The 221,543-nt window shown below is 44.6% G+C and overlaps 2 protein-coding genes across 6 annotated transcripts; one reads left to right on the top strand and one right to left on the bottom strand.

Annotated features, from left to right (window-relative positions):
* Nucleotides 1–808: 808 nt before the first annotated feature.
* Nucleotides 809–189,332, bottom strand: NUP188 (nucleoporin 188). Of its 5 annotated transcripts, none has more exons than XM_030207867.1 (45): nucleotides 189,299–189,332; nucleotides 179,695–179,749; nucleotides 169,681–169,754; nucleotides 168,648–168,732; nucleotides 168,278–168,358; nucleotides 166,698–166,742; nucleotides 166,295–166,387; nucleotides 165,924–166,043; nucleotides 160,761–160,972; nucleotides 149,550–149,664; nucleotides 141,928–142,128; nucleotides 141,566–141,655; nucleotides 139,382–139,447; nucleotides 139,043–139,162; nucleotides 138,421–138,547; nucleotides 138,104–138,259; nucleotides 137,887–138,013; nucleotides 136,935–137,022; nucleotides 130,486–130,559; nucleotides 130,221–130,335; nucleotides 129,790–129,850; nucleotides 128,485–128,551; nucleotides 123,031–123,159; nucleotides 79,193–79,326; nucleotides 78,493–78,599; nucleotides 77,314–77,520; nucleotides 75,667–75,836; nucleotides 68,070–68,139; nucleotides 67,902–67,969; nucleotides 67,568–67,763; nucleotides 57,369–57,446; nucleotides 56,600–56,685; nucleotides 37,548–37,586; nucleotides 36,442–36,587; nucleotides 27,798–27,979; nucleotides 26,970–27,170; nucleotides 26,369–26,461; nucleotides 24,326–24,490; nucleotides 21,984–22,121; nucleotides 21,690–21,764; nucleotides 20,942–21,151; nucleotides 20,673–20,804; nucleotides 20,454–20,527; nucleotides 20,020–20,149; nucleotides 809–1,486 (listed from the first exon to the last, which is right to left on the bottom strand). In XM_030207867.1, exons 1-45 carry the CDS (start codon nucleotides 189,325–189,327, stop codon nucleotides 1,328–1,330), a joined length of 5,190 nt encoding a protein of 1,729 aa, XP_030063727.1. In that variant the 5' UTR covers nucleotides 189,328–189,332; the 3' UTR covers nucleotides 809–1,327. The 5 variants fall into 5 exon arrangements, with proteins under 5 accessions (XP_030063727.1, XP_030063723.1, XP_030063722.1 ...); XM_030207863.1 differs by having other exon boundaries at nucleotides 123,031–123,156; nucleotides 129,790–129,910; XM_030207862.1 differs by having other exon boundaries at nucleotides 129,790–129,910.
* Nucleotides 189,333–189,439: 107 nt separating this feature from the next.
* On the top strand, nucleotides 189,440–191,668 carry DOLK (dolichol kinase). Its single transcript, XM_030206033.1, has one exon. It carries the CDS (start codon nucleotides 189,519–189,521, stop codon nucleotides 191,088–191,090), a length of 1,572 nt encoding a protein of 523 aa, XP_030061893.1. The 5' UTR covers nucleotides 189,440–189,518; the 3' UTR covers nucleotides 191,091–191,668.
* Nucleotides 191,669–221,543: the final 29,875 nt, after the last annotated feature.

Below are 221,543 nucleotides of genomic sequence, written 5' to 3' on the forward strand. Positions count from 1 at the left end.
AGCTTGGCTAGCAAGTGACACTTAATCCCTTTTGTCTACAAACAGCATTTATGTAACATGTCATTCAAATACTTTTCAAAATCACAATTAGCAAAGGGACAAGTCTCTAGAACTCCATTAACCCTCTCAACACCACAATAGGCCTTCTCATCCAATTGCAGTTTGGTAAGGAGCAAGTGTGACTGCTGCAGTCATTACTTAGTGGTTTCCATAGTCAATGTGAGCAGTTCTTGCAGTTATAATGCTCCCCAGGGCCTGCAGCTCACTTTTGGAACTACCCCTTAAGTTATTCAGCTCTTATACATTAAAACAAATGTCCTGAACTCAAGGACAAGAAATAATAAACTTGATTCCTAGACTATTCAGGAACAAACCTGCAGGGGAGCCCTTACATTCTCAGACCACACAGTTTGGAAACAATATGATTCTAGTTCATGTGGAAACAGTTCTGGCCTGCCTCTACCACCTTTACCAATGCTGGCTCATTGATGAGGACTCTTTTCATTGCCAGTTCAGGAAGGAGCAAAATCAAATCCCACTTGAAATCTGGTTCTTTGATAAAAGTACCACAATGAAGTATTCCAGTATGGCATACCCTGCCTTCAGAAGGCGCAGTGATTTAATGCATTATAACTGTATGCTAAACCCACTAGATTCCTGTGAAAGTTTAATTACCCTTTTCACTTTCAAGTGTACTGGCTATTTGTACTGCCTTCACAGAAAAATGTAATAAATGTTTGCTACCATCACACAATGCTGCTGTCTGTTTTTGAACATTTCCCTTATGTGTACTGAATCCCACACCATCTATAAACCAAATGTTTTTAATATCAGTATAAATAGAACATGGTTACAAAAATGGAACAAATAAAGTCTATTCCAACCCTCTTATTGTTCCATGGCACTCTACAGAATTCAAATTCATTCACAAAGAGAAGCAAAATTAAATGGGGGGGTACTATAGAGAGCACAGACATCTAAGAACAGTAAATGACCTATCCTAGAATCAAGATAATGCCCAGAAGAAAATATTTTGAGACTTCAAGTTTGTAAACCTTGCTTGCTTCCCTCCTAGATTCTATCTGAGGTATTAATAAAATAATTTCAACAAGCAATAGTGACTGTGCTTCCCAAATCACAGCAGTCATATGTTCACTCAGTCACCTTAGTAAAATGGGAATAAATTCCCTCATTACTGTCAGAGGGAGGAGAAGAAAACCCATGGGGCTACCCCTCAGTGTTTCTGCAATCTGCCACAGGAGGAACATGGAAGCTTTCAGCGCAGAACAAATTGAGGAAAAGAATCACAGCACAAAGCCTCTTGGTCTTATCTCTGTACATGTCGAACAAATGCTTGTATGAGCTGGATCAGAGGCTCCTGCCCCTCAGCTCCCACTCTGGAGAGGGAAGAGGGCAGAATTCCTCCAGCAGGGGAGGAGGGGCCTCCACGGCGAAAATAACGAGACAGGCTGGAGAGCAGGGTACTCTGAAATGGAAAGCAGGCAGAAAGGAATGATTAGAATGTTGATAATAGTGTATGCCATATGTACATGATATTGAGCATTAACTGAGTTCTGAATGCTCAAGAGAAGGATTCCCAATTACTTTGCCTCCACATTATATTCAAGTAGGATTTGTTCTGTGGACTATTACTTTTCCCAACCATATTTTGCTTAATTACTCAGATGATGGACTGTATCTAGATTGGTAGCTGGGAAAGGAGGTAATGTCCTGTTGTAGAACGGTAACTGATTAAAGTACAGCAAACAGAATGTGTAACGGAATAATTTTTTGAATGGAAAGATGGTTGAATAAAAGAATGCCCCTAGGATCTATATACTGGGACCTGTTTTAACTTATTTATTAATAATCTGGAAACGAATGCAACAAGTGATAATTTTCAGATTAGATGTTTGTTACATAGTACGTAAGTTGTAGATTAATAATATTTAGAATCTGAAACACTTTTTTTTGAAAACCACTTTGTGCCAGAAGGGTTGGTATATCAAATACTATACATAAATGAATGACATCAAAAATATTAAATAAAGTGTGAATTGCAAGGAGCTGCAAGAGGACTTTGCCAGACTGGAAGAACAGGGATCTAAAATAGCAGATAATATATGGACAAACGCAAAGTGATGCACATATGGAAAATTATGGACCCCCCTCCCCCACTGGCCACATGAGCAACAATGCCGGGGTTTCTTGGTATGCATGGTGGATTGCTCCAGATGCACTGCTCTGGTGTGCTGGTCCACTAGCAGCACTACACTTCCACCTTCCTCAACTCCAGACCAGACTGTACAGTACCCAGCAGGAGCCCCAAACACTGTCCCTCTGGTCTTTTTTTTTTCCCGTCTACCACCAGTTGTTCCACAGTTGGCTCTAGAGTCTGTGGAGATAAAACTAACGCACAACACTATACCTCTCACTGGGCCCTGGCCAAGGGAGGAACCATGAGAGGGAGGGAGGAAGGGAGGGTTTGCATACAGGGAGGGACCCAGCCACCAAGCTGTAACATCCCAAGGAACTTCTGGGGACCCGCACTGACCAGACTACTCGAGAGGTTGTGGCTTATGTCCGTCAACGAGCGGATTGGGGGGGGTCTTGTATGCTTCATCCAGTAAGGGCATCAAGTAGCCTTAAATGCTCAGAATTTCAAAGGACAAAGCAAAGGACCATCACTTCCATTTCATTTGAGTTGTTGCACTAATACTCATTAAAACACACTGCTGGTAAAAAAAAGACAAAAAACCTTTGACAAGTTAAACTTAAGAAAAATCTGAACCTGAAGGTTTGACTGTTGATTAAAAGAGTGAACAAAGGCAATACTGAAATATACTAAAGTGGTTTAATAACGGATGGGACTAAAGGAAAGAAAATTAGCAGGTAAGACCTAATTTCTCTCTCCTTAGCATCCTCTATCTCCAATCTGCAACTGCAAATCAAAATTATTACTCACAACTCTGCCCACAAGGCTGAAACACCTCTTCTATAAAGTTTTTAAACCTTAGGAGGTCTCTTCCTTTTGAAATTAAATATACATGTTGATGAAAAATTATCTTAGCTACCTGGTAATATTAGTTTTAGAAAAACCAAGTTACCCAGTCTTGCAAATTGGTTGGTCACTTCAACGTACATAGAGATTTGATCTACCTGAAATGAGGACACCACCTTTGCAAGAAAGGACAGAATTGTTTAATTAAAATTCCTGTTTCTGCAAACCAGAGAAAGGGATTTGTGCATGTTAAAATTTGTATTTTAAAATTCTCTTAGAAGAAGAGAGAGAAATCAAAATAACTGCATAAGGATGAGATTCAAGGAGGTCAAAGAACAGAAGTCACACCACCTTAAGCAGCAGAATCAAACTCCACTCAGGAGTGCAATGGATGCTCAAAAGAACATTTCAGGCAGTCTCGAAGCATGACAAAGTTGCAACTTGAACTTCAACGTCCCCAAAGTTATTTCTACTTGGATTCCACCCTGAAGAAGAGAGTTTCAACAGGAGAATTGCCTCCTCTGCATGCCCTTTGTCAAGAATCAACAAACTCTCAAGTACAGTAAAGACAGAAAGCAATTCCAAAACTAAAAATGCATGACTAAGACATGCTCCTCGAAAATGACATGTGCCAGAAGAAAACAACTTGCAAACAGATTTTCTCAGAAGGCATGTTCTGGATCCGGAAGAATGAAGTCCAAGTCTCAGCGCTTTTGCCCTCATTGTGGACAAATGGGGGTTACTGATCATGGATCCGATGACCACCTTTCACAATGCCAAAATCCCCTGCTTTATCAGCCGGCGTTTGGATTGTCAAGCAGAAGGTGTCGTGTTGGTGCAGATAGGAGTAGCCTAGTAGTTAGTGCAGCGGACTCTGATCTTGGGGAACTGGGTTCCATTGTCATTGCAGCTCCTTGTGACTCTGGGCAAGTCACTTAACCCTCCATTGTCCCAGGTACAAATAAGTACCTGTATATAATATGTAAACCACTTTGAATGTAGTTGGAAAAACCACCAGGCGGTATGTAAGTCTCATTCCCTTTCTACGTGTTTCCACCGTGGTCTCTCAGAGGCAGGGTCATTCAGAGGATAGAGGGCCACAAAGGTCTAGTGGTTTTGGTGGCTCAGGATTGGCTGAAGCAACCATGGTTTGGTAATCTAGTGAGGCTGTTGGTGGATGGGCCTCTTCATCTTCCATTGTCAGAGGACCTATTGACGCAATATTGTGAGGAGGGTAGATAGCGAATGCTACATACCTGTAGAAGGTATTCTCCGAGGACAGCAGGCTGATTGTTCTCACTGATGGGTGACGTCCACGGCAGCCCCTCCAATCGGAAACTTCTCTAGCAAAGTCCTTTGCTAGTCCTCGCGCGCCCGCGTGCACCGCGCATGCGCGGCCGTCTTCCCGCCCGAAACCGGCTCGAGCCGGCCAGTCCAGTATGTAGCAAGACAATACACTTCAAGGGAAGACACAACTCCAAAGGGGAGGCGGGCGGGTTTGTGAGAACAATCAGCCTGCTGTCCTCGGAGAATACCTTCTACAGGTATGTAGCATTCGCTTTCTCCGAGGACAAGCAGGCTGCTTGTTCTCACTGATGGGGTATCCCTAGCCCCCAGGCTCACTCAAAACAACAACCATGGTCAATTGGGCCTCGCAACGGCGAGGACATAACTGAGATTGACCTAAAAAATTTACCAACTAACTGAGAGTGCAGCCTGGAACAGAACAAACAGGGCCCTCGGGGGGTGGAGTTGGATCCTAAAGCCCAAACAGGTTCTGAAGAACTGACTGCCCGAACCGACTGTTGCGTCGGGTATCCTGCTGCAGGCAGTAATGAGATGTGAATGTGTGGACAGATGACCACGTCGCAGCTTTGCAAATTTCTTCAATGGAGGCTGACTTCAAGTGGGCTACCGACGCAGCCATGGCTCTAACATTATGAGCCGTGACATGACCCTCAAGAGCCAGCCCCGCCTGGGCGTAAGTGAAGGAAATGCAATCTGCTAGCCAATTGGATATGGTGCGTTTCCCTACAGCCACTCCCCTCCTATTGGGATCAAAAGAAACAAACAATTGGGCGGACTGTCTGTGGGGCTGTGTCCGCTCCAGGTAGAAGGCCAATGCTCTCTTGCAGTCCAATGTGTGCAGCTGACGTTCAGCAGGGCAGGAATGAGGACGGGGAAAGAATGTTGGCAAGACAATTGACTGGTTCAGATGGAACTCCGACACGACCTTTGGCAAGAACTTAGGGTGAGTGCGGAGGACTACTCTGTTATGATGAAATTTGGTGTAAGGGGCCTGGGCTACCAGGGCCTGAAGCTCACTGACTCTACGAGCTGAAGTAACTGCCACCAAGAAAATGACCTTCCAGGTCAAGTACTTCAGATGGCAGGAATTCAGTGGCTCAAAAGAAGGTTTCATCAGCTGGGTGAGAACGACATTGAGATCCCATGACACTGTAGGAGGCTTGACAGGGGGCTTTGACAAAAGCAAACCTCTCATGAAGCGAACAACTAAAGGCTGTCCTGAGATCGGCTTACCTTCCACATGGTAATGGTATGCACTGATTGCGCTAAGGTGAACTCTTACAGAGTTGGTCTTAAGACCAGACTCAGACAAGTGCAGAAGGTATTCAAGCAGGGTCTGTGTAGGACAAGAGCGAGGAGCTAGGGCCTTGCTGTCACACCAGACGGCAAACCTCCTCCACAGAAAGAAGTAACTCCTCTTAGTGGAATCTTTCCTAGAAGCAAGCAAGACGCGGGAGACACCCTCCGACAGACCCAAAGAGGCAAAGTCTACGCTCTCAACATCCAGGCCGTGAGAGCCAGGGACCGGAGGCTGGGATGCAGAAGAGCCCCTTCGTCCTGCGTGATGAGGGTCGGAAAACACTCCAATCTCCACGGTTCTTCGGAGGATAACTCCAGAAGAAGAGGGAACCAGATCTGACGAGGCCAAAAAGGAGCAATCAGAATCATGGTGCCTCGGTCTTGCTTGAGTTTCAACAAAGTCTTCCCCACCAGAGGAATGGGAGGATAAGCATACAGCAGGCCCTCCCCCCAATCCAGGAGGAAGGCATCCGATGCCAGTCTGCCGTGGGCCTGAAGCCTGGAACAGAACTGAGGGACTTTGTGGTTCACTCGAGATGCGAAGAGATCCACCAAGGGGGTGCCCCACGCTTGGAAGATCTGGCGCACCACTCTGGAGTTGAGCGACCACTCGTGAGGTTGCATAATCCGGCTCGTCTGTCGGCCAGACTGTTGTTTACCGCCTGCCAGATATGTGGGCTTGGAGCACCATGCCGAGACGGCGAGCCCAGAGCCACATGCTGACGGCTTCCTGACACAGGGGCGAGATCCGGTGCCCCACTGCTTGTTGACATAGTACATGGCAACCTGGTTGTCTGTCTGAATTTGATAATTTGATGGGACAGCCGATCTCTGAAAGCCTTCAGAGCGTTCCAGATCGCTCGCAACTCCAGGAGATTGATCTGTAGGACCGCGTTCCTGGAGGGACCAGCTTCCTTGGGTGTGAAGCCCATCGACATGAGCTCCCCATCCCAGGAGAGACGCATCCGTTGTCAGCACTTTTTGTGGCTGAGGAATTTGGAAAGGACGTCCCAGAGTCAAATTGGACCAGATTGTCCACCAATACAGGGATTCGAGAAAACTCGTGGACAGGTGGATCACGTCTTCTAGACCCCCAGCAGCCTGATACCACTGGGAGGCTAGGGTCCATTGAGCAGATCTCATGTGACGGACGGGCCATGGGAGTCACATGAACTGTGGAGGCCATGTGGCCCAGCAATCTCAACATCTGCCGAGCTGTGATCTGCTGGGACGCTCGCACCCGCGAGACGAGGGACAACAAGTTGTTGGCCCTCGTCTCTGGGAGATAGGCGCGAGCCGTCCGAGAATCCAGCAGAGCTCCTATGAATTCGAGTTTCTGTACTGGGAGAAGATGGGACTTTGGATAATTTATCACAAACCCTAGTAGCTCCAGGAGGCGAATAGTCATCTGCATGGACTGCAGGGCTCCTGCCTCGGATGTGTTCTTCACCAGCCAATCGTCGAGATATGGGAACACGTGCACCCCCAGCCTGCGAAGTGCCGCTGCTACCACAGCTAGGCACTTTGTGAACACCCTGGGCGCAGAGGTGAGCCCAAAGGGTAGCACACAGTACTGGAAGTGGCGTGTGCCCAACTGAAATCGCAGATACTGTCTGTGAGCTGGCAGTATCGGGATGTGTGTGTAGGCATCCTTCAAGTCCAGAGAGCATAGCCAATCGTTTTGCTGAATCATGGGGAGAAGGGTGCCCAGGGAAAGCATCCTGAACTTTTCTTTTACGAGATATTTGTTCAGGGCCCTTAGGTCTAGGATGGGACGCATCCCCCCTGTTTTCTTTTCCACAAGGAAGTACCTGGAATAGAATCCCAGCCCTTCTTGCCCGGATGGCACGGGCTCGACCGCATTGGCGCTGAGAAGGGCGGAGAGTTCCTCTGCAAGTACCTGCCTGTGCTGGAAGCTGTAAGACTGAGCTCCCGGTGGACAATTTGGAGGTTTTGAGGCCAAATTGAGGGTGTATCCTTGCCGGACTATTTGGAGAACCCACTGGTCGGAGGTTATTAGAGGCCACCTTTGGTGAAAAGCTTTCAACCTCCCCCCGACTGGTAGGTCGCCCGGCACTGACACTTGGATGTCGGCTATGCTCTGCTGGAGCCAGTCAAAAGCTCGCCCCTTGCTTTTGCTGGGGAGCCGAGGGGCCTGGCTGAGGCGCACGCTGCTGACGAGAGCGAGCGCGCTGGGGCTTAGCCTGGGCCGCAGGCTGTCGAGGAGGAGGATTGTACCTACGCTTACCAGAAGAGTAGGGAACAGTCTTCCTTCCCCCGAAAAATCTTCTACCTGTAGAGGTAGATGCTGAAGGCTGCCGGCGGGAGAACTTGTCGAATGCGGTGTCCCGCTGGTGGAGAGACTCTACCACCTGTTCGACTTTCTCTCCAAAAATGTTGTCCGCACGGCAAGGCGAGTCCGCAATCCGCTGCTGGAGTCTATTCTCCAGGTCGGCGGCACGCAGCCATGAGAGCCTGCGCATCACCACACCTTGAGCAGCGGCCCTGGACGCAACATCAAAGGTGTCATACACCCCTCTGGCCAGGAATTTTCTGCACGCCTTCAGCTGCCTGACCACCTCCTGAAAAGGCTTGGCTTGCTCAGGGGGAAGAGCATCAACCAAGCCCGCCAACTGCCGCACATTGTTCCGCATGTGTATGCTCGTGTAGAGCTGGTAAGACTGGATTTTGGCCACAAGCATAGAGGAATGGTAGGCCTTCCTCCCAAAGGAGTCTAAGGTTCTAGAGTTCTTGCCCGGGGGCGCCGAAGCATGCTCCCTAGAACTCTTAGCCTTCTTTAGGGCCAGATCCACAACTCCAGAATCATGAGGCAACTGGGTGCGCATCAGATCTGGGTCCCCATGGATCCGGTACTGGGACTCGATCTTCTTGGGGATGTGGGGATTAGTTAGAGGTTTTGTCCAGTTCGCAAGCAATGTCTTTTTTAGGACATGGTGCAAGGGAACAGTGGACGCTTCCTTAGGTGGAGAAGGATAGTCCAGGAGCTCAAACATTTCAGCCCTGGGCTCGTCCTCCACAACCACCGGGAAGGGGATGGCCGTAGACATCTCCCGGACAAAGGAAGCGAAAGACAGACTCTCAGGAGGAGAAAGCTGTCTTTCAGGAGAGGGAATGGGATCAGAAGGAAGACCCTCGGACTCCTCGTCAGAGAAATATCTGGGGTCTTCTTCTTCCTCCCACGAGGCCTCACCCTCGGTGTCAGACACAAGTTCACGAACCTGTGTCTGCAACCTCGCCCGGCTCGACTCAGTGGAGCCACGTCCACGATGGGGGCGTCGAGAGGTAGACTCCCTGGCCCGCATCGGCGAAGCTCCCTCCGCCGACATAGTCGGGGAGCCCTCCTGGGAGGTGGCCGCAGTCGGTACCGCGTCGGGGACCTCACCCCGGGCGATGGGCCAGCCGGCGCCACGCTCGACGGTACCGGAGGCGCAAGCACCGCCGGTACCGGAGGGGTAGGGCGCAGCAGCTCTCCCAGAATCTCTGGGAGAACGGCCCGGAGGCTCTCGTTCAGAGCGGCTGCAGAGAAAGGCAAAGAGGTCGATGCAGGCGTCGACGTCAGAACCTGTTCCGGGCGAGGAGGCTGTTCCGGGCTGTCCAGAGTGGAGCGCATCGACACCTCGAACAGAGGGTGAGCGGTCCTCTCGGTGCCGATGCCTGCTGGGTGCCGACTCCCTCGGCGACCCAGAGCTCTCGGTGCCGACGCGGGGAGGCGACCGGTGTCGATGCTTCTTCGATTTCTTCCGAAGCATGTCACCGGAGCTCCCCGGCACCAGACGAGGACGTAGAATCCAGCCGTCGCTTCCTCGGGGCCGAGGCCGAAGGAGGTCGGTCCTCGGGGGGCTGTACCGCAGGAGCCCTCAGGGTAGGAGGAGACCCACCCGAAGGCTCACCGCCACCAGCAGGGGAATGGACAGCCCTCACCTGCACTCCTGACGATGCACCACCGTCCGACGACATCAGCAGACGAGGTCCCGGTACCACCGACGTCGATGCAGCTATCCGATGTCTCGGCGCCGATGCAGAGGCCCGATGCCTCGATGCACTCGATGCAGGGGCGGCCGAGGAAGATGGTCTGGACGCTGACGACGTCGATGCACTCGAAGATCCCGGTGCCGATGCCGACGAAGAGCCCGAGAACAACACGTTCCACTGGGCTAGTCTCGCTACCTGAGTCCGCCTTTGAAGCAGGGAACACAGACTGCAGTTCTGAGGGCGGTGCTCGGCCCCCAGACACTGAAGACACGACGAGTGTCGATCAGTGAGCGAGATAACCCGGGCGCACTGGGTGCACTTCTTGAAGCCGCTGGAAGGCTTCGATGTCATGGGCGGAAAAATCGCGCCGGCGAAATCAAAGTCCGAAATGACGGAAAAAGAGCACCAAAAAAATTTGTAAGGGAGAAAATCTCGACCGAGGCCGAAAAGAGGCCTACCCCGACGACGAAAGAAAACTTATCGGGGCAAAAAGCTGGAAGTACGGGGAGGATTAACACGAAACCCGGGGGGGGGGGGGGGGGGTTTCCGGAGCACTTCCCGACACTTGAAAGACTTTTCCGAAGAAAAAACATGTCAAAATAAATTTGGACGCGCGAGGTCGACTTTCCGGGGCTCGACACGGCGAAAACACGACCGTACCGAGTGCGGACAAAAGAAGACTGGCCGGCTCGAGCCGGTTTCGGGCGGGAAGACGGCCGCGCATGCGCGGTGCGCGCGGGCGCGCGAGGACTAGCAAAGGACTTTGCTAGAGAAGTTTCCGATTGGAGGGGCTGCCGTGGACGTCACCCATCAGTGAGAACAAGCAGCCTGCTTGTCCTCGGAGAATGAAATTTATCTTAAAGATATTTAAATGAAAAAAGATTCTCCATTGTAACCATCACTCAAACTTAATATGTTCCTAGCTATTCATTCTTTTCAAATAAATGGGAATGTATGAATTTCAATATGAGTGGCCCCAAACTTATAGCATCGGATGAGTTTTAATCTAAGTTTTACATAAGGAATCTAAATAAAAGATTAGAGGCTGACTGAATTTCGGTTTCAGTTACAGCATCAAAACTGGACTAAAATCCTTTTTTCTGCCTAGTTTTGGTTTCAGCTGAAAGGCTATTTTAATTTTCAGCCCTGTTTTTGGTTTCAGCCAAAAATGACCATGTGTTTTCAATGGAAGCCAAAAATGTGTGCTTTGTTTGTCTCCCACCCTTTAAATCCCTTCCCCCCCCTTACAACCACTGGTGGTCTAGGGGTATAGTTGGGGCAGGAAAAATCCCCATTTACCATACTCCTGCCCATTCCAGCTCTACTCTCAAAATGGCTGCCAAGACTGGGGCATCACTACTGCCCTGACTATATCACTAGACCACAAGGGATTGTAAGGTAGTCTGGGGAGGGCACTCTCTGTATTTTTTTTTTATATATACTGAGATTGCAACAATTGTTTATATAGTAAATAGAGTGCTCTGAATAAACAATCTTGATACAAATTTTAGCAGGAATTTAAGTCTGTAAATTTGGGATAAGCTCCTTAGGAATTAACCTCTCTGTGGAGTTACGATGTTAGCTGTCACTATGAGTGTGGTGCAGTCAGCCACTGTAAAAGCATTATGGCTTTTAGTTTCATTTTTCATTAGCTGCAGTCCATGTGTGTGCAGGCTATTTTGCTTGGAGTTAAAAATAGGGTATTTCATTATTTAAATTATTCTGGCTTGGATACTGGGGATTTAGCAGAAGGATGCAGACTGCAAACACAATCTACAGTAGCCCTCATATTCACACAACTAAACTTAATTTGCATTTTCGGTTTCGGTCAAAGCCAGGTGATGAGTTTCAGCTGCAGTTTTGGTTTCGGCCAAAAGCTTTTAGGCAGTTTCGGTTTGCCTTTATATGACTGCTTGTAGAGTTGCACATGTATCTTCTCCTCCTGATATTAATAATATTCTTAGTTCTACTGTACATTGGGCAAGGTTGTCTCTAGAATATATAATTTGTTAAATGTGTCTAAGGACTTGCGCATTACTGCTTTAAAGAACCTATGGTCTCCGGAGACAAATGCTACATTATCAGATAAGCAATGGCCATGGTTTTGGATAAAATCAAATAGACCTCTGCTTCTGTTTTTCAATTTTTATTCTTTCTTTCACATAAAGTCTTATGGACACCAATCGAACAACATAAGGCAAACTCCAATTTGCCCAATAGATGTTGGTCTTACAATTAAGATATCCATAGTTGAAGGAGGAAGTGATGTCATCGAGCCGAATGGCTGCTTAAGCCCGCGGCTCCTCACTGACCTGGGAGAATCCATATTCATCGGCTGTTTTGAATTGTAGTTATCAGCTTTTATTGCTGATTATTGTAATATTACTCATCAGCAGAGCTGGGATGAGTAAAAAGACGCCCAAAAGATTTGCAGTACTTTGCATATCAGGGGAGCAGCTAGATATAGCATGAGGCAGAAAACAAGGCAGCCACTAGCTCTCAAATACCAATGGAAATACTGCCCGATCCTCTTTCAAAGAGCAGAGATATGTCATGTCCCCACATATGAAGATTAAGGGGTTCATGGATTTGATATACTGCCTTTCTCAGGATACAGCCAGAGCAATTTACTTATATTATTATGCAGATACTGTTTCTGACCCTAGTGGGACAACAACCTAAGTTTTGGACCTGTGGCAATGGAGAGTTGTGACTTTCCCCAGGGTCACAAGGAACTGCATTAAGAACTGACTGAAGGAGATAAAGCTGACATTGTGGCATCTAGAGTGGATTTGGCATCCCTGGGATCGGACCTTAGATCTGATATTGCTGAGTTAGGGAACTGAATAAAAGTGGAACAATGTGTTGAAGATCAAGCAGAGCAAATCACTTCACGTGAGAAAAAATTTTGTGAACAGTCACAACAACAACAGGAGCTCTTTGAAAAAATTGAGGACCTGGAGGACAGGAATAGAAGGAATAATTTACGGATTTGGGACGCACCAGACAGTCCAGAATAACAAGACTGTAAGTCTATTGTGCAGACTCTCTTTCTTTTTTGCTGGCACCAGTGCAAATGGAACTAGCCCCACAGGATATAAAAATAGAAAGGGTCCATACAGCCCAGAGCCCTGCACGTACAAACCTTGTGAAGGATATTATGGTCTGCTATCATAGCTATGCATTAAAGGAAGTAATATTTGCAGTTACAAGAAGCAAGAGAAGATTATTTGGGTCACCTATGAGTTAGCTATTTTCATGGATGTGTTCCCAATCATGCTGCACCGCCGTCGCAACCTGAGAGAGATCACAGCCAAGCTTAGAACCGAACAAGTGAGATACAGATTCCTTTTGGACTACAATTTAGGGTGACAACAAGAGAGGCTGCCCTTTGGATACACAGGACATAACACTGGATCACCCTTCTGCTCCATCTACACTAGAGAATGACACGGAGATAGTCTGTCCCCGTCCTATCCTCACGAGCTCTGTCTGATCCTATCCGTACATGCCTCAAACAGCTATGATTTTATATTTAAATCATTTTATTAACGTATAAAAAGAAACAATATTCTGTACAACTGTCATTTTATAAACCACAAAACTCTTGTCTCCCTTCCCCTCTCACAATCTGGAAAACTGAACAAGCCAAATTACTACAGAATGCTACATCAAAAATTCATACTAACAGAATACCTCGGTCACACACACAAAAACAAATGCCAAATACATAATAGCTGACTAAAATGATAAACATATATTAAACCAGAATCCCAAGAAGCCACACCTTGCATGTAGTACAACAACAAAGAAATAGAGATACATTTCCTCCTATACTATGCAAAAAATAAAGGTCACACATGCCAGGGATGGTGTTAGGGGAGTACAACCAGGGCAACTGCCTTCTGGCTAGAGAGAGCCTTAAGCCTGCTGGAAGCTGAAGAAGGCATGGCCTGGTAGTGGGCTTTGGGGTCCCCTCCCAAATTTCTGCCCTGGGCCTCAGCCATATTGAACACTAGCTCTGGCAGGATACCCATTTCATATCTGACAGTCTAATCACAAAATAGAAAATAAAATTACTCTTTTCTACCTTTTTGTTGTCTGGTCATTTTATTTTTCAAATCACGTTGGCTCTAGTGTCTGTTTCTCCCTGTCTTCTCTTAACTCGCTCGCCAGGGTGTCCTGCCCATTTGACATTTCTTCTTTCTCCATGCTCACCATCCATCTTCCATCTCTGTGTACCTATCTTTCCCCATGTTCAGCATTTCCCTTCTCTGTGTCCCCTTTCTAGCATCTCCCCACATTCATCATCATCACTCTATGTCCCTATCCCCTCCCCCTGTGTCCAGCATCTCCTTTCTGTGTTCCTATTCTCCCCTCATATCTAGCATATTCCCTCTGTTTCTGTATACCTCCCTGTGTCCTGTTTTTCCCCTCGTTTCCTCCCCCACAGCAATATGTCTCTCTCTCTCCGCTGAGTGTTCAGTATTTCACTCCCTCTTCGTTCATCCCCTTGGTTCAGCCTCTCTCTTCCCTTCTCTCCCTCCTTTCTGCAGATCCAGCACCTCTCTCCCTTCTCTCCAGCCAGCCAGCTAGCCCATCCCCCACAAATCCAGCGCCTCTCTCCTTTCCACCCCCTGCAGTCCAGCCCCTCTCTCATTACTGCTTGTTTAAATAAATACTGAGAGATATGTCTCAGTTTCAGTTCTCTATCGCCCTTTGCTTGTTGATGGACACAACTATCCCACAGGTTCTGGAATAGTGGGAAGGACCAATGGAAAGAAATTTATCAGGTAAGACCTAATTTCTCCATAATAAGTTGCAAATGGGTGAGGCATCACCATATTTGAGACACTTTAGATCTTTAGTGTTGAAAGTGAAGAAGTTGTTAGGAGATAAACGGATATCTTCTATAGCATCCTTTCAGACCGGCACAGACGAATGGGTTATGCATGTTTACCAGCAGGTGAAGGCTGCGAACTAGTGACTTCTAAGTAACCTATAAGTGGGCTGTATCAGTCCATTCTTAGTGGTGGAGGTCACAAGTCTGTACAGTCCTGGTTTGGAATTTAGGCCTTGGAGGGATTAGTTTCCTCTGATTTTGCTCTTATTGAAAACAAGTTTTAAAAAGGGGGGGAGGGAAGGGGCCTGTGATCCCTCTCAGTCCTGCCTGACTTTTGGTGGATTGAGGGGGGATCTGTGGAGGTGGGGGTGTCTCCTTCGTCTTGGGCGTGTTAAACCCAGGTGGTCGGGTCCCTCCTCCCATTCCCCCACCTCCCCGAGTGTAGTGGTGCTTTGCCTGACTTGCTTTGTTGTGGAACGTGGGGTGGGGTCTGCCCAGCAACAGTGTGTGGCTCTCAAGGGGATTCTTGTATTACTGCACCTTTCTGCCTCGGAGTGGAGTTTCCAGGGTTGGCCGGTGCATTTTTGTTCTGGCTCACCTGTGCCCCCCCACCACCACTGAGGCATCAGTGGGGAGAGGATGAAGCGCTGTGCTGATTGTTCTCACCAGGGCTTAGATGCCACAGAACTCTGCAAGTTTTGTTCGGCTTGTACAGGGAGCAAATTGGAGGCTGATTTGGAGCCAGGATTGTCAAGTTTATTCAGAATTTACTATCCTGACCATCAAAAGCATGTTTAGGCAGCTAACAATCTAAAAAGTTACAGAAAAAGAGAGAAGCAGTGAAGAATGGAGGAGAGATGGTGGGGAGGAACTACAATTTTGATAGGATAGAAGAGAGGGAGATAGTAAGGGGAGGGGCATTGTCTAGTCTGACAGGCCTGATATATTCACCTCTGTGGACTGCAAAAGGGAGGTTAAGAATATGCATCAGAGAAGAGAAGTGTTTTTAAGAACCGTTTTGAAGTTTTGCAGAGATGACTGAGGAAGTTTGTTCCAGTGATCAGGACCTTGGACTGAAAATACCGCTTTCCTAGTGTGTTGGTGGATTATTTCTCGAAAAGATGGCACTACTAAAAGATTTAGGGATGATGATCGCAGTGTTTTTGAATTGGCATAGGGGATTGACATACGAGAGAGGTATGGTGGTTCAGCAGATAGGTTAACTTAAAAACTAAGAGTAGGATTTTGTAGATGATACGATGGGATAGAGGAAGCCAATGGGCTGCTTTCAGAAGTGGAGTAACATGGTCGAATTTCTTTTTCCCAGTGATAAGTTTGATAGCGGTATTTTGTACTGTTTGTAGATGCCGAATATCGGTTGTTTTGTGGGCAAGTCACTCAACCCTCCATTGCCCCAGGTACAAAATAAGTACCTGTATATATGTAAACCGCTTTGAATGTAGTTGCAAAATACCACAGAAAGGCGGTATATCAAGTCCCATTTCCCTTTCCCATAGGTACAATGGAGTTACAATAATCATGTTTGTTGTTGACAAAGGATTGAATGAGTATATTTACCGCTGGTGGATCAATGAAAGAATGGACGGAGCATATTTATTGAAGTCTATAGAAGCAATGTTTAATTACATTACTGATTTATGGTTGGAAGGAAAGGGATTCGTCTAAGATGACACCTAAGATTTTCATATTTGGTAACTGAGGAACAATGGATGCACCAAGGCAGATGGGCTGCGATAAACAAGCATTAGGACAATTTGAGAAGAGAACACAACTAGATTCTCTGGGTTGAGAATCAGTTTATTTTGATGTAATCAGTCAGAGATTTGCTTTAGGTAACAGTTTATTTCCTGAATCATATGGGCACTTTTATAATCTATAGTGTGTAGTAATTGAATGTCATCTACATAGACATGGGCTGTGAAACCCAAAGACTGGGTAAGTGTATGAAGCAGAGCTAAGAAAATGTTAAATAGTATGGGAGACAGAATCAATTTCTGGAGTCCCACAAGGATCAAGAAAGATTGCACTGTCATATTTTGGAAATGAAGCTGATATGATCGGCTTCGGAATGTGCCGGCTGCGGGACTGTCTATATGCTTGGGCGAGTCTGAAATGGTGGCAGCCCCAATTTTGGAGAACTGACGCTATTTTGTTAACTGCCTCAGATGTGCCAGTCCCAGAGCAGCCCTCCACGGGGACCTCGGGGGTGGATTTTCCCTCCAGATTTCATGCTGGCTATGTATCAAGCAATTTGCCACTGTAAGTCAGGGGTACAGTCATCTGTTGAGCTAGGAGGTCCTCGTGGGGTGTCTGGTCTTCCTTCCTCTCCCCCTTCTCCTCCTAAACGTCAGAAAATCAACTGGGATAGAGTTGGGGGGTGCGGCTTTTGGGGCAAGTGTTGTACAGGCAGGGCTCCGCTGGGTCACTGATTTGGTACATCGCATTTGTTTTTGCTGGTCTTCTATAGCATCCCTCCAGACTGGCAAAGAACCCACCCTTGGTTGAGTTTTCTGCATCTTCAGTTATAGTCCAATGATTTCTGTGATTCAAGAGTTGTCTACAGTCGAGACTGTAGGGAGCAGATGCTGTTAGGTTTACAAAAACGGGAAAAGCAAAATCTAAAACATCCATAATTGAACTAAATGCATCCAGCAAAGTTTTATTTCTCTCAAGAGGAGTCTCTGGTTCATTTCTCAAACAGTGGCTCTTGGTCCTCTGGGTTAGCTGGTGGACTGTCAGCTCTGAGAGGAAGTGTTTTGTTTTTTTTTTGTTTAAGGATATTGCCTTGTGGAGTTTTCTGCTTAGCTATTCAAAAGACTGGCTCTAGGGGGACTTCACAGCCCATTTATAGGATACTTAGAAGTCAGTGTTCTCAGTCTTCACCTGCTGGTAGACATGCATAACCCATTCGTCTGTGCTGGTCTGGAGGGGACTAAAAAGAAAGATCTAATTTCTCCATATGTGTCCAGTCTACCTTCACTTTTGATGTATGTGCCACAATGGGATACCACTATCTTTTGTATATGGGAAGGAAAAGGATTCGCACTATAGGGGATCTATATGAAGGGGGATTAATGAAATCCTTTCAGCAACTCACTTCTGTATATGCTCTCCCCTATAAAGAATTTTATATTTATCTGCAAGTTTGTCACTTACTATCTTCCTCACCTCTGAGGGAGTGGTTACAGTTGAAACACTGATGGAAGAAGTTTCCCAGAAGGAAATAATTTCTAAATTTTATAATTTAATACAAGGGGTATCCCAAGTGAAGCAACTCTATAAGATTAAATGGGAATGTGATGTAGGTTTTCCATTATCAGACAAGAATTGGACCTCTATACATTAATTTCAGCAAATCTGACTGAGAAGGTGCTTTACAGATGGTACCTATACCCCACTCACCTTTCTCTGTTTTTTGCTCATTTATCAGCTTTATGTTGGAGAGGTTGCAGGACTAGGGGTACTTATTACTATCTTCGGTGAGAATGCCCCGTGCTTCAATCCTTTTGGTTAAATGTGAATCACACCTTTTCTGAAATATTAAATACTCAAGTTCCAAAGATCCGAAGGTGTTTTTATTGCAATGGCAACCTCTTGAAATATCTGATTCACAGTTTAAAGTTGTATTAGAGTTGAACGGGGACAGAAATTTTACCCATCCCCAATGGAATCTAACCCATACTCGCTAAGATCCATTCCATTCCTGTAATTAATCTCTATCCCCAAGCATACCCACAGGAGTCCACATTATTGCTTACTTCTCATAGTCCTCTGTTTCCTCCCAACCCCAATGGCCTCCTGTAGTTTTTTGGATGGCATTCACTAGTCAACCAATGTGTTCTAAGCCTCAGTCTGGTGTTCCAGCTGTTCTCTGGACATTCCAAGTCTCATTCTGGAACTGCCTCTCTTAGTGCACTGAAAGCCTCATTCTAGAGTTACCAGAGATTTTGACTACACTCCTGTGGGAATCCCATGGTAACTTCTTCCATCCCTGCGGGAATCCTATGGCAACTTCTTCCATACCCATGAGATTCCCACAATCCCCATGCAGCTCTCTAGTATGTATAGCAACAGCATACGGAGAAGAGCATGACTTTGGTCTACTTCGGTTCTTCCAACTCTAGACCAAATGAAACCCAAATGGTGGCAAGCTTGTTACCTTAGTAAGTTAACTGCTATACATCATGACCAACTAACTGCATATGAGAAGAGATTGAAATCCTTTCTTGTATGGTATCGGATGAATGACACTTTATAAATAGTTATTTTGTTTTTTTTTTTTTTAAAGGGATGAGTTTAGTCTCTCTATAGTGTGTACTTGGGTCTTTACAGAGACTTTATGGAAGAATAAGAGTTTTGTTTTGGGTTATTTATCCTTTTGCTGATATCATGGAAAATATATGCTTGGTGTATTTCCTCTACTGTACTTTGGGGGGGGGGGGGGTCCAAATAAAAAAAAGATATTGGCACTTTAGAATGTGTGTTATACTTGGCCCAATTTGTCATCTTCTGGGGATGAGGTTTAGAATAGAACTTTAATAACTAATCTTACAATCTATCATCTTGAGATCTGATTCCTTACCTGGTAATATTTCTGACATTAAAAAAAGACTAGTTCCGTGTTTCCCAAGTTGGTCCTGGAGTACTCTCTCGCCAATCAAGGTTTTAGGAAATCCACAATGAATATGCACGAGATTGATTTGCATGCACTGCCTCCACTGTATGCAAATCTCTTTCATGCATATTCATTGTGGATATTTTGAAAACCCGACTAGCAAGGAGGTACTCCAGGACCGACTTGGGAACACTAGACTAGTTGATATCCTCATAGAGACTGCATTAACTACAATAATTCATAATTGGAAAAATCAGTCATATTGGTTTTCAATTTTGGTGATCCTCGTTATGTAATATAGTTAAGTACAAAAGATTAATGGCAGAACATAAAAGGTCTTTAGAACATGTTTAAAAAAATCTAGGATCTGCTGTTAACTTTTTCTAAGTCTTCTTCATGATGAGAGTATTTAATGCTTTTATTTCCACTTACTATTATTATCTGTTACAATATATGATGCACTTTGAGCTGTTTGTTCTTTGCTGTTACTGTTGCAGCTTGTTTTCTTTTTTTCCACATTTTTTATATATTATGCATTTCCATAAAAAAGATTGAATTAAAAAAAAGACCAGATGAAGATTTGCAATACTACCCCTACCATCAGTTAACTGTACTTAAGGCAGTTCTTAGCTGTGTATTTCATATTACTTGTTTTAAGAAACTTATCTCATTCTATGTTTTGTTTTACTTTATCTTCTTGTAAACTGGCTGATGTACTTATGTATAGCTTTACTGTACTTAGTTTCTAAACCATTTTATTCTCATGAAAGGCGGTATAGAAAAAAACTGTAAACAAGCAAATAAATAAACTTCCATCCTTAGCGGGAAGGCAAGGCATGGTACAGTGCCCCCCTGAAATTACATTTACTGAGAAGAGACCACAAGTTACAGGACAGTATGTTTCAGGCACAGAGAAAAGGAAGGGATTCATATACACACCAGCTCTGAGCTAAGCTCCTGCTTCATGCGCTGTTTGTCACGAGGGTGAACGCCTGGGTCCCTCAGGTACCGAACTGCCTGTGAGATCAGCAAATAGAAGCAGTTCTCCATAGTAAACATCAACAGAGACCTACATGAAGAAAGACACAGCAACTGACATTTCCAACCACAAGAATCCAGACAGTGACATTTTCATAGCTTCTGAGATTGCTCCATTAAGCATGATAACTCAGACACTAAAGCAGTCTATTCAGAAAGAGAGATGGGGCTAAACCATTTGCTTGTCCCTGTCTGTGCAGCAAGCAAGTGAAGTAACAACCCAATGCTGCATAGTCTTCCAACTGAAAACTACACCTTGCCTAATTAAAGTCAGTATAAGCTGTAGTCGGTACCTTTATGCTGCCTGTGTTCAGGTCCCCTCATCTAACACTCACTTGTGGGTCTTGTTCTCGTCAGACGATGTGAAGAATCCCGGAGCTTGAGATGGAGGATCCTTCTTCTTATCTATCTGTTCCAGAAAGGAAAAGGCCATCTCATACACCAAAGTGAGAAAGAAAACCTAAAGCATATGCCCATCACTTGCAGTGGGGGCTTTTTCTGTATGTCCCTAGCAGAATTGCACACAGTTCAAACCCTGAAGTTGGAGATCATACCTCTCCTAGCATGGTCAAAGTAATGCTGACAGTGGCCAGTAGGGTTCCAAATGAAGGTGGAACATCGGAATCAAAGGCAGGAGTGGTGAAACTCAGTGCAAAGAGAAGATTATATTCAGCAAGGTCCAGTGACTGCAAGAAAATGAAAAAACAACAAGAACAGTCAGCTCCCTTCTTTAAAGATTTTCTTGTCCTCATTCATGCCCAGAATTGTTCATCTCACTCTGCCAGTCATTAGCAGCTTTATTGGTGTGCTCCGTGAACTGTACCTGATCAAGGAGTATCTGGCAGAGGTCAGGGGTAAAGTGTCTCAAGGCTGCCAGGGTCTTACTAAGGATCTTCAAGAGACTGTACTGCACACTACGTAGAGCTCTCTTCTCTAAAGCATCTGTTTCAGGACTTGGCTGTTTAGAAGGAGTCTGAGGAGTCCGCTGCACACGAGGCGTTATTGCTGAGGGAATAGATTCGCTGTTCTTACTCTACAGTAGGAAGCAAGAACCAATTTCAGAATGTTTTAAGATGGCTGCAAGATATAAACAAATTCTCAACAGCAGCATCATGTTGCAGATACTGTCCCAGAGAAGCAATCTGCAGCATCCCTACTGATCCCAGGTAGACACTGCCCATAGGGAGAACACCCTATCATGCTCTTCAGTGATTCCCTTTACCTTCAGGGACTGAACACAACCCTAACTGCAGAGGCTGCACAAACGGAGCACTTTGCAGCAGCATCTCCTTCCCCACCTGCAGAGGCCGCTCCAAGGGAGCAGACCACATTATCTTCCCCTTCAGAGACTGCTCCAGAGGAACACTCCACACTATCCTCTCTTCCCTCACCACAGGGACTGCCCCAGGGGAGAATTCCCTGCGTCCTCCCTTTTCCACAAGGCAGTTCTCACCAGTATTTCACCCTTTTTCTCTAAAAACAATGCCCAGGATAGCATTTCCTCCTGCCGTTTTTTAACCCCTTTCTCTAAACTCTACAGGAGGTGTACCCATCCCCTTAATGTCCCTCACCTGAAGGTAGTGTTGAAGCATTTTGTTGCTGTGGAGGAGGCATGTGCAGGCCTGACAGAGGTAGCAAAGATTCACCTGAAATAAAGAGCAGAGGAAGAATCTTTCAGGTCACAAGGATCACACTATCAGGTCAACTGAAAGAGACTGACTCTGAGACCAAGTGTTTTCTAAATGTGAAGTGGTTTCTCTCCCCACCTTGTAAACCACTTTAGATTGCATCTTGGTATAACGATGACAGTCTAGAAATATAAATTAACATTGTATATCAGGCACAGGCAACCTGCAGCACCACACCTGAATGTCCCTCATCAGCTGTGGTAGGTGGAAATGCCACTCCTTGGTGAAACTGGACAGCTGGAGCAGGAACCCAACCGTATGATCAGCCTCTTCCAAACAAGCCAGACTTTGCACTGTCCGCACTGCGGTGAGGCACTAAGGACAACCACAATGACATGTCAGAACAGGAACATTAACTAGAGACACCCATTAAGAAGACCAAAACTACAGAACTCCACAGAAGGAAAAATTAGGGTTTACCTGATAATTTTCTTTCATTTAGTCCTTCAGACTATACTAGAACCTGCGAGTGTTGTGTCCATCGACCAGCAGGTGGAGATAGAGAATACAGAATTATGTTGTGCAGTCCCTACAACTCAGTGTTTGGATACCCAAGTAGTGGAGAGAAGAAAGCCAATAAGCATAACAATTTTTATCCTCTTCAATGGTATTAAACAGAAATAAAACAGAACAAAAAATGAAAAGATGATACCTTTATTACTGGACTAACTCAATTTATTTTTGATTAGTTTCAAAGACAATACCTCCTCCCTCAGATCAGAAATAAGCAATTGGTGACAAACATCAGGATATATAAGTGAAACATAAAGCATTCCAGTGATAATCTCACAAAGAAAGGTAGGACTTGTGATGCCACATAAGGCATGCTCTGGCCACAAAGGAACTGAAAATCGCCACCTGAAGGTTGAGGGAGGCTATCTCAAAGAACTGCTTTAACGCACTCTCTATCTTATGGTCCTGGACATCTTTAAGTGCTATACCCTCCTCCACAGGAAGGGTAGTCTTCTTGGTCATCACCATAACCAGGGAATCTACACTGGGTAGCTGAAGCTTCTCCTTCTCTTCAGATACTAATGGATAGAGATGAGCCGCAGCTCTGCCCATCTTAAGCCCAGCATCCAGAGACTGCCACTCAACAGAAATCAAAATCCTGGCTATCAGGATGCATAGGGAAAGCTTTTGTTAGGACCCTGAGCCCCCACATAATGGAGGGATCCCGGGGCACAGCACAAAGGGTGTCGAAGGATCAGATATAGCAAGGACTTCCAGGGCTGCAGAAATTAAGGTAGTCAGCAACTTCTTATGAAATACCCAAAAAAACCTTTGAGTCATCCCCTTCTTCATGAAGACACTCTCCATCTTCCAGAGGCTCCCACAGAGGCCTGATTGGAACAGACTGGAGAATGAAAGGACTCACAGTCCATAATACCTGTGGGGTCCAAATGGACTCTCGAGGAGGATTTGCAGGGAGAGACATTGGAAAGACAGAATCTGAAACTGACTGTCTCTGCTTTAACAGATATGTCTGATGAATCAACAGTACAAACTCTGGAGTGAACACCGAGTGACAGGGAACGGCCGGACCAGACTGAAGTAGAGGCTGAGAAATGTCGCTGACAGCTTGCGTGGGAACAGTGGAGACATTACTGCAGGGTCTGAGTGAGATTCCAAGATGGCTGCTACTCCCATGATTTCCGGAGGAGAGCTGTGGGCAGAACATGCAGCGGAAACCAGGTCCTACAGCGATGTAGGGAGCTGTAAAAAAAAACAACAAAAAAGACCCTTCCCCGGGACTATTTGAAGAAGCCATGTGCCCTTAAAAAGGCCTACATACACTGCACTTGCTTGACAAAGAGTGGTTGGTCCCACAGCGACAATACCACTCTATTGCTTCAGTGGGAGCCACCATGTGCAGGGGACTCTGAGAAACACTGGCACTGAGCCAACATCTGGCAAATGCAGGCCCTTCCAATAAAACCTCAGTGAGGAAAAGAGGAGGGCACCCAGGGCCAGGTTCTGCCAAGCAAAAGAGTCAGATTTACCGTTGCTGACTCATAAATAAAGACAGGTCCCCTGTCTTTAAAAAAAAGAAAAAAAAGGCTCTTTTTCTTCTTTGTCCTTAAAAAAAAAAGAAAAAAAGATGATAGCTACAAATGGCTAGAAGGTGGGGGGGGGGGGGGGAGAGTGATCTACAGACCTCTAGATATGACTCTCAGAAAAGCAGAGCCAGAGACAGCTGACCAACTGGACCAGGAAAAAAACCAAAAGCAGAACAACTAGAAACTGTGAAGCACATCCATCACCTGCTGGAGATAGGAAAATGTAGGGGCTGCATACTGAACAATTCTGTATTCCCTATCTCCATCTTCTGGTTGATGGACACAATACCCACACATTCTAGAATAGTCGGAAGGATGAAATGGAAGTTTCACTTTCAATTATTTTTGATATATAACACAAGATCAGAACATAAGACTTTGTAGGAAGGAAATATGCCCAACCTAAGTGTAACTGAGATCCAGACCTGTATCATCCTGTTCTCTTGCAATCAGTCTTACTTGAAGTATCCTCTCCTGATGAACTCCCACAAAGTCAAGAGCTTCTGTCAGAAAGTTATAGCGCAGAGTCTTGAGCAGGCGTTCCATCAAGGACATGGAGAGGCGGTACACCCCTGGCCATGAGGGTGCATCCAAGGACTTCCTAGAAGAGGATGGTGTCTGAACCTGAACAAAAGAGGATATGAGTTTTTAGCGAAGTTCCACATGGAAGGCAGAACCATTCACTGCCCTCTCCCAGACTATGCAGAAGAGGCAAATCCACCTGCTACCTTCCTCAGACTCTGTAGGAGAGGCAGAGCCACCCACTGCCCTCCCACAAGCTCTGCAGGAGAGACCGTAGCAGGACTTTTGGCCGTTGCCATTCTGGCATTGCTATTACTGCGCTGTTGTTTGGATGCAGTAATTTTTGCCACAAGAATTTTGGATGCATAGAATGTTGGACACACACACCTCTGTAATGATGATGAGGCTTCCTGAAGAACTACTACTACTACTATTTAGCATTTCTATAGCGCTACAAAGCGTACGCAGCGCTGCACAAACATAGAAGAAAGACAGTCCCTGCTCAAAGAGCTTACAATCTAGTAGACAAAAAATAAAGCAAACAAACAACTGTCCTTCCTGCTCCATCTCCTCTCCAGCGCTTTTCTATGCTCCACCCGTTCCATCAGGATCTTCCCCTTCCATCCCATCTCAGCTCCACCTTCTCTCCAGCCCTTTTCTCTTTGCTCTGCCCCTTCTACTCCTCATCTTCTCCCTACTTAAGGAGGCATCTTGTCTAGATCCCTCCTCGAGGAATATGAATGCCACTTGTTTGGGGGGGGGGGGGGGGGGGAGAGACTGAATTGAATGCAGCTGGCTGCCGGGAATCAGAAAGTGACAAGCTGGCTTTCTTAGTAGTTGATGATTGCTGCTGTCTGTCTTTTGTGTCCTGGTCCGAGGAAGAGGGTGCAACAGGCAGCCAGAGTATTATACATATCCTGCACCCTTGGGTCAAGGCAATCTCAGATGCAGAGCATCTGGGCTCAGGACTGATGCAGCCAAGACTGTGCTAGGGCTGCCCCCACCCTGCTCGCCCCACATCATCTGGCCAAAGAGATATCAGCCACCCCCACCCTCAAGAAAGATAAGGCCAGATCCACCCTCCTCCCCCTGGAAGCATCTGGAATTCTTGCTTGGAACATACAGGCACTACTTTACAGATGTTCTGCTGCTAACCTGTGGCTCTACCATTTTAATGATCTTTCAGATTCCCTGGCTGAGCAGGCCAAGTCGAGCAGGCTGCCTCTAAGAATTATACCTGGCAGGCTGGGATGTTGTCATAAACAAACAAACAAAAAAGTCCTTTTACTCACTGCAGCAGGTGGTCCTTGAACAAAATGGAAATGTGGGCTGCCCCGTGAAGTGTCTGTGAGGGAGGACAGAACAGGCTTCCTGAAGAATTGTTCTTCTTCACAGGCACCGTCTGGGACAGCCCGTGTTTCCCTTCTACTCAAGGATCCCTGGCTGCAGCAGCGAGGCCAGTTCATGCTGTCTTTGCAGTAGAAGAGGTACGACCTGCCTTGGGATGTCAAACTGATTGGCATACCAGAGGTGAGTGGGGGGGGGGGGGGGGGGGGGGGATTTTGGATGCTGCCATTTGGACATCCAAACTTCCTGCAGCAAAAACTCCTGTGCCCAAACAGCAGTGCCAAAAGCACATGTACCTGTAGAGAGAGAGCTATCCAAAGTCCTCTTGTAGGGGCTGCACGGGAGACAACGATAGCAGCATTGGGTACTTTCTTATGTTACCCCATTAATTGTGCTTCAACTGTATTCTGGAGATACCTCTCCAAACTATAAGAGATCCATGTTCATGGAAATGTTATCTTTTATACGGAAACTGGTATATATACAGCTAGGCCAGGGTCCTGAAAGGTGGACTATTACTGCTGATCGGAGCCAGGTTTGACAAAGGTGAAGGGCGTGAAGTCTTTACTTGTGTTACTTGGCTACTGAATCCACTTTCCTGTCCATATAGCATGTGAGACTGCAGAGACTTACCTGAAGCCCTCCATTAGAGCTCAGTTGATAGACACTCAGCAATGGCAAACAGATGGTCTGTGAGAATCCAGCTCCAGCTATAGCTGCTGCACCCTGCAGACAGACAGACAGACAGAAAACTCACTAGTTCCTGCATTACTTTCACTAACAGCCCAGCCCCAGAGAACCTACCCGTTCCACCCATGCTGTGAACCCCCTCCCGCCACACACATGCCTTTAAAGCAGTGGTTTCCAAACCTGGTCCTGGAGGCACCTCAGCAGACAAGTTTTCAGTATATCCACAATGAATATCCATGAGAGAGACTTGCATACAGTGCATATCCTGAAAACATGACTGGCTGGGATGCCTCCAGGACCAGGTTTGAGAACCACTGCTTTAGAGCCTTCCCTTTGCATTTCAACTAAATGGACAAGTAAAACTGTACTTCACAAATACAAACTGTTTATAATGACACAAAACATTCTACTGTACTCATTAATGAGAACACAAAATTCACAAAAGCTTCCCATCCACAGTGCTGTGGATTTGTCTGTTGTTTCTCTCATTGGATAAGCATGCAAATGAGTGAAAATCTAAGGGTATTGTTTGCTAGGTTCATACTTGCTGGGTTCTGGCCAAGGTGAGCAGTAGGTGCAGTGAGGCCTCACTGAAATGCAAGTTCTGTTTCTCCCTGAGGTTCACCTCCAAGGCTGTGAGGAGGGTGGGCAGAATGGGCAACCTTCTGGTGATCAGAAACCAATGCTCTCCATCTTCATCTGCCTGACATAGCTCCTTTGCCAGCAGCAAACCCAGTACACACACCTTGGAGATGAAGGCACACACAGGGAGACAATCACTGGGAGAAACGAAAGGCTACATGCAAACTAGCATCAATGAGGCAGGAAAACAAGTCAGCAAAGTCTATGGTAGTTACCCACAACTAATCATTGTTTACTGTTAGCCAGCATATAGAACAGACCCAGACCTCCTACAACAGAGGCCACTAGACCCAGCTGACCCAATACAGATCCCCTCCCCACACCGTCTTTAGCGTGCATAGATGCACCCTGAAGATGCAGCTCCCTAGCACAGACACCAACACCCTGCATAGAAACAGACAAAAAAAAAACAGACAAATAAAAATCATACTGCCTTTCCAGTCTACCCATCCATACCATCTACTCAGTTTTATAATCACCTCCACTCTCTCAGATCTTTTGTGCTTGTCCCATACTTTCTTGAACGTAGAGTCCTCTTCTCCACCCTCTCTCCTGAGAGGCCATTTCAACCATCCACTACCCTTTTCTTATAGAATTATTTCTTAGATTACTCCTGAGTATATCATCTTTCACCCTCATTCATGCATGGGAATAAAGTAGACTTTGAGTAGCATACAGTGACTAGAGGTTAAAGATCAGCCATTCTCCGCCACACTTTTGTAATCCCTACCCCATCCCGCTGGTCCTTCTGCTTTGCTCGTGACACATCATCTGTCTCCATGCTGTCCTTATCATCCACTGTCTCTCCTGTTCTCAAGTTATGCCGTGTCTGATCAAGGAGTCCAATGACCTCATCCTGAAGGGTCTTGCACACACTCTCCAGCAGGTGTGAGTACTGAGGGATTTCACTCACTGCAGATAAGCACAGACAGAAAGTAACATTACACTGGTCCAGTTAACGTTGGTGTGCATTCTTCCCTCTTATACTAGAGCCCCAGTCTAAGCCCAGCACTAGAATATTGAACAGGAAAGACACAATACTATTATGCAAGTCCTTTGAATTATGGGCTGATCAAAACATGCATGTAATTTCATAAAATGGAACTGCAGTCCAGAACAAGAAACTTGTTATCTGGAAGTTTATGGAGAAATCAGGGATTACCTTCTAATTTTCTTTTCTTGAGTCCCTTCAGACCAGTCCAGATGCATGGATATATTTCTCCTGCCAACAGATGGAGACTGAGAACTACTGGTTTAATACCTTCCTATAAAGGGTCCTGTGTAGTCCACAACCAGCTAATAATTGACAAAACGTAGCTGCAACTTTATCCCCTAGGAACCCAGGGCAAGAAACAACCAAGAATATATTAAATATAAATAAAAATAATTAAAAAAGGGAAGCAAACATCAATCCAGAAAATCTAAACACTAGGTTGCTAAAAGCTCATGGTTAAGACAGTCTGCAAAGGCCCCTCAAACATTTTTCTTATCAAAAATACCAGGCCTCAAAGCTCTTGCAGCAGATTGTGACATAAATCCAAAAGGGTGGTAACAGTTCCACCTCCTGAAGAAACGCTCAGCGAAACAAGAGGCCCTTGTTGGGGTTCAGTTTAAGCTGGTGATTTGGATTATTAAACAAGAAAAGTTGGCGTGAAGGTCTGTTCATTTGAAACCTCCATCTGTTGGTGGATTTAAAGATATCTAAAAACATATTTGGATGACCTTCTTTTCTTATGAAGATAAGTACTCTGACCTTTTCTTGGGGTGGGGGGGGGGGGTTGCCTTACAAGGATTTGATTTTTTTCCTTTTGATTGACACAGACTGCAAATGTTTAGGCTCTGTTTCATGTTTTCTGGGGACAGTTTATTTTTCTCCAGTTAGTGGAGTTTGTTTTATACTGTCCACTTTTTCCTGGATTGTTGACTTAAAAGGCCAATGATAGTATTGGTACTCCATTAGAAGGTATGAGTGGCCTTCTTGGGTGTACGTCACAATCTGTTGTGAGAACTTTGAGGCCTGGTATTTTTGAAAATAAGAAAATGTTTTGAAGGGCCCTCTGCAGGCTGTCTCAATCAAATCATGAGCTTTTACCAAACTAGTGTTTAGATTTTTCAAATATAAATAAGCAATTGAATTATGAGAATTCCTAGAGCTCCTGACTTGCAGCAACTGGGAGATTCTGGCCCTACTAAACCCTACAAATCAAGGAGGGTTCTGTACTGGTCTGGGGGACTTAAGGAAAGAAAATTAGCAACTAAGCCCTAATTTCTCCTTCCTCATTGTCCCTCTAGACCAGTCCAGATGCATGGGAAGTACCAAAGCAATGTTTAAATAGGGTGCAACATGGATAGCCCTGCCAAGCATTCATTAACCCCACGCTGTAAATCCAACCTGCAGTGTTTCACAAAGAAATGCAGAAACAACCATGTGGCTGCCCTAAAAATATCCTGTGGAGAAATCAAACTGAGCTGCCTTCAATGACTCTGGTTAACTGATACCCCTTAAACATAAACCCTGAAGACCTTAATTAACATGGCTAGGCAGGGCTAATGCAATGAAAAAAGTGGTTCTTCCTAAATTACTACATTTATTTTCAGCACTCCCCATGTCATATAGATTCTTTAGCATCCTACACAAAAACATTTTTTCAAATCCATTTGGAAACGAAAACCTCCAAGGTTACAGAGAGGTGCTTTTCTGAATAAGGGCTAAGGGAGGTACAGCAGTCCCTAATTTTAAATTATGCTACTGAGTGGGTTAGGCTAGAACAAATTCTTCTGGGGGGCTACGCTACTATGGGTGGTGCCTTGGCTCCAACAGGGAAGACCAGAGAATTACAGCAGAGTTCTAAATTCATATACGCACCTAGCTATCAATCTATTGAACAAAGTGTGAGCAAAGCTATTAAAAGATAGGATGTACTTTCTGGCAACTCCTATAAGGTAAACCCCAGGGAGGGCAGACAGCACCCATAACAAACAGGAAATCAGATGTTTGTGCATGCTAGGGCAACTAAGGGAAGAGGGTAAAATATTGGAATTTACAGAGATTGTAAAAAAGTATGGTCTCACTTTTAGTGCTGGCAAATTTAGAACTTCATACAGGGAAAAGCTCTAAAGGAATTACAAATTGAAGAACCACCTATCAAGACAGAATGAAGAAGGGTAGTGGGAAAGGGGGGATAACTTGTTTATATCAGTAGAGGAGTAGCCTAGTGGTTAGAGCACTAGTCTTGAGATCCAGAGGTGGCCGGTTCAAATCCTACTGCTGCTTCTTGTGATCTTGGGCAAGTCACTTAACCCTCCATTGCCTCAGGTACAAAATTAGATTGTGAGCCCTCCAGGGACAGAGAAATACCCAGTGTACCTGAATGTAACTCACCTTGAGCTACTACTGAAAAAGGTGTGAGCAAAATCCAAATAAATTACCAGGCTCGTCTTCAGCAAGGTGTCCCACCAATTAAATATGTGGGGAAGTGGGAGGAGGATCTTGGGTGGAAATATGAAGTTAAAGAATAGACAAAATCTTCCAAATGTTATTGTGTTTATAGCAAATAATCTAGGGAGAATGGACGCAAAATGTTCTAGCAATGGTAATATACTCTAATAAGATTGAAGTGTATGTATGGGAAAGGAAGTCTATGTTTATTAAAATTTAATATACTGCTTATCTTCTGTAGAATAAAATGTGACTTCTGCTGGTGCAAATGTGGAGAGAGAGACACTTTCCAACATATTTGGTGGTCTTTTCCTGAAGTGCAGGTCTTCTGGGAAGCAGTGTTTGTACCAAAAAAGATGTTACGGGGTTAACATCAGGTAAAGAGCAAAGACTGTTGCTCACTGGGATTTCCTTCCAAACTACAAAAGTTAATAAACAATATAACAGTAAGAAGCAGAATGGTGTTGGCATCTGCCTGGAAGCAGTCAGAGGTGCTGACAGTATGACAAGCGATTGCAAAGATAGACTACGGAGCTCACTTTCAAAGACTTACAAAGTTCCATAGGTTACTATGTAACATTGTAAGTCTAAGTGCTTTGAAAAACTCCTCTACCTGTACCTTACGTCTAAATTTAAAAGCATTACAAAGGAACAGAATACTACAATTTACAAAAATTTAGGAACTGTACAGTCAATGGAAAGAGTGTATCAGGGAATGAGCCCATTGATGAACATTAGTTTGCGAAGTTCTGAACTGTCTGTAGGCTATTTTTTTCCAACACCTACATGGAAGACTGAGTTTACTATGGAGGACTGAGTTAAGCGGAGATGGAGTTAAGGAGGTTGGGTTTTTGGGGAATGAAGTAATAGACATTTAAGTGATATGGAAAGATTGTACCTAAGAGCCATGATTTATCTGGAGTGAGTTATGTTTACTATACCTGTTTAACTCTGAAAATTAGATTTACTAAAGTACCCTGAAGCTACAGTCTATAGGATTGGTTCTTGGTCTAGTTCTTTTCAACATTTTTGTAAGTGATATTGTGAAAGGGCTGTCTAGTAAGATTTGCCTCTCTGCAGATGATATCAAAATCTGCAATATGGTAAACACTCCTGATGGTGTGGATAACATGAGAAGGGACCTATCAAAGCTTGATGAACGGTCTAGGACTTAGCAGCTAAGATTTAATGCAAAAAAAATGGGGCTGTGTATTTGGGACATAACAGGATAGAGTTGGTTCAGAGAGAAGCTACTAAAATGGTCAGTCACTTTTGTCATAAAATGTATGGAAACACACTTAAAGATATCAGTATATGTACTTTGAAAGAAAGGAGAGAGTAAGCCCGATAGAGACATTTAACTATCTCCATGGCATAAATGCACAGGAGGAAAGTCTCTTTCAATTAAAAAGGAAGCAATGGAATGAGGGGGCATAGGATGACAGTGAAAGGGGATAGACTCAGGAGTAATTTAAGGAAATACTTCTTTACAGAAAGGATGGTGGATGTATGGAATGGCTTCCCAGTAGAGGTGGTGGAAATGAAGACTGTATCTGAATTCAAGAAAGCATGGGACAAGCATGTAGGATCTCTAAAGAGAGAGAAAGGGATGGTAGATGGCAGACTGGATAGGCTTTATAGTCTTTATCTGCTATTCATGTTTCTCATCCACTTCACCACAGTGGTCTCAAAGGCTGCGTTCTTAGCACCCCCAAACAAGCCAAACACACCTAACTCTTCAGCCCTCTTCAAGAAATTGCAAGATTCTCCACATATCCAGACAGTGCAAGTGCCTCTCCACAGGACAATCTCTGTCTTTCACAAATAGCAGCAGCACGATGGACTGGTTCATATTGAAGGGAGATACCTGTGTCTCTTTGTTCTGTATGATTTGTTTTCCAGATAAAAACAACATTAAAAAAAAAAAAGGAAGAGATACACCACTTTGGGCAAAAAGGAAAGGAGCGTATACATAACCCCTTTCTGCTTAGAAAATGCACTTCTATGTTGTCCACACTGGCCACACGCACCACTGACAGAATTAAGAGATTCTACTCGGCCCAATCCACAATAATCTTCATTTCTTTCGTCATGTGGTGACTCTTTGTACTACTTTGTTGCCATCGCATTGTTGCACAAAATCCGCACAGCCTTGTCCTCATCCAAGTTTCTATAAATTTGATATACTGCACATAGGAATGACCTTTTGAGCAGTTTACAATTCAATATAAATAAAAAATGAAAAGGACATCATCATAATTAATAAAATAGAAAAGCACAAAAATGTCACAAATTACAGAAGACAAGGAAACACATTTCAAAAGGATAAACAAACATATAAACAGCTATATCTGGTGCTGATCAGTCTGGCCCCAACCGACAGGCTAACGAGCAGTTGGGAGATTTTAAAAGTGGGAGGGGAAGAGAGAATTTTTAACAAACTGAACTCCAAAGGTATCCTGAAACAAGAGAGATTTAAGTTGTCTTTTAAACATATGCGATGACTCCTCCAGTCACACTTATAAAGTTCTAGAGAAGCAGTTCAGTCACACTAAACATCCTAGTGTATAGTTTCAAATTCAAAATGGCTTTGTGAACTTGATCTACGTGATTGCATAGGTGTACAAAGAATCAGCTAGCTAGTTAAAATAAAGTGGAATGCCTATATGATGTATCTTATGAATTAAACAAAGAATTTTGAAACAAATCCTATGAGTAATAGGGAACCAATGCTCAATTTTCAAAAAAGGGGTAACATGGTCATACTTCCTGGAGTTAGTCAGCAACTTCACTGCCATATTTTGCATTGTATTGTACACATACCATTATAAAGAGCATTACAATAATCAATTTGAGTAATCACAAAGGAGTGTATTAAGACACGAAGGGCAGAAACAGAAAAGAAGTTCCAGATAGAATATATCAGTGTAGTTTGTAGAAACTCAGAACTACATTAGAGATCAAAGTATAAAAAGTTAAGTTTTGGTCAAATGTCACTTCTAAAATCTTAACCGTCGGTCCAAAAGTAATTTTACTACCCGCCATAAACAGTGGATCTTTCAACTCAGGAGAGCCATCAAGCTTCTTAAGGGGAGAAATGAAGACTGCTGCACACATTTAGTAATGTTATGGCCAAATTATACTTCCTACTAATTTTAGTATGTTTGTTGAAATTAGTGTTCAATATATATATATTTGTTTATCATTCTTAGACTGTATGGAATTGTTATGTATGGAATTATTAGAGAGAACTGAAAAGCAAAGGACCGAATGTAATAAAAAGGATTCTAGAGATTGCTTTTCAACTCTATCTGCATTGACCAACGAGTGCACTCGGGGTCTGTATTTGTGATTAGAAGCAATTCTGTTTAAAAATGATTGTTTAACTTTGATTGTGTGAAAACAAATTGGAATGTAGAAGATAAGAGACTGCTCTAATTAATTTGTTATGTGAAGGGAAAGATGGGGCTTGTTTTCGAGTTCAGATTGGCCACCTAGACTTGGAAACACGTGACTACATTCCCACAGTATGGCTTGTTTACCTATTCTCAAGCATTCTGTAATTTTCCTTGGCTCTGAAAATAGGCTTTAGCGTAATAAAAAGGGGGGCTTGTTGCAGCAGAGCTTTGAGGCTCATCTGTGGGTAGACGTATCGTGCAGAAAAGACCTGTTCCTGGTCATAAGGAGACTTCGGGCTTTCGCTGCAATGGGCCTCCTGGCTGATGAGATAAGAGCCTGAAATTCCTAACCAGTGATGTTGTATTTATAATATGTATATATCTGTTTTCTAGCTTTCTTTTAGTTAAATGATTTAATCATTGTATATATCTTAATCATTGTAGATTTTAGAACCTCTAATAAAGGTCTCATTTACCTAATACGAATCCAAAAGAATCCACAGTAATTATTGAGTAGTCTGTGTTAGTGAAGCAGGCTGTAAATCCATAGCAGTACAGATGGTGAAACAGAGATCCCCGTAGAGATTGAAGACTTAAGATTTAAGATAACTGCAGCCAGTATATACACACGTTACACTGTTTGACAAATTTTGCATGGCCATTCTTTGAAAATATGGTTGGGACTTTGAAAGTTGCACATGTTGGGAGTGCTGTGATTTTGCACATTATCAACTTTATACAAAAATATTTATGAAAAAATTAGGAGTTTTTATGGTTTATGATTGAAACAAGGCAACAGTTATATTAACTGAACAGCCAGTTGGCATTACAGCTATTATGCTGGCCATATGAAGTCTTTTCTCCCTGGACATTTAATACAACACTTTTGTGAGCTGTGCACTCCACTGTTTTTGTTGATAAATTTGGATTATTGCTTGAAAGTTCAGTAGATTTTTTCCATCTATTTTTGTGATCCCATCTTCAGATATACCATCTTTGAGTCCTCATCTGAGGCTTCCACCAGAGAGCTATCTGGTAATTTATTCACCCATGTAAAGCAGACACAAACTACAAATCCTCCACTTCAGCCTACAAGGCCAACTTCGAAAGGACTGCTACAACAGGGCCTCCATGTGATGAGCTTGAGAATCCTTCAATGCTTCGCCACCTGCTACTGCAGTAATGAGAAAAATACTGCAGACACCAATGCATCCACCTTGGGGAGGCAAAAATCTCTCCTTCTGTCCCAGTAACAGATACACAGTAGTCTTAATATGGACCAATTAACCCAGAGACTGGCATCTGCTATCTGCCATTCTGCTTCAATCATCTTGCTGATTCCCTGGTGCACTGGAAAGGTCTTAGTAGGCTTCCTAATGTCTTCCAGGAGCAGATTCTGTGTCTTGATTTTCTCTACCAGTTGGTCCTCAGATATCTTCAGAATTTCCAAGACTTTAGAAATCAAATAGAGGAGCCCATGCCTCTGAAAGATCTGTACCACTATGGCATCTTCCTGGGAAAGACCTCCTCCTCCTCCAGTAGGCTCTTCTTCCACAGATCCTGGTCCTCTATCATGACCACCACCATGTCTGCTGAATCAGTTATGGCCAGGGACTCCATTATCCAAGTCTTTCATTGGCAAAAGCCATGGCCTGAGGGGGCCCTGAGCCCTCTTCTGGTCCCTGGGTTTATCTTGAGATGAAAGACCTGGTGCATCAGGTTGACAAATTCTGGGCTAAACACAGTCAGTCCATCTTAATCCAGATCTGAACTGTCACGAAAAAGGAAAAAATGGAAATCCTACTGGACCTCCTCACTTAGGCAATGAACCACTAGTTCTCAGTCGCCATCTGCAAGCACGCAAATACATACCCTAGCTTCTGGACTAATCTGAAGAGACCATGAGAAAGACAGATCATACTGAAGCATTTCTAGAGCTCACACACAGTTTCCTTTCAAGAAGTGAAGTAGCGGCCTAGTGGTTATATCAGTGGGATGAGAGCTAGGGAAACCAAGGCTCAAGTCCTGCTTCTCCCATTGATGCATCTTCTGATCATGGGTAAATTACTTAGAACTTCACTGCCTCAGGTACAAAACCTTTAAGACTGCAAGCCCTCTCAGCTCAGAATTGGAAAGGCAAGTTATAAATTTCAAATCCAAATCGAAATGTGCCAACTGTGGACCTCCACGTGGCCTTGTTAACTTAGCTCTCTAGTTAGAACATCATCTTCTCTCACAGTTAGTACCCCAGAATATCTAGCCCCTGCTAGTGGTATCAATTGCAATCACCTTGTTCACTGAAGTCATGAGCAATCAACACACAGTCTGAATTTTCTCTAAGCAGAAAATGATAAATAATGGAAAGCTGATCAGATCTAAGCTGAAGTCATTCAAAAGAACACACTATGAACACAATCTCAGAATGCTGCCATGTATTATTTGTTGTGTCCCTTAATACAGTCCTGTCTGCCACCATGATCTTTAGGGCCTCCCACAGCAAGGATGAGGCTGCATTGCGCATGTCTCTTCTGACTTACCTTTCAGTTTCTTCATTTGCAGCACCATGACAAGGGCTGAGAACACTTTGCCTTTGGTTTTCTCCAGGAGTTGTGGATCTCCTAGCAACACGCCCTCAAGAATCTGTGTCAGGTAGGTCAGTATGTCAGTGGCTACACCCAAATCACTGAGTTACAGGAAGAAAGAATGGTCAGAGGATTAGCCATCACAACTCACAAACTCCCAGAGAACAGTGACTACACACAGCATTAAAAAAAAAAAGAGCAGCACCGGGAATGTATGATTCTCACCCTAATTCCCAAATTTTTCAAATATTTCGTCTCTCCCCTCCCCCCCACAAAAAAAACAAAAAATAAAAACAACTTAAGTGGCCTGGAAAATACCAAGGATGAAGTGATAAAGACAAAAAAATGTATACAAGAAGGCAGCAAACTTGGCTAAAGTTTCTTTAGCTTCCAAATCCAAGCCATTACTGGAATCAGCAGAAGAAGCAGATTTACTTAAGGAGAACTTGCTGAATAAGTCAGCACGAGTGGATTATTATGAGAAACCAACAACTCAGACAGAAATTCTTACTACAGTGTACAGGGTGGCAAAAGGAGAAAGGACCAGCATGCTTCAGGACTGGTATGAGGAGCAGAGAATCCAAGCCTGGATGCAAAAGAATGTGGCATACTTAAAAGGGAAGGTCAAAGACACTGAAAATTGTGATCAGGGCTCCAATTCACATATCTGGGATGCCCAAAGGGTCAGAGTGCCCAGATGTACCCAATGTTGTTAAGGAGAACCTGCTCTCATGCTTTCCTTGTGAAGGAATGGAGCCTAGTTCGGACACTGAGAGAGTGCACAGACAATTGTAGTCTAGGCCAGATCCAGAGAAACCCCAAGGGCAATCATTGCTACTCAGATTCCAGGACAGACAGCACATCATACAAGAAACAAGCAAGTCTAGATTTCTGCTTTATAAAAACTGGAAGGTGTTGTTGTTTCTGCATTTGAGTGCCAAATCTGTACAATAGCACAGAGATATGTTAACATATAAGCATGTTCTGAATGAGAAAGGGCTGTCATTGGGTCTTGTTCTCCCAGCAAAATTGATTGTTTTTGACAATGGTAAAAGACTAACCTTAGCTGATTCAGCAACAGTGGAGAAGTTCTGAAGGAACTGAACCGGAAGAGAAGGAATGGTACACTTCAGAAGTGAAAGCAAATAAAACACTTTAACAACCTGATCAAAGGGGAAAAATGAAGTAAGGGCAACCACTGGAGACCAAGGAAATATTGTGGATTGAAAGGACAGAATGAACAAAGAGAGAGAGAAGAATATCCCATTCATAAAAGATAGCTCTTGGCCTAAAATTCTTAAAGAAGGGGAGTGTGTATCCCGATATGCAAGAATGTCTCCTTTATATTGTACCCATCATGTCAGAATACAAAAGGGTGGGTTGTCTGGGTGGTTGATAGAACTGATCGAGCAGACACATGATTCAGATTTCTGCTTCATCAGTTCTACCAACTACCCAGACAACTCATCCTTGTGTATCCTGACATGAAGGGTACAGTACAAAGGAAACATTCTTGCATATCAGGATACCCACTCCCCTTCTCTGTTTATGTGTCCAATGATCCCAAAGGTGCATTTTTCTCAATGTATCTGTTGCAAATTAAGAAAGCAGCCAAACATATTATAGGAGGAAATATGAACTCCACACTGGAGAGGATAGAGAGGTATAGGCAGAGAAGGCAATATCTAGAGTGGAGGGAAAGGATTTAAGAGGAGTTTTGAGACAATTTGTGTTGGTGGATATATGGAGAAAACTGAACCAGGACTGCAGAGGCTAAACCCACTTAAAGCAATATATGACCTACTCAAAGATTAAAACTATTTTTAACACAGAAACACAGGAAATGACGGCAGATAAAGACCATGGGAACAATATTAAGACCATGGAAGACATACCGGATAATGCCCACGGTCGGTGGTGCTAGGCCATTTCCAGTAACTGGCACTGAATATCCGGTTTTATTTTGTCCAGTTTTAACTTCACTGGCGAAGTCAACAGTTAAGTTTAAACCGGCCAAAGATAGGTCTGCTATTTCAGCGGCCCAATTTGGCCGCCAAACTTAGCTGGCAATGAGCTTAATAATTGCGGATAGCCAGTTATATCACATAATATAACTGGTTAGCCACTAAGCGCTAACCAGCAATATTCAGCGGGAGATAACCAGCTATCCCTTCCTCTCACTAAGCGATTCTATGTGCTTATCCCATGCTTTCTTGGTCAGATACACAACCTCCATCAGGAGGCTGTTCCACGCATCTACCATCCTTTCTGTAAATACGTATTTCCTCAGATTACTCCTTTCACCTTCATCCAATGCCCTCTCATTCTACAGCTTCCTTTTAAATGAAACAGACTCACCTCCTTTGGCTCCATTTAAGCCATGGAGGTATTTAAATGTGTCTATCATATCTCCCATCTGTTGTCTTTATTCCAAAGTATGCTCTTTAAGTCTTGTGGCAATGGAAGGAAAGAGTTAACATTTCATGCATTAAGAAAACATATAACTTAGGAATTAGCTTTTAAGAAGAATGTAGGTCTAGCTATCTGTGAGATTGATCATGCTATGTTTTAATGGGAGATACTGTCTGCTTTCTGTAAAAAAACAAGAAGTAACAAGATCTGCTGTTAAATATAAGAAATGCTAGTAATCACTCAGAAAAAGCCATCAGAAAATTCCACTGAAGCATGATCTTTCAAGACAAACACCTTGTATACTTCTGAGATAAGGTATTCAGTATCCTGAGACCATGTTTAGAGTGGAGGAGTGGCATAGTGGTTAGGGTGGTGGACTTTGGTCCTGGGGAACTGAGGAACTGAGTTCGATTCCCACTTCAGGCACAGGCAGCTCCTTGTGACTCTGGGCAAGTCACTTAACCCTCCATTGCCCCAGGTACAAATAAGTACCTGTATACAATATGTAAGCCACATTGAGCCTGCCATGAGTGGGAAAGTGCAGGGTACAAATGTAACAAAAAATAAATGTTTATCTTGTTTTTCCATTCAATGCCTGCATCATCACGACATGACAAGTTTTGTCTATAAAAATCTGTGCTCTGATGCCTGTAATTTGGAGAACATCCGAAAGTAGGGGGCCAATCTGCCACCCTGTACAATGATCTTTTCCATTGCTACCAATTATGATTATACAATGTGGTGAAAGCAATATTACTTACTTATAGCAGGTGTTCTCCGAGGACAGCAGGCATATATTCTCAGATTTGGTTGACGTCACTCATGGAGCCCGGTGCGGGCACAGTCATAGTGCACTGTCACTTTAAAACTTCAAGGCAGTGCCCCCACCACGCATGCACGCATGAATTCTCACCCAACTCTCAAGTGCGGGACCAACAGTACCATACTAAAGCTAAGAAGACAACTCTAACGGGAGATGGGAAGGATGTGAAAATGAAGGATGTGAAAATATATGCCTGCTGTCCTCAAACACCTGCTACAGGTAAGTAACTTTGCTTTCTCCAAGAACAAACAGGCATAATATTCTTACATGTGGGACTCACCAGCTACCAGGCTCATTATTTAAATGAACTTGGCATTGGCAACTAAGAAGAAAGTGAGCCTGGTTGAAAAAAAAAAAAAGGGCCAGAGAGAGAGGAGTTTGACATTTAAGTAGTAAAACGATTTTGGAGGACTGCTTGTCAAAACCGGATATCCCACCTAGAATGCTGCTCTAGTCAATAGTGAGCAGTAAAGGTCTGGATAGAAGACCACGTTACCACCTTGCAAATTTCTTCAATGGGAGGCAGAGAGGAAATGGGCTACTGAAGCCATCATGGCTCTTACACTGTGAGCTGAGACACAGCCATGAAAGGTCGGGTCAAGCCCAGCCTGAGCATAAGCGTAGGAGATACAATCAGCCAGCCAAGTAGAAATAATAAACATAAATCAAACAAGCCAAAAGAACTTTCTTACAGAAGCATATTCAAACGGTCATGTTGGATGCATGGAAGCTCAACCATCAGCTAAATTCCTTGCTTGACACCTCCCCAGTTACTTCACCAAGTGTGGGCATGCCATCAGCAATCCAGCTAGTCAACCATTTCAGGGACAAGATCCTTCTCCTTCGGAGCTCGCTTCCCCAAAGCTACTCTAGTGCTGCTGACTTCCTGCAAGGCCTTGCGTCCACACAAGACCCTTGCCCAGCCGACCGTTATTGGTCCGCCTTTGAGCCTGTCAGCGCCGAAACGGTCTCTCTGGCCCTTCGCAAGTTTTCTCGAACGCACTGCAAGCTGGATACCTGCCCTAACTACCTGCTGCAATCGGTGCCGGAGTGTTTTGTTGCTGATCTTTCTTATCTCAACTTCATGCTCCAGCACGGCCGCTTCCCCATTGATCACGACCATATTTTTCTGACGCCAATACCGAAGGACTCGAGGTGTGAACCTAGTATTATTAGTAACTACCGCCCTGTTGCTACAATCCCATTGCTTGTTAAGACTATGGAAAGCTTGGTGAACTCCCAGCTCTCTGATCATTTGGACAAATTCTCGATACTTCATACCTCCCAATCTGGATTCCGGCCGCACCACAGCACCGAGACCGTACTGGTTACCCTCCTGTCCAACTTTAGAAAGGAACTGTCTTTCAGAATGAACATCTTGCTTCTTCAATTTGATAGGTCAAGCACATTCGACATGGTTGACCACAGTCTCCTCCTTATGTTACTAGCTGAATGTGGTGTTGGGGGTCCTGTCTTGGATTGGTTTAGAGAATTTCTGCCATGCCGATCCTATCGGGTCAAAGTCCGGTCCTCTATTTCATCATCATGGAGATCTCATTGTGGGGTTCCTCAAGGCTCCCCCCTTTCACCTGCCCGGTTCAACATCATGCTGTCTCCTCTCGCAAGGGCCCTTCACAACCATGGCCTGAATCCCTACATCTATGCAGACGATGTGACCATCTACATCCCCTTTCGTTCTTCCTTAGCCGAAATCTCAGCAGTAATTCAGTTTCGCCATCATGGACAATTGGGCAAACACATTTAAGTTTAAGCTTAATCAGGGAAAAACGCAGTGCCTCATCCTCTCCTCCCAGTTCAAAAAGTCTATACCGGGCACGGTTACTGCGCAGAACATCACCATTCCTGCCGCAGCCAGTTTGAAGCTCCTTAGCGTCATTCTGGATCCCCATTTGACTCTTGAGCTTCAAGTCATGTCTATTACGAAGCGAATGTTCCTTTTAATGATGTCCCTTAAGCGTATCAAGCAGTTCCTCCCATTTGACCTATTCGGGACACTTATCCATTCCCTCGTCTTGAGCCACTTCGACTATTGCAATGGCCCTTAAGACGCTCCAGACTGCGCAGAACATGGTGGTGAGACTGCTATTTGGCAAATCGCGGTTTGAGGCTGCAAAGCCCCTTCGCGAGAAGCTCCACTGGCTCCCGATCAAAGAACGTATTGTATTCAAAGTCTGTGCTCTTGCCCACAAGATTGTCTACGGGGACACTCCAGCCTATATGTTCAGCCTAATCAACCTCCTGCCCAGGAATTCCGTGAAGTCGTCCCACACCTATCTCAATCTCAACTATCCTAACTGCAGGAACTTAGGATACAAGTTGCTCTTTGCCTCTTCTTTTTGCTTCACGTGCACGTTTCTGGAACACTCTACCATCAAAGTTAAAAGAGACATCCGATCACAGCCTGTTCAAGAAATCCTTAAAGACCTACCTGTGTGATCGATCTTACTCCTCTACTGCTTGATCTTCTGCATCCCCGCATTCCTCTCCCCTGTTGATTCCCTCTCTACCCCTCATCTACTTTCTACCCTGATTTGCACTTAATTTATTATGTTGTACTTTTCCTTAACATTGTAAGCCACATAGAGCTTGCCTTGGTGGGATTATGTGGGATATAAATGTTCACAATAAATAAATAAATGTTTGGTTATGTGAATCCTTAATCTGTTAGGACTTCCTATGAGGTTTTGTATGCTCCAGATACTACAGCACGCTTGTAGTCTAAGGAATGAAGTGCTGCTTCTCCAGGATGAGAATGTGGCTTCGGGAAGAAGACAGGAAGTACAATGGACTGATTGAGATGGAACTCCAATACCACTTTAGGGAGGAATTTGAGATGAGTTCAGAGCACAACCCTGTTGTGGTAGAACCCAGTGTATGGGGGGTCTGCCACAAGGCCTTGAAGCTCACTGACTCTTCTGGCAGAAGTAAATGCTATTAAGAACACTACCTTATATGTGAGGAACTTCAGAGAACAGGAATGAAGTGGTTTAAATGGAGGTATCATGAGAGCTGTAAGAATAACATTGAGATCCCATGCCACCGGAGGTGGCTTGATAAGAGATTTGGTAACTAACAAAGGATGAGAGCAAATTATCATCAACTCTAGAATGAAAAGCACTAATGGCACTCAAGTTTACTCTGACTGAGTTAGTTCTGAGGCCAGAATCAGAAAGATGGAGGAGGTACTCCATAAGGGTAGGGAAGAGAGCAACTATCAGGGTCTAGTGCTCTGGCTGCATACCAGAGGGTAAATCTTTTCCACTTGAAACAGTAACATTTCTGTGTAGAAGGCTTCCTAGAGGCTAACAGTACGCTAGAGACTCCTTCTGGAAGGTTTTAGGAATGTAAGTCTATGTCAACAAAAACCAAGCCATCAGGGCCAGACAGTGGGGGTCTGAATGGAGGAGGGACCCCTTGTTCTCTGTTAGGGTTGGAAAAAGATCTAACCTCAATGGTTCTGGGCTGTAACTTTAGAAGAAGAGGGAATCAAATTTCATGTGGCCAGTAGGGAGAAATAAGGATCATGGTCCCTTGGTCTCAACATAGTTTGAGAAGAACTTTCTCTATGAGAGGCAGTGGGGGAAAGGCATATAGAAGATCTGCTCCCCAATGGAGCAAAAAGGCATCTGAGGCTACAAGACTGGGAACACAAAGTCTGGAACAAAAACAGGGAAGCTTGTTGTTCTGAAGAGAAGCGAACAGGTCAATTGCTGGAGTCCCCCACTGCCAGAATATTCCACAAGCTACAATCATGCTGAGGGACTATTCATAAGGCTGAAGGACTCTGCTCAATTTGTCTGCAACAGCAATCTGTTTGCTGGCTAGGTAAACATCTCTTATAGAGATGTTTTGAGAACTGCCCAAGTTCATATCTAGATTGCTTATTGACAGAGGTGGTAAGAACTTGCTCCCCTTGTTTGTTCAGTAACATATCACTACCTGGTTGTCTGTGCAATGAGTATTATCTGGTTGAGAATGTGTCCTGGAAAGTTCTGAGGGTGTTTCACACTGCTGGCAATTAGAGCAGATTGGTATGATGTTGTTTCTCCTGTAGGGACCTAGAACCCCGTCTGTGGAGACCATCAAGGTGAGCACCCCAACCTACTATGGAGGCATCTGCGGTGAGAACTTTGTGATGTGGAAGGGGTAGAAATGGAAGTCTTCCTGGTGAGATTCTGGGACACCATCCACCACTGTAGAGAGTGGCATAGCTGTGGAGTAACTCGAATATAAGCATAGATCAATCCTGTGGTTTGGGACCACTGAGAGGAGACTCCACTGAGGAATTCGGAAGTGGTGTCAAGCCAATGGTATTACATGGACTGTTGAAGCCATGTGACCAAGCAGGCAGAACATCTGACGAGCAGATGCATGGGTGGTTTTGGAAATCTAATCAGAGAGGTGCATTATGTTGTCTGAACTCAGTTGAGTGAGAAAGGCTTGACCCTGAGTACTGTCTTGGAGAGCCCTGATGAACTGTAAGGTCTGAACAGACTGAAGATGTGATTTGAGGTAACTGGAGTTCTATGAGTCTTATGGTGTACAGAATTGAAGTCTGTGCCACTTCTTGGGAGGCTGCCTTGGTTAACCAGTTATCATGAATGTGACCATTGGGGTGTAGTCCTTTGAGGAAGAGTGGGGATGTAACGACACTTAGATGTACAGCAACTGGAGCATCAAAAACCTCCTGCAAATCTTCTACAGGAAGAAGAGGTGGCAGAAGTCTGTGGCCTGGATAGAGTTTTAATAGTATATGTATGCTTTTTAAATTAGACAACAAAACAGCAGATATAAAATGGAAGAATGTTCAAAAGTTTATTGATGATGTCAAATACCAGACTTATTGCCCGACACAGGGCTGCGTCAGGGGCAAAAATCTCAGAGATATCATTCGTCGTAATAAATGTTATTCACATGAACCTTGAAATGCTAGGTTCTTGAAAAAAACAGCAGGAAGGATATACTAATGACGATCATCACATGCCTTTCCTCCAGTGCATTTCTGTACCCTATATGTTGTATCAATTTTCTTTGGAGCAACTTGAACTGTTAGTGGAGTCTCCCAGTTTTTGATCAGAGTATTTTCCATAATAGTATCAAGTGGAACAGTGATTCCTTCTCTAGAAGTAGAGTCATAATCTACAACCTCAAAAAGTTCTGGACGAACCTCGTTCAGAACTTCGTCTCCAATTTGAAAGGTATGGCTTGGGTCATCTCACATCAAAGCTAGGAAAGGATATACATTCTGGATGAGACTCACATCTATCATTGAACTCCTCAGCTGAGATGTCCTGTGGGTCCTGCTCTGCTTCCCAGGAGAGGTTTGAGTCCGACTCTTCAAAGTACTGTTCTTGGGAAAGCGTGGAAAAGTGTGTCAATTAGAGTGTCGGCACTGTGTCAATGTGCATCGATGCAGATGAGTCTCTGAGGCTGAAGAAAGTTCCTCTGCATGCGTCGGTCAGGTTTGTGGTGCCCCTGACAGTCGACACTGAGCCAGTGTGTGAGAATTCTCCCGTGACTGTCTCTCCAATGTATCGACGGGTTGGGTTGAGGCTGGTGCAAACATCCTGTAAGCCTTTATACACTGCATATGCAGTAACTCTGAGAGCTCCTCTTTGAGCGTAGCCCAGATTTCCTCCTGTACAGTAGGAGTAAGTAACAGCAGAGACAGCGGTGTGGAGGCAGTATGAGTTATAGCCTGTGCAGGTGTAGGAGATCTCGAAGACCTCAAAGGCTCTCAATGGGAAGCTAGAAAGAAGGAGAGCAGTCACTGCGTTACGGACACTTCCTGTGCATTGAAGATGTCAATGCAGAGGAGGTGTTGACAGAGTGCCTAGAGGAAGAATGATGGCGATGCTTCTTAGGTTTTATATGCTGCAAGTCCTTCAATGTACACAGCACAAACAAAGATGACATACAGTCCTTATGTGGTCACGGTACCAAGTCCAATGTAGGACCATCTCAATGTTGCATCAGTGCATCCAATGCAGGTTCCGTGTCGAGTAACGAATCTCCCACCGTGCTCGATGCAGATGTTGAACCAAAAGGTTTTTACGTTGGACTCTGTGGGCTTAAGTGTCCTTGCTTGTATGCGCAGGTTGAGGCCACATTGTATGTCCTGGTGATACTGACGTAAGCACTTAACACACCAATTATGGGGGTCTGTGCCTGAAATTGTCCTATTGCATCAAGTACACTTCTTAAAGCCACTTGGCACACTCAATGACATGGGAGGGAAAAACGGCCAACGCAAGGTCAAAAGGCTCAATGGCCCAGGGAGCTCAAGTAGTTGCATACCCAAAAATGGTTGATGCTTCCTGAGCAAAAGAAGGGCTCAGAGGCTCCAAAGGCTAAAAAATGAAAATAATTTTTAAAAAGTAATAAATTGAATAAAATTAATAAAGAAAAAGGAGAATATGAAGAAAAAATATCCTGAAAAGGGGAAGGCTCCAAAAGTTTGATGCACTGAGAGATTATAAAACCAACATTTCTGCTCTGCGGAAAACACTAGACTGCCAGTCTCATGCTTGAGCGTCAGGCAGGAAGGTACCCGCGCATATGGGGTGGGGGCACTGCCTTAAAGTTTTAAAGTGACAGTGCGTTATAGCAGTGTCCAACTGGAATTTGTGGGTGATGTCACCCTCATGTGAGAATATTATGACTACTTGTCCTCAGAGAATAAAGTAATCTCTTACTAATATCTTCACTCAACTGTATTCTTTTCAGTCTAGATCCTCAGTCTTTCTCCATACACTTTATAATGAAAACCACTGACCATTTCAGTAGATGCCCTTTGAACCGACTCCATCCAGTTTATATCTTTTTGCAGATGATACCAACATCTGTAATAGGACTAACACCCATGATGATGGGAATACCATGATGAGGGATCTAGCAAAGCTTGGTCAGCTAAGATTTAATGCTAAAAAATGCAGGGTCATGCATTTGAGCTGCAAAAAAACCAAGGGAGTGGTAGAGAACAGGGGATGAAGTACTTCTGTGCATGAAAGAAGAGTGGGATTTGGGTGTGATCATATCTGATGATTTTATTAAAGGGATATTTTCAAAACTGCATAAGTGTGTGGTACAGGATGAAATTAGGTATAGCTGATTTTAAATCCAATGCTGCTTTGATTTTTAAGTCACTTGAAAGACAAAATCTGGAAGTCATGATCAATGATTGGAATACAACTGTACCAGTTGTATGCTCAAGCTCCTTTGAAATATATTAAAAAAAAATTAAGCACTTCTCTTTGGTTTACAGCAGATTTAAATGCCAGGAAACAGGACTGTAGGAAACTGGAAAGAAGTGGTTGCGATCTAGGTCTGACAATGACAGATTTCAGTGGAGAGAGCGTATTAGACATTATAAACATAATATTCAATCTGCTAAGAAGTCGTGCAATTCAAATAAAAAACAGAGAAGTACAGGATTTATTTAAGATTATAACATCTGTAGTTCAAAAACCTTCTGAAGGGATAATACATCTAGTCCATCAGTGGCAGAACTGGCAGATTATTTTAATCAAAAGGGTGAAATTAGATCTTACCTGCTAATTTTCTTTCCTCTAGACCCTCCAGACCGGTCAAGACACGTGGGTTATGTACTCCTACCAGCAGAGGGAGACTGAGAAAACACTGAGCTTTGAACACTGACTATATAACCTGTGCAGTACATACAGTAGCCAGTATAACACTCACAAAGCAGAGTAACAAAAAACACAACTTTAACTTTAACCAGCAACCCTGTACATGGCTTCCGCCAACTGCAAGAACATTCACTGTTTCTTTTATTTGCATTGTAGAGACTGTCAATTCGTGCTTCCACAGGTGGACTGTCTGCAACGCCACACCTGCACCAGACCCACACCAACCAAAAACTGGTAATAAGAGTCTGAAATTATGACAATCATCAGCTGCCAAGAGATGCCCACCGAAAAACTACCTCCTGGCCTACAGTATACCTGGGCGGGTCCTTGACCGGTCTAGAGGGTCTAGAGGAAAGAAAATTAGCAGGTAAGATCTAATTTCACCTTCCTCAGCGACCCTCCAGACCGGTCAAGACGCGTGGGACATACCAAAGCAGTAAATACCTTATGGGCGGGATCTACGAAGGCCAGAGGTCAACACTGCTGCTCCAAAACTCGCCTCTTCCTTCGCATGCACATCAATCCTATAATGCTTCACAAACGAATGCAACGAAGACCAAACCGCCGCCCGACAAATATCTGAAGGAGGAATCATACTATTCTCCGCACAAGAGGCCGCAACCGCTCTGGTAGAATGAGCAGAAAACACCTTAGGAACCTCACGGCCCTTCACCAAATAGGCCGACGCAATCGCCTCCTTCAACCATCTTGCTATAGTCGCCTTGGATGCCGCTGCGCCCTTTTTAGGGCCACCATGAAGCACGAACAAACGATCCGACACTCTGAATTCCTGAGTTCTAGACAGATAACACCGCAAGATGCGTCGAACATCTAACTTCGCCAGCCGACGCTGTTCCGAATCTCCCGCCAAGTTACCTAAAACAGGCAACGAAATGACCTGATTAACATGAAACTCTGACACCACCTTTGGCAAAAAGGAAGGCACCGGCCTCAAAGACACCTTTTCCTTGGAAAAAGACAGAAAGGGCTCTCTACACGACAACGCCTGCAATTCCGAGACTCTCCGAGCTGAGGTAATAGCTACCAGAAAGACCGCCTTCAAGGAAAGATCTTTGCAGGAAGCCGCAACCAAAGGTTCAAATGGAGGTCTGACTAAGGCATCTAAAACGAGATTCAAATCCCACGGGGGAACCAACCGCCGACGAGGCGGCCGCAACAACTTCACACCCTTCAAAAAACGAACAACCTCCGGAATAGAAGCAATGGACTTCCCCTGAACCTTCCCCCGAAAACACGACAACGCTGCCACCTGAACCTTCAAGGTAGCCAAGGCCAGACCCCTGTCCAAACCATCCTGCAAAAATTCCAACACCTCTGCCACCGAGGAACGAAAAGGCATCACCGTCCGCTCTGCAAACCAGTGCTCAAACAATCTCCAAACTCGAACATACGCCAATGAAGTGAAGGTTCTGCGGGACTTCAACATTGTATCAATGACTCTGGCAGAAAACCCTTTCTTCCTCAACCTGTGCCTCTCAAGAGCCAAGCCATAAGCGAGAACCGAGCCGGGTCTGGCATAACTATCGGGCCTTGACACAAGAGTACCCTTTCCGACAACTGAAGGGGCTTCGCGACCGCCAACCGCACCAGATCTCCGTACCACGGTCGACGCGGCCAGTTTGGAGCTATCAAAATCACCCGGCCTGAGTGCCGCTCGATGCGCTGAATTACTCGACCTACCAACGGCCACGGAGGAAACACATACAGCAATCCCTGCGGCCAGGGTAACAGCAGAGCGTCGAGACCCTCCGCACGCGGATCTCTCCAACGACTGAAAAACCTTGGGACTTGGGCACTGCGCGCCGTGGCCATCAGATCCATAACTGGCATACCCCAGACCGACACAATTCGGCCGAACACCGCCTGATGCAGAGACCACTCTCCGGGATCCAGAGTATGCCAGCTCAAAAAATCTGCGTCCACGTTGTCCACCCCGGCCACATGAGCCGCCGAGAGCGCCTGAAGATGACCTTCCGCCCATTGGCATAACAGTGCCGTCTCCTCCGCGACCGCCTGACTCTTTGTGCCCCCTTGACGATTGACATAGGCCACGGCTGTGGCGTTGTCACAGAGCACTCTGACTGCCTTGTGGAGAAGCATTGACTGAAAACTCTGAAGTGCCAACCGAATGGCTCGAGTCTCCAACCGGTTGATGGACCACCTTGCTTCCGCCTGGGACCACCGCCCCTGCGCTACCTGACCGAGACAATGCGCTCCCCATCCTAGCAGGCTTGCGTCTGTGACAAGAACCACCCACTGAGGGAACTCCAACGGCATTCCCTTCTCCAGATTGCAAGTGCTGAGCCACCAACGGAGGCTGCGGCGGACAACCGGCGACATCGGCAGACATACCTCCAACTCCTGCGACAGGGGAGCCCACCGACTGAGGAGAGAGGACTGAAGCTGACGCATGTTCGCCCGGGCCCAAGGAACTACCTCTATGGTTGCCGCCATCATCCCCAGAACTTGCAGGTAAGCCCGGGCCGTCGGTGACGACAGTGCAAGAAACCGCCGAATCAGGTCCTGCAACTTGCTGATTCTCGGGGGAGGCAAAAACACTCGACCCGACCTCGTATCGAAGAGAACGCCCAGATACTCCAGAGCCTGCGACGGTACCAACTGACTCTTGCTGAAATTCACCATCCAGCCCAGTGACTGGAGAAACTGTACCACACGCGACGTCGCCCCCTCGCTCTCCGCCCGGGACTTGGCCCGAATCAACCAATCGTCTAGATATGGGTGCACCAAAATGCCCTGCCGGCGCAAAGCTGCCGCCACCACCACCATGACCTTGGAAAAGGTGCGGGGAGCTGTTGCCAGACCGAAGGGCAGGGCACAAAACTGAAAGTGCTTCCCCAAAACTGCAAAGCGAAGAAAACGCTGGTGCGCCGCTCAAATGGGAATGTGAAGATAAGCCTCTGTCAAGTCCAGAGAAGTTAGAAACTCTCCCTGCCGGACTGCAACAATGACCGACCGCAACGTCTCCATGTGAAAAGAAGGAACTTTGAGCGCTGCATTGACTCTCTTTAGATCTAAAATAGGCCGAAAGGCATCCTCCTTCTTTGGCACCACAAAGTAAATTGAGTAACACCCCGAGCGTTGCTGAGCTGGCGGAACAGAAACCACTGCTCCCAGACTGAGAAGACGACGCAACGTGTCTCGTACTGCTGCTCTCTTGAGCCTCGAGTGACAAAGGGACTCCAGAAACCGTTCAGGCGGAGAGGTCTCGAACTCCAGGGCATAACCATCTCGAACCACTTCGAGAACCCACTGATCTGATGTGGACCCAGTTCTGGTAAAACTGACTCAGCCGAGCCCCTACACGCACCAGAACCTGGGTCCGCACACCTTCATTGGGCAAGCCACCCCAAGGTCTGATCTCCCCCGAACGAGCCCCGGCCTCCGCGACGACTCCCGCGAAAGGACTGGGTGCGCTGGAAGAACCTACCTCTAGAGGCCCCACTAAACCTACCAGGCCTATACCGTCGAGCCTCACTAAGTCGACCTCGAGAGGAATTACCCCTAACTCCCAGCTTGGGACGAAAATCCGGGAGTCGAGGCACCTTGGCCTCACTAAGGCCTTTCACTAACTTATCCAACTCTTCGCCAAAAAGCCTAGAACCCTTGAAGGGGAGAGAACACAACTTAGCCTTAGAGGCCGCATCCGCGACCCAACCTCTTAACCAGAGAGCCCTACGCGCTCCCACTATCATAGCCATATTTTTAGCCGACGCACGCAACAAATCATACAGCGCGTCAGACAAAAAAGACGAACCCATCTCCAACTTGGCTAAATCCTGTAACCCCGAGGTCCCAACCTCCCCGGGATCATCCAGGAGCTTCTCGGCCCAGCGAAAACACGCCCGCGCCACCAGGCCCCCACACACCGAGGCCTGGAGAGCTAGCGCCAACAAGTCGAAGCTTCGCTTAAGAAATGCTTCCAATCTCCTATCCTGGGGTTCACGGAGTGCGGCCCTACCATCTACTGGAATAGCTGTCGCTTTAGTAACAGCTGTAACCACTGCATCTACCTTAGGAGCCTTAAGGGAATCCCTATCCTCCTGCGGCAGGGGATAAAGCCTCACCATTGCCTTAGAAACCTTACACGGCGAATCTGGCGAATCCCATTCCTGGTTAATCATCTCCCTGAGATCCCTGTTCATAGGGAAGGTCCGTGCTCTACGCTGAATTCCTTTCACCAAGGGATCCTGCCCAGATTCACCTGAAGCCACCTCAGGATTAAATTTAAGGGTAGCTGTGACCTGATCAATGAGCTCCGAAAGCTCATCCCTATAAAAAATCCTAACTACTGAGGGATCTTCCCCAGGAAGGGAGTCCACCGGATCTACCGGACCCTCAAACCCCTCAGACTCTCCCCCATCACTAAATGGGCCTTCCGTGCCCACCTGAGACAGACATTCCTCATCCTCTGTCCACTCTATCCGGGGTCTTTTAGGCAGCATGGGACTAACCCCCTCCACTCCCTGGGGGGGGGCCCGATTTCCAAGCCTGGAAAAGAGTCCATACAAACTCTGGAGGAAAGCTAACCCCTCCTGGACCCTCATTAGGCACTTTCTGTGTCCCCACGGGGGCAACTGGCTCAACCACAGAAGCCTCTGCAGAACGCGCTGAATTCAAAATGGCGGCTGTTCCCGCCGAAACTGAAAGCGCCGCTGCCGGACCCGCCTGAGTTGCCGCTGCTAAAGGGGCCGCCGATACCGCCGGGACTTCCGCGGTTAACTGCGGGGGAACTGCCTCCAAACGTTTGGGCTCACCGCACAGCCGACACTGACCGCCCGGCGATTCGATGCCCCGGCGCGAGCACATGCGACAACGGAGTAGTTTGCCCGCCATAACTCCAAAAGTAAAGGCAGCGCTTCCCCGTACCGGCCCCAATGTCAGACAAGCTCCAAAAACACTGCTCTCTCGTTCCTAGGACGGAAAAGAACTCCCGTTCGTTCCGTACCAAATAAATAAATATATCTCCCTTAAAGAGACAGAAGACAATTCTGGCAGCTGAAAATTGAAAGGCTCTCAAGGCTGCAGTACACAGAAAGCAGCCGAGGCACAAAGCTGCCAGTAACACAGTACTGGAGAGCAGCACAGGGGGAGGGACCCGACAAAGCAGGTGTGACACCCCAGGGGGAACTACTGGGCCCCACCGGACCCAGGGCCCTGAAGCACTTTTTTTTTTTTTTTTTTGGCAAACCACGTACAGGGTACTTAAAGGATAGAAATCTCCTGAAAGAAAACCAAAATCCTTAATCCCTAAAATCAAAGCTACCTCACCAGACTATTGAAGACTGCACAGGCTGTCCTTCTACCTCTGCTGAGACTGAGAAAATACTGGCTACTGTATGTACTGCACAGGTTATATAGTCAGTGTTCAAAGCTCAGTGTTTTCTCAGTCTCCCTCTGCTGGTAGGAGTACATAACCCACGCGTCTTGACTGGTCTGGAGGGTCGCTGAGGAAATATATGATTTGTGCCTTCAACTTCACAAATCAAGCTGACACCGTGGATGGAGGAGGAGGATTATTCTTCCCTGACTGGTATTCCGGTAGACCACTGCAGGAACTGGTTTCCTTTAGCTGAGTCGGATCAGCTGGCACATTTGATTACTAAGTTTGGCAAAGGTTTCTGTGGTTTGAATCCATGCCCTATAATGCTGCTTTAACATCTACGCATGGAGGCAACTGAACAGTTAATTTCTTTTCTGAACTTAATGTTGAGGGGAGATATGATTGAGGTCTATAAAATCCTGAGTGGTGTAGAACGGGTAAAAGTGAACTGATTTTTTAATATTTCAAAAAGTACAAAAGCTAGGGAACTTGCCAAGTACTTGTAACTTGGATTAGCCACTGTTGGAAACAGGATGCTGGGCTTGATGGACCTTCGGTCTATCCCAGTATGGGGAACTCTCAAAGTTACATGGAAATACTTTTAAAACAAATAAGAGGAAATATTTTTCGCTCAATGAATAGTTAAGCTTTGGAACTTGTTGCCAGAGGATGTGATAACAGTGGCTAGTGTATCTGGATTTACAAAAGATTTGGACAAGTTCCTGTAGTTAAAGTCCATAGTCTGCTATTGAGATAGACATGGAGAAGCCACTGCTTGCCCTGGGATTGGTAGCATGGAATGCTGCTACTATCTGAGTTTCTGCCAGGTACTTGTGACCTGGATTGGCCACTGCTGGAAACAGGATACCGAGCTAGATGGACCATTGGTCTGACCCAGTATGGCTTTTCTTATGTTCTTTGGATTATGATCATTTTAATACTCCATTTACTGAAAGATTCATCTAAATCATCACTCTCTCCCTTCTCTTTCCTCTGCTCCCCCTACCCCATCCTGCATCTCTTCCCCTCCTCACTCCCACAGGCCTAGCATCTCTCCCCTTCCTCCCAATAGGTCCGGAATCTCTCTCATCTGCACCCCCCCCTCCCCGGCTGTCCTCCAAAGTCGCAGTGGTTAGCCAGCAGAAGCAGTGAAGAAATCAGGCTGCCTGTGGTTGGCCCTGCCAGGGCCTTTCTTCTGCTACACCCCACATCTTCTGATGGAACTTCCTGTGGGCAGACGCGGCAGAGGAAAGGCCCTGGTGGGGCCAGCCACAGATAGCCTGTTTTTTTTAATGCCTCTGCCGGGCACCCCCCATGACTCTGGAAGACATGGGGGGGATGGGATAGGGAAAGAGGAAGGGAGAGATACTGGACAATGGAGGTGAAGGGGGTTTGAGGAAGGGAGACAGAGAGATGTCGGACAAGGGAACCAGAGAGCAGCAGGTGGACCATACCACTGGGCAACCCTGGGCAATTTGCCATGCTTTATGGTAGCTACACCCCTGGCAGTGGATGTGTGGAACTGCCTCCTGGTAGATGTTTTGGAGATTATTGGAGATAAAAGACTATATCTGAATTCAAGAAAGCATGAGACAAACACATAGAATATTTAAGGGAGAGGAAGGGACAGTAGATGATATGGATGGGCAGACTAGACTGGCCATATGGTCTTTATCTCCTGTCATTTTCTTTGTTCTATATGAGGAGTATATTGATACAGATAGCAGCAAGGATTAAAAGACAGAAGGAAGAGGAAAGACTACATTCAAAAGGTGAAGGATCTCCAAAGAGCCCATATGCTGAGCGACTCACTGAGGCCTGCACATAGTTAGAAGAACTACCTGAAGCAGGGAAGCAGTGCAATAAAACTGTTCGCCTGGTGTCTTAAGAATTAGAGGGATGCCAGACTGGTGCAAGAAAGTACAAATAAGGCAGGTATAGTTTGTAAAATTAACAGAGAGATCCGTGAGGCTTTTAGAGATTTCTATAAACCCTGTACTCATCAGAGGCACATAAGCAGCATGGGGAAGCACTAGGGTACTTGGTAAAATTGGGCATGAATAGGCTTATTAGTAATATGGAAATATGAAAGAGAATTAAGGATGCTAAAAGTTGGAAAACAACAGGGCATGATAGTTTTATGCTCAGCACTAAAAGCTCTTCAAGCTCCACGCACTCCTCTGCTGAACCAAGTCTTTAGTGCTGGTGTTTGCCTCAGTACTATGTATGATGCAAATCTTACAATTTTGCTAACAGCATACATGTAAAATGGCCAATAAGCATAAACACAATCAATGAGGTAAACATGGAGACAGCAAATTTGAATCCTAGTAATAGGATGCAGTATGATAAACTTTTAGAACTATAAAACAATCATATAACAGAAATATGATAAATGTCAGCAAAATAAATATTATACCATAATAGGTAGCATAGAAGAATATGTTTTGAAATATATTATCTGAGAACTGCCGAGGATACACCATTTAGGAATAGGAGGAGGACAGTGGTGCTGTCAAGACTTTACATAGCCCTGATTTGATAAGATTTAAAAAGCCCCCCCTTCCTGAAGGTTTGGAATAAATGGCTGTATGTTACAGACCGGTAAGCCTAATTTCAGTGCCGGGCAAAATAGTGGAAACTATTATAAAGAATAAAAACACGTAGACAAAATATTTCCTCCTATTTGTTTTAAAAGTATTTCCATGTAACTTTATTGAGTGTCCCCTAGTCTGTGTACTTTTTGAAAGACTAAAAATCAATTCGCTTTTACCCATTCTACACAACTCAGGATTTTGTAGACCTCAATTAAAACTCCCCTCAGCCGTCTCTTTTCCAAGCTGAAGAGCCCTAACCTCTTTAACCTTTCCTTATATGGGAGGAGTTTCATCCCCTTTAAGAAATAGAAAACAAAACAAAGATTATTATATTACCTCTGTGTCACTACACCTGGAGTACTGTGTGTAGTATTCCAGGTACAGCAACAGAAGCAACATGGCTTCTTTGTTTTGTTTTCTATTTTTTTTTTCTAATGCCTGAACATCTGGTCTCCTAGGAACCTGTGGCTTTCGAAAGAAAGAAAAGAAAGAAAGATAATCAAAACGATTAAAGGAATGATTTTTGTATGAGGAAAGAGTTCGAAAGCTGAGGAGAGAGTGCTTCTTCATATACCACTGCCTCCCTACAGCACTTTCTCCTGTGGGGGAGGGGGGAGGCCAGAGGGAGGGCAAGAGGCCACTGCCCAAGGAGAGAAGACAATGGACCACTGTCACAGAGGGAAGAACAGAGAGTGAGAGAAAAAGTAAATAAATGATACCAGTCCTCTTACACATAAACATACTGTTCTCATGACAAAGAAGCACCTGTACATATAGATATACCTGCTGAATGACAGATACCTATGTACCAGGTTTCAGCAGCTCTCTGCCTTAACAGTAAGACTGCTACTGATGCCTGTGCTGTTGCTCAGCCTGAAGCTTAATACAGCAGAACTGTAATAACAGGAAAGTGGCCAAAAAGAGCAGGAGTAGAAGCAGTTATCATACATGTACACACTCCTTCTGAAACACCAAGGATTCACTTCAGACTTTTAAAAATACTGTATACATGAAGCACACAAAGAATATCCAACACACAGTACTGGATACCAGACTACAAAACTGCATGCAAGAATGACAGCTCTGCAGCACACAGCAATCAGGAGGTGTGTCTCAAATTCAATCTGAGACCTTGAACTTGGCACAGTAGAATATGAACACAAAGTCCTGCCAGTCCTGTGCAATCACTGGACAAGGGCAGGAGTTTCTCTGACCCTCATGTAATCTCATGCTATCACTGACAACCTACCTTCTCCACTGTTTGAGCAGAATCAACAACAAAGTGCAGAGGATGGACCCAAGCCGCAGGCAGGGTAAAGATGTAGGCAACATTAGCTATGGGAAAGAAACAAGAGAGTCAGCATGGGAAAATGGGACAACAGCCCCAGGGGTGGGGTAGGAGAGAGTGAAGTCATTGCCTGAGGCTGGGGGCAGGGGAGAGGGAGAGGGAGTGAAAGAGGGCGAGAGCCCATTACCTGGGGGGGGGGAGGAGTGAGGAAAGGTGAGAGGCCACTGCCTGGGGAGAGGCCACCACTCCATAGGGAGGGAGGGAGGGGAGGTGGAACGCCACTGCCTTTAGAGAGTGGGAAGGAGGGAGAGAAGGCAAGAATCCACTGCCAACGGATGGTGTGAGGAACAAGAGAGGGTGATGTGCCACCACCCAGGGGGTAAGGGGGGAGGGTGAGAGGTCACCACCCCAGGGGGTGGGAGGGGAGGAGGGGAGGGAGGGTGAGAGGTCACTGCCCCAAGTAGAGAGAGGGAAGGAGGGAAGTGGAGAGAGAGAAAGAGGGCAAGAGGTCACAACTCAAGAGTGAAGGAGAGAAGGCGAGGGGTCATTGTTGCAGTCAAAGAGGGAGGGAGGGAGAAAGCCTATCACCACAGAGGCAGGTGATAGAAAGAAAGTAAGTGAAAAGAGCACAACAGAGCCATTTAGGAATACCACAAGGGATAAAATAAACAACTGCAGTAGGTATTACAAAAGAAGGGTTCTAGAAGATTCACAAACAGATTGTACTTACTAAAGCTTTGGTCCCTGCCAGCACCTCTAAAAACAACTGCTTGTGAGCTGATGGGTCAGTCAGATGCATTAGGTTTGCCTAAGGAGGGAAGGGATCATTTTCAAATTTCAGACCCAACATAACAAGATATTCTGAAGGTATAATTAAATTAAACAACAAAACTAATTAGACTTGAAGACTGGAACACTGAGTGATATAAAATTCACTTTTTCTGCTATTGATAATCCTCAGCATTCAAAGAAGCTCAGAAATTAAGCTCCATGTTCAAACAGAGAAAAGCATTATCTAAACCAGGGGTGGGAAAACTTGGTCTTCAAGGGCCACAACCCATTAAGGTTTTCCAGATTTCCTCAATGAATATGCATAAGATCTATTTGCATACAATGGAGGAAGTGCAAGCAAATAGATCTTATGCATATTCATTGTCTCAATTTCAACATAGTTACAGCTATTTCTATAGATAAATCACAAGTAACTATGTAATCCAATAATGCAATCTTTATTCATTACAAACTTTATATATATTATTTTAAAACATTTTTTAACATTTATTCATCATTCATCCCTGCTAATTTAAAAAACATTCACTCAGCTCACTCAAAATAAAGTTAAGCTTCACACTTTTTCCAATAATTTGTCCCCAACATTCTTCCTTATGTAGATAATTATCACATTTATCAATATCAAAGATGATGCTGTCACGAAACGCCTAGCACCCACCTGGGGTTATACCCCACAGCCACCTGAAGGGTCTGCCCAGCACTGCCCATACTGGGCTCATGCTCTAAACTAGCACCCTCCTCCAACCGGCTGGGTCTCACTCACCTCTGGGTTAGTCTCCCACTCTCAAATTATTCCCTGGTGATTTCTAGAACACTGGGGCCACCCTTCAGGGGTTCCACAGTTCCTAGAAAGCACAGGCCCCAAAAATACAAACCAGGATTCTTACTCTGTCCTGGACAGCAGAGTCAATAAACTAATAAGGTTTATTGTCACAGAACTTGAACAGTGAACAGAAAAAGGTGAAATCAGCAAACAATAACAGGTAACTGAATATAGATCAATTATAAAACTATCTAACCATTTATTTACTACCTGAGTAGTACCTGGGGAGTTCAGGAAATATAGCTGCCCACGGGTTATCAAATATAACTGCTCACAGGGTCTCAGTAAATATCTTTCTCTCTCTGCTCCCTTGCTGAGACTAAAGAAAAATCCAGTACCCTCCTGGCTAGATTTCAACTCCAGAGCCAATCAGAGCCCAGGGCACCAACTTTGAAAGTATCTGGCCAATGATACTTAAAATTGCCTTTCCACAAGCTTAAACTGGAAAAGAGAAAGTCTTTTTCTGCAACAGCTTTAAAACAGAAAACAATTGCCATCTGCAGGCCAATTAGGAAAAATACACTTCATGGAAAGCGAATGCTACATACCTGTAGAAGGTATTCTCCGAGGACAGCAGGCTGATTGTTCTCACTGATGGGTGACGTCCACAGCAGCCCCTCCAATCGGAAACTTCACTAGCAAAGGCCTTTGCTAGTCCTCGCGCGCCCATGCGCACCGCGCATGCGCGGCCGTCTTCCCGCCCGAACCGGCTCGTGTTCGTCAGTCCCATATGTAGCAAGACAAAACAAGGGAAGACACAACTCCAAAGGGGAGGCGGGCGGGTTTGTGAGAACAATCAGCCTGCTGTCCTCGGAGAATACCTTCTACAGGTATGTAGCATTCGCTTTCTCCGAGGACAAGCAGGCTGCTTGTTCTCACTGATGGGGTATCCCTAGCCCCCAGGCTCACTCAAAACAACAAACATGGTCAATAAGGCCTCGCAACGGCGAGGACATAACTGAGATTGACCTAACAACTTATCCAACTACCTGAGAGTGTAGCCTGGAACAGAATAAAACATGGGCCTAGGGGGGTGGTGTTGGATTCTAAACCCCGAACAGATTCTGAAGCACTGACTGCCCGAACCGACTGTCGCGTCAGGTATCCTGCTGCAGGCAGTAATGAGATGTGAATGTGTGGACAGATGACCACGTCGCAGCTTTGCAGATCTCTTCAATAGTGGCTGACTTCAAGTGGGCCACCGACGCTGCCATGGCTCTAACATTATGAGCCGTGACATGACCCTCAAGAGCCAGCCCAGCCTGGGCGTAAGTGAAGGAAATGCAATCTGCTAGCCAATTGGATATGGTGCGTTTCCCCACAGCCACTCCCCTCCTGTTGGGATCAAAAGAAACAAACAATTGGGCGGACTGTCTGTTGGGCTGTGTCCGCTCCAGATAGAAGGCCAATGCTCTTTTGCAGTCCAATGTGTGCAGCTGACGTTCAGCAGGGCAGGAATGAGGACGGGGAAAGAATGTTGGCAAGACAATTGACTGGTTCAGATGGAACTCCGACACAACCTTTGGCAAGAACTTAGGGTGAGTGCGGAGGACTACTCTGTTATGATGAAATTTGGTGTAAGGGGCCTGGGCTACCAGGGCCTGAAGCTCACTGACTCTACGAGCTGAAGTAACTGCTACCAAGAAAATGACCTTCCAGGTCAAGTACTTCAGATGGCAGGAGTTCAGTGGCTCAAAAGGAGGTTTCATCAGCTGGGTGAGAACGACATTGAGATCCCATGACACTGTAGGAGGTTTGACAGGGGGCTTTGACAAAAGCAAACCTCTCATGAAGCGAACAACTAAACGCTGTCCTGAGATCGGCTTACCTTCCACACGGTAATGGTATGCACTGATTGCACTAAGGTGAACCCTTACAGAGTTGGTCTTGAGACCAGACTCAGACAAGTGCAAAGAGATCTACCAAGGGGGTGCCCCACACCTGGAAGATCTGGCGCACTACTCGGGAGTTGAGCGACCACTCGTGAGGTTGCATAATCCTGCTCAACCTGTCGGCCAGACTGTTGTTTACGCCTGCCAGATAAGTGGCTTGGAGCACCATGCCGTGACGGCGAGCCCAGAGCCACATGCTGACGCTTCCTGACACAGGGGGCGAGATCCGGTGCCCCCCTGCTTGTTGATGTAATACATGGCAACCTGGTTGTCCGTCTGAATTTGGATAATTTGGTGGGACAGCTGATCTCTGAAAGCCTTTAGAGCGTTCCAGACCGCTCGTAACTCCAGAAGATTGATCTGCAGATCGCGTTCCTGGAGGGACCAGCTTCCCTGGGTGTGAAGCCCATCGACATGAGCTCCCCACCCCAGGAGAGACGCATCCGTAGTCAGCACTTTTTGTGGCTGAGGAATTTGGAAAGGACGTCCCAGAGTCAAATTGGACCAAATCGTCCACCAATACAGGGATTTGAGAAAACTCGTGGACAGGTGGATCACGTCTTCTAGATCCCCAGCAGCCTGAAACCACTGGGAAGCTAGGGTCCATTGAGCAGATCGCATGTGAAGGCGGGCCATGGGAGTCACATGAACTGTGGAGGCCATGTGGCCCAGCAATCTCAACATCTGCCGAGCTGTGATCTGCTGGGACGCTCGCACCCGCGAGACGAGGGACAACAAGTTGTTGGCTCTCGTCTCTGGGAGATAGGCACGAGCCGTCCGGGAATCCAGCAGAGCTCCTATGAACTCGAGTTTCTGTACCGGGAGAAGATGGGACTTTGGATAATTTAGCACAAACCCCAGTAGCTCCAGGAGGCGAATAGTCATCTGCATGGACTGTAGAGCTCCTGCCTCGGATGTGTTCTTCACCAGCCAATCGTCGAGATAGGGGAACACGTGTACTCCCAGCCTGCGAAGCGCCGCTGCTACTACAACTAAGCACTTTGTGAACACTCTGGGCACAGAGGCGAGCCCAAAGGGTAGCACACAGTACTGGAAGTGACGTGTGCCCAGCTGAAATCGCAGATACTGTCTGTGAGCTGGCAGTATCGGGATGTGCGTGTAGGCGTCCTTCAAGTCCAGAGAGCATAGCCAATCGTTTTCCTGAATCATGGGAAGAAGAGTGCCCAGGGAAAGCATCCTGAACTTTTCCTTGACCAGATATTTGTTCAGGGCCCTTAGGTCTAGGATGGGACGCATCCCCCCTGTTTTCTTTTCCACAAGGAAGTACCTGGAATAGAATCCCAGCCCTTCTTGCCCAGATGGCATGGGCTCGACCGCATTGGCGCTGAGAAGGGCGGAGAGTTCCTCTGCAAGTACCTGCTTGTGCTGGAAGCTGTAAGACTGAGCTCCCAGTGGGCAATTTGGAGGTTTGGAGGCCAAATTGAGGGTGTATCCTTGCCGGACTATTTGGAGAACCCACTGATCGGAGGTTATGAGAGGCCACCTTTGGTGAAAAACTTTCAACCTCCCCCCGACCGGCAGATCGCCCGGCACTGACACGTTGATGTCGGCTATGCTCTGCTGGAGCCAGTCAAAAGCTCGCCCCTTGCTTTTGCGGGGGAGCCGAGGGGCCTTGCTGAGGCGCACGCTGCTGACGAGAGCGAGCGCGCTGGGGCTTAGCCTGGGCCGCAGGCTGTCGAGAAGGAGGATTGTAGCTATGCTTACCAGAAGAGTAGGGAACAGTCTTCCTTCCCCCATAAAAACGTCTACCTGTGGAGGTAGAAGCTGAAGGCTGCCGGCGGGAGAACTTGTCGAAAGCGGTATCCCGCTGATGGAGCTACTCTACCACCTGTTCGACCTTCTCTCCAAAAATATTATCCGCACGGCAAGGCGAGTCCGCAATCCGCTGCTGGATCCTATTCTCCAGGTCGGAGGCACGCAGCCATGAGAGTCTGCGCATCACCACACCTTGAGCAGCGGCCCTGGACGCAACATCAAAGGTATCATATACCCCTCTGGCCAGGAATTTTCTGCACGCCTTCAGCTGCCTGACCACCTCCTGAAATGGCTTGGCTTGCTCAGGAGGGAGCTTGTCCTCCAAGCCCGCCAACTGCCGCACATTGTTCCGCATGTGTATGCTCGTGTAGAGCTGGTAAGACTGAATTTTGGCCACAAGCATAGAGGAATGGTAGGCCTTCCTCCCAAAGGAGTCTAAGGTTCTAGAGTCTTTGCCCGGGGGCGCCGAAGCATGCTTTCTAGAACTCTTAGCCTTCTTTAGGGCCAAATCCACAACTCCAGAGTCGTGAGGCAACTGAGTGCGCATCAGCTCTAGGTCCCCATGGATCCGGTACTGGGACTCGATCTTTTTGGGAATGTAGGGATTAGTTAGAGGCTTGGTCCAGTTCGCCAGCAATGTCTTTTTTAGGACATGATGCATGGGTACTGTGGACGCTTCCTTAGGTGGAGAAGGATAGTCCAGGAGCTCAAACATTTCAGCCTGGGCTCGTCCTCCACAACCACCGGGAAGGGGATGGCCGTAGACATCTCCCGGACAAAGGCCGCAAAAGACAGACTCTCGGGAGGAGAAAGCTGCCTTTCAGGGGAGGGACTGGGATCCGAAGGAAGAACATCAGACTCCTCGTCAGAGAAATATCTGATGTCCTCCTCCTCCTCCCACGAGGCCTCACCATCGGTATCAGACACAAGTTCACAAACCTGTGTCTGAAGCCGTGCCCGGCTCGACTCTGTGGAACCACGGCCACGGTGTGAGCGTTGAGAGGTAGACTCCCTCGCCCGCACCGGCGAAGCTCCCTCCGCCGACATCGTCGGGGAGCCTTCCTGGGAGGCGACCGCAGTCGGTACCACAAGCGGCACCGATGTCGGAGACCTCACCCCGGGCAAGGGGCCAGCCGGCGCCTCACTCGACGGTACCGGTGGCGCAAGCACCCCCGGTACCGGAGGGGAAGGGCGCAACAGCTCTCCCAGGATCTCTGGGAGAACGGCCCGGAGACTCTCGTGCAGGGCGGCTGTGGAGAAAGACATGGAAGCCGATGCAGGCGTCGAAGTCAGAGTCTGTTCCGGGCGTGGAGGCTGTTCCAGGCTGTCCAAGGTGGAGCGCATCGACACCTCCTGAACAGAGGGTGAGCGGTCCTCCCGGTGCCGATGCCTACTGGGTGCCGACTCCCTCGGCGACCCAGAGCTCTCGGTACCGATGTGGGAAGGAGACCGGTGTCAATGCTTCTTTGACTTTTTCAAACGAAGCATGTCACCGGAACTTCCCGATACCGACGAGGAGGACGTAGAATCCAACCGTCGCTTCCTCGGGGCCGAGGCCGAAGAAGGTCGGTCTCGGGGGGGCTGTACCGCAGGAGCCCTCAGGGTAGGGGGAGACCCACCCGAAGGCTCACCGCCACCAGCAGGGGAATGGACAGCCCTCACCTGCACTCCAGTCGAAGCACCACCGTCCGACGACATCAGCACTAGTGGAGGTCCCGGTACCACCGATGCCGACGCAGCCTTCCGATGTCTCGGTACCGACGATGCAGAGGGTCGATGCCTCGATGCAATCGATACAGTCGCCGCCGAGGTCGGAGGTCTTGACGCTGTCGACACTCCCGGTGCTGTTGCCGACGAAGAGCCCAAGAACAACACGTTCCACTGGGCCAATCTCGCTACCTGAGTCCTTTTTTGTAAAAGGGCGCAAAGACTACAGGCCTGCGGGCGGTGCCCAGCCCCCAGACACTGAAGACACGACGCGTGCCTATCAGTGAGCGAGATTACCCGGGCGCACTGGGTGCACTTCTTGAAGCCGCTGGGAGACTTCGATGACATGGGCGGAAAAATCACGCTGGCGAAATCAAAACTCGTAATTGCGGTAAGGCACCAAAAAGAGGGAGAGAAAAACTTGACCCGAGGCCTCAAAAGGGCCTACCCCGAAAACGAAAAGAAACTTACCAGGGCAAAACCTGGAAATACGGGAAGGGGAAAAAGACCGAAAGGCCTTTCTCCGAAATCCCTTTTTTTTAAAGAAGCGAAAAATCAAAAAGACGTGCGAGGGTCTACTTAAGGGGCGCGAACGGCGCAAACACGACTGTACCGAGCGCGGACAAAAGAAGACTGACGAACACGAGCCGGTTCGGGCGGGAAGACGGCCGCGCAAAGGCCTTTGTTAGTGAAGTTTCCGATTGGAGGGGCTGCCGTGGACGTCACCCATCAGTGAGAACAAGCAGCCTGCTTGTCCTCGGAGAATAATTAATACAGTTAACAGGCTTAGAAACCCACTGTTTCTCACAGATGCCTAATATCCCTTCCCTATATCAAACGTTTCTGAAATAATCTAAAGAATATTACACAAATTATAAACTATAACAGTGTTAGCCTACAGAAACTTCAGGCTTAATGGATCTTCTCCTTTTTACATTATCTTGGATTTTCCCTTTAAAACAGTCCAAAATCTGTTGAAAGGGTGTCAACTATATGTTGTTATGCTTATTCCACGCTGTGCTTTTCCATATATCCAAATTTAAAGTTGCTCAAATTCTAAGTCCATTCTATGAGTTTACCAGCTGCTCCTTTCTCAAACTGTCTATATGCTTCAATCCATGCTTGTTTGTACATGGCAGAATAAGAGAAGTATGTATACAATTACCAGTATAAATCCTGTATTTTACAAGAGAAATGTTATATTGATGACATACTGTTTGTTTAGGGAGGTGATGAAAATTCTTTAAAGGATTTTTTTCAATACTTGAATGAATGTGATAACATCAAATTTGCTTTTCACTTTGGGGGTCAGGCAGTACATTTTTGGACATTCAAACACAATATGAACAGGGGTGTTTTATTACTCAAGCATTTTGAAAGATAATGAATAGGAATGCGGTCCTTCATTATAGAAGACATCATCCAGTTAGACTGAAGGACAGTATTCCATCAGGTCAGTTTATGCGATAACGTAGATTGTGGAAAATAATTTTATACCACAAGCACGTGATATGAAACACCGCTATCCCTCTAAGGTGATTCATAGAGCCTTTAAGCAAGCTTATAATGCTCATAGGACATGGCTGTTAAGTAAATCACAGCAGAATGAGGAAAATAGAATAACATGTGTGTTACCATATACGAGATCAGTGGATAAAATTAAGGAAATTATTTGTAAGCATAGGTCTATAGTATTTTAACACGCATTCTTAATTTAAGGGAGTACCACAATTTGCATTCACGAGGAGACAGAATTTGGGAGAGAAATTATCAGTTAATAGAAGGAAACTAATGAGATAAAAAATGCAGGACATTTTAAAAGTGAGGGTTGTAGTTTCTGTCCATATGCATTGAAAGTCCAGTTTATTCAGGTCCCCAATGCAAGGAAGGAAAAACGGTTTGTTTTTGCAATCTAGAACGGATTGCAATTCATCACATGTGATTTATGGTATAGTGTTTCCATATGGTTTATGGTATATTGCCCAGACCATCAGGAAGGTGAAGTATCAGATGGCTCAGCATTTGAGTAATATAAGGTTAAAACGTATAGATGCTTCCTTAATGAAACACCGGGATAGGATCCCACATGTGGTGGAGGACTTGAGATTCTCGGTACTGGTTCAATTAGATCAAAGTAAAGAAGGAGATATTTCACAACAATTGCAGCGAAGGGAAAAAGATTAATATTTGAATGGAAAACAATAATACCAACGGATTTAGGAGGTGTGGCAGAACTCCATCAATTAGAGAAAGTGGGAATATGTACAGCGCATGCATGGGCATTTGGGTTAGACTGGTGCCATTGCTCTCTGTCTGTTTTGGGAAAGTAAGCCTGGAGTTGTGTTCAGGAATATGTGAAGTAACACTTAAGGTAAGATGTGTATATTTGGTGATTTTATAGAGGAAGTAGATTATACACATTATTTCATACATTCCTTCTTGATTCAATATATTACTATAGTTAAACCCCTGACGATGCCATAGTGCAAAACACTCAACTGTGTCAGGTTATCAACAGTAAAGAATATAGGCATGGATTGAAGCATAAAGACAATCTGAGAAACAAGCAGTTGGTAAACTTGTGGAATGGACTTGGAATTTGAGTAACTTTAAATCTGGACATATGGAAAAGCACAGAGTAGAATAAACAGCACAACATACAGTTGGTACCCTTTCGACAGATTTTGGACTGTTTTAAGGGGAAAATCCAAGATAATGTATCAAGGGGAAGATTCACTAAGCCTGAAGTTTCTATAAGATAACAATATTTATAGTTTATAACTTGTGTAATATTCTTAAGATTATTTCAGAAACGTTTGATACAGGGAAGGGATATTAGGCATCTGTGAAAAACAGTGGGTTTCTAAGCCTGTTAACTGTATTAATTATTCCATGAAGTGTATTTTTCCTAATTGGCCTGCAGATGGCAATTGTTTTGTGTTTTAAAGCTGTTGCAGAAAAAGACTTTCTTTTTTCCAGTTTAAGCTTGTGGAAAGGCAATTTTAAGTACCATTGGCCTCGAGGGCAGGACACAGTGAGGGAAGGCCCAAAGGGAGGCGATCTGCCACATTCACATGGAAGTGAGGCACTGCCGATTTGAATGCAGGGGGCCCGGTCACGGTGGCGGACGGAGGGGGGCTATCAAAGGAGCCGAGGGAGAGCAGGTGAGACCGGAGACTGCAGCGCCAGTGGCCTGGCAGCAGGAGAGGGAGGCGACAGTGGTAGGGATTGGGGGGGGGGGGGCGGCGGGGGCAGGCCTTGCCCTGAGCCCGGCTCAGTCTCTCAGCGGCCCTGGTGTTGCCTTCAGAGATCAAAATTCTGCAAAAAAACTGTTTGAGATTACTTTTAAACAATCAAGAAACAATTCATAGACACTGATATTTTTGTATACATGAATATAGTTTAAATCCTACTGAAATATATTTCATATTGTTTCTTTTATTATTATGTTACAGCTCAATGCCCATTATTCGTATTCGGCCAAATGATGTTTTTTATTATTCATATTCAGTCAAATAGTAAAATATGCTATTTAGTACAGCTCTAGTCCCAATTGTGTGGCAGGGGAAGGAGATGTATGTCTCAATCATGTAGCAGGGGGAGTGGGAAGGAGGTACAGGATTGTTAGCTATTTTTCATTTTCATTTAATTTATTATAGTTGAGGACACTTCATCCATCTAAACCTAAGATGAGTTTAAAAACCTATCCATTACAATAGATAATGCCAAATAATTCCAAGGTATCACCAATAAACATAGATATTACGTATATTATATTACTCCCCACCCACCAATACAACCCCATAAAATATAATAAAAATAGCAATAAAGAAAAAGCAGAGGGGAAACACACAATGCAGCAAGGAGAAAGGTGAGACGTAGCTGGGGTAGGGGTGGAAAGAGAAGGTGTGCAGCCAGAAGCCAGGAGAAGGATCTTACATGGCTGGTGGTAACAATGAGCAGCATCCTCCAGGCTGAGATCAGCATCTCACACTCTGCTAGATAAGAGCAACCCACACCCTCTGTTTCTGCTATATGGCACACCAGAGATTTTATGTAAGCACACCAGTATGCGTAGCGTTTCTCACTGGCAAACCTCTTTAGGATGTCCTTCAGGGAAGGGTCTAGCAGGCCCCTGATACATAAAATAGAAAAATTATTTAAAGAGTATCCAGGAACCACAGCAAGAATAAATGGCAGAGACACAATACAGATATCAACTCTGTAAAGCAGCTGAGGTCAGGATGGAAAAGGTTTCCCTTGAAGAACTCACTTAACGACATAATATATCTCAAGGCAGATGATCTTCATGATAAAGGCACAAGTCTCCAGGATGCTTGGCTGCAGGGTGGAAGAAATGAAAAATACAGGAGTAATGCAGATCCTGGAAGGAGTGTCCTGACTCATGAACACATTCCCAATATCTCTTTCTATCACTCACCTCAGAACTTTCTGAGGGCAACGCAAGATCCTCAAAGAGAGGGCTGGTCAAGTTTTCCCAGAACTTTGTCCTAAAAAAAGACATCAGTGTCTGCATCATCAACTTTACTCAATTAACTTTAATCTTTAAAACATTCATAACAGAAAGGAAGGATAAGTGCTACTACTGGTCATTCTCAGGCAGATGATCAAAAGCCCCGCGCTGTTCCAAACAGCGCTCTAAAATAGTGCTGGAACAGCGCGGGGCGCTATTAGACCTATGATCAGAGATAATGCATGCAAATTTAAGCAGTGCAATTACCTCTGATCATGGGGTAGAAGTGCAGGAGAATTGTGCCTGAGCATGCGCTCAGCACAATCCTCCTGCACTTGTCTGACAGGTCTGGGCTGTCAAAAGCAGAAAATTGTCAAACACAGGGGCTGGAGGTCAATGGGACCACCAGGCCCTGATTACCCCTGCCCCGAGCAATGGGGACTGGAGGTCCGGTGGACCTCCGGTCCCATCCCCACCCCCCAGGTTCAGGGAGGGCTGGAGATCTGGCGGGGTCTCCAGCCCCCCCCCCCCCCAGCAAATGGTCCCTGGTGGTCCAGTGGGCACCGATCAAGCCCCCCCCCCCCCAGCGACAGGGGGGGTGGAGGTCCGCTGGACCGCCAGTCCCCCCTCCCCCACCCAACCCCCAGCATTGGCAAGGATCCCTGTGTGATGGTGTCACTCCATCCGCCGCCCGCCCTCCCTCTCTGCCCGCCCGCCTCCCTACCTTGGTAGGAGGAGGGTCGCAGCCTGACTCCCTCCTCTTCCTTCGACGCCGCAAATGGCGGCGCCCAGCCCTGCCCAGCGCATCCTGGCAGCGCCGAAGGAAGAGGAGGGAGGCAGGCTGCATCCCTCCTCCAACCAAGGTAGGGGGTCGGGCGGGCAGAGAGAGGGGGGGTGGGCAGCGGATGGAGTGACACCATCACACAGGGACCCTTGCCAATGCTGGGGGTTGGGGTGGGGGGACTGGCGGTCCAGTGGACCTCCAGCCCCCCCCCTGTCGCAGGGGGGGGGACTTGGTTGTCGCCCACTGGACCACCAGGGACCATTTGCTGGGCGGTTGGGGGGGCTGGAGACCCACCAGATCTCCAGCCCTCCCTGAACCTGAGGGGGTGGGATCGTCGGGGGGACCGGAGGTCCGCCGGACCTCCAGTCCCGTCGCTGGGGGGGGGGGGGGTTGCGTCATTGGGGGGAATGGGGGCCTGCCAGCATGCAAATGCATGCTGGACAGGGCTCACCATTCCTCCCCAATGATCTGCAAACCCTAAATCGGAATCTTTAAATCGGAAGATGGACATCCTCAACTGCCCTGTTGCAGGGACAGCCAAATTTCAAGGGCATGTCGGAGGTATAGTGACGGGGCAGTTGAGGACATCCAAAATTTGGACGTTTCTATGAAGGGGCAGTTGAGGATGTCCAAATTTTGGACATTTCTGCAATCGGCAGTTAAGGATGTCCAAAATTGGATGTTTCTATGAGAAAGACATCTTTCTCATAGAAACATCCAATTTTGGATGTCCTTAACTCCCCATTGCAGAAACGTCCAAAATTTGGACGTCCTCAACTGCCCCGTCACAAAAACGTCCAAATTTTGGATGTCCTCAACTGCCCTCGCTGGCAGGCTTGCTGTAGGGGGGAATGGGGGCCTGCCAGCATGCAAATGCATGCTGGACAGGGCTCACCAGTCCTCCCCAATGATCTGCAAACCCTAACGCCAGCTCAGAGCTGGCATAGGGTTTGTCGCAGCCAGCAACCCAATCTTTGGCGCGCTGGACGCATTTGCAAGCTACCTGCACTAAGAGCCCTGTTTAGCATGAATTTGCATGCTACTTTCACTAAGAGCCCTTGAGCGCATTGTTTCACACACTCGAGGGCTCTAATCATGGGGCAGTAGCAAACGTTGGCGCTAGTATGGCGCTAACAGCCTCTAGCGCCGGCGTTTATTTTTGATCATCTGCCTGCCTGTCAGTTATGCTCCCAACAGCAGATTTATGTTGCCCTTTGAGGAGGTTTAATGATTAATTTTTGTTTCCTTGAGATGTAGTTTCAATATCATAGCAAAACAGTATTTTAACAACCTTAAATGAAGATGAAATTGTAGAGAAAATATTTTTCTAATGGAACACAAAGACAGCAATTTTCTGCAGGTACTTCAGAATACTCCCTGAAGATGCATGCACAGTTTAACAGAATAGATGTCATTTTATCTGCTTTAAAATGCACATGGCTGAGAAAGGAAGGTTGCTAAACTGTAATAGATGTTTTCCTTGGAGAGCAGGGAAATGGAGCCAGAATAGTGGGCAGTATCATCCAGTGTCACTGTCACGAAATGCACAGCCACCCACCTAGGGCTACCCCGTGGCCACTTAGAGGGTTTATCCCCATCACAGCTTAGGACCACCTGCACCTGCCGCTTACGCTCTACACTAACACCCTCCTCCCACCAACTGGGTCCAAACTGCGTCTGGGCGAGTCTCCCACTCTCAAATTATCCCCAGTGATTTCTAGGTTACTGGGGTCACACTCCCAGTGGCCCCACAGTTCCTAGAAAGCACCCCAGACCCAACACACAAACCACTGAGATTCTTAGTCAGTCCAGACAAGCAAAGGCAATAAATTAAAACTGTTTATTGTCATGAAAAATTAGAACAATGAACAGAAAAGGTGCAATTAGCAAAACAATAACAGGTAACTGAAATATGGATCAATTATAACACTATCAAAGCATTTGTATACTATCTAAATAGTACCTGGGGAGATCAGGACATATAGCTGCTCACAGGTTATCAAATATAACCTCAGCAAAGAGATCTTTCTCTCTCTTTTCCTGGATAAGACCAGAGAAAAAGCCACTACCCATCCTAACTGAAATGAAGCTCCTGGGCCAATCAGAGCCCAGAACAACAAGTTTTAAAAGTAACTGGGCACATCACTGCAGGTTAACTTCTTTTCTGTGTGCTAACTAAAGAAGGAACAGTCATTTCTCTGTAACAACACCAACTGGCCAAACTAGAGAAATACACTTCAAACAACAATCAATACAGTTTACAGGCTTAAACCCCACTGTTTTGTCATAGTCACCCTTTTCTGGATTGTTATTGTTCTCCTGGAAAGCTCAGGAGAGCCCCACAGGCCCTCTTGAGCATGCATGGTGTTCCAGTGCTGGCAACGATCCCAACTCCTTTCAGTTCATAACATAGCTTGAGATATATCCAATAGTGGGGAAGGAGGATGGGGGAACAGGCTCCATTCCCCTGATGTCTATGGAGAACCACCCCTACAGGTAAACAATCTTGCTTTATCCATGGACAAGTTGATCTAAATGGAGCCAGAATAATGAGTGATTTCAGAGCCAAATGTGTAGGTGTATTTATATGCTGCATAAGTTTAAGATCCTCAGTAAGATGATTTAACTGTTTACCAAGATAGTCAGAAGGGTCTTCAATATTAATATTCAGGTCACCTAACACAATCAGGGTCAGCGACAGAAGGTACTAGTGTGCTACAGCTTGTAGAACATTGTGAAACAAAGAAAGTGAAATGGGAAGTGGTTGAGTAGTCAGGTGGGGAGGGCTGAATCACATGTGAAATTTCAAGGTCTGTTCAACCAAACAAAAGAGATCGTCCATAAGCAGAGAGAACAAACATTTTAAAAAACCTACAGTAATTTCTGCAGAACATAGGATAGCAGGCATAATGTCAGAGTTACAAGTCAGTGGAACAGAAATGATGTTGAATAAACACCTTATCTTAGGAGGAAAACGAAAAGACCTGGTCAGTCGATATCCCCAGTGAACAAAAATAGGTTGTAAGATTCCTGAAGTCAATACAGGAATACTTGAGGCCATTATAAAAACAAGCAACAGAAGAGGGCAATGGGGCATGGTGGGTGCGCATTAGTGGGGGGGGGGGGGGGGGGGGGGATGAAAGAGTGTACAAAGAAGCAGGACCTGCTTCCTTCTTGTGCTCCTTCATCACATGCCTGCAGTGTGCGCTACAGAAAGTATTCTAATTAAAAACAAGTAGTTACAAAAGCATTACTTCCAGTCACATGAGCAGGGCTAAAACTCCACATTCACGGCCAGCTTTGAGATGAGCGTAAACAGACAGCAGTTCCCGGATATGCAAGTAAAGAAAACAGCAGAGGAGTATCAGCAGCAGTATAAAACAAAATAGCATGTCTAGTAAGCACAGCCAACTGATCATGTTTAGCAAAAGCATGCAGAAAAGACTACGTTGCGGCCTTACAGATGCCTACTGGGGAGACTGTAATGAGATTCTGACCATGATGGAGCTAAACTAAGTACTTCAACAGACACCTTCCCTTTGAGGATATAAGTCAAATGTGTTCTAAGTACTTGAATAGACACCTTTTCCCTTTGAGAATATAAGCTGGCGAAATTGCCTCCTAAAACCATCATGCTCTGGTTGATTTCGTTGCCACTCCGTCCCAAACAGCTCAACCAACTAAACAATCTTCAAAAATCAATGGTAATAGAAAACAAAGGACCAGCTACTATCTCTTCCCCTCCCTTAGAGATCAAAAGTGCTTGTTCCAGATACAGACACAACTCCACCACCTACACCACCTACAAATGCAAAGCGGAGATAAGGAGGGCAAAAAAGGACTTTGAGAAGAAATTAGCGTTGGAAGCAAAAATACACAGTAAAAATTTTTTTAGATACATTAAAAGCAGGAAACCGGCCAAAGAGTCGGTTGGGCCGCTGGACGAAAATGGTGTTAAAGGGGCGATCAAGGAGGACAAAGCCGTAGCGGAGAAATTAAATGAATTCTTTGCTTCGGTCTTCACCGAGGAGGATTTGGGGGGGACACCGGTGCCGGAAAGAATATTTGAAGCGGGGGAGTCGGAGAAACTAAACAAACTCTCTGTAACCTTGGAGGATGTAATGGGTCAGTTCAGCAAGCTGAAGAGTAGTAAATCACCGGGACCTGATGGTATTCATCCCAGAGTATTAATAGAACTAAAAAATGAACTTGCGGAGCTACTGTTAGAAATATGCAATCTGTCCCTAAAATCGAGTGTAGTACCGGAAGACTGGAGGGTAGCCAATGTTACTCCGATTTTTAAGAAGGGTTCCAGAGGAGATCCGGGAAATTATAGACCGGTGAGTCTAACGTCGGTGCCGGGCAAGATGGTGGAGGCTATTATTAAGAATAAAATTGCAGAGCATATACAAATACATGGACTGATGAGACAAAGTCAGCACGGATTTAGTGAAGGGAAGTCTTGCCTCACCAATCTAATGCATTTTTTTGAGGGGGTAAGCAAACATGTGGACAATGGGGAGCCGGTTGATATTGTATATCTGGATTTTCAGAAGGCGTTTGACAAAGTGCCGCACGAAAGACTCCTGAAGAAATTGCAGAGTCATGGAATCGGAGGTAGGGTATTATTATGGATTAAGAACTGGTTGAAAGATAGGAAGCAGAGAGTAGGATTGCGTGGCCAGTATTCTCAGTGGAGGAGGGTAGTTAGTGGGGTCCCGCAGGGGTCTGTGCTGGGTCCGTTGCTTTTTAATGTATTTATAAATGACCTAGAGATGGGAATAACTAGTGAGGTAATTAAATTCGCCGATGACACAAAATTATTCAGGGTCGTCAAGTCGCAGGAGGAATGTGAACGATTACAGGAGGACCTTGCGAGACTGGGAGAATGGGCGTGCAAGTGGCAGATGAAGTTCAATGTTGACAAGTGCAAAGTGATGCATGTGGGTAAGAGGAACCCGAATTATAGCTACGTCTTGCAAGGTTCCGCGTTAGGAGTTACGGATCAAGAAAGGGATCTGGGTGTCGTCGTCGATGATACGCTGAAACCTTCTGCTCAGTGTGCTGCTGCGGCTAGGAAAGCGAATAGAATGTTGGGTGTTATTAGGAAGGGTATGGAGTCCAGGTGTGCGGATGTTATAATGCCGTTGTATCGCTCCATGGTGCGACCGCACCTGGAGTATTGTGTTCAGTACTGGTCTCCGTATCTCAAAAAAGATATAGTAGAATTGGAAAAGGTACAGCGAAGGGCGACGAAAATGATAGTGGGGATGGGACGACTTTCCTATGAAGAGAGGCTGAGAAGGCTAGGGCTTTTCAGCTTGGAGAAGAGACGGCTGAGGGGAGATATGATAGAAGTGTATAAAATAATGAGTGGAATGGATCGGGTGGATGTGAAGCGACTGTTCACGCTATCCAAAAATACTAGGACTAGAGGGCATGAATTGAAGCTACAGTGTGGTAAATTTAAAACGAATCGGAGAAAATTTTTCTTCACCCAACGTGTAATTAGACTCTGGAATTCGTTGCCGGAGAACGTGGTACGGGCGGTTAGCTTGACGGAGTTTAAAAAGGGGTTAGATAGATTCCTAAAGGACAAGTCCATAGACCGCTATTAAATGGACTTGGAAAAATTCCGCATTTTTAGGTATATCTTGTCTGGAATGTTTTTACGTTTGGGGAGCGTGCCAGGTGCCCTTGACCTGGATTGGCCACTGTCGGTGACAGGATGCTGGGCTAGATGGACCTTTGGTCTTTCCCAGTATGGCACTACTTATGTACTTATGTACCTACACCAAGCGCATCCACCACCCTTTCCATAAAGAAATATTTCCTTTAGATTACTTCTGAGTCCATCCTCTTTCACCTTCATCATTTGTCCCCTCATTTCATTTTCCTTTCAGTTGAAATAGACTTGCCTCTTGTGCATCTATGTTATGGAGGTATTTAAATATCTCTAACATATCTCCACTCTCCCCTCTTTTCTTCCAAAGTATATATATTAAGATCTTTAAGTCTGACTCAATATGCTTTATGATAAAGATCACTGACCATTTTAGCAGCCACCCTCTGGACAGACTCCATCCTGTTTATGTCTTTTTGAAGGTCTGGTCTCCAGAATTGTACACGGTACTCTAAATAGAGTCTCACCAAATACATATAGAGGCACAATCACCACCTTTTTTCTGCTGACTACTCCTCTCCCCATGCACCCTAGCAACTTTCTGGCTTTTGCTTCGTTCTTTCTACCTATTTGGCCACCTTAAGATCATCAGATACAATCACTCCCAAGTCCTGCACAAAAGTATTTCACCCCTATGCTATACTGCTTCCTTACGTTTTTGCAGCCCAAATGCTTGGCCTTGCATTTTTTAGCTTTAAATTTTAGCTGCAAAATTCTAGATCCCATCTCATGTTATCCACTCAATCAGAGTTGGTACCATCTGAAAAGAGCCAAACCTTATCAGACAACCTTTCGTCAATATTGCTTAAAAAAATGTTAAAAAGAACTGGCCCAAGAACCGATCCTTGTAGCACACTACTGATAATGTCCCTTTCCTCTGAATGAAGGTGAAATTAAGCCTTACCTGCTCCAGGATGATAAAGAATGGATAACCCACTCTGAATCCTCACTACCAGATGCAGGATTAAGTATGTATAAGACAAGAGAAAATCTGAATAGAAGACTGGCATAGTGGATATTGATACGTGGAAAATAATAAACATACTTAAAAAAAAAAAAAAAAAGACTGGCATAGAAGATGGAAATCAGCTACTCACTTGATCCTCAGGACTGTCATGGCACTGTCCCGACGGTCCTGCCACAAAGCATGAAGAAAAGCAACGGCAGCCCTGTGCAGCAGAGGTGGGCACCAGTACTGCTCCTGCTGCTGTGTGTCAATCAGTTCAAGCACCACCTGCAGGCAGCTCCATTCACCAATCTGGAATTCCTGAAGGGAAGGTGAGCAGATCAAGCTGAAGAAACCAACTTTTGGGGATAATCCCAACCCATGGGCATCTCAGATATACTGAAGACAACACTTTGGAAATGCAATATTCTTTGTTTCAGAAGAATTCATGGACAAAAATGTTTCGTCATTGAAAACATCACCACAGTGATGAATCTTAGGAAATCTAAGTGGCCTAGTGGTTAGGGTGGTGGACTTTGGTCCTGGGGAACTCAGGAACTGAGTTCGATTCCCACTTCAGGCACAGGCAGCTCCTTGTGACTCTGGGCAAGTCACTTAACCCTCCATTGCTCCATGTAAGCCGCACTGAGCCTGCCATGAGTGGGAAAGTGCGGGGTACAAATGTAACAACAACAAAAAAAAGATACAAACAAAAATGCTTCTTCTAAAGGCTTTTCCATTTTTTTAAAACTTCTGTGTACCCAAAATCCAGATTTAACCCATCATTCCTGAAGGTACAGATATATGGACTCAGCAGTATGTGACGATATTTACACTAGGCGATTCATTACCAAAACCAAATATTAATAAGCACCTTTCGCAGCCCTCCATCTATCATCCCTTATGGTCTGCAATTTCCACACAGTTTACTCTTGTTTCCAGGCCCTGTCTTTCCGTAGATCCTTCTATTTCCCTTGGCTCATGCTGCTGCTGTGGTAACATTCAGCAGAAAGAGAAGATGCTGCTGCTCCCCCTTGGCTAACTGTATCCCCTCTTTGCAGCAGGGATTAGACATTTCACCCATAGCTCTGTTCCCAGCTCCAGATACAAGATCTCCACAGGCTCTGGCTGGTCTCTCTCTCCTGCTTGTCCTAAGCTCTCCTGACTTGCTTTCTCTTTCTTTCCGGGTTCTGTCTGATATCCACCTGCTCTCCCCGACACAATCCCTGTGTTCTCTCACTGGGTTCTCTCCCAGAAATGTTTCTGCTGTACTCTCCTTCAAGTCTCTCTCTACACCACCGACTCTACTTCTTCCTCCAACAGAACGCAGCCATGTGATGGCATTAGCCAAAGCAGTAGTAGTAACAGAAGAGGACCCTTTGGCAAGAGCAGGAAGACAGATTAAGAACATGCTCTTCACTTCTTCTGCTGCTCCCCTTCTCCCCCACAGCACTTTATATATCCTTCTGTTTGCCTGCTGAATTCAGAGCCAGAAGAAGATGGGAAAGAACTAGGCCCTATTTTATATGTCAGCCACCATACAGCTGGGTCTTTTGGAGAACTATTGAATCTTCTACTGGATCTTCACTGCTGCTAAAGATCAAGAAAAGTTCAAAGTATGAAACTGAATCTTTTCTTACCCTCTTCTCTTGCTGCCTCACCAATTAACCAACTGTTTCCCCTTGTTCTAGAGTTGTCCTACATTCTGTAGCTAGTTCAGTCTTCTGAAACCAGTATACACATGTAATATGCACAAATCTCACAGCCTTATGCCTTTAAGAGTATCCAATTCACTTACCTTTGACCCCTCACTGCCATCTTTCACCTCCAGGTTCAAGAATAGTTCAATAAGCCCAGGTTGTGTCTCTACAGCAATGGTAAGAAATTCCAGGATCATGACCTTAACACGAACGTCTTCAATCTTACTCTGCAGACGCATAAGGAAAGCATCACGGATGGCAGCTGCATCACAGCCCAGACAGGCATATACAGACATTGGAGCCACCTAGAAGCATAAACATACGTTATAGTCCTCACATGGCATTCTTCCAAAAATGACAGCCAGTCTCCATCTCCAGTTCCACCTATATCCCTCTCACATGCAGATAAAAGCAAAGAAGGCAATGGGATACCTAGCTCATATCAAAAATGGTTTGATTATTTTTAGACTTCTTGAATCTGTCCTCCCTGCAAGCAGGCACCCAATACCAGGGATGCTCATTCTAAACTAGGTACAAACCAACATCACAATCTGAGAAGGGTTAAATTAAGCAAAATAAAGATGGCACCCCCCCCCACCCCCAATTCCAACAACAAGCTCTGCTCATATTCTGGGAAGGTACGGTAGGTACTGTCAACAGGATTTTACTGGTCAATACCAATGATAAATTTGTAACAATTCAGAAAAGTCTGGGAAGAGTACAACAAAATATCCAGTAATACTGCAAGTCAAGTTCTTGACATCTCTTTAATAAGGAAGTCTTACTACAGAGTAAAAGCAATGCACCAGCTTCATCAGAAAGAATGACAAGAAATCTACTACAATAAAACCATGAACTTTGGCAAATTCCCATATATAACTGTTCTGACACACTGTAGTGTTTGTTTCTACCTGCTCCTGAGACTGTATCTGCTCCTTCTGGATGCATGTCCCCTACCACTAGCCCACAGCTGGTCCCAAGTTCTCTGGCCAGCTGTTCAAATACTCTCCCCTCCCTCCTCACAGAAGACCACAGATGTCTGATCTGACTGCTCCTACCCCCACAACAGTGAAACACTGCCTCAGTAGATTTCACATTTCTTGAAATTAAAAGCTTCTAACAATTAACAGTGATACTTATGTTTCACAGTTCAAGAAATGGTAGAACATAACCTGACATGTCTTTAAAAAATTTACAAAAGATTTTCAAGGAACTGCTGCTTGGCAAAGCACTAAGAAAGATATTCCAACCCCACCACAATCCAAGGTAAGTCCTACCGTAGCCAGACGTTTCAAAAGCTGGATAGCTAAGCGTGGCAGAGCAGGATCATGCTTGTGGTAGATGTACTTGGCGAGGACAGCAATGAGATTGTTTCCATGAGCGCCTAGAAAGAAGGTAATAGATCAGAGCCAAAGAGCGAAAAGTAGAAAGGGTTTCTGGTCCCAAAAGCCAACATCAGTACATACACTACAGAAATGAGGAAATACCACACACGCATATACGCACTCACAGGATGATCATAATGATGAACAAGCAAGGTACGTGTGCAGATGAATACAACAACCGCATCAGTAACAGGCTCTTGTCAGGCTTCGAAATGACATAATCCCCAGGATCCCTGATACCATGTTAAAACTGTACTGAGACTTCTAATGAGTTTCTAGAATTATCATGGAATGATTCCTTTTACCTTGCTGCACCTCAACTTCCCGAGCCTGTATGTCTAGCCCCCTCTTTGGCCGTTTTCAAGTCCAAACTTAAAGCCCACCTCTTTTGACTCCTAACCACTGCTCACTTGCCCTGTCCTTTTATCCTCACCTCTTTATTCCCTTACCCTTAATTGTCTTTCTGTCTCCTGTCTTATCTAGATTGTAAGCTCTTTGAGCAGGGACTGTCTTTGTGTATGGTGTACAGCGCTGCGTATGCCTTGTAGCGCTATAGAAATGATAAGTAGTAGTAGTAGTAGTAGATACATACCATGCTGAGTGAGAGCTTGCTCCAGGGGAGACACAATATCAGAGGGAGGCTTCAGGCGAATGACATTATTAGTGATAGAGAAAGCCAGTTTTACAGTCTGGATGAGCAGTTGCCCCTGCCCCTGTGATCCACCACTGTGTGTAGCATAAAAACAGAAGCATGAGAGCACATCAGAAAGTCCAAGCCCCATCTCACCTACCTATTTTTCCCTGCCTCTTGAAGCCTCACTTTCACACCACTATAATAAGGTGAAATTTGGGCTTGCTTGTTTATGTTCTTTCCTTGAATCCTGCCAGACCAGTTCAGATGAGTTGGTTATGTCCCTCTGCCAGTAGATGGACCCAGGAAAAAAAAAAAAAGCTCAGAGCTGACTTCACTCCCCTTATAGGGAATCAGTGCTGACTTCAGCTCCTCAGCATTTCAGTATCCTATATCAAAGCTAAGACAACCAAAGGCAATTGTAATGTTTCGGTTTCCAATTAACCACCAAAGACAACAGTGAAACAGTCAAAAACATTGTTTTACAACACACTCAACTGTTAGCTTTCTGAATTTGTCTGAGAGCTCTTGAATGCCATGGCTTCTACAAGTGGGTTCTAGACTAGACTGGAGAAACACAAGGAAAGGAAAGGAACAGGGAAGACAAAATTTCCCCTTCCTTATCGTCTATGCCAGACTACTGGGATGTACCCAAGCTCCACCCAGACTGTGTGAAAAGAAGCCATGATAGCTCTCAGAGCTCCTACACCTAAGGTGTACACTCTCCAGGCCTGTATACACTCATGCTGAGGCATTTAGAGATGAGGTGCAATGAAGGCAAGGGAACTGCTTTGCCATTATCTTCTATGGTCTAATTAAGTGAGCTCACTAGCCCTCTGGTACTTGCCAGCTCTTGCTGGTATGGTCCAAGGTGATCCTATCCTTGATGTCTTCTTAAATTGATCCCTTAAAGATCACTGGCCTTATTAGGACATATCAAAAGACCAAAGACCTATCCAAAATTCAAACCTGCAAACATCGCAAAGCTAACCAACAAGTGACTTGAGACCGGCCCCCCACCCCGACCTACGTTACCTGAAGAAAGTCTGATTCTGCAGTAAAACATTATCTCATAAAAAGGAGATTATACATACAGAGATACCCTTTCCTTTAAAATTACCCAAGGAGATCACCTTTGCCCCAAGATCCAAAGAGAAAATAGGTCTTATCTACTAATTTTATTTTCTTTAGTCACACTAGACGAATCCAGAATCAGTGGGTTATGTACATCCACCAAACCAGTGGTTGGAGACAAAGAAGCAAAAAGGTCCTGAGTACTTTGCCCAATAAGGGCACCCTGCAGCCCCAGCAGCTCAGTATTCTGAATGACAAAACAATGGACAACTTATTTTCCTTTTGACTTGAGCTGTTGTATTAAAGTACTCATCTTAATATAATGTTACCAAGTTTTGGAAATTAAACTGTTAGAGAAAACGGTCATGTGATGCTAGACTGAGGGAAGGACGCCGCATCTTAGAGCTCCGAGGCCCTGCTGATAACATCTAGACCCCAGCACCGTCAAAAACCAGACAGTAAACCCACGATTGGTAAAAGCGGTGGGAACACCTCAGCAGTGGGCAGAGGGTCCGAACACTCGGAGCGAGGTCAGAATGACAACAAAATCTAATCGGAAGGCAGGAGCGCGGGGTCGCGTGGGCGAGGGCAAGATGGCGGAGGCCTGCCCCACGGGTGAGTTGGTGAGCTCAGCCTGGGCGGTAGAAATAGCAGCGGAGGTCTCGTCCCTGTTGGAAGGATCTGTGGATAAAAAGCTGCAGAAAATCTCAGACCAGATTGAACAGATGGATGGGAAGCTTGAAGGGCTGCGAATGGACCTGTCGGGGTTTCAGCAATGGCTATCTGATGTTGAAGATCAATGCCTGCAAAATGAAACCCAGCAAAAAGAAATGCAGAACAAGTTGGACTTATTAGAATTGAAGGTGGAAGATCTAGAAAATAGATCTAGACGGAATAACCTCAGACTGGTAGGACTTCCTGAGACACTGCAAGAAGTGGAGTTAAGGGATTTCCTAGAATCGTGGCTCCCCAAAGTGTTAAATCTGCAGCAGCTGGAGAACTCGCTGAAAATTGAACGCGCGCATCAGCTGGGTCAGACCAGGCAAGACATGGAGAAACCGAGAGTTGTCATCTGTAAAGTGCTTAACTACACTCACAAGCAAGAAATCCTGCGGGAATGGCGTTTGAGAGGAAAGATACAATATGAAACCCATAACATTCTTTGCTTTCAAGATTTTTCAGCTGCGGCCCAGCGTCAGCAATTTACAGAGATCTGCAAGCGCCTCTATGAGAAGAAGGCTCGTTTTGCTCTGATGCTCCCAGCCAAACTGAAAATTCAGTACGATGGCAAGCAACACTTTTTTCAATCCCACGTGGAGGCACTGCAATTTGTAAACCAAATGGACAGCGGAATAGCAGTGGAGAGTGGACAGGCAGGATCCAGTAGCCCGCAGAGTCCATGAAAGGATATGGCTAACAGGAAGAGGCGGTCGACTCACAGATGGCGTAGTGCCCAGGTGAAGCGACAGCAGTGGAATAATGGACATTAATATTGGACACTATTTGTAGTTAAAGAAAGAGATCTTAGAACTCTAGTAGTTAGAACGATCAATGGTGGATAAAAGAGGATGATAACTCCAAGATAAATGTGTGGACTAATAGAAGGGAATGCTGGTTATACGTGTTGATATTGATAAGCGAGGGCATGACCCATTCTCTAGCGAGAACAATCTTTGCGGATGGGGGGGCAATATAAAAGAGGGGGGATTGGGAGAGGGGAGAGGGAGGAAGGGAGATGGTCGAGGAAGGTTTTTTGGGTTTTTTTCTCTGTTACACAGGTGTCTGGATGGAGGACAAAAAGGGAAAACTTGGCAGGGGGCGCGAAAAGCGACTTGTGGATTGGAAGAGGGGGCGCCCAGGGGCTGGGGGAGTGTGTCCTCGCACTTTAGATCACATTCATCCAGTGGTGTGCTGGTAAATGTTTAACAACAGGCTCTCTCCCCGGTCCCCCTCTGCGCCCCCCCCCCCCCAATTGCAGAGCTGGCTATAGCCGGGGATTGAGCCGGAGGGGGGGGGGGGGGCAATGCATTACTCCAGGAAAAAAAAAATTAAATGATCCCAGGTTCCAATCTAATTCATGTTTAATGTGCGATAAAATGCCATAAATAAGTAAATAAATATAAACTTTTAATGCTGAGCACCTAATTCTCAAAGTGAACATATTCCAAACACTATATTATTGTTATTAGCATTTGTATAGCGCTACCAGACGCACGCAGCGCTGAACACCTGATACAAAGAGACAGTCCCTGCTCAAAAGAGCTTACAATCTAAATAATACAGACAGACAAGACAGTTACGAGTGAGGGAAGTAAGGGGTGAGAAGGGAGGAAGGGACAAGGGGAGGGCAATTGTGGCTAGGAGCCAAAAGCAGCAGTGAAAAGGTGGGTTTTCAGCATAGATTTGAAAACAGGTAGAGATGGAGCTAGACATATAGGTCCAGGATGTCTATTCTAGGCATAAGGTGCCGCGAGAGAAAAGGAGCGAAGCCTGGAGTTAGCAGTGAAGGAGGACGACGACAAGAGAGACTTGTCCAGTGAGCGGAGTTCACGGGGAGGAATGTAGAGAGAGATGAGAGCGGAGAGGTAGTGGGGGGCTGCAGAGTGGATGCATTTAAAGGTCAGTACAAGAAGTTTAAACTGAATGCGGAAGCGGTCAGGGAGCCAGTGAAGTGACTTGAGGAGCGGGCTAGTGTGGGTATAACGATTCTGGCGGAAAACAAGTCGTGCCGCAGAATTTTGGACAGATTGGAGAGGAGAGAGATGGCTGAGCGGAAGACCAGTGAGAAGTAAATTGCAATAGTCCAAGCGAGAGGCGACAAGGGTATAGATAAGGGTTCTGGCAGCGTATTCAGAAAGGAAGGGGCAAATTTTGCTAATATTGTAGATAAAGAAGCGACCAGTTTTGGCGATCTGTTGAATATGGGCAGAGAAGGAGAGAGAGGAATCAAAGATGACTCCAAGGTTATGAGCCGAGGAGACAGGGAGGATGTGAGAGCCATTAACAGAGATAGAGAAAGGGGGGAGATGGGTTTAGGCGGGGAAAAATAATGAAAATAAAATGATTTTTTTCTACCTTTGTTGTCTGGTGACTGTTTTTCTGATCATGCTGGCCCAGTATCCGATTCTGCTGCTATCTGTCCTCTTAACTCCGTTTCCATGGCTTCCTTTCCATTTATTTCTTTCCTTTTCTCCTTTCTTCTTCATTTCTGGTCCTCAGCTTCTGCCTATTTTCTTCATCTATGTACAGTTTTTCTCCTCTCTTCCTTTTCCTTCATCTCATCTCCTTCCTCACTCTTCCCTCCCCTCCATCCATGTACAGCATTTCTTCTCTCTCCCCTCCTCCCCCCCGCCCTCCATCCACCCATGTCCAGTGACCCTTCTCTCCCCCTGCCCTGCATGCACCCATACCTAGTGACCCTCCTCTCCCCTGCCCTCCATGCACCCATACCCAGCGACCCTCCTCTCCTCTGCCCTCCATGCACCCATACCCAGAGACCCTCCTCTCCCCTGCCCTGCATGCACCCATACCCAGTGACCCTCCTCTCCCCTGCCCTCCATGCACCCATACCCCAGTGACCCTCCTCTCCCCTGCCCTGCCCGCCATGCACCCATACCCAGCGACCCTGCTATCCCCTGCCTTCCATGCCCCCATACCCAGTAACTCTCCTCTCCCCTGCCCTGCATGCACCAGTGACCCTCCTCTCCCCTGCCCTGACCTCCATGCACCCATACCCAGCGACCCTCCTCCCCCCTGCCCTGCATGCACCTATACCCAGTGACCCTCCTTTCCCCTGCTCTCCATCCACCCATGTCCAGTGACCCTCCTCTCCCCGGCCCTGCATGCACCCATACCCCAGTGACCCTCCTCTCCCCTGCCCTGCCCGCCATGCACCCATACCCAGCGACCCTGCTCTCCCCTGCCTTCCATGCCCCCATACCCAGTAACTCTCCTCTCCCCTGCCCTGCATGCACCAGTGACCCTCCTCTCCCCTGCCCTGACCTCCATGCACCCATACCCAGCGACCCTCCTCTCCCCTGCCCTGCATGCACCTATACCCAGTGACCCTCCTTTCCCCTGCTCTCCATCCACCCATGTCCAGTGACCCTCCTCTCCCCGGCCCTGCATGCACCCATACCCAGCGACCCTCCTCTCCCCTGCCCTGCATGCACCCATACCCAGTGACCCTCCTTTCCCCTGCCCTCCATCCACCCATGTCCAGTGACCCTCCTCTCCCCTGCCCTGCATGCACCCATACCCAGTGACCCTCCTCTCCCCTGCCCTCCATGCATCCATACCCAGCGACCCTACTCTCCCCTGCCTTCCATGCACCCATACCCAGTGATCCTCCTCTCCCCTGCCCTGCATGCACCCATACCCAGTGACCCTCCTCTCCCCTGCCCTCCATCCACCCATGTCCAGTGACCCTCCTCTCCCCTGCCCTGCATGCACCCATACTCAGTGACCCTCCTTTCCCCTGCCCTCCATCCACCCATGTCCAGTGACCCTCCTCTCCCCTGCCCTGCCTGCACCCATACCCAGTGACCCTCCTCTCCCCTGTCCTGCCCTCCATGCACCCATACCCAGCGACCCTCCTCTCCCCTGCCCTGCATGCACCTATACCCAGTGACCCTCCTTTCCCCTGCCCTCCATTCAGCCATGGCCAGTGACCCTCCTCTCCACTGCCCTGCATGCACCCATACCCAGCGACCCTCCTCTCCCCTGCCCTGCATGCACCCATACCCAGTGACCCTCCTCTCCTCTGCCCTGCCCTCCATGCACCCATACCCAGCGACCCTACTCTCCCCTGCCCTGCATGCACCCATACCCAGCGACCCTTCTCTCCCCTCCATCCATCCACCCATGCCCAGTGACTCCCTTCTCTCCCCTGCCACCCCCTCCCAAGTTGTTCAGCGAATTCTCCTCCCTCCCTCCGGATCCAGTCCCTCACCGACCTGACTCTGAGTCACCCTGCCTTGTCCTTCGAATTCTTCTGGAAGTCTCGGCGGCCATTTTTAAAGCGCGAACCGGCAGCGGGCAGGCAAGACTGCCTCCCCCGAAGAATTCGAAGGACAAGGCAAGGTGACTCAGAGTCAGGTCGGTGAGGGACCAGATCCGGAGGAAGGGAAGAAGGGAGGAGAGCCGGCTCGCGCCTTTTTTTTTTTTTAATTTTAAAACAATTTTTATTGATGACATTTCCAACCATACAAATCCAACATTGTAAATAATATGAACAATTTTTTGTTTGATTTTGACTAACATCGTCATCAATTTTTTCAAACTTTTGTATGCAGTCTGGCAATAATGTTATCAAAAACAGTATCCATTAATTCCCACCGCAATATAACATCCTATCACATTCTTTAACGAATCTACATAACATTAGATAGTGAATCTCATCATGAATTAAGTTGCCCCCCTCCCCCCCTCCTCATCCATAATCCCGTTCAGCTTACTGTAATCTTTCCTTCCCCCCCCCCCTTTTTTGATCCCCTCCCCCTTCCCCCCCCCCCCTTTTTTGTGAAGCATCAGTTCCTTGGTCACATGGATATAAGGCCACCTTTTTTTGTTACAGAGCTTGTCATGTAGGAATGCGAGGGTCCCCCAGCTTATTGATAATATTGCTACGGGCGCGGGGCGCAAGGGCCTGTATATAATTTCTCCAAGTAAGAAATAATTCTTTTTGTCGTTTGAATCGCAAAGCGACAGCCCGGACCTCCATCAACAATAAGGCATGTAATCTATTACGCCATTGCCAGTATGTCAGAGGCTCCTGTGTGACCCAATTGACCAGTATGCATTTTTTTCCCACTAAGCAGGCCTTATATACCAACAAATTATGGTGGACAGCACCAGCCCCAAACATGTCGTCCATCCCCAACAGGGCCTGTTCCGGTTCCAGCGAAATGCTCTTATGTTCCAAGTATCCTAAAAAATTAAATATTTTAGTCCAGAACTGCTGGACTTCCCGGCACTCCCACAAAGCGTGGTAATATGTACAGGGCGCACTTCCACATCTCCCACAAATTGGTTCTCCCACTCCTCCCATTTTAAAAAGTCTTGATTTAGATGTATAGGCCCTAAAAATCACCCTTCCTTGACATTCTCTTAGTTCTGCGCTGTCTATTCGTCTAGGGATCTGTCGTAAACAACTCAGCAACATTTGCGATGTCACCTCCCTTCCAAGGTCTGCTGACCATTTCAGTAGAAGATGGCTCATAGTTTGATGTACCTTATGCTGTAAAAGCCTTTTGTGAAGGAGTGATATTGATACTGCCTCCTCAGTAGGCATTTCGTACAATTGATCTATTTTATTGGGCACATCCACAACAAGTGACTGCTTGGGAATCCCTATTACATAGTGAGATATCTGTTGATGTGCGAAAGCATCCATCCACGAGTTTTCCCCTATCCCCAATGCCTCCACCCCCTTCAGCCTACCTGTGGAATCTACCAGGTCTTGTATAGTTTTGAGCCCTTTTTGTTTCCAAATTTTAAATCTAAGATTATCCATTCCTGGAAGGAAGTCTCCATTCCCCATTATAGGTAGCAATCCACTCTGATGTGCATCAAACGCCCATTGGCGGCTCAATTCTCTCCACACCAATCTAAGTGGTCTAACCAACAGACTGTTCTTTATATGTTTTGGCAATGAGGACTGTTTGGCCTGCAGCACATAATGTAGGTGTAGCGGACTAACCCACCTCTCCTCCACTACTCGCGGTGTGTGGTAGGACGTCTCCTTGATCCAGTCCCCCACATGTCTCAACAAGCAAGCTCTGTTATAGCGCAATAGATTCAATACCCCCATTCCACCACCTTCCCAGGAATCTAACATAGTTTGCCAATTTATCTGCGGCCGTTTATGATTCCAAAAAAACCTTGAGAGCATGCTCATCAGTTTCCTCCAATCTTTTTTTAAAAGAAATAATGGTAAGACCTGAAAGCAATACAGCCACTTCGGGAAGAGTATCATATTGAATAAAGATATGCGGCCCATCAAGGATAGCGGTAAGTTAACCCATCTTTCTAATAGACGCTTTGTAAACTCAAACAATTTGGCTATATTCATCTGGTATAGTTTGGAAGGATCCCCCGGCAATTGTATCCCTAGGTATTTAAATGAATTGTGTGCGCGTTTTAGTGGGCATGCTAATTGTGACCATTCTGTTTCTGTCATATTTATCAGTTGAATCTCAGATTTGTCCAGATTAAGACCAAACCCTGAAAAGTCACCAAATTCTTTCAAGGTCTCTAAGACCACTGGCAAGGATATACTAGGTTGTGTGAGGATAACTAACAAATCATCCGCAAAAGCAGATATCTTAAAATGCTCGAGCCCTATATTTACCCCCTTTATCTCTGGTGATTCCAAAATATCCCGAATTAGAGGGTCTATCACCAGCACGAATAGAAGTGGAGACAAAGGGCACCCCTGTCTAGTGCCTCTAGCTATCTCAAATCGTCCAGATATCAGTCCATTTGTCATCACCTCCGCCATAGGGCCATTATACAACGATTTAATGGCCTCCCCAAAAAAACCATTGATCCCATATGCTTCCAATACTCCAAACATAAAGTCCCACCGCACTCGATCGAATGCTTTATGTGCATCAAAACTGATCAGTATAGACGGGTCTTTACTCAATGTTATGTGTTCCAATGCTAACAAAATTTTTCTCAGGTTTTTTGTTACTGAGCGGTCTCGCACAAACCCCACCTGTGGATCCAACACCAAGTGGGGCAAAAATCTAGCTAGTCTATTTGACAGAATCTTAGCAAACAATTTAGCTTCGTAGGCTATTAAAGAGATAGGTCGATAAGATTCTGTTTGAGTTGGATCTCTGCCCGGCTTCAGTAGCACAATTATTTGCGCCGTTTTCAGCGAGTTGGGGAGTTCACCTCTTTCTACATATTTGTTAAAGACCTTAGTTACACATGTCCCAATATCTTCAATTAAAATTTTGTATACCTCTGAGGTGAAGCCATCCACTCCTGGCGACTTATAGAGTGGACTATCCCGTATACACCACTGGACTTCCTCCTCTGTTATGGCTGCATTTAAAAGCTCTTGTTGGTGGCTTTTGAGCTTTGGGAGTACCTGTCCCCCTAGATATGAAGTCGCCTCCAGTCCCTCATCCTCTGGTTGAGAGTACAAGCGGGTATAAAATTCTTCAAATACTCTATTAACATCCTCATTAGTATGAAATCTAGTACCTTTCTCATCTTGAATTTGTGTTACCCATCTCCGCCCCCCCACCTGACTAGCCAATCTCGCTAAAAGTTTTCCTTGCTTGTTAGCATGTTGGTACAACTGGTATTTATAGTACATCAAAGACTTTTGTGTATGAGAGTGAATCAATTGGTTGAGTTCTACCTGTGTCAACAGCAATAATTTTTTATGGGCATGTGACTGTGTTCTACCATATAGTTGTCGAAGCATTCGCACCCTTTTCTCTAATCGTATCAACTCGGCTTCTCTCATTCTCTTTTTGTGGGAGGAGTATGATATTATATGCCCTCTCAGTACAGCTTTAGCTGCGTCCCAAAAAAAGGATTGGGTCTAATTCATAGCTTTCTCTATTAAATTCCCCATATTCCCTCCATTTATCTTTCAGAAATATATGGAATTGGGAATCATAATATAATGCTCTTGGGAACTTCCAATAATATGGGCCCTTTGGTTCCGCTTCCCATTTCAAGGTTATCGATATCATTGCATGGTCAGACACCAGGGTGGGACCAATCTCTGCCTTCTCCAGTAGAGTCGCCGTGCGTTGGGATATTAGCAGATAATCTATTCGTGACTGAGTGCCATGGGCTCTTGATAAATGGGTATAATCACGATCCCCTGGATGTAGCAGGCGCCAGGAGTCCAACAGCTCCAGCTCCGAACACACCCACGGCACTCCCCTAGTATAATTCACCGGCCCTATCCGGGAGGGGCCAGTGCTATCCACCAGGGGATCAAATACTTGATTAAAATCTCCTCCAATTATTGTCGGCATCTGGTCAAAGCTTTGTATATGTTTTAGGAGTGTCTTAAAAAATTTTTTGTCATACTGGTTTGGAGCGTATATATTGACCAGTAACAATGGCCTACTGTTTAATGTGATATGTTGAATAATATATCTACCTTGGGAGTCCTGAATCTTTCTGTGCTTCACGCATTGTACCCCTTTCCTAAATAGGATGGCTACTCCCGCTTTTTTGTTTGAAGTTGGGCTATCAACTAGGTCCCCCACCCACCAGCGGCACAGTTTTTTATGTTCATCTGCACTCAAATGCGTTTCTTGCAACATGGCTATCTGTGCCTTGTGTCTATTCAGCGCTTGCAATATCTTTGATCGTTTAATGGGTGATGATATTCCCCCCACATTCCATGACAGTATCTTAACCATAATTGGTTCTATGGACGCTCAGTATGTAAACTCTCATTGAACACCATTTTTCTGGCAGGCGGGAGCATCCCAGCTTGCCCCCGCCCCCCGCCATTAGGTGGCTCCCTCCAATCCCCGTATTCATATCCATATCTTCACAATGCAATCCTTTGTACTGACCTTTTAACTTTCCCCCCCCTTCCTGTTCCTGATCCCAATCCCTCCTCCCTCCCTCCCCCCTCCCCCCCGAATGCCCCCTCTTCCCCTGTCCTGGACCCATTCTCCCCATGTAGTTCTTATAGAACCGGTCACGTATAGGTACCCCCCCCCCCTCTCTTACTAGTTTAATTATAGGCCCCGATTATGACTATGTTCTCGGCTATATTACCACTCTTATTGCAATGTACCTTGTACAGCAGTCGGATATTACAAGACAAGAATGTTGAGTTATTAGTGAGACAGAGCCTCCTATTAGTCCGTCTTTATTCTAAAGTCTCAAGTCGCCATCTCTTAAGTCTCATATCGCGGATATTCCATCCGTCCAATTTCTTCGTCTTCATCAGGCTGTTATTAATCAACCGTTATTCTCATATTTTCTGGAACTCTCCTGCATTCCATCCGCGCTCTCAGCGTATGTCAAATCTTCCATCTAGCTTATAGCTCATTCCGTTTTTCATTTTTTATAGGGTCCCTTGTTGTTATACAGTCTTATTGGTCACATTTTCCAGACATGGTGTTAACTGCCATGTGTTATTTCATTTTGTTGCCTTACTTGGCAGCGTTTTCAGATACTCTTTGGCTTTCTCCACTGTCTCATAAGTATGTTCCTCGCCATCATAAAGGATCCGTAGTTTGGCCGGATATATCAGAAAGAACTTAATTTTTCGTTCATATAACTCCGCACATATTGGGGCAAAAGCCCGTCTCGCCGTCGCCACACTAATTGAATAGTCCTGGAAACATAAAATTTTTTTACCTTCATATTGCAGTGGCTGACCTGCTCGAATAGCTCTCAGAATCGCCTGCTTGTGGCCATATTGTAAAAGCTTCATAATTACCACTCTGGGTTTGTCACTTGATTGTCTACGAGGCCCCAACCTATGTGCTCGCTCAATTCGTAATGAATCCTGCAAGTTGTTTAGTCTTAGCGTCTCCGTGAGCCAGCGTTCCAGAAAACCCACCAATTCTGTGTCTTTTAAATTTTCCGGTAACCCAACAAGTCTTAAGTTGTTCCTCCTTGCTCGATTTTCTAAATCGTCTAACTTGTGCTCTAGGTCTTGCACTTTCTTTTGAAGCTCCGCTCTCTGCTCCACGGGCTCCTGCATGCGATCTTCAATGTCGCTGATTCGCTGCTGCATGTGGTCGAGATCCAGATTAAATCCATCTAGTCTCTCGTGGGCAGCTTCCGCTCGGTCGTATAAAGCCTGCAGCTTTTTATCTAAAGCTGCTTCCACTGCCGCCGTAACCTCCGCGGTAATCTCAGCGGTCCACGCGGAGCACACCGAGGAGTCCGCCATGTTGGGATCTAGGGCCTTACCCTTTTCCTTCTCTCTTTTTTGAATTCTTGAGGCCATCCCCCAACAAGCTGTCGAGTGAGCGGTCTTGTCTCGTACTCTCTCCTCTCTGATGTGTTACAAGTGGTATTCTTTATATTTAACTCGCTTCGGGTGCCGATTTTGCTGATAAATATTCAAGGAAGTGTGGGAGCTCCGCTTTTCAGCGACTGCTCTCCACCATGGTACCACGTGACTCGCCGGCTCGCGCCTTTTAACAACCGGCTCGCAAGTCGGAAGAAAATTTAACCGGCTCTTGCGGGCTGGTGCGAGCCGGCTCCAGCACACCACTGCATTCATCCTATAGTATTTTTAGTTAAGACAGTGGATTGGGTACACTTAAATTAATATCTTGGAATGTGGGGGGGATTTCATCACCCATTAAGCGTACAAAAGTCTTGCAGGCGATGCAGAGGCATAAAGCAGATGTCGTATTTGACGGCCGCTGAGCATAGCAAATTTCAGAAAGGCTGGGTGGAGGTGGCAGTGGGTTCGCCAGCGGTGGGGAAAAAAGGAGGTGTGTTGATGCTTTTCTGTAGGGGCCTACAGTTGCGAATCAAGGCAGTTAAAAGGAGCATTGAAGGAAGATTCATGTTAGTAGAAGTGGAGTGGGGCAAAATTACATACATTTTTTGTAACATCTATGCACCCAATTTATATGATCAAAAATTTTACAAAATGTTAATAGAACTGTTGGGCCCCTATCAAGAGAGAAATCTCATATTAGGGGGGGGGGGGGACTTCAATATGGTATATGACCCGCAGATTGATAAAAGTGGCTCCCAAGGATTGAAGTCAAGTTATCCTTTGAGGGGTGTGCCTTTTCTCTGCTCAAGGATACGGGACACATTCTTAAAAGGTGGGCTCCAGATCTGCAGAGACCTAATTTGCAATTAGACTTCCAGAAATTGTCAGCACGTATACCCACTTTATCAGGAAACGCTACTCTGCGAGAATGTCAATATAGAATTTTGTATAGGGCATACATGTCAAAATATCAAGTGTCTAGATTTTGGAGGGTCCTGGACCCTCTGTGCTCTAAGTGTGGGCAGAGGGAGGGTACACTGTTTCACTCTCTTTGGGAATGTCATAAGATAAAATTCTTTTGGGGGCAAATTGTAAAATATTTAGAGATAGTGGTGCAGGGAAAGATAAAACTTTCACCCCTGGGTTTTTTGCTGGACAAATATGAAGTATTTGTATTGCAAACCAAGGGGGCCCAGCAGTTCATTCGCAGAGCTTGTATTGTAGGGAAGAAACTTATTTTAAATGCCTGGATAAAAGCAGAGCCACCGGAGTACTGGCATTGGAGAAATCGACTGCACGAGCTGCTAATGCAGGAGTGGAGGGTGGTGGGGTCCTCCCCAAGGAGAAGGAAAGTGTTTTTGGAAATTTGGGAACCCTACATAAAAACGCTAGCACCCAAAGCACGAAGTTTTATAGTGAATCGTCTTTGATTTTTTTGGGGGGGGGGTGGGGGGGCGAGTATTGCTAGAAGTTCAAATGACAGTCTCAAATCTACAATTGGCCAGAGTGTAATATCATGAGGGGTAATAATACTCAAGGAATTGCTGAACTATCTAACCTGTTTGCCTATAACATTGAGCATGTATATTGAAAAGGGATAAGGGAGGGTGGGGGGTGGAAACAAACACAAATTGACGACAGAAGAAGGATTGGAAGATGCCTGTTGCATTGGTATTGTTTTATTATTGCAATATTAAGTTTGTATTCTATGTATCACGTCAATAAACAGATTTAAACATAAACTGTTAGAGAAAATTATCATTTCTGACTAGAATAAAAGAGCAAGATTACAGAGTGCAACAATTTAAAGGAGACAAGAAAACTTTTAATACACCAGTGCGCGCCTCTGGATTGGTCTAGTGCAGGGGTTCTCAACACAGTCCTCGGGATGCACCCTGCCAGTCAGGTTTTCAGGAAATCCACAATGAATATGCATGAGATAAATTTGCATGCACTACCTCCATTCTATGCAAATCTATCACGCTATTCATTCTGGGTATCCTGAAAACCTGCCTGGCTGGGTGTGTTCCAAGGACTGGGTTGAGAACCCTTGGTTTAGTATAACTAAAGGAAAGAAAATTAGCAAGAAAGACCTGTTTTCTCCTTCCTTAATATCCACACCAGACCAATTCAGAACCTGTGGGATGTAGCAAAGCACTTCTCAAGATAAAGGGGACCATAAAATCCTTGCTGGAATAAGTTGAGCCCCAAAAGCAACTACCGCTCACATTGCTACACTGCACCGCACCAAAAACACCTTGCAAACACATGAAGGATAATAACCTCACCATTCCTCAAAGTAACCAGAACTACCAACAGCAAATCCTCCCATGAGAATAAAACAACTCTGGATGAAGAACTCTCACATCTGTAGAATATACTGGCTCCCTTAGAAATATATACAGCGTACCCTACAATAACGGGGTTGTGGGGTTCGGGGCACAGCGGGACATATCTGGTGGACTTGCAGGAAGGTCAGGGCCTATTGGAGATCGATTCGCAGCAGGTTGCAGAGGTGGACGGGCAGCCCGATACCATGGAGCCCGACCTTTTTCTTATTCTCTGCGGGAGCTGCAGGTCTCTCTCACACCCAGTATATTTTCTTGAGACAGGCTATAAGTGCTGCAAGAGTCATAATTGCTGCTCACTGGAGTTCACTCTATTTGTATCCGTTGCACAGCAGTTAGCTGATTATGTGTATGTTATTAGGAACGATGTGACTAAATAAAAATATTTTTCAAATTAAAAAAAAAAGAAATATAGAAACCAAGAAGTCTATCAACTGTTTTGGGTCAAAAAACTGAAACATTTTTGTTTGATACACAATTCTACATATACAAGGAAATTTTAAAATAAAGTTAGCTCCTATGGCGAGAGTTCTCGGGCGTAGTGCCAAAAAAGCACTTCGCTGTTTCTGAGTTTCTCTCGCCAAATCTGGATATAACCTTACTTTTGAGCCAAAAAAAGTTGATTGTAAATGCCTAAAGGAAAGCTTCAAAACAGTGTCCCGATCCATTTCCAAAGCAAAAACAACTAATAATGTTAATCTTTGAGTTACAACCTCCAAAGAGGATTCTAGAAAAGATGTCAAGTTCATCTCATTCCCTCTATTAAGTTGAGAGGAAATATTCTCCGCACTAGTTCTGTTAGGCAAATATTGTGCTCGCACAATAGGGGGTAAGTTTTCACTCGACATACCCAAAGTCTCAATCAAATATTTTTTTTACCATATCAATGTGGGAAATTAGAGGAGATCTAGGGAAATTCGTAAATCTCAAATTTAATCTTCTTGATTTATTTTCCAGATATTCCAAACGTCTTGCCATATAGTCTCTGTCCTTAATCATTCCCTGGTTAAGGACTTCCATTGTTTGCACTTTTCCTCCAATTTTCTCCAGATTAAAAATTGTATTTGTAATTGTTTGTGCTTGCTGGAGGGACATGGTGGATAATATCTTTATATCTGATGAATTCTTCAGAGACTGTTGTTGAAAAGAGGCATGCATGGTTGCAGTTAGGTCCCAGAGTGCTTCTAAAGTCACCACGGGAGGTTTTTGAATTACTCCCGCTTCTAAAGCCAAGAGGGGGGCGTTAACAATTTTTCTCAGGTTACTCACGGTCTCCTCTTCCCCCGTGACTGTTCCTGAGCCTTCCAACGGAGAAAGCGGGTTCCCTCGCTGCGTTAGCCCTACACTCTCTGGAGAGAGCAACGCAGACCTCGTTTCTCCTTCCAATCCTCTTGGCTGCGGGGGCCCCATGCATTCAACGGGGCTGAATGACACCCCGTCATCACTGCTGGCCAGCCCACTCACGCCGGTCCCGACAGCAGGGGAAGAAGTGCTACTCGGTCCAAGAAGCACCCCGTATTGCTCCAGCGTCGGCTGATTCTGAAGGTGGGTTCCGCTCGGTGTAGAGGGCAACACTCGAGTTTTCCCCCTCCGCTTCCCCATAACTGGGAAATCAGTTCCTTCCAAACTGCTGTGCTCAATCGAGCGCGTCTGGTGCAGCAAATTGATCAAGCGGCCATCTTGGATCTCTTGTGAGTCTTAATAAAAGATATTTTCACTCATAAGAGTCCAGATCTCAATGTAACTGGTTCTTGCTTCTTCAGAGAACAGGAGTGAAAGAGAGAGGGTTTGTTAGGGGACTGGATGGTTGTTGAGTATGTTGTCTTTTCCATTTCTGGATACTACACTGTGTTTCTGCTTGTTTTTGAATATCAATAAAAAAAAGATTACTTAGTAAAAAGATATTTTCACAATAAAATATTCCATCCTGAAATGCTGGACACACTGTAATGCAGATGTATTTGTGAAGAAACACTGTTTTAAACCTGCAAATTGTACTGGATATTTTCCTGTCCTAATTCCTGAACAGTACTTCTTCTAGTGAGAGCATTTTCCATCTCACAGATAGGCTGCAGAGAATACCTTCTCCTGCTTTAGACTTAGTCCCGCCTACCCTACCCCTCTACCCACCCACTCCTAGAGTGACCTGTCTTATATAACCTCCCTATCAACCCACTCATTACTTTTACATCACCCATTTCTATTCTTCTATCACCTTCTCCCACTACTCCAACCAGAGTTACACCTAATCACATCTTCAGTCCTTCTGTGACCGTTCTCTTGTGCTTGACTGCTTAAATATTTTTAATTTAAATGCTTTACTTTTTGTCTATTAGATTGTAAGCTCTTTGAGCAGGGACTGTCTTTCTTCTGTGTTTGTACAGCGCTGCGTACACTTTGTAGCGCTCTAGAAATGTTAAATAGTAGTAGTAGTAGTAGTAGTGGCCAGCAGGTGGTGCATGTTTCATGTTATAGAAAAGTGAATGCTCCCTCTTCTTCACTCAGTGAAGTGATCTATAATATGTGAGCCGTATACTTTTTTTGTTGTTGTTGTTGCAATTTTACAATTAATGCAAGATTATAATCTTGATTCAGCAAAGTGTTAATATAAATCCAAATTTCAAAGAAATAATGTAATAAACAAAGTTTTAACACTCGAGTCCACTATTAGACAGATCTAAGATTCCAATTACAGGAAATTCAAAAAGAAATAATTACTAAGGTTAATAAGCATATAATACAGGACAGAAAATAATATCTATTTAAACTCCAGATGTTCTTTTAGAGGATATGAATGATGTCAAATGTGAAGGATCCACAAAAACATATTTAAATGAATTAAGATGAATAATGCATTTACAGGAGAACCTTAAATAAAATACTCCTCCAAGTTGGAGAATGACGGGTTTTAATAACAAAAAATGTTTTTGCCTTTTCTGGGTCTCCTTTGAAATATCTGGAAACAGGTTTATTCTTAAACCAAGAAAAGTCTTTTCCCGGTTCCTAAAAAACAATCGTAGCAGCCAATGTATATCAGGAATTAGAACAACAGTAGCTACCAAAGTAGCCGCTTGATCTATTTCAGAGGTTTCCAGAAATGTTGTCAAGTCTAAGGATTCTTTTCTCTCTTGTTGAGGCAATTCCTTTTGTGGTATGTAATACACTTGACCAAAAAGGTGGTAAACTTTCTTCAGGAATTTCAAGAATTTCACAAAGATATCTCTTTAACATATCAATTGGCTTTATCATTTTTATCTTGGGGAAATGTATAAATCTTAGGTTATTATTCCTCATGAAATTATCATATATTTCTGTTTTTCTCCTTAAATTAGTAATATCTTTCAGCATTGCTGTTTGTAAATTTCCCAAATCTACAACAGTTTTTTCAATATTTTCTAACTTTTCATTTGATGATTTTATGTCCAATTCAGTTTTCGATATTCAATTACGGTAATTTTCTCAGACATAACATTAGTTTTATGAGTTATAGTTGATATAAACTGAGAGATTAAATCCCATAAAGAATCGAGCGTTACCTCTGCGGGCTTCTCCAATATCCTCGGAGGAATTTTGCCAAGATTTTCTGGTTTCTTCATCAACTCCATATCCTGTAATTCCGCAGACATTACAGCAAGACTGCTCTCTGCGGGCAATTTTACTTGTCCTTTGGATTGCCCCTCAGGTTGGATTTGAGCTTCTACCGTGGGATCTCTGCTACTTGACAGAGGTCCCGTCAGTCCCTCGAGGGGTGAGCTGGTCAACTGCAGCTGCGGAGGTGGAGCTCGATGATCAGGGCTCAGAGTGGTATCTAGGCTCAAAGACGCCGAACCTTCCTGCACCATGCCGGCACCTTCTAGCGATTCGCCCATAATATGTTGATTCTGTCCCGGGGTGCTCACAAATCGGTCCATTGGACCTAAAGGTAAGGAGGAAGGTGGCAGTGAAGCTCGGGCTGTTGCCCTTCCTCGTCTTTTCAGCATTTTAAAGAGGAAAAATGTGAGCTCCTCTCTCTAGTTACATGCCGACAGCCATCTTGGATCTGCTTGCTTGCCAGCAGTATACTTTTAAAACTTGTTGACTGGGCTCTGATTGGCCCAAGAGCTCTTTTCATTTGGACTTTACTGGTTTTGTCCCCAGTCTTTGCCAGGAAGAAAAGAGGGCAGGATCTCTTGGCTGAGGCTCAGTAAACAACGTTACATGTCCTGATCTTTCCAGGTACTTTTCAGAAAGTAAACAAATGTTTAGTTGATGTTATACTTGATCCATATTTCAGTTACCTGTTCTTGTTTGCTGATTGCACATTTTTTATTCATTGTTCAATTTTCAAAACAGTAAACAATTTTCAGTTTATTGCCTCTTTGTCTGGACAGATAAAGAATCCTGGTGGTTTGTGTGTTGGGTCTGTGAGTGCTTTCTGGCAACTGTGGGACCACTGGGAGTGTGGCCCCAGTAACCTAGAAATCACTGGGGATAATTTGAAAGTGGGAGACTCGCCCAGAGGCGGTTGTGACCCAATCGGAAGGAGTGTGCTAGTGTAGAGCACAAGCAGCAGATGCAGGTAGACCTGAGCTATGCTGGGGATAGATCCTTTTAGTAGCTGCGGGGTAACCCCAGGCAGGTGGCTAGGTGTTTCATAACAGTACTTTTCTCCAGAACAGATTTCTATGATATTCACTCCAGGCATAAAGAGAATGGCCAGGGAATGTAGTAAACATTCCCGGCCCTTCAAGCAGAGTAGCTAACTCAGTCAAAAAGAGAGACTTAGCTAGGAGAAACAGGAGAAAACTTTAGAAAGATTTTCAATACTATAAAGAATGAATCTCCCCAACTAAGAAAAGGCCTTTGGATAGGAATGCCTAATCCAGCCAATATTCAGCACTATTTAACCGGCCAGGAAGAGCTCCTGGACGGTTAAATTGCACTTAACCGGCTATCCGTAAATATTCAGTGGGAGATAGCCAGTTATAGCCCACTGAATATTCACAGTCAGCACATAGCAGCTAACCAGTTACATCACGCAATTTAACTGGCTATCTGCAAATATTCAGTGTTTTGCCAGTGAAGTTAAGTGGCCAAATTGGGCCGCCAAAATAGCAGGCCTATCTTTGGCTGCTATGAACTTAGCTAGCCAGAGTTGAATACTGCCTTAGCCGGCTAAGTTCATAGCGGCCAAAAATAAACCGGATATTCAATGCTGGTCACCGGAAATGGTCCTGCATTGAATATCCAAGCTCACCGTCACTTGGGGGAGTTAACCTGGCTGCGCCCCGAAGTCTGAATATCAGCCCCAATGTAGCCAGGAAATTGGAAAATGGCTAATATACCTATTTCCTCTGAAGAAGACAGACAAGGGAAGAACACTCCCTTAACTCACTGGGAGACCCAGTACTTAAATTACTCCACTAGGAGTCTAGTTCTGGACTCTCAAGATCAACTAAATTAGAGGGCTGCAGCAGATGGCTCTAATTGATACTGTCACTCTTCCAATATTCTCCTTTCTCTAGCAGCTCCCAAAAGGACACTGTCCTAGGAGCCTTGATCCCAATTTCATCCTAGAATGCTGTCAAGAGTACTGACAGGAATTCCCAATCATTTAAGGTCTGAAATGCCTTGGGTTCAGTGGTAGAAGGGAAAATTAGGAATCTCCTGAGCACCTCGAGAGCATTTCCATAAAAATGCTCTCTAAAGAAATAAAACAAACGTGAGAGAAGGGCACTCCTGCTCCCAGGGATCACCAAAAAAACAAGCCTAGGGAGGATCTCTTTCACAATAAGGGGAGAGTGGTAGGCAGAAATGGCCAATGCAATTCTTGTAACCAAATTAGATTCTGGTGGTGAATTCAAAATGTTCAGTACAGCAACAAAGATGACTCAAGAATAAGCAAACAATGCTTCAAACGATTTGTAAAGCAATCAAGACTCGACACAGCTGTGCTTTGACTGACAAGGCCTGCCTCAGGACTCTTTGATTGTACTGAATCATCCACTTGAAATAGTGTCTGTAGCCAATATGAAAAAGCAACAAACAAAGCACATTGTACGCCTAAACAGTCACTTGCTCAACGGACTTCTAAACTCCAAACAGCAATAGCTCAAACAACGACTTTTTTTCATATTGGCTACAGAACCTATTTCAAGTGGACAATTCAGTACAATCCACGAGGCTCCTGAGGCTGGCCTTGTCGGCCGAAACACAGCTGTATCAAGTCTCACTTGTTTTACAAGAAACTATTAGATCGTTTGAAGCATCGTCTGCTTATTCTTGAGTGATCTTCGCTGCTGCATTGAACATTTCCTGTCCTGTGAGGATTTGTTTCTTCTGTGTATACATCAGTGAATTCAAAATGGCAACCACTGCTACACTTATAGAAAGTTAAGTGCTTGGGCCTGAGAGATCGTCAAAGGAATTTATATCTGCAGATCAATAATGAGCTGTCCAATCTTCTTGCATGCTCATTGAAGGAACTGCGGCTTCTGACATCAGTAGAACCATACTCCACCAAGCACTACATTGTCTCACTACCCCTTGGCAATTGCCACAATGGGAGTAGAATCCTGGTCTTTCTGCTAGGGCTTATATGATAGCTAACGAAAAGCTTCTCCAAAGTTATGCCCCAGTGAGTTTGAACAGCCAAAATGCCCATTCACTTCACCTCTGCAGGCAATGTGGCCTTCAGAAAACAAAATAGCCAGCACCAACAGAAGAAAGGCTTCAACCCGTAGCTCACCTGCACAAAGTGCTCTTGCTGATTCCAAATAAAAAGTTGTAACAGAGAGGCAAAAAGGAGTGAGAGGATGTGCAGGAATGGTCTCAGACTCCTCTTTCCCTTGGGAAATAATTTTTTTTTTTTTTGCATGAAAAATATTTTAAGAGCCCCCCCCCCCCCCCCCCCAAAAAAAAAACCCCAAACTGGATTCAAGCTGACCTCAGATAACAGTACAAGTGCTGCATGGTACATCCATCATCATCCGCTGGAGACAGAGAAACTGAGCTTCTTGGCCTGCATGGTGCCTTTATTGGGCAAAATATGCAGGACTTTTTTGTTTCCCTGTCTCCAACTGTTGGTGGGCAAGCAAAACCCAGAGGTTCTGGACTGATCTGGTATGAATGCTAAGGAAAGAGACATTATCCTGAGGCTTGAGAAAAAGGGACTACTGAGCCTTCAGGACTAAACCCAGGTTCCAAATAATCTTACATACTCAACTGCCCAGAGGAGATTATCCTATCCAGAAAAATATCGAGAGAGCTTCTATGCCTGTATTCTAGAGTCAGTCCTTGCCTTGTGAGAGAGTTGTGAATTTATTTTCACCCCAATCTCTTGTGGACAAAAATGACTGAAGAACTAAATCCCTCAAGCGAATTAGTGTCTCCCCAAAATCCAAACCCACAGAGGCTTCAAAAACTATCATATCAGCCCATTGTGTAGTCCTCTTTTGTCCCACCAAAGGTAGTATCAGCTGACACTAACCCCCCTGCTTACTAAGCCATATTCACGACTACCATGCAGCAAAGCCAACACAACCCATTCAGAGTGAGTAGGCTATGTCAGAATTACTGCACCGACAGCTGCTAGCGAAGATTAGTAAACAGGGGGGTAAGTATACTTGCTATGCTGCCTTATAACAGCCAAAGCTGTAAAAGAAAAAGAAAGGGATCTTCCAGGAATTAATTATATAACTGGGGAAAAAAGAACCTTCAGAAATTGGACCACGGAATATCCATGCTCCCAGCAGGAACACGTGCAGAAGACTGGATGAAGAACACACAACCCCTAAAATAGAGAAAAAAAAACCTTAAATACTCTGTGCAATTCTAGTCTTCGCATCTCAAAAAAGCTATAACTACAATAGAGAGGGTATAATGATTAAGGGGTTGGAAGGATTCCCCAATGAGGAAAGGCTAAAGAGGCTAGGCCTCTTCAGCTTAGAGAAGAGACAGCTGAGATGAGATATAATAGAGATCTATAAAATAATGTGTAGAGTGGAACAGATAGATATGGATCACTTGTTTACTCTTTCCAAAAGTACAAGGACCGAGAGACACTCAATACTTATTTATTTTATTGGACTTTGATCACACCTTTCTCAGTAGTAGCTCAAGGTGAGTTACATTCAGGTACACTAAGTATTTTCCCTGTCCCTGGAGGGTTCACAATCTAATTTTGTACCTGATGCTATGGAGGATTAAGTGACTTGCCCTAGATCACAAGGAGCAGTGGTGAGATTTGAGCTGAGCACCCCTGGATGTCAAGCCTGGGGCTCTAACCACCGAGCTACTCCTCCACTCAGTACTACATTTAAAACAAATTGGAGAAAATATTTCTTCACTCAAGGTATAATTAAGCTCCATAATTTGTTTCCAGAAAATGTGATAAAAACTGTTGGTGTAGCAGTATTTAAAAAAATGTTTGAACAAGTTCCTGGAAGAAGAGTCCATAAACCATTATTAAGATGTACATGGGGAAAATCTACTACTTAATCATAGGATAAGCAGCATGAAATTTTTCTCATTTTGGGAACAGGATACTGAGCTTGGTGGATCTTTGATACATCTCAATACAGCAAATCTTATGTACTTAGTTAACTACAACAAAAACAGCAAGAAAATAGTAATCCAGGGTACAACTACAACTGTCACTGTACTAGGGAAGACCTCTGGACTGGTCTGATGGGACTAAAGGAAAGAAAATAAAATGTCATATATTTATTTTTTGTTACATTTGTACCCCGCGCTTTCCCACTCATGGCAGGCTCAATGCGGCTTACATGGGGCAATGGAGGGTTAAGTGACTTGCCCTGAGTCACAAGGAGCTGCCTGTGCCTGAAGTGGGAATCGAACTCAGTTCCTCAGTTCCCCATGACCAAAGTCGACCACCCTAACCACTAGGCCACTCCTCCACTCATTTAATAAATCAATCTAGGTTAAATAACTAATCATATAAGTTAATTTACTCTAAGGTACACAAGAAAGGGAACAGTCTAGAGTAGTCCAGAACCTGTGGGACCTCTTTAAGATGGATAGGACCCTGAAACCTCTGCTTGAATAACTTTGGCCCCAAATGCAGCTTCTTCTTACAGTCCTACAGTGGTGGAAATAAGTATTTGATCCCTTGCTGATTTTGTAAGTTTGCCCACTGACAAAGACATGAGCAGCCCATAATTGAAGGGTAGGTTATTGGTAACAGTGAGAGATAGCACATCACAAATTAAATCCGGAAAATCACATTGTGGAAAGTATATGAATTTATTTGCATTCTGCAGAGGGAAATAAGTATTTGATCCCCCACCAACCAGTAAGAGATCTGGCCCCTACAGACCAGGTAGATGCTCCAAATCAACTCGTTACCTGCATGACAGACAGCTGTCGGCAATGGTCACCTGTATGAAAGACACCTGTCCACAGACTCAGTGAATCAGTCAGACTCTAACCTCTACAAAATGGCCAAGAGCAAGGAGCTGTCTAAGGATGTCAGGGACAAGATCATACACCTGCACAAGGCTGGAATGGGCTACAAAACCATCAGTAAGACGCTGGGCGAGAAGGAGACAACTGTTGGTGCCATAGTAAGAAAATGGAAGAAGTACAAAATGACTGTCAATCGACAAAGATCTGGGGCTCCACGCAAAATCTCACCTCGTGGGGTATCCTTGATCATGAGGAAGGTTAGAAATCAGCCTACAACTACAAGGGGGGAACTTGTCAATGATCTCAAGGCAGCTGGGACCACTGTCACCACGAAAACCATTGGTAACACATTACGACATAACGGATTGCAATCCTGCAGTGCCCGCAAGGTCCCCCTGCTCCGGAAGGCACATGTGACGGCCCGTCTGAAGTTTGCCAGTGAACACCTGGATGATGCCGAGAGTGATTGGGAGAAGGTGCTGTGGTCAGATGAGACAAAAATTGAGCTCTTTGGCATGAACTCAACTCGCCGTGTTTGGAGGAAGAGAAATGCTGCCTATGACCCAAAGAACACCGTCCCCACTGTCAAGCATGGAGGTGGAAATGTTGTTTTGGGGGTGTTTCTCTGCTAAGGGCACAGGACTACTTCACCGCATCAATGGGAGAATGGATGGGGCCATGTACCGTACAATTCTGAGTGACAACCTCCTTCCCTCCGCCAGGGCCTTAAAAATGGGTCGTGGCTGGGTCTTCCAGCACGACAATGACCCAAAACATACAGCCAAGGCAACAAAGGAGTGGCTCAGGAAGAAGCACATTAGGGTCATGGAGTGGCCTAGCCAGTCACCAGACCTTAATCCCATTGAAAACTTATGGAGGGAGCTGAAGCTGCGAGTTGCCAAGCGACAGCCCAGAACTCTTAATGATTTAGAGATGATCTGCAAAGAGGAGTGGACCAAAATTCCTCCTGACATGTGTGCAAACCTCATCATCAACTACAGAAGACGTCTGACCGCTGTGCTTGCCAACAAGGGTTTTGCCACCAAGTATTAGGTCTTGTTTGCCAGAGGGATTAAATACTTATTTCCCTCTGCAGAATGCAAATAAATTCATATACTTTCCACAATGTGATTTTCCGGATTTAATTTGTGATGTGCTATCTCTCACTGTTACCAATAACCTACCCTTCAATTATGGGCTGCTCATGTCTTTGTCAGTGGGCAAACTTACAAAATCAGCAAGGGATCAAATACTTATTTCCACCACTGTACATCAAACTTATAGTGTCCTGCAAATGTGATAACAGCATTGCCACTCTGCAAATATTGACCAGTTTCATCTCATGCAAGTTGATACAACTCCTCTAGTGGAATGCATTCTCAAGCCTTTAGGAGACTGCTTCTCCATCAGAATAAAGGTCAATTAAATTATCTTCTTCATCCAACAGAACACAGTAGCCTTAGAGGGTGCCTCACCTTTTCTGAACCTCTGAAAATAATAAGCAATCTGTCCAACTTCTGAAATTCATTGGTCACCAAGGTATTTCAAAGGCACCCAATGGGCATTCAGCAAATGCAAAGAGTAAGCTCCAGCTTTTGTGAAACGGTGGAAAAGATTTCTGCACGATAAAGCATGTAACTCACAAATTCTCCAAGATGAAATAGCCGACAGGAATACCATCTCTTAAGAATCTCAAACAGCAGGAGCCCCAACACCTCCAGCACCAAATTCAGAATCCTCTCACGGCAGGAGCTATGAACAAGGGGTTGAATGTATGTCATGTCTCTGAGAAAATGAACCATATCTGGATAAGCCACCAGTGACATCTCCAAACACCTCTGAAAACATGACAAGGCTGCAACCTGAACCTTTAAGGAACTTAGAGTTAACCCTCTATGGAGTCTCTCTTCTAGAAATGTCAAAATGTGAGTTGCTACAGCAAAGGGAAATACTGCCCAATCAGAATACCATGCTTCAAACAATCTCCAGACTCCTGCTTACACTGTGGAAGTGAAGCATTTTCTATCCTGAAGTATTTTCAGCATCTCAACCACAAATACTCAAGAACCAAACAGTAAGACAGAAAGGAGCTAGATCTTCCATGATCACTGGTCCCTGAAATAGAAGGCCCTACTTCCGGAAGGCACAGCAGCCAATCAATCTTATGATTGAATAGGTCCACAAACCAAGGTCTCCTAAGTCAGTCTTGGGCCAATCCAGTACTATAAGAACCACCCAGAAGGAGTGAGATGCAATCTTTTGAAGCATCCAACCTAGCACTCTGAGCAGCAGAAACACATGCAGCCAATGCTGCAACAATGCGTCCAGACCCATGCTCCTTCTGCTGACTGAAGCATGGAAAATGCCTTAGCACTACCACTCATCCAATTTTTTTATATATACACATTTTTTTTTAAAAACCCCGCATTAAAGAAACTTTTTATATGAATATATATATGGGGATCATCAGAATCTTCATTAGCAATCCCTTCTGGGCACAGCGTCCCATATTTTAGGGCGCCAAGTAACTCTTCATAGATCTGCCCACTTCATATTTTTTCTTTCATTATTGCTTTCTAATCTTAATCTTTATCTTCTTGTTTTTAATTCTTCATCTTACAAATTATAAAATCATAACATTTCATTATTTATAAGTTGCAAATCACTTAGCTTTTCAGCAGCAATTTTTACAAGCAAGCCAAACCTCTGCCAACATGGCCAGGTTTCGAATCTCTTCGTCATGGTAGAGGTTTGCGTATCAACATATGCTCTGCAATCATAGCAAAAATGTTCTGCAATCATAGCAAAAATGTTTGGGAGCTTATTGTGATATACATGGAATATTCCCCACATCTATAAAATTAGGTCTTTCAAATTAGCACTACCACTAGCATCCACCTGGGGATAACCCTGTGGCCACATGGAGAACCTGACCCAGCACTGCTCAGGCTCGCCTGTACCTGCACATGTGCTCTTACACTGGCATACTCACTATCCATCACTGGGTCCCACTTGCCTCTGGGCAAGTTCTCCTGCACATGTTATTTCCCTGTTTCTAGGGGCACTGGGGCCACAATCCTAGGGGTCCTACAGTCCCAAAAACACCCACAGACTGAGAACACAAACTGCCAGGATTCTTAGTCAGTCCAGATCAACAGAGCTAATAAATTAAAAAGCTTATTATCATAAAAAAAAAGAACAGTGAACAGAAACAAGTAAAATAACAAGGACAGTAGTATCTGGGGAGATCAGGAAAAGAAACTGCTGACAGGAATTGAACAGGGCATCAGTGCAGAGGTCCACTCCCTCCACACTCCCAACTCTGAGACTGGGGAGTTCCAGTACATTCTGGGCTAGGTCTTTGGCTTCGGGGTCAATCAGGGCACAGCGCATTAGCACAAGGGTGTTTGGCCAATGGCACTGCAGGTTACTTTTTCCCCTCAGGGGTTTTCCCTCTGTTCCTTAGAGGAAGGTAAGCTAAAAAAAAAAAAATAACTCCGTTACAGCTATAATACAGAAGTCAAACATCTCCTGCTGGCCAATAAAAGGGAAGAAAGGTGTCATAGGGCAACATTACAAATCACAAGCATGAAAGCCTTCTGTTTTGCCACACCTCCCCCCTTCAAGAGAGATCTCGGACTGCGACCTATTCAGACTGCTGGTTGGGTCTCAACAGTCCAGTGTCAGGGTAGTCCTAGCTCTTCCTTCCTGGAGAGTCCATCAGCATTGCCATGTTCACTGCCCTTCATGTACTGTATGGTGAAGTTATAAATCTGTAAGGACAGACTCCACCGAAGTAGCTTCCCGTTCTCTCCTGAGACTCTTGAAAGACCAATGGATTGTGATCTATACAGATATGGTTGCAGTTTGTTAAGGGACCACACTAAGGCCAAACATTCTTTCTCTATAGTGGCATATGCTACCTCTCAGTCCAGCAGCTTGCAGCTCAGATACACAATAGGGTGCTCTTCCCCTTTGTTATTCACTTGACTGGGCACAGCCCCAATGCTATAATGTTGAGACATCAGTCTGTACCATAAATCTTTGCTGTTAGTCCGGCACAGCTAGTACTGGAGTGGTAGCTAATGCAGTCTTTAGCATTTGGAAGGCCGCTTCACACTCTGAAGACCAGGAAATGATTTGGGGCAGTCTTGTCGGGGCTTATCTATGGTGTTATAGTGAGGCACAAACTTTCAGTAATACCCTGATGTACCGAGGAAGGCCAGTACTTGCTTTTTGGTTTGAGGAGTGGGACAATTTTGCATAGTTTCTACGTTAGCTGGCACAGGCTTTAACTGTTCACCTCTCACTCTGTGTCCTAAATACTGGACTTCTGCCATTCCCATCTGACATTTGCTGGGTTTAATAGTCAGGTGGGCCTCCTGAATCAGGTCTAACACTCCACTTAAATAGGTGGCCATCCCAAGTCTGACTGTACACAGCAATGTCATCAAGATAGGACCTAGTGTGTTCCTGGAACTCATCTAATAGATGACTGACCAAATATTCAATTACAGCAGTGTCAGAGGTGTCAACCTTAACTTCTCCATGTGCACTTATTAGGTCGAGGGGCCCTCTCACCCTCCAGTCATAAAACAGTTCGAATGGAGGGAATCCAGTAGACTCCTGGGGTACTTCTCTATGCACAAACAGTAGGTAGGGAAAGTACCTTTCCCAGTCTCCCAACTCCCCAAATGTCTTTAGCATATGCTTTAATGTCCCATTAAATCTCTCCACCAACCCATTAGTTTCAGGGTGATGTGGGGTGGTACAGACAGATTTTATTCCACAGTGTGTCCAAAGATTTTGGATCAGTTCAGACATAAACTGTGCCCCTTGATCTGAGAGTATTTCACGTGGATATCCTACCCGAGAAAATATTTCTAGCAGGGCAGTGACAACTTTCTCTGCTTCAGGATACCAGGTAGCAAAGTCCACCACTGTCAGTATATATCTTTTCCCAGTCCAGCTAGGGACAGCTAAAGGCCACACTATATCCACAGCTATTCTCTCAAAGGGCTTGCTGATAATGGATAAAGGTTTCAGGGGAGCTCGGGGGTGATCTTGGGTCATACCCACTCTTTGGCACGCATCGCAGGTTTGACAATAGTCAGCTATGGCTCGAGATACTCCCGGTCAACAGAGGTTCTGTGTCAATCTAGTGCGCGTGTGGGTCACCCCCTGATGTCCTGCTAGTGGAATATCATGTCCAATCTGTAGGAGTTGTTCTCTGTATGCCCTGGGCACTATAAGCTCCTTGCCTATGTCCACGGCTTATTAAGATCAACAGGATCAGTCTCTCTGTAGAGCAAGCCCCCTTTCCATTGGACACAGTTTTACAAGACTCATCAGTTGGCTGACTGACCTCTGCAGCAGGGCTTCCAGGTCAGAATCAGAATGCAGTGCTTCCTGGAAAGCGTGTCTCTTCCTATATCAGTATCCATATCCGGAAGGGTCTCTGCTAGTGACTCTGTCAAATCAGTGTCAACAGTCTGATCAGTAGGTATATCAGATATCAGTCTGTTGCATACTCACAGTCCCAGTCACCTCAGGAACTGGTGCTGCTGGAAGCACTGGAGCGCCACCTCCTGCTGCTTGGTCAGCTGGCTCCACCTGGACAAGCTCAGGATCTGAAACTGGAGAGGTGGTCTCTGTGGGTCCCATTTGTTGGGCCGCCCATGTCTGACTACAGGTCACCACAGCAGAAACGCTGACTCTGTTATCAAGGGTAATGTTCATTGGACCCATGTTGGTTCCACACAGTATCAGTACTGGCCTTTCATTATTCCTACTTCTCTGTATCCAGGCTTGGTACCACAATCCAGGTATACTCGAGCAATGGGTACAGTCTCTCTGGATCCATTAGCTAATACTACATCTGCAATGCGCCCTGGAAGAATAGTATCTTCCGGCTCTAACTGGTCATAATAAAGTCATGATAGAGCCAGTGTCCACAAGCCCAGCCACCTGGGTCTGATTCACAGTTACTGGGGTGCTATAGTGTTGTGGAAACTCATCTGCTTCCTTGTATCCTTCTGTGCTGCGGTTGCTGGGTAGGCCTCCTCCATGGGATTGGAACTACCCACGAAAGCGGCCAGCCTCGGTGCAGGAACTGGAATGCTCTTTAGTGCGGGCATGGATATTATCTGGGCAATCCACTTTCAAATGTCCTATATGTCCATACTGGTGACAAGGACGTTCATACCTAAAGTCTTTAGGTTTTTGGGGAACATTGGAGGGTTTGTTGACTGTCTCTGAAGTTTCGGAATATTTGGCTGAGGGCCTTGGCTGCCCTTGTATCCTGGCAGTTGCGGATATGGACGGCTTCTCTTCGCCAACCAGGGATGGTTAGCCATAAAGATGTCTGCCAACTCAGCTGCCTTCTCTGGAGTACGGGGCTAGTGATCCTGAACATGTTCCCTCACTTCTGATGACATAAGTACATAAGTATTACCATACTGGGAAAGACCAAATGTCCATCAAGCTCAGCATCCTGTTTCCAACAGTGGCCAATCCAGGTCACAAATACCTGGCAAGATCCCAAAAAAGTACAAAATATTTTATACTGCTTATCCCAAAAATAGTGGATTTTCCCCAAGTCCATTTAATAATGGTCTATGGACTTCTCCTTTAGGAAGCCATCCAAACCTTTTTTAAACTCCGCTAAGCTAACTGCCTTTACCACATTCTCTGGCAACGAATTCCAGAGTTTAATTACACATTGAGTGAAGAAACTTTTTCTCAGATTAATTTTACATTTACTACATTGTAGCTTCATCGCATGCCCCCTAGTCCTAGTATTTTTGGAAAGCGTAAACAGACGCTTCACATCTACCCGTTCAACTTCACTCATTATTTTATAGACCTCTATCATATCTCCCCTCAGCCGCCTTTTCTCCAAGCTGAAGAGCCCTAGCCGCTTTAGCCTTTCCTCATAGGGAAGTCGTCCCATCCCCTTTATCATTTTCATCACCCTTCTCTGCATCTTTTCTAATTCCACTATATCTTTTTTGAGATGCGGCGACCAGAATTGAACACAATATTCGATGTGCGGTCGCACCATGGAGCGATACAAAGGCATTATAACAATGCTGATGAAATTACTCCAGGACCACAGCACACCCAGTCTTTCTTGGGAATCTCATTGAGGTGGCAAATTTTCTCAAAGGTAGTTATACATCCATCAATATCACCTCAGGTATCATCAAACTGCACAAACAAGTTGGGCTCAATTCAGGCTGTGAGTTCTGCCTATGGCCTTGGCGCAGAGGATGGGCTGGAGTTTTGGATACGAACCATTTCCATCTACAACTTCATTTTCTGTAGCTGGAATTCGTGCTTCTCGCACCACAGCTGGAATTTCCACTCTTCACGCCATCTGTGGTCTTCCTCTAGCCACTGTCATTCTTCATGTTCATCTTGCCACTGTCACTCTACAATATAGATTTGCCAAATTTTAGCTGGCGTGGCATCCAGCCCTACCAACTCATGGGCCTCTGCCCACAAGGAGTCTGGTCTCCCCCCCAGAAGAACTCTGCACAGGCCAGTCCTGCAGCTCCTCCTCATTGAAGTTATCTGGTTGCTGTTGTGTTAGGTCAGGCATATCTGGTGTCTGACGGTTGCTGCTAGTCGCCATCAACAAGCAGCTAATATCCTAACACTACCAAAAAAAAAAAATCTTAAAGGGGGAAGGGATCCTGCTACTAATGCACTCATTCACTGTGCTCTGTGTCTGGAGGTTACAGATAAAAACAACTCTGAACCACTAAATGAATGGTGACCCTCACTCCACGCACTCAGCCCGACAATCCCACAACTGCCACAAAAAAAAAAAGAGAACAAGGTCTGCCATGAAATGCCTAGCACCCACCTGGGGTTATCCCTGCGCCCACCTGGAGGGTCTGTCCCCAGCACTCCTCAAGTCTGCCTGCATCTGTGACCATGCTCTACACTAGCACCCTCACTGACTGGATCCTGTTTTCCTCTGTGCGAGTTCCCCACCCACAAGTTAATTCCCTGGTGGTTCTAAGGACACTAGGGCCACAATGCCAGGGGTCCCACAGTTCTTAGAAAACACTCACAGACCGAAAACACAAACCACCGGGATTCTTACTGGTTTATTATCAGAAAAATGGAACAGTGAATGGTAGAAAAAATAGATGAAAGTGGAGTGGAGGAGTGGCCTAGTGGTTAGAGCACCAGTCTTGCAATCCAGAGATGGCTGGTTCAAATCCCGCTGCTGCTCCTTGTGATCTTGGGCAAGTCACTTAACCCTCCATTGCCTCAGGTACAGACTTAGATTGTGAGCCCTCCTGGGACAGAGAAATATCCAGTGTACCTGAATGAAACTCACCTTGAGCTACTACTGAAAAAGGTGTGAGCAAAATCTAAATAAATAAATAAATTAGAAAACAATAACAGGTAAAATAATTGGTATCAACATTAAAACTAGCTACACACTTTATTATTACCTGAGCAGCAACTGAGGAGTTCAGGAAAATTAACTGCTCACAGGTTTTGAACAGGGTCTCAGTACAGAAATGTTTACTCTTCACACTCCCTCTCTGAGACTGAGGAAAATCCAGTACCTTCTACCTGGATTTTGAACTTGAAAATCCCGTTTTGCCGCAATATAATATTACAGTAGTCAATCTTCAGAAGAATCAAAGCTTGTACTAACAACTGAAAAGGTTCCAGAGAGAAGTATTTCAGAATATGTCTTAGATTGCTCATCATACAGAAACATTTGTTTTACAAGACAATTAATCTGAGATTCCTACAATATATTGTGATCTAAAAATACTTCTAAAATCTTCAAAGATTTTTCTCATTATAATTTGAAACATTCAATAATAAAGAAGATGGCTTCAATAAAATATCTTGATTATCAATCAAAAATAACTTAGTTTTCTCACCATTGAGTTTCAGATGATTATTACATATCATACTATCATAACCATACAATTATCTATTTGCAGGACTACTTTTATCTCATTTACATCGACTGGGATCAGAATGGTAATATCATCAGCATAGATATAAGCTTTATAGCCTGCTGCCTCAAGTTGATAACCAAAGATGCCACGAGGACATTAAAGAGAACTGGGGACAGAGGGGAACCCTGCGGGACCCCACAAACCACATTCCAACTCTTCAAATATTCTCCCTCCAACTTCACAGAGTAAGATCTCATTGTCAGAAAAACTTGAAACCAATTTAAAACATTCCCTGTTAAACCAATATTGGTTGGGATATTTAAAAGCAAGACATGGGGAGTCACGTGATGCTAGGCAGAGGGTAGGACGCCGCAGGGCACAGCTCCGAGGCCCCTAAGATAAAATCTACCCTTGGACAGCACGAGAGGCGATTTGGAAACCCACGAACAGAACAAATAAGTTGGGCACGTTGAAAAGTCCTAAAGGAACTAATTTGGTGTACCTGTGATGACCTCCAAAACACAGAGAAAAGATGGAGCACGAGGGCGAGCTGGGGACGGTAAGATGGTGGACCCTGGCCCCTCGGGAGAAACTGTAAGCTCCGTTTGGGCGGCTGAAATTGCAGCTGAGATCTCGCAGCTGCTGGAGACCTCTGTGGACTTAAAACTGCAAAAGATTGCTGAAAAGTTGGATGCGGTAGATGGTAAAATAGAGGGGCTGCGCACAGATATGGCAGGATATCAGCAAAGACTGTCAGATATAGAAGACCGTTGCACGCAGCAGGCCAGCCAGCATGAGGAATGGCGGAAAAAGTTTGAGCAAGTAGAGCAGAAGCTAGAAGATCTTGAGAACCGGGCGAGAAGGAATAACCTCTGGTTGGTTAGATTTCCTGAGTCCCTACGAGAGGTTGATTTAAGGGAGTTCCTGGAATCCTGGCTGCCCAAAGCACTGAATTTGCAGGCTCTGGAAAAGACCTTAAAAATAGAGAGAGCACATCGTTTGGGCCAGCTAAGGCAAGCAGCAGGACGTCCCAGGGTAGTAATATGTAAAATCCTTAATTACTCCCATAAACAAGAGATTCTGAGAGCCTGGAGGCAGACGGGGAAAGTTGCATATGAACAGCACATCATTTTATGCTTTCAAGATTTCTCTGCGGCTGTGGCATTACAATGGAAGCAATATGGAGAAGCGTGCTCAGAGCTGTTTAAGAAGAAAGTTAGATTTGCCTTACTGTATCCAGCGCGGCTGTGAGTGCAGCAGGATGGCAAGCTTCGATTTTTCAGCACACCGACCGAAGCCCTAAAATTTGCCAAACAGTTAGATGGCGGCGTGGAAGTCGAAGCAAAAGAACAGGAGCGCTGATCGTGGTGAGAGCCAGCAGAAAGAAAGCTACCTAGAAGGAACTGAGAGGGAAGCTCAGAGTCTGCAAGGAATCATTCTACGGACACTAAAGGAGAGTGCATATGTCTTTCTCCCTGTTTTAAAGTGAGAGATATGGGGGTTACTGATTGATTGTGAAGTGGGGGGGGACTTGTTTTGTTAATGTTAGGAATATAAGTGCAAACGTGTGAGGATAAAATTATAGAAGTATAGGAACGGTCGTTTTAAAAGCATGGTTAACTGTGGTACTTGGGGGATGGGGTTTGCTAATGTTTCAAGATTATAGTTGTGCTGTAAGGGAGGGGGCGGGGCGGAAACGTGACAAGTTCTCTAGACAGGACGCAGATCTGTTTCTTGGGGGGGGCAAGAGGGGAGGGTTTGGGCAAGGGGAGGAAAGGGGAGGGAGATGACAAGGGGGGGAGGAAGAGGGGTTTTGTTTGTTGTGGTTTTTATTGGTTTCTGCTCTTCTCTCTTTCCTTAGGGATCGTTGTCCAGCAGCAGTGGTGGAGATGGGGGAGGGCACCCAAGGGCTGGGGGGTGTGTTCCCAAGGCTGTAAAAGTAGAGGCTGGCTATACAATAAGATAAGAGAGGGGACTAGGTCATTTTAAGTTTGTTTCCTGGAATGTGGGGGGAGTTTCGTCGCCCATAAAGCGGAAAAAACTTTTACAAGCTTTGAACCGCCATGCAGCAGATATAGTATTTTTGCAGGAGACACATCTGTCAGCCGCAGAGCATGCCAAATTCCAACAAGGATGGGTGGGAGGAGCGATAGGCTCCCCGGCTTGCAATAAAAAGGCAGGGGTATTAATACTTTTCCGTAAGGGGCTGCATCTTTCCATCAAAGGGGTAAAGAGGAGTGCAGAAGGCAGATATGTATTAGTGGAGGTGGAATTGGGGGGTTTTACATATGTACTCTGCAATGTCTATGCACCAAATACTTTTGACAAAAAAATTTTATAGGGAGATTTTGGCATTGTTGACTCCATACCAAGGGGGTAATATAATTTTAGGTGGGGATTTTAACATAGTTTATAACCCATTGGTAGACAAAAGTAGCGGGAGAGGACAAAGTCAGGCTTATTATGAAAGAGGCCTGCCTTTCTTGTGCTCTACACTAAACTTGGTAGATGTGTGGAGAATTTTACACCCAACATGCAGAGATTATACTCATCTATCAAGAGCGCACTCAACCATGTCCCGTATTGATTATATTTTTCTCTCAGATACTTTATTTTCAAAGGTGGTTGAGGCGGAGATAGGCCCATGTGAGATTTCAGATCATTCTCTACTTTGGGTGATCTTGGAACAAACAGGGGGAGAAAGTAAGGGAGGAGGATGGAAATTTCCGCTGGAGCTTTACAGGGATACGAAGTTTCAGGCATTTCTGAGAGAGAAATGGAGAGAATGTGGAACAGGCCAGTTTGTACTGGGAGACAGCAAAGGCTGTCCTCAGAGGTGAGATCATTGCTTATAGGGCATGGATTAAGAAAAGACGAGATCAAGAGATTTTAAGATTGGAACGAGAGGTGAGGGATCAGCGTATAAAGTTCGGGGTAAATCCAACGGAAGAGCAGAAGTTAGCGTACTTGGCATCTCAGAGAGAATTAAATGAACTGCTGCATGAACGAGTTCAAAAATCGCAACAATATTATAAGCATCAGTTGTACATGTACGGAAACAAGGCAGGGAGCTTGCTAGGGCGCTTAGCTAGAGGGAAGAAAGGGTCAAGTAGAATTTTACAGGTAAAGGACCAGGCAGGTAACATGTTTAAATCTCCGCAGGATATAGTGGCAGGGTTTCAGAGGTATTACAAGGAGTTGTATGGGGAACAGAGGGACCTGATAACGGATAGCATGATGTTTTTAGAGAATGTAGAGACCCCGTTGATTTCCTCGGCCCAGGCAAAACTCCTCAACGCACCTATAGTGGAGGGTGAGTTGATGCTGGCGTTACAGCAGAGTGATATACACAAAGCACCGGGCCCAGATGGATATGGTGTGGCTTTTTATAAAATGTTACAGGAGCTGGTGACTCCCCCCCTTTTGAAGTTGTTTAACTCCCTGGCCAATTCAGAGCCCGCATTGGACACCTTCAATATAGCTAAAGTGATAGTGTTACTGAAACCGGGGAAAAACCCAGAGGAGATGGGGGCCTATCGGCCAATCTCCTTGCTAAATAGTGACATTAAATTATATGCAAAAATTTTGGCTAATAGGCTGGCGAGGGTGCTTCCAGAATTGATAGCATCACCGCAAGTAGGTTTTGTGAGAGGACGGGCAGTGGTCAGTAATTTGAGGGCGATTATAGCCTCCTTGGAGAAAGTGGGGGAGCGGAAAGTGCCTTCTCTGCTGATCAGTTTTGACGCAGAAAAGGCATTTGACAGAGTTGCATGGCGCTTCATGTTTGCGGTCTTACAGAAGGTGGGAATTGAGGGATTTTTCAGGGATGCAGTGGAAGCCCTTTATTTGAACCCGCAGGCTTACATCTGGGTTAATGGAGAGAGATCTGAGGTATTCTCGATAAGGCGGGGCACAAGACAGGGGTGCCCTTTATCCCCACTACTGTTCATTCTTACATTGGATCCCTTGATACGAGCAATAGAGTCCCACCCTGAGGTGATGGGAGTGAGCTGGGGCAAGTCTACGTTCAAGGTTTCTGCATTTGCAGACGATATTCAAGTTCATCTAACGCATCCTAAGAAGTCCCTGGCGGTGCTGTTAGAATTATTTCATGAGTACGGGGATTACGCGGGCTTTAAAATCAATATAACCAAATCCCTAGCTCTAACGGCTTCAGATGAAGTAAGACGTGAATGGGGGGAGTATTTTCCGCTGAGATGGGCTCAAAAACATATCACGTATTTGGGGGTACAGATAGCTATGCAGACTTCAGATTTTTATCATCTAAATCTCACTCGCTTGCTGGATAACATGAGAGTTAGGTTGCGAAAATGGGCGGAGCTGCCACTCACGCTCCATGGGCGGATACAACTGTTTCGTATGGTGGAATTCCCCAGATGGCTTTACACATTTCAGGTGTTGCCACTGCGACTCCAGGGGGGGGACGTGAGGCGATTCTATAAACACCTACGAGTTTTCCTCTGGGGGGGGAGGAAGCCTAAGCTCCCCATGGACTTAATGTTAGGATCTTGGAGGGAGGGGGGTATAGGGGTACCGGATATTAAGCGCTATAACCAAGCATGTATTATGCGGCACTTAGGGGACTGGTTGTTGGACAAGCAAGACTATACGCCCAGGCAGTTAGAAAGGGAATTTTTTCATCCATATCATTTATATTTTTTATTACAGGGTCCAAGGCAAGCGTTACCAGGGACATTTAAGAATAGTCTGTTGTTGGGACCCCTGAGGGGGGCCTGGAAGGATCTAACTAGAAATTGGGGATTATCAGCGGTGAATACGGACCTCATGCCACTGCAGGGTAACCCATTATTTTCCCCTGGCTCAGAGAACCCAGTATTTCGTAGTTGGGCCTCATTGGGCATTACACGATTGGAACATGTTCTGGGTACAAGAGGAGGGTTACTGAGTTTGGGTGCATTGGGGGTAGGGATCGATATCAGACATGAATTTGCGTATCAGCAATTGGAGCATTATGTGCGGACCCTCAACATCGAACAGCTGAATAGTGGGCATGGGAGAAAGCTCAGAGAGTTCTTCAACGCAGTCCCGGGGGACAGGCTTTCAATTTCGGGAATATACCGGATTTTGTGGGAGAAAGGATTAGTAAAGGACGTGAGTGCAATTGAGGCACGCTGGGCACACGATTTGCAGAGACCCCAATTCCACCTAGACTATAAAAAGTTGGTGGCCCGTGTCCCGGCCATATCGATCAATGCAGCTCTCAGAGAATGCCATTATAGAATTTTGTATAGAGCATATATGTCCAAGGCCCAAGTATTCAAGATGGGGGGGGGTGCCAGACCCCCTATAAGTGCCGACAGACAGAGGGGACATTCTTTCATTACCTCTGGGGCTGTCCCCTTGTGCAGAACTATTGGAGGCAGATCTTTAAGTATCTGGAGGGACTATTGCAAGCTAGGATTCCCATGTCCCCTTCAGGGATATTATTAGACAAATTTGAATTATTTGGCTATCAACAAAGGGGTGCCCGGCTTTTTATACGTAAAGCCTGTATCCTAGGTAAAAAGTTGATCTTGAATAGGTGGCTTAGCGTTGATCCTCCAGATTTTTGGTATTGGAGAAATCAACTCCATGATCTTTTGCTGCATGAGCGTCGGGCGATGGGACCCTCCCCAAAGGCAAGAGAGAGATTTATGAGAATCTGGCGGGGGTATATACAATCATTGTCGGCTAGGGCACGAAGTTTAGTATTAAATGGTATGTAAGGAAGGAAAGAAGGAGAAGAGCAGGTAGTGGTTTTTTTTTTTTTTTTTCTTTCTCTTGGGGGGGGGGGGTGGAAGGTGGGATCGGTAAGAGAGTAGGAGGCAGGGAGAGAAGTCTGGTATGTTCGGGTAGGGTGTGGTAGAGGGTAGTAGGGGCTGTTTAATTTTTGTGTGGGGCGGGCATGTTTTGATGGGACAGTTAAGTGGAATGTTCGCATTATAAAGATACTGATTCTGTGCAGTTCACAGCAATTCATGCAATAGGGTATTGTCTACTTCTCGGAGGTGGCCAAAGTCCAGGTTTTGATGACAATGATCTACAGAAAGGAGAGGGGGAAAGTCTCCTCAAATGTATAGGTCTCAGAACACTGGTTTATTTCTGTCTAGTGGCATGTATTGCTTATGCTTAATGAGGTGTAGAGTTCATGAAAGTTTCTTTGCATTCGCAGTAGTTATTGGGGGAGGGGGGGAGAGCGGGGATTATGATAAGGCAAGCACAAAATGTATGAGCAGCGTATTCGGGAGATATCAATGTTATAGTGGATATTCATGTGGCAAAACAGTGCTGGCTATGGGGATCTGGTTGTAAGGGGGGGGGGGGGGAATGATAAAATCATTGATGATAAAAGATATGGATGCGTATACCCAAATGCGTTGTATTTTTCCAAGGTTACGTTATTGGTTTTGTTAATAATGTTGAATCATCAATAAAAATTGTTTAAACCTAAAAGCAAGACATGGTTTACAAGATCAAACACGCATGAGAAATCAAGCTGTATTATAAGAGCTTCTTTTTCCCTTGCTCAACAACTATGTATATCAGATACTAATGTACGTAGTAGCATCTCTGTACTACAATTAGATCAAAAACCTGATTGCAAGGGATGCAGAATATTTATTTATTTATTTATTGCATTTGTATCACACATTTTCCCACCTCTTTGCAGGCTCAATGTGGCTTACAATAGTCATGAATAGTGGACATATATTAGAAAATATACAATTAGTGTTACAGAAGGATCTTGGGAACGTGAAAAAGATAAAGCACGATAGTAGAGAACAAGCAGATATTTTGAGATAGTTCTGAATATATGTGGAGGAGTTATGTATATTCACATTGGTAGATCTTTGTGGTATGCCTTGTTGAAGAGATGGGTCTTCAGTAGTTTGCGGAAGTTCATTAGTTCGTAAGTCATTTTTAAGTTACGCGGCAATGCGTTCCATATCTGTGTACTCAAGTAGGTGAAGTCTGACTCGTGTGTTAGTTTGCATTTCAGACCTTTGCAGTTCGGGAAGTGCAGATTAAGGAATGTGCGGGATGATCTTTTGGCATTCCTGGGTGGTAAATCTATCAGGTCTGACCTCCGTGAATGATTTTGTGAACTAGGGAGCATATTTTGAATGTGATGCATTCTTTGAGTGGGAGTCAGTGTAGTTTTTCTCGTAAGGGTTTAGCACTTTCGTATTTTGTTTTACCGAATATGTCTAGCTGCAGTGTTCTGGGCTGTCTGAAGTTTATTGATTATTTGCTCTTTACAGCCGGCATAGAGTGCATTGCAGTAGTCTAGATGACTGAGCACCATTGATTGTACCAGGTTTCGGAAGACGGTCCTTGGGAAGAAAGGTCTTACTCTTTTTAATTTCCACATGGAGTGGAACATCTTCTTGGTTGTGTTTTTCGCGTGGTTTTCGAGTGTTAGATGTCGATCAATGGTAACTCAGAGAATCTTTAGGTTATCCGAGATTGGAAGATTTAGATTTGGTGTGTTGATGGCGGTGAATTTGTTCTTGTTATGCTGAGAGGTGAGTATTAGGCATTGGGTTTTCTCTGCATTAAGTTTCAGCCAAAATGCATTCGCCCATGAATGCATGATATGGAGACTTTGATTGATGTCATTAGAAATTTCCTTTAGATCTTGTTCAAGTACATTGTTAATTGTGAAGTAACAATACCCTCCATAAGTCTGGCAAAAAAGGAACTGAGGCAACTGGCCCATATTTATTCACTAATGCTCGAGATTCTGATTTCTTTTTAGGAATTGGAGTTAAAAACATATTTACAAAATAAGAGGGAAAAAGTCCCCGAGTTAACAAAATTGTCAACCAATCATAGATCTTGAGCTAAAGAGATTGATTTCATGAAGCCTTAAGGACAGGAATCTAGCTGGCAATGTGATTTAGTAAATTTATTAATCAGCTGATTCTTATCATTCCATTTAATTTCATGAAATTTGCTCCAAATTATATCTAGTGGGACTCCATATACATTAAATTTAAAATATGAGTGATCTACCAGCTGACTACCAATGAATTGTGCACAAATATTAAGTATCTTCTCCCTAAAAAATTGTGCAAGTTGTTCAGCAGTAGGAGCAGGGTCATGAGCTGTAATAACTACTTGCTCAACATTGAATAATGTACTTACTAATGAAAAAAAAAGCATTGTACATTCAAATTATCATTCACAGTCAATTTAGAAAAATACAACCTTTTTGTTTGGGTTAAAACTTTTTTATATTTACTAACTGCTTGTCTCCACATATTTCTATCCAGACTCGACCCTGTTCTTTTCCACTGTCTTTCCAATTTTCTACACACTCTTTTTAAAAGTAAAAGTTCAAAATTGGCTTTTCTACAATTAGATTTATATTTAGTCTGCAGAGGAGCAATCTCATCTAATACATTTTTACTCACTATATTCCAATTAATCAAACCGTCTAATTCAAGTTGATCATTTGCATAGTAATTGTCGAGCTTTTCCCAAAAAGGTTTAGCATCAACTCTACCACTAGTCTCATAACATATATTTTTACCACATGGTTTACATTGTTGGTTTCCTTTACCACTAGGTTGCCATCTTAATATGAAATCTAACAAATAATGATCAAACCATAAAATGGTGTCCATTGACCTATCTCAATCATTTGATAAATTGGTAATGTAGGCTATTACATTCAACTGATGGCCCTTAACATGAGAAGTTTGAGAAGGGGGTAAATAAAATCCTAATGACCCAAGATAAAAAACTAGGTCTCACACCTTAGCATAGATGTATTTTCTAAGTGTAAGTTTATATCACCCAATAAAATAGTATTATGCACGGTACTAGTGTGATTAGCTACAAAATCATAAAAATCTCCACCTGTAATCATTTTCCAGGAGAATTATAAAATAACAAACATATTTAAAAATCACTCAGATTAGTATCCTCAATCCTTGACACAAAGGACTTGGTAGACTTCTGAATCCCCTTGAGGATCCACTTTTCAGGAATCCACCACCTGGGAATCCTTAAACTTCAAGACCGTTGATACCTGAGATATAAGTTCCTGCAGCTCCTCCCTGTGAAAAATACTAATACTGAGGGATCTTCTCCTGGGGGCAAGTCCTCCAGGCAGGCTGCCTCCCCCACTATTTTGTACTGGTCCTGAGGCTTATTTACAGCAGTCTCCTCTTCTGACTGCAGAGACCTCTGATCCAGCAAGTCCTCCTCCTAGTCCAGTCTTTGTAACTTCGATACACTGGGTCATCCCCTGCACTAGGACTGACTGACCTCTCACTTGCTGCTTACAAAAGGCCTTATATATCGCTAAAATAAAGTATGGAGGCAGCAAGTGAAGTGGCAGGTTTTTTACCAACAGCGTTCTTTTTGTCTACAAGGGTAATTACTACTCTTTGGGCAATATGCCCTGATTGGTTATTTCCGATTTTCCATGATTATTCCTATAAGAACCTTCTGACCCGAGGCAGGCGTTTGTACGCCAAAACACGGCCCGTGTCGGGTCATTTTCAAATTAAAGGACGACAATTATCTCTATCCTGAAGGCCCAGTGTTGCTTTTTTCTGTTTCCAAAGGATGAGCTGTTGCCATGTCAGGAGTGTGCACTTCGCTTGCTGCCGCCATATCCCCATGACTCTCCTGGACACATTTAGCATCTGTTGGTGCACCGGGGCCAAACCAACTCCTCTGTGAACACCGCAAAACTTACAAGTCACCTCGGAGCCTTCCAGACCGCGGTGCCCACAGGTCTTACTGCAGTGGAGTCTACTGCTGCTCACCTAGGCATGCAGATGCCACGCTGATTCCATGTTCCCTCTCAACAGGCAACTCCAGGCACAAAGAAGAACAGGGGCCGCAGAAAATAAAACATTACAGGACAAGCTAAAGTACTGACAGCCCAGTATGAGGTCTTTTGTGTGTGTGTGTTTTTTTTTGTCAGTACAGCCTTTGTTCCCAACAGCACTCAAAGGTCCACTTCAGAGGGAGGGAAGCTGAAGCACACTATGTCCCTCACACCCCACTTGAGCACGAGAGGGGAAGGAAGCAGAATGGCAGAGGGTGGGGGGAGGGGGGAGGGACCCGGCCACCTGAGTTTAACACCCCTAGAGCAGAAGAGACTCCCATGGGTCTCAACCCAAAACAGCACCCAGAGAGAGATGGCTGAATGGCAGCAATTTTTCCTAAAAAATTTTTTTTTATGTTTAATAAAGATGGCAGGAGAAAAGGACCCCACTGTCCTTCCCCTTTTATTTTTTTCACTCCCACCTGGGCCTACCAGACCAACTAGAGACTGCACAGGTTTACCATGTCCACCATCCACTGGGAGACTGAGAACTTCAGTATTTCCTAGTATTTCTCAGTCTCTTTCTGCTGGTAGGAATGCATAACCCATCAGTCTGGACCAGTCTGGAGGGATGTTAATGAAGTAGTCAATGTTCCACTTGGAATATAGGCCTACAGCCTTCCCAGTCTACCAGTAGTTGCTGCACCCTCTGCTGAAGCCAGAGAAATACTGATTAGTAGAAAGCAAAACCAGTCCTCTATAAGAGGAATGAAGCCAGTTTTTAGGGGTTTTTTTCTTTCACTGACTCCATCTCCTGGCAGAGGGTCTTTATCCACTCACCTGAACCGGTCTGGAATAAATGATAAGGAATTCTGTATAATTTCCCTATGGCTTTCTTGAATTGTCCTCACCACCTTCAGTAGGAGGTTGTTCTATGCATTCACAAACCTTCACTATATTAGCCCGCAGTCTATACCTTTCCAGGTTTAGAAAATGACTGCTCCTTCTGGAATGTCTTTTTTGGAGACAAATACTTGCCTCTTACGCATTACTTATATCTTTAACATATGTGAATGTCTGTGTCAGATTCCTCCCCAATACAAACTCCTCACACCCTATAGTTTTATAAGTTCCAGATTAAGTGTTCATCATTCAACATAATGAATACAATTCCTAGGCTCAAATCCCAAGTGGAATGTCACTAATCTCCATAAACTAAAACCTTTCTTTGGAGTTCTTAGGTATTCTCCTGAGTGTTACTAGCTTACCTGCCAAGCTGGGCTGCCATGATCGCATCGATGGTGTCCACCCCAATACCCATGATGTGGATGATGGCCTGTCCTGCTTCAGTATTTGCCAGGCTGAAAACACAGAGGGATTGCAGACTGGGAGTGCTGCTGTGGAACACAAGCACAAACAGTAAAAAAAAAAAAAAAGAAAAGAAAAAATACTTCTGGTTTGAAGAGTTAACAACAGCATAGAAGGAATGTGTGGCAAAACAGTGGGTTTTCAAGCCTATGAATTGTAAATGCTGTCATGAAATGTATGTCTCCTAATTGGCCAGCAGATGGCATTTGTTTTGAGTTTTAAAGCTGCTGCAGAGAAATCTGTTTTCTTTTCCAGTGTAAGTTTGTGGAAAAGCAATCTGAAGTACCATTGCCCAGATAATTTAAAAGTTGGTGCCCTGGGCTCTGATTGGCCCTTGAGTTCAAATCTAGCCAGGAGATACTGGATTTTCCCCTCAGCTAGGGAGAGCAGAGGGTGAAAATCTTTGCCCCAAGACCCTGTTTAAGACTTGTGAGCAGTTATTTCCTGAAACTCCCAATGTACTACCTAGGTAGTAACAAGTGTTAGCTAGTTTTAATATTGATCTTTATTTAGTTACCTGTTATTGCTTGTTGTACTTTTCCACCTTTGCCCTCAGGAGAAGATCCCTCAGTATTCGTATTTTTCACAGAAATAAGCTGCAGGAACTCATATCTCAGGTATCAACAGTCTTGAAGTTTAAGGATTCCCAGGTGGTGGATTCCTGAAAAGTGGTTTTTCAAGCGTTCTGTGACAATAAACCAGTTAGTTGCCTCTGTTGTCCTGGACTAAGAATCCTGGTGGTTTGTGTGTTGGGTCTGTGGGTGCTGTCCAGGAACTGTGGGACCCCTGAGAGTGTGGCCCCAGTAATCTAGAAATCACCAGGGAATAACTTGAGAGTGGGAGACTTGCCCAGAGGCAAGTGGGACCCAGTCGGTGGGAGGAGGGTGCTACTAGAGAGCATGTGTCCAGTGCAGGTGGGCCTGAGCAGTGCTGGGGACAGACACCCCAGGTGGCACAGGGTTAACCCCAGGCGGGTGCTAGGCATTCCACGACAGACCTTTAGTCTTTTTTTTGGTGGCAGCGTGGTGGGATTGTCAGGCTCAGTGCGTGGGGTGAGGGTCACCGTCCACTGAGTTGTTCAGAGTCTTTTGTAATCTGTAACTTCCAGACACAGAGCACAGTGAATGAGTGCAGCAGTAACAGGGTCCCCTCCCTGTACAGTTTTTTTTTGGTAGTGTTAGGAGATCAGCAACGTGCTGATGGCGACTCAGTGCCCGCCAGACACTGGATATGCCTGATCTAACACAAGAGCGACCGGATGACTTCAGCAAGGAGAAGCTGCAGGACCTGCCTGCACAAAGTTCTCCTGGGGACAGACCAGATTCCTTGTGGGCAGAGGCCAGTGAGTTGGCAAGGACAGACGCCATACTAACGAGATCCGGCAGATCTACATGACAGAGAATGACGCGGGCACAAAGTTAGTCCCCGTCCCTGCGAGCTCTGACTCCCATCTGCACAAGCCTCAAACAGTATAACACTAGAGATATAGAAAGAGATGCATTTTCCTGTACTGTGCAAAATATAAAGATGGCACATGTCAGGGATAGTGTAAGGGGAGTGTGACTAGGGCAACTGCCCTGTGCCCCTGACCAGAGAGAGCCCCAAGACTGATAAAAGGTGAAGAAAGTGTAGCCTGGTAGACAGACATCAATCCTCAATACTGCCTTTAAAAGAACAGGCATCCATACACACATTGAAAAAAACACATTGGAAAACGTAAACAACAACTTCTACAGAGTACATCCAAAACTTAATTTTTATTTTCTCATTTCCATTTTCCAAATGTCTAGACAGCAGATGTACAGATCAGTAGGACCCAAAGCAGTTCAAAACAAGTAGAGGCAGAAACAATACATTTTATACCTAATTGTTCGACCACCCTTAGGATTCATTCACCTTTGGGTTTAAAAAGCAAAACCATGTGCATATAAGGACTGGATAAACGAATTAAAACAAAGTTTAAAGCAAATGCCCTTAATATGTAATACTTGGTAGCAATAATAAAACAGTGATTGAATATTCAATAACAAGCAGCCTGAGCCAACAGATTTATTTTCCACTGAACATAATTAACTATGTATGAACTTGGCGGCTAATATTGTGCTGAACTGGACAATGCTGCCACATTTAGACTGTCTCTGGACAGAATTTCTGCATGAAGAAAGCCCTTCCCTCATTATTTAATACCTCACTGCATTCCACAAAACAAAAGAGCAAGTTTCCACATGTCATCTTCTTCTTTTGATGTAAGCACAGGAAGAAAAGATGTTAAAAGCTCCAAGGTCTCAACCTAATTAAACTATTTTTTAAAAATTGTACTTATGAATAGTAAGTTTGATTGTTCATAGCATGTCTGTTGTGATAGCTCTTTACTAGGCAAAACATTTCTGAACGAATACAGGCAGTCCCTATAACCAGCCCCTTCTAATGACACAATGATTTACAATTTAGATCTAATTACTACTCTAACAGATGAAAACAAATGCTTCCTCTTTGTACATCCATATGCTGCACAAGACGGCATGCTTGAAAATATAAGCGAGATCAAATAAAAATGCTACCAACAATAAAGAATGACAATGTGGACAGAGCAGTTCATAGGTTTGCTTGCTTGCTATGGATGAACTGGGATGACGGCTGCGCGGAGGAGAGGGAAAGGAGAAAACTAACCTCATAGGCTTCAGCCGTCATGCCGGTTTTCAATCTAACCTCCTCGGTCAGCTCTTTCCTACTCGCTCCCTTATGGCTCCCTGCACTGCTGTCCTCCTTCAAGTTTTGGCCCGCCAATAGCATCAGTAAGGTAAGTAAGCACACTGCCTTTCCTGCAGCCAGCGGCAGCAATTCACCAAGAACAGCTCCATGGCCTTCCTCCTGCCAAGTGCTACCCTCTTTACTGCAACTTTCTGTTTGACGCTAAGCAGGAAGTTGCAGTAGAGAGGGCGGAACTTGACAGAAGGAAAGTCATGGAGCTGGCCTGTGTGAATCACTCATGGTGCTGGCTGAATGCAGGAAAGTGTAACTGGTGACACCCGCAGGGAGGAGAGGATTTTTTTTTTTTTTTACCGCGGGGCATTTTTTTTCCCACATCCGTGGGAATTTTATTTTTTTTAACAGTGTTGCCATTACCACAGATTTACCGTGGTTTACCACTGTATATCATTGGTAATGGTAACTGTGTTATTCTCTACTACGTGGTAGAGCGACAATGTCTAGATCAACAGCAGCTACAGGAACAAGAATAGTGACAGTGAAGAGAGGGAATCCAGTTGTGGCATGAGGAGCGTGAATTCCAGCCGGAACTGGTTCATATCCAAAGCTCCTGCCCATCCCCTGTGCCCAGACTGGAGGCAGGATATGCCCGGATTGTATCCAACTTGTTTGCACAGTTTGATGATATCCAAAGTGACATTGAGGAATATTTAACTGCCTGAAAAAATTAGCTGCCTCAATGAGATTCCCAAGAAAGACTGGGTGAGCCATTTGGGAGGCGAGCACACTGGTAGAGCACTTGAGGCATTCCAAGGACTGTCCATGGAGATATACTCCCAGTTTGAGGAGGTGCGCAAAGCTTTGCTGAACCGTTATGCTATTACCCCCAAGAATTACAGACTAAAGTTCCGGACTTTGCAAAAGGGGGCGGATGATACTCACAGCGAGTTTGTGATCCAGCTAAGATAACAGCATCAGTGGTGGCTCAGTGGAGCTGAAGTTAAAACCCTGGAGGACTGCCAAAACCTGATGGTCCTGGAGTAGTTTCTTCAGCGTTGTCGTCCGCAGTGATGGAACATGTTCAAGATCACAAGCCCCATTCTCCAAAAAAGGTGGCTGAATCGGCTGACATCTTTATAAGGCTAACCATCCCTGGCTGGCAAAAAGAAGCCGTCCATATCCGCAGCAGCTGGTATCTAAGGACAGTCAGGGCCCTAAACCAAATGTCCCTGCAAACTCAGAAACTGTCAGCAAACCTCCAGAGTTCCCCACTTAGGCATGAGCATCCTTGTTATCAGTGTGGGAGTACAGGACATTTCAAAGCAGATTGCTCAGATAATCCCAAGCCTGCACTAAAAAAACATACCAGTTCCTGCACCAAAACTGGCAGCTTTCGTGGCTGGCTACAGTCCCACAAAGGAGGCCCACGTAGTTGCCGCAGCAGAGAAATTTACTGGTCATTCATCAGGCAAGGAAACAGATGGGTTTCCACAACACTACAGCATCCCAGTAACTGTGAATCAGACCCAGGTGGCTGGGCTTGTGGACACTGGCTCTAGCATGACTTTATTACGACCAGGGCTAGTGCCAGAAGATGCTATTCTTCCAGGGCATCTTGCTGAGATGTAGTGTTAGCCAATGGATCCAGAGAGACTATACCTATTGCTCGAGTATTCCTGGATTGGGGTACCAAGCCTGGATACAGAGAAGTAGGAATAATGAAAAACATGCTGGGACCAATACTGTGTGGGGCCGACATGGGTCCAATGAACATTACCCTTAATAGCGGAGTTAGCACTTCTGCTATGGTGACCCGTAGTCAGCCTGGGGCGGCCTAATAAGCAGAAGCAGCAGAGATCACCTCTCCAGTTCCAGATCCTCAGCCAGTCCTGGTGGAACTGGCTGACCAAGCATCAGGAGGCGGCACTCCAGTGCTTCCAGCAGCACCAGTTCCTGAGGTAACTGGGGCCGTGAGTATGGAACAGTCTGACTTAACTAACAAACCTATTGAGCAGACGGTTGACCCTGATCTGTCAGAGTCACCAGCACAGACCCTTCTAGTTATGGATACTGATACATGACAGAGACATGCTTTTCAAGAAGCACAACACTCTGACCCTGACCTGGAAGTCCTGAGGCAGAGGGCTGGTCAGTCAACCAATGAGACTTGTAAAGATCGTATCCTATGGAAAGGGGGCTTGCTGTACAGATAGCCTGATCCCGTTGATCCTAACAGGCTCTAGACAGAAGGCAAGCAGCTTATAGTGCCCAAATCATACAAAGAACTCCTCCTTCAGATCGCATATGATATTCCACTAGAAGGACATCAGGGTGTGACACATACATGCACTAGACTGACACAGAACTTCTATTGGACAGGAGTATCTTGAGCCGTAGCCGACTATTGTTGAACCTATGATGCTTGCCAAAGAGTGGGTAAAACCTAAGATCACCCCGTGCACCCCTGAAACCGTTACTCGTTATCAGTGAGCTTTCTCTGCAACAGCTTTAAAACATAAAACAAACGTCATTTGCTGGTCAATTAGGAGAAATACACTTCATGTAGACATTTACAATTCACACGCTTGAAAACACTGTTTTGCCACAGAATGTGTTAGGGTTCAGAAATGCGAGTCTCATTTCACCTGCTGTGTAGGTCTGTTTCAGGGCACAGATTGAGAATGGCATGGATCAGTTCAAGGATTAGACAACCTGAAAAAGCAGAGGGACTTTGATTAAAGCCTAATAACATTTTTGTCAAGTTTAGAAATCATGCACAAATATGTGTTACTCCCTGTATTTCTCAGCTCATGACTGAAAGACAGCATAAAGTAGATCTCCTTCATAGTAAAGGGAGTATGACACATTTTAAAAGAACCTAAATGAAGGATGCTGCAAGTGCAAGAACTTCAGAGATCTCATATGTCACAAAATTTAATGCACTATAACATCTTTTCCGGTTCTTTGAAATTATCACCAATTTGGGGCAGGGGGGGATACTATGGACTGAGGTATTGGGGAGTGAGGTTTTGGCTAGATGACTTTTGTTGTCTGATGGTTAGATGTGTATGTGTATGCTGTTATTCTTTTCTCTAATAAAGATAAATACACATGGAAAAAAAAAAAAAGAAACTATCACCAATAATGAGTCCAGCTTTCGCTAGGACCAATACAATCTTATGGATTGTTTGAAAAGGGATAAAGAACTATAGTGAGAATATTATGCCTCTGTAAAGGTTCCTAGTGCATTCGCACCTCAAGTACGGTGTACAGGCATGGTCATCTCTTCTCAAAAAAAGGATATAGTGAAACTGGAAAGGTTCAGAGAAGGGCAACAAAAAAGATAAAGGGAATGGAACAGAAGAGAGGCTAAATTGGTTGGGGTTCTTCAGCTTGGAGAAAAGACAACAGAGGGGACATTATAAAAGTGTAAAAAATATGATTGGGATGGAATGATTAAATAGGAAATAGCTTTTCAACCTTTCAAACAACACAAAAACAAGAGAACATTATGTAAAACTAAAAACCAGCAGACTGAAAACAAATCGTAGAAAGTATTTTTTTATGCAGCACATAAATTTCATGCTGCCAGAGGATATGGTCAAGGAATCTAACCCAGCAGGATTCAAAAGAGATTTGGAAAGTTCCAGGAGGAAAAAGTCAACAAAAAATTATCCAGCTAGACCTGGGAAAGCCAATGCTTATCCCTGGGAATAAGCTATAAAATTTTTGATCTACTTTTTGGGATCTGCCAGGTACTTGTTACCCAGACAGGCTGCTGCTGGAGACTGAATGCTGGGCTCAGTGGAACTTGGTCTGATTCAGAATGGCTTTTCTTATGTTCTTACCTCCAAACTTGCTCCATGTCCATCTCCAGGCCTATTTTCTCTCCCAAACCATGGTCATAGAACACTGACTATGACATTCAGACTCCAAAAATGTTCCCTTACCAATGCGTTCCCTCTCTCCGTGGGAGTTATAGCGCCACCTGTGGTAGCTGGGCAGCATTTCCTTCAGCACAAACAAAATGCAAGGCATGAGCCCTCTGCTCTGGGTACTACCAAGCTGTCCCTGCAAGAAACAGCACCAACATTAAGAAAACAAGGTATCACATGCTTCTTGCGAACTACGATCTCAGATCCCCAGACAGCAATGACTACAGAACATGTAATGAGGATCTGCAGCTCGGACAGACTAACCCTCCAGGGCTCTTCTTGGGAGGGAATGATATCTAACTCAATGCTGATTAAGTATGCTATATGCACATCGGCTATGTTGTGTGGAAAAAAACATAAAAGTCTTCTCAGCCCACTATTACTTCCAAGAGCAAAGTATTTTTTCTCATGTATTAAACTCTCTCAAAAGTCTCAAAGATCCTTACCTTGACAAGTGTCGTGACTAAGCGGAGGAAGGCATTTGTAACCCTATATTCTCCCTGGGGCTGCTCGATCCTCATCAACAAATTCCCATATCCACCAGCATTCATCCCTTCAGCACTGTGCAGGAGAGAATGTGCAACGTGATGAACTAAGCAAGGAGGATACAACACATGATAACTAAAGAGTGACTTTTTAAACAGGGTCTGTATGCCAAAAATTTTCTTGTCTGTTTCCAAGTGTAATGCTGTCATTCTACAGTCCAGTTACCTCATCAAAATTGTGCAGGAGAGTGGATTAGCGACAAATGGCAGGAAGCCTGTATGATGTAAGTCGGTCCAAACCTAAAGAGGCAAGAGACAAGCAACTGTAGCAAATGTCTGCACAAATCTAAACAGCCCTGTTTTCCCACCTGTTCATTAGCAACCAGACCCAGGCACACATCAACCCTAGATATGCTCAGTACCATGCCACCACCCCCAGTGGTGATGCTTGCCTGTAGGCAGCACAAGAATGCAGTCATACAAAAGCTCTCTCCCAAAGCCCAGGAAAGACTTTGAAAAGGCTTCCATGGGCATGCACTATACCCAGCTCCCCTCCTCGCCTTTTGTTTATGACATAGCTGCTGCTTCCGAGCATGAAAGGAGGACAGGAAACTGTGGCTGCATTCCCTTGCTGTCTACAGAGAACCCCTATTACAAATAAGCAGCTCTGCTTTCTTCTTCGACAGACAAGGGGAATTCAGCCACATGAATGGGTAATTCCAAATCTTAGGGTTGCCTAGGATCATCATGTGGTGGTGACCTGGTTGAAAATATAAGGGATCCGGTAAGAAGTGGTGTATATATTACACAAAGAGGTTTTAGAGAACTGCATCTCAAAAAGCACTGTTTGTGAACATATGAACAGAGGACCAAGTTGCTGCTTTATAAATGGCCTGAATAGAGATGTTACAAAGATTTGAGAGTGCGCTACCTGTAGCTCTTAGCTGGTGAACAGAGATCTGCCCTGGGGAACGCAGGCTGAAGAAACTACAACTTCAACACTGGAGCTCCCAAGTAGGCAAGGTTAAAGGATACAAAGCATTGTGGGAATCTTCAAACATTCTTTGCGGTGTGAAGGTAGTCCACCAGTGATGTAGATAGGACTGAATGTGCCCTAGGTGGAAAAATTAAGATGGGGCCCCTATAACACAATCTCTCCCAAGGCAGTGGGCACTGGGGAGGGGGGAGGGAGGAGTAATCTCTTCAGAGCCCCAGTAAACAAACCCTGCAAAAAGCAAACACTTTCCAGACCTTTATATAAAACTTGTTATAATAATGGAAATAAAAACTGAAATGCAAAACATCACAAGATACAAATTTCCTATCACTGACTTATTTCAATTAATAAATTCAGAAAAAAAAATAACTTTTCTACCTTTGTCCGAGTATTGCTTTGGTCCCTTTTCTACTCTTCTCAATTTTTTTTTCTTAATTCTCTTTCCAGGGTCTCCTGTCTTTTTGACATTTCTTAAGAACAAAAGAATAGTCATACAGGCAGATGAGAAGGAGGGATAGATGGATGGGTAAGAGACCTATTAAATGAGAGAACGCCTTAGCCCCAGTGGGGAGAGTCTAGTGGATAGTTGAGAAGTCAGGAGTCTGCTAGCGTTTCCCTATTCTAATCTTTTCTCTTTTTCTATGTTTAGTAAGCTATTAGTGCACTGCTTCTGCTATGATTCTGTCTGTCATTTAAAATAAAGAACAATAAAAGAAGTTTGGTAAATTGACAACCGGTTGTGCGAGATTTGTTGGGTAAGCTTCACCTATTGCAGAGGTGATGTGAATAGGTTAAAACCTCGAGTGTACACTCGAGCTGTGCTCCGGCGTACATATCCAGTCCAGTGCCTCAGTATTTACGTAGACAAGCAGTAAGGAGAAACTCAGAATAAAACACAACAACCTTAAACAACTCACTAGCCTAACACTAACTAGACGAGCAAACATGTGTGGACCTCTCATCTCTGGACAACTTGTACAGAACAAAAGATATGCAGGAAGCATTATGGAAGATGACAGTCGTTATCTGACGCATTACTTTGCACAGACTAAACAACTCAGAAACTTCAGACGGGCCTCTGGAATAGTGGGAAAGACTAATGGAAAGAAAATTATCAGTTAAAACCTAATTTCTCCTTCCACTATTCCTGAACCTGTGGGATGCTCAAAAGCAATCGCTAGAGTGAGTGGGATCCTGCCACCACTGCTGCCCTGAGGGCCAAACCCTAAAATTGGCTTCAGAGTGCACCACAAGGTCCACCCTGAAATACTTGGCAAAGGTATGCAGTGTCAACCATATCGCCGCCTTGCAAATATCCACCAGAGTCAGTAAAGTAGTCTCTACCCAGGTTGCTGCTGTATGCCTCGTATAATCAGCCTACAAAGCCTGAGGAACCTGCTTCCCCACAAACAAATATGGTGATGCAATACTCTCCTTCAGTCATCTAGCAATTATGGGCTTGGAAGCAATTAGGCCAAGCATCTGTTTACCAAAAAGCACAAACTGTCCAATTTGTAAAACTCATTCGTGACTACCAGATATCTAATGAAGACTCTACACACATTGAGAAGCTTCAAGGAAGAATACTAAGCCTCTTCGTCCTCTCTGCAAAAGGAATGAAGCTCCACAGATTTGTCCAGAAATGCTGGTACCACTTTCAGAAGAAAGGAAGGAACTGTGGGCAGGGAGACCCTCGCCTCTGAAAAGCAAAGAAAGGGAACCCAACAAAGATAGAGCCTGAATCTCTAAAACCCTATGTGCTGACACAAGGGCCACCAAGAATACTACCTTTAGTATAATATCTTTCAAGAAAGGCTTCTGGAGTGGTTCAAAAGGAGGCTTCTGAACAGCCTAAAGGACTAAATTAACACAGAATACGAAAGGGAAGCCACAAGTGGCCAGCTCCCCACAAGAATTAAATGATATCCGGATGAGCCACAAGAGACTTCTTCTGTAATTGGCCCTTGAAACAGGCAAAAGCCACAACCTGAACTATTAGAGAAGCCAAGGCAATGCTTTCTGAAGGCCTGCCTGGAGAAATGTTAGGCTGTGCACAATCTGAGCAGGGAAGGGAAATAGTCTGTGCTCAGAACACGAGCCCTCGAATGTCCTCTACACCCTCGCATATGCCATGGATGTAGGGCATTTCTGAGCCTGAAGTATGAAGGCCTTAGAAGGACGTCTAAGCCCACCTCATGATCAACGTAGATGGAACTCCTGAAGCCAAAGCATAAAGTTCCTCAATGGAAAGCACTGCTAGTGCCCCAGAAATAAGAGTACAGAGGTTCTCTTTATGAAACAACCTCAGTACTTTCCGGTCATCCCCCTCCTCAGGAAGGAGCTCTGCCTCCTCTAACAGCTCCTTCAACAATGGCTCCTCTGAATACACCAAGGTCACATCAGATAAGAAGTGAGAAGCTGAGACATACCTCCAGGAGTGGACAGATAAGGCTAAACAAAATCTCTTAGAAGCTGAAGGGGCAGCAGGGTGAGAAAATGAAGCACCTTGCAGCAATTCCGACTGTCCTTGCTTCAGTAAATAGGCCTGGTGTAAGAGCAGTATAAACTCCGGAGAAAACAAAGATCCTGATGCAACTCTGTCGGGCCCTCAGAATGTAAAATGGTGCCTGTGCTTTGCACGTAATTAGACAGAGGCTGCTCCTCACTACCAGTTAGCCCCGACAAAATAGTGCCCATTACCACGCTCTCCTGTATCAAACTTTGCACCTGCCCTGCCAAAGAGCCCGAAAATACCAGAATATTTGAAAGCTGCACTAAATCCGAAGATGTGCTGCCACAGACCGTTTCCACTGCGTCCCGCCGGATTTCCAGCTTGCATGTACTTCGACGTCCCAACGCCGGCCAGCAGGTCCCACAGCAGGAACACTGCTTAACTGCCTCTGCGGGAGTTGCCATTCACCCCGCTGTCACAAGTATAGCACAACGTGTCCCAAGCGGTGAGTCAGGATTCTTCCCCCGCACTTCCTCCCTTGCACCAAGTAGAACTTGCAGCGCTTCAACATTAGTCGGACGTACCACTGCCGGCTGATTCACCCAAGCTCACAGGCTCTGCAAGTCTTCTGATACTCTGTCCCATGCTCTCCAGCAAACCTCTTTTCTTCTCCTTTTTTTTTTTTTTTTAAAGGTTGTTCTGCTGGAAAAGGAGAACTCCACACGAAACAGGGGAGAGGTGAAGGGAGGGAAAAAATAAATTCCCAAGACACCAGGGACAGGGATCCAAAGACCTCCAGATTTGACTCTGCAGACTCAAACCACTTGCAAAGCTCAACTGGGGGACGAGTTGAGCAAGTGGACCAGGAGCAAATCACCAGAACCAGAGACTGAAAAGTGTGTCCATCCACCTCCTGGAGACAGAAAATACTGAGGAGCAGGACTGGATGCCAAAAGAGGTATGTCTCAGGTAAGTTTTCAGTTCTCTATCTCCACCTGCTGATTGATGAACACAACTATCCCACAGAAATAGTGGGGATCTACGTAATGGAAGAACATATTGCTTAGACTCCTTTATCTCCTTCATCCTAATCATAGCTATCCTACTGAACCATATAAGCAAGAATCCTTTCCAACGCTCTAAGCTCAGACAGCAGAAAACAAGTTAGTGTAGCTGGCCTCAAAAAGTTGCTTGCACTCTGGCAGCGGCCAAAATCCTAGATATTTCAATCCTGTTGTCACCCAGGAAAGGAGAAAGATGTCTGCACCATCTGTAAAAGAGGGCTATTCATAGTGAGGTTTTCCATTTTCCCCATATTCACCTTAAAACCGGAAATCTGAGAATATGCTTTCAACTCAGACAGCAAGTTAGGAAGAGTAGTAACAGGGGAAAGTCGACAACAACACGTTATCAGCAAAAAGACTAATTTTGTACTCCTATTCCACCACCACTGCACTCTGAAAGATGGATTGAAACGTATGGCCAAAGCGAAGGGCAAATAACAATGGGAATAGTGGGCAGCCCTTTCTGGTACCCCTGAAAAGAGAAAACAGAGGAGTTACTCCCATTAACTGTGACACAAGCTTGGGGAGATGAATACAACCCTTGGATCTAACTATAAAAGGCTCCCCTAAACCCAGCCTTAAGCACCAAGTCCACTGTCTAAGAATGTCCAGTGAACCTTGCCAAAGGCCTTCTCACCATCAATACCTAACAGAAAGGCCTGAGGAACCCTTTGACAAGCTAAACCATTCAAGTTAATCATTCTGCATATGTTATCTACAGCCTGTCTTTAAGGCACAAATTTCACTTAATTCTTGTGAACCAAGTTAAGCAGCACCATCCCAATTTGTACTGCCAATAGTTTAGCAATAATCTTCACATCTGCACCAAGGACAGATATTGGGTGGAATGACTAACAATCAGCTTTATCTTTCCTTTTTTTTTTTTTAACTGATATTGTATGGGGCCTCCAGTTCAGGTCTTCTGTAGGATTTCCTCTTTGTCCATATAGTGGGAGAAGTGCACCATTATGTCCCAAGAGCATTTATCTGCTGGCGTGCCCAAAGCTGTGTGTGCTCTGTCTAGCTTCAGATCGGGAATTTTGTCCCCTTCATCCATCAGCTGGCAACAAAGTTTGCACTATCAGGGACGACATTCTCTTGGTTGTTATTCTCTGTTACACCTTTAAAACACTAGTTCTTCTGACAACCCGTTTTCAATATCATCCATTTTATACTGTAAGTCCTCATAGTGCACAACCAAGGAGGTGTATTTGGTTTGCAAATCAAGAACCGCTTCCCCCTGCTCCTTGACATGCACTTCTATTTCCTCCATGTATGCACCATGATCTTGTATGTCTCTATGAAGGGTCTCAATCGATGATACAAACTCGTCTCTCATTTCCTGCAGTTCAACATGCAGGTCCCAAAAAAATGCTTAAAATCTTAGCCCAGACTTTGCTGACTCGGTTGGTTCTCATCCTCCTCTCCATCGGAGCTTTCAGAGGCGGCTTTGTTGAGAACCCAATCCAGGAATGCAGACCTCAAGGTAGGCTGCACTGACTCAACCCCTCCCTGCTGATAAAATTGGTGGAAAGTTTCCTTAATATCAGCCGTTTTCATTTTGTGAGCTATAGTTACTTCTTCCAACACAGTTGTCAGGGGGTAAATAGGTTCAGAGACACCAATGGTGTGAGATAAACACTAATTAATCAGATTGGAGTTGGGAGCCCAAATTCAGGCAGCCATCCAGAAAGCTGGCATCACTTCCTCCAGTTTATTTACTTATTTAAAAAAAAATTATATTCTGCTTATTCCACTGTTCACAGCGGATTACAATAAAACATACATAATTAAGAACATAAAATACCACATAAAACATTACATAAAACATCAGCGCTTTATCCAGACTTCACAACCAGGGTTCTTGCAAGAGGAGTAATGCCAATTTGAGATGATCCTATCAAGCTCAATATTTATGTTTTTGTAAGAAATTGAAGACTTATTTGTTTGGAAAATTTTTACTTGGATATTAGAATTTGTTTGTTGTTTGTATTTTATTGTATGTCCTAGAAATGGCTAGCATCTTCTATTGTGATACACATAGAACCAATTTTTATGTATCATGGAATGTAAGAATAAATATTGTATTGTATGCAGTTGTGTGGCTGCATTCCCCTTGTCTTTTGATGGAGAATTACTACTACCTGTTTTGGGTGCCTCACCTTTGCTGGTATCCGAGAAGCCAACACAGTCAAACAGTTAACACAGGAGGCAACAAAATCCATTGGGGGATTAATTACAGTTGTTAACCTGGAAGAAGAAAAAGCAGAATATACAAAATCCTCTTGAGGTGAAACCTCTCCACCACTCACATGCTCTTTGCTATTATATCTGAGGATCTTATATCAGTTTGTTCTTGGGGGGTCTGTGCCCTCACACTAAAAGATGAAATTCCAAACAGCTAACTGTACACCTAGTTAAAAGACACATTACAATATTTAATAGCCCAGAAGTATATTTATGCAGTCATGGACAGCTGATAAGCCAGCCACTTTTTGGTCTTGGAAAGCCCAAGTTCATCAATTATTGATCTGAGAGGCATATGGTTCTTTTAGGCGTAAGAGGCATTTCCTGACGGTTTGGGACACTTATCTGCAGCAAATTACATCAAGGGGTAGAAGCCTAATTTTAAACACTCTGTAATCAGTTGGATTTGGAGAGCAGGGGTACTGTGCTCTTGAGTTTGGTCTGTCTTCTTTCTTATTCTTTCCTTTATTCTTGTTTGATTCACTGGAATCCATAAGAACTCAGGCTGAAGATGATGCAGATCACAGGTTCTTCTGGGTTTGGAATTTTTTATTTTTTTTTTGGAGGGGGGCAATGAAAAATGGATGAGGTGTTCTAATCCGTATTTGATTCATATTACGGCTGGCTATATCTGCCTTTCGTTGGATGTTTGGATTGCCTATACTATATTGTTGTTCTGGTTTGACTAACCAATAAAGACATTGTTTTACAAAGGACACATTACAGCACTATTTAAGAAATGCAAGAGCTTCCACAAGGATCTTAGATAATGCGGGCAAGAAAAAAAAAGACTTGTGTAACACTTCAATCTTTTCTTCTGTCAGGGAAGCACTGCTGATGCCCTGTTTTCTGTGCTCCAAGGCTCACCTTTGCAGCAACATGTAGATGCGTGAAGTAATTGGCAGCAGGCAGTCTGCTATAGAAACATCAGTGCTGATCACCTTATGCACCAAATCAATGATAGGTTTCACCCTCTGGCAGTGTTGAATCACATCTAGAAGAAGAGTGCAGATTTGTTACAAGTACAACAGCAACAGACTCACCAGTAGTGACTGCCTACCTCCCCATCCCTCCCCTGCCTCACCTGCTGTGGACACTACATGCAGCAGCATTTCAATTTCACAAGTAAAAAGGGTCCAGCTACTGTAAGAATACTCCCAACGAACAAGGTAGCCTTGTTCCTCTGCCATCACCTGACCGACTGTTCCCTGAGGTATCCGTAAGTTTGTCTGTCCCATCCCTAAAATAGGAGAGAAATTACACCTCAGCACCATGTTAGCAGCTCACTTCCCTGCCATCTGACAAGCCTATAGAACTGGCCACTAAACTGACAGTAGCTACAGAAATGGCTCAGCAGGTGCATCTTGAGCATCTATGCCAGTTGCCCTTCCCTACTCTTACCAAGTGCATACAGTAATTTAGGAGCCTGGCGCCTCCAGATCGTCTCATCCTCATGCGAGATTACATCATGGGGCTTGTGCCTGTAAAGTTCTGTGTAAAAGGACATCTTATCCAGGAAATTGTACACCTTAAAAAAAAGGATGACAATGGGAATATAATATAGAACTGAATGGTGTTCTAAATGATTTTTTAATAAATAAAATTAAATAAATGCATAAGGGGAATGGGAGAGACAGAAGACTAACAGCAAACAAGTGTGATGAGACTGAATGAACTAGATAGAATATGATGACCAAAAAACACCATACAGTCTATGTTTCTCTGATTAGAAGGCTTAACCACCCATAGCATGCATAAAGGTGTACTACACCATTAAAGCATCTGATTGAAAATCCTAATATAATAAACAACCCATCAGTGCACTGTCTCTACACATCCCCAACTCCTGCAACAGAGCTATGTTATCCCTTTCACCTCTATTCTGGGCCCTATGAGAACCTAAGAAGAACCTGACACAGCGTAGATAGCACAGTGCATGAACAGAAGATGACTGATGAACTATACTGCGCCATTTCTCAAGGACAGAGTTCTTGTTTTTCAGGTATCCAGTAGTACTGCCAACCTTTTTTGCAGTGGATTTATCAGACACGAGGGCAGTGAGAAGCTGCAGGAGTGGGGAAAGATGGTGGGGAAACATTCCATAAACACTGTCCAGAAGAATCCCAAGGCCCATGTTAGGTTCCTGTTGGCAAACAGAGAGAAGGTAACATTTTCCTAATATGACAATTCAGATGTATTCATTCCTCCCTGCCCCTGCTGTAGCTGATGAAAACACTCAGCCTCTGCACTGCTTTCAACAGGGCTCTTTTCAGTTCTTGGGTCTAAATGACACCTTCACAAAACCTATCATCAATTTCTAATGTGACCTTTCAGTTGAAGAGAACCTATGCATTCTACTCACCATACTCCAAAAGACCTCTGGCAGGCTGGGAGCAGCTAATACACCACATGCAGTGTTGATAACGTCCTACAAGTGGGCAAGAAAGAGAAAGTTTTATAGTGTTTTCACTTCACTTGCCACTTCTTTATAAGAAAAAAATGTGGTCTTTATTTTCTTTCCTTTAGTCCTACCAGACCAGTCTAGATAAATGGGTCATACACCTCAACCAGCAGATGGAGTCAACGAAAAAAAATGCTTGTGAGTCCTACCCTATGTTCAGAAGAAAGCTGGTTTGAGATGGAGCATTTAAATGATGTATGGTCTGAATAATCCCATGAAACAGCAGCATTGCCATTGTGAAACAGTGGCCAGTGTCAGGAAGACCGGTTTCACGATCATCTGAACCCAGAAAGCTATGATTCCAAGAAACCCTGGGGAGAGGATGAGCAAACTATAGGACATAACCTTCATATATGCCTTTGAGAACCCACTGATCCAAGAATCTGGACCCCCTCTGGTAAAACTGCCTTAGATGACCTCCCAATGGAGGAACTGGAGAGTGGGGCCTCAAAACCTCAATGTCCTCCTCAGGCACACCGAGCTTCCTGTTCCAACATCTCATCCACCTCAGCAGCCACCCCAAAAGGACTGACTCCTGGACAGAAACTTACTGCACTGTGAACCACTCACTCTTCCTGGGCAATACCCATTGGCCTCCCTAGAAAGGAAATGATTGGACACATTGGGAAAATCTTCTGGGAGTCTAGGCACCTGAGAGTCTACCAGGCTCTTCACTAATTTGTCTAGATCCTCTCCAAACAGCAGATTTCCTTTAAAAAGGAGTTTACTAAAGTGGGCTTTTGAGACCATATATACTAACCAACATCTGAGCCACAAAAAATGGTGAATAGAAACTAAAGAGCCATACTCTCAGCCAAAGTTTGAATGAGATCATATAAGGTATCCACCTAAAAGGCTATGCCCATCTCGAGCCAATCCACTTCTGAGATTCCCACTGAAACTGACGAACTCACCAGGGAATGCTTGGGTAACTGTTCTGCCTGCTGGAAATAGGCCCAGGCAACACAGACCCCTCAGATTGCCACCTGTAGAGTTAGTGCCATCACTTGAAAGGACTGCTTCAGCAGTGTTTCCATCCACCAATCCTCCAGATCCATTCAGTGTTGCACAATGTTCCAACAGAATGATCATCTTCTTGGTCACTGCAACACCCACATGTCCACCTTCAGGAAGCATAAACCCTCTTTCTCCTTCACGAATTGGATATAGTCTAGTCATAGACCTTCTTACCTTGAGTCCCACATCCAGGGTGTCCCACTCAGCTACTACCATTTTTTTGATCACCCTGTACACTGGAAAGACTTTGGATGACTTCTTGATCCCTTCCAGAAGCGGGTCCTCTGCTAGTCAATCTTTCAAGATCTAGAGGACCCGAGTGATCACGGAGGTTAGTTAATTTCTATGTAAAAATACATATTATCATGGTGTCTTCCCCAAGAGGAACTTCTTTCTCCTCCAATAAATCATTTTTGAAATCCACGCAGGTCCCTGAAGGATCCCTGGCAGGATTCAAAGTATCCAATGACCCCAGTGAGTCTTAACTCATCCATATCCCCTTTCAAGGATATCTAGGTCTCTTAGCCACCAATGGCCCTTCCTTTGATTGCGGGACTCAATCACAGTATCAATGGAAGTGGGGCTTGGAGTCCTCTAGGTATCTCCCTGGGGTACAGAGACAGAGTGAACAGGGCCAAGGGATCCTTCACTTCTGCCAGTATTCAACTAGTCCAATGCCGCTCAAGATGTTCATCTATCATCTGCTGGAGGCACAGAACAATTGAGGAGCTGCTGGCCACATGGTGCCCTACATATGGCAGGGCTCACATGCATTTGTTCTCCATATCCATCTACTGATAAAGGGGCGTAACCCATTTCTCTTGACTGGCCTAGGGGACAATAAGGAAAAGCTTATTTTTTCCCATCCTTTACCAAAAGGCATTCAGAGAGATGGAATCTGTAGGTGAGATACAAAAGGAAAACCTTCTGCTTTCTATCAAGGACACTGACAAAAGGAGGGGAGAGGGAGAGGTTATGTGTATGTCAGCAAGAAGTACAGTATACACTTGGCTGAGCAGCAGGGTCAGCACCTTGTATATACCCATCTTTCAAGGTTTATGCCCTCACCTGTTGATTTCCCAATGTGTGCTCCTCCAAAGAGGTCAGTGCGAATGAGAGAAGGCCATAGATACACATGCAGGCTGTGCTGGCAGTGCACTGCAAAGTAAACAAATTATTATGAGAGACAGCCTTCAACGCTGTTCTCAACCTCACCAAAGCATAGTAGCATCCAAGAGCAGTACCCAATAACCCCATCCCAACCTCAACCAAACAGTACCCTCAGTCTCCCACCTGTCCCCCTCCAATTACCACACATAGTTCTAGGTTATGTACTCTCCTCTAATTCAGCAGCACTATTTGTTCATGTATGTTTATATCCCATTTGATGTCCATTGCCCATTCCCAAAAGGTGCCTCTGAAATACTCACATTATTTCCTCCACTGGAGAGCACTTTCAACATCTGTGTGAGGTAATGGAAGACATTCAGTTGAATTGCTGTGCTGCCTATCCTCCTACTCACATCACTCGAGTCCTCAGGACTTAGAGTATGACGGAGCAAAGCCCAAGAAAGCAGAACTGGTGCATGATGGGGGATATCTCCAAATGTCAACAGTAGATCATCTATATCCTAGTTGAAGATGAAAAGACAGGAGAGGTAAGTACAGCCTAACTGAGCCAGGGCTAGCATGAATACTAAGGTTATGGCATAGATAAACATACTGTACAGAGGAATTCATCTGAAACTACACTACCCACAAGCTCCCTCAGGTTCTATGAGTAATTCTCTGTTCTGGATCACAGTGCTGAGCTCTCATTCAGACCAGAAGTGGTTCAGAATCATGTCTTACTAAATGTGTTTTTTAATGCATGATGAATGCCTCAAAAGAATGTGCACTAGCTTCCATCATGTCATCTCCTCCCAAAGCATTTCTTACTTTTCTATCACTTGTACACATGGAGGGTAATTTTACAACTGAATGCCTATAAAAGTATGAAAAGTATGCCAATTTTATACAGAGCATATAGGAATGTATGTACCTTTATACAAATGGAGAATTTGGTCTTACCTGCTAATTTTCTTTCCTTAAGTCCTACCAGATCAATCCAAAACCAGGGATATAACACAACACCCTTTAAACTAGGCAGGGCTCTGAAACTCATAATAAGCATTACTGTACCAAACAATATTTCCTACCTAGTGAAAACATCCAGACAATAGTGTTTAACTTAGATAAAATATGCATACTGAGGCTCTACAGATGTCAGACAGGGAGATCGATTTCGACTTTGTCCATGAAGTCGCCAATCCTATGGCTGAGTACACAGTTAAGAACCCTTGGTGAGATTCAACATTTGAGAATATACGTTGAAGAAATTATCTGTTTCAGCCAGCGTGCAATGGTAGCCTTTGATGCTGCTTTGTATTTCTTGGCACCACCAAAAAACACAAATGACCTATCCAATATAAGGAAATCATTGGTTACTTCCAAGCAACACATCAGGGCCCATTGAGCATCCAAAAGACTGAGGAACCTGAATTCCTCCCCAAACTTATCCCATCTGAAGAATGGCAACACAAGTACCTGATTTACATGAAAGACCAACACTACCTTGGGCAAAAAGGAAGGAACTGTATATATGTAAATGCTTGCTTTTGAAAAAAATGAAAAAATGTAACTGATACCCATTTTGCTGAACAAATACCTACCAAGAACACTGTTTTCAGCGTAAGATATTTCAGGATACCCTTTTCAACTGTTCAAAAGGCGAAGCACTGAAGGCATGATAAAACAAATTGAGGTTCTATACCAGAAACATAACCATACTGAAGGTCTCAGGTAGGAAATTAGCCACATTAGGACAAGAAGCTAAAAGATGCCTCCTTCACTAGATCTCTGTAAGATGCCAGTACCACCAAGTGCCAAATTCCTTGGGAGGTTCCATTGCTAAATGGACAAAATGTGCACAACCGAAATTCATAACATAGTAACATAGTAAATGACGGCAGATAAAGACCTGTACAGTCCATCCAGTTTGCCCAACAATATAAACTCATTTTACATGGTATGTGATACTTTATATGTATACCCAAGTTTGATTTGTCCTTGCCATTCTCAGGGCACAGACCATAGAAGTCTGCCAAGCACTCTTCTTGTACTAAGTTCTGAAGTAAACATCGAAGCTCCTTAAAATTTAAAAATCCAGCCCATCCCTATCTATTCAGTCACAATCAGGGTGTAGACCATAGAAGTCTGCCCAGCACCGGTTCTGTTTCCCAATTACCGGCATCGCCACCTAATCTCCGCTAAGATTCCGCAGATCCATTCCTTCAAAATAGGATTCCTTTGTGTTCATCTCATGCATGTTTGAATTCTATTACAATTTTCATCTCCACAGCCTCCCGCGGGAGGGCATTCCACATATCCACCACCCTCGCCGTGAAAAAATACTTCCTGGCATTACTCCTGAGTCTGCCCCCCTTCAAGGTGAAATTAGGCCTTACCCGATCCAGAGCCTCTCAGCCCAGCAAAAACACGCCCGAGCCACCAGACCTCCACAAATAGAAGCTTGCAACGCCAAAGCAGACAGATCAAAACTCCGCTTCAGGAAGGTCTCCAATTTCCTATCCTGGGCTGGGGGTCCCGCAACGCAGCCCCCCCATACACTGGAATAGCTGTAGCCTTAGTCACTGCCGTCACCACGGCATCCACAGTCGGGGGCTTGAGAGAATCTCTATCCTCCTGAGGAAGAGGATAGAGCTTGACCATAGCCCGAGCCACTTTACAATGAGCCTCCGGCGAATGCCACTCCTGTGTGATCATGTCTCTCAGGTCTGCATTCATAGGAAACGAACGAGAGACCCGCCTGATCCCCTTAACCAACGGATCCACCTGCTTCCCATCCCCTAAGGGAACTGCCGCAGGATCAAATTTTAAAGTGGCAGAAACCTGCTCAATGAGCTCAGATAATTCATCCCTGTGAAAAATCCTAACCACCGAAGGGTCTTCACCTGGCAAAGCCATATCCCTATCCTGGCCTGCAATAGACCCCTCCTCCTCCTCCTCCAGTGGGCTAAAATCGCCCTCAGAATCCAGAGGAGAAAAAAATCTCTACATCTTCAGACCACTCCACACGTGGTCTTTTAGCGGAAGCCCCTCCCGTCCCGAGACTAAGGGGCTCCGCATGTGACGGTCCCGCCTTCCAAGCCTGAAACAAACTCCAAACGAACTCCGGAGGGAACCCCATACTGCCAGAGGCTTCCCCCCCAGAGTGACTCGAAATCGGGAGTCCCTGAGGCCCCACGACCGGGTCAGTGCCTATCGGGCCCGAATCCAAGATGGCAGCAGTTCCGGCCAAAATCGGGACCACCGCTGAGGCGCCAATCTGAGGCGCACCAACCTCCTGCGAGCCAGCCGACGGAACCTCCGCCGCCAACACCGGCAGCGCAAGGGATTGGGACTTGGGCTCCCCACAAAAACGGCAGGGACCGCCAACCGCGTCTACACCCCGATGTGCACACAGCCGGCAACGAAGCAACTTTCCCGACATGCTCACACACAAGAACAGCTGATTAAAATAACAAACCGGCGAAAACAAAGCCAAGACACTCACCGGCGCCTAGAAAAAAACTCAGCTCTCCCAGACCAGCTGAACAGCTCCGGAACCACCAGAGTGCAGCTCCAGCAGCTCTCTTCACGTGGTGTGCTCTTTTTCTTTTTACTTTATTTGAGCCCTGCTGCTAAAAACTATTCGGCACTCAAGGCTGCAGGATTAACACTGCAGCCGAGGCACAACACTGCCCAAAAAGGGATAGCCAGTGGGGGAGGGACCCGGCCACCCTGGTGTGACACCCCAGAGGGGACAATGGCAAGCCCCAGCGGACCTACCAACCCCTCGCACACCACAGAATTCCAGGAACAGGGATTAACCACTGCTCCCAAAGGAAGCCAAAAATTAAACTAATCTCTCAACAAGGAATCTAAATCCTACCAGACCGGACAAGCTGCACAGGCTGCATGTCTACCCTCTGCTGAGACTGAGAAAATACTGGATATAGATGGCTAGGCACAGGTTATATGTACACAGTTTGAAGTTAGTATTCTCAGTCTCCCTCTGCTGGTAGGCGTGCATAACCCAAGCGTCTTGACCGGTCTGGAGGGTTGCTGAGGAACCTCAATTCATGCCCTCTAGTTCTCACCGCGCACCAAGCTTCAAATACTCTCCAAACCTTAGCCTATGCCAAGGAGGTAAATCTCTTATGCATCAGCAGTAAGGACATAATTATTTTCTCTGTGTAGCCCTAATGCCTCAATTATGGCCTTTCAAGGGCCACGTCATAACACAGTAGTGAGGAAATTCTTCCATTGCAGTTGGCTCCTGAATCAGTAGGCCCCTCTCCTGAGGAAGTCTGAGGCCTTCTCCCACCTTGAGGGGCATCAGGTCCACATAACACAGCCTTCTGGACCAGTCTGGAGCTACAGGAACAACCAGTCCAACATTACAAGAATGACCAGTCTATTCAGCGCAGAAGAGCTTGCAAATATCTGTTCTTCTTTATTTTCTGTTGTTGGGTCCACTCTTTGGAACAAACTTCCCCTACATCTGCAACTCAAGACTTTCTACAGGAAATTCAAGAAAGGCTTACAAAACCTGTTTTTTTAGGAAAACTTTCACTGATTGAAGTTGCTGCTCACTGAAGCAGTGATGGTGGCAGCAGCGCAGGGACACTGGCATGCAGGACCCAAGTTTTTTTCTACTCTTCCTTTTCTTTTTTTGGCGCTTCTTTCACACTATATTATTATTTCAATTTGAAAACTGCACAGATGTGTTCTCAATATGCAGCATATCAAATGAAATAAAACTTGAAACTTGAAAATTTGAAGAGAGGGACCTCAATCTGGGCCAAACCTGAAGCAGGGCATCCAAACTACTGACCCCCTTTCCTTCCTCTGGGTGAACCAAAGAATATTGGCATTTTGCTTGTCACCATTAAATCTATGACCAGAGTCCTCCACTGACTCCTATTCAAGCAAAAAGCTTCCTTTCATAGCTGATATTCATCCTAATTTAGACAGTGCCTGCTAAGGAAGTCCACCTGAATTTTTCATGGATAGCAATGTGGACTGTCAACAAGGGCTTCACATGGGGCTTGGTCCAGTGCAATAGAAGGGTGGCTTCTTACACAACCATCACACTTCTCTTTCTCCCTGCTGGCTGACATAACTTACTGCTGTTGCACTGTTAGAGTTTATCCTGACAGATATGTCGTGGACTAGATGCATGAAGGCATCAACAGCCCTCTATATAGCTCTTGTTGATGGATCAGGATGACTCAGTGTCCAGCAACCTTCCATGCATCAACTACTCTTAACAATGTGTCCCCAGCCAATTAAGTCTGGTGTTTGTTGTCAATACGATTCAACTAATGTCCTCCAAATCTGTGCCCCTTGACAGATTTTGCATACCCAATCTCCACTGCAAGCTATCCCAAGCTAAAAGAGTCCATGGAAGATGAAAGTCATAACTCTGTGACTATGCTGATCATTGGTGCAGAAGTGAACTCTGAAGTGGACTCATATGCCCTCATGCCCAAGGGCTTATGAATCTTCAAAGTTCTCTGCTCTAGGAGGAAGATTTTCCCCTTCTGCAGTCGAACTGTGTCCCTAGGTGTTTGAATAACTGAGAAAGCACCAACTTGCTCTTTCTGAAGTTCAGGGAATGCAAGAGCTGAATCACTTGAGAGATGGTTTAATTGCTTTCAGGTGGTTTGAGTGTTTTATATAAGTCTATCATCTAGATATGGATTAATCAGTACTCTCTCTTTACAGAGGACAGCAGCCACCACTATCCTCACTTTTGAAAAGGTCCAATCTGCTGTAACCACGCCAAAAGAAAGAAATTGAAACTGATAATGATTCCCTTGAATTGTGAACTGCAGGAATTTCTGATGAGGCTTCCAGATCGGTATGTAGAGATAGGCCTCCTCTTTGAGATCTAAGGATATCAGGAACTCCCCCCTTTTGTACCGCTCTGATCAAAGAATGCAGTGTCTCAATTCAGAAATGAGAGACTTGCAATGCTCGATTTACACCCTTGAGAATGAAAATAGGGTGAGAAACTCCCTTCTTTTTTGGGACCATTAAATAAATAGAGCATCTGCCTATGTCCCACTCTGTAGTGTTCCTCAGGGTCCCGTTCCCCCCCCCCCCCCCCCCCCCCCCCCCCCCCCCCCCCCCCCCCCCCCCCCCATCGCCCCTTCTTTTTAATTTTTTTATGTCTTCTTTATGTAAGCTCTTCTTTAGTTCAGGAGAATTACTTTTACCATTTGCAGATGACATTCTACTTTTGATTCCTATCTTACCAACTTACAAAACACTATGGATAGGAAGCCTGTCAGCAAAAGGAAGATAGCCCATAAATTGCTTGAAAAAATAAACAGAGAGATTTATATATTTTTTCCTTTGTTAAACAGAGAGATTTATATACTATCCTTTGTTCAACTGGCAACCAATGTAACTTAATTTGCGTGTCCTTTAGTAGATTTTCAGGAAGCATACGTAGCTTGCTAATACTTCACCCACATTCTTTGAAGGATATAAGGTTTATGAGGATCGCTAAAGCTGTGTTTACTGATTTTAAGATCTCTTACTAGAATGCATTGCCCTCTTTATTAGAACAGATGCAAATTATTTTTCTTTCCGTAAGAAGATCGACTCACTTGTATTGATGATTCAGTAGTTATGCTGTATCAGTTTTTCTCTCTGTATGATGTACTGTTTTTATATGATGTATTAATTTGTTTAGCTAATTTTCTATAATGTAAACTGCCCTGGACCAGCCATGGAAGGATGGCGGTATATAAGTGCACGTTGACATTGACACTGACACCCTCAGCAGTTGGCACCAACCTGAAGATTAATCGGGCAATCTTCACTCTCTTTCTCATTCTAAAAAGGCACTCTCTTATTTTATTTTTTGTAATTTCGGAAAGACCAGAATCAACAAAGAATAACAAGCAGGAGAGAGACCTAGAATCCTCTGTGTGTCTCCCAGTGTAGAGTCAGATACAGCCAGAACCTGGAATCCAACCTGTTTGACCATGCTCAACCAGGCGGACAGTTCTCCAGAGAATACCAAACAACAAGTTGGCTGAACAATACAGGCTCAAAATTCTCTGTTCTTTGACTTAATCTGCTGGCTGATAGGCATAGCCCACTAGTTCTGGACTGGTATAGTGGACAGTAAGGAAAAACCCCTTTTATATCTCCAGTAGGACACAATTTTTCTCAACTATGTCCACATACTCTATGCATACTTTACAACTCCACCTCAGCTCCATGGGAATGCCTATGTATACACTGTAAAAAATTATATGTGCTCTTGTCTGCATGTGTACTTCAGCAGATGTACATATATACATATGTACAATTTTATAATAGCCATTTTTCACACATAAAACACTACAAAATTACCCCAATAATGTAAAGTGGACAAAGTATTGCCATTTCTGAATACATAGTCCCAAAGGAAGGAAGAAATTACGTTCTTACCTGTTATTTTTTTTCCTTTAATCTTACCAGACCAGTCCAGACCAATGGGTTATGTCCATCCACCAGTGAAGTTTTTACATATATTTATATTATTATTTTGGGGGGGGGGCTATCATGCTTATCTGTCTAGGGCTCACCAAAGGATTAATCCTGCCCTGTCCAGAGAGTAGACATCCATCTAGAAAACAAGATCTAATGTATTTAAGGAATGGAATAGAGGAAATCAAGAATCAGATGGATTGCAGATAAAGGAATGGGTATAAGGAAAGCTGCTGTGTCCAGAGGAGACAAACAAGAGAATGTCTCATAACCTTGTCACCCATCCAGTTCTCTACCTTTACTCTGTCTTCAGACATATTCTGTAAAATGTTCCAAGACGAATCTGCTTAATGCCTTGGAGAGCTGCTTTCTTAATGCAGAGATAGTCCAAAGCCCTAGGACTGCTGAGAGGATAATGCACTAGCTGCCACTTTCAGAAGAGAAAAAGTCCAAGGATTACCTGACAAACTTGCCCAGTACAGGCAAACTGGTGCTGTTGGGTCTTGTCATCCAGAGCACATTCATGCAACGAGTCCATGTCCATGCCCTCCACCAGAATAAGGGCACTGAAGTAACTGGAAGGAAAAACGGGTATCAGCAAGTATTTCTTAAGGCAGCACATAAGTGAATGTGTATGTGTATATGAATGTGAAAGTGTGTGTGTATGAGAAAGAGAGACAGAGAGAGAATGTACCAATGCGCGCATGAATAAGACAGGGAGAAAGTATGAGTGTGAATGTGTGTAATGAATGATGTATGTGAAAGTGAGTAGGTAGGTGGGTGCACAGCTGGAGAGAAGCAGCCCTCTTTTTAGGATGTGGGGATGATGAAAAGACAGATTTTGTGTGGGGATAGAGGAAGACAGATGTTCTTAAGTATATAGGCCACAAAATACAATTTTTCTATCTTATTGTATTATTCTGTGTGTTTCAGTATCCAGTATATTTGTATTCTATGTAACATAGGAATGATAGCAAAAGACCAACTGACCCATTCTGTACTGATCATAGTACAGAGCAGTTAAATAAAACATTTCCATATTTTGTATTGTCAAAAATAGATAATGAAATGCTACTAAGTAATAAATGCATTCTGTCGTTATTCATAACAGATCTCACCTCCTACCTAAACCACATGCTTCAACATGGATCCTTTCCTACGGACAAAGGCAACATCTTACTCACACCAATTCCCAAAGACAAGAAGAAAAAGCTAAATGATATAACTAATTATCGTCCAGTGGCATCCATCCCTCTAGTGGTCAAGTTGATGGAAAGTCTGGTAACTAAACAACTTACAAACTACTTGAACAATTTCTCAGTACTACACGCATCTCAGTCTGGATTCCGTGCTAATCATAGCACTAAAACAGTCCTAATATCACTCATGATCAAATTTAAACAAATTATTGCAACTGGCAATAACGTTCTTCTGGTATAATTTGACATGTCCAGCGCGTTTGACATGGTTAACCATGATATTCTATTAAACATTCTAGAATATTTTGGAATAGGAGGAAATGTACTAAATTGGTTTCATAGTTTCCTAACAGCAAGAACATACCGGGTAATATCTAAATCGATCATATCATTGCCATGGAGTCCTGAATGTGGTGTGCCTCAAGGATCTCTGCTTTCACCGATTCTCTTTAACCTAATGATGTTACCATTGGCCAGAGTACTATCCAACCAAGACCTGAACCCATACAGTGGTGGAAATAAGTATTTGATCCCTTGCTGATTTTGTAAGTTTGCCCACTGACAAAGACATGAGCAGCCCATAATTGAAGGGTAGGTTATTGGTAACAGTGAGAGATAGCACATCACAAATTAAATCCGGAAAATCACATTGTGGAAAGTATATGAATTTATTTGCATTCTGCAGAGGGAAATAAGTATTTGATCCCCCACCAACCAGTAAGAGATCTGGCCCCTACAGACCAGGTAGATGCTCCAAATCAACTCGTTACCTGCATGACAGACAGCTGTCGGCAATGGTCACCTGTATGAAAGACACCTGTCCACAGACTCAGTGAATCAGTCAGACTCTAACCTCTACAAAATGGCCAAGAGCAAGGAGCTGTCTAAGGATGTCAGGGACAAGATCATACACCTGCACAAGGCTTGAATGGGCTACAAAACCATCAGTAAGACGCTGGGCGAGAAGGAGACAACTGTTGGTGCCATAGTAAGAAAATGGAAGAAGTACAAAATGACTGTCAATCGACAAAGATCTGGGGCTCCACGCAAAATCTCACCTCGTGGGGTATCCTTGATCATGAGGAAGGTTAGAAATCAGCCTACAACTACAAGGGGGGAACTTGTCAATGATCTCAAGGCAGCTGGGACCACTGTCACCACGAAAACCATTGGTAACACATTACGACATAACGGATTGCAATCCTGCAGTGCCCGCAAGGTCCCCCTGCTCCGGAAGGCACATGTGACGGCCCGTCTGAAGTTTGCCAGTGAACACCTGGATGATGCCGAGAGTGATTGGGAGAAGGTGCTGTGGTCAGATGAGACAAAAATTGAGCTCTTTGGCATGAACTCAACTCGCCGTGTTTGGAGGAAGAGAAATGCTGCCTATGACCCAAAGAACACCGTCCCCACTGTCAAGCATGGAGGTGGAAATGTTATGTTTTGGGGGTGTTTCTCTGCTAAGGGCACAGGACTACTTCACCGCATCAATGGGAGAATGGATGGGGCCATGTACCGTACAATTCTGAGTGACAACCTCCTTCCCTCCGCCAGGGCCTTAAAAATGGGTCGTGGCTGGGTCTTCCAGCACGACAATGACCCAAAACATACAGCCAAGGCAACAAAGGAGTGGCTCAGGAAGAAGCACATTAGGGTCATGGAGTGGCCTAGCCAGTCACCAGACCTTAATCCCATTGAAAACTTATGGAGGGAGCTGAAGCTGCGAGTTGCCAAGCGACAGCCCAGAACTCTTAATGATTTAGAGATGATCTGCAAAGAGGAGTGGACCAAAATTCCTCCTGACATGTGTGCAAACCTCATCATCAACTACAGAAGACGTCTGACCGCTGTGCTTGCCAACAAGGGTTTTGCCACCAAGTATTAGGTCTTGTTTGCCAGAGGGATTAAATACTTATTTCCCTCTGCAGAATGCAAATAAATTCATATACTTTCCACAATGTGATTTTCCGGATTTAATTTGTGATGTGCTATCTCTCACTGTTACTAATAACCTACCCTTCAATTATGGGCTGCTCATGTCTTTGTCAGTGGGCAAACTTACAAAATCAGCAAGGGATCAAATACTTATTTCCACCACTGTATATTTATGCTGATGATGTGACGATATATATTTCGTTCAAAAACGACTTATCAGAAATTGCAGATAAAATTAATCGCAGCTTCCAAATTATGAACTCATGGGCAGACGCATTCCAACTAAAGCTTAATGCAGGAAAGACACCAGGAGGCATATTTTCAAAGCACTTAGCCTTCCAAAGTTCCATAGGTTTCTATGGAACTTTGGAAGGCTAAGTGCTTTGAAAATATGCCTCAATGTCTAGTACTATTATCGCAGTATAATAAAATCAACTACACTAATATAAACACACCAAACCACACTCTTCCTGTTGCGGAAACCCTGAAACTCCTAGGCGTAACTATTGATCGAAATCTTAATCTAGATAGTCTTGTAAAAAACGTTATAAAGAAAATGTTCTATGCAATGTGGAGGCTTAGAAGAGTGAAATCTTTCTTCCCAAGGGAGACATTCCGCATACTAGTGTAATCATTGGTATTGAGCCATTTGGACTATTGTAATTCCTTATATGCGGGATGCAAGGCACAAACCATTAAGAAACTTCAGACAGCCCAGAACACCGCAGCCTGATTGATATTCGGAAAGGCGAAATATGAAAGTGCCAGACCCCAAAACTGCACTGGCTCCCACTGAAGGATCGAACTGCATTCAAGATTTGCACCTTGGTTCACAAAATTATTTACGGAGATGCCCCATCTTACATGTCAGACCTAATAGATTTACCAGAGAGAAACAACAAAGGTTCATCACGCACTTGCTTAAACCTTCACTACCCCAGCTGCAGAGGACTTAAATACAAATCTATACATACATCTAGCTTCTCATACATCTGCACACAACTATGGAATGAATTACCGATCAACATAAAAACAACACACGACTTGACAACCTTCCGAAAATTACTGAAGACTTACTTATTCATAAAGACGTACAAAAAAGATCCTCCATAACGATTTGACTCCCAAATTACTCCAAAAACAACTATTATGGAACTCTCCTAATTTGTTTATTTTAATTACATCCTCATTACTGAATATTATATCTTGTCCTGATATCATTATGTTATGTTTTATCTATTTATCCACTTCCAATCCTTCATGATATACCTTTGCACCTTTATTTGTAATAATTCTGAAATTATTCCGTTAAAATGATTGCTATGATATTCTTATGCACCTATCTGCATCTATATTCTGAAATTCTTATTCTATTAATGTGAATGTCGTTGTAACATTTTGTAAGCCACATTGAGCCTGCAAATGGGTGGGAAAATGTGGGATACAAGTGCAGCAAATAAATAAATAAATAAATTCCTGTCCACTGTAAAGAAATGCAACCTGCGATACTTTAAACATTAAAACTAGGGAATGTAAAAATTACAGTATATAGCAATAGCTGGAATCTGTGAATTCTGAGGACAACAAGTAAAGCCTTTGCTAATTAGAGGAAAATTCCAGTGCCCTGCTGAACTTTGAAGGCTGGACATATGGAAGAAAGGGGGTTACTGCTTTGGTATGTTTGCATTATGAGCCTCTAAATGCCTTCGCTATGAGCCAGGGGAAAGAATGAGGAAGCCTACACACTGACATGCAAAACTCTAAACAAGCAATGATCTCGATGAAGTTGGAAACGTTACAGAACATTCCTCTGAAATTATGTGAGTCTCTTTCTCTCTCTCTTCTGCTATCATGCCTTTCATTCTGTAAATACTTCCCGTAACTAATGAAGATCTCCTTGGGATGATTTCTGAGGAAGACAGAACCAGATTCTGGGATTTCTAATGCACACCACACTGTTAAGGTTATACTTAGATTCTATCTGGTCAATATTCAGACCACAGCACTCAGTGTTTTTTTAAATGCTGACTGCTAAGGGCCAAATTAGCCCTGGATATTCAATGCCAGGTTATGTCTGGGCACCAGCACCGAATATCCAGAGCTAACTCAAAATAAAACTGGCCACCAGAGCTTATGTGGGTCCCAGTCAATATTCACAGCTAGGGTCTGTATAAAACACTTACACTGGCTCAGCTGAATATCAGCTGGGACCTGCATAAGAGGAAAAGGGGACCTTGGCCCCTACAATCCCACCCTCTGGTCCCGATCCCTCCTCTCCCTCCGGACAATGATAGTCCTGACCCGAACCCACTGGGCCTACCTGGAATCTCCCTAGCGTCTAGGGGGTCATACAGACAACAGTAATGTCCACTTACTCCTGTCGCAGGTCCAGCTGTAAAATGGTTGTCACAACCCCCTAAGCAGCACTCACAGACTCATCACATAAGTGTATTATGTGAATCCTTGCTGAATATAGTCCAGGATCCGCAAAAGCTCTGGTGGTCAACTTGTTTTGATTTAGCCCCAGATATTCAGTATTGGTGCCCAAACATAGGCTGGTATTGAATATCCAGGGCTAATTCTGCTGGGGCTATCGTTATCACCGGGGGGGGGGGGGGGGGGGGGGGGGGCACCTGAAACCCCTTTTACTGCTGCTACCCAGAACTTAACCAGGCATCAGCCAATATTCAGACCGATGCCCGGTTAGCTCAGTGGCAAAAATTAGAACATTTTTTATTGCTGTCAACTTTAGCTGCTTACTTTTTTTTTTTTTTTAACTTACAAGTTTTATTACACATCATAGAAACAATACATGAGAAATACAAACTTGCTGTCCCATGTACAGATGTAACCATTGCTCTGATCATTTATACAAAGTTTTACCCCTCTCCTTTCCTTCCTCCACCAGAATACCCAATCCTAACATTATGTAGCAAACCAAGAAAAAGACACCGAGAACCATTATAAAACACTCCCAGAAATACAGTCTGAATATCGCCACTAATCAATTAAGTACTGGCTCTCCCCAGGCTTCACCCAAGCTCCACCCACAGACCACCCAAGCACTAACCCACTAGCTACTAACTGTCTGGTAAAGTGCCATTGAATATCAGTGGTTAGGCGGCCACAAGCAATTTAACTGGCAAGAACCTCGCCTACCCAGTTAAATCATATTGAATATCAGGCCATATAATGTTTATAAATTTCAGTTTAGGTGTTTATTTTTCAGGCAGTTAGGTTCTTGGATTATAAAAATAGATATTTATCAGTGCTTCTGCACTGCAAAATTAAATTTTAGGGAACTTTTCAAGTGGAATTACTTCTCTCTTCTAGTCTCTTTTTTTCTGTTTGCCCCTCAGCCTCTTTCTTTTGATTTTTCCCTTCCAGTTTCTCTCTACTGTTTTGCTCCCCACTCTTAGCCCCTCTCTCTCTGGCATTCTTCATCATTCTGTCCTTTGAAGTGATCGGATGATGTTATCACAATGGACTGGCAAAGAGAAACAGTATTTTTTTTTTTAAGTTTCAATATTATAGAAAGGACTGCAAACATAACAGCAAAACCAGCATCACAGCATATAATACAAACCGCTACAGAAACAGAGACCCCCAACCTTCCCCTTCCCCCAGGGAGTTGTGGAGCCCACAACCTTAGGTTCTGAGGTCTTAAGGAGATCTCCATTGTTCATAAAGTTGCCAAATCTTTGAAAATAACAACAAACATCCACGTCTCAATGCAGTTAATTTGCACATTTGAAAAAGAAAGTCCAATTTCTGAAGAATGTGGCAGTGGCGTAGCCAGACAGCCAATTTTGGGTGGGCCTGAGCACAATGTGGGTGGGCACAAAATTTTCTCTCTCCCCCCACTCCTAGCCAAGCATCTGTTCCCTCTTTCTACCCTCCTCGCCCTCATAGCCTATTTCCCTATACCTTTTACCTCCCATCACCAGCATCTTCCTGTTCCCTCTCCCTTCCCCCATTGTCCAGCATTTTCCCTTTCTCTTCCCTACCATCCATTGTCTATCTTCTCTTCCTGGATCCATCTTCCCTCTTTCTCCCCTCCCCTGCTTGTGCATCTCTCCTTTCCTCTCCTCTTCTCCACCTTCTTCATGTCCAACTTTTCTCCCGCTCCCTGCCTTGAGCCCCTGGTTAACATCTCTCTCCCCCTCCCACCATCTCTCCATCCTTCCTTTCTCTCACCTCAATGCCATGTTCAACATTTCCCCTCTCATCTCTCCCTCCCTTCCACTTTCATGTCCAACACGTTTTTTTTCTCTCATGCCCTGTCCCTCCCTCTCCCCATCCCACCCATATCCAACCATTCTCCCTCTCTTTTCCCTTGCAGCATCTCTCCGTCCCTCCCCCTATCTGTCTCACTCCCTCATCCCAACAGTGCTCCTGTCTCTCCCTGACCCCCCCCCACCAGCACACACACACACAACAAACCTACCACCCGCCAGCATGCTGCAGGTTTTTTTTCCCTCCCTTTCCCCAGACACCACTCACTGACATGCATGCTGCAGGCCTTCTTTCCCTCGGGCCGTCCCTCCCCTTCGGGCAGCGCCGCAGTCTACCTGTACAGGAAAGCTGCACGGCACCGGGTCGTCCTGCCGCTACGCTGCTGCCCTCCGCTCCAGTCATCATCTTTCTGGCACAGAGTTCTTCTGCTGCTTATCTGCAGCGGATCCGCGCGCTGCCAGGGCTGTGTGCTGCTGCGACTGCTTCCTCTGCGCTGGCCCCGCCTTCCGCCTCTTCAAGAAGGCGGGGCCAGCGCAGAGGAAGCAGTCGCAGCAGCATACAGCCCTGGCAGCGCGTGGATCCGCTGCAGATAAGCAGCAGAAGAACTCTGTGCCAGAATGATGATGACTGGAGCGGAGGGCAGCAGCGGAGCGGCAGGATGACCCGGTGCCGTGCAGCTTTCCTGTTCAGGTAGACTGCGGCGCTGCCCGAAGGGGAGGGACGGCCCGAGGGAAAGAAGGCCTGCAGCATGCACCGTTGCTGGGTGGGCCTGAGGCCAAAGTGGGTGGGCCCCGGCCCACCCAGGCCCACCCGTGGCTACGCCCCTGGAATGTGGGATACAGATGGCATAGAGTTTTGCTTCCAGTTCCATGTCAATGCCAGCTTAGCCACTGTAAACAGATGAATAGCCAACTTATGTTGATCCCAGTGGTGTGCTGGTAAATGTTTAACAACAGGCTCTCTCCCAGGTAAATAAAAGATTTAAACCACGCAGGGTGGCAGGAGCAAAAAGAGGGATGTTGGGGGGGGGAGAAGAGGGTGGGCAGGTGGACATGGGAGTGGGATGGCAGGGGAGAGAGGAGCATCAAAGCCATCAATGGACATGGATGGAAGGGCAGGGCCCAGGGAGAGAGGAGAAATTGCTGGACATGGAGGGGAGGGCAGGGAACAGAGGAGAATTGCGGGATATGGATGGATCAAGGGGGGAAGGAGAGAGAGGAGAATTGCTGGATATGGATGGATAGATGGATGGAGAGCAGGGGAGAGGACAGTTGCTGGAAATGGGTGGATGGAGGGGAGGGCAGGGGAGAAGAGAGTTGCTGGACATAGGTGGATGGAAGGGAGGGGAGAGGAGAGTTGCTGGACATAGGTGGATGGAAGGGAGGGCAGGGGAGAGAGGAGAGTTGCTGGACATGGATGGATGGAGGGTAGGGCAGGGGAGAGAGGAGAGTTTCGCGACATGGATGGAGGGGAGGAAAGAGAGGAAGGACATGCACATGGATGGAGGGGAAGGGAGAGAGAAGAAACGCTGGACTTGGATGGAGGGGAGGGAAGAGAGAGGAAGTGAGATGAACATGAATGGAGGGGAGAAAGGAGAAATGCTGGACATGGATGGAGGAGAGGGAAGGGAGAGAGAAGAAATGCTGGACATGGAGGGAAGAGAGAGGAAGGAGATGAGATGAGGGAAAAGGAAGAGAGGAGAAAAACTTCACATGGATGGAGAAAATAGGCAGAAGCTGGGTCCACTGGATAGTCAAGTCTGCGGAGGACCCAGCTTTTACTTATGGAGGGCAAGAAATGAAGAAGAAAGGAGGAAAGAAAAGAAATAAATGGAAAGGAAGCCCTGGAAACGGAGTCAAGGGAACAGATAGAGAGCAGCAGAATCAGATACTGGGCCAGCATGATCAGAAAAACAAAGTCACCAGACAACAAAGGTAGAAAAAAATCATTTTATTTTCATTTTAGTGTTTGGATTATTTATTTATTTTTATTTATTTGTTACATTTGTATCCCACATTTTCCCACCTATTTGCAGGCTCAATGTGGCTTACATAGTACCGGAGAGGGGTTTGCATACTCCGGTGTAAACAAATACAAGGTGATGTTGTGGTAAGATAGAGGTAAAGTTCATGTGGCACGGCCACATTAGGGAATTGTTCAACGGAAGAGTTGTATGTCATGTCCACTTTGAGAATTTACATCTGCTATCATATTTTGCAATGTATAGCAACGTGCTTCTTCCTGTTTTTCTAGTATTGTGCTGCATGCAGAGTCTATCTTCTTAGGATTTCAGGTTAATTTTTGAAGAATTTGAATAGGGGCTATCTCTGTTCTGCATGTATGACTGCGAGGCCAAGTGGCCATGGAGGGAACAAATGCAGAATTCCCGTGACATGGCCATGGCTGTAGCAGTGCAACCAAACCCACTGTTCCCCATTCTCTCCAGTAGCTTAAGAAATGGGGTACCTTCACACTCTGCCTTGTTAACATCAAGTCCATTATTGGAGTGCCCATCTGAGCCTTGATAAGTGCGAAGGCTTTCCCTACATCCCAGAAGTGCATGCTGAAGAAGTACACCTGCACATTTTGGGGAATCTGAAATTTATGCTGCCAATATTGTTCTATAATGAGTTTTAGCCCAAAGAATCAGTAAGGAGGCCTCCTTGGCCATCCCTTTGCGCCTTGCACCACCCTGACGACTGACATAAGCCACTGCTGTGACACTGTCTGAAAAAACTCTGATTGCCTTTCAGATAGCCCTTGTCTCTAATCGCTTGATCGACCAGAGTCAGTCAATCTTTATTTGATATACCACTCATTAAGGGAATATCTAAGCGGTGTACAGTAAAATTATTAGAAGAGTGGGAAGGGGGAAGAAACAAAGAGCCCTATATTACAATTTGGCGGCTATAAAGCAGCAAACAGAACAAAATAAATATATTGAAACCAAACAAAATTATGGGAGGCACCTGGACTCCTCCAGGTGTCTCCTGAGACAGTAGTCAGTCCCTGCAGGACTCTGGATGTCGCCTCAAACCAGACTCAACCAAATTACCAGTTCTCCAACTAGGCCCAGGAGCTGCCAAACCCAAACCAACTCATGGAATACCCATAACCATCTGCTGGAGACAGAGAATAACTGAAGAGCCTGTGACTGCACAGTGTCCTATACGGACTCACAAGTCTATTCTGTCTCCATGTAATGCCCCTCGGCAGAACCCATTTGTCTGGACTGGTATGTTGGATGGCACGAAAAACCTAATACACAAAATTCTGACTCAATATAAGAGAACACATTGTCTTCCCATCCTTCTGTAAAAAAAAAAAAAATTTCAAATGACATCTGAATAGAATAGTGCCAGAAATTTTCCCCAAGGAAACAAGAAGGTAAATACATTCAACACTAGAAAAAGGAAATTTTTTCAGAATAAAGACACAGACTACAACAAGTGTAAGCATGGTTCATGGAATTCTTTCAACCCGTGTGTGTGTGTGTGTGTGTGTGTGTGTGTGTGTGGTTGGTGCAGTTGCAGAGTTTAGTTTTTTTGGTGGGGCAGTTTGCAGGGTAGTAGGGCTTTTGAGGGAGAGCTGCAGGAGGATTTTCTGACATTGGGAAAGTTTGAGAGTAGTGGGGAAGTTGAAGGACTAGTTTGTGGGTTTTCAGTCAGTTTGGGGAACGGTGGGGGCAGGTGCAAGGGTGTAGTTTTTGGAGTGGGAGAGTTTATTTGGTTTTATTTTATTTAAGTTCCTTATTTCTTGTCATCTCACAATAGTTCAAAACAAGTAACATTCAAATACAAGCACAGAGAAAGGAACACTTACAAAATATACCACACGAAATCCAATACTATACCCTAGTTGGGACAGTAGAGAGCAGGGAGAATGAGTTTGAAAGCAGGAATTCCCTGTTATGTTTCACTGTATCTAAGTTTCTATGCCACAGAAGCTGGAAGTACTTCTCCCATTCATAATAAGTGGGCCATTTTTTTTTGGGGGGGGGGAGCTTAGTTCTCTAGAACCCTCTGCTCGATTTGGCCCATTTTTTTAACTCAATGTGTCTTTTTAACCATATCAAGTTTTATACCATTCCATTACATTTTTGGAGAGTTATTTTTCTCTCAGACAGACATTTCTCATTCTCTTCTGTATAATTCTCTCTCAGCTCATTGTTTGGAAAGAATGAAAAAGCAGACCTTCCCCAAGAGAAATAAACCAATTAAATTTGGTGCTAGGCTTGAGTACCTCCTATTTTCCTGAGCTAATCTACTGCCCCTCCCTAGTGCATAAACATTCACACTCACCCAATCCGTTCAACTATTGGATCCGTGCTTTCATCCAGTAAGTGACGATTCGTCTGTCGGCGTCCAAAACCCTGCTCTTTAAAGATTCTGGTGAATGTGAGAAGCTCTACAGGGGACATCTCAAAATAGGCAAAGTGCAAGAAGATGATCTCCAGCAGCATAGCCTGCTCCCGGAGGCACTGCAAAAACCAGCGAGATGCCCGGCGCTCTGTCTGTACAAATCAGAGACAAGTTACAAGCTGCTCCAGTCCATTAATGCACTATTAATATATCTGACAGCCTAAGTCTGCTTCAGCTCTTTGTGCACCTAATACAACATGGAGGACAAACTAATAATATCTTTAATGCACTTATAGAAAGGAAAAAATTTGGTCTTACCTGCTGATTTTCTTTCCTTAAGTCCTATCAGAACAATCCAGAATACATGGGTTATGTCCATCAGCCAACAAATAGAGACAGAGACTTAAGAGCTGTAAACACTGCCCTTTAGAAAGGTACCATGCAGCCATGGCTCTTCAATGTTCCTGTCCACAAAGCAAATGTTGATAAAATCCCCGTCCTAAAAATTCTCAATGGAGGGATCCAAGAGTCCTTAACCATAAAGCAGCACACCTCTGAGGAAACCCAAAGGATCCTCCAGCACCCTTTCATAGCCAAAGATGAAAATAAAAATTGCAACCAGAGCACAACTGTTCCTTGTTCCTTCTCGCCCAGTACTTCCCTCGCCCTTAATTGTCTTGTCTGTCTGTATTATTTTAGATTGTAAGCTCTATTGAGCAGGGACTGTCTGTCTGTGTCAGGAGTTAAGCGCTGCGTGCATCTGGTAGCGCTATACAAATGTTAATAATAATAATAACTGAACAATTCTACTAGGGTAGTACTCTGGAATGGTCTGGTGGGGAAAAAGGATAAGTTAGATTTTACTTGTTAATTTTTTTCTTTAAGTTCAGCCAGACCATTCCAGAACACGTAAGATATAACAAAGCACCCCTTACAGTGGGCAAAATGAAAAATAACGCTCCTGCATTCTCTCTAGCATGAACATTAGGCTACAGTGCTAGGAAAATAATTAAACGATTCCCACTGAAGAGAGCTGCCTGAAATTCTGCCCAAGATACTGCTACACTTCTGTTCAAATATACTCAAAGGGCTTTAGGAGGCACCTGACCCTTGAGAATATATGCTGACGTTCATTGCTTCCTTAAACTAATGTGCAAAAGTACATTTGATAGTGGCTTCACCTTTTTTTCACACCTGCAAACAGTACAAACAAGCGGTCCAACCTGTGAAAGTCATTGGACCAACTATAGAAGAGAATGCTGCAAAGAGAGGACACACATATGGTATCAATAATGGGGAGACATTGAGTCTACATGAAGGGATGCCCTCCTCCTTTTTCTTTCACCACCCACTTTTTTTTTTTTTTTTTAGTTGTTCTGTATTGGGGGGGTGAAAGTTTAAAATGTGTGGTAAAATTAACTAATTCAAGGTTTCTCTATGTTTCAGAATTATTAGATATATAGAACATTGATATTTGTTTAAATTAAAAAAAAAAGATCTTCCAGGGATTCTTTCTTCAGAAGTTCCAAGGGTGAAAAATCAAGTGCACAAAGAATAAAATTAGGGTTCCACAAAAGAACCACCAAAATGGGCCAGTGGATGTAAATGCTCCAAGCTTTTAAGGAAACATCCTACATCCAGATGTGGCAATAAGGAAGTCCCTTCTAGACAGTGCATTTTTTTCTAGCAAAAAAGGTGCCGGTACTCAAATGCCAAGCCACTCTTCAGGGGTGAGGTGATCACTGAGGGACCTACCCCACAATAGCCAGGTTCCCTGCAATCAGTCACAGAATATATGACAAGGCATAATTGGTATTTAGAGCTTGAGCTCTTTCATTAAAACTTGAGGACCATGGGTCAATTTTAGCAGACAATGCAAAAAGTACTGGTACTCTGTACCTCCAAGTATCCCCTCAAAAAAGCCCTGCTTCTAGACAACCTCAATAACATGCCAACACTGCTACCCAAACTTTTAGGGAGGCCGAGAATAAGCCATTTTTCTGACCATCTAACAGAAACAAAATTTGGGCAGCAGCACACCAAGACTCAATCTCTCCAGATTCTAGCATAAGTAGAGCTTTTATCTCATGTGTAAGAAAGTTGTGATAACCCTGCCCTTTATGTCTTTAAATCTTAAGCATGCCATTTCAAGAGTCAAGCCATAAGACAAAAGTGAGACAAGTAATCCATCGGCACTGAACACCACATGAGAAGGCCTTTCTCCTGTGGAAGTTTCAAGCTCTCTCTCAAGTCTAGGTCAGAGCATGGTGGATAGACCAGATAAAGATGGTGCAAACAAGCAGGAGGAGGACAGCATATGGTAAGTAGGTAAAACTGCAGGAACCAGAAACAAAAGGCTGATTAGACAGCAGATTAAGTAAGCAAGAATAAAGCAGTAACCAATAAGGAGAATGCAGAGCTGGATACAAACCAAGCACAGGATACGCCCATTGGATGACTTGTTAGAATTCCTTATATGGTGGACACAATTCTTGCTGGTCTAATGGGCTTTCTCTGGGATTATGGGGGGCCTCCTTCCACAACCCCCAGTCAAAGACTCTAGGGACTGTGCAACAGTTGTGACACACAGGGCCCCAGGTTCGAGCTCCAAAGCTCCTAACACCCACCTGGAGACAAATGACATCAGTATACCAAAGTCATCTAGGCCAATCAGCACCACTAAGACTACTAACTTGAGATGAAATGTCACCCTTTGCAAAGTATAGCCAAAAGTTCCATGGGAGAAAGACATACATGACTTCTGACCAAAGCCAATCCTGCAGAAGGGCATCAGTCTTGTTGTCATCAAACCCATCACCAGAGTTCCCCATCATTTCAGGATTACAAAAAAGACCTTCTTCAACAACCCCCATTTACCCAGATCAAGGGAGTGTCTGCTCAAGTAATCCGCTTGCACTTTCCTGGAACCATGATGTGAGCCACTGACAACACTAGAAGATTAACCTTGCCCCACTGCAGCAAAAGGGAGGCCTCCCTGGCTACTATCACATGCTCCTTTTTCTCTCTGCTGAGATGTCACTGCTGTGCCACTGTCTGAAAACATTCTGAATGCCTTGCTCTGAACCAAAGGTTGGAATGTCAGCAGGGCTTTCCATGCAGCTGATTGAGAATGATGCCTCAGTTGCTGATCAGTGCCACTTTGTCCAGGCAATGAACCCCCAACTAACTAGACTCATGTCCACTGTCAGCACCAATTAATCAACAGCTTCCAATTGCATGCCCTTCAAGGGATTCTGAGGGTTTATCCACCACTTCAGATTGTCTTTGCCTTCCAAAGTTTAATGAAGGTGTAGTTTGTAACTTTGGCACTGTACTGTCTTAGAAGTGACAACTGTAGAGGTCACATATGAGCCCAAGCCCATGAGACCAAATTGAGTGTAACTGTCATGGATACAGTCTCAGGCATATAGCACTTTCTTCACCATGACAGCCCAAATCTGGCCCTGTAGTTTAACATTCTCTTTCAAATATTTGTCTAGACTACTTAAAAAATTGATTATTTCTACTGAAAGGCACTATATCAAATCTCATTAAACATCATTATCATAAAGAGCTGCTCTACTAGGACAGACCAAAGATACATCTAGCCCAGCATCCTGTTTCCAACATTGGCCAATCCAGGTCAGAAGTACCTGGTAGAATCACAAAAAGTAGCAAGATTCCATGCTACTTAAGTCCAAGGATAAGCACTGGCTTTCCCCAGGTCTACCTTAATAATATTTATGGTCTTTTCTTCCAGGAATTTGTCCAAACCTTTTTTCCACGGTAACTGGGTTGAGGGGGAGAAGATAAAACCAAAACCCCATGAGATCTGCCAGGTATGGGGAGGGATGCAGCTGCCCCCTCAGGACCCTGGATACCCTCTCACTAGTACGGTTCACTGGAGGGCCAGTTCTCCAACTGTGCCTAGAAGATAACTCATCAGACCTATCTTCTGATGCACAGAATGCCCATCACCATCTGCTGAAGACAGAGAATACTGAAGAGCAAGCAGCTGCATGACGCTTTTTATAGGGCAAGACTCACAGCTCAAGAGTCTGTCTCAATCAGCTGGCTGAAGTTCATAACCCATGCATTCCGCCTGGTCTGGTGGATAAAAAGGCCCTCAAGCCTGACTCCTGTAGCCAGTCCAGGTATTGGGATACTACCTCAATATTTATTTTTATTTATTTGTAGCATTTGTATCCCACATTTTCCCACCAATTTGCAGGCTCAATGTGGCTTACATTTGCCGTAATGGCGGTTGCCATTTCCGGGTAACAGAATTACAAATGGTATTGCGTTAAGGTGTATACATACAAGGTAACATACATGGAACGTAACATACATGGAACAGGTCATGGTATATATATATACCATGTGCATACATACATGGTAAAGAAGAAGAATACATTATGGTATTGCATGAAGGTTCCTGAGTAATAAATTGGATTGTAACATACATTAGGTCATCGACTATAGAGATCATATTCGACGTAAGGATTAAAGTATTAATGGTTGTTCATAATCGCAAATAAGTTAATCAGTCAAGTGATGGGATTTCGGTTTTGTCTAGAACGTGTTAAGTCTTATTATCTAGTGTTTAAGATCGATGTTTGTGGTATGCCTTTTTGAACAGATCAGTTTTCAGTAGTCTTCGGAAGATAGTTGGGTCTTGCATTGTTTTTATGGCTTTTGGTAGTGCGTTCCATAGCTGCGTGCAAATGTATGAGAAATTGGTCACGTATGTGGATTTATATTTTAGTCCTTTACAGTTAGGGTAGTGTAGATTGAGGAATGTGCGTGCTGATCTTTTTGCGTTCCTGGTAGGCAGGTCTATGAGATCCGACATATAGGTCTGGGCTTCCCCGTGAACGATTTTGTGAACCAGAGTACAGACTTTGAACGCTATTCGTTCTTTTAATGGGAGCTAGTGTAGTTTTTCTTAAGGGTTTGGCAGTTAACAGATATGAACAACCCACTTTTCTTCTTTTCCTTTCTTTGCAGTATACTGAATGTATTTACCTCCCTCCCCCTCCCCCCTCAATAGCCCAGGAAACTGCCATGACTTTCTAAGCACTAAAAAAACAGTCTACAAAATACCATAAGATTTCCATGTGTCTCCCATGTTGGAGCTTCTGCTTTGTAAAGAGTCTCAAACTGTCTGCGGTACTTTATAACCAATTCCTTTTCCAGTTTATCCACACACCGCTGGTATGCCACCTGTGAAAGAGACAACAGAACAGCACTGCAGTGTACATAAGCACTGTATACACTGTGGCACTAATATTCTACCCCAAAGAATTTAGAACCCAAAAAGGTCAAGTGACTGACATCAAGCACTAAACGACACTGCCACCCCCAGTCCAGTATCACATCTGAATATGTTTTAACAATGCATGCACTGGAAATAAAATCAATACTGGCAAACATATTATGGGACATTCAAGAGAGATCTGCTCTTTGGGACTTACCCTGTATGGGTGCCTCTCATCCTGGAAGTAGGTAAGCAGATGCAGGACACAGCGCAGGATACACATGCGTTCTTCATAATAATAATCTGCAATCTGTGACAGTAGAGCATCAGCATAACTAGCTAAGACGTAACACACATCTCCATATTCCTCCATCAGCAGTGTGACTTGCCCCTACCCATCTACAACCCTCCCTCAACATCTTTTCTGTTTCATCACTATTCCTTCAGCAACAGCTCAGGACTTCCAGGAATGCAAAACAATATGAACAAGAACCAGTGTTATGCCAGTACTATGGTCACACATGGTTCAAGAAACTGTGTAAGAACTTTATGGTCAGGATCTCATGCAGTCTGTGATTTCTGCACAGCAATAATATAAAAAAAGAAATGATTGGACCAACCTTCAATATTAGAGCTTGACTCTGACGTTCATCCTGCAGCATAGGCTGAAAGTGAAGAGAATAGAATAAAAAACTGGCAAGCAGATTCACAAGAAAAAATGCTAAAAACAATACAAAACAATGGACACCACTGAATGCAGTCAGCATGTCTGTAACAAGGTATCCCATTTACTGCACCCAGGAGCTCCATTTAGGATTCTCCCTCCTCCAAATGCTATGTTTCCTGCACATAAGTTTTTCAGATCTTTCTGGGCGATTTGGAGAGCAGATCAGTTTCAATGTCATCAGCTGATGGAATCACCTATGTGTGGATACCTTATTTGGCTTAACATAAGAATAATTTTATTCAAAAGTAGGGGACACTATTAGCAACTCTAGAGCTATTGCAATACAATGTTTAACACTATCTCTCCAGAAAACTGTAATTTTTCATCAAATGGTCACTTTATTCAATATTAATGCTAATACAATATATGCCTTAAATTACTTAACCTTCCAACCATTACCATTCATCCAACCATATTCTCTAACCTCACACACTTCACACCACCCCACACTCTGTTGAATCACTTCCTGCTTCCTGAGAAGCCACTCACTGTTCTGTACATTAATTAGCACAGAATAACTGAACAGTTAAATTTTCATTGTTTCTATCAATGTTTATTAGTTTGATCCTTCCATAAATTGGAGAACGTCTTTCAACACCAAAACACTGAATAATAGAATTCTCACAGAGCTTAGGAATTCCTTTTCTCTCCTAATTTTTAATTGACAATGTGTCTGTTGTTATAAAGAATCTTGAAATTATTCCACAGTCACTCAATGATAGCCCAACAAAATAACTGAACAGTTCAATTCTGACAAATATTCATTAGTTTAACTCTTCCGTAAGTTGAAAAAAATGTTTTTCTTTGCAACTCTGAGCCACAGTTGGCACTATATCCTTCAGCCCTGCGTAAAGCCTGAAAGAGAGCCCAGGGATAATTTTCAACGCTGTTCAACAATTCAGATGATAGCAGCACAATCCTCGTTCTTCAAAAGGAATAGCCATACCCGGTCAGCCCAATAGTCCATCTAGCCCAGTACCCTACAGAAACCCAGTTAGTAGCAACATTCCATGCTACCAGTCACGGGGCAAGAAGTGGCTTCCCCCATGTCCATCTCAATAACTGACTTTGAACTTTTCCTCCAGGAACTTGTCCAAACCTTTTCTTAAACCAGATATACTAACCGCTGTTCCCACATCCTCCAGTAACGATTCAGATCTTAACTATTCTTTACATGAAAAAATATTTCTTCGTATTTGTTTTAATTAAAAGTATTTCCATGTAAATGGCTTGTCTATAAAGAACACTTCCATCTCTACTGACTTAGAGGTAATCATTTCCCAATCTCTCCAGGTGATAGCAGACAAGCACCAGAATCTTCCCTGCCCCAGAACCATACTCATTTTCCAGCAGTCTGAGAAATCAAATGCTTCAGGATTTTTGTTAAACCAGTAATATGCAGTGAGTTACTGCTAAAGTATAAGAACTGATAAGAAAGGGTATACGGTGCCTCTTTGGCAAAAAAAATCCAACCTTGATTAAGTCCCTAGTGCCCCTGTAGTCCTCCTGAAGGTAATACTGCAATAACTGTACACTCTGCTCTTCATCAAGCCCCTGCAATAAAAAAAAAAAATAGGGAGAAGTCAAGAACAGCACAATATCCAACCCTTGAGCCATGCCGCTCCCTACTGCCATCAACACACACAGCTCCCTCCTACTAACATCTGTATTCTGGACAGAGCCCAGAACTCTCTTCTGGTTACTAACTTCAGTAGTCTGGCTTTTCCCAATCAGTCTCAAAGAGCCAATAAACTAGAGAAAATATTGTAGGCTTTCCTGCCTAGCACTCCGATTCTGCTTTATTAAGGGAAAGCAAATTAGACCATTGCAAAAAGACACTTACCAAAAACTTGCTGACCCTCAGACCAAGCTCTTTCAGTGGAGTGGCCACGCTCTTATCAGCTTTAACTTTTTCTGCTGAACTTGCACTGAAAAGAGAAAAAGAAGTGCTCTGAAATACAACGATGCACCAGTTCATCTCAAACTCGAAGACTGAACCAAAATATGCAAATAAAGAGAAGATGCTTATCTTTAACAGGGGTCTTCTGTGGAGAACGGGGGAATGCAGAAACACTAAAGGGCATCATCCTGATGGCTCCAGTGGTAGTGCTCTCCTATAGCTTTAGGAAAGCTTTCTGAAAGTACTTCTGAGCATGTGCAGGTATTCCCGTACTGAGTCCCACCCCCCTCCTCCTCTATTTGTGTCTCAGCCTCTGATGACCCATAGGGATGGTGGGCAGAAAGTATGCCTACATTCCCCTGCTATCTACAGAGAACCCCTGTTATAGGTAAGCAGCTTTGTTTTCTCCAAGGAAGATAGGTGGAATGCAGCCACACCAATGGGTGATTGAGGAGATGAGAGTCACAGAGTGCTGATAGGGATAAAAGTGACCTGAGAGAACCAGAAGGGAGGTTGGAAGGAAGCAGCTGGTGGATCTTTGTTGTGTTTTAGGGGTATTTTGGGGGTGTGGGGGGGTTGTGCCTCTGCACTGGTTTTGAAGGCGAGGAAAGGTCAGAGAAGTAGAACACACTGCTGACCACTGGAGGGCAAAGGAAAACTGAGCAGAGAGGAAGAGGGGGACAGGACTCAGCACAAGAATACCTATGCATGCTCAGAGCTTCTAGAAGGCTCTCCTGAAGCTATAGGAGAGCACCACCACCAGCCAGCCATCAGGATGATCTTATCCATCAGTGTGACTGCACTGCCCCATTTGTCCTTGGAGAACCTGATTTTTAGGCTAAATGTATGCAGTATGAGAGAAAAATGTTCTTACTTGAGCCTATGACTGGTATAAGCAAATTATACCTGCAGAAGAATAAAGTGACTAGTAGAGGGTTAGGGAGGGGAGGGGGAATGTGCTTATCCCATACTTTACCTGGCAGGTCGATAGTAGGACAGCCCCTCCAAAAGCCGCTCCCAATGTTTCTTCAGTTCCTCCTCAATCTGTGCCTTTAACACACACCACAAGCAATTTACAAAATGTGCAACTGAGAAACAATCTGCAATGCTGAAATTCATTCAGCAGGGACTTTAAATCAATGTCAGGAAAAGTTGTGACATCCTGACACAACCTAGGAAAATGTAACGTGAGTTCTTTAGCATGATTTACAAGTATACAAACATTTCTGTTAAGAAGAAAAAGGTCAAATAGCCAGGGGACAATAATCAGAAGATTTCACACAGGTAAGCTCCTACTGTTTCAAGGACAGGAGGAGATAGGGGACAGGAATATGTACTGTATTTTAATTTGGCTTGTTAGGGACAGATTTTGAAATAGGATGAGGATAAGGGGTGGGTATTTGGGTTTTTATAATGTTTTGTATGTATGAGGATCCGTGTTTTAGATTGGTGGAATCTGGGTAAGGGTTGGATGAAGTTTTTTAAATTCTATGCCACTTCAATAATTTTTATTAACTTGTAAGATAGGAAAGAGAGGTGGGCCTCACCTTGCCTGATTGGGATTTGCACATAGTCCTCAGTAACACTCCTAGGATGCCACTTTGCAGAAAACACACTTTAGAATTTTACATCGAGCTTATCTATCCCAACAGCAGCTTGCTCATGCCAGGATTCTGCTTTCCTGCCCGGTGTTCTAAATGTCTGGTAGTGGAAAACTCCTTTTACCTTTCTCTTTGGAGCTGTACCAGGGTGCAGTCTATTTGGACAAAACTGAGACATTTATTTACTACTTTTTTGCATTTTACAGTTTCTATGACTCCCCAGGTTTGCCTGTTGGGCAGAGTGGCTCCTTGGACTTTTTTTTTTTTTTTGGGGGGGGGGGAGTTCTCTCTGTTTCAGAAATTACAACTAGTGGCTCTTAAATGTCATGCAGGCTTAGGTTTCAGCAGACCCTCCTTCTTTTTGGGACTGGAGGACTCAGGTCCATGCTTTGGCCATCTGGGAGGATAGGGATTCTTCCACTTCCCACAAACGTGCCCAGAAATTCCTGACCATTTGGGATTCTTATATTCATGTGCTTTCCCCTCAGGTCGGAGCCTACTGCTCAACAGACTTAGGCCTTGAGTGTTCTGGATGGGTGAGAGGCAGGGTTTTGAGTGGGAGGTTCGTTGGGGGGGGGGAGAGTGGGGGGGTTATGTGAGAGGGATTTAGTTGGGTGGGATCAGGATGGTGGGCAGGGTATGGGAAAATTAGGTTCTTACCTTGGTAATTTTCTTTCCTTTAGTCATAGCAGATGAAGCTATTACGTATGGGTTGTGTCCATCAACCAGCAGGGGGAGATAGAGAGCACTCAACTTTTCACAGTGCCTCATGGCTAGCCAGCTCCACTGCCTCTTCAGTATTTGAAGCTTCCAAAGCAGTATGGCAAACCGCAATGGGAATAACATGAACTTTCCTCACAGCGAACGATGGCCCCTTAACAAGGGCATGAACTCAAAAGGAGGGAATTAACACATCCTCCTGGAGGGAATAAACTCATCCTCCTTATTGTATAACTGGAGGGGATACACGCAACCTCCTGGAGGGAATAAACTCATCCTCCCAAAACATAAACTGGAGGGAATGGACTCATCCTCCTATAAGTGAACATGAATCCTGAAGACTGTTTTCCAACTTTCTCCCAAGGAAGGAACTTCAGGAAACAAGAACAGAACCTGAAACAGATTCACAGCATACAGACAATCATACAGGGAGGGCTCATGGCTTCATCTGCTATGACTAAAGGAAAGAAAATTACCAAGGTAAGAACCTAATTTTCCCTTCCTTGTCATCAAACAGATGAAGCCATTACGTATGGGATGTAACAAAGCAATCCCTATATAGGGTGGAAACCGGTCACACCACGCGCTAGCACTTGTGCTCCAAAACGCGCATCCCTCCTAACAGCCACATCCAGCCTGTAATGTCGGGCAAAAGAGAGCTTAGAAGCCCATATTGCTGCACTGCATATCTCTTGACGAGAGAGTGCTCCAGTTTCAGCCCAAGAGGAAGAAATTGCTCTGGCAGAATGCGCCTTAAAGGCTACAGGTGGAGATCGGCCGGCAAGCAGATAAGCTGAAAAGATAGTTTCTTTGAGCCAGCGGGCAATAGTGGCTTTAGACGCTGGAGACCCTCTGCGAGGACCTGATAGCAAAACAAACAGATGATCATAGATCCTGAAAGAGATAGTAACTCGCAGATACTGCAGCAGAGTTCTACGCACATCCAACAGGTGCAACTGCCCAAAAGATTCTGGAAACTCCTCCTTATCAAAGGAGGGCAAGAAAATAGGCTGGTTTAGGTGAAACGCTGAAACCACCTTAGGCATGAAGGAAGGCACGGTCCGAACCGTGACCCCGGACTGAGAATTGCAGAAATGGGTCTCTACAGGACAGCGCCTGGAGCTCTGACACCCGTCTCGCCGAAGTAATGGCCACAAGAAAAACGGCCTTTAGTGTCAAATCTTTCTCCGATGCTCGCCGAAGCAGCTCAAAAGGAGAAGCCTGCAGGGTCTTCAAAACTAGCCCCAGGTTCCAAGCTGGACAGGGTGCTCGCACGGAAGGCCGGAGCCGAAGCACCCCACTAAGAAACCGTGCCACATCTGGATGAGCAGCTAAAGACACGCCTTCAACCTTACCAAGAAGGGAGGCCAACGCTGCCACTTGCACCCGCAGGGAATTATAGGCCAAGCCTATTTGTACACCATCCAGCAAAAAGTCCAGAATCGGCGAGACAGGAGCCCGCATGGGTGTGATCGCTTTGAAGCACACCAAGACGCAAACTGGCGCCAAATCCTGGCATAAGCCACGGAAGTGGAACGCTTGCGGGCCTGCAGGAGAGTGGAAATGACTGTGTTCGAATAGCCTTTGTCCCTCAATTGCGCCCTCTCAATCGCCATGCCATAAGACCAAAGCGGCAGGCATCCTCCATGGCTACCGGGCCCTGTGACAACAGGTTCGGTACCAGAGGTAAAGGAAGGGGAGCCTCCACTAGCATCTGTCGGAGGTCCACATACCAAGGCCTCCTGGGCCAATCCGGGGCGATGAGGACCACTTCTCCTGGGTGCAGCCGAATCCGCAGGAACACGCACCCTATCAAGGGCCACGGAGGGAACACATATAGTAGGCCCAGAGGCCAGGGCTGAGTCAAGGCATCCAACCCTGCCGAGCGAGGATCTCTCCGTCTGCTGAAGAAGCACGGGACTTTGGCATTTGAACTTGTCGCCATAAGATCCATCACGGGCTTGCCCCATTTGGCACATATCTGCAGGAACACTTCGTCTGCTAGTTCCCATTCTGCTGGATCGATCTGATGCCTGCTTAGATAATCGGCTTGCACGTTGCTCTGACCTGCAATGTGAGCTGCCGACAGAAACTGAAGATGCAGCTCGGCCCAGTGGCAAATCTGTTCGGCCTGCGCGGCCAGTGCTCTGCACTGAGTGCCGCCTTGTCGATTTATGTAGGCCACTGCTGTCATGTTGTCCGACATCACTCTGACAGCCAATCCTTCCAGGGTCACTTGAAAGGCCAGAAGCGCCTGAAACACCGCTTTCAACTCCAGGCGGTTGATGGACCACTCCGACTCCTTGGGTGTCCATAGACCCTGGGCATGCTTCCCCTTGCAATGTGCGCCCCAGCCCTTCAGGCTGGCATCTGTCACTACTAGACACCAATCGGGGAGCGCCAGCGGCATTCCTCGCCGCAGCATGCTGTCTGAGAGCCACCACTCCATGCTGAGTCGGGCCACAGGGAGCCAAGAAAGTCTGCATTGATAATCCTGAGAAACTGGAGACCATCTTTGAAGTAGGGAATACTGTAGAGGTCTCAGGTGCGCTCTCGCCCAGGGCACCACTTCCAATATGGCTGTCATCAATCCCAGCAGCTGGACAATGTCCCAAGCTCGAAGGCGGGGCATCCTCAGGAGCAGACGGACCTGATTCTGAAGCTTGCACCGCCTTAGCTCGGGTAGGTATACATAGCCTGAGTCTGTGTCGAACCTGGCCCCCAAATATTCTAGAGATTGTGAGGGGGTCAGGTGACTTTTGGCCATATTGACAACCCAGCCTAGATATTGAAGTACTGAGACCACTCTGGCTGTAGCTTGATAGCTCTCTGTTACAGAGTCTGCTCTGATGAGCCAGTCGTCTAGGTACGGGTGAACCCTGATACCTTCTCGCTTGAGCAAAGCAGCTACTACCACCATCACCTTCGAAAAGGTTCGAGGAGCTGTGGCGAGGCCAAAAGGCAAGGCCCGGAACTGGAAATGTTTTCCCAACACTGCAAACCTCAGCAACTTCTGGTGCGGGGGCCAAATTGGTATGTGCAAGTAAGCTTCTTTCAGGTCTAGAGACGTGAGAAACTCTCCTGGCTGTACCGCAGCAATGACGGAGTGCAGGGTTTCCATGTGGAAATGCCGCACTCTCAGGGACTTGTTTAATTCTTTTAAGTCCAGAATAGGGCGAAAAGACCCACCTTTTCGCGGCACCACAAAGTAGATGGAGTATCGGCCGTAGCCGTGTTCGGTGGGAGGTACCGGGGACACGGCCCCTAACTGAATCAGACCTTGCAAAGTCTCCTCTACCGCCGCCTGTTTGGCGGCAGACCCGCATCGGGACTCCATAAACACGTCTCTTACTGGGGCGTTGAATTCTATTCTGTAGCCATCTCTGATCAGGTCCAGAACCCACTGATCTGAGGAAACATTGGCCCACTCCTCGGCAAAGAGGGAAAGACGTCCTCCGATGACAGGAAGCGAGGAGGAGGCCGGCGCACCATCACTGAGAGGGTCGCCCCTGAACTCCAGGCCTAGAGCCGGTGGCTGCGGAACGCTTGTCCGAGCGAAAGGAGTTCCTCTGCTGAAAAACGGGCACGAGAAGTGAACCCAGCAGAACGTCCCGGGCGGTACCTTCTAGCTTCACGGAAGCGAGGTCTATAACAGGAGTGGACCGGATGGCCCTTGGAGGAAGGCCTCGGCCCATATGTTCCCACCCGTAACCTCCGCTCTCAGGACAAATCACTCCTATCTGTACCCTTCTCCACCACCGCTAACTACAGACTCCGCCCCTTCTGCCTCGCAGCACCTTATGCCTGGAACAGACTTCCTGAGCCCATACGCCATGCGCCCTCCCTGCCCATCTTCAAGTCCTTACTCAAGGCCCATCTCTTCTCCCTTGCTTTTGGCGCCTAACCACCTTCCCCATTCCTGTTACCTACACTGACTACGTAGTATGTTACCGTTAGATTGTAAGCTCTCTTGAGCAGGGACTGTCCCTCCCCGTGTTTAAACTTGTACAGCGCTGCGTAACCCTGGGAGCGCTATAGAAATGCTAAGTAATAGTAGTAGTGGCCTATCTTTGGGCAAGCGCTGGGGTTTAGGATCTCCCAGGCCTTTAACAATTTTTTTTTCCAACTCCTCACCAAATAGGAGAATGCCTTAAAAGGGCAACTTCACCAACCTTTGCTTAGAGGCCATGTCCGCTGCCCAATGTCGTAGCCAAATAAGACGGCGAGCTGCCACTGCTACTGCCATTTGTTTAGCCGAAGCTCTGACAATATCATAAAGGGCATCAGCCAAAAAGGACAAGGCTGACTCCAGCCGCGGAGCACATCCGAGAAGGGCTCCGCTCCATCTCCGGGCTGTTCCACTGCTTGTTGCAACCATGCCAGGCAGGCTCTAGCAGCATAACAACTGCATGCAGACGCCCGAACAGTAAGACCTGCAATTTCAAAGGACCGTTTAAGTGCTGCTTACAGCCTACGGTCTTGTATATCCTTCAGGGCAACTCCTCCTTCCACAGGGAGGGTAGTTCTCTTTGTCACCGCAGTGACTAGGGTATCTACTTTAGGCATTGCAAAGCGAGCCAAATGCTCCTCATGCAGAGGGTATAATTGCCCCATTGCCCTGGAAACTTTCAAAGGTCCCTCGGGGTCAGCCCACTGAGCGGAAATAAGCTCTTGGATGGAGTCATGCAAAGGAAAGGCTCGAGCAGGCTTTTTGGTACTAGCCATCCTAGGATTCACAGAGGAGGCCGTGCCACTGTCAGGCTCTTCAATAGAAAGGACCTGTAGGGCATCTGAAATAAGCGCTGGCAGCTCATCACGGTGGAAAAATCCTCACCGCGGAGGGATCACTCCAGATCCTGTGGTAATTCTGCACCTGACTCTGGCTCCTCAGACCACTGAAGGCCTCTGCCAGAACTCTCCGAATCCTCACAGCCCGACCACGGGGTGGAAAAAGGAGGTGCCACCACATCTGAAGGTGAATTAGCCTTCTACACTTTTCTTATGCCAATTATCAGGGAAAATAGCCTCAGCGGCCAGTCCCAGGCCAGAATCCACTGGGAGGGACAATAGAAGGGGCCTCAGACGACCCTTGAGGGAGAGCTCTTTTCAGCATGTATGCTTTATGCAATAATAACACAAAATCAGGGGAGAAAAACTTGCCCTGGGCACCCAGATCCCGTCCGGGGCTAGCTGCTCCCTGAATAGCCTCAATTCGAGGCCCCCCCCCCCCCCCCCGGGCTCAGGGCTCTCCGTCTCTACGGAGGCCGCGCCATGCAGAGAATTCAAAATGGCATCTGCTGCCAGCTCTGAGCGGGAAGAATCATCACTCGCCATGCTCGGGCCAGCTCTTACACCTGTACAGCATGATTTACAGAGCCCCCCTGCTAATTAGCGCTTGCCACACCAGGAACAGCGCTTTACATTCTCTGCAGCCATCGCCAAAAACGGCAGGAAAATTCAAAATGGCGGTTTCGCGCCAAAAATGCCCCGATCGCGGGCCCACCCCGAAGGAGTTAGAAAACACTCTTACCTCACCGGACCGAATATCACAGCTCCGGTCCCATAGAAGAATCAAAGGAAAACCTCTGTTCCATTTTTTTTTTTTTTTTTAACGCTGTGAGGAAAGCAGAGGTAATAAGAACTCCGGAGGCTCAGATGAGTGGGAAAGGCAGGGAAAGGCGAACCAATGTGCCTGCATCCACTGAGTTGGAAAGGACAGGGAAAAGCAAGCTAATATGTCCACATCCATGGGGGCATGGGTAAGGCAGGGAAAGGGCTAACCTATGTGCCTTCAAAGTGAAGCTGCTATAGCCTCTAACACCCCGGCTAACAACTGGCAAGCCATGAGCCACCCCCAGGCAGATTTTTGATGGCGCTCGAAGAAGCTGCAGCCACCCTGCTTGGGGAGATAGAGAATACTGAAGAGGCAGTGGAGCTGGCTGGCCATGAGGCACTGTGAAAAGTTGAGTGCTCTCTATTTCTCCCTACTGGTTGATGGACACAACCCATACGTAATGGCTTCATCTGCTTGATGACAAGGAAACCACTGTTAAACATTTGATGATGTATTTTGTTTGTTATAGTTGTTGCAGTCCTTATTTTTGATGTTTGATATTTCATCCTTGTACGCAATTGTTATACCTGCTGTATTTTTGTGCTATCAACAATAAAAACATTGAAACATAACAAATCATATAATAATAATGATGTTTGCCTATAGGTAAAATATACACCTACTCACAGCATGCCAGGAATTAAACGTGAAGATCACATAATCAAATCTCCACAACTTCCAGTGCATAGGCTGGTTCTATTGCAATCACAAAGTAGCCATGTTCTAGTGGAATTTTCAGGTCTTGGAAAATAAGCTTCTAGTCCTTCAGATACTGTGGGAAGGCTCATTATTGCCCCCACAGGGCTTCTCCTTTATCCCTCTGGTGGTCTATTCCCACTGTGCCTCTCTCATCTCTTCCTGCTTATTTCCTTGCTTGGACACGTGAGCACTGTGCTGCTAAGACTGCTATCAAATGCACATGAGATGTATTTTCCGTTAAGTACAGCAGCAAGGCCCACACTACTGGTCAGCTAGGGTGATGACCTAATCTGAAAAATTGTAGTCTTGGGTCACAGCTTTAAATAGATTATGCACTTTGCATCTGAATTTATTCTAACAAAATAATAGTTAATATATATTTTTGGAAGAACAGCTTTTGACAGCTAAGCTAAAATGTTTATTAGTGCTTTATTTAGCTAAATAGCCTGTATCCTCTCTGTCTTGACTGTTAAAAAACCAAGGGACAAGCATAAATCACACATATGTTTGTGTTTATTGGTTCTTGTGTGAAATGGCATAAGATACTAGATTTAAAACTATTCCAACTTTTAGCCCAGCCTCTAGAGAGAACTGAGGTCATTTTCAATTCTAAATCACATTACCAATTCCAAAAACAGAAGGAATTATGCAAGAGCTATCAGACTTGAACCACATTGTTAAAAAGGGAAAAGCCAGTCACAAAGAGGCTGAAGCAGAAAGCATTATCATGGATTTAACCTGGTTTTACTGCAGGTTTTACTGTCTTGAGCAAAGCAGAAATGGTTTCAGCGCAAGTATTAACTTGCATGGAAACCATTACCATTGCCGCATACTGCATTAAAATGCACAGTAATGTGGTCATTAACAATTCTGTGGCCAAGCAATTTTTAAAAAGTTTTTGACACACATTGTGTGCAGGAAACGTTTCACCAGGTCCGGGAGGTTGGTTGAAAGAAACAGGTGTCTACCAGCATCTCCCCCCACCTCTCTCTCTAATCTGATCATCCTGCTCTGTACAGCTTTCTGCAACAGCCCCCTTTCTCCAATAAAAGAAACCTGCCCTGGTAGTCTACTGTCCCCCTCCCCCAATTCCAAAAAAATTCCCTGGTGTCTAGTGTAACTCTACCCCGAAGCCCCTTGCCTACCCCCTACCCCCAGACCTTGTACTTTAAATAAGGCAGGAGCGATGCCCACTCACTGCTGCCTCTGATGCTGTCATCTTCAAAATGGTGGTGCGATGCACAGGGTGGAGTGGTGCCACCACTTTGAAGATAACAGCACTGGAGGCAGGAGCGAGTGAGCATCACACCTGCCTCATTTAAGGTGTAGGGTCTAGGGCGTAGGGGGGAGGATCCCACTAAACACCAGAAACTTTTTTTAAAGTCCAGTCTGGTGGGGGAGAGGGGTCCACTAGACACCAGGGATATTTTTCAAGGGGCAAGGTAGGAGAGGGTGTCAGTTGGGGCAAGGGGAGTGGGTGACACTGGACATCAAGGATATTTTTGAGGGGGAGGAGGTAGGGATGGGAAGAGGTATTGGGTTTGGAGGTTTGTCAAGGTATTGGGTCGAGGGGGCGAGGTAGGGGGAGGCAATGTAAAATGCCACAGCAATCACCACTCAGGCACCGATAGGAAATGTGGCATTTAGCAATGAGCTGCAGATTACTGCCATGATTTTTTTCTAACCATGTTTATTAAGAAAATAACAAGAGCACAGCAATACAACATAGTTATGACAATACATTTTTCAGCTTTCTAATACCCTCCCACCCACCCTCCCCCAAGGTTATCTCCAAAGTTGTAAGCAACCTCCAGATACTGCCATGATTTTAAACATCGCAAAACATACAAACAAATATGAATGCAGTTCTTTTGTGAAGTGGAGTCTCATATATTTGACACAAAAAAAGTTTTTTTCACTCAATACGTGAATGTCTGATTCGTGTATATGATTTAATCATTGACTCAGCCTCAGGAGGCTGAGTCAATGATTAAATCATATACACGAATCAGACATTCACGTATTGAGTGAAAAAAAAACTTTTTTCGTGTCAAATATATGAGACTCTACTTCACTTCACAAAAAAACTGCATTCATATTTGTTTGTACGTTTTGCGATTTTTTACACTCGACAGAGTGCTGGTTCAGTTTATGATTTTAAACATGGCAGTAATTGGCAAGCTCAGTGCTTATTACATCCCACGGTATTTTTGTAATGCCGTTTTCACGGTAGAGAACAGGCTTTACAGTGGGACATTGTGCATGGGCCCCTATAAAAAGGATTGACAATTTCACAAAGGCAGGAGAGAAAAAGTACTTTCTGCAAACAAACATCCACAGCATGGCCTCCACTTACTGGTTCTATTAGCGCTGATCTTCCCAGTAGAATGGTCCAAAGCTCCTGACTGCTCCTGGAAACAGAGAGGTCAATCTATTTACCTTTCAATGCAGAAACATACAAATATCACTGGGAATGGGTGGGAGTTGGGGGGGGGGGGGTATCCCTAGGAACAAAACTAATCCAGACAAAATATTGCAATCATTTGATTACATGATATGTCCAAAGTACACAAAGAAAGCTGTGCTCTCTGAATTAAAAGTAACTCTGAATTACTTTTATTTTTAAAAAATTGTATTAAAAAATATTTAATCAAGTAGAAAATGAGAGTCTTGATCAATGCTTCCCAAACTTTCATCCAATATGACCTCATTTTAACACTTAAAAATTCATTGTACCCCAAACAATGAAAACAAAAGATTTCCACGTCCTTCTCTACCCCTCCCCCCCCCCCGAACTTATCCAAAACATGAAGGCAATAGAGTGTTAGGTATTATTAGGAAAGGAATGGAAAACAAAAATGAGGACGTTATAACGCCTTTGTATCGCTCCATGGTGTGACCGCACCTTGAATATTGTGTTCAATTCTGGTCACCGCATCTCAAAAAAGATATAGTGGAATTAGAAAAGGTACAGAGAAGGGCAACAAAAATGATAAAGGGGCTGGGACGACTTCCCTATGAGGTAAGGCTAAAGCAGCTAGGGCTCTTCAGCTTGGAGAAAAGACGGCTGAGAGGAGATATGATAGAGGTCTATAAAATAATGAGTGGAGTGGAAAGGGTAGAAGTGAATTGTTTGTTTACGCTTTCCAAAAATACTAGGACTAGGGGGCACGCAATAAAGCTACAACCAAAAAGGCACACAAAGAAACTATTAACAAAGAAAAGCACCATCAGCTGTGAGGAGAGGTTAAAAACGCGCTCTCTCCTCACTGCAGAAAAAAATACGATTGTGGTCCCGCATTCGAGCAGCGGATGATAAGGCACTCGCACATACACACTGGAGCGTGTCTTGCGCTCCAAAAGAGCTCTGTGAAAAGCTTGATACAAGCTCCGGACCAGGCAATGTGGCCTTGCGTTACCCAATTGTGAGAATATTAGCCTGCTTGTTGTCAGAGAATTCCGTATTTGGATTGTTGTCATTCACTATATATTGGATTTCCAGCTAAACAATTACATAGACTTCAGATTGTACAGAATACAGCAGCACGATTAAATTTTGGTAAAAATAAGTGTGAAAGCACCGCTCCTTTACTGGCGAAATTACACTGGCTTCCAATCAGAGAACACTGTCATTTTAAAATCAATTACTAGGTCTCTAGGGCTTGCTATATGTCTGCCATTTCTATGACTAGAATGATTGAGATGGCCCAGTGTTTCAGTAGTACGTGATCCTGCTCCCTGTTGAACTTAAATTTCCTTCACTGAAAAATGTCCGTTATAAGTTATAAATCTATTCTAGAACATTCATATCAGTCTGTTAAAATAAGGAATTCTCTTCCAAACTCTTTTAATCTATTTCTTCTTACTTACTGTTTCGTAAGTGTCTGAAAGCATATTTATTTTCTTTAGCATACAAGTTATAATTGCAACGTGTTTTATTGTAATTGTTATTTTTTAGTAATGTTGAAGAGATTTGATTTTTAAAATGAATTTAATTGATGTAATTCTTATCAGTTATTTTTAACTTCTTGTGTTGCAATCCACTTTGAATCAATTTTGAATTAGGGCAGAATATAAATATTGGTTGATGCTACTGTGTTTGAATCAAAATTAATCACCACCATCAAAGTCTCAAGTATGATTTTCCATTTGGTTGGGCAAATTCTATTCTATTCTATACGGAGATTTATAATTCACTTTTAAGCCCTAAGGTGCAAAGCAGAACAAGAACAAAAACATCCCAATTAGACGGAATTTACATTACATTTTACAATTTATTTATGAATTTAATTTGTGTGGTTATTCTTAGAGTTTTTGAAGAGACAGTTTTGAAGTGGAAAAGGTAGTGGTAGCTGGATTGCCTACATAGGTTCCATTATTCCTGGTTGGGCCGTGTACAGTAGCAGTATGCAAAATAACATTATTGGCAAAATTCTTGTATCTGTCAAACTTTGCTAACAGGTATACCCAAATTGCAATTGAGGTTTCTCCAGAAAAAAAAAAAAAGTTTGATTACATTTGGAAAAGACAGCCCCCTAGGAAATCCAGACGTGGAAGAGGACTGAGTTGGGATTGGGGGGTCCCTCATTTTTTTTTTTTACTTAGCAGCCCAATTAAAGGTACTGGTGGACTGGTATGACCTTCTTCCAAATGCCTGGGTGCGCATACAAAAAAAGTATGCTTCCCCCAATCAGTGGGCAAACAGTCTGAGAACCTAAGAACAGGTTGCTACACCTTATCCGACACACTGTAGATCTTTAATAATGAAAATGCGAAGGAAGTTACTGGGAGACAAACGGATATAATATGTTTCCCCATTATCTACACTTATAATGTTTGCGCCCCAATAGGATGTCACTCTCTTACAGCTGTGGAAGAAGAGGGGGATCCACACTATAGGGGACCTACATGGAGGAAATCTTTCCAACAATTGCAATCTGTATATACTCTTCCCTCTATGAACTTTAATATTTACTTACAAATCTGCATTTATTATGCTCCTCACCAGTAAGGGATTAGCTACAGTTGAAATTCATTCATCTAGAGGAAATTCTATTGGGTGGAGCCTCACACAAGAAACTTATCTCAAGATTTTATAACCTGTTTCAAGGGGCCTCCCAGGCAAACAGCTGTATCTGCTCATATAGAAGTGCAACTCAGGCATCTCCATATCAGATAGGGATTGGCTTAACATTCATGAGAATACTTTTAAGGTTTCAATTTCAGCTAATTTGATAGAATAAGGTATTAAAATATTCTAGTATAAAAGGCCCGTTTCGGTAGGCAATGAAACGGGCGCTAGCAAGGTCATCCCCCCCCTGCAGCGTCCTTCCTGTCTCCCCTGCCCCCCCTGCAGCCACCCATCTGGTCTCAGGACCCCCTCCCCACCAACCCTCCTCTCCCCCTGCTGCCACCCATGTCCGGCGACTCTCCTCTCCCCCTGCCCCCCCTGCAGCTACCCATGTCCAGCGACCCACCTCTCCCCCTGCAGCTACCCATGTCCAGCGACCCTCCTCTCCCCTGCCCCCCTGCAGCCACCCATGTCCAACGACTCTCCTCTCCTTCCCCCCCCTGTAGCCACCCATGTCCAGCGACCCACCTCTCTCCCCTGCCCCCCTGCAGCCACCCATGTCCAGTGACCCTCCTCTCCCCCTGCCCCCCCTGCAGCGTCCCTTCTGTCTCACCTGCAGCCACCCAACTGGTCTCAGGACACCCTCCCCACCTCCCTCTTCCCTGCCCCCCCTGCAGCCATCCATGTCCAGCGACCCTCCTCTCCCCCTGCAGCCACCCATGTCCAGCGACCCTCCCCTCCCCCTGCCCCCCTCCAGCCACCCATGTCCAGCGACCCTTCCCTCCCCCCTCGTCGCATCACCCAAACCCCTACCCCCCCCAGCGTATCACCCAAGCCCCTACCCCCCCCCCGGGCACATCAACCCCCTCGCCACCCGCAGCCGCCAATACTAACGCTGTCCGGCCGCTGCTGCGTCTCCTGTTGAGCAGCAGCGGCCAGTACAAAAAGAAAAAAGCCAAAAAAAGATTTTAAACCTGAAACACGGCTCCGCAGACAGCCATCTGGCATTGGCTGTCATCTCTGCAGCCGCTCCTCCTCTCCCCTCTGACGTCGCTGCGCTCCTCCGGGGTCTTCCTGCAGGGGCAGTGACGTGGCGGGAAGAGGAGAAACAGCTGCAGTGACGACAGCCAATGCCAGATGGCTGTCTACGGAGCTGTGTTTCAGGTTAAAAATCTTTTTTTGGCTTTTTTCTTTTTGTACCGGCCGCTGCTGCTCCACAGGAGATATGCATACAATGGAGGCAGCAAGCGTGCAAATCTCTCTCATACATATTCTTTATGGATATTCTGAAAACCCAACTGTTTGTGACTCATGAGACCAGAATTTGAAACTCCTAAGACTGTAATTGTGATAAGAACATAAGAACAGCCACAGTGAGCCAGACTGATGGTCCACCTAGCCCAGTATCCTGCTTCCAACAGTGGCCAATCCAGACCACAAGTACCTGGGAGAACACCAAAGAGTAGCAAGATTCCATGCTACCAACCTCAGGGATATGTAGTGGCTTTCCCCATATCTAGCTTAATAGCAATTTATGGACTTTTCCTCCAGAACTTGTCCAAACCTCTTTTTTTTTTAAAATCCAGACACACTAACACATCCTCTGGCAACGAGCTCCAGAGCTTAACTATTTGTTGAGTGAAGAAAGATTTTCTCCTATTCATCTTAAAAGTATTACCATGTAACTTCATGGAGTGTCCCCTTACCTTTGTACTCTTTGAAAGTCTAAACAATTGATTCACATGCGCCCACTCTACTCCACTCAGGATTTTGTACACCTCTATCATATCCCTCCTCAAGCATCTCTTCTCCAAGCTAAAGAGCTATAACCTCCTAAGCCTTTCCTCATATAAGAGAAGTTTCATTCCCTTAATCATTTCGGTTCCCCTTCTTTGAACTTTTTCTAATTCCACTTTATCTTATTTGAGATATGACAACCAGACCTGCACTTAGTACTCATGGTGAGGTTGCACCAAGGAGGTATTATAATGTTCTTTGTCATATTTTCTCTTTCCTAATAATTCCTAACATTCTATTTGCATTTTGGCCACCACTGCACACTTAGCAAAATATTTCAACGTACTGTACACGATGACATTTAGATCTTTTTCTTGGGTAGATGACTCCTAAAGTGGCACCTATATAATCAAATAATTATGATTTGGATTATTCTTCCCAATGTGTATCACTTTGCATTTGTCCACATTAAATTTCATCTTCCATTTGAATGCCAGTCTTCCAATATCCTAAGGTCTTCCTGAACATTCTTACAGTCTGCATGCAATTTAACAACTTTAAATTTGCAGATGACACAAAACCAGTCATCTCACTCGACATTCCCATTTCCAGATCACTTATAAATAGTCCCAGTACAAATCCCTGAGGCACTCCACTATTTACATTCCTCCATTGAGACATTACCATTTAACCCTAAATTCTGTTTCTTTTAACCAGTTCCCAATCCATAACAGAACATTGCCTCCTATTTCATGGCTTTTGAATTTCAGTCAAAAGCTTTTTGAAAATCTAGATACAGTTCATAAACTGACTCACCTTCATCCTTCACTACTTCAAAGAAATAAAGCAAACTGGTGAGGCAAGATTTCCCTTGGCTGAATCAATGTTGACTCGGTCCCATCAAACCATGTTTGTCTTTGTGTTCAGTAATGTTATTCTTTATAAAAGTTTCTATCATTGTGCCCAGCAACAACTTCAGCCTTACTGGTCTGTAACTTTCTGGATCACTAAGGAACCCTTTTTAAAAATTGGTGTTACATTGGCCATCCTCCACCCTTCAGGTACCATAGATGATTTTAATGACATTTACAAATCAGAAATAGTAGATTAACAATTCTGCGTTTAGTTCTTTCAGTACCCTGGGGTGTATACCATCCAGTCCATTTGAGGTTATTTATCTCCCAAAAAGTGTACTTTTCAATATATCCCTAAGGAATATGCATGAAATGTGTGTAATCTAATGTATATACATATATTTACTACATATTTCTTAGGAACATCTTAAGGGTGAGGGGAGGGAGGGCAGACTGGACCCCAGGGGTAAAGGGGAGGAAGAGTGTGATGATGGATTACAGGAGTGGGGACTGGGGAGGGAGGAACAGAGAGAGGAAAAGACAGAGGTACTGGGCCTGGGGGTGGAAGGGAGATGAGAAGAGATGCTGGACAAAGGGAGAGAGGGAGTGAGGTTGGGCCAGGGGAGGAAGTGCAGGTAGGATAGATGGGACAGGGAAATGCTGGGGGGTAGAAGCAAAGAAACTGGGAGATGTCAGGCTACAAGGGTTGGGGGGAAGAGAGAGGGAAAAGATGCTGGACTACAAGGATGGAGGGAGAGAAGATGCTGGGAATGGTGGGACCATGTGAGGTAAGTCAAGGAGGTAAGTCAGAGAAGAATAGCAAGTACAGAGTAGAAATGTGGTAGTGGGGAGTAGATGAAAGAGGGAAGGGAACAGGAAACCGGGGAAGGAGTGAGACAATTTTTTTTCTAATCATATTGGTCCTAGCCTCTACTGGTTGTTGCTTTCCTATGTCTTCTCTTAGCCCTTTTCAGGACCCCTCCTATATTCATCTCTGGACATTGGATCTTTTCTTTTCAGCTTTCTTCCACTTTTCCACCTATCAACTCAGATTTAATTTATCCTCCTTGTTATCCAGTCCTCAATCAGCTTCTTTTTACTGCATCTACCAGCTGCTTTCCAGCCCCTATCTCTCTCCTTCTGCAGTCTTTTCCTAATTCCCCCTTCAGTTTCCAGTATTTCTTCCCCTCCTCTCTCATTCTCTCTCCCCCATTCAGTCTTCCCCCCTTCTTCTCTCTCTTCCTTGTCCCATGTCCAACATCTGGAGGGTGTGGATGGTATGAAAAAGATCTAGCAAAGCTTGAAGAATGGTCCAATAATTGGCAACTAAGATTTAATGCTAAGAAATACTGGGTCATGCACTTGGGGTACAAGAATCCAAGGGAACGGTACAGTATAGGGGGGTGAAGTGCTTCTGTGTATGAAAGAAGAGCAGGACTTAGGGATGATTGTATCTGATGACCTTAAGGTGGCCAAACAGGTAGAAAAGGCAAAGGTCAATGCCAGAAAAATGCTCAGGTGCATAAGAAGAGGGATGACCAGCAGGAAAAAAAAGAGGTGATAGTGTCCTTATATAAGTCTCTGGTGAGGCCCCATTTAGAGTACTGCATGCAATTCTGGAGGTTGCACCTACGGAAAGATATAAACAGGATGAAGTCGGTCCAGGAGGCGGCTACAAAATTAGTAAACGGTCTCTGTCATAAAACATATAGGGACAGGCTTAGGAACCTCAACATGTTCATACTGCAAAAGAGGCGGGAGAAAGGCAATATGATAGAGATGTTTAAACAACTCAGTGGAGTCAATATACAGGAGGTGAGCCTTTTTCAAATGAAAAACTCTGGAATGAGGGGGCATAGGATGAAGTTAAGCACAAATAGGCTTAGGAGGAATCTAAGAAAATACTTTTTCATGGAAAGGGTGGTGGATGTGTGGAATGACCTCCCAGTGGAGGTCATGGAGACGAGGACTGTGTCAGAATTTACGAAAACATGGAACAGGCGTGTGGAATCCCTTAAGAAAGGAGGAGTTAGTGGATCCAGAGGATGGGCAGACTGGATGGGCCATTTGGCCCTTATCTACTGTCAGTAGCCGTTAAGCCCGTTAAAATGGGCGAGATTTCCAGCTACCCTCCTTGTCGCCACTCCCTCCCCACTCCATGCCGGGCCCCCTGCACTGACCTGACAGCGCCTCTCACCTCTGTGTGAAAGCTCTGCTGCTGCCTGCAGTGCTTCCACACGGAGGTGAGAGGTGCTGTCAGGTCAGTGCAGGGAGCCCGATACGGAGGGGGGCAGGAGCGGCGGCGGGGATGGGGGGGAGGGTGGTGCGCACGATGTTCGTTTCCAGGCTCCAGCAGCAGCGTCCGACAGTCCGACTCAGTTTCCCTCTCTGTTCCGCCCTCTGACGTCATCACATCTTGACGCGAGGGCGGGACAGAGAGGGAAGTCTCTACTGCACATTTGCAGGTGAGTTGGTCACTTGCCATTTATATGTTTGATGTTCTATGTTTCTATCTCCTCTCTCTGAATCCTTCTTCTATTTCTCTATTTATTTGTGACATTTCTATCCCATATTATCCCAAACAAGTTTGAGTTCAATGTGGCTTAAAATAAACAGTATAGGATACATAACAAATAATAATGCATAAGAAAGTAATTTGTTGTAAGAATCCAATTTTACAATATCATAAACATACTGGGATAGCTATGGATGTTTAACATTTAGAAAATTTATTATAAATGAGAAATTCTACATGAAGCAAAGAGAAAGTTAATGGTAAATAGAGTAATAACCAATTCAGGTAATAATTAATTGTTTGAGATATGGTTGTGATGGTTTGTTTGAATAGGAACGATTTGAGGATTTTGCAGAATCTAGTATATTCCTATATATTTCTTATTTTGGGTGGTAAGGAGTTCCACCATTTGGTTCCTAGGTAACTGAAGTCTGCAGAGTGGACAGTTTTGTAGATCACTTTTTTGCAATTTGGGAGGTGTAGTCTGAGATAGTTTCTTGCCTCATATTTAGTGTTTCTTTAAAGTACGTTTATTAATGGTACCATAGTCTCCCCACGTGTCCAGCATCTCTCCTCCATCTCCATATATTCCCCCTCCCCTATGCCTAGCATCTCCCATCTACTTATGCCTCCTGAATCTCCCTCTCTCTAACATCTACCCCTCCATCTCCCTATGACCTCCCACATGTTCAGTATCTCTCCTTTATCTCTCTAGTCTCCACCTGTGTCCAGCATCCCTCTCCCTATGTCCCCACCGTCTCATGTCCAACATCTCCTCCTCTTTGTCCTCCTCCCAGACCAGCATCTCCCCTCTATTTCCCATATCTCCTGTGTCTCTTTCTTCTTGCTTGTATTGCTCCTTGTACCTCCCCATCCTGCTAAGGCCACCACAGCATCCACCATCCCTAGGTCTGTGGCAATAGAAAATACAATACACAGAGGGCCTCAGCCACCAAAGTCTTGCCAGTCCCACCCCCCTCTGACTCATGTTTTTTTACATCAAGGAGAAAACCAGAATAGCCTTCCAGGAGTACATGGGTAGAGGCCCCATATTTATTGTATCTTTTTATGCCATAGGCTGAGGATAGCAGCAGCCAGGGAATAAAGGCTAGAGGCGATATGTACCACTGAGGGCTGCTGGCAATAAGAAAACCACCAATGAGGTGTTTTCATGGCACTTGCTGCTGCTCCGAAAAAATTTACCACTAATGTGTCTTGTCTAATGGATAGAACTGGCTGGGGTGACTGCTCAGTTTTTTTTCTCGGGTGGGGGGGGGGGGGAGTTAATCTACTTGGCTGTAACTCAGGACACATTACATTCAGTTACAGTCCGTATTTACTCTAAAGTGCTTACTTAAAGCAATGGTGGCTAAAATGACTTGCCCAACTACAGATTCTCGAGACAGGGGTGGGGGTACTAGGAGCCTGAAAATTAACGGGACGGGCTGAAGGTTTCTTAATGACTTATATCCTGCCACGGCCGTTTTAAAGCAACCAAAACCCTACCGTTTATTAGAGATGTGCGCGTGATACCTACAAAAGGCTAAACCCCTGCTGATTTAATGCTCTTGCCTTCAACCTTAAGTGGTTCCCGCACGTGCTCTTCCTCCCAACTCGTAACAGATAGCAAACATAAAGCCTAAGTGTCTACGACATTTCAAAACATCACAAATCAGCGCCTAGAACACTGAAAATTAGCCAGGCTATTAGGCATCCGATCTCCTTTGCCTACTGTGTGATAGTCAGCTCTCTCTCTCTCCACCTCCAACCTCTCATACCCTACCTCAAAGGCAGGCCGGCCACAGCCGCCATCTTCGCGCACCCCTCTCACGTGACTTGGATTAGGTCTAGGTCACGTGAAACGGGCTGGCTAATCAGCTGGCCTGGGCTGGTGTCAGGCAGCAGCGAGTCAGTCAGTGTACTTCCTGTTCTCCGACGACCAAGATGGTACGGGGCGGTAGGGTAGTGAGCAGACAGAGCCGCCTCTTTGGCGCCCGTTGATTATGGCTCCCAGGCCGGTGCTGTTGGAGGCGCTGGTGATATTTGCCATTGTCTTGTGTGTACATGCTGTGGTCTGGGACCGCTTTTCATGGTGCGTTTTGGCTCTCGCCATTCAGGCCTTTTATGTGCAGTTTAAATGGGATCGCCTGTTGCAGGCTGACGCTGCTGTATTCCAATTCCGGGCAGAAGCCAACAGCGGCCTCTTGCCTGCGAGTGTGATCATCCCGTTGCTGGGCATTGTGATGAAGGAGCGGTGTAGAGTGGCTGGCAGCGTGGGCATGGAGCGCTTTGGTGTTCTCGTGTCTGCCATTGGCATGGCGCTGGCATTCTTTCTGTCCCTCGTAGCTTTGGGTCTTACTAAGCCTCTGCCAACAAACACGTGTATTCTGTCTGGGATTGCTGGCGGTGTCATCGTTTATACCCTGAAACATTCGCTGCTGATTCCAGAAGTGATAGAAGTTCTAGAAGTGCTGCTCATCTTTGTCTACTTAAGTATGATTTTACTGTACCTGTTACCCCGATGTTTCACTCCTGGCGAGGCTCTGCTAGTCTTAGGGGGCATCAGTTTTGTGTTCAACCAACTCATTAAACGCTCTTTGAATACAGTGGCGGGACAAGGAGAGCCTGCGGACTATTTACTGTTGGTGGCTGTGGTGGCTGTAGTTCTCCTGGGGGTATTTTTTGCAACCCTCTTCTTCTTTATGGACTCGAGGACCTGGACTTCAGCCTTGTTTTTCCACATGATGACGGTAGTGCTTGGACTGGGAATCTTTATACCTTGGTTGCACGCATTGATCCGGACACACCCACTCCTGTGGCTAACGCACTTCTTGCTTCATACTCAAACCAGAGTTTACCTACTTGTATACTGGACCTTGCTAGCTGCCACCGCATGTGCTATTGTTTTCTACCAGAATTCTAGGTCATCCACAGAATCCAAGGAACATCAGGCCTCAACTGTGATCAGGAAGTACTTCCATGTTATTATGGTGGCTACTTACATGCCAGGACTTATGTATGACCAACAACTTTTGTATGTGGCTGCTGTAGTGTGTTTAGCAGTGTTTATTTTTTTAGAATATATCCGATATTTCTGTATATGGCCACTGGGGCAGACCCTACAGCGTCTGCTGGCACTGTTTCTGGATGAGCGTGATTCTGGACCTGTTATCCTTACTCACATTTACCTCCTCTTGGGCATGTCATTCTCGCTGTGGCTCTTCCCCAGATCCTGTGCCTCCAGCAAAGTTACCTCTGGAACAGGAACATTAGTGCCATATTCAGGGGTGCTTGCTGTGGGTGTAGGAGACACTGTCGCATCAGTCTTTGGTAGTGCTCTTGGAGAAATGAGATGGCCAGGAACAAAAAAAACATTTGAAGGAACCATGCTGTCAATTTTTGCACAAATCATCTTTGTGGCACTGATCCTGATTTTTGATAATAGTGTTAATCTGAATGCAGGTTATACTTGGTTACTGGCGTCCATCACATTAGTGTCTCTCTTAGAAGCCTACACTAGTCAGATAGACAACCTACTCTTACCACTGTACCTGCAGATACTGCTGATGGCTTGAGCTTCTTGACGTGATGGATGCTGTTATCTCTCTACAATTGATTAAATGTAGTAGCTGATGCAGCAGATATGATCTGTTTATTGAAGAATGTGAAATAAAGGTAGCCTTGGACCAGATCAAGGCAAGTGGGTATGTATAGTAATGCTGTGGAAGTTCATGTACACTTGGTTTTATAATACAGGTTGCTATTTTTCTAATGACACTTTGTAGATCTCAACCCCTAACACTCCTGAGCATGATGACATGAAGTATGAAACATGTCTTCATCAAAAGCAGTTTCTTTACAGGCCACAAGGACGTGGGTTTGATACATAGCCTTCTGTGGGTACAACGAAAGAGGTTTACATATATGTAGGTAAGAGTTAGAGACTGAATTAGCAGTAGTGTCATAGAGGAGGAGATAGTGGATTCTGAGGGTTGGCAGACTGGATGGGCCATTTGGCCCTTATTGGTGATCATGTTTCTATGTTTGTATTGTTTCATGGTATGGCTGTACTGGATATTCATATTTGGTTCGGCTCTGAATAGTACCCCAAATACATTATTCAAATTTAAATCACTATGAATACAAATAATGTGGGGTACTGTGCTAAACTCTACTGAAATAAACACTTGATCTCTGATTTCATGTTGCTTCTTTTATTATTTATGTTAAAGCTCCATGCCCATTATTCATATTGGCCGAATAGTAAAATATGGTATTCAGTACAGCTGTATTTCATGGGGAACTCTTAGAGAACAGATTGGGGGGAGGGGGGGAAAGGCTAGTTGAAGAAAACTGCTGTGCTCTGACATCAAGCAGCTGCACTCCTGATATGTGGTATCTGTACCATAAGAATATAAGAAATGCCTTGCTGGATCAGATCAAAGGTCCATGAAACTCAGCATCTAGTTTCTGGCAATGTCCAATCCAAATAGATTAGCTTTTAGTCTTACTCGGGGGTTAGCAATGCCTTTCCCAAGTCTACATAGCTAATAACGGTTTATGGATCTTCTAGGATTTATATCAACCGTTTTTTAACCCAGCAGTACTAACTGCTTTGACCACCACATCATCTGATAAATTTCACATTTTAATTGTGCAAAATACTTTCTCAGATAAGCTCAGATTTAAGGGGAAGAACATTTCCATAAAAGGCACTTCAGGCACAGGCAGCTCCTTGTGACTCTGGGCAAGTCACTTAACCCTCCATTGCCCCATGTAAGCCGCATTGAGCCTGCCAGGAGTGGGAAAGCGCGGGGTACAAATAAAAAAAAAAAAAAAAAAAACAAACTGGTAGCATACACTATATCTTAGTATTTGCAAGATCATACAGGTAAAAGAAAAAGAGTGGAAAACAAACTTACTTAAGGAAAACAAAAAAACGGAATAATGGAGGAAAAAAACCTTGGTTGACTGTGGTATCAATCGAATGACCCTGTATCGGGGTATCAGAAACTGAACTGTGGTTCAAATATTATATCATCAGTCTGAAAAAAAACTCCAACAAAGCACAAAAACCGTTTTTGGTTTTTTAAAATTCTTATAAAATACATTTTTGTTAAATTTAGTTTGTAACGTGATTAACTTTGTTCAAGCATGCTCTCACTTGAAACATGAAAAAAATGTTGCTAAACTTAGCTTTAAGACAATTGGATGACCCCAACGGGGATCCATTTCACCACTTTTCTTCCTCGGGGGATTTGATTTACTGCCAATGCTGGAAGCCAAGTGGTGAAACGGATCCCCATTGGGATCATTCGATTACCTTAAGCTAAGTTCAGCTGTTATGAAAAAAATGTTGCAAGTTTCAAATGAGAGTACATATGAAGAAAGTTGATTGTTAGAAACTAAATTTTTTTATGAAAATTAACAAAAAACGGTCTTTGTGCTTTGTTGGAGGTTTTTTCAGACCAATGATAGAAACTATGAACTGTGTTTTGAATATTATTCTACCCTGATATAGGGTCATTCAATTGATACCACAGTCAACTGAGGGTTTTTTCCTCCATTATTCCATTTTTTGTTTTTCTTAAGTGAGTTGGTTTTCCACTCTTTTTTTTTTTTTTCCGGTATATTGAACGTATAGAATTTTGAGTGTTTTTTTTTCTTCCTTACTCAGTGTTACTTTAAGATTATACAGGTTCCATAGTAAATGTTGGCAAATAAAGACCTGCTTGGTCCATCTAGTCGGCCCAACAGGGTGGCCAGAGTTGAACCTGGCACTCTGTATAGACTCCACCTCTTCATGATTAAATTCTGGCACATTTATCTCTCCCTGCCAATTTTGGGGCACAGACCATAGACATCTGCCTGACTTTGGTCCTATTTCCCAACCATGGAGTTGCCCTCGAAGCCCACTCCAGCCTTGATCCTGATCTATTTATGCCATTTATGGGACCCAGACCATAAGTCTGCTTGGCATTGGTCTTACTTCCTAACCTGTGACATTGTCATCAAAGCTATCTCCATTTATGAAGTTTGCTATTCATAGTGGGTGTTGAAGCACCCTGCTGCCTGTATGTCTCCCATCTTGGAGAGAAACAGATGGGCAGGATCATAAAATATGTATTTCATATTGTTATTAGGATTTATTTACCGCCTTTTAGGAGGAGTTCACTCAAGGTGGTGTACAGTAAAAATAGATCAAACATGAGCAATAGGCAATTACAGCAGTATGGTATTTTATCACAAATTCACAAGGAAAATTAAATCAGAAGAGGGCAGGGCACCAAGTTACAGAACACCAAGATATATAAGCAAAAACTTCCTCCTCTTGAGCTGAATTACTTTAACCACATCTGGAAATATCCAAACCTTTAAATAAAAAAAAATAAATCCTTTGACCAAAAAAAAATTTTTTTTTTTAATAAAACCAACGTTTAAAGTGTAAAACCACTGATGCTACCCAAGTAGTAAGAACAAAGTTCCAATAATCCCATAATATCTAGAGAGTCTATGGTGGCTGGTTCTTACAAGCATCTCAACCTTCTTGATAGGAGGTAAATAGTGTACTTTTAGAGATCAAAGAACATGCTTTCTTTGGTATCTTTACTATCCAAAAGCGATTTTTTAAAACATTTTCAAGAGGTGAAATAATTCTAGACCTAGGAGCATTTATAAGCTGGAGAATACTGCCTGGCAGAGGAATCTTCAACGGCTCAGCCTTGTTCTGTAATAGTACATAAGTAATGCCATACTGGGAAAAGACCAAGGGTCCATCGAGCCCAGCATCCTGTCCACGACAGCGGCCAATCCAGGCCAAGGGCACCTGGCAAGCTTCCCAAACGTACAAACATTCTATACATGTTATTCCTGGAATTTTGGATTTTTCCAAGTCCGTTTAGTAGCGGTTTATGGACTTGTCCTTTAGGAAACCGTCCAACCCCTTTTTAAACTCTGCTAAGCTAACTGCCTTCACCACTTTCTCCGGCAACGAATTCCAGAGTTTAATTACACGTTGGGTGAAGAAAAATTTTCTCCGATTTGTTTTAAATTTACTACACTGTAGTTTCATCGCATGCCCCCTAGTCCTAGTATTTTTGGAAAGCGTGAACAGAAGCTTCACATCCACCTGTTCCACTCCACTCATTATTTTATATACCTCTATCATGTCTCCCCTCAGCCGTCTCTTCTCCAAGCTGTATAGCCCTAGCCTCCTTAGTCTTTCTTCATAGGGAAGTCGTCCCATCCCCGCTATCATTTTAGTCGCCCTTCGCTGCACCTTTTCCAATTCTACTATATCTTTCTTGAGATGCGGCGACCAGAATTGAACACAATACTCAAGGTGCGGTCACACCATGGAGCGATACAACGGCATTATAACATCCTCACACCTGTTTTCCATACCTTTCCTAATAATACCCAGCATTCTATTCGCTTTCTTAGCCGCAGCAGCACACTGAGCAGAAGGTTTCAGTGTGTTATCGACGACGACACCCAGATCCCTTTCTTGGTCCGTAACTCCTAACGTGGAACCTTGCATGACATAGCTATAATTCGGGTTCTTTTTTCCCACATGCATCACCTTGCACTTGCTCACATTAAACATCATCTGCCATTTAGCCCTTTGTGGAACTCAGATTTCTTGGTTCTGCTTGTAATAAATAGAAATAAATCAAAACAATAAAATAATACCTTTTTATTGGACTAACAATTACAACTTTTGATTAGCTTTCAAATTGGAAAAATCAGCTTCAGATTGGAAATAAGCAAATATTGACAGATATAGCACAAAAGCATTCCAGTGACAGTCTCCCAGGAAGAGGGAGAGGTAGATGAAATGAGAAACAAGGAGCGATGGATGGATGTTTTTCAATAAACTTTGTTTCATTATACTTCTGCTGTGGTTCTGTCTTTGGAGATCCTGGTTCTCATTCCCACTTCTCTATTTGAGCTTCTCCGTGGGACCTTTTTGAGTTCTCCACGCACATGGATTCTCTTTGGATCTTCACCTCTGTGGGACAGCACTTCACAAAACCACAACACTGCATCAATGATTTTGTGGTAAGACTACCAAAAGGAAATTTTAAGACAATCCAGGAACTTAAGACCTTTGAAGTCAAAAGTATTTTGGCACCCACCAGACAGGACTCAACTAAGATCTGGGTTTCCTAGCCCATTATAAGCCATAAATTTCTACTGCATTGTCACCCTCCATCTCTCCCTGTTTCTCACCTAACCTATCCCTCCCTCTTCCTGTGAGACTGTCATTGGAGTGGGAGGCGGGATAGTGCTGGGCAGACTTGTAGGGTCTGTGCCCTGAAAATGACAGTTACAAATCAAGGTAAGGTATACACAAAAACTAGCAGATATGAGTTTGTCTTGTTGGGTAGACTGGATGGACCATGCAGGTCTTTTTCTGCCGTCATCTACTATATGTTGCTATGTCAACATTTGATTATTTCCGATATGAAGAAGAAAGGTTACCTTTGAAAATTAATCAAAAGATGTATTAAGGTAGTCTAATAAAAAAGATATCTTATTTTCTGTGTTTTATTTCTATTTATTACCTTTAAAAAGTAGACTAACACATCTCTTGGTTCTACTTCAAAGATTGTTCAGTGTTAGACCCTCTCATTTGGAATTTTTGAAGCTCTTCTTCCCATGTCTTCAGTATATCAGACTTGAGGTTGATTATATGTAGACATTTGCATTATTTGAGCAGAAATAGTAGCCAACATTTCCCATATTTATTTAGTTACATTTGTACCCCGCGCTTTCCCACTCATGGCAGGCTCAATACGGCTTACATGGGACAATGGAGGGTTAAGTGACTTGCCCAGAGTCACAAGGAGCTGCCTGTGCCTGAAGTGGGAATTGAACTCAGTTCCCCAGAACCAAAGTCCACCACCCTAACCACTAGGCCACTCCACCCAAGGGATTGATATTTAGCTTGTGCTGGTGAGCAGCTAATAACCCACTTCTATCCACGGGCTTAACTAACCCCAGATCTTCAATGCTGGGGCATGCATGACTCCCAGTGTTGAATATCATCTGAGTGTGACTATCGACCCAAAAGATAACTGTGCACCGGCCAATATTCAGACCAGTGCCCAGTTAATTTGCTGCTTGGCTCTGATGACAGCTATTTTGCTGTCCTAACTTTATGCACTGGTTAGCAGCTAAGTTTCGGCTCTGCCCTAACTCCTCCACTGGACAGCCCACAAACTAGCCAGTTTTGTCCTCAGCAGCTAGAGGGGATATTCAGCAGCACTTTCCGAGCACTCTACCAAAACCCTCATCCACACCCTTGTCACCTCTCGTTTAGACTACTGCAATCTGCTTTTTGCTGGCCTCCCACTTAGTCACCTCTCCCCTCTCCAGTCGGTTCAAAACTGCTGCCCGTCTCATCTTCCGCCAGGGTCGCTTTACTCATACTACCCCTCTCCTCAAGACCCTTCACTGGCTCCCTATCCGTTTTCGCATCCTGTTCAAACTTCTTCTGCTAACTTATAAATGTACTCATTCTGCTGCTCCCCAGTATCTCTCCACACTCGTCCTTCCCTACAACCCTTCCCGTGCACTCCGCTCCATGGATAAATCCTTCTTATCTGTTCCCTTCTCCACTACTGCCAACTCCAGACTTCGCGCCTTCTGTCTCGCTGCACCCTACGCCTGGAATAAACTTCCTGAGCCCCTACGTCTTGCCCCATCCTTGGCCACCTTTAAATCTAGACTGAAAGCCCACCTCTTTAACATTGCTTTTGACTCGTAACCACTTGTAACCACTCGCCTCCACCTACCCTCCTCTCTTCCTTCCCGTTCACATTAATTGATTTGATTTGCTTACTTTATTTATTTTTTGTCTATTAGATTGTAAGCTCTTTGAGCAGGGACTGTCTTTCTTCTATGTTTGTGCAGCGCTGCGTATGCCTTGTAGCGCTATAGAAATGCTAAATAGTAGTAGTAGTTAAGTGTCACTGAAATCCCCAGATAACCCTAGCGATTTAAACAGCCAGGAGCCTCTCCTGGCAACTTAAAGCACTTTGAATATCGACCCCATAAGTTAATAACTGAGTTTCTGAGTAAAAGTGAACTAGGTAATTCAAAGGAAGAACTTGTCCTGTATACCTCAGTTCTTCCTGTATATTTAGGTTTCATGGCACAAATAGGTACTTCTACTGCACTACAAAGGCACCAACCAGCAAGACACCCCTGTAAGATCCAGCTGCAATCATCATGCTAAATCCAAATCCCCACTGACTTCTACAATTGTAGGAAGCATGCTCCCAAGGCAGTTGTTTTCTCAAGGCCCAGCAGCTGCAGAGGAGGCTTTTGTGAGATGGGGCTTAAAGAAACTTCTATCTTGGGGAGTGACAGCAGACAATCCACGCCTTTCATCTCTGCAGCTCCCAATTTACATCACATCCCCATGTACTCTATTTTTTTCGTATGCACCATATATCTTTTCCCTCCCATTTCTGTATTCTCCACAAATGTCATCAAATGCCTTTTTTTATTCCTTTGTCCTTTTCTCTCGTTTTTCCACCTTACTGTCTCCACCCATATATGTCACACTTTCCACTATTCAAGTTGTTTCCTTTGCTTTCTCACAATGCAAATACAACATTTTTTTCAGTCCACAAAGTTCTTTCGTAGAATCTTTTTGGACACTTTTACCAAGGTTAGTACCCTTACCCTTTACCACTTATATATATGTATGTATGTGTATGTACTGGAGTGTATGCGCACATATACATGTATATGCATATACTCTATTCTCCAGCAACAGGTGCCTCATATATATTTTTCACCACGTCAAATCCTGTAGCATTTTACCATTTGTATAAACCACTTGTCCACATTCTAGTTCATCAGTATCACACTTTTATTTTTAACATATACAAACCTGTATGTGTGTATATATATATATATATATATATATATAAGTAAAAAAAGGCCCGTTTCTGACACAAATGAAACGGGCACTAGCAAGGTTTTCCTTGGAGTGTGTATGTTTGAGAGAGTATGTGTGAGAGTGACTGTGAGAGAGAGTGAATGTGCGAGTGTGTGTGTGTGACAGAGAGAGAGTGAGACTGGGTGCGAGTGTGTCTGTGAGAGACAGAGAGTATGTGTGTGAGCATGAGAGTGTGTGCCAGGGCCCCCCCTCCCTCCCGCCCTCTAAGTTCCAGGGTCGCCGTCCCCTCCCTGCTTCCCTCTGAGTTTAAGGGTCCCCTCCCTCCCCTGCATTATGCTCTCTCCCCTGCATTCATCCAAATGCAGGCAACATCCTCTGTGCCCTGCCCCCTCCATCCATCCATGTGCAGCATCTCTCCCCTGCCTCCTCCACCTCCCTCCGAGTTCAAGGCCCCCCTCCCTCCCAGTTCCGGGGTCCCATGGAACTGGGAGGGAGGGGGGACAGAGAACATTGGAGGAGTGACGTCAGCAGGTGGTTATGATCCCAGTGAGACAAATTGGAATGTTGGAGGAGCAAATTATTATATTAGATATGTATGTATATATATGTGTGTGTGTGTACATACACTCATATTCGCTCCGAATCTTGTTTATGTACTGTTGTACCTCATCATATTTTTTATTGTATGCCTGTTTTTATAGTATTTTGTCCTTTGTTTAGATTTTCTGTCATTTTTGTTATGATTCTGCGGATTACAATTTTATACTATTTCATTGGTATTTTTATCACCATACTGTTTTTCCAATACCTATATGATTTTTGTCTACAATTTATAATTGAGATGTTTTTATTTTTTATTTATTTCCTTCTGTATTTGCGTAGACTCCTGAAGAAGGCATTTTCTGTGCCAAAACATGGTGCCATGTAGAATCTTCTTTCAATAAACTTTATTTCTTCATTGCATGTCCTCGGTCTGTTTATTTAAGAGCCTGATTCTGTTCCCATTCTCCTCCTGCTTGTGATAGTTGGAAGGACAGGTAGGGTCCAATTAATGTTTTTTGAGGAGTGGTGTACCTATGGCATGTTGGAAGGTATCAGGAACAGTTGCAATGGAAAGTGAAGGATTGCGGAAGTGACAGATAAAAGGAATGACAGTAGGAGAGAGAGTGCTAAGTAGATGGGTGGGAATAGGTTCAGAAGAACAGGTAGTCAGTTTGGAGGAGGAAAGAAAATGTGCAGTTTCCTCTTCAGTGATTTCAGAAAAGGAGGCAGGGGTTGAAGGAGGTTTGAGAGAATGGACTGAGGGAAGGAGATGTGGAGGTGACGGTTGAGAATTCAAGGTCAATCTTGTGAACCTTATCATGAAAGTACTCAGCCAGAGCCTGGGGAGAAAGTGAAGGGGGAGTTCGAGGTGAAGGCACTTTGAGGAGAGAGTTCAGTGTGGCAAAGAGACGTCCAGGGTTTGAGCCCTGAGAGTTTGTCAACTGGATGTAGTAGTCCTGTTTGGCAAGTGAAAGAGCAGACTGGAAGGTCAGCAAGAATTTGAAATGTATGAAGTCAGTCGCGGCCCTCTGCCATGGAGGTTATCTCTTCTCCCACACTCCCCGCCCAGTTGGCCGCGGTGGAGGCGTTGGGCTACTACTCTCGCCCTCCTGTAGTTTCCAACCCCTCCCCCTACTGCAGTCTCACTGCTTCTCATCCTTTGAAGCCCACTCCATCCGGCTATTCCACCCGCTGCCACTCAGAGTCGCAGTCATCTACCGCCCCCCTGAAAAATCCTTCTCTTCCTTCCTCACTGACTTTGATGCGTGGCTCTCTGTCTTTCTTGAACCCTCATCTCCGTCCCTCATTCTCGGAGACTAACATTCACATTGATGACCCATCCGACCCTAACGCTTCTAAGTTCCTCACCCTAACATCCTCCTTCAACCTCCAGCTGTCCTCCACCACCCCCACTCACCGTGACGGCCATTGTCTTCACCTAGTCCTCTCCTCCTCCGGCTCACCCTCCAATTTCCACGCTTCTGCTCTCCCTCTCTCCGATCATCACCTGATCACGTTCACACTTCTTCACCCCCCCTCCGCCCCGTCCAACTTTAACTACCACCTCCAGGAATCTCCAGGCTATTGACCCCCCACTCTATCCTCTAGTATCTCTAACCTCCTCCCCTCCATCATGTCCTCCGAGACGACAGACAAAGCGGTCTCCGCTTACAATGCCGCTCTCTCCTCTGCTTTGGACACCCTCGCTCCATCCACCTCCCATCCCACGAAGCGCTCTAGTCCCCAGCCTTGGCTGACCCCTTGCATCCGCTACCTTCGCGCCTGCACCCGATCCGCTGAACGCCTTTGGAGGAAATCTCGTACCCATTCAGACTTCCTTCACTACAAATTCATGCTATCCTCCTTCCATTCCTCCCTACACTTCCTTCACTACAAATTCATGCTATCCTCCTTCCATTCCTCCCTATTCCTTGCAAAACAGGACTACTACACCCAATTGACCAATTCTCTCAGCTCCAACTCTCGTCGTCTCTTCACCACCCTTAACTCCCTCCTCAAAGTGCCCCCCGCTCCATCTCCCACCTCACTCTTTCCTCAATCACTGGCTGACTACTTCCGCGACAAGGTACAAAAAATCAACCTTGAGTTCACTACCAAGCCACCTCCTCTTCAGCCTGTAGCCCTATCCAACAACCAACCAACCATTGCCTCTTTCTCCTCCTTTCCTGAGATCACTGAGGATGAAACCTCCCACCTTCTTTCCTCCTCGAAATGCACCACCTGTTCCTCCGATCCCATCCCCACCAACCTACTTAACACCATCTCCCATACTGTCACCCCCTCCATCTGTCACATCCTTAACGTTTCTCTCTCCACTGCAACTGTCCCTGACACCTTCAAGCACACCGTAGTCACACCTCTCCTAAAAAAACCATCACTTGACCCTACCTGCCCCTCCAATTACCGCCCCATCTCTCTCCTCCCCTTCCTCTCCAAAATACTTGAACGCGCTGTTCACAGTCGCTGCCTTGATTTTCTCTCCTCTCATGCCATCCTAGATCCACTTCAATCCGGCTTTCGCCCTCTGCACTCGACAGAGACAGCACTCTCTAAAGTCTGCAACGACCTGCTCCTCGCCAAATCCAGAGGCCACTATTCCATCCTCATCCTCCTCGATCTATCCGCTGCGTTTGACACTGTCAATCATGATCTACTTCTTGCCACATTGTCTTCTTTTGGGTTCCAGGGCTCTGTACTCTCCTGGTTCTCTTCTTATGTCTCCCACCACACCTTCAGAGTACACTCTCATGGATCTTCCTCCACTCCCATCCCACTATCTGTTGGAGTTCCCCAGGGATCTGTCCTTGGACCCCTTCTCTTCTCAATCTACACCTCCTCCCTAGGCTCACTGATCTCATCTCATGGTTTTCAGTATCATCTTTATGCTGATGACACCCAGCTATATCTCTCCACACCAGACATCACTGCGGAGACCCAGGCCAAGGTATCGGCCTACTTATCCGACATTGCTGCCTGGATGTCCAACCGCCACCTGAAGCTGAACATGCCCAAAACCGAGCTCCTCGTCTTTCCACCTAAACCCACCTCTCCTCTTCCTCCACTCTCCATCTCAGTTGATAACACCCTCATCCTCCCCGTCCCATCTGCCTGCAACCTCGGAGTCATCTTCTACTCCTCCCTCTCCTTCTCTGCGCATATCCAACAGACTGCCAAGACCTGTCGCTTCTTCCTCTTCAACATCAGCAAAATTTGCCCTTTCCTATCTGAGCACACCACACGAACTCTCTTGTCCACGCTCTCATTACCTCTCGCCTTGACTACTGCAACTTACTCCTCACCGGCCTCCCACTTAGCCATTATCCCCCCTTCAATCCGTTCACAACGCTGCTGCACGTCTAATATTCCGCCAGAACCGATATACTCACATCACCCCTCTCCTCAAGTCACTTCACTGGCTTCCGATCAGATACCGCATACAATTCAAGATTCTCCTCCTTACCTATAAATGCACCCGGTCTGCGGCTCCTCACTACCTCTCCTCCCTCATCTCCCCTTATGTTCCCACCCGTAACCTCCGCTCACAGGACAAATCCCTCCTCTCAGTTCCTTCTCCACCACTGCCAACTCCAGGCTCCGCTCATTCTGCCTTGCCTCCACTCGGAGGAAATGAAGGTGAGCAGTAGAGTTCCTCAGGGGTCGGTGCTGGGGCCTATTCTGTTTAATGTATTTGTGGGAGGTATTGCTGAAGGGTTGGAAGGAAAGGTTTGCCTTTTTGCGGATGACACGAAAATAGACAATAGAGTGGATACCATGGAGGGAGTACAAACGATGAGAAGGGATCTCCAAACCTTAGAAGAATGGAGTAACACCCAGATCGCTGATAACTCTAGATCTCAAATACAGCATTTTTTATCCACGGAGGACAATCCGCTGTTGGGGGAACCATCCCAGCCTCCAGTTAGACCCGATCAGGGACGCCGCAAATTGCGCGCCCAGAGGGAACAATTTTCAATCTGTCCTCAAAAATCCTCACCAGATCACAGATATGAAGTACTTCAATTTAGATTGTCTTTTGTTCCATTTAATAAGTACGATGAATTTTCCAGTCGTCGAGCATTGTATAGATTCTTCAGGAAGCTTAAGCTTAGAGCATATTTTGGGAATGCAACCAGTAATAGTCACACATTAAAGGACACATCAGCTTTCACTAGTAAATATTATTTACCATCTACATGGATGCCACCAGGTCCCCCAGATGCTGTAGTAGAGACGTTTCAGAAACTAGTATTACATGACATCCAAGTAATGGAATGTAGTCGCCAATATTCATATTCTAATTTAAAGCACAACAAGTAGCATTGGAACAACTACAACAGGACTGTTCTATTGTGATCCATAAGGCTGATAAAGGGGGGGGGGGGGAACAGTTATCCAGGATATGTCCAAATACAGAGCTGAGGCATTGCGCCAATTGGAGGACCAGAATTTTTACAGCATGTTGGAGGGGGACCCTACTCCTCAGTATCAGACAGAGGTTAAGAACCTTCTGCAGACTGCCAATACACGGGGTATAATCTCGACAATGGAGTTACAATATTTATATATGGCTCACCCACGGGCCCCCCACATACGGTTTGCACCTAAAATTCATAAAACATTGTTGGATCCACCAGGTAGACCGATTGTTGCCAGTAATGGCAGCCTGAATGAACCCCTATCACAGTATGTAGATTTTCATCTACAGCCGGCAGTATTAGCCATTCCTTCGTATGTAAGGGATTCATCGCATTTGATAGGTATGTTGCAAGATCTACCCACTATGGAAGGACCCACCATCCTGGTGACCATGGATGTACGATCCCTCTACACAGTAATACCCCAGCAACAGGCTTTAACACTTATTGACAAACAATTGAATATGGTGGGGTGACAAAATATCATTGCTAAATCACATGGCTACACAGGTCATTCGGAGAAACTATTTCCGATTTGAGGACCAATATCTGCAGACGTGGGGTCTCCATGGGCGACATGGTAGCCCCAACATTAGCATGCCTGTATATGGCCCATTTTGAGCAGATGTATGTGTACTCATCGAGGTTTGGTTCCCACATAGCGTTATGGAAGAGATTTATTTACGACGTGCTTCTGATCTGGACAGGTGAGCAAGAAGACCTGCAATAATTTTTACAGTACCTTAACTCGTGTGACCCGCTCATCGCCTTTGATTCCTCCATTGCACGGGATTACATTACGTATTTTAGACATAACTATCATGACACGGCATGGGAGATTTCATACTCAAATCCATCGTAAACCCACAGATATTAACTCTATTCTTCACTACAACAGCTTTCATGCAAGATCTGAAAAAGAAGGGATTCCGTCGGGCCAGTTCCTTAGGTTAAGGAAACTGTGTCAATCTACAGAATTATTTGATACACATGCGACTGACCTGTACCAAAGATTCAGACACAGAGGATATCTGACACAAGTGTTGAAAAAGGTTTATAAGAGAGCAAGGAATGCTCAATGACAGTGGTTGTTGCAACCACAGGCTACATCTAGGAGAGACAATAGTGACTGTATGGTATGTGTTTTACCCTTTCTCATCACAAGCAAAGCAAATTAAAAGAATTATTCAAAAACACTGGTCCATATTGCAGTTGCATGAGATGCCATCGGATATTTGTTTTGCATATACTAGGGCAAGAAATTTGGGAGAACCACTGAGTAGGAAGTATACCCAGCATAGTAGTACTAATGAGGGGGGTGATGACAAATGTCACCATTGTGTATACTGTTGATATGCCTGGATTACCTCTTCAGTTATACACCCGATTACGGGGAAAGAATATACATTAAGAAGTAACACCAATTGAGAATCTACTCTGGTTGTGTACGGGATTCAGTGCCCTTGTGAAAAGTGGTATATTGGCCAAACAAAGCGAAGAATTAAAGATCGGGTGGCTGAACATTTGAGCAATCTGCGACGTCACAGAGAAGAGGCACCCCTTGTAACACACTGGCTAGGGGCCAACCATGAAGAAGCGGATCTTCGTTTTGTGGTACTATATCAACTATCAGCTGATTTCAGTGGAGACATGATGTCTGCATTAATACGGAAGGAACATCGCATGATCTATCAATGGCACACCGTAAGCCCGCATGGATTAAACAAGGAGATCGATTGGTGGACTATGACACACCTCTTGTGAATTTAAAAGGGATAGGTTGAGGGTCCTCACATAGATACTGCGCATGCACCGGCGTTCTTGTCGGTTGAGTGGAGACAGCTGTTCTCATCACGGGTTAGCCAGGAGAGGTTTCTATTAAATTGTAGTGTTAAGATTGATTGAATATATATTAGACTACAAGAATGGGGACTGGAATAGAGTGCAGCTACCTGAGTTCAACGTCATTGGAATGTTTTATACAGTGGGGGAAATAAGTATTTGATCCCTTGCTGATTTTGTAAGTTTGCCCACTGACAAAGACATGAGCAGCCCATAATTGAAGGGTAGGTTATTGGTAACAGTGAGAGATAGCACATCACAAATTAAATCCGGAAAATCACATTGTGGAAAGTATATGAATTTATTTGCATTCTGCAGAGGGAAATAAGTATTTGATCCCTCTGGCAAACAAGACCTAATACTTGGTGGCAAAACCCTTGTTGGCAAGCACAGCGGTCAGACGTCTTCTGTAGTTGATGATGAGGTTTGCACACATGTCAGGAGGAATTTTGGTCCACTCCTCTTTGCAGATCATCTCTAAATCATTAAGAGTTCTGGGCTGTCGCTTGGCAACTCGCAGCTTCAGCTCCCTCCATAAGTTTTCAATGGGATTAAGGTCTGGTGACTGGCTAGGCCACTCCATGACCCTAATGTGCTTCTTCCTGAGCCACTCCTTTGTTGCCTTGGCTGTATGTTTTGGGTCATTGTCGTGCTGGAAGACCCAGCCACGACCCATTTTTAAGGCCCTGGCGGAGGGAAGGAGGTTGTCACTCAGAATTGTACGGTACATGGCCCCATCCATTCTCCCATTGATGCGGTGAAGTAGTCCTGTGCCCTTAGCAGAGAAACACCCCCAAAACATAACATTTCCACCTCCATGCTTGACAGTGAGGACGGTGTTCTTTGGGTCATAGGCAGCATTTCTCTTCCTCCAAACACGGCGAGTTGAGTTCATGCCAAAGAGCTCAATTTTTGTCTCATCTGACCACAGCACCTTCTCCCAATCACTCTCGGCATCATCCAGGTGTTCACTGGCAAACTTCAGACTGGCCGTCACATGTGCCTTCCGGAGCAGGGGGACCTTGCGGGCACTGCAGGATTGCAATCCGTTATGTCGTAATGTGTTACCAATGGTTTTCGTGGTGACAGTGGTCCCAGCTGCCTTGAGATCATTGACAAGTTCCCCCCTTGTAGTTGTAGGCTGATTTCTAACCTTCCTCATGATCAAGGATACCCCACGAGGTGAGATTTTGCGTGGAGCCCCAGATCTTTGTCGATTGACAGTCATTTTGTACTTCTTCCATTTTCTTACTATGGCACCAACAGTTGTCTCCTTCTCGCCCAGCGTCTTACTGATGGTTTTGTAGCCCATTCCAGCCTTGTGCAGGTGTATGATCTTGTCCCTGACATCCTTAGACAGCTCCTTGCTCTTGGCCATTTTGTAGAGGTTAGAGTCTGACTGATTCACTGAGTCTGTGGACAGGTGTCTTTCATACAGGTGACCATTGCCGACAGCTGTCTGTCATGCAGGTAACGAGTTGATTTGGAGCATCTACCTGGTCTGTAGGGGCCAGATCTCTTACTGGTTGGTGGGGGATCAAATACTTATTTCCCTCTGCAGAATGCAAATAAATTCATATACTTTCCACAATGTGATTTTCCGGATTTAATTTGTGATGTGCTATCTCTCACTGTTACCAATAACCTACCCTTCAATTATGGGCTGCTCATGTCTTTGTCAGTGGGCAAACTTACAAAATCAGCAAGGGATCAAATACTTATTTCCCCCACTGTATATACTGTGCATACATTTTTATTTTTAAATATTTTTCATTATTTTTAGTTCATCGTTCCCCTGAGGACGCTTAGGGCGAAACATGCACGCATGTCGGGAACTATTATTATGATGATACAATAAGGACTGGGAACATTTTTTTTTATTACATAAGGATTTTACTGCACAAGTTCACAGAAACTGGGGCCAACTCTGTTACGAGCTGAATCATTCTTCTAGGATTAAGATAAGTACCCCACGCACCGTGGTTGTTGAAGCTATGCTATGAAAACCATCAATATGTTAACTACATGCTTGTATATTTAACGATATATGCAACAATTGGATACCACGGGTAGGCGGTAGGGTGTGCTGTGATGTTAGTAAGGGTAATACCCTAAAGTTGGATGGCCAGCCGATACAGTATGGGATACCCAGATACTGAGCACAATTAGCATAAAGAAAAACATTTTTAAAACATTTTTTGCACGCTTTTGCACATGAATTTTTTATTTTAGTTTGTTTTGTGGTTTTGTGGGTAATATTGATTCAAAAACAGTAAACCAGAACATCATTTATACCCCAGAGGAGTATACACTATATAGAACAGAGGGGAATATGGCGACCGGATGGGTTAGCAAATTGGATCTTCCAACGGAAAGAGTCCGTGAATTAATGACTGGTTTTGTGGGTAATATTGAGTTAAAATTTAATGCCAAGAAGTGTAGAGTGATTCACTTGGGGTGCAGAAACCCGAAAGAGAGATACCGAATAGGAGGGGAGAGATTAGTAAGCTCGACTCAGGAGAGAGACCTTGGGGTGTTGGTGTCTGAGGATCTAAAGGTGAAGAAACAAGGCGACAGCCGTGGCCAGAAGGATGATAGGCTGTGTAGAGAGGGGTGTAACCAGCAAAAGAAAGGAGGTGTTGATGCCCCTCTACAAGTTGTTGGTGAGGCCCCACTTGGAGTATTGTGTTCAGTTTTGGAGGCCATATCTTGCAAAAGATGTAAAAAGACTAGAAGCGGTGCAAAGAAAAGCTACAAAAATGGTATGGGATTTGCATTGCAAACCGTACGAGGAAAGACTTGCTGACCTGAACATGTATACCTTAGAGGAAAGAAGAAACAGGGGTGACATGATACAAACGTTCAAATATTTGAAAGGTATTAATCCGCAAATGAACCTTTTTCGGAGACGGGGAGGTGGTAGAACTAGAGGACATGAATTGAGGTTGAAGGGGGGCAGACTCAGGACTAATGTCAGGAAGTATTTTTTCACGGAGATGGTGGTGGATATGTGGAATGCCGTCCCGTGGGAGGTGGTGGAGATGAAAACGGTAATGGAATTCAAACAAGCGTGAGATAAACACAAATCCTGTTGAGAAGGAATGGTTCCGCGGAATCTTAGCTGAGATTGGGTGGTGACGCTGGTAATTGGGAAACAGAATGGGAGCTGGGCAAACTTCTACGGTCTATGCCCTGATTGTGACTGAATAGATATGGATGGGCTGGAGTGTAAATTTTAAGGGGCTTCAACGTTAGCTTCAGAACAGTGCTGGGACTTCTACAGTCTGTGCCCTGAGAAAGGCAAGGACAAATCAAACTCGGGTATACATATAAAGTATCACATACCATGTAAATGAGTTTATCTTGTTGGGCAGACTGGATGGACCGTACAGGTCTTATTTGCAGTCATTTACTATGTTACTATGTAGAAAAATTTGTTGCAGACAGAGCAGGCACTCCACAGAGCGCATGAGGAAGGGGAGAGGAGAGGAACGGATATTAGATTGGAGACATCACAGTGTGACCTGTACGAATAGGATGAGAGCTGATGTGGAGGACCAGGATTGGAATTGATATCCCCAGTGGAGAGCAGGAGAAGGAGCAAGAGAGTACAGAGAAGAGTAGGAGAGGTATGACTGCAACGAAAACGAGATGTACTCAGACAATGGAGATGGTGGAAGGAAATGTTGAAGGATGAGAGCTGAGAAGAATGGAAAAGACAAAATGGATGGTGAGATGATGAAAGCAGAAAGTGGGTAATGTGTTCCTGCTGTATACAGTGGTTTCAGACACTGTGACAATGATTTGTCCAGATAAACACTGGTCTTAGCCTTCCTTTTATCCATTAAAAAGATCAACAGATTAGGTTACAGCTTGGCTGACTCCCGGGTTAGTAATGGGGACAGTAAAAGGGAAGGGAGGGAGGGGCTGAGCTCATTTAGCTTCAGGGGGTCATCAGAGCTAAGACCTCCTGAGGCATCGACTTTGGATACATTTTGGATTGTGTCGTAAGGTGGGGATAGAGATATGAGGGAAAGGAGATTTTGGTGCTGGTAAACATTGTTTATTTTAAATTATTGTATAAAAGCACTGATTGTTTATATATTGTACATGTATTTAAACTAAAATGTTTAAGGATGAACAGATAAAGTTCAAAGGAAATACCAGCAAACTTTAGAAGCAGCACTCTGGGGCTCAGCTGTCAGCAAGATTCTTTCTCTCCAATTTGTTTTAAAAGTGCTACCTATTAATTTAATTGGGGGGGGTGGGGATTCATCAAATGGCATTATGGCCTTAACGTATGTTAAAGGAATTAGTGCACATTAAATGCTAAAAGCCCATTCTGTACCTAAGGTGTGTTAAGGCCTAGTCCTAGTGTTATTTTAAAGTACAAATAATTATTCCCTATTTATCTTTTCCACCCCACTCATGATTTAATAAACCTCTATCGTGTCCTCCAACTGCTTCTTCAAGGAAAGTATATTAACTTTTTTAAATTTCTCCATGAGAGAGTTAATCCATCCCCCTTATCATTTTGCAGCTCCCTTTTTTTTTTTTTTTACCTTTTCTAGTTCTGCTATGTCTATTTTTTTAGATGAGTTGACTGGAGCTCAACACAACATACAAAGTACAATACAGAGACATAGAATATTCCATTTTATTTTCCATTACTTTCCCAATAGTACCTGGTTTTTGCTTTTTAACACTATCGTGGTATAGTGAGTTGGATTTCAGTGTATTATCCACAGTGACACCAAGATCCTTATGCTGATTGTTGACCCTTCAGCATCATGTATTTATAGCTAGGGATAATTTTTCCCTATGTCCAGTTAAGATTCTCCTGCAGTTCCTTACAGTCTTCTTATGATCTAACAGCTACAAATAACTGTCATCTACATTTTTGGTTATGTCACTCATTTTCTTTTCCAGAGTTGTAAGTACAGTACAGTCTCGATTATCTGACATTCGCTAATCCAACAGATCCCACCCCCCACCAAAGTCATCACATTTTTTCTATTAAACATCTTTGTTTTAGAACCTTTTTTTAAATTGGGAACTCTGTGCCTTTGTTTATGCATTGTTTGAGGGGTTTATGCAGTGTTTTACATATTATCCGACTTTTCACTTATCCGACAATGGGTCAGCCCCATTTATGTGGAATAATCAAGACTGTACTGTATGTTAAAAAGCACCAGTTCCAGTGCAGATCCCTGGAGCACTCCACTATCATCTTGCCTTATTCTGTTTTACCATCTTTCAGCCAGTTACTAATCTTCATTAAGACATTGCCTCCTATCCTGTGACATTTTAATTTTCTTATGCATCTCTCCTGTGGAACTTCTATCAAATGTTAACTGACTAATTTTCATCCATGTGTTTGTTAACCCCTTTAAAAAATCTGCTAAATCATGTTAGCTGTGTTCCATTAAGCCATGCTTTTCTACAGTATAGGTTTAGTCATTTTGTTTTTCAGAATTACTTTTACCATTCTCCCTGTTTTCTGGTCAGGCTCCATGGTATATAGTTTCTTAAAATTCCCTGGATTCTTTTTTTTTTTTTTTAATTGGTGGAGCTAAACTTGCAGCTTCAGCAATGATGCCTATAGCAGCACTATTGTGCAAGGTTATAGCACTAAGGCTGCCCCAGGGCTTCTCAAAAGCTAATGATTTGTGAAGCTTTACTAATAGCTGGTTCTGAATACTTGGCATCTAGTGCTGAGAGAGATCCTCTTTCATTATCCCGGTACAGATGCAACCCGAGAAGTGCCCTTAGAAGAGCTTATATGCAACCTTATGAGTAAAATCCTGAAGGTAAATCACAGAGGGCTGTACAGGGACTGGAGTGAGAAAAGAACTTATCACTGGAACTGAATTTTATACAGGTCTACACTGCTAAATATCACATAGAATAGTGTAATATTTGTTATTGAAAAGAAATACAGCTGCTGATCACATGTGCTAATATTCTGCTACATGCATAGAGAAGGGGGGCTTGGAATTATTATTTTCAAATCTAATTTTAATACTTAATGCATTTTCAAATTTGAAAGGAAACACCCTTTCACACTGCATTTTTCTTCAGGAAATAACATTTTCTTAATATTTTTTATATTGTAAATTTATGTAAACCCTTCATAGGTGCCCCAGCTCCAACCACTGCTACAGTTTTCCTACATGCACCACTACTATTTCTGTGAATCCTGACCCTCAAATGCAGGAAGTTTACATCAAAGGGCACAGAACCAGAAAACCTAGCAGCAGCACAGGCAGATAAATTGTCCTGTGCATCCTCCTGCTGTTTTTACTGCTGCCAACACTGCTGACACAGGAATGTAGCAAGAATGTTAATAGAAGGAAGGAGAGAAAGATACAAATGAGGTGATGCTGGGGGTTTGAGAGAGACAAAGAAATGGATCAGTGCTGAATGGGGGAGATGAGAGAAAAATGGGATAAGGAAGAAAGAGGGCAATGCTAGAAAGAGAGAGAGGGGAGATGCTGCCTGAAAGAGGAAGGGGGAATGAGAGTAATGGGGTGAGGGAAAGAGATGAAAAGCTATAAATAGGCAAAGTGATGAAAGGGAGACTGAATGGACAGACAGGCAGAAAAATAGAAGAAACCTGAAAGAAAAAGATCAGCGTCAGAAAAGGATTTAGAGGCAGATGCACTAAAGCTTAATGAGCCTTTAATGACCCTCCAACGAGGAAATTTTGATCCGTTGCATGCATCAAAGGGCTTTTACCGAGGAAGCTAGCAGCTAACGAAAACGGAATGGAGATGAGCAATCAGTGTAAAAACCCCATTGAAACAAAATGCACTAACCTTTTCCGATTGCCTTTACGCAGGAAAAAGTCAGGAAATCTAACGAGAGGTCTGTACCTCTCGTTAGGGCTGTCAGCTACAATTTTAAAAGTGAAATGTATTTAAAAAAATAACTAGGGGGGCGAAAACGCGCGTCAGGGGCGTCCTTTATTGACGCCCCAGGTCGCTGCTGCTCCCCTCTCAGCACCAAAAAAAAAAAAAAAAATCGGGAAGGGGCAAAGGCGCTCGTGAGAAGCGTCCTGTATGGCTGTCCTTGCCCCCCCCCCGCCCGAGGTCGCCGTTTCCCCCCCCCCCCCCGGCACGAAAAAACTCAAATTTTAGCAGCCCCAGCCCGGCCCTCCTCCCTTCCTGTGTCTTCTCCCACACTAGCTCCGCCTCCCGCCATGCTCCGGTCCCGTGCCCCGCCCCCACCGCCCCCCCTTTGGTTGTGGCTGCCGCTCCCCCCTCCAACGACCCCCCCCCCCCTTTGCCTTACCGGCCCGTGCAGTGCCTCTCACCTCTGCTGCACGGGCAAGAACAGCTGATCGGCGAGTCAGAAGGCCTCCTCAGACGTCCCTTCTTTCTTCTTGGGCCCGCCCTCCTCTGACGTAGGTAAACTAGTGTGGGAGAAGACACAGGAAGGGAGGAGGGCCGGGCTGGGGCTGCTAAAATTTGAGTTTTTTCATGCGGGGGGGGGGGGGGCAAGGACAGCCATACAAGACGCTCCTCACAAGCGCCTTTGCCCCCCCCCCCCCACCCTTTTTTTATTTTTGTTTTGATTTGGGAGCCATGTGCTTGTGTTTTGGCTGTTTGTGGCATGCGCAGAGCAGCTAACATAACGATTAGCTGCTCTGCGCATGCTTTAGGGGCTGATTACCGATGTGTATTGTGATTCTTTGGTACATTGTACTTTTCAATACCGATCCGAGCATGTGTGACTTGTTGTTTTGGTGCATTCTTTGTTTTTTTTAAATCGTTAGGGACTTTAACGATTTAGATTTTTTAACGTTTGCTTGATGCATCTGCCTCTTAATGAAGTGAAGACAGGAGGGGAGATAAAAATGAGAGTTAAGACAGGACAGCTGTAACCAGAGTCTGGGAAGTACACAATATGAACAAATTAAGTGGTGACACATCAAAGGTAGAAAACATAATTTTATATTTAATTTATGATGAAGCAGTATGGTAGCCATGTTAGTCCACTTTAAAAATGAATAAAATAAACATTAAAAAAATTTAAAATAAGGTGGTACCTTTTGATTGGACTAAATACATTTTTGTGCTAGCTTTCAGAGGCCAAAACCACCTTTTTTAGGTCAGTACATTGTACTGACCTAAGGCAGGTGGTTTTGGCTCTGAAAGCTTAGTACATAAGTACTGCCATACTAGGACAGACTGAAGGTCCATCAAGTCCAGCATCCTGTTTCCAGCAGTGGACAATCCAGGTTACAAGTACCTGGCAAGATCCCAAAACAGTACAATACATTTTATGCTGCTTATCCTAGAAATAAGCATTTTAATAATGGTCTATGGACTTTTACTTTAGGAAGCCAGCCAAACCTTTTTTAAACCCTGCTAAGCTAACTGTTTTTACTACATTCTCTGGCAACGAATTCCAGAGTTTAATTACACATTGAGTGAAGAAATATTTTCTCCAATTAATTTTAAAGTTACTACTTTGCAGCTTCATTGCATGCCCCCTGGTCCTAGTATTTTTGGAAAGAGTAAACAAACGATTCACGTCCACCCATTCCACTCCACTCATTATTTTATAGACCTCTATCATACCTCCCTTCAGCCGTCTTTTATCCAAGCTGAAGAGCCCTAGCTACTTTAGTCTCCTCATAGGGAAGTTGTCCCATCCCCTTTATCATTTTCGTACCTTTTCTAATTCCACTATATCTTTTTTGAGATGCGGTGACCAGAACTGAACACAGTATTCAAGGTGCAGTCACACCATAGAGCGATACAAAGGCATTATAACATCCTCATTTTTGTTTTCCACTCTTTCCTAATACTACCTAACATTCTATTTGCTTTCTTAGCTGCCACTGCACACTGAGCAGAGGGTTTCAATGTATCATCAATGATGACACCTGGATCCCTTTCCTGGTCGGTGACTCCTAATAAAAAAATGTATTTAGTCCAATTATAAGGTATCAACTTATTTTTTTGTTAATTTTTAATTTGAATGAATAAGACAGTTTTTGAAATTTACATCTGCCATCTTTTTACTTTGTACAGTACAGGGGTACGTGCATCAGTGTTTATCGTTCCCTGGTGCTGCACTGTATGCAGAGTTCAGCTTCCTGGGAGTTCAGTTTAATTTTTATCTACATATTTCTATTTTTAGTTTGTGGATACTTAATTCTATCCTTGGTGAGTATCTATCTGTATTCTGCATGTGTGAAGAAGGCCACATATTCTGCTAGCATTGCATGTCTGTATATGATTACTGTGTACTAATCGGGCTTGTTTAGATTTCTAATAGATGTATTGATACTTTAGTGCCCATTGCAATGTTTACAGTGCTAGCTTTTCACTAGGTAGGCCCTTTTTGTGTTCAGTATGGTAGAATTGCTTTATAGATCCTGAGTGACTTATAGGGTTTTGTACTAATTCAACAATATAGCTACGAATTATAGCTACGTCATGCAAGGTTCCACGTTAGGAGTTACGGACCAAGAAAGGGATCTGGGTGTCGTCGTTGATAATACACTGAAACCTTCTGCTCAGTGTGCTGCTGCGGCTAGGAAAGTGCATAGAATGTTGGGTATTATTAGGAAAGGTATGGAGAACAGGTGTGAGGATGTTGTTATGCCATTGTATCGCGCCATGGTGCGACCGCACCTTGAGTATTGTGTTCAATTCTGGTCGCCGCATCTCAAGAAAGATATAGTAGAATTGGAAAAGGTGCAGCGAAGGACGACGAAAATGATAGCGGGGATGGGACGACTTCCCTATGAAGAAAGAATGAGGAGGCTAGGGCTTTTCATCTTGGAGAAGAGAAGGCTGAGGGGAGACATGATAGAGGTATATAAAATAATGAGTGGAGTGGAACAGGTGGATGTGAAGTGTCTGTTCACGCTTTCCAAAAATACTAGGACTAGGGGGCATGCGATGAAACTACAGTGTAGTAAATTTAAAACAAATCGGAGAAAAGATTTCTTCACCCAACGCGTAATTAAACTCTGGAATTTGTTGCCGGAGAACATAGTGAAGGCGGTTAGCTTGGCAGAGTTTAAAAAGGGGTTAGACGGTTTCCTAAAGGACAAGTACATAGACCGCTACTAAATGGACTTGGGAAAAATCCACAGTTTTGGGAATAACATGTATAAAATGTTTATACGTTTGGGTAGCTTGCCGGGTGCCCTTGACTTGGATTGGCCGCTGTCGGAGACAGGATGCTGGGCTCGATGGATCTTTGGTCTTTTCCCAGTATGGCATTACTTATGTACTTATGTAATATGCCTGGTACTGAATTTTAGATGTTGATTTAGCTCTCACTTTTCTCAGTAGTAGTAGTAGTAGTAGTAGTAGTACAAAGTGAGTTACATTCAGGTACAGTAGGTATTTTTCCTGTCCCTGGAGGGCTTATTATCTTTCTGCCAGAGACAATGGAAGGTTAAGTGGTTTGTCCAAGATCTCAAAGAGTGGCAGTGGGATTTGATCCCTGACTTTCCTGGTTCTCTGTAGACACAAAAGGGAATACAGACAAACTCCTGGGTGATGTCATCCAACTGAGCCGAACTGCCCAGAATCCTCCTTCAACTGAAAAAAAAAAAAAAAGAGACCTTTGAGCATGCGCAGGGGTTCCTGCGCTGCTTCAGACATTTATTTTCAGTCTGACAAACGTGCTACATCTCTCCTTAGCTTCTCCTCTCCCCTCACAATTATTTCCAGCTTGGCTCACCTGTTTACCTCATTTTCAGAACCTGTGCCCTGCAGTTTTGTTTTGACTTTCATTTTCTTGATGACATCCTCTCCTACGTTGCTTCAGCCCTCCTCTGGCAAAACAGACAGCAGCACCTCCAAAATAAAGGTATAAACAGACACGCAGCAAGCCAATATTGTGGTTACAGCAGGGGGATCTAGAACCAAAATCCCACTGAATCGGAAACATTGGTCTGCTGCCTGCCCCGCCCATCTCTTAGTATTGACTACCTATTTCAGAATCCCAAGACTAATGGCCTCACACTAAAAAGCTTAAAGAGAATAAAAAGAATTGCTTCTACAAGTCAGGTAACAATACTGACAAACAATTCCTCTGTTCACTCTGTACTAGAGAGGTAAATTTCATCCTCACAGGAAGATCCCCCCCAAACAACTGAAACTCCCAGAACACTATGCTTGCTTCAGAGGCTGCATTTGAGTCCCCTTTAGTCCCCATGGACACAGCTAACTCTACTGTTATTCAACTGCTTAGACAAATTGCTCAAACAAGTGCCGCTCCCCTCCAGCTTTGTCGCAGAATTCCTCACAGAGACCATCCATTTACAGAGCACTCCTCTTGTTTCTCCTTGCTTATCGCATCCAACCTTGTGTCCGAAACAATCGTCTCCAGGAAGTGTGCACTGCTCCCATCACTGGGACCTCATCCCAGTAGATGCCACAATTCCTCCTTCGAATCCACCTCCTATTTTATCAGTGGAAGAACAGCCTTCTGAGGAATTTTCCTATTATAAATGTATCCAAAAGATCTCAACAGCTCTTTCCCTAAGCGCTTTTCAGCCCCCAAGAAACAGGAAATACTTAAAGATCAATACTTCAGTCTTTTTCTGCAACTAAAGATACCATAGCTCTTCCCATCTATGACCTTTTACAGGAGCTACCATTATCTATCTGGAAGACCCCCCCCCCCCCGCCCTTCTTCCATACCACCCATATCAAGACAGCTTGAACTCTGTTACAAGGTCTTATCAGCATCTGGTCATGACCATAATCAGCTTTCATACAACCTATGGACTCAGAAGCTGCTTTAAAGAAGGGGAAGTGTTCCAAAGCACATATCTATAGACCTCCAGGGCTATGATTTTAAGGACTCGACCGGGAAAAGGGGCTATGATTTTAAGAGTGAGCTTGGAGCTCTAGTATACCGTCAGCTGCATATGTTACATTTTTAGCATGCTATTTTGCAACAGCTTGAAGACCACTTCCTCTCTGGATCCAGCAACAACATTCTTTTGTAACCTTTAAGAATCTACCTACCATCTCATTTATTTGATCTATGATGCCTATGACACCACAGCCAGAGCAGCAGCCACAGCCATATCAACTCAACATAAGGCTGACTTTAATGTATCAGGTCTCAGGGAGGACCTTAACAAGAGATTGACAGATGCTTCTTGCCTGGGGGACAGGCATATTGGTGACAAAGTTAAGGATATGGTGATTCACGTCAAAAATAATTCTTCAACAATTGGAGAACTCTCTTTCTAGCCATCAAGTCTTGAAGTTTCAACAGCATCAATACTTTATTTTATTTAGTTATTTATTGGGATTTATTAACTGCTTACATGAAGAGATTCACTCAAGACGGTGAACAGTAGATACAGTTTAACATCAAACTTACAATTTTGTTAACAGCATAACAATAGTAAAATGTACAACTATAAACATAAATACAATGAAAGAAGAAACTTTAAAACAGCAAATTGAAACCTAATGATAAGACTAGCATGAAACTAGATAAAAAAATATACACATTTAACAGCACTGAAATTCAAATAGAGATATAATACGATGCAAGCATTATAGTGATAGAATATCTAATAAACACACAATTAGAACATTCAAATAACATTGCTATGATACCGAGGAGTAAAAGGGGTGATCAGGGAAGACAAAGCTGTAGCGGAGAAATTAAATGAATTCTTTGCTTCGGTCTTCACCAAGGAAGATTTGGGTGGGATACCGGTGCCGGAAATGGTATTCGAAGCTGACGAGTCGGAGAAACTAATGAATTCTCTGTAAACCTGGAGGATGTAATGGGGCAGTTCTACAAACTGAAGAGTAGCAAATCTCCTGGACCGGATGGTATTCATCCCAGAGTACTGATAGAACTGAAAAATGAGCTTGCAGAGCTATTGTTAGATATATGTAATTTATCCTTAAAATCAAGCATGGTACCGGAAGATTGGAGGGTGGCCAATGTAACGTCGATTTTTAAAAAAGGTTCCAGAGGAGATCCGGGAAATTATAGACCAGTGAGTCTGACGTCGGTGCCAGGCAAAATGGTAGAGACTATTATTAAGAACAAAATTACAGAGCATATTCAAAAGCATGGATTAAAGAGACAAAGTCAACATGAATTTAGTGAAGGGAAATCTTGCCTCACCAATCTCTACATTTCTTTGAAGGGGTGAACAAACGTGGATAAAAGGGAGCTGGTTGATATTGTATATCTAGATTTTCAGAAGGCGTTTGACAAAGTACCTCATGAAAGACTCCAGAGGAAATTGGAGAGTCATGGGATAGGAGGTAGTGTTCTATTGTGGATTAAAAACTGGTTAAAAGATAGAAAACAGAGAGTAGGGTTAAATGGTCAGTATTCTCAATGGAGAAGGGTAGTTAGTGGGGTTCCCCAGAGTTCTGTGCTGGGACTGCTGCTTTTTAACATATTTATAAATTACCTAGAGATGGGAGTAACTAGTGAGGTAATTAAATTTGCTGATGACACAAAGTTATTCAAAGTCGTTAAATCGCGGGAAGACTGTGAAAAATTACAAGAGGACCTTACAAAGCTGGGAGACTGGGCATCTAAATGGCAGATGACGTTTAATGTGAGCAAGTGCAAAGAGATGCATGTGGGAAAGAAGAACCCGAATTATAGCTATGTCATGCAAGCTTCTACGTTAGGAGTCGTTGATGATACGTTGAAACCTTCTGCTCAGTGTGCTGCTGCGGCTAAGAAAGCAAATAGAATGTTAGGTATTATTAGGAAAGGAATGGAAAACAAAAATGAGGATGTTATAATGCCTTTGTATCGCTCCATGGTGCGACCGCACCTCGAATATTGTGTTCAATTCTGGTCGCCACATCTTAAAAAAGATATAGTGGAATTAGAAAAGGTGCAGAGAAGGGGACGAAAATGATAAAGGGGATGGGACGACTTCCCTATGAGGAAAGGCTAAAGCGGCTAGGGCTCTTCAGCTTAGAGAAAAGGCAACTGAGGGGAGATATGATAGAGGTCTATAAAATAATGAGTGGAGTTGAATGGGTAGGTGTGAAGCGTCTGTTCACGCTTTCCAAAAATACTAGGACTAGGGGGCATGCAATAAAGCTACAATGTAGTAAATTTAAAATAAATCTGAGAAAAGCTTTCTTCACTCAACGTGTAATTAAACTCTGGAATTCGTTGCCAGAGAATGTGGTAAAGGCGGTTAGCTTAGCAGAGTTTAAAAAAGGTTTGGACAGCTTCCTAAAGGAAAAGTCCATAGACCATTATTAAATGACTTGGGGAACATCCACTATTTCTGGGTTAAGCAGTATAAAATGTTTTGTAGATTTTTGGGATCTTGCCAGGTATTTGTGACCTGGATTGGCCACTGTTGGAAACAGGATGTTGGGCTCGATGGACCTTTGGCAATACTTATGTACTTATAATGCTTTTCTACAATACAGCTTACCATATAGCTGAGGAGCCAAATGCAAATATATAGATGGGGACAAGATAGGTGGTACAGAGTCAGTTGGGATAAATAGATGGGTGGCTAAATTAATGGCAAGTTCTTTGTACAGTTAATCAAGATATAAGGAACTGGTCTAAGTTACAGAGTTGTAACAAGCTAATCCAGATTGAGAGTGGTGTATAGTCAGTCATACTATGTATTAAAGGCTTGGGAGAAGAGCCAGTCTTTCACCTGCTTCCTAAAGTAGAGGTAGTCGCGAATTGCACGTAGCCCCTCTGGGAGTAAATTCCAGAGCATGGGGGCTACTCCTGAAAAGACTTGCTGGTGAGTATCATACAATTTCTTTTGACAAGAGTACAGATAGTAATGATCCTTGAGAGTGTCTTAAGAGGTCTCAAAGGTGTATAGAGCGCTAACGAAGTACTCTGGCCCATTTTGTCTGAGGGCCTTGAAAATCAAATATAAGCCCTGTAAGGTATTGGTAGCCAGTGTAGTTTTTGCAGGAAGGGTGTGATATGGTCACGCCGTTTGCAGCCTCTATCGGTCGTGCTGCAGCATTCTGAATTAGTTGGAGCTGATACAAACTCTTTTTGGTTTGACCAGTGTATAGGGCATTACAACAGTCTAGTCATGATGTCATCATGGCATGGGCCCCTGTGGTCAGACTCGTCTTTCCAATATATGGAGAGAGATTTCATAGCTGCCATAGGTGATAGAGACAATTTTTAAAGGTTGTTTGAATTTGTGAGTGATGAGTCTAGCAGTATCCCAAGATTCCTGACCTGTGATTTTAGCGGGAGTTCATACTTCCCAAAAGGTATTTTGAAAAATCAGGTATTTATCCACTTGTGTTAGGTACCCAAAGAATATCTGTTTTGCTTGGGTTCAGGCAGAATTTGTTGGTGTTGCTCATTCCTGAGTTGCAGTTAGGCAAGCAGACAGTTTACTCAGAGCTGTGGATAGATCTGGTTTTTTACTTTCTCTGCCCCCCCTAGTTTAGCCTCTACAAACAATCTTTGAGTCATGGCTGCCTATAAAATCCTACTATTTTGAAAATTAGAGCTGGTTAGGGTGTCCTTGAATGCCTGTCAGGGTTTCTATCTCTGTGAAACTCTGCCCCTTCTTGGAAGTTTTTCCTGCTGTCTGGGACTTTCTGATCTCACCATGCTGATAATGTCTCCTAAATATTTATTACTTTAAGCAATTAAGCAGCTACTTATTTGTGACTTCAATTACTTTTTTTTAACTTTTTTATTTATTTATATCAGAATTGAAATAAAATCCACTTTTACATCATTTATATAGTTCCCTTGCATTCCATCCATACATTCCTTTCACTATTAACTTGTTTTAATTCACTCTCTCTTCTCTGTTTCATCCACTACACCCTTGGAGCCTGTGCAGGTTTGACGAGCTGAGGTGCTGTTCATCAGAGTATATCTATGTAAACCAAGAAGGTGTTATGAACTGGAGTATGCCACATTTTATTGAACCTCACGGAAATATCAAGGGAGAAGTACGATACAGCACGAATTAGTGCTTGGAGGAATATATCGGGCTATTTAGAAGAACTGTAGGAACATCATGCTCAGAGAGACTTTGCAATACTTTTGAAGGAAATACAGCCAATTGAAAGACTTAGCAACACTTGAAAAAGGAGAGTGTTGCCATAGAACGATAAATTTAAAATATAGGACTGTAATAGACAAACAGGAAAAAACATATTGCAAAGAAACTTAATGTATTGAATGCATAAGTGAAATTAGTGTATCGCACAGGCTCCAAGGGTGTAGTGGATGAAACAGAGAAGAGAGAGTGAATTAAAACAAGTGAATAGTGAAAGGAATGTATGGATGGAATGCAA

Source organism: Microcaecilia unicolor, chromosome 6 (genome assembly GCF_901765095.1).
Source record: "Microcaecilia unicolor chromosome 6, aMicUni1.1, whole genome shotgun sequence".
Classification (NCBI taxonomy): domain Eukaryota; kingdom Metazoa; phylum Chordata; class Amphibia; order Gymnophiona; family Siphonopidae; genus Microcaecilia; species Microcaecilia unicolor.

Excerpts from the sequence above, each read along its gene's own strand:
- NUP188 (XM_030207862.1), bottom strand. The coding sequence starts at position 189,327 with ATGGCGGCTGTGGCCGGCCTGCCTTTGAG. Across the intron at positions 130,336-130,485 it reads TCCTGCACAATTTTGATGAG|TGCTGAAGGGATGAATGCTG; the intron begins GTAACTGGACTG and ends TCTCCTGCACAG. Across the intron at positions 21,152-21,689 it reads TGCTTCAACACTACCTTCAG|AGTAAGAACAGCGAATCTAT; the intron begins GTGAGGGACATT and ends TTCCTACTGTAG.
- DOLK (XM_030206033.1), top strand. The coding sequence starts at position 189,519 with ATGGCTCCCAGGCCGGTGCTGTTGGAGGCGCTGGTGATATTTGCCATT.